At 38.8% G+C, this 231,301-nt stretch overlaps 2 protein-coding genes and 1 non-coding gene across 8 annotated transcripts; all 3 read left to right on the forward strand.

The window, feature by feature from the left end:
• Window positions 1–52,349: 52,349 nt before the first annotated feature.
• RPS6KA3 (ribosomal protein S6 kinase A3) lies at window positions 52,350–211,549 on the forward strand. 6 transcript variants are annotated; one of them, XM_005228374.5, is made up of 24 exons: window positions 100,167–100,253; window positions 122,739–122,832; window positions 123,813–123,849; window positions 129,571–129,627; window positions 152,811–152,927; window positions 159,573–159,654; window positions 176,267–176,347; window positions 177,069–177,148; window positions 177,748–177,854; window positions 180,485–180,522; window positions 180,754–180,896; window positions 181,073–181,143; window positions 188,270–188,358; window positions 188,544–188,608; window positions 188,689–188,791; window positions 191,244–191,368; window positions 193,318–193,443; window positions 195,438–195,527; window positions 197,695–197,853; window positions 199,629–199,790; window positions 202,371–202,447; window positions 202,969–203,086; window positions 205,432–205,572; window positions 205,935–211,549. In XM_005228374.5, exons 4-24 carry the CDS (start codon window positions 129,586–129,588, stop codon window positions 206,055–206,057), a joined length of 2,139 nt encoding a protein of 712 aa, XP_005228431.2. In that variant the 5' UTR covers window positions 100,167–100,253; window positions 122,739–122,832; window positions 123,813–123,849; window positions 129,571–129,585; the 3' UTR covers window positions 206,058–211,549. The 6 variants fall into 6 exon arrangements, with proteins under 6 accessions (XP_024843638.1, XP_005228431.2, NP_001092407.1 ...); XM_059883343.1 differs by lacking the exon at window positions 100,167–100,253 and adding an exon at window positions 100,271–109,269 and having other exon boundaries at window positions 123,750–123,849; XM_059883342.1 differs by lacking the exon at window positions 100,167–100,253 and adding an exon at window positions 100,271–109,269.
• MIR2285N-7 (microRNA mir-2285n-7) lies at window positions 53,527–53,606 on the forward strand. The gene has a single exon (NR_107792.1). It is a non-coding gene; the product is annotated as a microRNA mir-2285n-7 (primary transcript).
• A 1,855-nt stretch (window positions 211,550–213,404) lies between the features above and the next one.
• Window positions 213,405–223,237, forward strand: EIF1AX (eukaryotic translation initiation factor 1A X-linked). Its single transcript, NM_001025329.2, is given in 7 exon segments — window positions 213,405–213,584; window positions 214,414–214,497; window positions 216,515–216,618; window positions 217,644–217,694; window positions 220,256–220,337; window positions 221,117–221,208; window positions 223,135–223,237. Coding segments are annotated over 7 exon segments (435 nt in total). The 5' UTR covers window positions 213,405–213,568; the 3' UTR covers window positions 223,141–223,237.
• Window positions 223,238–231,301: the final 8,064 nt, after the last annotated feature.

A 231,301-nucleotide genomic window follows, 5' to 3' on the forward strand; every position in this document is an offset into this window, starting at 1 on the left:
CATTTATTTATTTAGCTGTTTTAGAATAATCATTTTCATACTTAAAATTAACAGATCTTACAGTCTTATAATAATAAACATACATCCATACTTCACCTGATTAGTAAAATTTCAGTACATAACACACTTAAGATATTCACTTCATTTATACCTAGTATCTTAACTACATTTGAAGGAAAATAACCAAGTAAACAATAAAAAAATCATACTAATACAGCTAACTTGCCTTCTTCATGATATAGTTTGGCCTTGCTTTTTTATCTAAGCTGATTATTTCTCTCTTTCAATTGGGGTATTTAGATCGTTTACATCTAATCTTATTGTTGATACAGTCGGATTTAAATCTACCATCTTGCTATTTATTTTCTGTTTGTCCCATCTGTTCTGTGTTCCTTTATTCCCCTTTTTCTGCCGTTTTTTTGGATTGAGTTTTCTTATGATTCCATTCTCTTTTTTGTGTGATCATTAGCTAAAACTTTTTGCTTTGTTATTCTAATGTTTGTTTTAGGATTTATAGTACAAGTCTTTAACTTATGACAGTCCACCTTCAAGTAATATACTACTTCATGTTAGTATAAGAACCTTACAACAATGACTTCCACTTCCCCACTCTCATGCACCCAGAGAGAAGGCTTATAACTTTTCAATTCAAGAGTCCACTAGAGAGTCGCTCTCTGGATTCTTCTGTTTCAGATGATGACCTGATCACACCAGCCCAGCTTCTGATTGGTTGTCCCAAATCAGGTGTCCACTCCCAGCCTAATCAACTGAGGCCAAAGGTGATACAATACAAATATGGCTGCCTAAGTCCTCCCCTTCCTCAAGGACAATTTCAAAGAGGGGTGAGTTCCACGGACATCCTAAAATGGGCCTGACACATATGTGTAAATAAATACAGTATGAAAGGCCGAAACTGTGAACCCTGTTTCTCTTTGGATAATTTTTCAACAGGTGACTGAGTCCCAGAGGCTTGGGAAAAGATTAACATTTGTACAGCATCTCTTAGAAGTCAAGGAAATTGGGGCAATAATGAGCAACTCTTAACCATAATTACTCATCTTAACTGACCTATAAAGCAGCTTGAAGTGAGAGTATTAAAGAGTGTGGGGCAAAAAGAGAAAGTGGAATATAAACAGAAAAGAATATAAAAGGGAAAGGAATGACTGTTTATTGAACACCTATTGTGTGCTATACAATGTTATGGGCACTTCCCACAGGTTTTCTGGTGTGTTTGTTTGACAAGGGGAAGAGAAGGAAGAACTTAGGAAAGAATTAAAAAGTTTGAAAATGTACTCTCTCCACCACTGGTAAATGCCACTGCCTGTTTTCCCACAGGGTGGATTTATTTTAAGAAAACTTTATTTTTTATGTTATCTGTAGAGCAAATCTCAGTTATCAGAAAACTTCAGGTGATGGGCAAGTTCTTCTAGTTTTAGGTGTAAAATATTTTTAAAAATTTTAATCAGCTCGTATAAGTGAATCTCAAGCATTATGCCAAGTGAAAGAAGCCAGATTTGAAGGGCTACATAGTGTAGTTACACAACTGTGTACACTTCTGAGCACACATGGCACTATCCATACCTAAACAGGATGAATTTAATAGTATGTAGATTACACCTCAGTAAACTTGTCTAAATTTTTTTCTTAAATTCAGACTGAAATATTTTGAAATCTTATTACCTACTGTCTTATGTGTTCTGCCTCTAAACATAAGCTGATCTTTCTTTATTGATTTAGGATTTGAAAACAATGGGAAATTCTAATGAGTGTTCTCTTCTGTATAAAATTGATACCTTCAGAATCTATTTTACCCAAGACTGAATGGTCCCAGATCGCTGTGCCTTTTCAATCCTTATGACTGTTTTATAATTTTTCTTCACCCCACCCTTGCTATGTTATCAGCAGTGACATACACCCACCCCCACTCTCCTCCCACCGCTACCCTGGGAGTATACTTTCCCAAAACAGCAATTCTAGGGTGCTGCTTCTAATTTGTTGTGAACTATGAGGAGTAGGAGTGAGGGCAGATAATTGTGTGGATAAGAATTGTGTGTTCAGTACAAATAAATAAGTGCTGAATAAGGGTCTAGGAAGGTTTCCTACAATAAAACGCACCAGCTTGTGTGCACAGATTGAGTAATTAGTTTAGCCACTCAGAGGCCCATTTTACTTATTTATTAGTTCTTGCCCAAGTTCCTGAAAGGTCAGGTTGCTACATCCTTGCATTCATTTGAGGTGAGGTGTTATCACAGTATTTTATTCGTACAAACACTCATACATACATATTTACACACAACAAACCACTTACTTAAACAACAGGAGAGAGGAGGGAGCCAAAAAAAACATTCCATTCTGGATAATTCAGAAGGTACAGCATAGAACAGAGTTAAGGGTGGGGGGGATTACACACACGTACATACATATATATTTTATATATATAGACACACATATTATGTTATATAAAAATTATATGTAATATATATTATGATATAATATACACATATATGGCTTCCCAGGTGGCTCAGTGGGTAAAGAGTCCACCTGCAATGCAGGAAATTCAGGAGATGTGGGTTCGATCCCTGGTTTGGGAAGATCCCCTGGAGGAGGGCACGGCAACCCACTCCAGTATTCTTGCCTGGAGAATCCCCATGGACAGAGGAGCCTGGCGGGCTACAGTCCATGGGTCACAAAGAGTCAGACACGACTGAAGCTACCAAGCATGCACGCACATGTACATATATACTACATACATATATATGTGCATATATGCATGTTTCTTGAGTTAGAAAAGATTTTATTCACTGACCACATGAGGATAAGGTCACATTTTGAGTCAACCAACTGGTAACAGCAGGAAAGCATTTTAAAGAAGCATGAACATTAGCAGCTGTTTTCTCTTTCTCAAACAGGGCATTTGATTAAACTTTTTGCAAGATAAGAGAATCAGTGATGTGCATAGCCTGTTGCATGTGTATCTATACACGATGACACCATTTAAAATCTATAAAAATCAGGTGATTTCTACACTCACAAGTCTAGACAGAATTTTGTTAATTCATTCTCAGAGGACATAGTAATTAGTGCAATATTTAAAACGACAGGAAATACTAATGAAGCTTTGGAGTTCTGCTGTGAAAAGGCATAATGACTAGAATATAGAAATTCAATTCTTGGCTTCTCTTCCCTGCGCTAAAACCTCAACAATTGAATTTGTAGGTGAATTTAGTCACTTTAGTCAGACATCCTCGGTTTGCTTCCCTATCTGTTCTGTAATTGCTACCAACTTCAGAACAGCTTCATAAAAATTAAGGCATTCATTTCAGATTTATCTTCTCCTAATATTTTTACACTTCTCTTTTGTCTCAGGCACTGTGCAGGTACTTTTAATCCTCAAAGGATAGGTACTAATATTTTCTCCATTTTATAGCTGAACTAACTAATGCTCAAAAAAAGAAATTTCAATAGACTTCCCAGTGACACATAGCTAGTAGCGGGGAGCTGGAGTCTGAAGCAAGGACTCTGTGCTAATGTCCTCGAAGTCATTGACGTCACTTTGACTCAATAAAAGGTAGAGGCCTTGTTTCCTTTTGTTGTTGCAGCAGAGGGTCTCCACTAAATCTCTATCTTTGTGTATTTTAAAAATTAATTCTACCTCCAGTGCCTCCACTCATGTGAATTATTCTCTCATCATTTTGTTTGGGCCAACAGCACATTTTTTGTAAATATGAGCCACAGTTTGCTATCTCCAGGAATTTTTCATTTTCTCTATTATGTACCAAGGTCTTCAGAATCCTCTTTTCATTGTGAAAATGTCCATTTTACCCTTTCCAAGTATAAAGATGGCTATCTCAAGGCTCAACTTTATAACCCTCCCCTGAATAAAATGGACTGAATCTTCATTTTCCACAAGGTTGAGCAGTCCTCCCTTCCCACTTCAGTTCATATGATCATCAAATCTTAGTAAGAAAAGAATTGGACCGTCTCAACAGTTTCATAGGATTTTTAAAAAAGGAATAGGAACGTCTAATTCAATCCCTTTGCTTCATCTTTTATGCTTTTACACAATTTATTTAAAAACGTATGTCTTCACCAATGCTATGCCTCTCTTTCCAAGGGACTCTCTAGAGAAATACAGAGGTTAGGAGAACCTTTACAGGGAAAAAGATGAGGCCCAGAGAGCCCAGAGAGATGTTAGAGTCCCTCCCTCTGACCCCCTCTCTCCTTCTCGGCCTGGGGTTTGCCTCCTTCCCACTGGTTTTCTCCTGATACCTGGCTCTCTTCAGTCTCCCTGTCAGTCTGCTCACAGAGAAGGCTATGTCTGTGCTTTCTAGCAAAAACAACTTCTGAATAGGTACCCATTTGTTTTCCTTGATGACTAAAGCATAACCCTGCTGGTGTTAACTTTCCAAATCATCAGATAACAAATTAAGTCCCCTCTGTGTTCCAAGCGGCTAGGCCATCCACTTGTGCTGACTGATGAGAAATGCCATGAAGGGCAGGGAAGCGATTCTGGGGCAACAAGTCAGAGGAGCAGGGATAGATTCTTTGGTACAATCGTGCTTGTTAGGTCAAGATAACCCACCCCTTTGCAAAAACCTGAATGGGAAAAGAGAAATGAGAAGTCCTTCTAGCTCTCACCAGTTTTGTTTTAATTTACACATCTTGTAAAAATGAGAAACTGAAATGAAAGAGGGAATGAGAGCGAGGAGAGAGAACGATTACTCTAGGGTACAAGAGAAAGTTCAAAGCAGAACAGCAAGCCCAGATTTTTGTCCCTCCCCTCAAGAGCTGGCCCTCTTCCTTTCTGGAAGCAGGCAGGCTGCTCCACGCAGTTGGCCACCTGTGAAATATTGCCCCATGCTGGGTTTTCATCAGGAAAAACAAACACCAGCCAAGTTTCCTCATGTGTAAAATGCAAAACACAACCTGTACCTCAGAGTGCTGTGAGAATGGCATGATATGACTAATGTGAATGTGCCCCAGCACAGGCCTGACACAGAGAACGTGCTTCTCGAATGGTAAAGCACGTGGTAGACCCAGAACCCCTTCTGGGAAAGGCTGGTGGGCCCCCTGCCAGAGGTGCTGTTGGCCTCTCCAGAGACCGCCTCAGCTGGGGCGCCCCCTTGGCGGAGGCATACCCTGTCCGGGGTGGCCCACACCCTGGAAAGGCAGGAATATAAAGGCCTAACCTTTTGGGTCCAACTTAAGACAACTTCAATGGGCTGTTTAGTCAAACTGCTCCCTGTAGGGTTGGCCTAAGGGGTCACAGCTTCTCCCCCTGTCCGCTCTTGCTTCCTCCCTTTCTCCTCCACAGTTTTGACTCCCAGGGCACCATAATAAACATCCTGCCCACTCAACCCTGTCTCAGAGCCCGCTTCCCAGGCAGCCCCGCCTACAATAGGAGAGTATGGAATTCGGGATTTAAAACGGTGTGTAGCTCTGGCTTGCCCAAACCTATTAGTATAAGATTTGTAAAGCACCAGAAAAATACCCCTAAAATGCATAATGACTTTCAAAAACTAACTCAAGTTAATATTACTTGGCAAATGGGACTAGGAAATTAGCCAGTGGGAAAATTGACTCCTAGGGAAAACATTTTTAGATATAGGCTTCACTTCCTATACCTACCAATTCATTTTCAGATATATTTCAGAGTTAAATGCATTTTCTTAAAAAATAGGAAAATGTATGGGTGACTGACTATTTAACTGATTTCTGCCTTTTATGAAATTTTTAAAGTAATTTACACATCATTGTTACATTTTAATTTTTTTCTATTTTTGAGAAACTGAAAAGTTATAAAAACAGAAAGAAAAATATAACAAACTCCTATAGCCCCATCACCCAAAACTGATAACTGTTGATATTTTCTAATGTTTGCTTCCAGTCATTTGTTTAAAATTCACATGCATGGTATTTTTTTTGTTAGTTTGAGTATTTGAAATCAGGGGCTTCCCTGGTGGCTCAGTGGTAAAGAATCCACCTGCAGTGCAAGAGAAGCAGGTTTGATCCCTGGGTCGGGATGATCCCCTGAAGGAGGAAATGGCAACCCACTCCAGTGTTCTTGCCTGGGAAATCCCATGGACAGAGGAGCCTGGGGAGCTACAGTCCACGGGGTCACAAAGAGTCAGACATGACTTAGCAACTAAACAACAAAATTTTGAATTCAGGTAAGCAGAAGAAAGATACACTGGTTATTGGGTCCTTAAAGCATAGAAACAAAGTCTGGAGATGGCCCCTTAAGACAGGCAAGTGCAAGGGCTACTGGACAGTAGGCAGCACAACCAAGCTATGGCAGAGGAATAGTCTTATTTGGAGCCATTGCTGATCCTACCACTGCCTGCATTAGACACCTCTACCTCTGGACTCTCAATGTGGCTGTTTCAACCCTGAGTAATTTTTCAACTCTTCCTTAATCTTAGCATCACTCTCTCAAGATTCAAAGTACATTCAAATGCTCTAGCTGTCGAGGTTGGGGAGAGGGTATATCTGACCCACTTGGCAGAGACAAAACTTCCTCTCACTGACTCACAAAATTTGGAGTATCAGTTATTAAGCTACTTTTTCTCAGCTTCAAACCCTATTTCCTGTATACCACTTGGTGATGCTGAGACTGAGTTTCTGTAAACCACATTTCTCCTTTGCCAGCTGCTCCCTATATTGACTGCCAATGGAGGATTCTAGAAGAGAACTTGAAGTCTGGGGAAGAAAGAAAAGTTAATGCTCCTTCCTATTTACTTCCTGTGCCTGTCAGCATTAATCCAGTAATGCTTCTTCACCCCAGCAGTGGTAGAAGATTCCAGACTGCAATTTTTCCAATGCTCCCAAAGTGAGGTCCTCATGCTCCCTTGAGCTCAAGGACACCAGGGCCAGCTAGTCAGCTCCCACCTCCTCACAGGTCTAAGTCCAAGCCCCATGTGGTCCCTGCTCTAAACCTGTAAGGTTTAAACATTCTAACGTTTTGCCTCTCCTCTTTCATTCCTGGGGGTGGAAGTCCTTAGTGTCTCCTCTTCTGTGAATTTGCCTGGCCATATTTTGCATTCATTACTATAGTGTTATTTGTCCTTCACATATTGATTTAGAAGACTGCTTTGTATATTCCGGATACCCATCATTTTTGAGTGTCTTCTGTTGTTCATAATATGGCTTTTAACATTTTTGTGATATCATGTGCCAAGCAGATATTTTATAGTTTGATACACAAATTCATTGATTTTCTCCTTTATGGTTTGTACGTTTTATGTCTTGTTGAAAGAAAGGAAGATGAAGGGAGGGAGGGAGGGAGGGTGGATGGAGGGAGGGAGGGAGGAAGGGTGGATGGAGGGAGGAAGAGAAAGAAGAGAGGGATTGAGCAAGATCATCCAAGCCCAGATCATCCACTCATTCATTCACTGAACAAATTTTTATTGAGTTTCTGCATTGGTCTTTCTTCTGCTGTTACTTACAGCAATAAATAAGACAAGTAAGGCCTGCCCTTGTGGTGTGCTTGTGCTTAGTCACTCAGTCATGTCTGATTCTTTGTGGCCCCATGGACTGTAGCCCACCAGTCCCCTCTGTCCATGGGATTTTTCAGGCAGGAATACTGAAAATTTGGGTTGAGTGGGTTGCCATTTCCTGGCAACCAATGGACAGAGGAGCCTGGCTATAGTCAATGGAGTCTCAAAGAGTCAGACAGAACTGAGCAACTAACATGCCCTGCAGAATTGATGTAAATATAGAATGGACTGTGGAAAATGAAGGTACTGGGAAGGAAAGTGGGCATGGGTAAGTGGATAGACAGGGACAAGAGAGCTACCTCGCCGAGGGTTGTCTGGGGATGCCACTCTGAATAGAGACCTGGATGGAGTGAGGGAGTATGCAGTGCACGTATCAGGGACTGGAGCCTTCCAGACAGAGGGGAAAACCACAGGAGTGGCCCTGAGATGGTGCAAATGTTTGAGGTGTTGGAGGAGCCATCAGCAAGGAAGCCAGTGGAGTTGGAATCCAGTGAGCAGGGGCAAGTGGTAAGATATGAAGAGAGAGAGGTCAGCAGGGCAGGGGCCACCTGAGGTCACTGTGCAGAGCCAAGAAAGAGAGCTTATCTTACAATTTCAAAGAGTCACTGTGTTCTCCCATGCCAAGAACAGGTGAGGGGAGGCATGTGAGAAACCAGAGAGACTAGCTGGAAAGGACCACAGTGTCCAGGCAAGAGATAATAACTGCATGAACTAGGTCATCACCATCTTCTTACATTTCTCACATTTTCTTCTCTTTTAGAACATTGTTTTGTTGTTGTTGTTGCTGCTGCTGTTTTAACCTTTAGGACTTTTATGTAGCAGAATTTATTTGGAGACATGATGTAGGGATATAATTTTAACTTTTTTCCATATGGAGAGCCAATTGTCCCAACTCCGTTTATTGAATATAATTGATCTTTCCTCAATTGATTTGTGAAATGAGCCAATGGACGAGGTCTCTTTTCTGTTCATGGATTAGTTTGTCTATTTCTATGCCAATACCATTCTATTCAAATTGTTAAAAATTTTTATTGTGTCTTGATATCTAAATATCAATCAAATAACCATTATATCTACTACTGTGGGCAAGAATCCCTTAGAAGAAATGGAGTAGCCATCGTAGTCAACAAAAGGGTCTGAAGTGCAGTACTTGGATGCAATCTCAAAAACAACAGAATGATCTCTGTTAGTTTCCAAGGCAAACCACTCAATATCACAGTAATCCAAGTCTATGCCCTGACCAATAATGCTGAAGAAGCTGAAGTTGAACGGTTCTGTGAAGACCTACAAGACCTTCTAGTACTAACACCCAAAAAAGATGTCTTTTTTGTTATAGAGAACTGGAATGCAAAAGTAACAGGCAAATTTGGCCTTGGAGTACAGAACGAAGCAAGGCAAATGCTAATAGAGTTTTGCCAAGAGAACGCACTGGTCATAGCAAACACCCTCTTCCAACAACACAAGATAAGACTCTACACATGGACATCACCAGATGGTCAATACCGAAATCAGACTGATTATATTGTTTGGAGCCAAGGATGGAGAAGCACTATATAGTCAGAAAAAACAAGACCAGGAGCTGACTGTGGCTCAGATCATGAACTCCTTATTGCCAAATTCAGACTTAAATTGAAGAAAGCAGGGAAAACCACTAAACCATTCAGGTATGACCTAAATCAAATCTCTTACAATTATATAGTGGAAATGAGAAATAGATTCAAGGAATTAGATCTGATAGATAGAGTGCCTGAAGAACTGTGGACGGAGGTTCATGACATTGTACAGGAGGTGGGGATCAAGACCATCCCCAAGAAAAAGAAATGCAAAAAGGTAAAATGGTTGTCTGAGGAGGCCTTAAAAATAGCTGTGAATAGAAGAAAAGTGAAAGGCAAAGTAGAAAAGGAAAAAAATACCCATTTGAATGCAGAGTTCCAAAGAATAGCAAGGAGAGATAAGGAAGCCTTCGTCAGAGATCAATGCAAAGAAATAGAGGAAATCAATAGAATCGGAAAGTCTAGAGATCTCTTCAAGAAAATTAGAGATACCAAAGGAACATTTCATGCAAAGATGGGCTCGATAAAGGACAGAAATGGTATGGACCTAACAGAGGCAAAAAATATTAAGAAGAGGTGACAAGAATACACAGAAGAACTGTACAAAACAGATCTTCACGACCCAGATAATCACAATAGTGTGATCATCAACCTAGAGCCAGACATTCTGGAATATGAAGTCAAGTGGGCCTTAGGAAGCATCACTACGAACAAAGCTAGTGGAGGTGATGGAATTCCAGTTGTGCTATTTCAAATCCTAAAAGATGATGATGTGAAAGTGCTGCACTCAATATGCCAGCAAATTTGGAAAACTCAGCAGTGGCCACAGGACTGGAAAAGGTCAGTTTTCATTCCAATCCCAAAGAAAGGCAATGCCAAAGAATGCCCAACTACCACACAATTCCACTCATCTCACATGCTAGTAAAGTAATGCTCAATATCCTCCAAGCCAGGCTTCAACAGTACGTGAACCGTGAACTTCCAGATGTTGAAGCTGGATTTAGAAAAGGCAGAGGAGCCAGAGATCAAATTGCCAACATCTGTTGGATCATCAAAAAAGCAAGAGAGTTCCAGAAAAATATCTCCTTCTGCTTTATTGACTATGCCAAAGGCTTTGATTGTGTGGACTGCAACAAACTCTGGAAAATTCTTAAAAGGATGGGAATACCAGATCACCTGACCTACCTCCTGAGAAATCTGTATGCAGGTCAGGAAGCAACAGTTTGAACTGAGCATGGAACAACAGACTGGTTCCAAATCGGGAAAGGAGTACATCAAGGCTGTATATTGTCACCCTGCTTATTTAACTCATATGCAAAGTACATCATGAGAAACACTGGGCTGGATGAAGCACAAGCTATAATCAATTTCTGGGAGAAATATCAATAACCTCAGACATGCAGATGACACCACCCTTATGGAAGAAAGCAAAGAAGAACTAAAGAGCCTCTTGATAAAAGTGAAAGAGGAGAGTGAAAAAGTTGGCTTAAAGCTCAACATTCAGAAAACTAAGATCATGGCATCTGGTCCCATCACTTCATGGCAAATAGGTGGGGAAACAGTGAGAGACTTTATTTTCTTGGGCTCCAAAATCACTGCAGATGGTGACTGCAGCCATGAAATTAAGAGATGCTTACTCCTTGGAAGAAGAGTTATGACCAACTCAGACAGCATATTAAAAAGCAGAGACATTACTTTGCCAACAAAGGTCCATCTAGTCAAAGCTATGGTTTTTCCACTAGTCATGTATGGATGTGAGAGTTGGACTATAAAGAAAGTTGAGCACTGAAGAATTGATGCTTTTGAACTGTGGTGCTGGAGAAGACTCTTGAGAGTCCCTTAGACTGCAAGGAGATCCAACTAGTCCATCCTAAAGGAAATCATTCCTGAATATTCATTGCAAGGACTGATGCTGAAGCTGAAACTCCAATACTTTGGCCACCTGATGTGAAGAACTGACTCATTGGAAGAAACCCTGATGCTGAGAAAGTTGATGGTAGGAGAGAAGGGGACGACAGAGGATGAGATGGTTGGATGGCATCACCGACTCATTGGATATGAGTTTGAGCATACTCTGGGAGTTGGCAATGGACAGGGAGGGCTGGCGTGCTGCAGTCCATGGGGTCACAAAGAGTTGGATGCGACTGAGTGACTGAACTGAACTGAACTGAACTGATATCTAAGAGGATGAGTTTCTCCCTTCTCCCCACTGTATTTTGTTCTTTTTCAAAAGTATTTAAGATTGTGGTGTACTTTCATTGTTTCATGCTAAATTTAGAATCAGTTGTTGTTGGGTTCCCCACCACAACCAGAAAAATACTCTAAGGTTTGTGGTTTTAATTACACTAAATACATAGCTTAACCTAGGGAGAATTCACATCTATAAAGTCTTCCTAAGTATAAATGTAGCAAGCTCGCTGGTGGCTCAGATGGTAAAGAATCTGCCTGCAATGTGAGAGACCTGGGTTCAATTCCTGAGCCAGGAAAATCCCCTGGAAAAGGGAATGGCAACCCACTCCAGTATTCTTGCCTGGAGAATTCCATGGACAGAGGAGCCTTGTGGGTTGCAGTCCATGGGGTCGCAAAGAGCCGGACACGACTGAGCGAATAACATTTCAACCCTTTTTCCATATATTCAGATCCTTCAATAAAGTTTACAATTTTTCTCCATAGAATCCTTCCAAGAACTCTAAAATTTTTATTGCTATTATGAGTCTCTGTTTTCTGTTGGTTACTCCTGGTAATGAAGGACTCCACTCTTAGTGTCAATAAAAACGCTTATCAAATATTAAAAAAGGCAAATAAACAACCAAAAACAGTAGGCAAAGGACAATGAACAGACAGCATTTTCAGGAGAAAGACAAATAACCTATTAACATATTGAAGTTATTCAGCCCACAGAGCAAAGAAATACAAATTCAAACAACCCTGAGATAATCATTTTACACCTGCCAAAGTGGAAAGGTTGATTTTCAAATTCTGTGCTTACTCTATTTTGAATATACTAACAGGCACTCTTATACTTTGCTAGTGAGAATGTGTTTGAGGTAAAAGAATGTAGCACAAGGTTTCAAAAAATTTTTAAAGTGTATATTTGCAATCCTAGGGATTCTAACCAGAAGGAAAATTCAAAGATTATTGGGGGGAAAATGCTCATCAAACAGCCATTTCCAATAACAAAAACTGAAAGAATCTAAATCTCTGATACCAGAGGGATAGATAAATAAAGTATATTATGGCCACATGATAAAATGATGCATCTCTTATCATAACCATGTTTGAAAAAATTTTAATGGCTGAGAAAAAGGCTCATGATGAAATGTTAAATGAAAAAGGAAGATACAAAACTGTAATCTCTGTTCCTTTTTGTGTGTATGTGTGTGTGTGTGTGTGTGTATATATATATATATATATACACACACACACATATATATGGGTTTCCCAGGTGGTGCTAGTGATAAAGAACCCGCCTGCCAATGCAGGAGACATAAGAGATGAGGGTTCAATTCTTGGGTCGCGAAGATCCCCAGAAGGATGGCATGACAACCCACTCCAGTATTCTTGCCTGGAGAATCCCATGGACAGAGGAGCCTGGCAGGCTATAGTCCATAGGGTCACAGAGTCAGACATGACTGAAGTGACTTAGTATATATATATCGCAAATCAGATTAGAGAAAATATATCAAAATATAACAGTATTTATCTCCTAATAGTGGAATACCAGTGATTTTTATTTTTGTTGCAGCTATTTATATTTCCTAAATTTTCTATGGTGGGCATGTGTTATTTTTTAGATGCAGGACATGAAAATGTTAAGTAAATAATAAATTCTCAGAAATGCTACAAGAAACTAGAAGTGTGAAAGGACCCACCTTGAATTCTCAGTTCACTTTTTAATGTTTGGTTTATTATATGTAATAACAGACACTGCCTGTGGACAGATTGGTCTCCGCTTACAAGTGCAAAATGTTGGTTGTAACATTTGAGCTCCTAATGAGAAGGGGTCCACTTCATAGTCTTAAGATCCTTAATGAAAGCAAATGCAGCAATGAGATCTGAGAGCTATATAGTGTTAGGAATAGGGACTTTGTCCATGTGTCTTATACTGGGAACTCATCATAGTTCTAAAGTATCTTTATTGCCCACCTATCCACTCGATAAATATTTTCATGCATATTTGGTTCTAGACTTTAGTATAATGTTGGCATTCTAAGAAAGATGAGTTTGTTGTGATTTTAGCAAAAACAAATGCATTTTTTCCTAAGGTTTATGTTGTGACTTGGTCTGGTGTCCAAGCCCAGCATATCCGCAAATATAATCCCACCCACAGCCTTTCTGGGGAATGTAATTCACTCCTCCTCGCCCTTGGAGCCAGGAAAGATTTCAGAGTATCCTTTTACACTTACGTGGAACTGCCTCCCAAGATATTTTTATCATATCCTCAAAACCACTCATCTCCTTTTCATTTGCCTTTTATACTTACAATAACTTTGACTCTTTCCTCTTTCTGAAAACAAGGAAGTTCCCTTGATATTTGTGTATTTATTTTGCTAGGAAACAAATTGGAGTTAAGCCCATATTTCTATTCAGTGTCAATAGAGCTCATAAAGAGACCAGTTTCCCCCTCTGTTTAGGCCTCTTGGTCAAATTTACTCAGCTTCCCAGTCAGCAGTCCATCCCACTCACAAATGCTGGGCACCTCCAGAGAATAAATAACCTAGGCCGGGAGCTCGGTGACTAATCGTGTTTGCCCAACCCTCACCATTCCCTCATTAAACAGCTTTTAAAATTCAACTTCCTCTGTCTACCAGCGAGTAACCAAAATACAGGGACCCTCCATCGCCAACTCCAGTCTAAAATAGCAGCTCCTCCTGGCTGGGTCCTCATGGGCGGGCAGGCACGTAGTTGATGTGTTGTGTGTCCTCGCTCAGAGTTTGCCCAACTGGACAGACGCCCTTCTGCCTGTCCCCATCAGTAGTGTCTCCATTCAAATACGAGCCCTCAGCCAGCAAGTCCAGAGCCAAGGGAAGGATTTTTATGCTCCCCAAAATGATGAGGCCACTTAGCTGAGTCACCTGGAGCCGGAAAGGAGAATGGTGGTTGCCAGGGGCCAGAGGCGAGGGCAGTTGGGAGTTAGGGTTTAAGCGGGGGACATAGTTCCAGTTTGAGAAAATGAAAAAGTTCCAGAGATGGATGGTGGTGATGGATGTACTTCATGCCACAGAGTTGTGCACTTAAAAATAATTAAAATGGTCAATGTATGTGATGTGTATCTTATAATATTTTTTTGGTAAATCAAGTTGATAGAAGGTAAAAGAGAAAAGATACACAGAAGGGGAAGGAAAAAGCCCCCTTGTTTCTCTCCTGTAATTCAAACCCTCTTATCTAGATGCTGCCTCTTAACATTCCAGATGGGTGAGCTCTTAGATTTTCAGAGTTCCACACCAGGTCAACTGGTAAAAGGGACTGTGAAGAAGGGGAGAGAAGGGAGAGTTAAGAGGCACGCGCCCACCCAGGAGAGCCCACAAGGAAACTGCGCAGAAAGTGCACTTGGCTCCACAGCTCCTGCAGACTCCCTTTCCTGCCACAGGCTTCCTAAGCCCTTATTAGGCAGAGGGCCTTGTTTCTATACTTCGTCTTTTTTGGAGGTGAATGCCTCTCTCACCAGCTCCAACGGAATTGATCCTATTTGCCCACCAGCTTTGCAGACTGCAGCCTTGGGTGAAGCACTGAGTTTCCCGCTTCCCACCCCACCTAGCCCCTTAGGATCACACCCTAGCTGTGCCCTCCCCAAATAGCAGGGGAGATGGATGGGACAGGTCAGTAGCGTGGGCATTTGACTCTGCATTTTGCTGAGCATTTGCCCCAATTCCTAAGTAAAATTCCTAAAGTAAAAATGGAATTTTTGCTGGAAGAGTTTTTAAGTCAAGCAAATCTGCCACATTCCTTAAACGACAGCTGCGGTAAGTACAGCTACTGTGTTGTTATGCAACATTCAGCCAATATTGGCACAACCGAGCACATGGATAAAACATGAAACGCTTTCCCTGTTTTCCATGTTTTGCCACAAAATTCTGTTGAGAAAAGTCTGTGACTCTTCACTGTCTGTCATTTCTGTGGGCTCATCCGGAAATTTAGAAAGTGCCCTTTCAGTTAAAACTCCTCCGCAGTGTAATGAAAGTCTTTGTTCTCACCTTGGGTAACACATTCTTACCTGAACTCATGTTTACCTGTGTATGCTTAAGCGGCAACAACTCCTGTTTTTATTTTGCACTTTCAAGGCTTAATATATAGGATCCCACTTTCCCAGGTAACTGAGCTAGCAAAGACCCACTCATCTAGTAGAAAGCTGAAATTCCCCCATTCAGTTAACATTCTACAGCTTCCCTGCTCTTTGGAAACAGTATTGCTAACACTTCTCTGTATTTGCAATCTGTTTAGGTGTAACATTGTTGGAATTAACTGTAAGGTGTTACTTTAAGTGAACTAAAACAACTTTTGAACCTGAAATTTTAATGTATGCCAGGTAAAACTAATATGTCCAAAAAGGGAGAAAATGCTCAGGAAACTACTTGGAATATCACAAGAGTGTTTAGTCCCTCAGTCCTGTCCGACTTTTTGAGATCCCCCATAGCCTGTAGCCCACCAGGCTCCTCTGCACATGAATACTTCTAACTTAATTAGGCTTCCCTCACAAATTGGAAAAATGTGTTTATTTGTTCCTAAGAAATCAATTTTTTAAATATTTTGAATGCCTCTTTCCTTCTGGGAGAAAACTTTAATCATTCTTTTAGTTATAGGATTATAAAAATGAAAGAAAAAACTGGTAAAGAAAGTTGAAAAGATTTTTCAGATTAAAAACAAAATATCTACAATGCCAAGCCAAAATATTTTCCAAAGCCAGGTTCTAAAAAATGAACTACATCTTTCAGGATCCCCAAGGATCATTCCAGATTGGATTTCATAAAAATAAGTACCATTTTGGCAAAAAAAAAAAAAAGTTTATTCAACAATAGGATTGCCAAAACCCTAACCAGTACCCATTCACTATAACAAAATTTCAACACACTAGTATTAATGTTTAAATGGACCTTACAAATTCCAATGGAGTGTGTGATAAATACAAAACAATATAGGAGTAGCTTGCCTTATATAATACACTAGATGTGTTCCTGCAATGATAACAGTAACTTTTGTTAGATTAACTCATATTTTTAAGACTTAACAATTCTCCATCAAAAGAACTCTGACAAAGCTCTTATTAAAAGAAGCATTTTTCAAAGAAAATCATCACCTCTTAATTTATGTGCTTTTTTAACATGTCATTTCAGATATTAGGTTTTTGTAAAGGGGAGCTTTCCCCACAATACAACCCTAAACCTTTAGGATAGACCCCTACCCCCAAACAAAGAGTTACCATTCCTCTTGAACTGTTGACTATTAAATATGTAGGGCAGCCATATCTTGGAGAATCATACTTACATAGGCAACTTTATGTGGTCCAGTAGTTTTCAAAGATCGGACTGAAGCAAAAGATTGAAAAAAAACCTAAATGGCTGTGTGTAGGGGTGCCCTAATAGCTCAGCTGGTAAAGAATCCATCTGCAATGCAGGAGACCCCAGTTTGATTCCTGGGTCGGGAAGATCTGCCAGAGAAGGGATAGGCTACCCACTCTAGTATTCTTGGGCTTCCCTGGTGGCTCAGCTGGTAAAGAATCCACCTGCAATGCGGGAGACCTGGGTTTGATCCCTGGGTTGGGAAGATCTATAAAAACTGAATAAAGAAGCTCTCTGTGTACATGTATTGAAAGTCCTCCAAAATATAGTGTAAAGGGGAAAAAGCAAGATATAGATACTGGGTATAGAAGGTTATACTTTGTGTAAAAGGGATGAGGAAGAAAATAGAAATCTGTATTTGTTTGTATATGTACTTTTTGAATCCGTGGAATAATTCAGAAGCAATTAAAAGCTGCAGTGACCTGTGAAAGAAAGTGAATGGGCAGACAGGGAACAGGTTGTGAGAAGAGACCTTTCGCCACATATCATTTTATACATTTCAATTTTTGAAGCATATAAAGGTATTACTCTTTGAAATAATATTTTTTTTAACTCAAGGTCAGATTGAGTGATCCTAAGCCACGTGCATGCATGTGTGCTGAGTCCCTTCAGTTAAGTCTGCGTCTTTACGACCTAGCCCACCAGACTCCTCTGTCCATGGGATCCTCCAGGGAAGAATACTGGAGTGGCTTGCCATGCCCTGCTCCAGGGGATCTTTCTGACCCAGGGATCGAACCCACGTCTCCTACATCTCATGCATTGCAGGCGGATTCTTTACTGCTGAGCCACCAGGGAAGCCCCCTAAGTCATATATTCTCTACATATTCATTCCCATCTTGGAAGCCTTCTTCAAGCCTCCCATCTGCTCTGCCTGCAAGCAGAGCCTGAGACAGGCATCCAGATGCTCATGATGGAGTGGAGGACTGCTCTCTGAAAGCCTGTTATGGAGGAGGGGAGGCACAGTAGGGTGGGGAAAGAGCCAGGCAAGGATGTGGTCTCAGGTAAGATCCAGAGCATAAATTGCATCACACATTGTCCCTACTTGAGACTAAAGAGCCTGCTTTTGTACCTTGATGTCAGACTCTGGGCCTTGGGGGCATGGGCAGGGGACTGTAAACTCTCAGGCCATGTGGCTCCTGTTCAGCCAAAGGCAAGTCTCCAGAGATTGCGATGGGCCAGCTGGGAGCAGCCAGCAACCAATATTCCTGGCAGCTGGTGGGTGAGCACACGGCCTGGGAAGGGGTGAAGATGGGGCACCAGCCACTTCCCCTGCTCCAGGGATTCTCCACCTTCAATGCCCATCAGAGGCCCATGGAGGGCTTCTCAAAACAAATGACTGACCCCCAGCCCCAGAGTTTCTGATTCAGTAAGTGGGGGAAAATGGAGGGAGAAGAGAAGGCCTTGCTAATTCTAGGAAGTTTCCAGGTGATGCTTTGCTGCTGGTCCAGAAACCACGTTTGGAGAACCACTGCCCTACAGCATTGTTGCCTGTCCTTTTCCTCCATAGCCAATCTCAGGACCCTCTTATCTCCCTTTGAATCTTCTGCAAGGTATTTCCTCTCCATTCTCATGGCTGATATTCCAGGGCAGATCCTTATTTTATCAAGACCTAGACTAAGGGTATTTATTCCATAGACAAAAAAGGGCAGGGCCTATTGTGAATTACCTTTACTGGCTACCCTGATTAAAACCACAGAGTAATTATCTCACTCTGCTGCTGCTGCTGCTAAGTCGCTTCAGTCGTGTCCAACTCTGTGCGACCCCGTAGACGGCAGCTCACCAAGCTCCCCGGTCCCTGGGATTCTCCAGGCAAGAACACTGGAGTGGGTTGCCATTTCCTTCTCCAATGCATGAAAGTGAAAAGTGAAAGTGAAGTTGCTCAGTCGCTCTTTGCGACCCCATGGACTGCAGCCCATCAGGCTCCTCCATCCATGGGATTTTCCAGGCAAGAGTATCTCACTCTAGTTGTCCGTTAAGCACCACAGGGAGGGCCTGCTGCTGCTGCTGCTAAGTCGCTTCAGTCGTGTCCGACTCTGTGCAACCCCATGGACTGCAGCCCACCAGGCTCTTCCATCCATGGGATTTTCCAGGCAAGAGTACTGGAGTGGGGTGCCATCGCCTCCTCCGAGGGAGGGCTTGACATGGGTTCAAACAGTGAAAGAACTGCTGCAGTTCCTTACCAGTGATCCATGTGCTAACTGTTTTTTCTAGGGAAATGTATACAGATCATCAAGTTCAGTAGTTTTTGTGGGGTGGTGGCACTGTGGTGCAAAGGAACAGCTCTCAGAACTGGGGTTGGGGGGTAGGTCACTGATCTCCAAGCCTTGCATTTTAGAGATGAGGAACCCAAGGCCCTGCTCACAGTCACGTGCCTTAGAGTAGCACACGGCTCTTTGTCCTGGGAGAATCCCAGCTCTGGCATCTAAGATGAGGACCCCAAGTTTGGGCCGTTTACAGCCCAAGAACTTCAGCAGCTGTCAGCTCACCAACTCCAAATCCACCTTCCTGCTTTTCAGGCTCCTCATCCCTAAGAAACAATGTAACTAACACAGGGACCCTAGTGTGTTTGAGACAACATACCAGAGTCATCATGTATATCACCTCTTTATCTCCCTTACACATCTCTCCAAGACCAATGCCAGGACTAGCGTGAGACAAGAGGAGTATGCAGTCCAAAGCCTGACCAGGACCACCACCTTCAGGGTGGGTACAGCCACCCTCTGGGGATGCCCTGCTTCTGGCATCCCTGACAAAGTCAAATCCTCTCAAGTGACATTGTGCCCGTGATCATGGCAGAAGAGTGCTCCTTAAGAAGTGATGGTGTTGTGCAAAATACTGGTCAATGAGAAGTTACCCTTAGGTTCTCAGAATCACAAACTCCTTTGTAAAAACGGCAGTGGTGTCAGCCACCCAGAAAAGCCATCTGTAGCCTCATTTTTATGTCCTCAACTCTGTCCTTAAAGGTCACTTGGGAATGAAGGCTTCTTTTGATATGAGATATCTCTTTCAAAAGGTAATGGCATCTCTTTCCAATGGGAAGATTTCTTGTTCTTTTGATGGAGTGAATGGCTACCTCCAGGCAATTCTTTTGTCTATAACTGTGCCATCCAATATGATAGTCATCAGCCACATGTGGCTATTTCAGACTAAATTTAAATCAATTAAACAATGCAATTAACAATTCCATTTTCAGTCTCACTAGCTGCAGTGCAAGTGCTCATTAGCCACTTGCACCCAGTGGCTACAGTATTTGACAGCACAGATAGGAACATTTCCATCATTGCTGAGAGTTCTGTTGGACAGTGCAGGTATAGTGGCTTTCCCTATCCTTGATTTTTTCAAAAATTTTATTTCTCAGAGTCACCTAGAAAGAAAAAAAGTTTTCCTCCTTAATTATACAGAAACTGTTTTTGCCTTTAGTGTCATCCTTTAGTTTCTCTATGACTTTTAACTGCCTGAATTCACTTTAAAAATAAGTTCGTCTATGTCAGTCACTCTCAAAGTAGAGCCCAGAGATCCCCGAGGGCTCCCACAAGCCTTTCAGGGGGTCTGCAAGATCAAGCTATGTTCATAGTAATAAAATAAGTAAGACATATCTTTTTCATTTTCATTCCTTCCAAATGTACAATGGAGTTCTCCTGAAGCTACATGACTTGTGATATCACAGAAGCAGATAAGATAATCCATGAATCTTCTATTAAGCCAGGCAAATCCATGAATCTTCTATTAAACCAGGCATTAAAAGAGATTTGCTAAAAAGTAAAAGCAGCACTACTGGCAAGGACAATAAACTAGGAGTTTGGGATTAATAGATACACACTACTATCCATAAAAATGATAAACAGCAAGGGCCTACTATATAGCACAGGAAACCATGCTCAATGTCTTGTAATAACCTAGAATGGAAAAGAATCTGAAAAAGAATAGATATATATATTTGTGCGTATGACTGAATCACTTTGCTATACACTTGAAACTAACACAGCATTGTATATCAACTATACTTCAATGTTAAAAAAGATTACATTATATCAGAATAAACAGTGCCACTTTCTCACTAATTTTTTTTTGTTTTGGAAAAGAGCTATTTTTATTTCTTGTAATGTCATGTTAACATGTAATGGCTTATTAATGTTATCTTAAATGAATTGATGAATCATTTTAAGTATATTTTCATATCTTATCTGGTAAATATTGATAGTTAAAGCCTATGTGAACAATAGCTCTTTGGGGGCCTCAATTATGTTTGGGAGTGTAAAAGGGACTACATTTTTACACTGCCAAGCTATGTTATTGCACATTTTTGTTTTCATCCTGGCTTTTGACACATACCCATCACTAGATAGGACTGGTCCCATCCCAGATTCTCCCACTGTTCCCAGCTTGTTTGCTGTAACATTAAGGAAGCAATCATCTCTAATCCCTTGTAGAATGAAACTGATGTGAACAGGAGAACAAGGGCTCTGTTGTCTCCCACATAGATGAGCAAAATGAACATCTTCTCAGGAAGTGGAGCAGCAGGCAATGAGAATGTGCTACACAAATGTCTTTCCCACCCACTAGCCCTTTTCTCTCCCAACCCGCCCCTGCCCTCTTAACCTAAGAGAGCTGCTGGAGAAAAATCCAAAGCTTGAGGAAGAAAAAAAGTCAAACTCAAAGGTTGTGATGCCCAGGGAACACTGGGGTGAACAAGGTTGCCATTCGAATCAGTGGCTGCTAATAAGATTGGTATTAAACTATTAAGAAATAAAGAGTAGGGAAATATACACCTGTGTATTTTAGGAGTCAATTTTTTAAAAAAGAAATTCTAAAGATGCAGCAGTTTCACATTGTTTAAGCTTTGTGGGATTTTTTTGTTTTGCTAAAGCATTGAACGCATACAGGAGGAAGCCATGTGTAAACGTAGCTAAACCACTCTGTCCCTGTGAGTGAAGGGAGGCAGGGACAGAAGAGAGGTGAGGGCTCCCTGGAAAAAAATAACATCTAAACAAATGCTAAAACTGAAGAGCATAACAAAGTTATGAATCTTAATGACATAAAAAAGAGAAACCCAGAGCCTGGACCCTAGGATGCTGATCTGAGTGAAATTGTCCAAAGATTCAATAAAGTTATATTCTTTTCTCCTGGTTTTTCTCTTTCGAGTGGGAGTAAGAAAAAGAATAAAGGAAGTTGGAAGGTGGGAGGGATATCGTCCCCAGTAAACAAGGTTCTCTGAACCCTGCCATGCCTCTTCCTCCTCCTCCTTCCTCCCTTCACCCACTTTCACCACCTCAGACGATAACAACAGTAACAAAAGTAGCTTCTGTGTATTGAGTCCTTGACTGTGCCGGGTACTGTTCTAAACACTTTCCACGTTTTTCCATGTGCAACTCACTTAGTCCCACAAGCCTACGAGGTGGGTACTCATGCCAACCCTCGCTTTATAGATGAGGATCCCAAGGCACACAGAGGTACCAGTAATTGTCCAAGGGCTTTGCACTTCTGAGTCAAGAATTCTAAGAGGAAAAATAAAAAGCATTGGTTTTGATTGAATGGATAATGCTTAAAGTTTACAATAAGAAAAATGTGCTGTTCGCACCTAAGATGTTATTCTTCTTTGAAGATTACTCTTTCAGTTCAGTTCAGTCGCTCATTCGTGTCCGACTCTTTGCGACCCCATGAATCGCAGCACGTCAGGCGTCCCTGTCCATCACCAACTCCCAGAGTCTACCCAAACCCATGTCCATCGAGTCGGTGATGCCATCCAGCCATCTCATCCTCTGTCGTCCCCTTCTCCTCCTGCCCCCAATCCCTCCCAGCATCAGGGTCTTTTCCAATGAGTCAACTCTGCATAAGGTGGCCAAAGTATTGGAGTTTCAGCTTCAGCATCAGTCCTTCCAATGAACATCCAGGACTGATCTCCTTTAGGATGCACTGGTTGGACCTCCTTGCAGACCAAGGAACTCTCAAGAGTCTTCTCCAACACCACAGTTCAAAAGCATCAATTCTTCGGCACTCAGCTTTCTTCACAGTCCAACTCTCACATCCATACATGACCACTGGAAAAACCATAGCCTTGACTCGACGGACCTTTTTTGGCAAAGTAATGTCTCTGCTTTTGAATATGCTATCTAGGTTGGTCATAACTTTCCTTCCAAGGAGTAAGCGTCTTTTAATTTCATGGCTGCAGTCACCATCTGCAGTGATTTTGGAGCCCCCAAAAATAAAGTCTGACACTGTTTCCACTGTTTCCCCATCTATTTCCCATGAAGTGATGGGACCAGACGCCATGATCTTCGTTTTCTGAATGTTGAGCTTTAAGCCAACTTTTTCACTCTCCTCTTTCACTTTCATCAAGAGGCTTTTTAATTCCTCTTCACTTTCTTCCGTAAGGGTGGTGTCGTCTGCATATCTGAGGTTATTGATATTTCTCCCAGCAATCTTGATTCCAGCTTGTGCTTCTTCCAGCCCGGTGTTTCTCATGATGTACTTTGAATATAAGTTAAATAAGCAGGGTGACAATATACAGCCTTGACATACTCCTTTTCCTATTTGGAACCAGTCTGTTGTTCCATGTCCAGTTCTAACTGTTGCTTCCTGACCTGCATATAGGTTTCTCAAGAGGCAGGTCAGGTGGTCTGGTATTCCCATCTCTTTCAGAAAATTACTCTTTAGCATATTTCTAAAAATAATTATTGGAAAATCATTTGCATGCTTATACCATTTAATGTTTTAATAGAAAAGACCTACATAAAAAGGAAAGAGAATGATATTTGTATTTATCTTTACTGTCCACATTTGAGAATCTAATTGCTGATACTCAGTTGCTTGTTCTGTAAAACGGGGATAAGACACCAGCTTCTTAAAGTTGCTAGAAGGATTCAATGCCAAAAGTGCAAACAGATTCTAATGTCTCCTAATACACATTAGGTGATAAGTGGCAGCTGTAACAATGGTTCTGCCATCCTCTGCCCCAGTTTCTGTACTTTACTTTCTCCTCTGTGTTGATTTCATCCCAAGGCAGACAAGGTCACGTCTTGTGGTGACAAGATGGCTGCCAGCAGGTTCTCCTCAGCAACTTCAGCAGGAAACAAGGATTGTGACCAGTGTCAAGATCTATGCAGGCTCTTAGATTTTACCCTCTTTGCAAGCTAACAACTTATCCTGCCACAGTTTCATGGATGCTGGGAGAAGACACAAGACTCCTAGGTCAGAGATAAGGGAAAGTTTATTACTCATAGCTGTAGTAGTAGCTAGAGTACCAACAATTTTTGTGCTGGTTCCCCAGACCCAGTTCTCACAGGGCAATACTAACAGGGCCCAGTGACACCTGTACACAAGGTAATTGTGTTATGGGAGAGGAGCCTTGAGCTTGATGAACCTGAATCTTTTATAACTGGAGAGAACTATTATCTTTATTATGTGGGACTGTAAGCCTGCACATCCTTGCTTTGGAGGGAGACAGTATTTCAATCTTCCAAGTAATGAGAATCACTGTGCTGCTCACCCCAATACCAAGGTCTATTTATTTAATACTCTCTTTGAATTTGCCAAGGTAGCCATCAAGCAAAGCCTGGATGGCCATATGTCTGGCAAGGATGTTATGAATGGGGTAGGAGGCTATGATAGATGTGTTTCCCAAAGTATATGGAACCTTTGATTATCTCATTAGATAAACATATTTTTGTAAAAAAAATCAAACAAAAAAACAAATTCCATGACCAAATTTAAGAAATATGCTACAAAGCTGAACAGGTTTCTTTAATGCAGGATTTTTCAGTGCCTTTAAAATAGTAACATGCACTATGAATCTCCACAAGAGAAATAGAGAACTGCAGAATCACCCATACTTCTTTGACCTCAGAAGAAGCGATTTTTTTTCCACAGAAAACCTAATCATAATTCAGTGAAGCACTGTGAAAGATGAACACTAACAATTCTTACCAAATCAGAGGTTTCATAACTCTGTTACTTTATCCTCCACTGAAGACCTAATAGAAATGTGACCAGTGATTTTTACATTTTTATATAATTGACAGTGTCTATAGGACTAAAATTTCCTCCATAGATTATGTAATTCTTCAACAAATTATGGAAATTTTAGTTCGGCTCCAAATTCTTTTACTGTGACAGAGCACTTAGGGTTTCAAGATATCTAACTAAATGTGTCAAAATTAAACATGATTATTACAGACCAAGAGAGACAAAATAAAGTCAAAACTATCTGAACACTGGCATTTTCTTCAGGCTAAAATACACTTTTTACAGAGTGCGCAGCCATAAAACTAGCATTTATGTCAAGCCAGGATTAGTATTATCATATTGTAGATACACTGAGGTACTTTTAGCAATTTTGAAAGACAGTTTCATATTCCCAACTGTAATAGAGTGCCTGAGAAATCATACCCATCTTGCTAAAACTAGTGTAATTATAAGAGTGAAAACAACTAAATAGCTTTGACACAGCCCTTTGGCTGTCTTGTAATACTGAGACATTAAGTTAATGCAGTCTGCCTCTCTGAAGAAATGTAGAATCTGCCCTTCCATTTGAGTTTGAAACAAAAATTGGTAGCATAAAATTGAGAAGTAAATGAACCAAGAAAGATGTCCATATTTTTTGTGATAGCCTTGCCCTAGAGAATAAATCCCCCACTGAAGAAGTAGTTAGCAGTAGAGAATGAGCAGATCAGAGAGTCTCAGAGGCAAAAAGGACCTTAGACATCATCTGGTATTATGTAGACCAAGTTGTGCAATTTATTTCTTGGAAGTAATAAGTATGGCCATAGGAAAAAGATGCCTCAAGGTGGATAATGTCTTATTCCACTTGCTATTTCATGTTATCTGCCCATGTGAGACTGTGCCAACAATTGCACACACTCTTCCCAGACTTGCAGTTGGGAGCTAGCAAAACCAGGAAGCAGGGACAATGGAGAATCCATGTTGGTGGTGGTGGCAACAGCATTGGCCACGGTGGCAGGCGTATCTGGATTCCAGGGGTGGCAGCATCCAGTGCCACTGGTGCAGCGACACAGCTACAACATTTGCAGGAAGAACGTCACATTGAGGTGTGACTTTTGGCAGTTTGGGGGGCATTACCCAATGTCTGAGCTAGGGTTCAGCTGTCCTGAAGATACTTTGTGAGCTACCCAAAATCTTTTCATTAAACCTTTTGCCATTGAAGTCATCCAGTGTTTGGTTTCTTCTTCCAGAGAAAGGGAGTCTGGGAGATAGTTTTTTAGGTGGCCTCATCAAGGTGGGCTAGCCTGAGATATTTATCCATGGTAGGCATCCCATCTTGATACCAGTCTTCTGATCAGATCTCAGCACAGCCTTGTATTTCTAGTTTTACAAACATCACCCAATCCTAGGAGTGCCATGATGCATCTTCATATACTGACTGTAGGAGAGAAACCTAGGAAGGTTTTTGAGACCAAGTCCCAAAAAGAGGGCTATGAATGTCAGGCATGAATTTCAAAAGTTTCTGAGCAGAGGGCTAGTATTGGGTTGGCCAAAAATTCTTCTGGGCTTCTCCATAAGATGTTACAGAAAAACTCAAATGAACTTCTTGGCCAACCCAACGTGACTACAGCTGCACTATTATTAGTTAATGATGTATAGAATTGAGAGGAAGAATCCCAAAAGGCCAGCTGGGACGCCATCACAACAATACATGTAAAGTACTACCTCTGGAATAGCCTTCCCACCCTCAGCTGAACAACTAGACTTTATCCTCCAGTCTCAGCTCAGATGCCAAATCACCAGGGAAGCCATCTCTGAATACCCAGCCAGGCCGTGTACCTATTCTCTCTGCTGTCAGACATTCACGTGCATTCCTCTACATCAGTTCTTAACACATTATCTTGAAAGTAGCAATTTACTTGATAGTTTCTTCCAAAAACCTTACTGTTTCTGTTTGCATTCTAAACACCTAGAAGCTCATGGCATGGCCAGCAAGGACGCCCAAATCTTCTTTCCCAAATCTACTCTAATTCCAAATATTTGCACTTTGGCAAATGACTCCTGGCTCGGGCAAACACCTGGGAATCACCCAGGACTGACACCTCTGTCACCTTACCACCAACTGCCTCCAATCTCCTTTCCAATCCACTTTATCACCAAGTCATACCTGGTCTACATTCAAGACGTACCTGGAAAGAATTCACAGTCCCTAGCAGGCAGAAATATTCAACCACCAAGAAGCCAAGAGAAGGTAGAGTCCTTTTTATGCTCCTTGCCACGGCCCTCCGCCCGCCTCAGATTCTCACTTCAGCCATGTGGACAGTACCACGTGACCTTCCACATCTCTATGCCTTTTTGCTTCCGGACTATTTCTTTTCTTTTCTTTTTTTTTTTTTATTTTTAAACTTTACAATATTGTATTAGTTTTGCCAAATATCAAAATGAATCCACCACAGGTATACCCGCGTTCCCCATCCTGAACCCTCCACCCTCCTCCCTCCCCTACCCTCCCTCTGGGTCGTCCCAGTGCACCAGCCCCAAGCATCCACTACTGTGCATCAAACCTGGACTTGCAACTCGTTTCATACATGATATTATACATGTTTCAATGCCATTCTCCCAAATCTCCCCACCCTCTCCCTCTCCCTCTCCCACAGAGTCCGTAAGACTGATCTATACATCGGTGTCTCTTTTGCTGTCTCGTACACAGGGTTTTTGTTTCCATCTTTCTAAATTCCATATACATGCGTTAGTATACTGTATTGGTGTTTTTCTTTCTGGCTTACTTCATTCTGTATAATAGGTTCCAGTTTCATCCATCTCATTAGAACTGATTCAAATGTATTCTTTTTAATGGCTGAGTAATACTCCATTGTGTATATGTACCACTGCTTTCTTATCCATTCATCTGCTGATGGGCATCTAGGTTGCTTCCATGTCCTGGCTATTATAAACAGTGCTGCGATGAACATTGGGGTACATGTGTCTCTTTCAATTCTGATTTCCTCAGTCTGTATGCCCAGCAGTGGGATTGCTGGATCATAAGGCAGTTCTATTTCCAGTTTTTTAAGGAATCTCCACACTGTTCTCCATAGTGGCTGTACTAGTTTGCATTCCCACCAACAGTGTAAGAGAGTTCCCTTTTCTCCACACCCTCTCCAGCATTTATTGCTTGTAGACTTTTGGATGGCAGCCATTCTGACTGGCGTGAAATGGTACCTCATAGTGGTTTTGATTTGCATTTCTCTGATAATGAGTGATGTTGAGCATCTTTTCATGTGTTTGTTAGCCATCTGTATGTCTTATTTGGAGAAATGTCTATTTAGTTCTTTGGCCCATTTTTTGATTGGGTCATTTATTTTTCTGGAGTTGAGCTGTAGGAGTTGCTTGTATATTTTTGAGATTAGTTGTTTGTCCATTGCTTCATTTGCTATTATTTTCTCCCATTCTGAAGGCTGCCTTTTCACCTTGCTAATAGTTTCCTTTGTTGTGCAGAAGCTTTTAAGTTTAATTGGGTCCCATTTGTTTATCTAAAGCTTTTCCTAAGGCTGTTTCTTCCAGGGCAGTCCAGAAGCACAGTTCGAATAGGAAGACGCTGTTACTGTTCCAGAGAAAGCCCTCAACCAGGAGGGAACAAGGGTGGATAAATGCTCCAGCGTTCAACACTGGGAAGACATTTCTGAGGTGTATTCTGCACAGTTCCTCAAAAAGTCCCCAAAGGCGTTGAGCACAGTGGCTGACAGAGATAACCAGCTCAATAACGCCCATGTCATTGGTTCTTGGTGCTTCCTGCAACTATCTCCCAAATAAGCTACCTGTACCCAAGGCTGTTTTCAGGATCTGCTTTCAAGGGAACCCAAACTAAGACAGTAGTGGACAAATGTTCTTCCTAGCATCTTTTAAACAACTAGCATTACCTTAAATATACAGATGGGTTCAATTGGCTGCAATAGAACTGAAACAGAGACTATGGCAAATTCAGGACACTGAAGATAGTTCAGTAAGCTGGAGAAGACAGAGTCAAAAAAAAAAATGTGTGGCAGCGGATCAGGCTGGAGAGGAAGGCAGAGGTCAGGTCAAGTGACAAGACCTCACAGAGTTTGCTTTAGTAACTGTAAACTCCACCAAGGTCAACCTCCAGAGAGTGCAGCAGGACAGAACAGGACATGCACGAAATATACACGTGTCCATAGTGATCGTTTTCTCCCAAGCTACTCAGTATACTTCTTGGCCAAATAGATTAATAAGAGAATCTCAGAGCAGTTGATGTAACTTCAGAGAGAAGCCCCAGAAACAAACAATGGGTAAGGGATGAACACCTTTAGAGTAAAGATACATTATTTAATGTGAGGAAAATGAAAACGAGAAGGACTTGTCTGTGGGCTTATGAGGCAATGACTAAACTAACAGATACAAAGGGATGCCATGGGTTCCTTCCACAGATTTATGGAGGGGCCAGGAGGAGAGGCTCTAAGTGGGTCTGCTAAACCCTGACGCTCCTATAGGTACCCAGCTGAGTAGAGGAGAGAAGGACTCAAAATAACCTAGAATTGGTGGATGGTAACCAAGATGAGTGTGTTACTCACTCAGTCATGTCCAACTCTTTGGATTAGGGCCCACCAGACTCCTCTGTCCATGGGATTTCCCAGGAAAGAATACTGGAGTGGGTTTCCATTCCCTTCTCCAGGGGATCTTCCTGACCCAGGGATTGAACCCAGGTCTCCTGCATTGCAGGCATACTCTTTACCATCTGAGCCACCAGGGAAGACTGGGAACTAAGGAGATCAGTGTAAATCAACACAGATGATTTCTCTGTGCTCTGGGGAATGGAAAGGCTGTGCTAAAGAACTGAGCAGACTGATATTCAGTGAAATAAAGGCATGTTGTCTGGGTCCTCTTACCTCTTACAACCCAGGAATAGATGCCTGGACTTCTGACTTTTGATTGCAGTGAGTTGCAGTGCATCATCATTTGGCAAAATCCAGTACCTTCTTTTGCCTGTTTGAAAATAAGCCAAATGTCCATGGTAATTTACCGGTCAGAAATGAAAGGGGGAACTAGTAAATGATGGGGAAATAATGGGCAAATAGATAGTGAGGGATAAAAGTCTCTTCCATAAGATGGGAGAGGAAAGTGGGATGAGAAAGTGGGGGAAATTCTATTTAAAGACATTATTGGTAAAATACTAGTTACATTCTTCTTATTCTCGGATTTAGGGGCTTCCCAGATAAACCCACGATGGTATTTTGATCTTACTTGACTCTAATCAAACTGTGGTCATGCCTCCTCTCTGTTATCACAGGCACCACTCTCCCTCCTTAGTTCATTCACTGGTTTTCTTTGCAGCACTATTGCGCCACACTTGGAAAATCCCAGTGTACCAGCTGCACCAGCAAGTCAAGCCTTTCTATTTTGCAAAACCTTCACAAAATGCTTTCTATTAAATAGTGTTCACTGGAAATAATACCATTATCATGATCCCTTGAGGAAAGAGACATTAGACATCCTGGTGAAAGTGGCAGCCATCCCCAAGATGCTGTGACAACCCTGTTATCTTCTCTTTGTGACACTTCACACTTGCACCAGAAACAGTTATTCTCAGCAAGAGCCAGTGCAAGGATTGCTTCAGCAGGTCTGCCTTTTATGTAGAGCTGTGACTGGTTAGTTCTATCCTCGTATCTCCTCTGACAATAAAAGGTTGACCTTTACTTCAGGAGAAAGTTCATATCTAGTTGATGCTTTGTTTAAGAAGTCTAATTAGGATGATTGGTTTGAAGAGTTGAAGTGAAAAGTATGTATTTGAATTACATTCACTCCTTTTAAGTTTCAGGTCCTCACTTTTAAAAATCTGAAGTCCTCAGCTCCCACTTCACCCGAACACATCCAGGTGTCACCTGTCAGTGTCGTATGCATTGGCCCTTCCTGGTCTCAGAGGTAGTACTTACAGTCAGTTCCTTGCTGCCAGAAGCAACTTCTACCTCCTGACCACATACTCCCTGCCCAAGCGAGACGTTTGTAATTCAGTGTTCAAGTCTGATTTGCCTTCAGAGAAGATCTCTTTGAAGCGCCTTAGTTGCAAGCAAAAAAAAAAAATCATTTTAGAATTAAATTTCTTCCTAATTTGTTTCTCACCCTCTCCTTCCTCCTGACAATTTTATGGCACTGCACAGGTTTCTGAGAGGTTCCTATAAGTTATTTCACTTGTTCTTCACTATCGTCTGTAAGCAGGTATGGCAGATTTACTTGTGAGGAAACTGAGATATTCAGGGGTCCAGTAAATTGGCCAGGGGCTCCCAGATGGCAGATGATAGAGAAATGACTCAGTGCCAGAGTTCCCGTTGCCTAACCCAGGGCTCTGACAGTTATTCCCTTCATTCCTTGGCTGTGATCTTCCACAAAGAACCACCCTTGTGGCTCCTGATCATTTGCATGAACTTTCTTGGGACTGCTGTCTTTGAGATTGATGTCCCCTTCTTTCCACCTGTCTCATCTCTGACCACCCTTGACAAATAGTGTGCAGCAGATGGAATCAGAGCCTTACCTCTGTGTAGGTAGCTAATGCCCTTCTCCCCACCACATACCCATAAACAGCCCTCCACCCATGGCTGATGGAAGTGCGTACATAAATTCTCAGCTCCTTTACCTCACTGGTAGAACAGGAAGAATATTCTACATTTTGTTGCATTGTTTCTCAGTTCAGTTCAGTTGCTCAGTCGTGTCCAACTCTTTGTGACCCTATGAATCGCAGCACGCCAGGCCTCCCTGTCCATCACCAACTCCCGGAGTCCACCCAAACCCACGTCCATTGAGTCAGTGATGCCATCCAACCATCTCATCCTCTGTCGTCCCCTTTTCCTCCTGCCCTCAATCTTTCCCAGCATCATGGTCTTTTCAAATGAGTCAGCTCTTCGCATGAGGTGGCCAAAGTATTGGAGTTTCAGCTTCAGCATCAGTCCTTCCAATGAACACCCAGAACTGGTCTCCTTTAGGATGGTCTGGTTGGATCTCCTTGCAGTCCAAGGGACTCTCAAGAGTCTTCTCCAACACCACAGTTCAAAAGCATCAATTCTTCGGTGCTCAGCTTGTTTCTCAGGTGCTTTGATTAGTATGCCGCTCAGTAATACTCCTTCTACTGGCTTCTTTTCCTTCACTGTCTCACTTAGTATTTCCACACCAGTGTTTCCAGGGATCACCTACCACACAAACTAGTTGTATTCAAATTCTGTCTCACAGTCTGCTTCTGAGAGAACCCAAACTAAGAAATGCATGCCCCCTCATCGCAACCTGCCTTCCTGGCTGGGATTTCCAGCCTTCGGTATGAAGAAGGAGTTCTGCTCAAAAAAATTCCCTTGGCCTTAAGGAACTACTTCTGCTTTAACTACCAACTTCCAGATTGGTCCTAAGTCTGACCATTCCCATGCCATCCTCATAGCTTGTGTATAGGTGTTCTAAACACATCTCCTCTCCCTGCACCGTCATACCTCCACCTCCAATACCATAGCCCCATCAATTCTTGGTGTTCAGCTGGATGGATGGATGGTATGGCACAAATCGATGAGGGTATATTCTAGAGGGAACAGCAGGAACAGAAGACAGAATGCATGTGTACATGTGGAACTAACAGGAGTTTCTATATGTCTGGAGAGTTCTGTATGTCTAAGGAGGAAGGAGAAGAGAAAGCTGGTGACAACCACTGGGGGAGCAGAGATTATGTCCAGAAGAACTGAGCATGCTCTGCAAAGTTTGCATTTTATCCTGAGGTCAGCCAGTCAGCTCCCAAAGATTTCAAGCAAGAGAGTACTAAGTTTAGATTCGTATTAAGAAAAGTTATGGGGATTCCCCTGTGGTCCAGTGGTGGCCCAGTTTCACTGCCCAGGACATGGGTCAAGGAACTAAGATCTCACAAGCCAAGAGGTGCAGCCAATTAAAAAAAAAATTTAACCCAAAGGTTCTGTGGAGGGTAGTTTGGAGTATACTATTATCTAAAATCAGATGATGGATGTGAAAGCACAATGTAAACTGGGAAGATGATTCCAGGTGCAATATGTGGAGTCCTGAGGTAAATTACCCTAGGAGTCCTCATTTACATGGCATAGTGCCTGCCTCTATTCACTCCTCCAGCCCAAATCTGGGACTCCCAGTGGCAGGAGGCAGCAGTGGAGGTATTCCATCAAGATTGATTCAGCATCTTCAGGAGCCTGACGGGTGACAACCCATGGGGTAGCAAACAGTCGGACACGACTGAGCACATACAATCTTCCAGGCATTGGGATTGTGTTGGGGTCACTTAATGCCCGACCCTATCCTTAGTTGATTTCACTGTGCAACTTGCAGAACCGGCAGCCTCTGGAGCCACCCACACGTCCCTCCACAGGCCTAATTGCAAGATTCTGTAGTAGCTTCAAGTAGTAGTTTCAAGGCTCTGATTATACTGCACCCAGTGATGGAAACTGATGGGAGACTAAGAGGGGGCAGAAGCTGAGGACAGTACCGGGTGGGGAGAATATACATGTTTCCTAATAAATTGTTGGAAAGTGGACATATACAAATAATTTCGGCATGCTTTTTACATTAACAGCACTTGAGGATTTTGCATTTAAAAATGAAATGTTTTCTGTGCTTGTGACCCTCCTTTTCTGCTAAAAGAAAACATAATGCAGCTGAACCTAAATGAGATGTATTTAAAAATTCAGTGACATTTTAGCAACAGTGTGAATAAAAACTAAATGGTGCTTTGCCTTGAATGAAACAAGAGCATTTGCTAACTTTGATAATATAAAAAAACAAGTTATTTTTTCCTTGTATAATATTAATTCCCTAAATAAACACTATGGTTTTGCAGTATAATATTCTGGATAATAGCTACTTTATAGCTAATATTAATCCTCTAAATATGACAGCACACAATAGATTCGCATTTCAATATTTTTGGTAATGGTTGGTTTATGTCAGAGGGAATAAAGGTTCTTATTTGATATAATCTCTGCATTATCTTTTCACATACTATTTTTGATTAAATGTTCCCTTCCAATATCAGAACTGACCTTTTACAGAAATCTCTACACCAGAGCAGAAATTGATCTCATAAGGCAAAGGGATATTAAATAACAGAGCTTGGCAAGGATGTATAATATTATCGTATCCTGGTCTAGCATTTTGCTGCTTGTGCATGCTGCTGCCTTCTTAAAGTTACAATTAACATTCATAAGTAAGCTCATTAAGGCCACTAAGAGGAAACACAAATCAGCGAGGGTGATGAAAACCAAGACATATATCAATAATCATCTTGGCACACTACTCAAAAATCATGTCCAAGAAAAAAAAGTTTTAAAATAAACAAGACAGAGCTTCTTTTAAAAAAAAATTCATTTATTTATTTGGCTGCACCGGGTCTTATCTGCAGCATGTGAACTCTTCGTTGCAGCATATGGGATCTAGTTCCCAACCAAGGACTGAACCCTGGCCCCCTGCATTGGGACCATGGCATCTTAGCTACTGGACCAACACGGAAGTCCCCAGAGAGCCTCGAACTTAATCTTTGCTTTTGCATTCTAAATTCCCCCTCTGATGGTCTCCCAAAAATGGGTTCGCTTTCAAAATAATGTAGAAATGGAGAATGGACTTGCACTGGGTGTGTCTGCATTTTTCTCCTCTGTCAGTCTTCGCAAGCCTTCATTTCCGGTGTGCTTCTCCAGGCTTTAGAATGTTTACATGGCCCATTCCATTTTTTTGCTCTAGGGCAGTAGAAAGGGAGCATGGCTAATTTTAGAAGGAATAAGAAGACAGTTGTGCAAGATGTAGAAAATGAGAATATTTATAACTTTTCTGGAGAAAAAAATCCGAAAAACCAAATTTAGATCTTGTAAAAATTTTTAGCTAAAAAGCCTTAATATTTTCCATAACCTCCAGCGCTACAAAGAGGAAAGGACTGCCTTGACAAAAATGTTCTCTCTTTTTAAAGATAGTAATGGGGGGAAAGGAGCTATAGATTGTATAATAAGTATACAATTAACCTTTGAACAACATGGGTTTATTCAGCATGAGCCCACTCATACATGGATTTTTAAAATAAATATACTAGATTGAGATGAGTTGATGATGTCAGCCAAGTTTTCCTCATCACTGACTCGTTACGTGAGCAGTGAATCTCTACCATACTTGGAATTAAGCCTTATGTTGGCCATCTATGTAACAGTGATGCTTGATTTTCCAAATGAGCCCAGTCATCTTTGAATCCTCCAATGACTGAAGTCAGAAGGTCTGTCAAGTCTTACTCTGAATTCCTTTCCCAAAAACCATCTTATATTTTACAGTGCTTTCTACAACCTGGTAACCAACACTTAATGTTCTTAAATAAGAGACAATTTACAGGTTACTAAGCATTTTTGACCTACTGATAAGTTCCAGGCTCTGAAGGGTGATGTGGAAACTCTCCTCCATACACAGACCACAGGTACCAGCATCCTCTGGGAGGTCATTAGAAATGCAGAGTTTGGGGCCCTTCCTCAGGCCTAATGAATCCAAATTTGCAATTTGACAAGATCTGCAGGAGTCCCACACACACAACTGTCTGAGAAGTTCTGATATAAATGACTGAGGAAAACTAGTTCCCACACAGGCACCAATGTGATGGGACCTTTCTGGAGGAAATTCAGGGAAGAGGGGGATACTCAGAAAGAGGCCCCCAAATCTACCCATTTGCAGACATATATCTTAAATAGAGGTCATAGCATTTCACGCCACAATCAGAGATAAGTTTTAAGAAAGGATAGCTTCTGGGAGGATACTGACTACATCCTCATACATACCTGCTTGTCCTGACTCCACAGCTCTGGTTTTTCCTACCACCTTGGCATATCTGCCCAAGGAAAGCCTGTGCTGAGCAGATAGGGACCAATTACAGTGCCTGAGCATTAGGTTCCAGGGGTTGGGCCTGAGGTGGCACTCACACCCCACTCATATCCCAATACCTTTTAAATCATATGCCCCCAAACAGCGACCTAGTGCACAAAAAATAAAATACTACTTCCTGAAGCCAGAAGTTTTATTCCTGAAATCTATCCTCCAACATCTACACACATTGTCAACAGGATGGAGGTTGCTTGCTGAGAAGCCGGCCTCTGAGTTTGGGTGCCAGCCCGTCACTTACTGTGTGGCCTTAGACAAATGATTTAATGGCTCTGATCCTCACTTTCCACATCTGTACACCCAACCATAATAATAGCTCCCATCTCCTGGAGTAATTGTGAGGGCTCAATAGGTTAATACAAATAAAGCATTTTTAGCACCACCTAACACAGAGTAAAAACTCAGTAAGCAACAGCTACTGTTACTATCATCATTACTATAATTGTTATTATTATTACTGATTACTGGAGATCCGCTTCTGACTGAACATGAATGAGCTCTCTCTGGGTAGAGTTGTTCAATCAGTTCCATAGGCACACCATCCCCAGCTGTTTTTCATCCAGTTCATAATTCTCAAGGAAATGAATTTTTGTAAATTACTGTGACAAACAGGACTAAAATCTGATCGTGGAGTCTCATCACTGGAACACAGCCCTAATCTGCCAGAGCACTAATGATCAGAGCTTGAGTTAGTGACTCAGGCTTGAGTTACTGACTCAGGGTTGTTTGCTGGCCAACCCCTCTTCCCTGCGTAAGTACCCGTAAGCCACTCAATTTAATCATTCATTCTAGAGTTCTGAGCAAACTCAGTTTCCAGTCTGAGGTGGGAACTCTGGAGAAATTCAGCCATCTTCCCCTTTTCCAGTCTTTGAGCTCTCTTCTTGCCTACAGTTCCTCAGAATGACCAGCCACGGCTCAGCAATTTCATCTGCATTTGTCTGATTTCTCTCGGATTGTCATTTTTCTGTGTCAGAAGACATCAATCCATTTATAGCAGCTTGTGGCTCTCTGCTGATCTTCTCACTTATCTCTGCCTTCAATTCCCCTTAACCAGACATGTTCTGACCTTTCTGAATTCTCTCTGCTGCCCACTGACATGACCCCATCAGACCCAAGCAGTCAGGCTAATCCCATTTTATTCTTTGTGAGCCAGGATAAATTGAAAAATCTACCCCCAAAAGAGTTAGCTTTGATTCATTTGGGGTTGAAATAGTCATGATAATAGTTTTACAGGCTTGTGTTTGTTCTTTTATAAATCAGGGAATGTCGGATGGGACTTTGAACCTAAAGTTGAGGACAGAGAAGTAATAAGTAGCTCCACATTCTAAAGATGAGAGGATGTTGGGAGTTTGGAGATTTATGTGAGCATGGAAACTGGAGCCTGCTTCTAGCCTGGAGGTGTAGAACAGGTGGATCAAGGTGGATGCTGAACAGCCCACCCTAGAAGGCTGGTGAAGAAGGTTGGCAGTGTGCTTGCATGGCATAGGCTGGCAAGACAAGAATGAGTACATTTCCTGCAGGCCAAGGAGACACTGAAGAAGAAGGTACCTGGACTTAAGCAATGGTACCTCATCCCACTCAAGAGGGCTGCCCGCTAGACCAAGGGACCCTCAGTAGTGAAAGGCTTGGGGAAGGCACCCAATGATGGTAGCTGATGGAGAGGGAGGAAAAAGAGGCTGAGACAGACCTCCTCAATCAGAGACCTATATCTTAGGGAGGCCCTCCAGGGTCTTCTAAAAGAGTACATGTACCCCCATGGATCATCTGGGCATGTTAAAATGCCAGTTCTCATGCAGTGAGTCTGGGATGGAACTCTGCATTTCCAACAAGATCCCAGGTGATCCAGATTCTGTTGGTCCATGAACTAACTTGGAATATCCAAGCCCTAAATCACCAGTTCTCAAACTCTGGTCTTGGGATCCTTTTGCAACCTTAAAGATTATTGAGGTCACAAGAAAATTTTATGTGCCTTATAATGATTGATATTGACTGAATTCAAGCTTAAAACTGAGAAATTTTAATATTTATTGAACAATTCATTAAATAATACATTAAAACCCATTACGAGTTATCATAAAGAACCTATCTTTATGAAAAGATAACTATATTTTCCAAGGGAAAAGAAAATATTGAATGGCATTGCTTTACATTTTTGCAAATTTCTGACTTAGAAGACAGCTGGATTCTCACACATCTGCATCTGCATTCAGTCTGTTACCTCATGCAGATAGGTAGTTGGAAAAGAAAGGAATGTTTTAATGGCCTTTTCAGGTAATTATAAGTACTCTTCTTTGATATCACACTAAAAGTCTATAAGATATTTTCTTAAAGATTAGTTAGAAGGTGAAATCTGAAACCACAACAATGAACTTTTCATGCTCTGTTACATTAAAATCCATCTGTGTAGCACTTTGAATGGACCCACACATGATTTTGTAACATCATGTATCCATAATTTCAATATATTGGCTCACTGAACTGTGCAGATGTTCCCAATGTTTACATATTTCATTATATAATTTCAAAAAGTCACATTTGTTAATCTTACCAGTGATCTCACCATCAGCTCACCAGAAATTTAAGAACTAGGAAGCTTTCATGCTCAAAATGGTGGATACAAGTTTTACAAAATTTTACTTTTGCTTGAAACCTAAAATTTTATCATTGACAACAAACAGTATCTGTTGTTTTTCTTGAAGTGGCAGGTTTCCTTCAATTGTTTACAGGAAAATGACTGCCAAATACCTGAGTCTAACAACCAGAGCTTGTCTGTTAGGAGTTTTTCCCAGTCAAAATTATTTTCCAGGAAGATAAGTGGCTAGTTCAGTTCACAAATCAACCCACCATACACATAATTTTTCTCAAGATAACCATCATGCCTCAGTATACAGCCAGAGTGCTTTCTGCACGCTTCCCATTTTATCACACAGAGTATTAAGAAGACATATACTCAAAGGTCAGTATTTAACACAATTAATAATTTTTACTGCTTTGTCAAGGACATTCTTAATTGAAACTGGATTCTGTTTTGTTTTGTTACCAAGAGTGACAGCAATGAAGAACACCATAACTACTAGTAGAGCTTATTGTCACTGCTTTGATTTGGGCGAAGGGACAGTCAACCTTATCCCCAACTGCTTTTGCACTATCATTGCAAATGCCAACACAGCGAAAAAGACAAATAACATCTCAGCGTCAGTAAGCAAATAGTTTTGATCTCACAGACCAAAGAAAGGGTCTCTGAGAACCACCGCCCTAAGGAACTCACCATGTGCCCCCTAAGAAAGTCAGCATTTGGAAAGCTGCCAACAGAGGGTGCAGAGGCCTGGCGGTGTGTGCCCTCAAAGCCACAACCACTGAGAGAGCAACAATAGCATCCCAATAAGTAAAGATGTATTTTGCATTACGTGAAGGATACATTTAGAGCTGGATCAGACCATTTCAACACAGCTCAAACTTAGGCTTGGGCAAGGAGAGGAAATGAGAGATTGAGGTCAAAGTTGAGATTGAAACTTTAAGCTGGACTGGACTTCTCATAATTAAAAGTGACCAGAAAGTTATGGAATCTGCCCAAGATGTTATTAAGAAAACGGGAAGGGTAATAAGACAGAGCACAGTGGGAAACAGAGATTAAAGGGAATAAAACACTTTCATGTCTCTATCCCCACTGAGTTGAAACTCTTCATTAGAAAGTTATGTCTAGTCCCCCTTCCATTTATAACACATACATATTTGGGCTAATTGAAAAGCTCCCTATGTGACATGCCATATTCCTTTTTCCCTTGTTAACATCATATCATTCATCTATTCAACAAAATTCAACTGAATGCCTACTGTGTCAGGCACTGTTCAAAAGGCTTGGGAAACACTAATAAAAAAACACATGGATATTGTTGGTAGAGCTTACATTTGTAACTGTTACTTTTTAAAGCTTTTGTCCGGTTAGCCATGGAGGCTCAGGTGCAAAGCATGCTGGAATTTTGGAGCCACATAGCAGGGTTCAGTAGAGCTTGGCAAAACATTCTGAGTAGTCCATAAAGCCAGGCCCAAGGAACACGGTCAGTAATCTATATCACAGTGTTCCAGGGCCTGCTGGCTCCAACAGTCAAGGTTATCTGATAATCTGGTGGGCAGATGCCCAAGAGCAAAAGGCTCTGGGCAAGATTCATAAGAGTGACAGCATCTTGATTTCAGTGGGATGGAAGAGGAACCTAATCCCAGCCAGTATCTGGAGGCACAAAGGACAGGGGCAACTCTTTTGAGGAGGGGGACCTGGCGAGGGGTTGGCCAGGGAAGGGTCTTTGACAAATGAACTGGTCTTCGTCAAATGAACTGGTCTTCTTCTGGGAACGTGAGTAGTAGGAACAGAAACCAGCTTACAGGCTGGAAAGGACACTCTGGACCGGATTCAGAACAAAGAGCAGTTCAGGGGGTATGTGGTTGCCTCCTGCTGAGCTCTTTAATGGGTGTGTTCCACGTCCAGTGAAAGACCAGTAAAGGTGCCACACTCTGAAAAGACATATAATATCAAACAAAAACAACTTTAAACCAGAAAATAAGTACAAGGAAGTCCAACAAAGTTCTACTTTTGCTCATGATGTCGTCTTCAAAGTAGTCTCAGTATCCACTTCCTTCAAATGGGCATTTGTGTGGGGAAGTGCGGGGTTCCTGCACTGTAGCATGTGTGTGTGCCGTGCTGTCTCAGGGGTCATCTGTGCTGCTCTGTCCCTAGCCCAACAGGGAACGTAAAGGACATATGATAGGAAACTTCAGAGTGAACCACTAGCACTCATGTGATCAAGCCTGAGCAGGCCTTTTTTTTTTAAACAATTTTATTGGAGTATAGATGATTTATAATGTTGTATTAGCCTCAGGTATGTGGCAAAGTAAATCAATTATACACATACATGTATCTACCCTCTTAGAGTCTTTGCCCATATAGATCATTACAGACTATTGAGTAGAGCTCTGTGTGCTATACAGCAGGTTTTTATTAGTTATCTATTCTATATATGGTACTGGGCATATGTCAATCTCAGTCTCCCAATTTATCTCCCCACCCCCTGCAACTTATCCCCTGGTAACCATAAGCCTGTCTTCCACATCCATGACTCTAGTTCTATTTTTTAGAGGAGTCAAGGTGTTTGAGCACCAACTTCCCTCAGTCATTGATTGAAGCTGCATCTGGCTGGTATGAATTCCCTGATACTTCTGGCCTCCAAAATCATAGCCTTCTGGTAAAAAGATGAAGGTGCTAGGAAATGGCAATCGGGTTGAGTGCTCTGAAATTGTAAGGGTTAAGGAAATATAGTCAGGGACTCACCGTCATTTGCTACACCAGCTAAATCAACCTGCCTGTGTGTGGGACTAGAATCTACATTTTGAACAAGTTCCTCAACTTATACAAGTAGTACAAGTGAGATTGAATTTCTAATTTCCTAATGACCCCTGTAAAGAAAAAGATACTTCTATTCTGTCATCCCTCCCCACTAGGAAAAAAATCAAGTTTTAGTAAGCCCTCCTTTTCTTCTAACAAAAGCATAGAACTTGAGTCTACCACTCACCATTATTATCCCTAGGCTGACTTTCCATTTTGTACCAGGGGAGCTATTTTAGACAAACCCTGTGAACTTAAATAGGGAAAGTGATTCATTGGCATGTAAGGTCCGTTTCATGTTGATGTCAGGATAGAGAAATCAGATGGTGCTAAATGTTCTCTCAGGTCAATATTTGATGACTTCATAGCTTTCACCAGCGTTTTTAATGGTTCAACATTTAGCACTCAAGTCTAGGAGCTTTTTGTCAGCTCTTTGTGTGGGGGGAGGCAGTGGGGGGAGATGCTATTGAAAGGTTTTTTCAAAAGGTTAGTTAATGCACTAAGGCATGGATTTCATTACATGATCGCATAACACTGAGTGGCAGAACATATAGTGGGCAATCTAAAAATAATTACTGCTCAGATGTCGATTAACCAAGGGTTGGCCATGAGCCGGACTTTTGGAAATGTGAAGCTGGAGTCTGAGAGAGCAGGTTCCTGGGACCCCCATAAGGCTACAGGTTGGAAGCAACTTAAATCAAATTCCTGCTATTGCAGGTCTCACTCACTTTCCATAATCATAAGCTAGTCCATGCCCACAGGAACTGCAAAGGGCTAATGCAGCAATATCTTAGTCTTTCTTTGCTACAGTCAGGAGCCACCTTATGAATACATATTAAGCATCAGTCTAGATTGTCTGTCGTGAGTGTCCTGCTCTTTCTGTAGTTTTGCCCTACCTATGAAAGTGTGGTAATTGACTGGATACTAAGGGAAGCCAGAGAAACTAGCCCAGAGTGGAGCTGAAGGTTCTCCTATGAAAACACTCAGGAGAGATAGGGAAGTGAATTCAGGTAACTGAGACTGACATTCTGAACTTCCACCCTCTGCCAAAGCACTCATCGTGTTGTCATGTCTTTGTCTCTTTCCTTGTCTCTCTCCTCCCTTCTGCCACCCTCACTGATGGCTCCTTGAAGGCAGAGCTAAGTCCTGTTCATTCGTGGTAGGTTCCAGCGTTTTTTGTCAATGGTTGTTCAGCAGTTAGTTGTGATTTTGATGTTTTTTTAAGAAGGGGGTGAGCTCATGTCCTCTACTCTGCCATCTTGAGCTAATCCAAGCCCTGTTCATTCTCAAATCTTCTCTGCCTAGTATCCAGTAAGCTCACACTGTATTTTGGTTGAGTAAACAAATGAGTAATGATTATTTTTCAAAAGAGACTTGTAATGCCAGAAAATAAGGAAGTGCTGAAAGAAAGAAAGAGGAGGAAAGGAGGGAGGGAAGAAGAAAGGAAGAAAGAAAATACAAGAGCCAACTGAAAGACTTCTCAGTAGTCAAAGTTGGAACAGTTGGACTAACAAAATAAAGTAGTATTGGATTATAACTCAAAGTATAAAATAAATATAGAGTCCATACTGATATAAACAAATTATTGAATAAATTAATACATGAGAAGAAACAAATTTTCCATGCAGAACAACTGAAAATAAATTTTGTAGATACTCCACCCTACAGAAAGGAGACCCTAACTTCCCACTCCTTAAAAGTGGGCTGTGCAGAGTGACTCCCCTGCAAAGAGGACTGCATGGAAAGGGGGAAAAGAGGAGTAACCTTGCTGTAAAGAGACCTGTATTAGCCGAATGACCAGTATTAATGTCAAAAGTCATCGATCATGTATAATAGATGGTATGTACCCCTGATATGCTGTGAAAGTGCTGCACTCAATATGCCAGCAGTATGCCAGCAAATTTGGAAAACTCAGCAGTGGCCACAGGACTGGAAAAGGTCAGTTTTCATTCCAATCCCAAAGAAAAGCAATGCCAAAGAATGCTCAAACTACTGCACAACTGCACTCATCTCACATGCTAGTAAAGTAATGCTCAAAATTCTCCAAGCCAGGCTTCAGCAAAATGTGAACCATGAACTTCCAGATGTTCAAGCTGGTTTTAGAAAAGGCAGAGGAACCAGAGATCAAACTGCCAACATCCGCTGGATCATGGAAAAAGCAAGAGAGTTCCAGAAAAATATCTACTTCTGCTTTATTGACTATGCCAAAGCCTTTGACTGTGTGGATCACAATAAACTGTGGAAAATTCTGAAAGAGATAGGAATACCAGACCACCTGACCTGCCTCTTGAGAAACCTATATGCAGGTCAGGAAGCAACAGTTAGAGCTGGACATGGAACAACAGACTGGTTCCAGATAGGAAAAGGAGTATGTCAAGGCTGTATACTGTCACTCTGCTTATTTAACTTATATGCAGAGTACATCATGAGAAACACTGGGCTGGAAGAAGCACAAGCTGGAATCAAGATTGCTGGGAGAAATATCAATAACCTCAGATATGCAGATGACACCACCCTTATGGCAGAAAGTGAAGAGGACCTAAAAAGCCTCTTGATGAAGGTGGTAGAGGAGAGTGAAAAAGTTAGCTTAAAGCTCAACATTCAGAAAACTAAGATCATGGCGTCTGGTCCCATCACTTCATGGGAATTAGATGGGGAAACAGTGGAGACAGTGGCAGACTTTATTTTTGGGGGCTCCAAAATCACTGCAGATGGTGATTGCAGCCATTATATTAAAAGACGCTTACTCCTTGGAAGAAAAGCTATGACCAACCTAGACAGCCTATTAAAAAGCAGAGACATTAATTACTTTGCCAACAAAGGTCCATCTAGTCAAAGCTGTGGTTTTTCCAGTGGTCATGTATGGATGTGAGAGTTGGACTATAAAGAAAGCTGAGTGCCGAAGAATTGATGCTTTTGAACTGTGGTGTTGGAGAAGACTCTTGAGAGTCCCTTGGAGTGCAAGGAGATCCAGCCAGTCCATCCTAAAGGAGATCAGTCCTGGGTGTTCATTGGAAGGACTGATGCTGAAGCTGAAACTCCAATACTTTGGCCACCTTATGCAGAGTTGACTCATTGGAAAAGACCCTGATGCTGGGAGGGATTGGGGGCAGTAGGAGAAGGGGATGACAGAGGATGAGATGGCTGGATAGCATCACCGACTCGATGGACATGAGTTTGAGTGAACTCCGGGAGTTGGTGATGGACAGGGAGGCCTGGCGTGCTGCAATTCATGGGGTCGCAAAGAGTCGGATGCGACTGAGCGACTGAACTGAACTGAACTGAACCCATGATATGATGTGATGACAACAACACTTTACCTTCATGATCTTACTCCCCCAAACCCATCACCCCAGTTCAACCAGAAGAAAAAAATCAGAAAAATCTCAATAGTGGAGCATGCTGAATAGTACCTGACCAGCCTCCCTCAAAACTGTCAGGGCCATCAAAAACTAGGAAACTCTGAGAAATTGTCACAGCCAAGAGGAACCTTAAAAGACATGACAACTAGACATAATATGGTATCCTGGATGAGAGCCTGAGAAAAGGACATGAGAGAAAAACTAAGGACATCTGAATAGACTATGGGCTTTCGGTTAATAATATATCAATTAGAGTTCATGAATTGTAACACATGTATCTTGCTAACAAGTTAGTTTGGGAGGAAACTGTACGCGAGGTAGTAGGAGAGGTAAGGAATGTGGGAACTCCCTGTAGGATCTGATCTATTTTTCTGTAAATATAAAACTGTTCTAAAAATCAAAGTATTTTTTAAAAAGAGAGAAAGAAGGTGAGAAGGAAGGGAGGAAGGGAAAGAGTAGAAGAGAAAGAAGAAGACAGAGGGTTTAGATCTGTGCTCTAGGCCATGGCCAGGTCTGCTTACAGAAAACTTGTAAGTAACCATAAATGGGAAACTCCTAGGACCCACAGTGTAGGCATGGATCTGAGGCCTCTGTGATGTTCCAGCAAGAATTCAGGCCTGAGCGAGGGGCTTGCCAGACTACTGCCTGACCTGATTATACAAGTTGTTTCTAGATGGTGACATGGATGGGGTTTAAAAGGCAGTGGGCCCACAGCTTTGGGTTCCTCTGACTTAGGAAACGTCTCAGTGTCTTCAGACAGCAAGATCACTAAGAAAAGCAAGAGAAGAGATGGGGAGCTGCATCAGCCTCGTTGCATCCTCATCTCTCTCATTTGCATGGTTTTTTGTTTTCACTTCTTTTGGGAGAAAGTGGAAGTGAAAGCCTCCTTGAGGTGAGCTTAGGTCAATCCCACCCATCCTTGCCCGCTGACCAGAACCTGGCCTAATCCCTCTGTAATTGTGGACTAGGTGGGACGTGAGAGTATCTCACCCAGTGAATACTGCTGACTTCTTCCACTGTGAATACTGTGTCTGGCCTGCCCAGTGAGCTACGTCTATTGAGAGCTTTCTGGGTGCTGGGTGCTTTATTTCTTTGGAATAAATTTTGGCATCTTTCTGTGTTGTTGCAGTACTGTTCCCATTTATGTGGAGGGGGTACTCCTTCCCCACCTGGAAATGGAAACTTGACATTTTCAGAGGGCCTATGGTGGAATCACAAAGTCTGCAGTCCAAATTCTATTTCTTTCTGGTCCATCAGTGAAGCTGCTCAGTCGTGTCCGACTCTTTGTGACCCTATGGACTGAAGCCTACCAGGCTCCTCCGTTCATGGGATTTTCCAGGCAAGAGTACTGGAGTGGGTTGCCATTTACTTCTCCAGGGGACCTTCCCGACCCAGGGAAGATAATCCCGGGTAAATCCCGGGTCAGTTAGATAGCCTTATATGGGGATTAGCATAACCATGGCCAAGAGTCAGAGACCCTGGGTTTTATTTCAGTTCTGACACTGACTAGTTGGAACATGCCTCAGTACTGATATTGACAGACACTCTGTGGTGGTAACAGCACAAAATATGCTGAGGATTTGGTCACATCTCTTTATTCCTTTCATTTTTATAATAAACATTTATGTTTGAGTTTCCAGTGTTCACACAGACCCTATCTCACTTGCTTTTCAAAAGAATTCTCTGAGATAACTAGAAGAGTGGTTTTTGTCTCTGTTTTGAAGAAGAGTAAGCCAGAGCTCAAAGAAATTAAGCAACTGGTAACAAACTAATGTGGCAACAAAGACAGCCAGGGTGTGGGCAACTCAGCAAATGGCTCCTCCTGAAACCTACAGTCAGGAGCCATCTTATGTCTGTTAAATATCAGTTTAATGGTATTTCCTGGGCTGCCCTTCCTACTCTTCTTTTAAGTTCCATTGATTGGATTTTTTTTTAATCTCAAACTCTCATAAGTCTCCAAGTTGGGCTTGTTGTTAAAAATGAAGAAACAGGTTCAAAGTTACTTGCCCAGTACCATACATCTCAGCAGTGTGAATCCAGACCTAATAAGACAACAGAACTCCTGTCCTTCCCTCTCAGGCATGGTTCTTTCCTCAAGCTACACCCTTCCTGAGTGACATCCCTCACTCCTGTGACATGTTAACCATCAGATCTGTCTCTAGCCCAGACTTCTCCTGAGCTCCAGGCCCATTTATGCAACAGCCTGCTGGCCATCTCCCCTTGTGTGGCCCATACACATGTCCAGGCCAACACATCCTAAACTGAGCTCATACACTTCCCAAACCTGCTCCTCCTTGGGGGCTTCCACCTACAGCTAGTAGTGCCGCCGTCCAGTCCACTGCACAAATCTGAAACGTGGAAGTCCTGTGACAGCCCTTCCTCTTTCCCCACCCCACCCTCAACTGGTGTGCCTTCTCAGTCCTTTCTCCTAAACCTGTCTCTGACCACTCTGCTGCTTCATCTCTCCTGTGCCTCTCAATCCTTTATCTTCTGCAGTAGATCTCTTGGCCTCAAGTCTCACCCCACCCCTCAAACTCTTCTTGACCTGGCAAAGCAGCCCCCATAGATCTGGCTGTACCTGACTACTGTTGCAGCCTCACCACCCTCACTTAACCTCAAGCACATTGCGTTCAAATCCAAGGTGCATGCAATCCACAAAGAGCCATGCACCTTCTGCCTGGAACACCCTGTCTGCATCTACAAGGCTCAGTTCAGCAGCCACTGTCACATACTTCCTCTAAGAGGCATGTGACTCCCCCAGGAAAGTTGCTTACTGTCTCCTTTGTGATGCTCCTATACCTTGAGCTTGCCCCTGCTGTGGCCCTTCTAACAATTCTTTGCCGACATGCCCATCTGCCACCACGCTGGGGGATCCTTGAGAACAGAGACGAACCCACTATTCATTCTAGCCCAGTGCCCAAAACATAGTAGGCACGCCATAGACATGCACTGAATGTGTGCTGGAATTCATCATCGCTGACTTTTAGAATCACTGAAGGAAACTTAGAGCAAGTCGTCATTCCAAGCCCTCATTTTACAGATAATGATATCAGGACTGAGAGAGGATATGACTTGCTGAGCTATATAACTACTTGGCAGTGATGGTAATAAATAGATTCAAATCTCCTGAACAGATTCACTCCTTTATCAGCTCTCTTTCCATGATTCCTCATTGCCTCTCAGACTCAAAGTAGAAAAGCCATTACGCCTGTCAGTGTCTCTGTTTCCACTCATAGACAACGGAAATTACTAATGCCTTCCCTTTCCACAGCATAGGGATTTTATTTAATGATGGCTGAATGCTGTCTGTAAAAATACTTTGACTTCAGAGATGAGATACACCACAGCCAAGACTTAGCGGCCTACCACTTTGATTTCAACTTCTCAGTTTACTCTCTCACTTCCTATATTGACTTTTCCTCCCATGCAGCCTGCAGCCCAGCAGAAGCTGCAGGAGAAGGAGATTTGTGATTTCCTCTTCCACTCTAAATAAGGAGAAAGGCATTGTAAATAAAATAAGGCCAAGGTTCCTGCATAGCAGCATTAAAAATGTTGCCATTGATGTTAAGTTCAGAATGAGAATAAAAGGAGATTCAAATTTGGAGTCTTACACTGGGAGTGATTACATTACTCAGAAAATTCACATCCATCCATATGTATATAAAATAGTCTGCCAACCTAGGAGGTTTTTTTTTTAATTCTGACATTCTTTAAAGGGGAGAGGTGTGTTAACTTGAAAACTAACCGTGTCATAAAAGATGTGGAAGTGTTCCACCTTAAAGGAGGTGAAAGAAGCACAACTAGGTGCTCTATCTTGACCCTACACTGGATCCAGTATTGGAGGAAAACATGCCATAAAAACATTATTAGGTTGCTTGAGCAAATTGGAATGAGAGCACATTATTGATACAAATGTTATATCAGTATTTAATTGATGGAAATTGATCACTCTCTTATGATTAGGGAAGAGATTAGCCTATTTTTTAAAATATATTGTTTTTTTAATTAGAAGATAATTACTTTCAATACTGTGATGGTTTTTGCCAAACATTGATATGAATTGGCATTAGGTATGCATATGTCCCCTCCCTCTTGAACTCCCCTCCCACCACCCACCCCACCCCACCCCTTTAGATTGTCACAGAGCACTGGCTTTGGGTTCCCTGCATCATACATTGAACCCCCACTGGCTAAGATTAGCCTACTCTTAGGAAATATACACTGAAGTATTTAAGGGTAAGGCCTCATGATGTATATAATTTATCCTCAAATGATTCAGGAAAAACACTCTGAGTGTGTGTGTGTAGATAATATGATAGAAAGATAGATAGATAAATGATAGAGATATTGAAATACAAAGGAAATGAAGTAAGATATTTACAGTAAGTGAATAAGTGAATCTGGGTAAGGCATTTACAGGTTTTATTTATATTATTTTTATTCCTGTAGCTTTTCTGTTAATTTAGAATTATTTCCAAATAATTTTTTAAAAATCATGTGTGAAAAAGACTTTGCATTTGTGATCTTTAAGAAGTTCAATTTGCTATACCTCTATCTTCAGTATTCATGTCCCTGACTATGTATTAAAAACCATAGGGGTTCAGAAGAAAAATAGGCACAATATTTTCTTTAAATAATTCATTTCTAGATCAGAAGAGAGGACATAAACACATAAAAAAAGGAAATAATAATAATAAGCAGCAAATACTGAAATCCAATTGAGTCATGGCAACAAAACGGAAGGCAAAATGGGATTTCAGAGCCTTAGAGAGGAGACAGAATTAGAGTCAGGCCGGTGAGTGGGAGTGAATCCAGAAAGGAGCAGAAGGGAGGAAAGGACACTGTAAGTGGAGAGTAGAGTGGAGCTGAGGTGTGGAGCTGGGAGATCATGGTCTGGCAAAAGTACGATTCGAGAGGTTTCATGGGGGACCAGGGCAAAGATCAGGGTAGAAGGGTAGGTTGGAAACAATCAGAGATGCCTGAAAATGCCAGGTTCAGGAGTTTGGGCTTTATTCCAGAGGCCAGAGGTCAGCAATCTCTTAGAAGTGGCTGGCCCGTCTTTCTTGCGGGCAATACAGATAAAGCTGGGAGCGGGCTGTGCTTATTATCATGTGAAGACAATGAGGAGGCTCAGATACTTCAAGAACATCTTTTTCATAGATCTTACCGGATGTTCTATAAAACTCCTAGAGGAAAACATTGGCAAAACACTCCCTGACATAAATCACAGCAGGATCCTCTATGACCTACCTCCCAGAGTAATGGAAATAAAAGCAAAAATAAACAAATGGGACCTAATTAAACGTCAAAGCTTTTGCACAACGAAGGAAACTATAAACAAGGTGAAGACAGCCTTCAGAATGGGAGAAAATAATAGCAAACGAAGCAACTGACAAAGAATTACTCTCAAAAATATACAAGCAACTCCTGCAGCTCAATTCCAAAAAAATAAACGACTCAATCAAAAAATGGGCCAAAAAACTAAACAGACATTTCTCCAAAGAAGACATACAAATGGCTAACAAACACATGAAATGATGCTCAGCCTCACTCATTATCAGAGAAATGCAAATCAAAACCACAATGAGGTACCATCTCACGCCAGTCAGAATGGCTGCTATCCAAAAGTCTACAAACAATAAATGCTGGAGAGGGTGTGGAGAAAAGGGAAGCCTCTTACACTATTGGTGGGAATGCAAACTAGTACAGTTACTATGGAGAACAGTGTGGAGATTCCTTAAAAAACTGGAAATAGAACTGCCATATGACCCAGCAATCCCATTGCTGGGCATACACACTGAGGAAACCAGAATTGAAACAGACACGTGTACCCCAATGTTCATTGCAGCACTGATTATAATAGCCAGGACATGGAAGGAACCCAGATGTCTATCAGCAGATGAATGGATAAGAAAGCAGTGGTACACATACACAATGGAGTATTACTCAGCCATTAAAAAGAATACATTTGAATCAGTTCTGATGAGGTGGATGAAACTGGAGCCTAGTGTACAGAGTGAAGTAAGTCAAAGAAAAACACCAATACAGTATACTGCGTTTAGAAAGATGGTAACGATAACGCTATATGCAAGACAGCAAAAGAGACACAGATGTATAGAACAGTCTTTTGGACTCTGTGGGAGAAGGCGAGGGTGGGATGATTTGAGAGAATAGCATTGAAACATGTATATTATCATATGTGAAACAGATCGCCAGTCCAGGTTCAATGCATGAGGCAGGGTGCTCAGGGCTGGTGCACTGGGATGACCCAGAGGGATGGGATGGGGAGGGAGCTTGGAGGGGGGTTCAGGATAGGGAACACATGTACACCCATGACTGATTCATGTCAATGTATGGCAAAACCCACTACAATATTGTAAAGTAATTAGCCTCCAATTAAAATAAATAAATTTTTTAAAAAAGAAATCCATTTGCAAACAGAACTATCTTTGTGTAGCTAATTCAGTACTTCTTGTTCACAGTTGAGTGTACTTCAGTAGGTAATCATGTCATGCTTTTAACACATGGCCATTTTCAGCTATGTTATTAGCCATTTTGAGGGAATGGGGGAAAATACTTTTGGGGGCTGTGTCACATGGCATGTGGGACCTTCGTTCCCTGACCAGGGATTGAGCCCACGCCCCCTGCATTGGAAGCCTGAATGAAGTCTTAACCACTGGACCACAGGAAAGTCACCAACATTTTTAAAGGATGGAGAGAAGTCATTTTTGAGAATTGAGTGAGAGCAGGAGCATTAATCAGGATAGTTGATGCTGCTGCTAAGTCACTTCAGTTGTGTCCCACTCTGTGCAACCCCATAGACGGCAGCCCACCAGGCCCCGCCGTCCCTGGGATTCTCCAGGCAAGAACACTGGAGTGGGTTGCCATTTCTTTCTCCTCCAATGTGTGAAAGTGAAGTTGCTCAGTCATATCCGACTCCTAGCGACCCCATGGACTGCAGCCCACCAGGCTCCTCCATCCATAGGATTTTCCAGGCAAGAGTACTGGAGTGGGGTGCCATTGCCTTCTCCGATAGTTGATGCTACCTGCTGTAATAAAATTAAAAAAAAATCAGTGATTAATGTAGTAGTTATTCTTATTCATTTGTGTCGCAAGCTGGTGCAAGTGGGACAGCTCTCGTCAGTAGGTGCCCCCCAGTCGGTGACTCAGGAATCCAGGCAACTTCTATCTTGTGATACTGCTGTCTTAAAACGTGGCCTCTGGAGTCATCATGGAGAGGAAAGATTGAGAGGGATGAACACACCAGAAATTTTGTGGCCAGGCCTTGAAGTGATGTATATCACTTTGGCCCATGTGTCAGAGCCTAGTCACCTGGCTCAAGCAGACTGCAAGAGCCACTGGAATATGTCGCTGTCCTATGTGCCCAGGAAAATGAAATGAGATGGTGAGTTTGGGGTCCCCCTAAGACCAACTCTGAGACCAGGATATAGGTACTGATCATTTAGGCAAGAAGTGATCTTAGGACCCAAAAAGGAGAGTAGAAGTGAGGCAGAAGCCAATACAGATTATGGTGATGAACGTATTCTGGTCACCTCCAGCTCAGACCTACTGGGGACTACTAGGAGACCACATAAAATTAGCCCCAAGTTATTCCAGCTGAGTGGTGAGCCCGTTGAGCTGTTTATCCATCAGCTTCTGTCCTTCTTGGTTGAAGGCTGCTCCCTAGGAAATTAACTCTCTGGCATTTCTGGCAAGCAGGCCAGCATGCTCCAGTTACCAGAGAAAGTCCTCAGGCAGAGAGTACATGTGCTCGCACATGACGCCAGCAGTGTGTACTGAACGGTGAGTGCTGAAGGCATGTGAGAGGGACATCAACAGCATCTGCTACGGGGAGCACCCACCCGTAGCTTCTGAGCTCTCTTTGCCACTCAGATCATTCTGATAGAAGAGCTCCTGGGAGGCCAGAATACACCCTGAGGCTATGGCTCTGGGGTGAGTCCTAGAAATGCATCTTTAATGAGCTCTCCAGGGGGGATCAAGGCTGCCCATTTATAGGTGAGCATCTGGGGCTATCTCCCAGTCTCTTCTCCATCTTCCTGCATCACTTCTCTAGCGAACCACTAGTGAGACTACCCTCCGTGGTCACCACTGGCCTGTCCCTTCAAATCTCATTGTCTCCTCCAGTCCTCAACTTAGTCATTTGATAAATCTTTTTATTTCCTTCTTTAAACACTCTTCTTCCTTCTGGGACCACCCCTCCCCACTCTTCTAGTACCTCCCCTGCTTTCGTGGGTGCTTTCTCTGGCCCTGATACCCAGAGCAGCTGACTCCCACAATTGTTCCTGATCACCACACCCAGATTTTGAAAAGAAACCAGAAATGGTAAGTGAATTTGTTGGCAGTGGCTCTCTGAAGCCACATGTTGCAAAGTATTTTGAGGTTCTATGTTCAATTAACTATGACTGCCATGGGTATTGACATAGGGAGCAGCAGCCGGAGTTCAGCTCTGCTGTGGATCTTTCTCAAGCTTCTATTTTACATGATCTGCCTTAACAATCTCCTCTACTCCCAAGGCATATAACCATCATCTCTCTATGTTGGGTGGGCCAAAAAGTTTGTTTGGGTTTCTCTGTAGGATCATATGGAAAAACCTGAAGGAACTTTTTGGGCAATCCAATACATACCACCTAAATATGTATTTCTATTCATGACCTCTCTCAGGAGTTCCAAAGCCATATTTCAAACCCTTTGGAGGACATACATACTTGATATTTATTTTCTAGTTACAACATCTTTCATCTGCATTCTCCATGTCACATGATGGCTTTACTGTCTTTCAAGACACCTCGGCTTAAAACGTTAGCAGCGTCTTTACTCTTTTAATATTTCTTCATCACTTTTCCCTATCATTTACCAGGGTGTGCAACAGATTGTATTAGAATTAGTTGTTTACTCTCTGTCTACCCCAACACACTGTGGGTTAATGGAACAAAATAATCAGTTCCCTGCTGGTCTAGAGGTTAGGACTCAATGCTTCCACTGCTGGGACCTGGGACCATTGATCTTGCTAAGATTCTGAAATCTACACGGAGTGGCCAAAAAAAAAAAAAGAACCAGATTTGCACCTTCAGCTTCCAAAGCTGTTTCTTATACAAAGTAGAGTTTAAGTTCCTGAGAATGTATTACGCATTTACATATATATAATACATGTATATATATTTAATGTATTAACTATGAATATGTGCGTGTGTTGCTCCTTCTCTTTACCCCTTCCACCCTTCCCACCCAATGTCTCTAGTCAGTCACCAAGCTCTAGCCAGTGGATCACTCCACAGAGACATCTACGTATGCCAGCTCCGTTTCTAGACTAAATGTTGGGCTGACCAAAAAGTTTGTTCGAGTTTTTCCGTAACATCCCACTGAAAAAACCCGAATGAACTTTTGGCCAACCCAGCGTCTGCCATGCTCGTGGTCCCCTGGAAAATGGACACTGAGGAAGAGCTACCAATGCAGGAAGTTTATTAGGAACAACACCTGGGGAGGAGCGAGGTTAGCAGAATTGGGGAGAGGGAGGACTTGGGCTGAAATACAGTCATAATAAAAGCCTCAGCTTTTAGGAAGCTCGAGAGCCAGGATGGCCCGTATAAATCACCCCTCCACACACACACACACACACACCATAGATTAATCATTGGATGTAGGCTGTCATAAAGAACAAGTGTGATTTGGGGCAGGGAGCTCTCCTCGTGTGAGTGCAAGGCCCCAAAGGAGAATTGACTGAGATCCATCAGCACCAGCACTTCCTGCTGCTGGGCTGACATGTGCCCAAGTCCTGAAGTGGGAGTCTCAGAAGTGCACCCCAACATTCATGCAACTGCTGTGCCTCATTTGTACCCACATATCTTCTTGTGCCCCTCACTACAGGCATTGCTAAGCCATGTCACTGCCCCCAACCTCTTTTTCCAATCCATCATTGCCCTGCCACCCAGGCTAATTTTTCACAAGCCAATCTGATATGGTCAAGAATCAAGAGATATATATGTTCAAGAGTCAACACAGCTTACTTCGCAGTATGTACAAATCCCTCTGTGTAGCTGGGGGGGGGGAGTATATATGTAGGTAGTATGTGTTTTACACATGTATACACACAAAAAAATCTCTCTGGGAAAATCCATAGAGACAGAAGGTAGATTAGTGGTTGCTAGGGGTTGGGGAGGAGAAATGGGGAGTGATTGCTCATGAGTATGGAAGTTTCTTTGGGGGTTGGGGGGAGTGATGAAAATGTTCTGGAATTAGTGGTGATATTTGTACAACCTTGTGAATATCCTAAAATGCACTGAATTGTACACTGTAAAATGGTAAATTTTATAGTATGTGAATTCTATCTCATTTTGTAAAAAAGTATTTCAGAGTTGACATATTAAAGTGATAGCAGTGATTATATTTGGTTTGTGTCTTTCATGTTGGACTGGCTTTTCAGATTTTTCTGTAAGTGAACATATTTTTAAATATTAATTTAGGGAGGATAACAATTCTCACTTCAAAGTTATTCCAGTGCTTTAAGACCTTTGAAACTTCATCCTTCTGGGTGGAGTGAAGGCCAAACTCCTTGCAAAGTAGTCCAGGCCCTTACAGAGCTGTCCCGAACCTGCTTTGACAAATGCTCATCTTCCCTTCCCCCAAGACTTTCCACCCCTGTCTTCAGCCACTCTCTTCATTTCCCGAATGTGCCCTGGGCTTCCTGTCCCAGAGTCTTTGTTCCCTGCCACTCACCACCCACCCCCTTCTTCGTCTCCTTTCCCACCCAGCCCTACCTGCAGAAATACTTTCAGGGCCAGATCAAATCTCACTTCCCCCAAAGCTGCAATTGAAATGACTCTCTCTTTCTCGCTCTGCTACCACTTTGTTTGGCATCTGTTTCTCTAGCATTTATCACAGGCAGCCATTTTATGTAGTCGTGTATTTTTCGTTAAGCTGACTTACCTTTGATTCCTCTCCTATATATATATATATATATATATATATATATATATATATATATATATATATCTCACATGGAATAGACAGTAAAACTCTACTTAATTTGGGGGTTAGCATTTTTAAATGCAAATCCACATCTATTCACTTGCTCAGTAAGTAAGGAGTGCTTACTGATAGCATCCTGTGTGTCAGACGGTAGTACCCAAGTCACAAAATGTCCTTGCTCTCATGGAACTTACTTTTTTATTTTTTTAATGTATGACATATATAGAATGTGCATGAATCTTAAGTATACACCTTAATGACCTTTTACATATGTACATATCCATGTACTCACCACCCACATCAAGATATAGAATATTTCCAGTACCTCAGGCTCCCTCCCAGGCAGTATCCTCCTGCCCAAAGGTAATCATTATTCCCACTCCTACTATGATAGATTGGTTGTGCCTGTTCATGAAAGTCATAGAAATGGAATCATATGATATGTTCTTTTCTGTGCCTTGCTTTGTTTTTTTATCCCAGTTTCTAGGAAATCCATCCACGCGCTATGTATAGCAGCAGTTCGTTCTTCACATTGCTGTGTAGTATTCCACTGTAGAATATTCTGTTAAATATTTCACAATTTACTTATCTATTCTCCTATTGATGGACATTGGGTTTGATCCCAGTTTGGGGCTACTATGAATAAAACTGTGATAAACATTCTTGTATGTGGCTTTTCATGGACATTAGCATTCATTCCTCTTGGAATTACCCCTAGGAATGCAATTGTTGGGGCTTAGGTGGCTTTGGTACATACTACCCAACAGCCTTCCCAAAAGGGTTGTGCCAACTTGCACTCTCACAAAAAACATAGGAAAACCAACATAGAAGGAAAACATCTGAGAGTGAAAGAAGTGACTGACATTGAGAGTTAAGATCAGATGATGAAGCTGCATTAGATTTGGTAGCAGGCAAGGCATCTCTGACAAGGTGAAATTTAGCCTGAGACCTAAGTGACAAGAAGTCTGTCATCTGCATGTCAGGGAAAGAGCAGTACAGGCCTAGAGAGAGCAAAAGGCCCTTAGGCAGGAAGAGGAGTGGAGAGGAAACCAATGGCCTTGGAGTGAGTCGGGAAGTGAGACACGGAAGGGAAGGAAAGGAAAGGCTGCAGATGAAGGGTATGTTGTTAAGCCAGCTGCCACAATAGATGACTAGAGCTTAATTCTATGGGCAAGCTATGGGAAAGGTATAAAATACACGCTTCCAGATTACCCCACCCTAGAGCTGAGAGAACTCAGGTATTTATGTTCCAGCTGCCGTAGTCATTGGTTGCAGATTGCTGCTGGGATGTTGAGCATGGAGGTAGATGTTCACTTCCCAGTGCTCTGACCTGGAAATTGACCTTCTGCGATTCTGGAAGAAAGCCCTTGGGTACAGGTTGCAGATACCAGCAGACAGAACCCACTAAACTGGACAGTGTCAGGGCAGGAGTGTACTGACAGTTTTGCTATGTTTTCTTTTTTTTTTTAAGATTTTTTTAAATTTTATTTTATTTAACTTTACAACATTGTATTGGTTTTGTCATATATCAAAATGAATCTGCCACAGGTATATGTATAATATCATATATGAAATGAGTTGCCAGTCCAGGTTCGATGCACAATACTGGATGCTATGTTTTCTTATGTTAATTTTACCTGTCTTCTATTTTAACACTTAGTCACACAGACACATATCTAATAGAGGTTATTTCCTTCCATAACTGAGAGTCAACGTCTTCCTCTTTGTCTAGGCTTTTAACTTCATCCTTTTGTCACTGTTCTCCTTGACCCTCGACTCCACAGCCGGCTCCTTGATTTCACCCTTCTCCATCACTCTAAACATCCTCAGTCATTTGACCAACTTTTTTCCTGTGGCTAGCCTTTCTAACGGAGAAGGCAATGGCACCCCACTCCAGTACTCTTGCCTGGAAAATCCCATGGACGGAGGAGCCTGGTAGGCAGCAGTCCATGGGGTCATGAAGAGTCAGACACGACTGAGTGACTTCACTTTCACTTTTCACTTTCATGCATTGGAGAAGGAGATGGCAACCCACTCCAGTGTTCTTGCCTGGAGAATCCCAGGGACGGCAGAACCTGGTGGGCTGCCGTCTATGGGATTGCACAGAGTCGGACATGACTGAAGTGACTTAGCGGCGGTAGCCTCTCTAAATCATGTCTATCATTTACTTTTGCTTTTGTGGGTTCCCATTCCTTAGGTATTCCTCATAGCATAGTGTCTTACCAATAATAGACTCAGTGTATGCATGCAGAATGACTGTTGGAGTGGTATACATAACTGTGCTGATTTGCAAAGACTTCAGATTTGTGTTAGATCTCAGTTTGATTCTTGCTACTCCCTGCAATCCTCCCAAGCCTTAAGTACTTCCTGGATGTTCCTCTAACAACTAAAGTCTCACTTTCCTTATCAGTTATCTGTTGCTGCATAATGCTGTGCAACGAAATACCCTGAATCAAAGTCTTTAAACAGTAAGTATTTATGGAGTTCATAGATATGTCAGTTTACAATTTAGACTTGACAGTGCTTCTGGTCACAACTGGACTCACTCAGCGGTCTTGCAGTCAGCTGCCGCTCAGGTGATCTAGGATAACCTAGTCAGTTGCAATGACTAGGGCAACTCAGCTCTGTTCTTCATGTCACATTTTCCAGCAGCATAATTGGGGCATATTCTCATGGCAAACAGAAGAAGAGGAAGCAAATGAAAACACTGAAGGTCTCTTGAGACCTAAATTTGGAACTGGTATAGCATCACATCCACCACATTTTATTGGCTAAAAGCTACAAGATCAACCTAGATTCCAGGGAGAGAAAACAGACTCTCACTCTTTAGTGACAGAAACTCCATGGTCACATGGTAAAGGAGGTGGCTATAGAAAGAAGTGAAGAATCAAGGTCATTAATGAAATCTGCCGTATTTTACTATGTGCTTTTTTTTTTTTTTTTTACTATGTGCCTTTTGACTTAGAAGGTTGAGTGTATATTCCCTTCCCTTTTCAGTTCAAAGTTTCTGTGTATTAAAACCTCCCAATAAATAGAGCCAGCAGTACTTTTTTGGTTCGAATGATTCAATATTGCTTCAGTTCTCCATTTTTATATGTGTAGACATCAAACAAAGAACTATGGAAAGTGTGATTTGGGTCATGACTATCCTGACAGATTTTAACAGGATTTCTAGTCACCAACTAAAAGCCGAGCTGGAAAAGAAGTTAGATAAAAATCACCCACAATCTTAGAGTTCATTTTCTAATGGAGAGAGAGATGCTTTTCCTACATCTGATGTCCTCATTGAAAGAGAGGCAGTGCAGGAAAGTGCTTAAATTATGTGTCATTTATGAAAGGGAACAAAGGAGCTGCCACTATCACAGCTGTTGCCATGGCCTTATCATATTAAATCAGGGTAGAGGAGGATACTGCATCGGCTTTTCAAATGGGGTGTCTCCTCATAAGACATCTCTGCCAGTGACATCAGCAGGAGCACCAAGTACAGAGTGTCCAGTGGAGAATGTGTACAAAATATCCAAGACAGCGGTGATGCTGTGAATCAAACAGTCCTGCTGTGCCCCGCTCAACACTATTTCTGTCCTGTGTGAGGTGTGTGTCTTGAATTTGATTTACTATCTTTACCGCCATTCACTCACTGTGTAGCATGTGGCTGCAGTAAAGGACTCCAGCTAAGACCAAGACCTGGAAATCCACTGCAGTGCAATGAAAGCATGACAATTAGAAACAGATAAAAACTGTAGAGAGGGAGAAGGAGGTGAAGACAACCCATTCCTGATTTCCTGCTTAGAGAGAAGGGACAATGCAGAATGGTGATTAAGAAGCTAGGTTTCCGAGACAGTCTCAGATTTGAGTCCAGGCTCTGCCCTTGTTCACTGCGTTACTTCAGGCAAGTCTCTTATCCTCTTGATGCCTCCATTTCTTTCCCTGCACAATGGGGCTGCTGTGGTTTCAAAGTCTCGAAGGTTTAATGGAGGGGAAAGATCCAGAGATAAAGCACTTCACAAGGTGCCTGGCACAAAGTAAGCACTCCATAAATGGGATCTAGCCATGTTTTAACTGCTAGGTACTTGGAATATTATCCAATCCAATCCCCTTATTCAGAAGATGAAAAACAGAGTCACGGAGATGCTAAAGAATCTTCTTGAAATGGGGTAGGAGGTGGGAGGGAGGTTCAAAAGGGAGGGGACATATTTATACTTATGGCTGATTCGTGTTGTTGTATGGCAGAAACCAACACAATATTGTAATTATCATCCAATTAAAAAACAAAGAATCTTCCTTGGTTACAGAACACAGTCAAGGCTGAAACCCCAGAATGTGCTGATTCCCATGCCCCCCTTACCTTCCACTAGCACACCCAGCTGGGGCCTTCCTACCCTTTTCCACAAAGTGGGGCTTCAATAAATAGCTGCGAGTTTTCCCCTTTCCCCTGATAGCCGCATCTCAGGCACAGGAAACTCTGAATGGTATGGAATTTTCTAACGTGGCACTCACCGCCTGCTCACTTTAATCTGCTGCAAGTGTCTCTGGGAAATAAAATATTGGCAGGTTTGTCCAACAGCTGCTCAGCCTAGAGACCACAGCTTATTTTGATCCATTTATGTTAACTCATCTGTCTTAAGCTCTTTGTTAGTGACTCACCGCATACTGCTACCAAAAATATACACCAAAATCCAAGAATCATTCATATGAAGGGCAAACCTCTTCCTTAAAATACCACATTTCTACCGTCTTGTCTTTATGAAGTTTTTCCTTCCTCCCACCTCCACATCACATTTTCTTTTTTCTTGCTTCTCCATCTTTGATTGCTTTCAGTGACATGGAAGCTGCAGGCTGTGGTCAGAATTCTAGAATGGACATCCGAGGGCTTGGTTCTGGTACTGGCATTCTTTAGCTGCAAAAACCTAGCAAGTCACAATCAGTATGAGACTCCGTTTCCTTATCTGTAGTACAGGAGAGTTACATCAGCTTTACAGCTCCCATCGGCACAATTGCCAAAAACTTCCTTATTATTTTTTCCTTCAAAGATTCTAGGCTTTGAACGATTTTCATCTGCTTTGTAAATTGCCTTTTAAAATAACATTAATATTCCCCATTTTCCATTAATTGCAGGTATAAACAACCAAAGAAATATATATTAGAATCAACAAACAACAATAAATAGGAAGTAAAACATCTTGGATTAAATTGAGCCTATTAAGATGACTGCTGCTTCAGGTACCATTGCCAGACTTATCACAGGAAAATAAGCCATCTTTGTTAGACTTAGTGAAATATTGAAAATAGTTCATATATTATGTCATATACTTAAAAATAGACAGATGTGGGAAGATACACCCCAACTTCAAGATGATGCTAATTCCAAGGAGGAGGAAGGGGAAGGAGATGGGAAGAGAGTCTTCAAGTGCATCTATAACATTTCATTTATCAGGATCAGAAGCAAATACAGAAAATTTTTGATGTGTTAAATCTGAATAGTATATAAAGACTGTCAGCTAATATTCATTTTTTTATCTTTGAAATGCTTCAAAATTAAATATATTAAATAAGTTTATCAATGGAAACTCTTATGCATGACTGGTGGAAATATTAACTGATGTAACCACCTTGGAAAAGCTTGGCAGTTTCTTAGAAAGTGAAGTCTACACTTACCATATGACCCAGTAATTCCCCTCCTGTGTCTAGACCCAAGATGAATGAATACATACATTGACCAAAAGACAGGCACAAGAATGTTTTTAACAACTTTATTCATTATAGCCAAAAATAGGAAGCAGCCCAAATAACCATCAATAAATAAGTGGATAAATGATAGCATGGTCATACAATGGAATGCTTAACAATAATAACAAGAGAACTTCTTTCATCCCATAATGTGGATAAGTCTTTAAAAAAAATACATATTGAACAAAAGAAGTCAGACAAAAAGAATTCAGACTGCTCGATTCAATTTACATGAAGTTCTAAACCAGGCAAAATGAATCCATAGTGATAGAAATAAGAAGGTTGGTTGCTGATTGTGGGAGGAGAGTGCCTAGAAAGAGGCATAGGGAAATTTCTGGGATGAGGGGCATATCTTATGGAAATATCTGGGTTTGAGGAAATATCTTGATTGAAATGGTGCTTATATGGGTCTTTGCATCTGCAAAACAAAATTCTTCAAATTGTACATGTAAGATCTGTACATTTTGCTGTATATGAATTTTACCTCAAAAAAAATGAATTTTACCTCAGCGTGAAAAAGAAATACCTAAAGATTATAGTCATTATCTTCATGGGTTCCCAGGAGCTCTAGGGACCTCAGAAGAGGAACCAGTCTCAGCTGAGGCACTCCTGCAGCCATTTCCCTCTCTGAACAGTATAGGATTTTGCCTTCTTTACTGCTGTCTCCTTTCCTTCCAAACGAAGTCTGTCTCTGAGGTTGGCTTTCAAAGGCGATGTGGTGTTGTGGAAAGAATACGGACTTTAGAAATAGCTGGAACCCTGGGTTTGAGCCTCTGCCCCATGATTCACTGGCTGTGTGACTCTGGGCAAGGAAGTGACCTCCCTGTTTTTGTTTTTGTTTTGTTTTTTTCCTTAACTGTATGCAGAAGAGTATGAAGCCTACTCCCCAGGGTTATTTGGAAGATTACATTAGATCACACCAGCCAAAGTGTATTTCACACAGCCAGGCTCAGCACAGATGCTCCATACACTCTGATTTTCTTTTCTTCCTTCCTTTACTTTTTATAGACCCTCCACAGAACGGAAGTTTCATATCTCCTCCATCATCACACTTCAAATCCTAAGGATACAGGGAGTCGCCTCCTTGTTGCTTGTCAGGCACGATGAACAAAAGTGCCACCCTAATGTCCTGCAAATTGGCCACTGCCCTGGCCTCTGTGATTTCAAGGGTCTTGCTCTGACCCTCCCCCAGCCACACCCGCTCCTAGAGGGCAGAGTCAGTGGGGTCCAGGGGCTGTCCCCATCAAGAGCCTGTGCCCCATCTAGATCATATTCTGGGTATCAAGGACCCCAGGTTATGCTGCCCAAGTGGCCAAGAGCTGGCTTCCAGTGCCAGAATGGGCCCCTGATCTGGTTCATCTTCCCACGAGCAGACTGTCATGAGTGTGCACATCTCTAGTTCCAAGGAGCCGTCAGAGGGCAGCTGGTTAGGGGGGTCTGTGGACAGAACTTGGCCATACAATCAGGGATGCCCACTCACAGGGTGCAACAGCCCACATGGCGATGGGAGGATCCCAGGATGGGAAGATAAAGGGGATTGACCTCTGGCTAGTATCAGATGCCAGAGGCTGGCTCACCCCGTACCACCAGATTCCTGTGTAGAACCCTGAGGAGTCCAGGAATGCTAAATCTAGACCTGTCCTTCCTGGCCAATATTGACATATATTGGTCAAGTTTGGATAATAGGATATGTTTTACAACTTTTAATGTTGAGACATACATTTCATGGGCCTCGACTTGCACTCTTGCCCTGGGCTTCACAAATTTTAGGGACAGTCCTGCCAAGCATGTTCACCTCTCCAAGCCTTCTGTTCTTATGCCTGGAACATCCTTCTCCCAGATATCTGCTTGGCTTCTTCCCTCATTTCCTTCACGTTCTCCCTCCCATTCTCGCCTGCCTTCCCTTTTCTGACCATCATGTTTAAAATAGCTTCCCCACTCTCATGACTCCATACCCTTGCTATGATTTTTTGTGTTACAATTTCATATTTGAGGGTCTAACTCCTCCATTAGAGAAAATATAAGCTCCAAGCCATCAGAGATTTTTCTGTCTTGTACACTACTATATTCACAGTCCCTAGAACAGCACCTGGCACCTAGGAAGGGGTTAGCAAGGTATTCGTTGAAATAATGCAGGAGTGAGTTGGTGAATGAATTTCAGTTTATGCCTTACTCTCTGTTCTAGCCCTAATATTTTACAACATAAAAACCAAAACAAAACCAAAAAAAAAAAACTTTTTAAAATAGGCCAACTTACTTGCTTTTCAGATTTATTTCAGTTTTAATAAAACATGCTGAGCACAAACCCCCGTTCTTCCAGTGCTCTTGCTCTATTTTTACCATTACGTCTGCTCTTAGTACAGAAACCTCTGTCGCCTTGACCTCTCCTACTTTGTTTTCATCTATCAGCCCTCAACTGTCTCCATTTCCTTCCTTCTTCTGTCTACAACTCGTGGCACATCACTTCAACCATTCTTTTGCCAGTACCCTCAAGAATCTTGCCCTTTTGTCTGGCAAAACCCTAACTCTGGATCAAATCAAGGACCTTCTTCATCTCTACACTTTAGCTACATCAGAGGACAATATATTAACAGGGATAGGGAAATGATCTAAAAATATAGGCATTTCTTTCCTGGCCCAAACTCTTGCCTACCATCTATTGCACATTCTTTACATGGCTAAAATTAAATATGCAAACCTTCCATGGCATTTAATTAGCAATCTGTCAGAAAGCAAATGCTGCTCTACTTTCATTCACAAATTTTAGTTTAATTACATTCCATACCCTTTTCCAACCCAAGATGGTTGGGTTCAAATCTATGGTTAAAAAAAAAAATCTAAGGTAAATGTTACATCACTTTTGAAAAGCTCCAAACTCACACAATCAACACATGTTCCTTCCTTTTTTTTCAGCTAGAGTGACGTAGCTTCCTTAGTCCTATTTTTTGTCTTCATAGAAATTCCAGATTTCTTTTCAAAAGAGAGTTGGCAATAAAAAAGCAGAATATAATATTGTATATATACTGTGATTGCTACTATGTTTAAAAATATAAATGTGTATGGGCAAAGAGTAGAAGGCAACAAATAGAAATGATAATAGTAGTATATGGAATTATGTTTCTGAATGCTCTTAGGTACTATAATACTGTTTTTGCAATTGGAAGTGCAGATAGGGTAGGGAGGAGGGATAGAAAGTCAATTTTACTGAAGAGAAGGTATGATGTCATTACAATATTCAAATTTATTTTGAATTTCTAATCAGCATGGATTCCACTGACACCTAGAAGTGGCCATCTCTCTGACCTTTGATAAATGTCCTAAACAAATCAAAGTGTTTGCAGTAGGACACTTATAATCCTGTGGTTTGATTGTCACATGCATCGTACTTATTACAAATGTCTTACCAGCCTTTTTTTTAAGTCCCAGAATACAGAAAGTTTTTTTACATGATCCTAGAGTCTGGATCAAGTTGCAAGAGAAAATCACTATAAACCCTCATGAAAAGACAACGATATTTTAAAGATTATGAATAATAAATGTATTACTAAAATTACCTCACAACATATACATATAGCTTTTCCAAGGCCAAAAGTAAAAGCTCAGAGCCCAGAGACTCAATTCTTGCAGAAGGAGGAGTGGGGGGAATACATTTAAAACTGGATTATTCTCTAAACCCAAAGAAAAATGAGGAAAGGGCCCTATCATTCCCTTCAAGTCCAGATTCACCCCTCAAAACTCAGTGTTTTAGTAAATAAATGAGGTGAATAATCCACTTATGATAGCACTAATTTCACAAGGTTACTTTCTAATCAGGACAAAAGTAAACCCTAGACATCAATGGATCTTGCTACTGGCTTCTCCATAAATAACATTATTATGTTCATTTCCTTAGGAGTATGTGAATTATTATTCAACATTCTTGCATAGAAAATGTGAGTAAAAACATAGAAAATTAAACAGAAACCATTCCAGTATCCCAGTACGTTCACTTTGGTTATGTCTTTCTTAGTAATTCTATTTCTGTTATTCAAAAATTTTTCCCCAAAATACCTGCTTGTTTATCTTAAGGAATCCTTCTAGAGTTGGGAAGACTAAATTGGTACAGTTTAATATCACTGTATTTTTTAATCAGGAATGATGGTAAACTATAAACATTTTAAATTATCAGTAGAAACATGCCTGGTGGGCTGCAGTCCATGGGGTCGCTAAGAGTCGGACATGACTGAAGCAACTTAGCAGCAGCAGCAGCAGCAATATCGTTGTATTTTTTAATCAAGGATGATGGTAAACTATAAACATTTTAAATTATCAGTAGAAACATGCCTCTACTAGCATTCAATTTACTCCAAGAGCGAGTTGTTTATGATTTCACTTACTTATTGTGTTTCTGCATTTGCTATAAAAATTTGTTTATAGAAATAATGAAGGAAGATTGAAATAAGCAGTTAAGTGCATAGATCATTGAGCAATATTTGTAGAAATAGCAGCAGCAGCAACTGAATGTGCCACCTTTTTAACATGATACTGTAATCTCACTCAGAGCCATGTAAAGCAGTGTTATTAAGTAATAAAGTGTAAGCGGGGTGAAGGATAATGGAATAATTCCCACTTACCACTTTGTGCAGTGTGAACTCAAGTCAAGGGACATTTCTGCTTCTAAGTGAGTTTTATTAAGCAACAATAAAGAGTCCTGGGAGATTCTTTTGTAATTCTCATTTTTAAATAAGAGCCAAAGACAAAGAACCATTTCTAGCACCACAGCACTAGCACTTTTTAAAAAAAATTTACATATATTTCAAGTAAAAGGTAAAGTGCACTCAGGGGAACAAAGCTAGATCTAAGGAAATCCTGATGGTGAGTCCTTGATGATCTGTGGTTCGTTCCTAGGGCACTGGGGTTTGGTGTGGGCCAGAGTCTTGCTTTGGAGTTCTTGCTACTTTTAGGGGGCGTTCCTGTATTTGGAAGGTAAAGAAAGAATAACATAGAGTGCTTTTGTCAGAGTTCATCTGAGTTGTTAAAGAAAATATGTAGAACCTCACTGATGAGTTAGGGGAAGAAAAAGGTTTGAGGATCACTAGTTTAAGTTTTAAACGCAGTGTGAGCAAGTCTCTTAAGCCTGTGTTTCTTAATTTACCAGCAAAGTTCCTTTAAAGGCAAAGGAGTATAAACTCTTAACTAATGAGAGCCTACTGTATAGCACAGGAAACTCTACTCAGTGCTCTGTGGTGACCTAAATGGGAAACAAATCCGGAAAAGAGGGGATATATGTAAATATATAGCTGATTCACTTTGCTGTACAGTAGACATTAACACAACATTGTAAAGCAACTATACTCCAATAAAAATTAATTAAAAAAAAACCTAACCATCACCCTACCCACCCTAGAGGCTGGAGACAGTTCAAACTAGACTCAGCATCTTGCCCAAGTTGCCCAAGAAGCAGACCTAAAGACTAGGATTTGAGTGGTTTATTTGGGAGATAATCCCAAGAAGCCATTTCAGGGTACACTAACGAGCAGGTTACCTCTGTGGGCAGAGAGCTCAATCCCACAGAGGACCTTTGGGAAACAGTATAGAACATAAGTCACAACTTCCTCTCCCACCCCCTCCCCCACCCAAAGTCAAGGAAGCAAGGGTATTGAAAGTTCAATTCCCATTCATCATTGGCTTAAGACGGATCTCGGGTTTGTTAACTGCTTCTCTGGCCAAGAGAAAGCCTTCAGTCAAAATTGCACCTGTTAGTAGTAAGACATCAACTGGCTTATACAGGAACCATGAGTGTCAAAGGGACATGGGTATGACCCAACTAGCTGGTTGCACTCTACAAGTCTCATAATGTATTATAAAAATTCACACTAACTATGCATCTCATTCCATTATAAGCTCAATGTTAAAGTGATGCTCTATAAATACGAATCCTATTTATACTGTGGCTTCAAGTACCTGTCTGTAACATGCCTTTGAGAACCTAGTATTAGCACACCCCAGTTTTGAGGGAACCAGGGAGAGATAATCAGCTTCTGACTACACCCATTTGGGCAAAGAAGGAGACTAGGTCATCTTGGCAAAAGTTCTCTGCACAGGCTTCTCCAGGAAGTATATTAAGTCAATGCCTTCCACTTTGATTTTCCATAACCCATAGAATTTCCCAGTTTTTCATGGATTCCCATGGAACCTCAGTTTTTGCTGGCCTCCCTCTCCCAGTTGACCCCTCCTCTTGATTATGCACACAGGCTTGGACAACTGATTCTATCTCATTCTTCAGGAGTTCTGGTACTTCAATTCAAGTACCTGAGAATCCATCAGTCTTGGACCCAGACTCCAGTTGTGGCAGTCGTCTCATTTCTAAGACTCTGCTCATCATGTGGCCCCACTCTGACATCCAAGTTTTGTCTTGGTCTCTGTCTGAATTGCTGTTTTGGTCATCCCCAATCCCTTCTCACACTAGGGCTCATCTTGTGCTCGTCAGTCTTTGTTACAGGTTAAATTGTGTCCCTCCTCCCCCATCAAAATCATGTTGAAGTCCTGACTGGTGTACCTCAGAATGTGACCTTATTTGGGACCTAGCATCTTTACAATCAAGTTAAAATAAGGTCACTGGGGCAGGCTCTAATCAAGTATGACCAGTGTCCTTATGAAATGGAGAGATTTGAACAAAGAGACATGCATAGAGGGAAAATAATGGAAAGAAACACAGGGAGATGACATCCATCCACAAGCTTCAGAGAGGCATGGAACAGACCCTTTCCCCCACAGCCCTCAGGAAGCACTCTGCCAACACCTTGATCTTGGACTTCTAGACTCCAGAGCTATGAGACAATAAGTTTATGTTGTTTGAGTCACCCAGTCTGTAGTGCTTTGTTTTGATAGCCCTGACACACCAGTATAGTCCTATTTCTAAGCTCCAGCAGGCAGCCCTTACTACCTGTTTACTTTAACTGCCTGTCTACCTGGATTCATCCATTTCTCCTCTCCCAGATTCCTTCTAAAGGCATTCAGCGTTCACTGGAACTCCCAAGTATCTCCTCAAACTCCTAATGCTGGTTGCTTGCTTGAAATTATGACATGATTTTACCACTCCCTTTGGATGTTGTATCTTTTCTGCTAAACTCAAACATCTCTCTCCCCAACACCTACTGCCCTGCCCCTAGCAGGTGGACCAAATCACAGGTCCTAACCTTTCTTAATCTTTCACTACATAGTGTCAACTGACAGGCTCTGCCATAGTCTATCATAGAGCATCTTCCTCCATGCAACACTGAATAACTAGCATAGAATATTGGCTCTCTAGGCTTATAGATATTATTCCCTACTCTCAGGACTTTATATCTCTAAAATAAAGTTATTCATGTTCATATCTTGATAAATTATAGGTTTCTTTTACCTTCCCTTCATTTTGGTGATCCTCTCCTTTTTCATTGTTCATATGAATTAATCTTGGAGGCCTAAATCAATGTTGTTCTAAAATTAAGACATACTCTGGGTAGCAAGTTCCATCACCAAAAAAAAAAAAAAAAAAAAAAAAACTACCTTGTAGATATTATTTTTCCTCTCCAATCATGAGAGAGAGAATGAATTTGTAAAAATGCTCCAAGAACACTTAATACACACAAAAATAAGAAAAAAAAAGTCAAACTTGAACTTTTGTCACCACTTTCTTAGCATACCCCAGGAATACTACTATGTTTTTTTTTATAACCATTCATATAAACTTAGGAGTGACCTTGAGATAGTGACTCTCTCTGCTGAGTAGGAAGGGGTGCAAAAGGCTATCATGTACAATGGTTCCATCTTTGTATTTTTTTCCATTCTTACTAGTGTTTTTCTTCTGATTTCTGTGTGATACTACAAGAAGTAGGATGGAGATTATTCAATGGTTTTCAGCTATCAGTTCAGTTCAGTTGCTCAGTCGTGTCAAACTCTTTGCAACCCCATGAACTGCAGCACGCCAGGCCTTCCTGTCCATCACCAACTCCCGGAGTTCACTCAAACTCACGTCCACTGAGTCAGTGATGCCATCCAGCCATCTCATCCTCTGTCGTCCCCTTCTCCTCCTGCCCCCAATCCCTCCCAGCATCAGAGTCTTTTCCAATGAGTCAACTCTTCGCATGAGGTGGCCAAAGTACTGGAGTTTCAGCTTTAGCATCATTCCTTCCAAAGAAATCCCAGGGCTGATCTCCTTCAGAATGGGCTGGTTGGATCTCCTTGTAGTCCAAGGGACTCTCAACAGTCTTCTCCAACACCACAGTTCAAAAGCATCAATTCTTCGGCGCTCAGCCTTCTTCACAGTCCAACTCTCGCATCCGTACATGACCACTGGAAAAACCACAGCTTTGACTAGACATACAAAAAAACTGAAACCTGCTTTTGAGCACCTCTACCTAAAGTATGGAGAAAGCAATGGCACCCCACTCCAGTACTCTTGCCTGGAAAATCCCATGGATGGAGGAGCCTGGTGTGCTTCAGTCCATGGGGTCGCTAAGAGTCCGACACGACTGAGCAACTTCACTTTCACTTTTCGCTTTTATGCGTTGGAGAAGGAAATGGCAACCCACTCCAGTGTTCTTGCCCGGAGAATCCCAGGGACGGGGGAGCCTGGTGGGCTGCTGTCTATGGGGTTGCACAGAGTCGGACACGACTGAAGCGACTTAGCAGCAGCAGCAGCAGCACCTGAAGTATTCTATCGTTATTACCTAATGAAAACGTTTTTTTAATAACATTAAAAATTATCCCCTGCTTTTGACCACTTCTTCCTAAAATACTCTATTGTCATTACCTAATTAAAACATTCCCTAAGGATATAATGCTTTGAACTTCATGTTCATTGAATATGGAGGTTTATTGTGTTTCAGTGGCCTGCTGAATTCTATGGTGAGGTGTCTAAGGGGAAAATTAGAAGTTATTTGCATTCATAATTAGATTCTTGTTCTGAATGTTCTGAACAATTTTTCTAACTCAGCTTTACAGTTTTTATCAAGTCATTTTAAGATTTCTGTTTGGGTGAAATAATAGCATCTCACGTTGTAGAACTGAGTGGAAGCTTTGGCCTTTAGTCCTACCCTCTACTTCTATGGAGAATGAAACAAGCTCAGACAGAATAAATTATTTACCCAAAATGCCAGAAATAAAGAGTAGCAGAGATCTAGAACCCAGGTATTCTAACACCTAGACTTATTATTTTTGGTCTACATGTGGAGTACCAATTTAAGGCAAAATTAAAAGATGCTTACTCCTTGGAAGGAAAGTTATGACCAACCTAGATAGCATATTCAAAAGCAGAGATATTACTTTGCCAACAAAGGTCCATCTACTCAAGGCTATGGTTTTTCCAGTGGTCATGTACGGATGTGAGAATTGGACTGTGAAGAAAACTGAGCACTGAAGAATTGATGCTTTTGAGCTGTGGTGTTGGAGAAGACTGTTGAGAGTCCCTTGGACTGCAAGGAGATCCAACCAGTCCATTCTAAAGGAGATCAGTCCTGGGTGTTCTTTGGAAGGAATAATGCTAAAGCTGAAACTCCAATACTTTGGCCACCTCATGCAAAGAGTTGACTCATTGGAAAAGACTCTGATGCTGGGAGGGATTGGGGGCAGGAGGAGAAGGGGACGACAGAGGATGAGATGGCTGGATGGCATCACCGACTCACTGGACGTGAGTTGAGTGAACTCCGGAAGTTGGTGATGGACAGGGAGGCCTGGCGTGCTGCGATTCATGGGGTCACAAAGAGTCAGACACGACTGAGCAACTGAACTGAACTGAGTTACATTCCTGAGATACAGCTTCTGAATCTTATACTGTATTTCCCAAGTTTTTCCTTCCTCCTTGAGGAAACTTAAATTTTTCACTCCCTTTTCTCCTTCCCAACTGCTCTCAGAGTTTGTCTTGAGTCTTAAACTCAGGAGTTTCTCTTCTGCATGTTGAGTGGCAGGTAACTAATTTAAGTCACATGATGATATCCTATGGCTTCATGCTAAGGGGTTCAAATATACTAATGGATACACGTAAGTATAAGGCCAAGTACATGGGATCATTGAAGCCTTGGATTAAATATTTTGACTCATCTTCACCTATCATCAAATTATCTGAAGAAATTGGTTGTGGAAAAGAGTGCTGAAATATTTGCCCCTTCAGATACGTGTTCTATCCCTCACTACCCAATTCTGTGCTCCTAGAAGCTGACCTGTAGAGACTACATCAATGGGCTCTCTTGTCTTTTGGTTTCTGATTGGGCCTGAAGAATAGGGAGCATCAACAGAAGATTAGAGGATATTGATTCCCTCAGCTCTGTCTCCACAGGATCTCTAGAGGTTGGCTCCATCTCTCTGCTGAAGGCTGGCTACTGTCAGACAGCCCACTTAGTACAGCTGAGTCCCCACAGCTGCTCCTCCAGTCCAAGCAGTAGTAACAGCTTCTCAGTATTACTACTTCCAGGGTGATGCACCATCCCTTCCTGTTTTCCACACCAATGCTTTTGTAAGTAGTCCCTCTCTCACACCCTCTTCAGCTACCCGGTTTTAATGTGCCATCTGTTTCCAGGCAGGAGCCTAACTGATAGTCAAACAGGACATTAAATAATTTGACTAAGTAATTTAAATATTTTTATATTATCACAAACTTACATATATTAAAGAGGAAAATACAAAGTATGAATTTGTTGTCCTCTGCTAAAGGACATCTCTATGGAAAATTTCGGGACACACTGGCAAATATAATTCTCTTTCCTTAGGGAAAATTTATGAGAATCAGAACTCAATTAGAACTTTTGCATTACTTTTTTTTTCTGGCCTTTGGCTTGTAGTGAAAGAGGAAAAGGAAAAGACAAAAATAAAAAGAATTTCATGGCAAGAATTCACCTTTATAAAAATGTTTTCAAATAATGCCCTGAGCTCAGAACATTTTTTTTGAAATTCAGTATTCACATTTTAAAAACTTGCTCTTTTATGTTTCTACTCACAAATATAATTTTATAAAAATCCATAAATCAGATCATATCATATACATTTGAATTTTTGGTGCAGTCTTTTTTTCTTCTTTGCCCATTCAACTTGGCTTCCCTCTCTCTCTTTCTTGCCTGCCTCTCTGGCAAATATCCCCCTTCCAAATAATCCATAATAGCAAAGTAGTCTCTATCTGTATGTATTTTCTCCAAGTGCATATTTTACTTACTTACCTACACAGACACATAAACACCTGCACATACATTTGAGGGGTTTTTTTTTTTTTTTTGGTCATTATTTTATAAAGAAAGATTTATATTATAGTGTGTTTCTGCATCTTGGTTTTCTCATTCAAAAACACCATTTGGAAATGTCCAAGTAAAATGGTATACCTTTCATTCATTTTTAAAATAACCAGTTGTACAGTATACCAATGGATGGTATACTATAATTTATTCACCATTTCCTATTTTGCTTTTACTTTGATAATCTTCTGCTGGTATAAGCAGTGCGTGTGTGTGTGTGTTTGTGTGTGTGTGTGTGTTTACAATTGTTGCTTTTAATTCCTAAGAGCTGGATACGCTGAAAAGGGATGACTAGGTCAAATGCCTTGGATATTTTTAGTCTTAATAGATGCTGCCAGATTATCTTGCAAAAAGCTGTAGCAGGTCAGATTTCCTCCAACAATGAATGACAGTGTCTTTTCCCCTGAATCCAACCAACAATAAGAGTTATAGATACTTTTAAATTTTGTACCTGTTCCTTGAGCAGTGTGTCTTTGTTACCTTCATTTGCATTTTCCTTTGCTAAGAGCATCTTTTCATGTGCTGTTGACCATCTGGATTTGCACTTTGGCCTGTTTTTTCTATAGGCAGAGAAATTGTATGTATAAAATAGAAATGCAGAAAGCTTAGGTCCCAAAACCGCACTTTTTTTGGATACTCATCTTCAAATTGCCTATTCTACAAAAAAAACAAAAAAAAACTAGTTGAAGTATATAAAGTTAAGTTGATCTAGACTTTTTAAATGCTCTTCAGTTCTATAAAAATGTGTATTCCTTCAAGAACTTAGCTCAAATAATTATTTTCAAGAAAGTTTTGAAATAATTGCCTTTTTAAATCTTTTGCCCATTTTTACATTGAGTTTATAAGTTTTTTTATTAAATATATATTATTATGTCTGTCTGATGTCAAACTACTGTGTCAAACTACTTTGCTATTTTTTCCCAAATATATTGTTAGTCCATTAAAGTTGACATTTTTACAATTTTACAAAGTCAAATATATCTGAGCTCAGTTTTACTTAAGAAAAGGTTTTACTTAACCCACCCCAACTGTGTAGTTGCCTAGACTTTCTCACAAGATGTTTATTATTTTATTTTTATCATTTGTGCTTAATCCATCTTAAATTTGTTAGTGTATACAACGTATACAAATTTTACAAAGTCAAATATATCTGAGCTCAGTTTTACTTAAGAAAAAGTTTTACTTAACCCACCCCAACTGTGTAGCTGCCTAGACTTTCTCACAAGATGTTTATTATTTTATTTTTATCACTTGTGCTTAATCCATCTTAAATTTGTTAGTGTGTACAATGTATAAGGTCTCGTTTTATTTTCTTCTAGATGCACAGGCTAGTTATGCCTACCCCATGTCTTGAAAATAGTCCGTCCTTCTCCCATATGTCACCCTTCTCTTCCTAAAATTCTCCATTCTCTCCCACATTTCCTGTCTCTCCCCAAATCCTTTAGTTTCTCCGCAATTCTCTGATTTCTCCCACAGTTTCTTGTCTCTCCCACAGTTCCTTATATCTCCCAATATTCTTCATTCTCTCCCAATTTCCTGTCTCTTTCATATTTCTCCATTTTCCACCAAGATTCTCTGGTTTCACGAACACTTCCTTTTGTCTCCCACAGTTCTTTCTCTCTCCACAATTCTCCTGCAATTCCTTATCTCCCCCACCATTGTTCATTCCCTCCCACAATTCCCTGTATCTCACACGTTCTTGATTTTCTCCCAGGATTCTCTGATTTCACCCACAATTCTTTGTCTCTCCCACAATTCCTTTTGTCTCCCACAATTTTCCATTCTCTCCCACAATTCCTTATTCCTCCCACATTTTTTCATTTACTTCCACAGTTCTGCCTCTTCCACAATTCCTCATTCTGTCCTATAGTTCCCTATCCTCTCCCACAAACCCCTGACTCTCTCAAATTTCCCCATTATCTCACATAATTCTCTGGTTTCTCCCACACTTCTTTGTCTCTTTCAAAATTCCTTACATCTATCACAGCTTTTGTCACTCCCACAATTCTCCCACAATTTCTTGTCTCTCCACAATTCTCAGTTCTCAAAATTCCCTCTTACACAATTCCATGTTTCTCATACAATTGTCTGTTCTCTCCCACAACTCTCCATTCTTTCCCAGAATTACTTGTCATTGCTAAATTCCTAAATGTGTTGGAATTTTTTCTGGACTATTTTTTTTCCTTTGAAGCATTTGTTTATTCTTATTCAATTACCGTATTGATTGGGCCTTATAATATGTTCTTTCATCTGGCAAAATGTTTCCCCTTTATTGTAATATATCCCAAAAAATGCCTTGACTCTTCTCAGACATTTATTCTTCCACCCAAGAAAAAAAGGATATTTTATTCAGTTAAAAAATGTATGAAAGTTCAACTATTGACTTTCTAACTATAACTAATCAAATTAATATTATTAATTAGATAAAATTGAGTTTTTTATATTGTCTCCTCCAAGATTTAAGGTGTCTTTCCATTTGATCAGATCTTTTTTTATGAACCTTCAGTTTGAATTTATTAGCCTTTTTGTGCCAGTTCTGAAGCTTTCTTGTTAGCTTTCTGTTCTGAATCTCATGTGGGTTTTTTTAGTACTATGAATAGAATAGATTTTTTTTTTCAATTTCCTGTTTTAGGTACTTATTGCTAGAAAAGAGAAAAACTATTGATTTTTGAAATGTGTGTCTTCTTACTTGCACATAGTGAATTGAGGCAGTGAATTATGTAGAAAGTTGGGGACGTAGAATCCAAGCAGAAGAAACAGTAAGAATACAGATTCTGAGCAGAGGACATGCTTAATGAGTCAATAAATACTGAAAAGATCACCATTGCTAGAGCCAGTGGGCAATGGGAACAGAGATATAAGGTGCAGTCAGAGAAGTAGCTTTGGGCGACATTACCTGTCCAATTTCTATTGCTGCATAACAAATTACCTCAACTTTAGCAATTTGAAGCAACAATAAGCATTTATTATCTCACAATCTCTGTTGGCCAGGGATTTGTCAGTCATTTAGCTGGGAGATTCTGGCTCCTGGTTTCTCTTGAGATTGCCATCAAGATATCACCCTGGGCTGCAGTCATCTGAAGGTTTGACTGAGGCCGAAAGATTGACTTCTAAGATGGTTTACTCACAAAAACCCTGTTTCAGACATTTAAAAAATTTTTTCAATCAATTCCTACTTAATGCCTAAAGTGAAACCCTGAAGTATATGTAGTGTCACTTTTCTCTATTTTTCCTTGACTCCTATGTTAATTTTGAAAGACATGTTTTGAGAATGAACCCATCTAAATGTCAGACCCCAGCTACAAATGTCACAACCCATGTACATTTCTAAAGCCTATAAATGCTTTCTTTTGAAAACACAAGAGCATTTATGCAAGCAAGAGGATAGTAAGAAAAGAAGTATGAATATTTTAAAGCAGGAAATATGGGGATCCTCAAGATTTTGACAGACTCTATTTGATGAAATACTGTGTGTAGCTCCTACTCTACTGCAAACAAAAGGCAATATCTCTTAGCATGGAGATTCTCTCACATCTACCTATTTATAGGAGGGGAGGCCTTATGTAAATGAAATGGGAGCAGACTTGACTATAGAGAATTATTCCATCCTCCAAGAGCTTAGTCTCTCCTTTCAGAATTAGGTTACAAGTTTATTCTCAGGCTGTGACCTTAGAATTTGCATAAGTGGTTCCATGTTTTTTCTTTTAGTTTCACTAAGTTCTAATTACAGGAATTGGAGTTGCTTTCAATATTCAGCTTTCTGTGGACCTTCTCCTGGTCCAATCTGCTGGACCTGGCAAGTAATAAAGAGTTCCAGACCCAGGAGGTAAAGACAAAAGCCAGGAATGACATGAACAGTGCATCAGTCAAAAATCCAAGAGATGGCAACGTCTCTGATGAAAATTAATACAACTCAAGAAGGTAGCTGGGTGGGATCCATCCAGCGGAATAGATGCCACCAAAAAAAATTGTCAGTGCAAAGAGAAGGATATCTAGAACTTTTCCAGAGACTACTATTCTGTTTTTGAGAAGATTAGTTCATTAGGATATAACAAAGCCTGGATTTCTTATCATCTTGATTATTGATTGATGTCTTACTGATTTCTTCCCTCTGTAATTCCATCCGCATCAGCATGAACTTCCAATAAATAAGATAGTTCCTCACTATACTAGGAAGGGAGTATCTTGGAGAGAAGACTGTGATGCGGTTCAAATCACTAGAAAATTGTGTGTGTGTGTGTGTGTGTGTGTGTGTGCACGCTCAGTCACTGAGTTGTGTCCAACTCTTTGCAACCCCATGGACAGCAGTCTGCCAGGCTCATCTGTCCATGGACTTTCCCAGGCAAGAATACTTGAGTAGGTTGCCATTTCCTTCTCCAGGGGATCTTCCCCATTAGGGATCAAACCCACGTCCCTTGCATTCCCTGCATTGGCAAGTGGATTCTTTAACACTGCACCACCTATTAGTGTTAGTTGGTCAGTTGTGTCCAACTTTTTGCAACCCCATGGACTGTAGCCCACTAGGCCCCTCTGTCCATGGAATCCTCCAGGCAAGAATACTGAAGTGGGTTGCCATTCCCTTCTCCAGAGGATCTTCCTGACCCATGGATCGAATCCAAGTCACCTACTTTGGCAGTCAGATTGTTTACCATCTGAGCCACCAGAGAAGCACCGCCTGTACCTCTCTATAAATTAATAAAATTTTCATTTTGGTTCATAAACCAGACTCTTATAAATTTTATTTTATGGTTTGCTGCGACCTGATTGCTTCCTAGAGCAGGAGGAAATAAAGTGACATCTATTGTTTCTTTTCTCTCTCATTTTATATTCAAAAGGGAAATCAATACACTAATGTTAAAAGCACTTAAAACTTTAAAAAAATCTTGATAAATACAGATGGAGAAGTATGAAATAGGAGAAAGCTGAATTGTAGGATACTGCTAATGAAATACATATATGATCACATAATCTGCCAGCAGACTTCTGTAAGTATGAGACATGTTGAATTTATTGATAATTCATTTAATAGATGATTCATATCTAATTAGCAAAATCCATTTGGTCACAAGTAGTTACACTAATATGTGGAGTCCTTAAGCACTGGTTAATCCCCTGATACTGAGGGGACAGTTTCACATGCACCCTGTGTCTTAAGTAGCACTGTCTCTGTTGCAGATTGTTGTTGTTATTCAGTTACTGCAGCACACCAGGCTCCCCTGTCCTTCACCATCTCCCGGAGCTTGCTTAAACTCATGTCCATTGAGTCAGTGATGCCATTTAACATCTCACTCTCTGCCGCCCTCTTCTCCTTTTGCCTTCAGTCTTTCCCAGCATCAGGGTCTTTTCCAATGAGTTAGCTCTTCGCATCAGATGGCCAAAGTTTTGGAGCTTCAGCTTCAGCATCAGTCCTTCCAATGAATATTCAGGGTTGATTTCCTTTAGGATTGACTGGTTTGATCTTGCAGTCCAAGGGACTCTCAAGAGTCTTCTCCAGCCCCAAAATTCAAAAACATCAATTCTTTGGTGCTCAGCCTTCTTTATGGTCCAACTCTCACATCCATATATAACTACTGGAAAAACCATAGCTTTGACTATACAGACCTTTGTCGGCGAAGTAATGTCTCTGCTTTTTAACACACTGTCTAGGTTTGTCATAGGTTTCCTTCCAAGAAGCAGTTGTCTTTTAATTTCATGGCTGCAGTCACCATCCACAGAGATTTTAAAGCCCAAGAAAATAAAATCTGTCACTGCTTCTACTTTTTTCCCTTCTATTTGCCATAAAGTGATGGAACTGGATGCCATGATCTTAGTTTTTTGAATGTTGTTTTAAGCCAGCTTTTTCACTCTCTTCTTTCACCCTCATTAGCAGGTCCTTTAGTTCTTCACTTTCTGCCATTAGAGTGGTATCACCTGCATATCTGAGGTTGTTGATATTTCTTCTGGCAATCTTGAATCCAGCTTGTGATTCATCCAGCCTGGAATTTCACATGATGTACTCTGCATAGAAGTTAAATAAGCAGGGTGATAATATGCAACCTTGTCATGCTCCTTTCCCAATTTTGAACCAGTCCATTGTTCCATGTCTGGTTCCAACTGTTGTTTCTTGACCTGCATACAGGTCCCTCAGGAGACAGGTAAGGTGGTCTGGTATTCCCATTTCTTTAAGAATTTCCCACAATTTGTTGTGATCCACACAGTCAAAGGCTTTATCATAGTCAATGAAGCAGAAATAGATGTTTTTCTGGAATTCCCTTGCTTTCTCTATGATGCAACAAATGTTAGCAATTTGATTTCTGGTTCCTCTGCTTTTTCCTAAACCCAGCTTGTACCTCTGGAAGTTCAAAAATACTCAAACTAAAGTTGTTCAAGCAGAAAGAGGAAATTGGGATAAAGATTTCTCACAGAATTCAAAGTCAAAAATGTGATTGATGCTGCCTTTAAAAATGACTAAAATAAAAGATACATTTGGTGAATTCTATCATACTTCTCTCTGCTCGTTGGCTTTATTCTTCTCCCTTGCTGCAAAGTGACATTCTCCATGTGAAGAAAAGCATTGCTAATAACTCCTTCAGAACTTTACAGCTTACTTTTTCCAGTATCTAAATAGAAATTGATCTTCTTTCTCCTTTCCTGTTCTAAAAAGTCCTGAGCTCACACTGTAATTGACTTGATTTGGGTCAAGTGAAAATCCACACCAATCAGATGCAGCCAGGGATGAGCTCATATTGTACCAGCATTGGGACTCCTATGATAACCTAGTGGATGGAAAAGGAGTTTCCAGAAGAAAGGTGCAAAGGAGATAATTCCAGTATATGTCTGCTACCTTGAATATATATTCTTGGGATAGATCCATAAATTTCATCAAATTCTCAAGGGATCCTAACCTCAAAATGTTGATGAACTACTGTGTAGTTCAGTACAGCTCATGTCTTTTAACATTCTCCCACACCAGAGAAGATAAAGATATATGTGCTCCTATCTATATTTCTATACTACATTATTACTTAAAGTTAAGGTTGTACAAGGTAAATACAATGAAATTCCCACAAATTCTAAATTATTAGAATCAAACAAGGTTATCATGCCAAACAGACAGATTCCATAGTCAGTCTCTTGGAAATATTTTTATTGTTTTTTTCTAGTTATATATTGTTATTAACTGTGATGGGAGGCACCAATCACATCTTTGGTTAGAGAAAAATTATCATTATGTATGATCTTTGATTGATATCTGACAATGATAGTTTGAGAGATTTATACTAATAAGAAGTGGGGCATGAACTATTTGACTAATAACCAGAGCTCAGCTAGAGAAGTCTATGTCTCTGTTCTTGATTACTCTTTATATATTGTTATAGCTAATGATTTCTCATAGTACTTGAGCTTGTTTGCAAGGTAATAATTTCTGGAAACTGCGTCATGACCTCCTTGTTCAGCTTTTATTATACAGTCCACAAAAAAAGTATCTTATTGGTAAACATGACATACAGACTTGATAAATTTTTCTATATCATCCTAGAATAATATCTAAAGATTTTCAAGTTAGGGTAGATGATATTGTATGTGACTATACCAGTTGTAAAGCATTATCTTATAATCCAGCTGTATTAGCCCAGTTTAATATCCTCATAAACAGATTTTCAAGCATGTAGCTAAGGGATCAGTAGGTACCAAAGAAACATTTCCTTTTTCACCAAATATTCACGTTGGTTCACTAAAAGATGATTTATTTGTGACTGTTAATACCTGCAATTTTGTAACTAAAATCAATGGAAAAATAAGAATCAGGTTACAAATGATTTTGCTAGCTGTGAATCATTAAATAGGCAACATGAAGTAGGAAAACAAGATCTAAAGTCAACAGGATTTCACACCTGACTTCACCTTCATTCTGCTTTTGTGATCTGGGTATATGACTTAACCACTTTGAACATCAGCTGTCAAATAAGAGTAGTGAATTCCCACTGAGTCATCTTCCAGCTATAATATCTTAAAATCTTATTTCTATCTATCAATTAAATTAGATTTGGTAGCAAGTAACAAAGACTCAAAGTAACTGTGGTTTAAACAAGGTTAAAATTTATTTCTCTCTCACATAAAAATTAAGAAGTCCTCCATCCAGGACTGCTACAGCAGTGCTGCTTCACCAAGTCCTCAAGAACACAAGTCCTTATAACTGTAGGATGTGACCCTCATCCCTGTGGTCTAAAATAGTGACTAGAGGAACTTCCCTGGTGGTCCAATGGTTAAGAATCTGCCTACCAATGCAGGGAGTGCGAGTTCAATCCCTGGTAAGGGAACTAAAATCCCACATGCCGCAGGCCTGCCAAGCCCGCATGCCACAGTGAAAAATCCCGTGTGCTGCAACTAAAACCCAATGTAGTCAAATAAATAAATTTTGAGCAAAAAATAATAAAATAGTAACTAGAGTGCCAGTCATCATACCTGTGCTTTGGGCAGCAAGATGAAGAAAGGGAAAATAAGATAAGAAGCAAAGATCATACACTGGCCATCTTTTAAGGAAGATTCTTGGAAACTGCCACACCTCATTTCTGCTAGTGTCCCATTGGTCACACTGAATTACAAAGGAAACCAGGAAATGTAGTCGTCATTTGGAGTGGCCATGTTCCCAACTAAAGATGAAGAGAATGGTTACTCAGAAATACCTTGCAGTGTGAGCTTCATTCATCATCTAAAAAGTCATCATTTCTGATAGGGTACCAGGAAATATCATTCGATATTTAGTGGTGGAGTTATCCACACCCATAGGAGTTAAGACCCTTGCTATTTCAATTCACTGTCTCCCTTTGCTTGCCACTGTGCCAGGCTCTGGGGACACAAAAGTAAATAAGGCAAGCTTAGTCCTTCGTCTCATGGGCCTTACATTGGAATGTGGAAGATCTTAAATACATAATTATAAACATGGTGATTATTACATAAGAGAACAGGCTGCTTTTATATTTGTGATAATTTATCCACCAACTCCTCTAGACTCTCTAGGGAAGAACATGACATTATCCTTATTTGTCACAAAGACCAAAAAGGAGTTTTCTATGACGTTAACTTGTTTCTTACTCACCTACCTTCTTTCCTGCTCCTTCCGTCAATGCCAGGAAGTGGTCTGAGTTCACCAATTTTCCATGGAACCTTAATGAATTACTCGTCAGTTTTTACCCTGAGAGCCCATCATGTTAAAATCTGTGTTCATTCTAATATCTAAGGGTAGAGCAATAATAGTGCCAGAGATATTTAAGAATTGGTTTCCTTCAGATCGCCAGTCTGGTTTCAATGCATGAGACAGGGTGCTCAGGGCTGGTGCACTGGGATGACCCTGAGGGATGGGATGGGGAGGGAGGTTCAGGATGTACACCCATGGCTGATTCATGTCAATGTATGGCAAAAACCACTACAATATTGTGAAATAATTAGCCTCCAATTAAAATAAATAAATTAATTTTTAAAAAAGAATTGGTTTCCTTGAGTTTATGTTTATGGAGGGAAAAAGCCTTGCAGAAGATTGCATCAAGAACTTTACAACCGATTGAACACACTTGGGGAAATTATATTGCATTGTTAAATATTATCATATCAGGATTTGCTTTTTCTATTTTTCTTTCTTTTAAAATAATTTCCTTGAAACCTTTTCAAATGTATATTTGTCATTAAAATGGCACCCCACTCCAGTACTCTTGCCTGGAAAATCCCATGGATGGAGGAGCCTGGTGGGCTGCAGTCCATGGGGTCGCTAAGAGTCGGACACGACTGAGCGATTTCACTTTCACTTTTCACTTTCCTGCATTGGAGAAGGAAATGGCAACCCACTCCAGTGTTCTTGCCTGGAGAATCCCAGGGACGGGGGAGCCTGGTGGGCTGCCGTCTATGGGGTCACACAGAGTCAGACACGACTGAAGCGACTTAGCAGCAGCAGCATCACTGTAAAGCAAGCTGTCTGCTACCTACAGTATTCCTGTCATCTCACACATCCATGAACATTAAACAAAGAGCAGCACAGCACTTATAATGTATTCAAAGAATAGGAAAGGAGTCCTTCAAAAATAAAATAGTAGGTTTAACAGAGTTGTATGTAGAGGAATGTGTTAAATACTTATGTATGAGAGTGTAATTTTTTAATAATGAAGGAAGTTCATTAAAATGTTCTTCATATTACTTCCCTTAAGACAGCCTACTGACTTTCCCTGAGAAAAATTCTTTATTTCACATTACATTGTCAAAGTTCAAATGAGTCTAGAAAGCATTTAACCACTATACTGGATTGAATGGCACCCAGCCCCAAGTTTATGTCCATCCAGGCCCTCAGAATGTGACTTTACATGAAAACAGGGTCTTTGGAGATGTAATTAGTTAACAGGAGGTCATACTGGATTAGGAAGGCCATAAGTCCAATAACTGGTGTCCTTATAGGAGGGCCATATGAGGACACACAGACATACAAGCAAGAGCTCCATGTGAAGACAGGGCATGTATTGGAGAGATGCATCTACAAGCCTGGAACGCTAGAGTTGCTGGCAACCAGCAAAAACTAGGAGGAAAGCATGAAATATTCTCCCTCAAAAGCTCCAGAAGGAGCCAACCCTGCCAAAAACTGACTTTGGACTTCTCGCCAACAGAGCTATGAGAACATAAATTTCTGTTGCCTGCATATGACAGCTGGAACTGTTGTGACCATCTTACATCCATGATGGGACAAGCTTGAGGAGCAAACCAACTCTCTGAGAATGGTAGAGCAAAAATATAGAAAGAGCCTGGGCTTTTAGTAACATTGTCAGTCACTGAGTTAGTTAACCTTGCAATCCCTCTGCCTTTATTTCTCTTCTTATATAAAATAACAAATTTCCTTGTTCCTTAAGCTTCTTTTAGTTGGGTCTTCAGCTCTTTGCAGTCAAAAGCATCCTGACTGATAAGCCTCCTCTGGTACAAAGACAAAAGAGCAGTACTTTAAAAAAATTTTATTTTGTTTTGGGATATAGACGATTAACAAACAATGTTGTGATGGTTTCAGGTGAACATCGAAGGGACTCAGCCATACATATACATGTATCCATTCTTCCCCAAACTCCCCTCACATCTAGGCTGCCACACAACATTGAGCAGAGTAAAAGAGCGATGCTTTGGCTTCACTTCATGTTACCTAGACTTTTGTGCACTACTCTGAAAGCTTTACCATCCGAGTCATCAGGGTTAAACACTGGGATTAAAAAATGAGTAGAATAGAACCTTTGTATGAGAAGGGGAAAATTCTCATACAAAAAACTTGAAGAGAGAAAAGATTATTCATCATCTGCATGATGTTTTTGCGCAGATAACAATGACATCAATGGTCTTGAATTATTTAATACTTTGTTCCACAATGTCATTTATGAGCAATGTCTTCTGCAGTTCAAGATTAGCAGCATCTTAACTTTGCATTTCATCTACCTTGGTCACTTAGTTTTTAGTCACATATTTTTCTGTGTTGGCTTTGCTTCAGTGTCTCTTTTCAATTTACTAAAACTCTTCTTTGTTGAACCTGAGCAAAATACAACAGAATATGTACAGTATATAAAAGTAGAGAAAATGGAAACAGGTAAAAAGTCATCCCCAAATAAATAATCCACAGTAAAAACAGTGGTCTCGCTTCCATAAAAAGTTAATAAAGCAAGTAAAAAGTGCTAAAAATGACCAGCAAACTATGGCAATAAAACTTATGAACAGTTGTATGAGATGAAAAAAAAAACATAAAAATGTATTTCTCTCTGAGGTGAAGCTGTTATGACATTAATGAGCTTGGTGAAGGAGTTTAGATGCTGAGTAGAAGCTTGAAACAGTACCAGGGAAAATAATAGTTCAGCAGCAAGGGCTGGGAAACTAGAAAGAATAAGTAAAATTGAGCCAAGGAGAAAGATGAGATCATGAAAACCAGTCTATTTAAGGTTCAGATCTGAGATTTGTATAATTAAAGTGAAAACTTTTCCATTTCAGGACCTGGAATTATGTCAAAATGGATTTTGATAAAACTCACCATTCAAACTTTATGAGTATGACTGTATAATTGCTACCTATCCATTATATAGAATGTACCCACGAAATTCTGCTAGCTGAATTAGTCATGACTCATTGGTATGTTTTTAGAACATTTAGATATATTGGTTGCATGAACATTTTAGGCAGTTTGTTCAAATGCATCTCAATCACAATACTTCAGTAGTTTCCACCATTTCTAATGAAGCACTAAAACCCTACAAACCACTTAAAACGTTTCGTAAAATAGACATTAGTAAATTGCGTTTTGTTAATTCCAAAGGAATTTAGCAACAGCCTAACCGAGACAGTTGTTGGAACTGTTTTTAGTGTTAATGATACTCCCTTTCAATAGAAATAAATATTGATGTAGTTACTTATTCATTTTGCTCAACATTTATCAACATGGCTCTGTGCAAAGCCTTATAGTAGGCCATGTGGGGAATATTCAGATGAATCAGGCAGGGATTCTGCCCATTCTGATATCACAGTTAGTTTGGAAAGATAAAACACATACACAAATGACTATAACATGATTTGGGAAGTGGTAAATGTTAAAAGAGATGTGGACACAAAATTCAAGGAGAATGAGAGCATATTGCCTTCCGAGAAGTACAGGGAAGGCTTTGTGGAGACAGTGCATTGATGTTGAATTCATTCCTTTTTCCAAGAAAAACTTATTGGAAAAGTCCCAGCCCTCGCAGAAAGGACAGTCCAACAGGGAAGACAGACAACGAGTAAATTTTTTTTTTTTTTTGAGAGTGGTGAAATCAAGAAATAGAAGTAGGGCTAATGTGGGCAGAGTGTAATGAGAAAAGGAGAGAGTGATAGGGGATGAAGTCAAAGGGGTAGGCAGGGATCAAATCACATAAGACCATGTAGGCCATAGGAAGGAGTTTGGACTTTAAGTGCTTTGGCAAGGCATGAGTGGTTGAGCAAGAGGGTAACATTATCTGGTTTGCTTTTTTAAAAGTTCACCATGGCTGCAAGGTGGAAAAGGGATTAATAAGGAGGTGGCTCAGAGGGTAAAGCGTCTGCCTGCAATGCAGGAGACCTGGGTTTGATCCCTGGGTCAGGAAGATCCCTTGGAGAAGGAAATGGCAACAGTCCAGTACTCTTGCCTGGAAAATCCCATGGACAGAGAAGCCTGGTAGACTACAGTCCATGGGATCACAAAGAGTCAGACACAACTGAGCGACTTCACTTTCACTTTCAAGAGTGGGAGCAGGAACACCTCTCAGGGCACCTGGAAGAGTCCAGGTGAGAGATCATGTTGACTTAAATTCCAATGACAGCAGCAACGAAGACCCAGCACAACCAAAAAATAAATTAATTAAATACATAATTTTAAAAAAAATTCCAATGATAGCCAGAGGGCTAGAGAGAAATGAACAGATTCAAGATCTATTGTGAAGATAGAGCCAAAGTACTTCCTGATGGATTGTAGGTGGAGTTTAAGGGGACTGGAGGAATTGGAGATGATTCCTAGCCTTGTGGTTTATGAATGGTGTTGACATTTATTGAAATTGAGAAGGCCTGCGAAGGCAATGGCACCCCACTCCAGTACTCTTGCCTGGAAAATCCCATGGAAGGAGGAGCCTGGGAGGCTGCAGTCCATGGGGTCGCTAAGAGTCGGACACGACTGAGCGACTTCACTTTCACTTTTCACTTTCCTGCATTGGAGAAGGAAATGGCAACCCACTCCAGTGTTCTTGCCTGGAGAATCCCAGGGATGGGGGAGCATGGTGGGCTGCCGTCTCTGGGGTTGCACAGAGTCGGACACGACTGAAGCGACTTAGCAGCAGAGGGAATGGAGCTGAGGAGAAAGATAAACAAGAATTCTAATTTGACCATGTTAAGTCTCAGATACCTACTGGACATTCAAGTGGAGATATCAAGTAGACAGTTACACACACAAATCTGGAGCTCAGTGGAGGCATTAAAGGCTGAGGTTACAGATTTGTGAACCATTAGCATATAGATGGTATTTAAATCCATGAATCTAGATAAGATCAATCTGGAGAAAGTGTTGATCAAGTAGAATAGAATAGAATGCCTGATAGGCATTTTGATAGGCAGAGATGAGAAGGGCATTTAATAGAAAGGAACAGAGTGAACAAAGTTCAGAGAAAGGAAAGTGCTTAGCAGGAGTCGGGAAGCACAGGTGATCCTTTTAGAGAGAACCTATGCTGCTGCTGCTGCTGCTAAGTCGTTTCAGTCGTGTCTGACTCTGTGCGCTCCCCCGTCCCTGGGATTCTCCAGGCAAGAACACTGGAGTGGGTTGCCATTTCCTTCTCCAATGCATGAAAGTGAAAAGTGAAAGTGAAGTCGCTCAGTCGTGTCCGACTCTTAGCGACCCCATGGACTGCAGCCTCCCAGGCTCCTCCGTCCATGGGATTCTCCAGGCAAGGGTAGTGGAGTGGGGTGCCATTGCCTTCTCCGGAGAGAACCTATAATAGATATCCTATAATAGATACCAAATCCTAGATTTGGTCCACAGATTTCCATGGAGAATCATGGAAGTTTTTAAATCTGTGGGGTGCTTCTGTTCCTGATAATGTGAGAGTAGCTCCTTTGTGACCACCCTTCTCTAGATAACAACTCTAAATCCTGGACAAGATTTTTTTTTTAAATCTTACCTGAAGACACTGGAAAGCAAACAAGCAGGAAGGTACTAGAGGGAGGTCATCCCTTGAAGGACAGCATCAACTCCTTGTGAGTTTGCCATATTCATTTTACAGCTTTTTGCCTGAAGGCAAGTTCCAGTCTACACCAAGGAGGGCTGCTAAACCTGCAGTTTTATTGGACTAAAGAATCAGAGGACAGAATTTGGAGATGGGTTGGGGGGAGGAATCTGTGAATGGAGAGGGACAGAAAGGAAGTAATTTAAGTTCTGTATTGAAATGTTGCCTAAATCTCTGCACACATATACAGTGAAGACTCCAAGAAACCCAGGTAAGGTTAAAAAAAAAAAAAAAAAAACACTGAACTTTGATTTTAGCTGCTGCCCACCATGAGGGAGACAGTTTGGAATTTGAGCTCAACCAAGTTAACTGCCTGCAAAAAACAAACAAAATTTTCCTTTGGAAGAGCAGGACAGAATCCAGAGTCTCTAGAACATGTCACTTACAATATCTAGGATACAAAGCCAAATTATTAGATGTAGGAAGAAACAGGAAAACCTGATCCACACTCAAGAGAAAAAAAAAATGATCAGTGGAATGAATCAGTGGAGATGACCCAGATGTTCAAATCAGTAGAAATAGGAAAACAGGTGGCTCAGTGAAGAACCTGTTTGCCAATGCAGGAGACAAAGGAGATGCGTGTTTGATCCTTGGGTGGGAAGATCCCCTGGAGGAGGACATGGCAACCCACTCCAGTATTCTTGCCTGGAGAATCCCATGGGCAGAGGAGCCTGTCAGGCTGCAGTCCATGGGGTCGCAAAGAGTCGGACACGACTGAGCACACACATCCAAGGAAAACATGCTGGTAATGAATAAACCTGTGAAGTGAACTCATCACTCTGTATCTTAGAAGAATGAATCCAAAATTAGTGTATGAGAACCAGAACCTGCATTGTTAACAGATTCCCAAGATTCCACATACATGGTAAAGTTTAAGAAGTACTGTGTTCATGTGACTTTCACCTTCACTCCTTCCCCAAACAAATCACCCTTATCCAAAGTTCTTTCCCTTATTTAGCAGCAAAGTGCATGTAAAGGAAACAAGTTATTTCAAAAATAAATAAAATCAGTGTATCAGATCAATCTGAGGATGCAGAGGCCAGAGATGAGAGAATAATGAGGAAGTTTTGATGAGTGAGTAGTTCTATAAAGTGAGGAAATATGGTAAAAAATAACTTTGAAAACTGTCATCTGACTGACTAAGGGAAGAAATGAGAGGAATCAGAGATAGCACTGAGGTGTCACTGGTTAACTGAAAGAATGTTAGTACCACCAACAGAAATAAAAGCATCAATAGAGGATATAAGGCTTAAATATTGGATGACAAATCCAGCTTTCCAAATAGTAAGTTTAGAGTATTACACATGATATCCAGATGGAGTATTAAATATGGAATTCCAAATTCAAGATAGAGCTGAGCAAAGCTGGGAAGAGTGAGTTGGAGTCATTCAGTATGGTAGTGATCATTGAAGTCCCTATGCAATTGGATTCAATCTCCGAGGAAGAATGCATATAGTTGAAGGAGAAGTAATGTGTATTAGTTATTAATTGCTGCACAGCTAATCAAAAATGCTTAAGACAACAACCATTTGTCTAGCTCATAGTTCTGTGGGTTAGCAATTTGGGCTGGGTTCAGCTGGACATTTATATTAGTCTCTTGTGGGCTCACTCAGTATCTGCCAGTATGGCTGCCAAGTCAACTCTGCTGACAATGGTTGGAATCATGTCAAAACGGATTTTGATAAAACTTACCATTCGAACTGTATGACTCCTTAATTGCTACCTATCCATTATGTAGAATGTGCATCTTTCACGCCTCATATGTGATGGCTCATCTCTGCTCCATATGCTCTCTCATTCTCTAATAGTCTAACCTAGGCTTGTTCACATGGGTTCCAAAAGAGCAAACAGATGTCCAAAAAAGACCTCTTAAGGCTCAGACTTGGAAGCAGTACCATATTGCTTCTATCTTATGCTATTGCAAAGCTAGTCATCAGGCTGTTTCAAATTCAAGTTGTAAGGAAATAAACTTGACTCTTGGTAAGAGAAAATACAAACACATCAAAAAGGGTCATGGATACAGGAAAGGGAATAACATATGGCCATTTTGCAATCTACCATATCAACAAAGAACTTTGGATCTGCACACTCACGTTCATAATAGGATTATTCAGAAATAGCCCTCAGTGTCCATTGACAGAAGAATGGATAAACAAATTGTATATACATGCAGTGGAATATTATTTGACCTTATAAAGGAAGGAAATTTACAGATGCTACATATGGATGAGCCTTGAGGACATTATGCTAAATGAAATAAGCCAATCATAAAAAAGACAAATAATATTTGATTCCACTTACGAAAAGTGAAAGTGATAGTCACTCAGTCATGTCCGACTCTTTGCAACCCCATGGACTATACAGTCCATGGAATTCTCCAGGCCAGAATACTGGAGTGGGTAGCCCTTCCTTTCTCCAGGGGATCTTCCCAACCCAGGGATCGAACCCAGGTCTCCTGCATTGCAGGCTGATTCTTTACCAACTGAGCTATCAGGGAAGCCCAATTCTACTTATAAGAGGATCCAAAGTAGTAAAATTCCCAGAAGCAGAAAGTAGAAATGGTGGTGGACATAGAGGAGAGGGGGAAATGAGAGCAGTTGTTGAAAAGGTCCAGAGTTTAAGTTTTGCGTGATGAAAAAGTTCTGGAGATGGGTTGTGAAAGTTACTCAGTCATGTCCCACTCTTTGCAACCCCATGGACTCTATAGTCCATGGAATTCTCCAGACTAGAATACTGGAGTGGGTAGTAGTGTTAGTCGCTTCATTCATGTCCAACCCTTTGTGATCCCAAGAAGGACTGCAGCCCACCAGGCTCCTCCATCCATGGGATTCTCCAGGCAATTCCCTTCCCTTCCATTCATGGGATTCCCTTCTCCAGAGGATCTTCCCAACCCAGTGATTGAACCCGGGTCTCTCGCATTGCAGGTGTGGCCACCAGGGAAGCCACAAGGGAAATGGGTTAGTTGCACAATAATGTGTATATACATAACATTACTGAAATATACACTTTAAAAGGGGCTTCCCCGGTGGCCCAGTGGTAAAGAATCTGCCTACAATGCAGGAGACACGGGTTCAATCCCTGGGTTAGAAAGGCTCCCTAGAAAAGGAAATGGAAACCCACTCCAGTATTCTTGCCTGGAGAATCCCATGAACAGAGGAGCCTGGTGGGCTACACAGTTCTTGGGGTTGCAAAATGGTTAAGATGGTAAATTTTATGTGTTTGTTATCATAATTAAAAAATAAAATATTTTGTAGAAGATAGGACCTAAGACACGACCCATATTTTGGGGAGAGAAAGTAAAAGAGAACCAAAGAAAACAAATTTTGCCGAGTCCAGAACTAATAGAAACCAATCTAGCAAGTGGGATTTGAAAATGGTTCTCTTCTCTTCTGTCTATATGGACCACTGTCAGATAAAGGTTCTAGAATTTAGCCTTTCCACAGTGGAGAAAAGATGAAACCAATCTGCTCATCTGAACCTCTTCTCTCCAGCATTCTGGAGTTCACATGGTTTTCCAGTTATCCGAGTTTGGAAGATCATGGTGGAAATTCCAACCCCAGATTCACCTTCTTTTCTCATTCATGCCAGCCCTATCTCCTGATCCTGGACCCCAACTGTGGTCTCTTAGCTTCACATCAAATTGATTACTCCCTATTAATAACACAATCTGCATCCAATCCTTCTCAGAAACAGCCTGCCTTGCTCCTAAAGAGCAGGCATCCATACTTGGAGTAGTTCTGAAGGTTGGTTGCACTCATAGATTTGTTTGCTCTGGGCGGTCCATTTGCCACCAGGGAAGAGACAACTGTTCTGCCATCCTGGATGTTCTCATGTGCCTGGTTCTGCCTCGTGCCCTGCTTCCTCTCTCATTACACTCAGGTTGTCTTGTGGGCCAACCTAGAGTCCTTCTCACTTGAAGCTGCTGCAGATGTTAAAGTCAGGCAGGGAAATGGGCATCCCAAAGAGCTGAATGGGCTATCAAAGTTCAGTAAAATTTGAAAACCACCAAATTCCATCCATAGTCACATTTTCATGATTATCTCCAAAATGTATTCACAATTGGTTTGTTCAAATCAGGTTCCAAACAAGGCCCACACATTACATTTGGTTGTCTCTCTTAATATAAAACATTGCTCTCTCCCCATTTTTATTCATTCCATTAGAATTATTGTAGAACCCAAACTACCTAAACCTGAAGAATATATCATATTCTTCATACTAGTCTACTTACTTGCTTCTAGTGTCATTTAATTTCTTTCTTTAACCCCCTTTTTTCCAAAAACAGAATTTAGCTCTGAATCAGTTCTGTCCAATAGAACTCTCTGCCCCAGTGGAAACATTCTATAATGTGCACTGATACCATAGCCACTAACCACAGGTGAAAACTAACAAATGAAATGTGGTTAGTGGGACTTAAAAACTGAATTTAAGAATTTTATTTTCCTTCATTTAAACGTAAATAGCCAAATGTGACAAGTGGCTACCATATTGGACAGCACACCTCTACAGGCTTAATTTAATCCCATTTCAGGTTTTTGGAAAGAATACCTCATAGGTGGTCTTATATACTTCCTATTGTGTGACAGAAGAGGCTGACAGTGCTTGGTTGTCCCACCTTTTTTGATGCTAAGATGGATCATTGTGTTTAGGTGGTGATAGCTGATCCTTCCAATTTCAAGTTCTCCATCCACCTTTCATCTAATGGCTTGATTCATTTACAGTTGTTGCCTGAATCAGTTCCTTCATTATGGTTTTCAAAATCTATCATTTTCTAAGTCTATCATTCCTTCTACAGAATAATCCTGTAAAGAACTTTCATCATTTAATATTACATGGTTGGGTTGGCCTGAAATACAGTTTATATAAGAAAAGCCATGATAAATCCTTAATTATTCCTTCTTAATTGCCATTAAGTCTTCCCTGGTGGCTCAGACGGTAAATAATCAGCCTGCAATGTGAGAGACCTGGGTTCGATCCCTGGGTTGGGAAGATCCCCTGGAGAAGGGAATGGCTACCCACTCTGGCCTGGAGAATTCCATGGACAGAGGAGCCTGGCAGGCTACAGTCCATGGGGTCGCAGAGAGTCGAACATGGCTGAGCAACTTTCACTTTCAATTGCCATTAATGACTAGAGAAAAAGGCAGGAGTCTTGCATCTATGCAAAGGTGCTGGAACTTTATCCTGAGGTAAGGAAGGCCACCATGGGTTTTAAGCAGGGGATAAACAAGATGAGATTTTCATTTTAGGAAGCAACTTTTGGCCATGGTGTGAAGAACAAGTGAAAGTCAGGTAGGTTCTACAGTGTGTATGCATCTAAGTCACTTCAGTCTTGTCTGACTCTTTGCGACCCCATGGACTGCAGCCTGCCAGGATCCTCTGCCCATGGAATTCTCCAGGCAAGAATGCTGGAGTGGGTTGCCATTACCTCCTCCAGGGGATCTTCCCCACCCAGGGACTGAACCCACATTTCTGGAGGCTCCTGCATTGCAGACATGTTCTTTACCACTGAGCCACCAGAAAAGCCCAAGTTCTAAAGGGAGCTGTCATAATATAGGCTGGATCTGGCAAACTCTGGTAGGGGTGCTAGAGTAGAAGAGTTTGACAGAAGTCAGATAGATGAGAAAGCAGAGTCAACAAAATCTAGCTGTCAGATAATGCAGGGGATGGAGGCAAGAGGGAGTGTGGTAGGATGACAGGATAAAACCTTGATTTCTAATTTGGAGAACTAAGTAGATGATAATGCCATAAACCACCTTGAGAAATATAGGGAGAGAAGTAGAGGCAAGTTACTTTCTAAATGAAAAACTAAATCGGCCCAAATACTGACCCCTCAGAGAGAAGGAAAGATTTAGGATGCTATAGCATATTTTTTTTCACTTCAGTCTAATAAATAAATAAACTGCATGGTGGGGGTGAGATTACTCATATAGAATAATCTGGATTCCAGAGATCTATAAGTAAAAATCAGGGATTATTTTTGTTAGCAGTAAGTGTTTAACCTGAAGGAATTAAATTCTAACTGCTAGTCCTAGTCCATTTTTAAACATAGTTCAAGTTCTTATCTATCACTATTTTTTGCACCATTCATTACAGAGGTGCACCAACTATTTTCAGAATTCCTTAATAGTAGATGCAGTGTTTTCAGAAGTGAAAATGCTATGCAAGTGTATAAGTGAAAATCTTTTCTATGTTGGATTAGTTTGCCGGGACTGCCGTATGAAACACAGCAAACTGTTATCTTAAAATAACAGAGAGTTATTGCTCACAATTTTAGGGGCTCGAAGTTCAAAATCAAAGTGGCAGCAGGGCCATGCTCCCTCTGAAACCTGTGGGAGAATCCTTGCCCCTTCCTAGCTTCCGCTGGTTTGCCAGCAACCTTTGGCTTGTTGATGCAATATTCCAATCCTCTGTCTTTACATGGCCTTCTTATAAGGTAAACAGTCACATTGGATTAGGGGTCCACTCTACTAAAGTATGACCTTATCTTAACTGATTATATCTACAATGGCCTCGTTTCCAAATAAGGTCACTTTCTGAGGCACTGTGTGTTAGGATTTCAACATATGATGTGGGACTGGGGGGTGGGGTGGACAGAATTCAACCTGAAACAGCGGTCTACAGACCCATGATGAATTATGGAAGGAAAAGTTTTCATTTGAAAATTATCTCCTTTAGCATCCTTTCAAAAGCCTTACATTGATCTTTGGAGAAACTAAAATTTATTTTCATTTTTTTTTCAAAATGATAGTCATAGAAGCTTGCTGTCTCCAGAAAGCAACATGACATGCAGATATATTTAACAAGGATACTTTTAAGTACTTATTTGACTATATCTTATGGTACATTTCCCCCAAGCAATGTCCTGAAATTTTTTGAAAGAATTAATTATAGTGGAAAACATTCATTCTTTATGAGAATACAACACTAACTTTTGCTAACAATATTTCTTGTTAGAATGAAACACAGTAACATATGTAAACCATTTAACAATTTGCAAGTACTCAGGAGCTGTTAGCTGCTATTAATATATATTTAGTATTTTTTAGGATTGCAATGAAGATTAAAGGAGTTAATACACATGAAACACTTACCCTAGCACCTGACATATAGTACCTATGAAATAAATGTCTGTCTGTTGCTGTAAAGTGTCCAAAACTGCCAATGCAACTTCTAATTGGTTTATTAATTGGCTTACACACACACTCAACATTTGCATATTGTTTCATTCAATGGGGTTTCTTTAAATTTCATTTAATCTACAGAATTCATCCCTCAGTTAGTAGACAGTTGTAAGTTATTTAAATTCAATTTTTTAAGAAATTTCTTAATATTTATACTTCCCCAAAGCATTTATTTTATTTACTACTTACCTGAAACATAACTTGAAAACAAACTACTGAAATCATAAGCAATGTGTTGTTTGATTAAAACATACTTTGTTTACAAATACGCCTTATTATCTGCAACAGAACTGATTTGACACTGCCCCCATTCACATAATTTTTGACACATCTTTGGGATTAAAGCTGCAGATTTCCCAAACATGGAGATCCCAGGTTCAGTTGGTGGTCGAGGAATAGAGCTCTATTTGCTGCAATAGCTTTACCCAAATTTCATTCCCCCAGTTGAAGTCTGATCATAGACTGATCTTAAATGTACGTCACTAAAAAAGTTAGGATTTTTTTAAAGTATCTTTTCAGGTTGCAGATGCAAATCTATATTCAAAAGCACAAATATAAACTTTAAAAATAAAACCCCCCACAACAATAGCCACGTTCTAAAACAACAGTTCCATAAAGTTTTTTTTTTGTTGTTTTTCCATAGTGGTGAGTAGGAACTAGTGGTTCTTGGGTTTTTGTTTCAGAATGGTTTGTGGACTGAAAAAAGATTTGAGAAGCACTGCTCTAACCAACAAACTAAATTGATAGTTATAAAATGGGAATGTTTATTCTCTGAAGGAGTACTTTATACTGCAATTTTTGGTTAATGTTAAAGCAGTTGTTTTTAATATCAGTTTGAAAATGAAATTTTAATGTATTATCTCCCTCTTATGAATTAGTGTTTATAAACAAGAACATTTAGTGGGTCTTTTCTGTGCTAGTAAAATGAAAACTGAAGGAAAACAGTAGCTTATGAAAGCTCCAGGAATGGCTCTTCTCAATTCCTTGTCAAGTTTCAAAGCCCCATAATTCTTCCCCTTCAAACAACCCTAAAACAAAGTGACACCTATAAGGATTAAACATTTTGGAAACCAATAAAGGAAAACATTAAAGCATGTGTGACACAGACCTCTCCTCCATACTTCCCTGTTCCTTGTGTTCTCACTGTGTAAGATTGAGTCAGGTAATGTTAACTTTGAATCATACATTTGTAGTTTCTTTTGAGCATTACATAAACAAAGTTTTGATCATAGCCTATGAGGCAACTGACCTGTAATCATTTGCATTTCAACATATGTGGCTTGAAAACCAGAACAGTAAGTTACCCTACATGCTCTTTTATTTGAATTCCACAGAAAGTTACAGTATCATTTTGTGTGTGTGTGTCTCATATCACTATGAGAGTGCCCTCAAGAAATAGATTATACCCTAATGAAATGATCACACAACAAATGGAAAGAAGTAACTTAGGAGTAAAGTCTTTGAATTATATTATGTATGCAGGAATACTCCCTTTCTGAAGTTGGTAACAATAGCTCCATTTATTGAATGTTTCCTATGTGGCAGGCACTGTGCTTAATGCATCCCAGACATTATTTCTATTTAATCTTCCTCAAAATTTACAAGGGGGGCATTGTTATCCTCTTTTCAGATGAGGAAAACATCTTATTTTGCCATTGTTTATTGAGCAACTATTACATGCCAGACCCTGTTCTAGGCCTTTAAGTTGAAGCTTAGAGATGTAAAGGAACCTGGAGTTTAGACACAGGCCTAGCTCTGCTCTTGTCCTGATCCTGTACTGCCTTACCATGAAGAATGTTAAATGTTTCAAGTATTTGTATCATAGATCATCTTCCCCTTAGTTCCTTATAGATTTTATGAGCATCTTGCACCACATGCAATTCCAGAATCATTGAACTTTAATATCTATAGGAGAATCTAGAGAAGATCTTACATTTTCTGAAACTTGAATTCTTTCAAATAAAATGTCCAGATAGGTTTAGAAATATCTGTTGTCTCTTAAGATGTGTGTCAATCAGGAAACGATTAATTTTTACTTGGGAAATTTCAAAGAAAAGATGAAATTCATACACATGAAAAAAATATGTCACCATGTATTTTTGTTTAATTATTGTCTTATGCAAGATAAAATTCGAGCCCAAGTTTTATCTTTCTTTCTTACTGCAAAGAAATAGTTAAATAGTCTCGAGTGATTACTTTTTTGTATGGAAAGTAAACATGTTTCAGATAATGTAGAGGGATAACACCTGTTTCAGAGAGGTACTGATGAGTACATTTTATGGGTTTTCTATAGGGACAAACCTATAACTGGGAGTACTGGATGTATGAGGTGGAGATTGTGCCATGAGCCATAGTTTAGTCATCTTGTAACTTTTCCAGACTGATGTAACTCCATTTTTTTTTGAACAAATGTTATTTTGTTAAGTAAATGCCCATTTAAACTTGTATACAAAGGTTATAATTATAGCAGGAAATTGTTGGGGACAGAGGAGGTTAAATCTGGTTGTCCTGTCATACATCAGGAATGATTTCTTGGAAATCTAGTCCAGATTTTTGACTGAGGTTTGCTGTTTCCCTTTGCTGTAGTTTCAAGTAATAACTTTCCAATATCTTGGTTCTGACTAAGAGGTGTGTGTGTGTGTTGGGGGAAGGGGTGTAGAATCAGTAGGTAACTAAATCAACCCTTTCTGCAGATTTTGTACCGAGGAGCCCCAAAAGACAATGGAATATGAGGGCATCACTTAACATTACAGGACTTTAGGAATACATAAAAGGCTCAGTGTTAAAGGAAAAAGCTAACGCAGAACTGTCCTGTACAGCTATAATGCCAGTCTTGACAAGTAAGCCACATATGTAAGTATACATTTTATAGGAGCCACATTAAAGAAGTAAAAAGAAACAGGAAATTAATTTTAACAAAATATTTTAACTCAGTATATTGAAAATATCAACTCGTCATTATTACTGAGGTCTTTACATTCTTTTTTGGTACTAAGTCTTTGAAATCTGGTGCGATCTCAATAGCAACCAGCCAACCTTGTTTTAAGTTTTCAAGAGCCACGGTGTGGCTAGTGGCTACCATATTACCCTGCACAGATGCTCTCTAGAGGCAGCTATTCTTTGAATACCTAAGAGTTTTCCTTTCTTAAAGGGGAGGGGGGAGTAATCCTGCTCAGGGCAATATCACCTTCTATGTTCAAATAACTCCTTTTGTTGCCACCTGCAAGACAAATCCCCCAGCCTTATTTGATTTTCCCCAATTCTCCCAGCAAGAGTGAGTGGTTGCACCACTCTTGGATTTAATAAATGAAAGAAGACAAAAGTTTATTGTTAACCAAAAGAAAAAAATCGCTTTCTTTTCTTTTGGGGCAAAAGGAAGGAGAATAGTGTTTTCCCAAATCATTTCACATACTTATCAACTTGAGCCTATTTGCAGGACAGCTGTGCTACTGGTACTTTAGCCCATTATTAAGTTCATTTAATGCTTAACTCCTGCAATGTGACCACTGTTCACACTACTTTTTCAGATGAATTCGCTATTTTAAAAGTTATTCCTCTGAATCAACTCCCTACTGAAATCAACTTTTCAGTATGCAAACAACTAGATTTATTTTTAAAAGGTTGGCTCACCCTTTGGGTGGAGTATTTAGCGTTGGACAGTGTTAGACACATAACTCTTTTCAACTGTATGTTTTTACTAAAGAAAGAATGTTAATTGGAATAATTGATCACCGTTGGGGGCGGGGGACTAATTTACCTTAAACTAACCAAACTGACCGACTTCTTTTCGCTGTAAGGAATGGTAACGTGCTTTGCAATATAAATGAAAGATAAATCTGGCACTTTGTGCATAAATGCAAAACGATATACAATTTCTTATCTTCAAACTACTGCAGGCTGGTTTTACTGTCAGGAGTTACAGAGACGGTGGCTGCCAAATTAGCTGAGGTTTGGGTCCAGATTGGATTTGCAGCACTTGAATCAGCATGCTGGGGGAGGTGACAAAATCACGAGCTCCGTCCTCCCCACCCCCACCCCACAGACCACGCTGAGCCTGCCCAGATGTTGCTCAACCCTGAGCTGTCCCCCTGAGTCCAAGCCTGCAGGAGAGGGCGCGCAGCGAGGATTTCCGGCCGCCTCCTCAGGCTCCCTGAACAGATGGAGCCTCTTCAGGTGGCCACAGGGCTCCCGGGCCTCGAGCCTGTGCCCAGGGGCGTGCCAGCGAAAGCTGCAGAAAAAACTATCACCTGCCTCTCTCGGCCCAGAGAGAAACCTTGCACCGCCCGCACAGACCTGGCTAGGAGGCTAGGTGTGGGGCTCTAATCTCATCCTCACACCTGCGTTAGGGAGGAAGGCCAGGGCTCTCCAGGTGTGTGGGTCCCTGGAGGATGAAAGGAGCTGTTAAGAGGCGTGCACAGGAGCGCAGCGGGGGACGCGCTGTGGTCGCCGAGCGTGGGAGGACCCAGACGCCTGGGCAGAGGCCTGAGGGGATGGAAGCACTGACTGGCTTGGAGATTGGAGATTTCCCTTTACTTTTTTCCTTTTCCTTGTAGGGCGGTTAGCCAATGGCTGCGGTAGCTTTCCACTCAGCCAGGCGACTTTTACACAATTCTGCCCGGGCGCACTGAGCTCGCCGGGCACCTGGCGCCGGGAACATGGGGTCGAAACCGCCGCCCCCACCCACTCCAGACGTCCAGGCCTCTCCCTTCACGCTCTCCCGGTCTTCTGGCGCTGCCTCGCCGTCTGGGGCTTGGGATTCCTTAACCTAGGGCTTCCCTGTCTTGGGCAGGAGTTAGAAGCCCTCCCTCTCTCCCCTCCTCCACTCACCGCCAGCCTGATTTTTAATCTAATCTTTTATTTAAAGTCAACAGAAAAGCAGGAATCCCGGGCTCCTGCCACCAAGATATTTTAAAATAATTCCCCAACCTCTGCTGAGACTGGCAGCCTTAAAGAACCTCCTTGTTTTCTCCTTCGTGAAGATTTAGGCTGCGGAGAACCGGGGAGGGATGGGAGGGGGCGAGCTTGGAGGGTCGTGCCTGAAGCCCGAGGGCTCTGCGGACTTGGAGGGGGGGGGGGTCGACTCATGCAAGACGAAGTAATTCCAGATATTAAAAATAATATAACACAGAAGCGTCAGTTTGGAGAGCCTTGACTCAAACCGAGAGCCGAAGCCCCAAGCGGTTCCAGGACACGAAGCCTTCTGTGTCCCCATCGTGGGGGGTGGAGGGGCAGGTGAATGCCCATCATATGACCCTGGGAGAGGGTGGGTCCTGGGCCATTACGAGACGTGCCCATAGACTCGGCGCGCCCACATGCACCCATGGAAGAATCGGGCCGAAAAGACCCCACGACCCCTCCCCGGATCCTTGGTACCGTACCGCACCCCCTATGCCTCGCCGGTCTCTCCCTAGATGGGTGGGGACCACTATTCTCTACATCCCTGAGGAGCCTTCAACCTGCTCGGACCCGTGGCTCTTAGAAACTCTCAGCCTTTCGCACCTCCTCCTTTCCCGCTCTTTCCCCCACCTCGCGCCGACGCCCCCAGATTTCTCCGCTTGCCCTTCCTGAAAGAAGGCGAGGCCCAGAAGCTGAAGCTGGGGCGAGGAAGGAGGGACGAGCGGAGCGCCGCGGCCAGGGGCGTGTCTTCCCAGGCCCCGCCCCCGGGTGCGCGCGGCGGTGGCGGCGGCGGCCGAGCCTCGCTCTGAGAGACAGGTATCGCTTAGGCGCCATGTTGTGAGCGGAAGTGGGGGAGCGCGCGGGGGCCGCTGTTCTGCTGGGAGCGGGCGCGGGAACCGGCGGGGGGGGGGGGGGGGCGGAGCTGTAGTCCCGGCGGCGGAAGGAGGAGAGGAAGAAAGGGGCGAGACCCGGTGCCGGGCAGCAGCGCGAGGCTCTTGCTCAGCGCGCGGGCGTCTCCAGCCGGGCGCGCGGCGTTCGAGGGTCGGTGTCGGCGCCGAGCCCTCTCTCGGGCAGCCGCCGTTGCTGCTGCAGCTGCTGCCGCCGCTTCTGCCGTGGGGCTCGGGCGGCGACGGAACGGGGCCGGCCGCGGGGCGGGCGGGGAGGGAGGAGGCGGTGAAGGCGGCGGGCCGGGGGGGAAGATGCCGCTGGCGCAGCTGGCGGACCCGTGGCAGAAGATGGCTGTGGAGAGCCCATCCGACAGCGCTGAGGTGAGTGCAGCCGGGCGGCTGGGGCCGGCGCGCCCCCTCCCCGCGCCCCCGCCGGTTTGCTCTCTTCCCAGGAGCCGGCCACTCGGCCCCTTCCTCTGCTGCTCGCTTCTCCCCTCGGTTCGGGATTCCGGTTTGGGTAGTTGGGGTTGATCTGTTTGTCCTTCTCTTCCTCCCACCCGCACCCCCTCTCCCTTCCCTCGCTAGAGGGGCTGTGGTGTGGTGGCGCGTGGGGTTTGGAGTGGGCGCCAGGGCTTTGCAAGAAGCCGATTTTCATCAACTTTGCGTGGGGGGAGCAGGACGCGGAGCGGGGGCCGGCGAGGAGTTGGGAAGTTTGGCCCTGCCTGGTCGGGGGCTTCCCTGGACCCTGGTGACTTTGGGGGATGCAAGAGGGGTGTGGATTGGGTTCACTGGAGAGCGGGGACTCTCGAGTCCGGCCAGGGGACAGGGTTACCCTGGGGCACCGGGCGCGCGTGGGCAGGAACGGCCCGGGGCAGGGGTAGCGACCTGTGGGGGGGTTTCGGATAAGGGGTGCAGGACAGTCGAGGGTTTTTGGCCCCCCTCCCATCTGCCGCAGTAGTTTTTGCTGCTGCAAAGGAAAAAGTGGAAGCCTGAGGTTCTCCATCCTATTTCCCCCACCCCCCCGCCCCGTTTCTGAGGTCGCTGAGCTTGAGGACCCCGTCTCTTGGAGTTTAACTTGAGTTTCCTGTCCGCAGAGATGATACAGGAATATTCAAGGAGATCAGCGGCCGCAGTAAAGGGCTTTCTGGTTTACCTCGCCCGGGATCCGGTGACCGTCCCTGAGATACCCACCCTGGTGACCCAAACCCAAACGATATGACCAAACAGGGCCAGACAGAATTCCCCCGGCTCTTCGCAGCCGCTTCTGTCCCAGAACCAACTCGGGGTCTGTGAAAATAATCCAGACAAGACCCATTCCAAGGCATCAGCGCTCCTCTCCGGAGCGGAAAATCAATTCCTGATGGTGGCGCGTCTGTGATTCTTCCTTCTTGACTTTTTGCTGTCTTCTATCCCCACAGCGGACTTTGGGGGATTACAGGATGATAGGCTGCGTGTGTGTGATAGTTACTGAGTGAGTGACCCCATTTCTGGAAAGCATGACTGAAGCGCGGGGGCGGAATGGGGCAGGCTCTGATGAGTGGTGTACTTGGCGGCAGCCGCTGCCCTGCCGGCCTCCGCAGTGTGAGAGGTGGATAGGGTTACTGGTTACGTCAGTAAGACCGAGGCTCAGTTTTGATCTGAGATGCGGGACACTTGCATTCTTGGGTAGAATAGAGGGGGAGGGGGTCGGGGATCAGTTCAAATCACTTTGCACTTTTTGCCTGGTCACCTCCGCTGCTGAATAAAGTAAAATGTTTACTTGCTCTCCTTATCACAAGCAGAATTGTAATAGTGCTTACGGTTGGTGCTTTGCATTTTGCGACTTGGATCATATTTTTAAAACCTAAACGAAACGCTGTTCTTCCATGGAAAACACATTGATAGATGTTTCCTAAAAATATATTTTTTAAAGGAAATAAGGTTTTTAAGTCTGGCGAAATTAAGAGAATTTCATTTAAAATTGCTAGCCAGTCGAATATTGTAAATTTTTTTGTAAGGAAATCAAATTTAGAATGTTTAATCATCTTTTGAATGGATGGTGTGAAAAAACAATGCGTCCGGGATTCTTTTCATTCATTTTTTTTTTCTTCAGAAAAAATTTTTGCTTTAAGTACCATAGGTAAAAGGTTAATAAAGTATATTCTCAAACTGCCTACCTTGTGGAAAGAAACTGAATTTGCTTTGAGCCTCATTTGTAGATGCAAACGTTAACATTTGCTACTCTTAATCAGTCCACATTTCTGCTTGCATTTATCAATGTGTTAAAAAAAAAAGTCATTTAAGATTCCACCTGATCCTTTTTCTATGCAGCATGCATTTAGCTAAAGAAAACACAAAACTGATGTTTATTTAGCACTTACTATATGCCAGATACTGTGCTCATGCTATTTCATTTTATCCTTCCAATCCCCCCAACAGAGTAGGATCTTGGTCTCCGTTGTTACAGATTAACAAACTGATTTCAGAAGTTAAGGGCACAAAGATTATAAATAGTAAATGGCAGAGCCATAATTCAAAGCCGGGTGAATATAATTCATGTGCTTTACTTTATACTAGGGTAGATGTTTCATATCTTTTGTGGAAAAAAATCAGTACAAACAAATAAGCCAGTAGTTAGAGGCCATGTATTTTTCAGAAACAATTATGGTATTATAAGATGTCTCATTTGTTAAAGCCTACTTATTTCAGTTACTGTCATGGTTTCCAGACCCTGGCAGATAGGTTTCCACAACTTGCCATTTTCAAGTAATTTTCTTGAAATTCTGGCATAAGGTATTTCAATCAGAGCCAGTGTTGCCTAGATTTATTAAAATTAGATTCTAACAAATTGCCTTTAGATATTTTATTGCTTTTGCTTATTCAGCTGTTTCAAGTAAATTACTTCTGACACAAATTTGAAAATATTGAAACCAGTAAGAAGAAGGTTGAAAATTTTCATTTGGATGTCTAATATTGGACTTAATATTATGCCATCTTCTCCCCAGTAAGTTCTTATCAGTGAATAATTGTATTTTACTAGAGTAAAATCATTTTTAAAAAGTCATTGAGTAAAAACACCAAAATGTTTCTCATCAGGCTAAAAGATTTCAGGGTCCTTCTCTATAGAGATTTACATTTATAGTCTCTTCCTTAGGAGACTGAATTCTTCAAAGCTGAGACTTTTTTTTTCTTCTCTATATCCTTAGCACTTGACACAGTGCCTGGCGTATACATAATATAGGCCCCCTAGATGACCAGTGAGTTAATTATGAAGGTCAGGAATAGGGTAATTGTCAGTCTTATTTGTATTATTACCATTTTAATCTTAAATTGAAATATGAGCAATCTTAAAAGAACTGAGTACCTCACCAAAAGTACAGGCAGTTTGTTGATTCCTTTATATATCTTCTTGACCTCATATGGGTCTCATAGTGCTCAAAACAAAAAAACCCTTGTGGTTGAACTCAAACATGGGTCAGAACATGATAGGCTAGAACTATGCCAAATGTTTAAAGAAGCAAATTTAGACTAATAAAGGAAGTACTATGTAAGCAAAGTCAAGGTTGGTACAAGATTAAAAACAAAATACCTTCCTAAATGCTCCAGGTTAATTCAAAACTCTAATGAATTATTTAAGATGGTAGTGTGTTTTTGAATATTTGACGGTTTAGGAGATGGATATCAAGGGATTGTGGCTAATCAGTTCTACAAACTCCAGCCTCTGCTCTTAGGGACATTTACTGAATCTTAAGCCTAACTTAAAGTGACACTTTCTCAGTTTTAGTAAAGATAAATTATAGTAAACCTAAATATGAATAATTTTCAAAAAGAATAAAATTAAGGAGATTCTCTTTGCTTTATAGAAATGTGCTATGTAAAAATATAATAGCTACTTTGAATTCCTTTAAATAAAATGTACCCATAATGCATTGAAAAATATTAACTATATAAATATTTACAAAAAAACAAGACCCTTGTTTTGGAAACCATCTTCACTGGATGTGCAACCATTTGTGATCTCATAGATGATATTGGATTCTATAGTATTTCCACTATATCAATATTAAATTTCTTATATTTCATCTGTAGGGAAAAACATTCTATTAAAGTGTGATCTTTGATTTTGAAAAAAATGTTTTATTAAGTTTCTTTTCCTTTTCCTGTTTCATTTTTACCACTTTTCAGGTTTTTTTCTTTCCCCCAAGTGAAGATCTGAGGAGAGGACAGGTATTGTTACATGTCAACTGTCGAGTAACTGTGACACATTATTGAACACTTTGCTGTTTTCGGTGGTTATAATATTAAATATCAGTTTTTAAAAACTAAATTTAGGAAACTTTGCTTTATTTTGGCAGCTTGATCCTATACTAATGGGGTTAATCCAAAATGAGAAACTTCTTTGATACACTTAAATTTTAAGATAAAGAGAGAAGCCTATCCAATTAAACAGGTATAGGCAGACTGCCTTTTCATCATTGTTTCTGGAAATCACAATGAGTATATCTTATTTTTATATGAAAAGAGTGGCATAATTGGGATGTGCACCCTTGACCAAGGACATGACATTTGGTAAATTATAGAATGATCAAAAATATAGCAGATCATTTATCAGAAGTCTGAATTGCAAAAGAGTTGTTGTAAAGATTTTTTTTTAATTTATCATCCATTAAAAAATGTATGCCATTGTGATCATTGAAAAGAATTCACTCTAGAGTTCCATACTCGGGGACATGTGGTCTGTTGGGCTGTGGACGATGGGTGGCCTCGCGTGGCCCAGCTTGTCCAGTGCAGACTGAGTGTCTTAGACCCAGTGCTTTCAGGTTACAGTGTACAACAGTGACATCTTGGTGGTCTCTTGGTAATGCTTGAGTGTAATAGTGCTCAGTTGTTTATGTTTTTTGGTGGATAACAAGTTTTAAAGCATTGGAATGCAAGTGAGTAAATGTAATATTTTATACATCCCACTCCCTATTTCACGTAATAGGAAGAGAAAAAACAAGTAATTGCATTTTAATACTTGACATTAGAGTTACACCGGCACCACATCCCCTGCCACCTTAGGAGTTGGTAACAGTTTCCTGTGTCATTAATCTGGAACAATTATCGAATCTCAGTTACTCTAGTTTTTCAATTTTATACCAAATAGCAAGATAACTAAATCTTAATTGTTAAGTAAAGTGTGTCAGTTAACAAAACAAACACAAATATATATGTTATATAAAACAGTATAAATGTATCCATATAAAACATAACTATCATTCAGTGCATTTGGCTATTTCAAGCAAATAAGTTAGTTACTAGCAATTAAATATTTCAATTTTACTTATTCCACTTTGTGGGATAATTTGAATGTATGGCAAAGTGTTAAAGAACAGACTTTGGAGCCATGAAGATCTGGGTTTGAGCCCTGCCTCTACCACTTAATATCTTTGTAATCTTATGCAAGTTATTTAAAATCTCTATGCTTTAACATTCTAATCTGTAAAATAGGCATAAAAATAATACCTACTTTATTGGGTTGTGATGGGAATTAAATGATAATTTAATTAATTATTGTGATAATATATGTATTATCACAATATTAATGTGATAATATATGTAAAGCATTTGGTTCAGTACATGGTTTAAGTGTTTAATAGTTATAATGAATCATCTCTCAAACAGAACTATTTTAGTAAATTCTGTATTTTTTTCCTGGGGTAATTTTTCCAGAATCAAACAGAACAATTGAAAATGGTTTATTTGGTTGACCTGTTTTAAAAGAACCTTTGTAATATCGGAATATAATTATAAGGGTAAGGTGAACAGAAATCTCTTGAATCTTACCCTTTTTTGTATTGTTCCCCTCTTCGATAGTGTCTTTAAAGGGGGAAACAGATAAAGAACATTTTGAGGAGTATGTGTGGAAGGAAGAAAAGAAAGTATGTTCATATTTCAGTAATGCTTAAATTGGAAGCCCTCTCACAATCCATGGCATGTCGTTTAGTTAGTAGTTTTTTTCCCTTAGTGATATATAAAATAATAGTGTATCTTAACACATGATGGTATCTAGTAATTGATGAAATATGATATACTGTATATGTCAGCCTCTTGAAGGAGGTGTGTCTGTGAAGAAATAAACTTAATACGTAGTATCAATAGGTAGAACTTTAACTCTAAAAAGTAACAAAGCAAAATGTGTGCGTCTTTTTATATTTTAGGGTCACTTCTGTTTCCTTTTTTAGGGACAGAAATTAATACTGCACACCTCCCTCCCCATTACTATAACCATGTTTGTTTTGGTTATTTGATTATGCCATGAGTAGCTGGGTTTTCCTGTCTAGAAATACAATCCTTTGGACTTTATTCTGTTATGTGATACTGGTACATAAGCAACTTTCAATAGTGCATATGGTATTTTCAACTGAGAAGTCTCTGAAAATTTGCAAAATGTGTCTGTGTCCCAACAACCATCTTCTCCCTCCAACACACACACACACACACACACACACACACACAGCATCATGACATAATCAAGTAAATTTGAGGGTTGTGGAGTTAAATGAGATGTGACCAATGTCTTTACTGTCCAACATCTTAGAAATTTAAGATGATGATGTACATGATGAATCTGCAAAAAGGAAATATCTCAAAGCATTTGAGACTTGATGTCAGCACCCTTTTTTCGTGAACCATCTATTGAAGTCTCAAAGGACATAAGTGCTTTGCAGAACACAATTTTGGAAAGTCTGATAACTGTAGTAATAGGATCCAGTATTGCCTGGAAACAGGCTGTTATGTTTAATTGACTGTATCAAAGCTTTTTTTTCTGTAACTGTCAAAAGTTTTTGTTTCATTTTGAAGTCTTTCTAAATTAATTTGTGTAACAATTTTCCATCTTAATAGTGGACTAAAATTTAAATACAATAATTTAAATTAAAGTTTTAAATAATTTAAACTTTTAAAAGCCAATGTTCTACAATTAGTGGTCATATTCTATCTTAATATCAAGCTAATTACCCCTACTAAATGGCCCTCTTATTGACTTGCTGTGTAACTTATTTTTAATATTCAGAGTTTTTAAAAAATTTATCACTTGCTACTTAATGCTGCTGTCAGTCTGTCTACCTGTCCCATTCTTTTTTAATTAATTGCTTCAAACTTACAGTTATTAGAAAATAGCTAGGATTAATAATATTTTGATGCAGCTGTTTTTAACTTGGGAATATTGTTACTTCATCTTTTAAAAAATTTACACTTACAGCTTACTAAATAATGTAAGGGCTTCCCTGGTGACTCAGATGGTAAAGAATCAGCCTGCAATGCAGGAGACCCAGATTTGATCCCTGGGTTGGGAAGATGCCCTGGAGAAGGGAATGGCAACCCACTCCAGTATTCTTGCCTGGAGAATTCCATGGACAGAGGAGCCTGGAGGGCTACAGTCCATGAGATTGCAAAGAGTTGGACACAACTGAGTGACTAAAACTTTCACAAATAATGTAAAATAACTTTCTTAGCCTTTTTCTGATCTCTGACCATCATGTACACATACCTCTGGAATCAGGGATGTTTGATGGACATATTACCTACTAACAAGTTGATTTTGTTTCAACCTACCATAGCGGAATAACTCAATTACTGGCATTACCTACTCTGAATCTTTACCTTCTTCTCCTGAAGGTGTCAGCTAGAAAGAAATGTGAATGAACTAAAGATCAGCCGGCTGCAAGACTGAAAGCTAGCCTGCTGTCCCACCTGGAGTCAGCTCTCCACATTGTCTTTTGGAGGGTATTTGTGTGTGTGTGTGTGTGTGTGTGTGTGTGTTCCCCATGAAACAGTGCTAGTTCCCTGAATATTACATAACCATACATTTATGTGTAAATCCAAAAGCATTTTTATGCTTCCTATTATTCTTTTCCTCTATTAGTATAAATAGAATTATAGCAGTAGCATAACTTAAGTCAGATTTGCCTGTCTTAACTAATATTCTATCCATGGTCTCTTACATACCTTAAAAACTAATTATGTTTTATCCACCGTGTGAATTGATTTTTATAATCTTACATGTGATGATGATCTCATCTTCATTTCTGACCTGGTCATCTAGATTTCTGTGAGCTTACCTCTAATCCTTTGGGCCACAAAACTTGTTATAGGAAACTTGGTTTAGTCATTTGATATGAGTTAGAAGCAGATGTCAAATGATAACCTGAAACAAAAGTTCATTTTGACATTAAGAGATTGAAGTACATCTCAAGTGCAGTGTTTGTGGAGATATCGTCACTCCAGAAATCTTGTAGAATCTGTACTAAAAACCTCAGTTATGCAGGATCTTATTTTGCTTCTTCACATTTAGGAGCAGAGGAGTGTATCTGAAAACAATATAAAATGATAGAGATTCACTTAAACAACTTCTAGACAGGCACTGTTTGGTCGCCACTAGCCACATGTGGCTATTGAGCACTTGAAATGTGGCTAGTATGAGGAACTGAATTTTTTAAATTAACTTTAATTAAAATTTTAATAGTAACCTGTGGCTATTGGCTACCACATACAACAGTACAATTCTAGATATAGAATACAAGTTGAATCCTTTTTTCTACACCAGTGTTTTTCAACCCTACCTTCTATTGCTTGTATTTTAAACTTAATAGGCTTAATGCTTTTTCTAAATGAAAAGTATATTGAATATGCTTTTTCTAAATGAAAAGTATATTGAATATGCTTTTTCAAATTATGTTTAATCAGCTTTGTTTTGTCTGTCTTCTACCCTGAAGATTTCGATAAGTGGTACATGTACCTCAAATAACCATTCTGCAATTTATACAACTCTACTAATTTTACAGTGACATTCTCATTCAAGTGGTAACATCGAAGCATTGGGGAAATTTGGCAATCCGAAATGGTGCCTTTTGTTCACTATACTGTACTAATAAATACTGGGAAAGTAGATTGATACGTCTTAGAAATTAACATTTACTGAATGCCTTTTCTTTGACTGGGGTTTCCCTGGTGGCTCACATGGTAAAGAGTCTGCCTACAATGCAAGAGACCTGGGTTTGGTCCTTGGGTCAGGAAGATCCCCTGGAGGAGGAAATGGCAACCTACTCCAGTGTTCTTGCCTGGAAAATCCCATGGATGGAGGAGCCTGGTGGGCTATCATCCACAGGGTCGCAAAGAGTCGGACGTGACTGAGCGACTAACAACTCTCTCTGTTTTCTTTGACTAGACGCTTTGTGTGTATCAACTTGAATGAGATAGATGTAATTAACCTCAACTTACAGATGAGGAAACTGAAGCCTAGAGAGGTTAAGTAACTTGCTCATGATTGCACAGCTATTAAGTGGAGGAGGCAGAGTTCAAACACCAAGTCTCACAGATTGAAAATTCCATTGATTTTCCGCTAGACTGCCCGGCTTTGGTTGAGAACAGCATATAGGTGAGTGACTGAGTCAAAATGACATCTCCTCCTAAGGGAGAAAGGGTCCATATGGTTTGTACTGAGCACATGTTTTTATGGGAATGTATAGGTAGACTTAGAAAAGCAAAATGGATATTACTCTTCAAATAGAGCTTGGATAAAATAACCTGTGAGCTGGCTTGAGAAACAGCATTTTTGACATTGTATGGGAAATTTTTACAATTTTTAAGCTGTCTTACAAGTGAGAATTTGAAACAAAAACTACTGTACTTGAAAAAGGAGGTTTGCCCAGATGTAACTTAACCCCTCTCCATACAGAAGCCCCTAGGTGTGTGCTTGAATAACTGCTGTTTTTTAATTGCAGCTTATTAAATCATTACCTCTTTATATTTGCATCTTCTTTTCAGAAAAAAATCTATTTAACTTTCCCTCAGAGTGCCAGAAAACAGGGTCTGACTGAGCCTGAAAAAGTTGCCAATTATCTTGCTACAGTGAAAGAAAAGGAAATTTAAAGAAACGTTACACAATCATTGGTGGCTTTTTTTTCACCCTTTGGGTTTTTTTAACTGTTAGGTTAAAGAGCCCCAGTTAATCTTTTTAAAAAATTGAGATATGATTTATATGCCACAACATTTCACTCTTATGAAGTATGTAATTCAGTAGTCTTTAGTATATTCAAAAAGTTGTGCAACCATCATCACTATCTGATTTCATAACTTTTTCATCACCCCCAAAATCCCATACTTGTTAGCCAGTTACTCCCTATTCACTCCTTCCCCCAGCCCCTGGTGACTAATAATCTAATTTCTGTCTCTGTAGATTAGTCTCTTATGGACATTTCATATTAATGGAATTATATGATATGTGGCCTTTGTGTCTGGCATCATTCATTTAACAATGTTTTCAGGGTTCATCAGTGCTGTAGCATATGTATCAGTGCTTCACTTTTATGGCTGAGTAATATTCTGTTGCATGGTTATAGCAATTTTGTTTAACCATTTATCTGTTGATGGGCATTTGAATTGTTTCCACTTTGGGCTATTATAAATGCTGTGAACATTTGTCTACAAGTTTTTATGTGAATATGTTTTCAGTTCTCTTGGGTATATGCCTAGGAGTGGAATTGCTGTGTCATATGGTAAGTCTGTATTTAATTTTTTGAAAAACTGGCAAATTGTTTTCCAACTGGTTTGTACCATTGAAAGGACTGATGCTGAAGCTGAAACTCCAATATTTTGGCCATCTGATTAGAAGAACTGACTCATTTGAAAAGACCCTGATTCTGGGAAATATTGAAGGTGGGAGGAGAAGGGGACGACAGAGGATGAGTTGAATGGCATCACCGACTCAATGGACATGAGTTTGAGTAAACTCTGGGAGTTGGTGATAGACAGGGAGGCCTGGCATGCTGCAGTCCATGGGGTCACAAAGAATCAGACACAACTGAGGGAGTAGACTGAACTGAACTTGTACCGTTTTACATTCCCATCAGCAGTGTATGAGAGTTTCAGTTTCTCCACATCCTCACCAACACTTGTTATTGTTTTTTCATTATAACTACCCTGTTTGTGTGAAAGTGGTATCTCATTGTGGTTTTGATTTACATTTCTCTAATGAATTGAGGATGTGAAGGATTTTTCATGTGTTCATTGTCTGCTTGTATCCATAATTCTTGCGCATGTTTTGTTGCTGATTAGGGAACTTAAATGGAGTTTTACTCTAATGTTAATATAGAAGATGCTTACCTATGTCATGCTATATACATTGTTCTCAGAAAACTTAGTTTCAGTTTGTACTTTTAAAAGATTTGCTTCATTTTTAGATGTGATAAAAAGCTTTTTCTAAATAGCTTTCCAACTGAGTGAATAGAGACCTACATTCTGTGGAAATATCTTAGGCTACCTCATCACCTGGGCCCACCTCCCAGCTAGAGCAGAGTTTCTAAAGAAACACATCTAGGAGTAAAAGATTAATTTTAAAAAATTATAGAAAGAAAGCAAAAATTGAGGTGATATTTTTCCTTACAGTCCCTTCAGCCTTCAGTCTTGTTATACTATAGTTTCTTACTTAAAGCAAGACTATAGCAATAAATCGAAGACCAATCAAAACAAAAAGTCTACAATCTCTGAAATTAAATATAAATAAACGAATTTTCAAGAGTCCATCTCTTAATGTGAGATATACAGATGTTTCATTTAAAGAAGTAAAAATGCAAAGCAAAACCCCTGTTTGCCTTCTTTCCTTCAAGTTCCTGTTGGCTCTTCGTATAATTCAAGAAGAATAGCTATCAAAATGGATGTTGGTAGCAGTAAGGGGAGTTACTTAGAGGTGTCACTGGCAAGTTAAAAATAAAATTTGCTTTAGATTATTAAAAAGAAGAGCTCAAAATGAGTTTTAAAGTGATCTTTCCCCCCTGGCTGTTCTGAGTTTGTGTAGCATATTTCTAGGTGATAATGAATAGAGTTCTTTCCTTTGGAATATTACAATGTGAAATTATTGAGGTGGACAGACAGTTGAATAACATGAAGCGAGCTAAGTTTGCTAGGAACAATATAAACATAATTGGATCTTTAGGGGGAAATTATGATTTATGATGTTGTAGCAGTTTTCCATAGTGCATTTTTAACCATAATGTGGAAACTTAGAAAATAAATGTTATTACCCCAGACACCCAATAAAGTTTCTTTTAACATGTATACACACACACACACATGTTATTTCAACATAAAAAGTAGTCATTTGGAAGAGACTTCTGTTTATGCCAAGATGGAGGAGTCTTTTTTTTTTTTTCCCCTTAGGTCTTCCTTTACAACTAAAACACCTAACAAACAAGCACAGAAACACTCTGAAATGTGGAAATAAGAAGGCAGACTGCCTGCAGACTTTGAGACTAAAGGAATGACACAGATAGTAAGTTTTCTGGGTGTTCTTATCACCTCCCATATATCCTGGAGGGTGTTGTAAAAGCCTCAAACCTGGAACCAACAACAGGCACAGACAAAATGGACTCCAAGAAAAGCCAATTCTCTTTAACCAGACTGTGGGGGGGAAGGGTAGGCTAACAACAGTAAACCTTTTTGGCAACACCCACCCTACTATAGCCAAACACCAACAGAAAAACCCCACCCTACTTCCTAAGCAGCAAGTGGCAGTACTTGGATTCCTCCACCCCATGGTGTTGGCTGGGCAGCTGAGGGACCTCATCTTCCCTTCCTGCCTAGCAAAAGCAGACAGCACTTTGATTCCCCCTGCTGGGTGGTTTTGGCAGGTTGTGCAGGGACCTAATATTCTCTCACCGCCACCCCTGTCCCACTCCATACAGAAGGAGGTGGTGTTCTCACTAGAGTAGTGTCTGTGGGTCCAGCAACCACTGAGCCTCCACCCCAACCTGAAAGAAGTGAGACATAACAAGGTGGTGTGAGGCGAGGCTAGTCCTGGCTAAACCTCCCCACTGCCCTGTGTTAGTGAAGTGTTGAGCCTTCACCCTCACCCAGCATCAACAAGGTAGAGCAAGATGGTTGGAGGTGGCCTAGTCAACACTGCTTCCCCCTCCCCTGATGCAGTAAGGCCCAGGTGCCACCCCCATCTGGCAGCTACAAGGCAAAACAGTGTTGGATGACAGGGCTGATTGGCACTCCAGTCCCCCCTCTCCCCTCTCCTGTTGTCAGCTGGGTCTTTAAGGGAGCTGAACTTTCCTCTCTGTCTTGCAGGAATGAAGCAGTGTGAGTCAACCCTCCACTTCCCCTCTCCCTACTGTCAGTGGGATCTGTCAGGGAGCTGAGCTTACACCCCTACTCTGTGGCAATGGGGTGGTGCGGGTTGGTGCCCCACTTTCACTAGGAACAAGAGTGAAGCTGAACTTCCATCCCACCCATCTGCAAAAAGGCAGTGTGAGTCATTGCTCTACTTTTGCCAGGGTGGTGTTGGCGGAGCCCAGCAGGAAGCTGAACATACACACTCACCCTGCCCTCACACTACACCTCAGCTGGTAGACTGCCTGCTAAAAAAGAGTAAATAGGATCTAGAGTCTTAAATTCTCCAAAATGTCCATTATTGCAGTTGAAGTTTGCTTAAGAACTAGGAAAATCATACCATGAATGAGAAAAAAAGGCACCAGATACCAATAGTCAGATGCTTTAGATGTTGGTTGTCTAACAAGGATTTTAAAACAGCCAGTATAAAAATTTGAAACAAATGAATTAGTCTCAGAAAAGAAATAAAGCAGAAAATTGACATTTTGGAACCAAAAAGTACAATAACCAAAATAAACTTACTGCATGGGCTCAACAGAGGAACAGAGGGACTTCCCTGGCAGTCCAGTGGTTAAGAATCTGGGCTTCCACTGCAAGGGGCATAGGTTTGATCCCTGGTCAGGGAACTAAGATCTCACATGTGGCACACCCAAACAAAAAAGAATGGAGATGACTGGAAAAGAATCAATAAAACTGAAGATAGAGTGGTAGAAATTGCTCAATCTGAATATCAGAGTAAAAATAAACCATAAATTAAATGAGTATCTCAGGGGTCTGGGGAACATTAACAGGAGATTTAATATTCATATCACCACAATCTTAGAGCTAGAGAAAAAAGGTGGACTTGAAGAAATAATGCCTGAAATTTCCCCAATTTGGCAAAAGATGCAAACCTACAGATTCAAGAAGCTGATTGAACCCCACATAAGGTAAACCTAAGTAATCCACACCTAGACACATCAAAATCAAACCTTTGGAAATGTGAAATTATTTAATGGCTATAGAGTTTAAATTTTGCAAGATGAAAAAATTCTCAAGATTGGTTGCACAACAATGTGGATATGCTTAACATACTGAACTGTACACTAAAAAATAGTTAAGATGTTAAATTTTATGTTACATGTATTTTACAATTAAATTTTTAAAAAAAATCAAACTAAATGACAAAGAATCTTAAAGCAGTTGGAAATGAACTGTTACTTACAGGGGAACAATGATGGAAGCCAGATAGAAAAGGCACACTGTATTTTAAGTACTGAAAGAAAAGAACTGGCAACTCCAAATTCTATACTTAGTGAAAATATCCTTCTATCATGAAAGTGCGACCAAAGCAGTCTCAGATGAAGGGAAGCTGTGAGAATGTGTCTGTAGTAAGACTGTGAAAGAATGACTGCAGGTAGTTCTTCAAGCAGAAAGGAAGTGATAAAAGAACGATCTGGAACATCAAGAATAACATGAATTCTACATATTTTCTTCCAGAAAATAGATGGGGAAACATCACAAGTCATCTTTTGAGGCCAGTGTTACCCTGATACCAAAACATAAAGACAGTACAGAAAAGAAAACTACACATCAGTACCCTTAGAAATATAGACACAGAATCCTCAACAAAATATTAGTAATATAAAAAGAACTATACACCATGACCCAAGTGGGTTGTATTCCAAGGATGTAAGACTGATTCAGTATTCAAAAATCAGTTGATGTAGTCCACTGTGTTAAACAGTTGAAGAAACATATTTAAAATGTGCAAAACACATGATTAAAGACAAACAGATTGGAAAGGAAGAAATTAAAAAATAGTCTCTATTAGCAAGTGACATGCAAGATGAAAAAATTAATCAACCTAAACCTTAATCTTTATACAAAAATTAATCAAAAGTATATCATGGATTTAACTATAAAACTATAAAACATTTAGAATTTAGATATGAGAAAATCTTCAGGACCGTGGGCTGAGGGAAGGGTTCATAGACCAGATTCCAAAAGCACAACCTATAAAAGAAAATAAATTGGACTTCATCAAAATTTATAATGTTTACTCTATGAAGAAGATCCTGTTACAGAGATGAAAAGACAGGTTACAGATGGTGTGAAAAAGTATTTGTACACGTATTTCTGAGACAGGACTTGTATCTAGAATATATACAAGAACTTTCAAAATCTAACAATAACAAAGGAAAATAGTCCAATTAGAAATGTCCAGACATTTCATCAAAGAGGATATATGGAAAACAAATAAGCATATGAAAACATGTCAACATGGTTAGCTATCAGAGAAATGAAAATTAAAACCACAGTGAGGGATATCTACATGCCTTTTAGAATACTGTTTTGCTGAAAGTTTTCACTTTGGTCTCAGGTTCAAAGGATTTGTTAACAAAACAAGCCACTCATTATATACAAATAAATAATACAAATAGTAGAGAATTATCTAGCTTAACTTTCAATAAACTAATATTAAAAGAGAAATAGCAAGAGCAGAGAATACATCACCAAATTGGGTTTTGACCAATATCCAGACTTAAACAATGCTGGGAAGTCCCATGTCAGCACATCTGGAGTCCCAATTGGGAAAGGGTCCCAGGCAGGGCGTCTGGTCCATGGGTGAGACCAAAGATTGCAGTTCAGGATTCAGGATTCCCATTTATAATCCCAGGATGCAAACTGATTTCATCATCAATGTGTGACGAAATTGCAGCTCTGGTTTTATGTTAAAGCTGTTGGTTTTGTCATGTAAAAATTGAATGTTGCTAAGCCTGGGGCTTGGTTGCCCAGGCCCCCTCCAGGGGCACAATAATCTCAAGATTCCTCCCCCATCTTATATATGGTGCTGCAAGTCTTGCACTCACAGCAGGCAATTATTCACAGTCAGCTCACCATATGGGCAGTGTCCAGGCAGGTTAGAAGTAAGGTCAGAGGCCTACTCTGCTTTGTCTCTGAAGCCTAATCAAGACTATTTATTTAATTTCCCTAACAAATAGCCAAAATGAAAAATACTAACACTACTTAGTGTTGGTGAGGATGTGGACAGACTGGCTATCTCATGTTGTTGATGGGGCAGTAAAATGATACAGCCTTTCTGGAAAACTTTGGCCATCTCTTCAAAAACTAAACATACACTTACTATACAACCCAGCAGTCGCATTCCTGGACATATGTCCCAGAGAACTGAAAATGCTTGTCCACACAGAAGTCTGTACATACATGTTCACAGCAGCTTGATTTGTGATATCCGAAAGTTGGCAAATGTCCTTCAATGGGTGGATGGTTAAACAAGCTGTGGTATGTTCCCACTGTGGTATACTGGAATACTACTAAACTAAAAGGAATGAATTATTGATACACACTCAAGGGAATTCATGCTGAGTGGGGAAAAGGTACATACCATATGATTCTATTTATATAAAATTCTTGAAATGACAAAATTGTAGAAATGGAGACTAGATTAGTGGTTGCCAGGGTTAGGAAGAAGGGTGAGGGAGAGGTGAATGGTTATAAAAGGGCAACACACAGGATCCTGGTGGTAAAGAACTGGTATCTTTACTCTGGTGGTAGATACAAGAATCTATACATGTGATAAAATGTGTAACATGAGTGCACAGACACACACGTGAGAACCTGTAAAACCAGTGATATCTGAGTAAGGTCTGGGCATTGTACCAGTATAAATTTCCTGGTCTTTGACAGGAAGTTGTGTAAGATGTAACCATTGGGTTAAGGGTATATGGGACCTCTGTATTGTTTTTGCAACTTCCTGTGAATATATAATCATTTCTAATTAAAAAGTTAGGGGAAAAGTTGAGAAAGCATTAGACAAAATTCACTATTATCCATTTAAAACAGTGAAATAGAAATAAAAGAGTGTGTCATTAATGTTATTAAAAAATAGTCTAAAACCAGTAACCAGCATCATGCTTGATAGAGACATGTTAGGGGCAATCTCATTAAAAGTATGCCTACTGTTTTCACCTCTATTTTACATTCTAGAAGAGTTTGCTAATGAAGTTAGACAAAATCAAAGAATATTCAAAGAAGGATAAAACAAAACTATTCATAGGTGATATAATCATCTACTTAGGTAATCTAAGGAAACCACTAAAAAGGTTTGTTAAAACCAATGATAGTCTAATAAGGTGGTATTAAACAGAGTATATATTTTTAAGTTGATGAATAGTTTTGTTAGAAATGATAATGGGAAAAGATTTAATTCAAAATAGCAGTAAAAATATTAAGTATATGGAAATAAGCAAAGGACCAGAACTAAATGAAAGAAAATAGTTGCACTAAAGAATAAGTTGAGAGAAAAGCTATGATTCTTTAAATTACTTTCAACAGGATTTGGTGTTTGTTATTTTCTTGTTTATTTTTTTAAAAATTGAGGGTAACTTTTTCTCTGTCTTGAATGAATATTCCCAGAGTTTTATTATTTTTTTTCTGATTTGTTTAGGTTTCTTTCAGTTTGTAGCTTATCTGGACAGTTAATATAACAATTTTAGTCGAATACTCTTATTAATAGTGTTTATGCTTAATACATGGACAGAGGAGCCTGGTGGGCTACAGTCCATGGGGTCACAAAGAGTTGACACGACTGACTAACACATGCTTAATATATATACAGCTAGGATTCATTATCTAGCTGTAATTATAAACTATATTTCTCATTTTTCATATGTAAACCTTGCTGCCATGCCAGGTTGTGTGTAGACGTATGATAATTTTAAATATATGTATCTGTGTACATATATGCATGCATAGTTAATGAGTGAGTAGTTTAGATTGTTTTTTCCTAAGTAATTTCAGTTCTAAACTTGTCTAATACACTTCGTGTTAAGGTACAGTTGATATTGCTTGGGTGTTAAGTTCTTTTTTATTGTGTATTTGAGAAAGTCCTACATCTTGTTTCTTTTGCAAGCTATTATTGCTGTCTTTTTGTTCGTAAGGGTGTTTGTAAGACTGTGTGTAAGTTTAATTATTTTAATTAACAATTATGTTATCAGTAACATTTTGGGTTCAGTTCAGCAAACATTTAAGCACCACTTGTTTTACCGATGAGGAAACAGTAATTGGTAATTTTGCTAATTTATAGTAAATTTTGCTGTTTATTATAGCAAATAAAGCTTGGGCTTTGAAGCTCAGCATAATGGTGTATCTTTTTTAGATAGGAGGGCTTCATTAATAAGCCTCCAGAAACCAGAAGAAATTATTAGACTTTTCCCGAAGACCTAAATTAGCCAAACCAAGTAATGCATTAGCAAATTATCTACTACTCAGATTTTTAGCCCTAGAAATGGAAGTGGACCCATTAGGGTAAGGAGCTCATCAGAATATTCTTAAGTATTTGCATTTGTCACCCCCTTTGGCAAGATAAGCAGGAGGAGAGAGAGGTTAACATTCACTGAGCAGCCAGAATGGCTAAGCACACTAAACTTGATTACAACCTCCAGCATAGCTAGTATTCAAATCTTGTAGTTTAGAAAACTGAGACTCATGTTAAGTAGCTTGCCCAAAGTTACACCTATAATAAAGGGCAGAGCCAGGTTCTGAAACTGGATATGTCAGGCTCCAAAGCCCATGATCTTTTCTCTACACTGTGATTTCCCAGACTTACCTAATCACAGGAGTCATCTCAGGTGCCTGTTTAAAAAATGAAATACCGAGCCATGGGGCTTCTAGAACTTCTGATTCAGTTTTGGTTTGGGGTAAGGCCAGGTAATGAGTATATTATTAACAGGAGTCTTAGGTGATTCTGATAATCATACATGTTTATGAAATACTGTCAACTCCATGAAGTACCAAGAGGTGGGATTCAAGGTGTTAGGAAGGCAAAAGTCGCATTGGGAGTACACAGAGGAGATTTAAAAAATAAGTTGACACTTTACTAGTAAAATGAGAATAGTAAGATTGGATTGTGGAAATTATAAAACTGTTTTAGGTTGCTTAATCTGCACAGAAAAACAATGTTTCATTTATTTTATTTTTATTAGTACTTCTCTTTCAAGTGGGGCTTCCCTGGTAGCTCAGTGCTTCCCTGGTAGCTCAGCTTGTAAAGAATCCGCTTGCAATGCAGGAGACCCTGTTTTGATTCCTGGGTCGGGAAGATCCCCTGGAGGAGGGATAGGCTACACACTCCAGTATTCTTGCCTGGAGAATCCCCATGAACAGAGGAGCCTGGTGGGCTACAGTCCATGGGGTCACAAAGAGTCGGACACAACTGAGTGACAAAGCACAGCACTCTTTCAAATGACAGCATTTGTACATTCCATTCTTTGACGTTATCCTTGTTTACACTGGAATACAAAGCACCCCTAAAGGATACAGATAAAACTGTATTTTGGATGCAGAAAAGAAAGAAGAAACCAGAGTTAGAAATAATGTGCAGAACAGCTTTAAAAACAGAATTAGTAATGTCCTGAGGTGTAAAAAAGCCCACAAAATTTTAAATACTTTTAATCCTTAAAGTCATAGGATTATAATATTTTCAAGCTGGAAGAGCTCTTAGATATCCATATATTTTATGCATGAAGAAACCACAAATCAGAGAGGCTTAAGGGCTTGACTACAGTTCTGTGCTTAGTGGCTTAGTCGTGTCCGACTCTTTGTGACCCCATGCCACCAGGCACCTCTGTCTGTGCGGATTCTTTAGGCAAGAATACTGGAGTAGATTGCCGTTTCCTTCTCCAGGGGATCTTCCTGACCCAGGGATCAAACCAGGGTCTCCTGCACTGCAGGCAGCTTCTTTACCATCTGATCTATGAGGGAAGCCTACACCTAGTGGCAGACAAACTGCACACTGGCCAAGATTCCATGAAACTCTTATGGATTGCAGATAAATACCAGAAAATAGTGACTTTTTAGGAATAAATTTAGTAGCAAATCATGTTTACCTTATATTCCCTACTTTATCTGATTTTATGGTTTCTTCCTTTTTAATTGCCCTCGAGAATATGAATGTTTTCAAAGGAATCTTTTTTAGGAGATTATGCAGTTTGAAATATAAACAGACATTTTCAGAACATGTGTTGAGGAAGAATTCTAGTCTTCTCCACTTTTTATTACAAAATTTTATAGAGAAAAATGAGCACAGGTAGTTGCCTATACTTGAACAGTAATAGGGCATTTCTGTGTAGTGTGAGCTTTGGATTCAGATGTGGGTTCAGTTGTCTTATCTGCAAACTGAATACCTCTATGACCTTGGACAGGTTATTCTCAACTTTTTTCTTCTCTATATAATAACATGACTTGTGGTTTATTAATGATTAATTGGGATTAAGTGAGAGAATATATGTAACACAGCTAACACTGTACTTTGAACAAAATAATTGCAGAGATAATAGCTATTATTATTTCCTTGAGCCAATAGTTACTTAGAATAATATAAATTTCTGAATGAGTAATTTATTTCCTTATTCAGTATTTTTTTTATCATAATCAGAAAATACTGATATAATTCCTGCTTTTAAGAATTTTGCATTTACTTCATGGCCTGGAACATAGTTCATCTTTATAACTTTATAGACAGTTGAACCCATATTCTTTTCACAGTATAAAATTCAGTATCTACCTATTCTAATGTAAGTTACATCAAATGCTTCATCCTTTTCTATTCATTATGCTAGTTTATGTTAGTGTGCTAAAATTTCCCCTTCTACTTGTTTCCGTTTATTTCATGTCAGTATTTGTGTTTTGTGATTAGGTTAGTGATTAACTTTTCAGTACTGTTTTGCATTATATTATTTTTAATGACTTGTTTGAAAAAAACACAGGCTAATTGTAGAAAATCTGAAAAAGAGAAATATGCACAAAAGGAAATAAAAGAAAAAAATAGAATATCTTTACTCTTACTATGAAATATCATTAGGAAAAGATTTAAACGTGATTGAGTAGGGGTTTTAGAATCAGATTTAGGTTTGAATTTAGGCTTTGCTTATTTGCCGTAGGCAGGATATTAGACTTTTTTACTTATTCAACGAATATTTATTGAGCACCTACTGTATGCCAGCCAGGCATTTTGTTAGGGGCTGAGGATACATGTGTGTCAGTGCTTTCAAAGATTGACATACCCGTCTTAACTTCCCATTTGTAAATTAGTGATAATGCCTCACAGAGTTGTTAGAAGCATCAAAGATGGACTTGCCTAGTATGTGATAATTGCTCAGTAAATGATAGCAATTATTATTACTATATGCATTAAGTACTAATTATATTTTCAGTCCAGATCAAATCACCTTTTTAATCAGTTTAAGGTTTTTGCTTCACACTTTATTTTTGGCCTTATTATTGCAAACACTTGCTTTCTTGTTTTTCTTTGTGCTTTTTTATGCTTATCTGTTTTTGTTTGGGTTTCCCTTTAAAGCAGTAAATAATTATGTGAATTTTTTAAGCTTTATAAAAATGCACTAAAGACCATTAAATTTTTATTATCAAGCATTTTGAACACATACCAGAGTAGAGAGAATAGAATAGTGAACCATCATATTTCGATAGCCCAGCCTCAAAGATTATCAACTCATGGCCACTCTTGTTTCATCTGTACTCCGCATCACACACACACTACTCTCCCTCTTCCCCTCCCTGGCTCTAGTGGATTATTTTGAAGCTGCATTTCAGACATAAATATTTACATGTGTATTTCTTAAAAGATAAAGAATTTTTTAAACATCTAATTAACATACCATCATCACTCATAAAAACATCAATAATTCTGTAATAGCGTCAAATATCCTTTAAGATACTCAGTTTTAAGTAGATACTTTACAGTTCTTAGTGTAAATAGGTGTAAAATAGGAATTATTTCCGTCATCTTATTTTAACTTTTTTATTATTGTGGCTTTGTTTCTTTATGCTGCTTTATGGATTCTTTTGTTTGAGGAGGTTATGAAAACTTGAAGAATTACAGAGCTGGAAAGACTTGGGTTTGAGTCTTGCTTCTGCCATTCACTAATTAACTTTGCTGAACCTTGGTTTCCTCATCTGTAAAATAGGGGTAATTATACCTACCTCATGTGCTTAGGGTTGAATGGGATGCCTATGTAAGGTACTAGTCACAGTCTTTGCCAGTTATTATATTCTCCACTGATTTGGACTGCAATAAATAATTATAATTCTCAGTTGTTTCATGGTTTTTCAAAGCATTCCAAAGTTTATTAGCTAGTTACTAAAAGCAGTGGTTTTTAAATGTCTTTTTAGGAAAGACAGAATTTAGAATCTTAGTTTTTCCTTTCTTCCACTACCTCTTATTTTCAGTCCACTTTATTTTATCAAAACTTGCTAAAGTTTTATATTGTTTATATACTTGTATCAGTTATTTATTCTTCATTAGTGACCCTTTCTCCTTTATTGGGGTTATTATTTTATTCAGTTATTTCTAGATACTAAGTTGGTGTCAATATACTTTACCAATTCTTTCCTACCTCAGTATTTTTGAATTCTTATTTTGATGCTCTTTCAATGGTCTAAGACATACCTTTGAACAGTTCATGAAAAAAGGTACTACTAAGGTGGTGAAATTTTATAAGACTTTGCAGAACTAAGAATAATTTCCTGTAACTTTTGGATGTGAAGAACTGGGACAAGGTATAAAATTCTTAGATCCTAACTTTTCCCTTTTAACTCTGTGTAAGTCATTACTTCATTGTCTTCTGGCATTTTATTGTTGCAGAGGAGAAATCTGAGGTCAATATGATTTTAGTTCCTTTGAAAATAACCTATTTTTTTCTGCTTGTATGCTTGTAGGATTATATCTTTATCCTTGACATTTAAAAACATTTGCCAGGACATGTCTTGGTGTTGATGATCTCTGTTGAACCTTCTCAGTCTCCAGTCTCAGGTATTTTTTTTTCAGAACTGGAAAGTTTTCTTATACTTTTGATTGATTAAACTGCTGGATTTTCTTTAGGAGCATCTGTTATTCATAGATTATTTCTACGTCTGTCCTCCATAGTTTTTTAATCTTTTCTCTCCTTTTTTTTTTCATTTACTCAAGTTTGTCCTCCGTGGCATGGATTCTGTTTTCTGCAGTGTCAGTTCTGATACTTGCTATTCATAATGCAGATTTAATTTTGGCTACCATGTTTTCATTTCTTTATTCTTATCTCAACATACTCTTGTTTCATAAGCAGAATTCCCCTTAGGGGTACACTCCAAAAAAAATGAGATGGATTCAGGCCTAAAGACTTATTTTCTGAGGCCACAACCACAGGAAACCATCAGAGAGGGAAAAAAAAGCTTCTGAAAGATTCTTCTAAAACTTAATAATGTAAATATAACCAGTGGTCATTCCTACCCTAGTCTAGAAAATAGAATAGTCTTGAGTACTAGCAGACCTTTAGTTGCTAGAGGAATAGCAAAGCCCATGTAATGGCACCTTAGCTAGAAATAAATGGATTTTTCTAATTACATTGATTGTTTTTTCTCTTTATAAAATAATATATAATAAATGCATATAATTTTGAAAATACAGTACAAAGAAGAAAATCCTATGACCCAGGTAACTACTGATAAGATTTTATATGTTTTCCAGTTACATGCACACATGTTGGGAGGGGGGTGTGCAAAATTGGGATCATACGATTTAGTTTTGTATCCTTTTTAACTTAATATATTGCAGTCATATTTTTGCATCATTAATTTTTATTTGAGGCCCTTATTTTAACCATTGCATAGTATTACTACATATGAATAGATGTGTTATGCTGTATTTAACCAGTCCCCTGTTGGTCATTTAGATTGTTTTCTATTTTTCAGTATAATGAGTATGATGAATATCACTGTACATAGTCTTTATGCACATCTCTGATATTTCCTTAGGATAAATGAGGAGCTGATTCTTAATCCTGTCACATTGGTAAGGATTATATACATTCCTTATTAAGAATATAAAATGCTTGTTTCTTATTGTTTCAATGTGATTGCATAGAAGATTCTTTGGATTCTGAACAATTTGATGCTATCTTAACTGAAGTTTTAGAGAGGTTTCTCATGCTTCATCATCAGCACCTTCATGGAAATCCTCTGCCATATGTTTTGGGCAGGAAAACCGCTGCTGATATCAGGGAGTTTGGAAGGCAGATATACTTGTGGAAACTTGAGGATGGTTTAAAAAAAAAAGGCATGGTTCTTGTTTATATCTACAACCTGGATCTCCAGATCAGTACACTAAGGCTCTGGCCCCGTTCTTTTCCTCCTCCCTTCCTGTTGTTTTAGGCTGTTCTCTATGAGGAATTCTTTTCTCCCAATGTTCATATGTATATTTCATTTCTAGGTGGTAGGATGTCACGAGATGATATGTCCTGCTAAGTTCAAGGTAGCATTTATGAGTCACAAATCATTTTTGTAGTCCTAGTGTATTTGTGCAAGATGGTCTTCTGCTAGACTCAGTGTATTTTTTAAAACTTATTTTATATTTAGTGATAGCAAACTACCAAGCAGCCTAGAAATGTGCATGGTAGTAACACACCATTACAGCAAAACAATCTGTTTAATAGGGTTGCTTAAAATTAAAAAAATTTTAATTAGAGAAATATTCTTGATTTTAACATTTTTAAAATTTTCCTTAAAATACTTTGCAATATTCTAGAAGTCCTGAAACCTTGGTTCAGAATTACTGATTTGAACTGAGGCTAACAGTCTCCTTTGTCTGATTTGTTCTGGTGAGACCCATATTGTATATTATTCTAATTTTTGACTTTTACACATTCAGACTACCAGAGTAAAGCATGATTAGCATTTCCTAACCTTTTCCAGTATTTCACATAATATTTGCATATGTACAGTCTGCCAAGCTCTGAGATTTTTTGGCTGGAAGGCATTATGGTGGGATGAGAGAGGATAAATACGTTTGCCTCGCATTTAAACTATTCTTTTTCACTCGTACTCATTCTTTAGCCACATTGTATAAAAATATATCACACATATGAATGATCTCTTCCACCCTGCTTGGCAGGAAATTGGCTGTGTAAGTGGTGAAACAGGTATCTCAATACTCTCCTGTACTTCTTCATTGCATTATGACTTTTGGAAGCTAACTGTAGAAATAGAAATATTACACAGTCAATTGAAGGCAAAGAGGGGACAGGAAGTAGCATTTACTGAGCATCTACTGTCCCTTGGTGAGTCCTTTTAATTACAACAGCCCTGTGAAGTAGATATTATATGCATCTTACAAATGAAAAAACTGAGGCTCAAAATGTTAAGTAACTTAGCTAGTTAACTACAGCAGTAAGTGACAGGACTGGGGTTTAAACCTGCTACTAGCCAGACTCAGAGCACATGTTTTTTTCTATTTGTTTCTTAAAATTAGAGAAATTTTCTTGTTTAATTGGTATTATTTCTTGAACTTTTGAAACTATAAGTATTACAATAGTGAGTCACATTAGTGGTCCATGTAACCTAATCTCTAGCGAAGTCAAGAGTCCTTTTTCAGAAGGGAAAATTCTTAGCCACAGAGGTAATTATCCTCATTTCTAAATAGTTAGCATTTGAATCCTTGTTTGGCTGAAGTGATACAAAAGGTTTATTGAAGTAAAGTTGCCTTTTGGGGTTGATTTTGGTAACGCTACACTGGTATGTAGGATAAAATTAGCTTTTATATTTCCCTGCTTTAAAAATTAAATTGTTCAAAGTTCTAAATCTTTCATAAACTCAGAAAGGAAGTAGATGTTTTTATTCTCCAATTAAAAATAATTATATTAAAAAAAGCTGAAACATTAGTAGTTTGAAAAAATGTAGAACATAAAATACCTTTAGATTATATTTTACTTAACTTTTTTCTTAGACCGCTTTGTTAGTATATTGTATGTATCAACCAGGTGGAAAATTCAGAAAAGAGAATGCATTGTACAATTTATGGATTACATAAAGCTGAAAATAGTGAAGAAGCTGATTGACAGAGTTGGAATCTAATCTACAGAGGTTGTAGCAATGAATCAGAACTGGAAAAAGATGAATAAAAAAATTTAAGACTCTAAGACTAAGTAACAAGTACAAGATAGAGGATAGAGGGCTTAGTTGCAGTGTAAGTGAAGAAAACAAGAATTTAACCAACAGAAAACAAGAAAGAAATAGTATGACTCAGCAATGTGTTGTGGACATTCCAAAAATAATGCATTTGTGAACTGCATTAATATAAGTGTATTATGTAGAACAAGGGAGGTGATATGCCCTTTACTCTGCATTGGTTATATCAAGGTTACGGTTAATTGCGCACAATTCTCTATACCACCATTTAAGATGAATTGGTTGCATGCTCAGAAAAGAAAGTGGTCTGATCTTCTAAATGGAGTGTTTGAAGGAACTTGAATTATCTAGAAAAGAACAGACTTGAGGTGTTCTTTGAGTTTATGGTCACAGCTGTAGATTTACTTCCATGACTTTGTAGATAGAGTACAGACAAGTTAGTCATCGTGTATTAGTAATCCTCTTAAAAAGAATTTGCATTTGAGGAAAGTTACTATATGAAGAAGAGCATTATCTAGCAGTCAGTGCTTTTCCTGAAATAGTATAGTAAGCTGCCCAGTGAGGTATAGTACTTTCTTGTCCTGATACTGTTCATAGGTGAGAAGGGGATAGAAAGAATTTAAGCATATAGTAATATGAGTATGTTTGTGTATTTGGAACAGAAAACTAAGATCAAAATGACTTTATGCAGTATTATTTTATCCTCTTGAACCTACCTTACCTTAATAATAGTAATTTGTGTTGGTACAGCTTCTTACAGTTTATAATGTATTTTCTTATGAGTTATCTCATTTTCGAGCTTAACGACAACCCTTTGAGTAGACAGGGCAGGTACCCCCATTTTGAACAGATATAAAGTAATGGGTCAGGAGACTCTCTGAATTGGCCCAAATCATAAAGCTTTTTAAGTGTCAGATCTAGGATTCTACCCCTGGTCTACCAATTCAGATTTTAGTGCTGTTTCTCCTATACATAAAAGTAAGTTACAAGCTGTGATTCTTTGCATTGAAAATTGCAAGGAACAGATGATTCTCAAATTATATTCCCATGGAAAGTATAAATGTAGCTCAAGTTAAACCAAGGGTTCTAAAAGCCAAATAATGGGGAGCCATTGAGTAGATCTGTGTTAATAGGAGGAGAGCACTATGTACAATTAGTGAGAAAATCTACTTTGGGCTCCTAGATTAATGATGATACCATTCACTGAGACAGTAAATGCTGGAGAAGTAGCAAATTGGTGGGCTGCAGAGGGAGTGATTGAATTTTGACAATAATTAAAATAGCTAACTTTGATTGTTTACTGACAGGTCTTACATCATTATCTTATTTAGTCTTCAAAGCTCTCTGAAGATAAGACTTTTTAATCTCCACTTTCCATATGAAGAAAGAGCTTAGATAGTTTAAATAACTTGTCCAAGGCTTCATAATCAGTGTAAGAGCAGGACTTTGAATCTAGGTGTCTGACTCCAAAACCAGTGTTCTTAAGAGCTCCTTAAAGGTTTTTCTGGGATATTTGGATAAAAATGATCAGTGTTCAGTTGAATAAATGGTTGTGGCTTATAAGAGAAAGATGTATCCTGGTGTTATTTGAGTCCTTACTGTAGGAGTGGACAATACATAGCCTCTGAAAGTGTCTTCAGAAAATAAAGATTTTATACCTGCTTCCTCCTTTTCTGTATTTTGGCACCATTTCTGTGCTTTGTAATCTTGTGTGGGCATTTCCTAACCCTGGCACATACTCTGTGAGTGTTTGAAAATGGAAGTTGCCCTTTTTATGGGTCAGTAAACCTATGAGATGCTGTAGGATGGATCTTTAGGATGAGGGTATGTTTCATTAAGTTTTCATCTCCAGTTTGGTGCCTAGAACATAGCATGAATGAAATGAAACGGATGGATGAATGGATGGATGAATAAATAGAGATAGGGAGAGTACAGAGAGGAGTTCAAATTCAGACCAGATGTCTCTTGTGGGATATGGGGTAGTGGATGCCTACCTTTTATTTCCTAGTTGATAATTCTCTAAAGATGGTTAGCTTAGATCCTTGTACTTTGTTGAATTAACAAGTGGCCAGGGGCATTACTCCTTTTTCCAGTGAGGGAGTTAGAGAAGACATTACGTATACCTGACTTTTGCTTTTGTTTTTAATTACGCAAATAATACATATTCATTGTAGACATTGTAGACACATTAGAAAATCCAAATAAGCAAGACAATTTAAATTGTCTAAAATTCTACCACTCAGAGATAGTCACTGTTAACATTTTGGTGTATATCCTTCCAGAGTTTTTCCCATACAAATATATACATTAAAACATGTATATATTTATTTACAATGGGATCATTACAATCCATACTGTTTTGTAAACTGCTTTTTCACTTATTACATGTGAGTGTCTTTCCATGTCAATAAATTTACATCTTTATCATCATTTTTAGTGACTGCATAGTATTCCATTATATGGATGTACCATAATATATTTAACTAGTTCTCTATTGTTAGGAATTTAGGTTTCCAATTTGGAGTTCTTTTTGGAAAAAGTTATGGTGAGCATTCTTATATGTATATCTTTGCACACGTGTCTATTTTTTTAAAAAGTTGAAATGATGAGACATTTCAAAGTTTTATGTGTCTTTTTTGTTTTTTAAATACAGGCTTAGATTGCCTTCTTGAAAGGTTGTGCTGGTTTACACTTGCTACAGCAGTATATCCAGAGTGTTCTTATCCCCATACCTGTATTAGCACTGGGTGTTATTTTTTTCTGTAAATCATTACCAATTTGAAAGTCAAAAGTATCTTTCAGTTAAATACATTTCTTTGATTAGTACTAAGGCTGAACTGTTTTTTCCCTTATTGCTCATTTCTGTTGAAGTTCAGTGTTTTTTCTTACAGGTTTGTAAAACGAAGTTCTTTATGTATTGAGGATACCAACCCTTTGTCATATGTTGCTTTTTTTTTTTTTTTTTTTGTAATCAATTTGTCTTTATCTTTTTTATGTCTGACAGAGACATTTTAAACTTTTATGGATTCAAATGTCATTTTTTTCCTTTATGATTTCTACCTTTCTTACCTTATAAGTAGTACTCACCTGTGTTTTCTTCTAATGCTTATATAATTTTACTTTTTGACACTTAAATGTTTAATCCATCTGGAATCTCTATTGATGTAGAGATTTAGCTTAATTTTCCCCCCAATAATTAATCATTTGTCCTGATTGTTTATCAATGGAGTTGGAATTCAGAATGTGTTTTGCCATAGAAACTATTGTAAATGATGTTTGGTGAGGTTTAAATAAGACCATTGTAATGCATTTAACTATTAAAATAAACTCAAGGACTTGCCAGGGATTACCTGGAAAGGTGACCATCAGTTATTACATCATTTCCATGGAAAAATATTTTTATAATTTTAAACATCAATTTATACATTAACTTTTGAAGCACAACCTGTTGCAAATTGGCAACTGCATACTTAAATGGTGGTTCTTTATTTCATTAGAACCCTTTAGGAGTGAAAATATTCCTATATGATTTTTTTTTGTCTGCCTTCGTTTGACTCGAACTGATGTGAAATCTGTTTTGGTAACTTTCTACTTGCTATGCTTTTCACAGAATGGACAGCAAATTATGGATGAACCTATGGGAGAGGAAGAGATTAATCCACAAACTGTAAGTAAAATATTGTATCATAGGGATATAGATAAATCAGATATCATAAAACTTAAACATTCTTATTTTTAAACTGGGCAAAGTAATGATTTTACAGCATTGGAAACTTATTGATGCTTTCACATTAACTTTACCAAAATACATTCTTGAATATGCCAGTGATATTTTTAAAAGCTGTTTGACAAGCCTGATTTTAAGACAGATTATAAAGACAGACTTTATATTGTTGAAAGTTTTTCGTTAGTAACTTAAATCTTGCTTTAAAAAAAAAGAACCTAACCATAGATTTATTGGTGAAATAAATAAATGGTCATGCTTTTTAGAGATGTTTAATGTTGAAAATCATTGTTCACCGTTTCCTCATCTTGCTTTTTTAATTCAGTCCTGAATCCCAGCACCTAGACCAATGCCTGGTACATAATAGGCACTCTGTAAATATTAAAGAAACAAATAAATAAATAGTCTCCTCTTACAAGATAACCATCGCTAGCAGCTTAGGTATTATCATCATTTTGTTCTGTATATAAGACAATTATTATTACTGTTTTACATTATTTATTATTATTCCTGGTTTTACATCCATATATCCGCCATCCAGTACCCAGTAGATGTTCCATCAGTGCTTGTTAATTAAAGGAACGCATGAATTAAGTCTTGGCTAACATGTAGAGCCTAGTGCCTGAGGCTGCCTTCAGATTTGGTCTAGATTTCTGCACCTCCCAGATTATTTGGATGATTTTACTTCATTGGTCTATAGTATATCTTTATTAGCATGTAAGCAAATATAAAAACAAGTATTAATATTGATTTTTCTGCCATCAGCCACCTTGTTTTTCTTGCACAACAATTCCTTTGGAAGGAAAACCTTCAAATTTTTTATTCTCTGTAGTATAAAATCAAATCATTTTCCATTGTGATATTCTACATACATGGCTCATACTTTCCCTCTGAGTACTCCCAGCATTAGTGACATTTACATCTGAAAGAAGATTGCATTCTAGAGATAGATAGGTTGAAAAAGTGCAGGACTAAGAAACTACCAGCAATGTGGGTTAAGTTGTTGAGATCATTCCCCATTACAGGAATCGGGTATAAGATGAAAGCCTAATATTTAATATTTATTTAATGATATTAAATCCAGAAGACTATCAAATATTTCTTAACCTTATCCTTTTAAATTGTATTTGCCTATAATGTACAATTACATGTTTTTGTCAGTTACTGTTAAATAGTGAAAGTTGAGATGTTGTAGTAGTTATTTTCGGAGAAGGCAATGGCACCCCACCCCAGTACTCTTGCCTGGAAAATCCCAAGGACAGAGGAGCCTGGTAGGCTGCAGTCCGTGGGGTTGCTAAGAGTTGGACACGACTGAGCAACTTCACTTTCACTTTTCACTTTCATGCATTGGAGAAGGAAATGGCATCCCACTCCAGTGTTCTTGCCTGGAGAATCCCAGGGACGGGGGAGCCTGGTGGGCTGCCGTCTATGGGGTTGCACAGAGTTGGACACGACTGAAGTGACTTAGCAGCAGCAACAGTAATTTTATATGTAACAAATTACCCTAAACTTAGTAGCTTAAGCCAACATACATTTTTTAACTCACAGTTCCTGTGGGCCAGGAATATGGGCATGGCTTAACTGCGTCCTTTTGTTCAGGGTCTCTCATGGACTACAGTCAGGGAGTTTGCTAGGGCTGAAGTCTCATTTGAACCTTGACTGGAGAAGGGTCTGCTTCCAAGCTCACATGTTGGGCGGCCTGGATTCCTGGCCCGTAGAAACTGTGAGATAGTAACTATGTATGGGACTGGTAGACTTTCTTGTAGGTTGGTTGACCCCTTTTTGAACCCCCCCTTCTATGGGCTGGAATGCAGAGTGTGATGATTAGCCAGTTTTGGCCACAACAAAACTATAGAATGGATATAGAATAACAAGAAAGAAGAAACTTGGATCCTTAATGACCTAAGGACCTAGCGACACTTCTTCACTCTAACCTAGCCTTGTACCTGTGAAATGCTCTGTGAGAGAAAAATAGGCACTTCTCTTGTTTGAGCCTTTGCATTTGGGGTCTTTTTGTTAGAGCAGCTGAGTCTGTACTCTGACTATATCTAGTCATTCATTAATGAAGTATTTAATGAAGGTCTGTTTGGTGCCAAGAACTCTGCTAACTTGTTAGAGACACAAAAATATATAAGGGAAACTTGTAGTTTTAAAATGGCAAAATAAAGCTGTTTTTGTCCTCTTCTCTGAGATATTATCACTCTAAACAACAAGGAGAATAAAAAACATAAAAGTGGTCTTTGAAATTAGAAGACTTCAGTTATTTGAACCACAATATTTAAATATGGAAAGCAGATAAAAGAATCATAAAAAGATGGAGTTATAGGACCTACATGCTGGTAAGGGGTATATCAGCATGAAGGAAACCTTGTTCAGGGCTCCAGAGCCCCAGAAGAGCTCAAAAATGAGGTCATCTAGTACTATGGAAAGTGGAGGTATGGCCCAGGCTGAAAATAGTGATTGGTTGAATGTCGACATAAAAAGCCTTCACTGTATCCCCTCTCCTACCCCTGGAAGAGACAGAAAGTATTTCGTAGAGAAAAATTAACCAGAGAGGCTCCAGACATGGGGAAGCCCAAGCATAGTAGTAAGTGGGATGAGACACTGGGCTGGAAACAGGGAGATCAAGTGAAAGGCTACTCCTCAATGGCACTGTGATCCCCTACCGCTACCCGTTTCACCAGCCAAGACCATATCCTCCATACAGGAGAGTGGAGTCACCTTTCCTGAAGAAACAATGATCCCTGATAAAAGACCTTCAGATAATTGCCGTTTGGGAGATCTTATTGTAAAGGCTGGCTGCTTGGCCAGATAACCTACAAGAAAGCCTACCAGTTGACAAGCTCCAGAATATTTGGTCCACTTCTTAGTGCCTCACTCTTAAATATGAGTTAAAAGCCAAATATCACCAGATACTTGAGAAAGGCTTCCAACGTGAAAGAATAAGATCTTAAGGGAAAGAGACAATGCAGGAAAAAGAAAAATTAATATCCTTTGAATGCTAAGAGGTGAAATTGATTTTCTAAATCAGAAGTAGAATGCTATTTTTTTAGTTAGAAAAAGAAACTCTTAGAAATTAAAAATGTGATAATATTTTATATTTCAGTAGAATATTTAGAAGCTAAAATTGAGGAAACTTCAAAAAATAGAATAAGACAAAGAGAAAATAGGAGAGAAAATGAAAGAGAAGCAGTCTAACATTTACCTAATAGGAATTCCAGAAAGAGACAGTGGGGAAATGGAGGGGAAGAAATTAGGAAAGAAGTAGCATGAGAGACATATTTTCCCCTGTATCTTAATAATCTTTGAAATCAGAATGTTTGTTATGATTGAAGGTGTGACACATTTTAATTGGCATCACTTTCTCTTTCTTGTTATAGTGATAATCACGCTCTTAGATTAGATAGAATACTAAAATAACAGAAAAAGTTTTTTTCCTTCAACATGAGGACCATGAGTCTCTGGATTAAAATGGCTTACTGAAAGCCTGTTAATAATAATAATAATAATTAAAATAAACCAGAAAGACCACCCTACTCTAAAGAAGGGTCCTTATAAAATATCAAAACACCAGGGATAAAGAGAAGATCCAGGGATAAAGAGAAGTTTTGCTGTGGGCTAAATGTGTTTCCTCAAAATTCATATGTTGAAGCCAATGTGATGATATTTAGAGGTGGGGCCTTTGGGAGGTGGTTAGGTCACAAGGGCAGAGCCCTCATGAATGGTATTAGGACCCTTATAAAATACACCCTAGAAAACTCCCTCACCCCTTCTGCTGTGTAACGAGAAGACACAGCAAGAAGATGGCTATCTGTGAATCAGGAAACAGGTCCGTACCAGACACCATATCTGCTGGCAACTTGGGCTTGAACTTCCTGGTGTATAGTACTGTGAGAAATAAATTTCTGTTGTTTATTATAAGCCACCCACTGTATGGTATTCTGTTAGAGTGGCCCAAACAGACTAAGATAAGCTTTTAGAGATTTTTTTTTTTATACCATATATAAAGGAGTGGATATAAGAACAGTATCAGACATTTCAGCATTGAAAGTTGAAAATCAAGGAGCAATGCCTTTGAAATGCTTAGTGAAAGTGATTTTCAAGGAAGATATTTTCAGACATGTACCTATTCTTTGGAAGTTCCTAGAAAATGGGCTCTGCCAACAGTAGAAGACTGTTAACTAAAGCAAAGAAATTCAGGCAACAGAAGACCCAACATTTGCAAAAGCACAATGAAGAAAGTTCCTTCCCATTATGATGAATAAAGGATGCCTTAGAAGATTAATTCATTCAGTCCACTTAGACAGTCCTCAGTCCAGATTGAAGCAGAAAGATGATTCCAGGAGGGCTGTCTTCGGGGGAGAAGATGTTAGAAGTTATGAATTATCCAATAGGTTTTGAGTATTGAAAATTCACTTGAGATACAAAGAGAAGAATTTGAGATAGGTACAAAGAAAAGAAAGCAAGTTCTAAAGCAAAACAACTATTAACTAAAAAAAAAATGTGTACGAGAAATTTAACTATAGTATATTCCTTCAAGTAGTGAACAGTGTTTGCATAGTCATAATATTTATAAAGACTAAATATTGATTTAACCAAAGCTTGTGTTATGAGTTATCATCTATAATAGGATGTCTAAAGGTAATAACTGAAATTGGTGAGTCAGAAGAAAATAGTATAAAGTTATTAGCTGTCATATAAATACCAGAGGGAACAATGAATAGAGCTGAAAGGGTATTGGAAACACTAGGTACTGCTACTTTTTGGTTATATAAGCCTTGCATTATTTGACCTTTTAACCTTCACTCAGACCTTCTTGACATGGAGCTGCCCCTGTGATGTCTCTTAAACATGTCCCCTGATTTCTGTTTGTTGGGAGAGTTGTTTCATCCTGGCTGAATTTTTTTTTTTTACTTCTTCACACCTCATCTCTTCTGCTCTTCCTTCTGTTCTTTGCGCTGCAGTCTGCCTCCTTCCCATATCTTAATCCACCTTTCTTCCATCTTCTAGAATTTATTGCTGTTTTCCTTTCTTCTGCCTTTCTGAAGGTTCAACCCTTTCTTGTCTATATGTACTTGAAGTACAATTATTTCTTTCATGTGTCTAATAAAATATTAGAAAATTTATCTAATTAAATTGATCCGTACCAGAATAAACAGGTAGTTATCACCTTCCTCCATCTCCTTGCCCCAGGAATGTTTGCATGTTCAGTTCAGTCACTCAGTCATGTCCGACTCTTTGTGACCTCAATGGACAGCAGTACGCCGGGCTTCCCTATCCATCACCAACTCCCGGAGCTTGCTCAAACTCATGTCTGTCGAGTCAGTGATACCATCCAACCATCTCATCGTCTGTCATCCCCTTCCCCTCCTGCCTTCAGTCTTTCCCAGCATCAGGGTCTTTTCCAGTGAGTCAGTTCTTCACATCAGGTGACCAAAGTATTGAAGTTTCAACTTCAGCATCAGTCCTTCCAATGAATATTCAGGACTGATTTTCTTTAGGATTGACTGGTTTGATCTCCTTGCTGTCCAAGAGACTCTCAAGAGTCTTCTCCAACACCACAGTTCAAAAGCATCAATTCTTTTGGACTCAGCTTTCTTTATAGTCCAACTCTCATATCCATCCATGACTACTGGAAAAACCATAGCTTTGACAAGATGGACCTTTGTCAGCAAAGTAATGTGTCTACTTTTTAATAAGCCATCTAGGTTGGTCCTCCTTTTCTTCCAAGGAGCAAGCGCCTTTTAATTTCATGGCTGCAGTCACCATCTGCAGTGAATTTGGAGCCCCCCAAAATAAAGTCTCTCACTGTTTCCATTGTTTCCCCATCTATTTGCCATGAAGTGAGGGGACCGGATGCTATGAGCTTAGTTTTCTGAATGTTGAGCTTTAAGCCAACTTTTTCACTCTCCTCTTTTACTTTCATCAAGAGGCTCTTTAGTTCTTATTTGCTTTCTGCCATAAGGGTGGTGTCATCTGCATATCTGAGGTTATTGATATTTCTCCTGGCAGTCTTGATTCCAGCTTGTGCTTCATCCAGCCCACCATTTCTCATGATGTAATCTGCATATAAGTACAGGGTGACAATATACAGCCTTGATGTACTCCTTTCCCAATTCAGAACCAGTCTGTTGTTCCATCTCCAGTTCTAACTGTTGCTTCTTGACCTGCATCCAGATTTCTCAGGAGGCAGGTAAGATGGTCCGGTATTTCCATTTCTTTAAGAATTTTCCACAGTTTGTTGTGATCCACAGAGTCAAAGGCTTTGACATAGTCAGTAAAGCAGAAGTAGATGTTTTTCTGGAACTCTTGCTTTTTCAATGATCCAGCAGATGTTGGCAATTTGATCTCTGGTACCTCTGCCTTTTTTGCATGGTTCAGTTCAGTTCAGTTCAGTCGCTCAGTCATGTCCATCTCTTTGCGACCCCATGAATTGTAGCACGCCAGGCCTCCCTGTCCATCACTAACTCCCGGAGTTCACCCAAACTCATGTCCATTGAGTCGGTGATGCCATCCAGCCATCTCATCCTCTGTCGTCCCCTTCTCCTCCTGCCCCCAATCCCTCCCAGCATCAGAGTCTTTTCCAATGAGTCAACTCTTCGCATGAGGTGGCCAAAGTACTAGAGTTTCAGCTTTAGCATCAGTCCTTCCGAAGAACACCCAGGACTGATCTCCTTTAGAATGGACTGGTTAGATCTCCTTGCAGTCCAAAGGACTCTCAAGAGTCTTCTCCAACACCACAGTTCAAAAGCATCAATTATTCGGTGCTCAGCTTTCTTCACAGTCCAACTCTCACATCCATACATGACCACTGGAAAAACCATAGCCTTGACTAGATGGACCTTTGTTGGCAAAGTAATGTCTCTGCTTTTGAATATGCTATCTAGGTTGGTCATAACTTTCCCTCCAAGGAGTAAGCATCTTTTAATTTCATGGCTGCAGTCACCATCTACAGTGATTTTGGAGCCCAAAAAAATAAAGTCTGACACTGTTTCCACTGTTTCCCCATCTATTTCCCACGAAGTTTAATGAAGTTTTGCATGTTTAATAGCCATCTTTGCATGTTAATTCATATTTATGTATAATTAATTGAATTTATCACCAGTTAACTTGCTCTAGCCACTGTATTTTGTTCTTCTCCCTTACCTGTTAGACTTTATTTTTATCCTTTATTCTGCTAAGGCTGGGAGAGAGAGATTGCCTTCATAGTAGAAGATAAGTTACTATATAGCTCCTCAAGTGAGGATACCTTCTTGGACTCCAAAATTTTCTATCTTTTCTCATCTGGTCAGAGGACTCCATGCTCTGATGATCCATGCTGAGGAAATAGGGCGTCTGAGCTGTTCGAGTCTCCATAATCATCCAGGAATCTCTAAAGCAGTTTCTTGTTTAGTGGGGAAATAATTCTCTTAATGGTTCTTACAGTGGCAGGCAAAGGTTCTTCTGAGGCTTGAGAATTAAAGGAGATAAATAAATACCTTGCACAAAGGAAGAGCCCAATAAGTGTTAATTTTCCTGTCCTCTTCCTCCCAGAGACTGATCCTGCTCTCTCAGACTATTCACCAGGGAGAAAGTATGCCTTTTAGAAACAAGGGTGGTATCCAGTAATTTTGTGGCTGACAGTAGACCTGGCTTCAGACAAAATTGAGAAATGACTTTCTCTTAATTTGGTCCTTTGGCCCTTCCGTTCCTTTTATTGTATATTTCTAATGGCCATGTGTATGTGAATTGCTCATAACATTAACTTTGTATTATATTACTACAGTCCTAAGTACTATATATCAACTCAGTCTTTTGTAGCTCTTGTATCAGAGTCACATGCATGATTGTCAAGAATTAGAAAAAGCTTGTTAAAAGTAGCAGTGGTAAAAATGGTTTTAAAAGATACAATGGAGATGGGTCATAGATGACCTTAGATGCCAAGTTAAAGAGCAGCACCCTGTGAAGGACACAGGTAGAGGTACATAGGCAGTGTCCTGTTCTTCTCACGTCTCCTGATGGGACATAGTTTTTTCCAATGTCTACACATGCCTAAGGCAGCAGTGATGTGTTTGATGGCCTTCACAGCATCAAGGGAATTTCACCAGTTCCCTGTTGATTTCCTCCATGTCCTTCAAGGTTCCCTCAAACTCTTTTAAAACTTGGATTTGAACATCCAGAAATGACACTCATAGCCATAAGTCCAGCACACACTTGTGTAGCTTTTGAAGTTATGGGTTAAATACAAACTACAGAAAGAGAAGCCCTAGAAGAGTAGATAATAGTCAGTGAATAACCCACTCAACACAGGAAAGTACAATAGAGTGCTCATTGGCAGTGAGCATTTGTGGAGTGATACATTGATGACACTTACTGACTGTGTAGAGTATTGTCTGTGGTTCTAACTCTCATAGGCTGAGAGTATATTTTAGCACTTAGAGCATGGGGAAAATATGCTCTAGTAGATTTAAGTATATGCCACTTAGAAAAATATTTCTGAGATTAAGTAGTATTATAATTAGCACTGTATGGTGGCATTAAATGGAGTATATGTATAATAGACAAAATTTCCAAGCATGTAAGATTTCCTATACTACATTTTTCACCCTCTTTCAGGGCTATTTTTAATTTCTAGTGTCCCTTCTCTCCTCCCCTAAGAGCTTTTAAAAATCACACATGCACACTCCCTTTCAAAAAAAAAAATCATAACTTGCCTAACTCATATAATCCCCCTGATCCAAATTTGCTTCTCCTCTGCTCTAGTCTGCTTATCACAATACTCATTTTTCAGAGTTTGAGTGATCCAAACCATAATTGGAAAGAAAGAATATTCATTTGATTAAGTTCTTTTGAAATGGGAATGGTTTATTTAGTTAACCTGAAATACTGGTGTATTGAAAGTTGTAACCTCTGTACTTGAGTGGATCTCTTAATTTACCCATTTTAGATGAAAATGACTAAGTGAAAAGAACTCCAGGCTAAGCAGGAAAAAATGAATAAGGAGACCAGCAATACTGCCTAGGGTATATTGCTGCCTACTGCAAGATGCCAGTCTGGGACTCTGGTGCTGCCCCGTTGCTCTTACATCATGCTCAGGGGAGATGTTGTGAGTGAAATACAGTGTGCTTTCCATTGAGACAGGGCCTTAGAAGCAACCCCTCTCCATTTTCAAGGAAGCCACTACCATTTGGTTCAGGTTGATGGTCATGAAACTTATTTCCCATTTCTGATTTAAAACCTTACAACCTTAACATTTTATAACATTTTTTACTAATGGATGTGTGCTACAGAATTCTTCCCCTATACTTAAATATCTGAAAATTTAGTATCTGAAAATTTGATTCATACAAAAAAAAAACAAAAAAACAAAAAACACCCTGTATCTGAAGGAATTGGTTAAGAACATGTTAAGTTTTTATTATAGCAGTTGATTTTTCTCCAGCAGAGTTCAGCTCTCATAGAGTCATGAAGGTGGTTGATAATTGACCAGAGTTCAGGTTTTGCCAGACAAATATAATGTGTGGTGTAGAAAAAGTGTTCAGAAACTCTGCTGTGGACCCTCTACTGAGCCGTATTCCTTCAGGGTCATATCAAAAGGTTTAGCACCTCCTGGTGTCTGGCCTACGTCAGCCACTGGCCATACATATACACACTCTTTCCCCAGATATAATTGCCTGCCTGTGCTCCTACCAACAACATCGCAGCCATTCCCACTTCTGAACTTGGGCAGCAGGTTCCTTAACTTCTCTCTAACCTTTTGTTTCTTCATCTGTAGTGTGGATAACAGTACTTATCTCATTGCGGTGAGAAGTAACTGAAATAATTTCATGTGAAACATGGTTCTTAGCATATAGTAGTATCTTAAATGATATTGTTAGAATTATACTTGAAAAAAGTTTATTAATAAATGAGAATTCAAATAAAGGAATGGAGAATTCAGTGAATGAACTGGAAAAAGAACTACACAGTAAACCTATAAAAAGCCAGAGAAGAATTTAAATTCCAAAATTGATGAATTAGAAAACAGGAAAAATAAGAAACAAAAGGAAATGCACAACATTAGGAAAGCAAAATAGGATATAACCACAGATAGGAAGGAGATTAAAACATTATAACAACTGAAATATTTACAGATGAAATATTATAATGTCTGGGATTTACTTCAAAATAATTAGTTATGAGAGTGGGGGGAAGTGAGTATTTCAAGCAGAATTGGCCATGAGTTGATAATCGTTATAGTTGAGTGCTGGATTCATCAGGGTTTGTTATACTATTCTATTATGTAAGCTTGAAGTTTTCCTTAAATTTGATTAAAAAAAAAACATAATAGTGTACTAAGTATGGGCTTCCCTGGTGACTCAGTAAAGAATCTGCCTGCAGTGCAGGAGACCCGGGTTCAATCCCTGGGTCAGGAAGATGCCCTGGAGAAGAGAATGGCAATCCACTCCAGTATTCTTGCCAGGGAAATCCCATGGACAGAGGAGCCTGGTGAGCTACAGTGCAGGGGGTCACAAAGAGTTGGATACGAATGAGTGACTGACACTTTTTTCACTTTCATATGAAGTATATCTCTATGCCAATATGAAAGTCTTGCTGAAATATGTGTTTTTTAAGAAAACCTGAATGATTTCATCTAGGAAAATATGGAAAAACTATGACTTTACCCATAGGAAGGGAGAACTTTAAGTTATTAAAGAATATGTGTTGCTCCTGCTGCTAAGTCGCTTCAGTCGTGTCCGACTCTGTGCGACCCCAGAGACGGCAGCCCACCAGGCTCCCCCGTCCCTGGGATTCTCCAGGCAAGAACATGGGAGTGGGTTGCCATTTCCTTCTCCAATGCATGAAAGTCAAAAGTGAAAGTGAAGTCGCTCAGTCATGTCCGACTCTTAGCGACCCCATGGACTGCAGCCTACCAGGCTCCTCCATCCATGGGATTTTCCAGGCAAGAGTACTGGAGTGGGGTGCCATTGCCTTCTCCTAATATGTACTGCCATTGTCCTAAAACATATGAAAAATTTGTATCACCTTCTAGACTGTTTTATAAAGTTAGCAGAGCCCTGAAAATGAAAGAACACAGAAAAGGAAATTGTGCCAATTTAATTTATGAATACAGATGCAAAAGTCCTTCTAAAAATTTACAAATCAAAAACAGATTTATAGTAAAGCAATGGAATTTTCCCAGAAATGCAAGCATATTAGGACATCTGTTGATCTAAGTTATCAAATCAGTGAGTCAAAGGAGAAAAACTAAGTTTATTATATTAATAGATAATAAAAAGACACTTTACAAAATTCAGTATTCATTCTTCTTTTAGTAAAGAGGAAGTTGTCTCATATTATCATGATTAAAATATGTCTAAACCCAAATATTGATAACTGTATTTGAATGATTTTCTGAGTGTATTCCCAAGTTAGGATCAAGGTAGCATTTATTAATGTTTGCTTTATGCTCCATAGACTATGAGAAATTTGAGTTTTAGTCTGGAATTCGAAGCCATTGAAGCATGTTAGATAGGGGTATGACCCAGCCTGATTTCTGTTTTAAAATTATTCTGGCTGCTGTGAATAAAAAGGATTATATAGGAGAAATTTGGAAAAAGGAAAATCAGTTAGATGGCACTAGATGATAATGGCTTGTACTGACAGTGTCAGAGGAAATAGAAACAGACAGATTTGAGGTATATTTCAGAGATAAAATATGTAGAATTTATTGATGGATTAAATATGAAGAGGAAGGAAATTAGATTGGAAAGGAAAAAGCCAAAAAGGGCTTACAGATTTTGGGAATCAGTATTGATGCTGCTGCCTAAAATGAGGCAGTTTAGCTTCCCATTACACTGGAAATCAAATCCAAACTTCTTAATAGTCTGTAAAACCCTGCTTGATGTGGCCCAAACCTACCTCCCCATTTCCTTCTCTTTCCTTGGTGTTCACACATTCTAGCCACCAAGGTCTTTCCTTTGTGTTTTGAGTTCATTAAGCTGATTTCCTAATCTCAGGGCTTTTGCATTTGCTGCTCATTCTGTTGGAAGACTCAAGACCATGAGTCAGCAAACTGTGTCTATAAAGGGCTGGGTAGTGAGTATTTTAGGCTTTGTGGCACGTGGGCTTTGTGGCAACCACTCATGTCAGTGGTAGCCATTATGTAGGGCAAAACCAGCAGGAGCTGTTAGGTAAATAGTGATGGGCATGACCAGATTTAGCCCTTGACTGCCCCTGCTTGGCTGTAGTTTACCCTTGCCTGAGGTCTTGGTATGGTTCTCTCATTATTATTTACATTCTTCCTGGAGGACAACTTGCCAAATAAGTTAGGATCAAGAAACTTTAAAATGCTGTATACTCCTTTAGAAGGTTCCATCCCTGGTGGCTCAATCAATAAAGAATCTGTCCACAACATGGGATCCCCAGGTTCTATCCCTGGGTCGGGAAGATCCCCTGGAGGAGGAAATGGCAACCCACTCTAGTATTCTTGCCTGGAGAATCCCATGGACAGAGGAGCCTGGTGGGCTACATTCCATAGGGTTGCAAAGATTCAGACATGACTGAAGCAACTTCGAATGCACTACCTCTAGAAATACAGTGCCATTTATAGAAATTATTTCTGATAAACTGTGAATGTACACAAAACATGGAGACATTCCAGTGATATAGATCAAATACCCACCACCCCAGGGAATTTATATAGTAGAATCCTCTGCAGTCATTAGTGACACATTGAGGCTGATTTAATAATAGAAAACAAGAGTCAGCAAACTATACCTGAGACCTGCCCCCTATTTTTGTTAATGAAGTTTTATTGGAACACAACGTCACCCATTCTTCTTCCTGCTGCAGTGGCGGTGTTGACACCAGTATGACTTGCAAAGCTGTATTTTCTGACCCTCTACAGAAAAAAAAATGATAATATTCTGTAGTATGGTTCAAGTGTGTGCATGTATACCTGTGGCAGAGTCACTTTGATATTTGGCAAAATTAATACAATTTGTAAAGTTTAAAAATAAAATAAAATTTTTAAAAAAAAGAGAAAAAAACTAGAAAGCATTGACATAGTGAATTTTTTCCCCTCTTTTGTTTTTCTCCTTTTTGTTTATCTTTATTATTTAAGCTTTCTATCCTGGGCATGCATAATTTTTATAATGAAAGTTACTTTAATAAGGTGAATGATAAAACCAATAAGACACAAAAATGAAAAACTAGCTGAAAATTTTAAAAGATAAATTTAAAGATAGTTAAAAGTTAGAGGCAGGAGAATATTAACAATAGTATCTAGTTTCATGGGTACAACCACACAAGTAGTGTCCATTTCAGACTTCAGTATATGATACTTAATTGGGCAGCCATTATTTGAGTTTCTCCTATGTGGTGTTTGCTATAAGGATACAAGCAAGTATGGTGCCTGTTCCAAAGATTAATCTGGTAGGGACAATGGGATATGCTTAAACACTGATAAATGCCATAAACAATGTCCTGAAGGACTTTAAGAGCTTTTGTTCTGGTTAGGAGATAACTAACACCCAAGTAAAGCAATTGTTCAATGATATATATTGAGCTACTCTTCTAACTTTGTTTATGGTGCCTTTTGATGTAAAGGAGTTTTTAAATTTTATAACCAAATTTGTATCAATGTTTTCCTTTATGCTTGCATTTTCTAAACAGGTAGCCAAATACCACCACATCTCCCTCAGAGGTAAAGCGTCCCATTCTTTTCTGTCGCTATGCTTATCTTTTATACAGCAGTACCATGCTGTTTTAATTAAGGTATCATTTCAACTGAGGAAGACTTAGTTCAGATTTTGGTGTCTGAAATATTGCTTTATATTTTAGGGGTAATATTAAAAAGCATAACTCACAGTAAAATGTGAATTGTTAACCTGAGCATCACTAGTCATTAAAGCCAATTTAGACCAACCCTTTAAATTCAAAAAAGGTTATTTGGTTGCTCCTGTTCTTAAATGTTACAAGAGTAAAGTTGGTGACTGCTCTGTATGGGGACACTCCTGTTTTGTTTTGTGCACCTTAGTTGGTTGTAGAATAACCATGACGTTTGCCTCTTCTTGACAGTCTTAAGAAGCACCTCATGTTGAGACACTGGTTCAGTGTTGGGTGATTGTCCTGGCCTTGCTGCCCTTTTGCAGTATTGTAAGGAGCCTTAAGTAATTGATTTTGGGAGATGGAAGGGTTTATGTTCTGATGGAAAACTTTTTTTTTTTTTTTTGATGGAAAACTTTTTAAGTGCTTTCCTTGCTGAAAAACTAAGATATGCATTTTTAATCAAGAGACATGCAGTTTCCCAGGCACAGTTGAAAATTTTATCTTGGCTATTTGTTTGAGTCCCAGGTGATTCTAATATGTTTGGTTACATAGAATAATTTTTCTAATGGAGTAATTTTTTTTTAATTCTTCAACTGTATTAGGTCATTTATAGAACATGGCCATAAAAATTTGATCTAGCAGAAAGAGTCGTGGCCTTTCACATGGTATCTGTAACACCTAATACTGCTACTGCTAAGTCGCTTCAGTCATGTCTGACTCTGTGCAACCCCATAGATGGCAGCCCACCAGGCTCCCCTGTCCCTGGGATTCTCCAGGCAAGAACACTGGAGTGGGTTGCCATTTCCTTCTCCAATGCATGAAAGTCAAAAGTGAAAGTGAAGTCGCTCAGTCGTGTCCGACTCCTAGCGACCCCATGGACTGCAGCCTACCAGGCTCCTCCGTCCATGGGATTTTCCAGGCAAGAGTACTGGAGTGGGGTGCCATTGCCTTCTCCAAACACCTAATAGGCCCTCTAATGTTTGCTCAATACAGGACAGCAGCACTGAGCTCTCATGGTAGGTAGCTCTGTCATCAAATATGTGCCTCCCTTCACCGTAGTTCCTTCATGCTTGGAGCAAACCTGCTGATTTCTAAATGCTCTTCAGTTCTTGAAAATTCGGTGATTTTTATGAAATCGGTACAGGTTATGTAGATTAACATTTGAGGTTTTTATTGGTTCCACATAGATTGTGTACGTTAAATAGAGTATTTCCCCACAGATCTTGATGCTTCTGTCGTTTGGTTTTGTTTAAATGACACTGTCTCAGTGATCATGTCTGAATACTGGCATACTTTAAAAAATATTTCTCAAAGCAAAAATACCTTAGAAGAACTTCTGGAAGCTATTTGAGGATGAAATGGAGTAGGGGGTTGTACAGTAGTTTCAACCTTCTTTCTTTTCCAGATTTACTTCAGTAAATGTTCCTTTTGCTCACTAATAACCCAGGGAGTGGACTTTTTTTTTTTTAATTTAGATTTTATCAGCTAGGAATGTGAATTTTAACTGTGGGCCTTGAAGTCTTTAACCTGGTTGATAATTGATGTTAGGAAACCAATAAGAATTTAAATGTAATTTACTTTCATTTAAGATAGGAAGAATCTGTCCTTACATCACAATCAAAAAGTTTCTTGCATGTGGTCATTTTCTTCCCATAGTTCGGAAACTCTTCCTCATTGACAGGGAACACCCATTACATGTCTACATGTGACCTTAAAGTAGTCTTGAAACTGTCTTTTGGAGTGTGTGTATAAACATTACACAGGGTAAAATTTCACATGTGAATGGATGACTTATTATTTTAGCAGTGCTGACTAGTTTCCGTTGCTTTTAAAGTGTCATATAGTTAAGAAATACCTTAAGAAATACCAACCTATCTCAGGATTCTGAAATAAAAGAATGTTCATTTTACTGGTTGTGAAAGTCATCCAGATTTCTGGGAACCAGGCGTATGAACATTTCAACAGGATTTTGCTATCAGCAAATCTGTTTTGGTTTCCTGTTCTGGCCTCCCTACCTATCAGCTACATTAGTGCCCTCGCCATTACGGTTCTCCTTTCTTTTACCACAGGAAAATTGTCAGGCCTCTTTCTCTAGCATTTCGGGACCCGCCTGACAGGAAATTTTCTAATTGCCGGAACAGCTGGTAGGGAAAAACTTTGCAGGGGCTTGGCCTTCCCTTTCTAACTTAAGTTTTACCATCAGAAATTCTTTTATCACCATCATGGTTTCGTAGCCATGTTTAAATTTCTGTCTTTTCGTGTTCGCTCTATACAGGTAAGCTTTGTTCAACTTCTTTAAAGACTAAAATGTTTCGGTTGGAGCTAAGTATAATTACACTAATTAAACAATTATTTTACTTTATATGTTCTTTTAAGTAGCTTTTCAGAATTCAAAACCAGTTCTTAAGGAACATTTAAAGGATGCTATTTCTGTTTGCTTAAAGTAAACCAGCTATTTATATTATACATTTCAACTCTGTGTATTTTCTACAGTTATTTTATATTGGCTTTTTAGTGCTAAAGTAATTTTTATCTTGTTAGTGTGTATAATTTTGTATTATAAAACAGATGACTGTAACTCTCAGTATTAAACTAGGCCTGAACAAAATTGGAAACGTACTAATATTTACAAGATTACCATGTAATAATAATGAAAGCAACATTGTAGGAGAATGTCTTATTTTAAAGTCAAGAACTTAAAAGCAGAGTTTTGTTGAAATTAGTTCTTTCAAAAATTTGAAGTTTTTAATCAATTATATTTTAAGCAGGTAATTTTATCTTAGAGTAGGCACAGTTTTTAAAGCATAACTTTGTTAAAATGTGTTTGTGAATGATAATTTGCATTGTATTTAATCTAAAAGCATGCCAAAATCAACTTGATATTTTCCCATGAGAATTGTGCTGTCCTCCTGCTTTTTAAAGAGAATTAAATTTGTTGATCAGGATTCCCGACTGGGAGAAAACTTAGTGCTCTTTGCAGCAGTTATTGAGAATATTAGTCTGGGAAACTAGCAATGCTCTTTTTTCAAGCATAGATTCAAGAAACTGGTTGGAATACTCTCTTAAAGAATTTGATTAAATGAGAAATGTTGAGCATATTTATTATTCATTAGCAAATCAAGTAAATTGGATTTGGTCAAATTGTAATCTAGAATAAATTAAAATGTAGTTTCTCACCACAACTTGAATAAGCAGCCTAATTATGTGTCACAGCCAAAAAATTAGCATATCTTTTTAAAATTAAAAAAATGTGTATTATGGAACTATAAGTATCTATATAGAAAGCAGTGTTTAATTTTGGATTATATATAATCTTATAATTTCATTTGTCAGAGTTTTTTTTTTTATGATAGGCCACAAAATGATTACATATCCATGAGTAGAAAATACTTATGTATTGACTTTTACTAAGGAATATTTAAATGTTTTATTTCCAGCTTCAACAATGTTTTCTGATATTAAAAACAATTTTAAAAATACAAATGCCTTAAGAACACACTTCCTGATTCAAGGGAGGGGAGGAAAAAGGAAATCATGTATACAAGGCAGGGCATAATGCCAAATGTTGAATCACTCTTTAAAATCAGTTAATGTCACCCAGTTTGGTTTTTTGATGTTTGGATGATAAAATATTATGTTTTCTATAACTCAGGTAGGCAGCATCAATTTCAGTTCCTTTTCTTTAATCCTTTTAAAAAAACATTTTAAGAACAAAATTCTATTTTTTCCCTTTCAACTTGAAAGGAAACATTGAGTTAATTTTTCCCTATTAAGGGAAAGACCTCAAAGACCATTTAAGACAAAACCTATGGACCTTTTCTTGGTCCTGGGAAACAAATGAAGTGACCTTTCTCTGTGACGGAAGGAGCACCAAAAGATCCATCTGTCCATGAATTTTCTCCTGCCATTTTTCTGTAATGTCTAAAATGATACTCTTTACAAATTCCAAAAATTACAAATTTTTTTTAACTGAACGGACTTTGTTTTATCTATCAGGGTCATATCTCAACAAGTGTTTACCCAGTAGTACGTTTTTGAAACCCTGGGTAAATTCCTGAAGAGCAGTTACTTTTCAGTATCTTAGTATTGCTAATACCTAGCACCATGCTGCTGCTGCTAAATCACTTCAGTCATGTCCGACTCTGTGCGACCCCATAGATGGCAGCCCACCAGCCTCCCTCGTCCCTGGGATTCTTCAGACAAGAACACTGGAGTGGGTTGCCATTTCCTTCTCCAATGCATGAAAGTGGAAAGTGAAAGTGAAGTCACTTAGTCGTGTCTGACTCCTAGCGACCCCATGGACTGCAGCCTACCAGGCTCCTCCGTCTATGGGATTTTCTAGGCAAGAGTGCTGGAGTGGGTTGCCATTGCCGGGCCCATAATCTGAATTGCCTTCTAACAAAAAGGAAGGACCCTAAGAGAATATGTCATAGATCAGAAACACTTCCATCAGGACCAGGCAGTCACGAAGGAAAAGTACAAGAGCTGCCTGAGTTTTAGTCCCCTCTTGAACCTTTCCTTTTCTTCCTCTCCTTCTCACTCTCTGATCCGAACACTAGTTTCCCTGTGTGCGCCACACTGGCCTTCACACTGGTTTGTCCATTTGCCTGGAATGCTCTTCCCCCAGATGGTTGACTCCCTCAACTCCTTCAGGAAATAGCGTCTTTTCAGTAAAGCCTGCCCTGGTGTTTTTATTTCAGATTGCAAGGCCTTCTTTCCATCCATGCACTTCTGATCCCTCTTATCCAACTTAATATCTTTTTTCCACAGTATGTATCATGTTCTAAGATGAACTTACTATAACTACTATTACTAGTAGTACTACTACTACTACTTATTATTATTAGGTCTCTCCCAGAACAGCAAAGATTTTGTTCTGTTTCATTTATCATATGTCTCAGACAATTAGAAGAGTGCCTGGCATGTATTAGGTGTTCAATAAATAAATGTTTAAATGGATGAATGAATTAATTCCCATTCGTAAGTTGAGAGTATTGAACACCTAGGCTGGAGTGCCAAGTGTCTGAAAGTGCGGGGAATGTAGATGAAGGATACAGGATTGTGATGTAGACCAGCTGCCAGCCTCACAATTTTACCTACAAGTACACCTTTATCAAATAAATGTGGACTTTGTAAAAATAAAAATATGAAATTTGTTACAACTTTTTTTAAATATGTAAGCTAAGTTTTTGTGATAATGAATGGGCAGCTACTGCTGCTGCTAAGTCGCTTCAGTCATGTCCGACTCTGTGTGACCCCATAGGCGGCAGCCCACCAGGCTCCCCAGTCCCTGGGATTCTCCAGGCAAGAACACTGGAGTGGGTTGCCATTTGCTTCTCCAATGCATGAAAGTGAAATCGTTTAGTCGTGTCCAACTCTTGCTATCCCATGGACTGCAGCCTACCAGGCTCCTCTGCCCATGGGATTTTCCAGGCAAGAGTACTGGAGTGGGGTGCCATTGCCTTCTCCAATGAATGGGCAGATATCCATATATCAGTTAAAGTGCAGTTGTGCTAGAAAATGTAAAAATGTGAGCCTCACAGAAAAATTATAATGGTTATAATGTATAGTTCTCCTCTACCTCATTGACAAAATTCTTTTCCCATAAAATTATAGTTGCTTCACTGTATACTTAAAGGCAAAAACACAATTTTACAAACTATCAAGCTGTAATTCTATGTTTTCCTATGACAGATTGATTTCAGTAACAGTTGATTTAGTGACATAAAGATAGGTTTGTCACATGTGAATGTCAGTCTGTCCTTGGTTATCTATATCTTCAGAAATTTGATATTCTTCCCTGCATCTATCTCATTGGATTCCAAATATGAGCTGGAAGAGCACGCTGTTGCTTTCCTATCTGTTATCCAAGATTGCCCAAGCATTAGTATAACGTCCTAATTGAACCTCAAGTTCATTTCTGAAATATTCATGGTCCAATAACTTGGAAAGACTCTAACATAAAGCACAATTTGGGAATCAAGATACCAACCAAGGATATCATGCCTATTATGCTACTGTGACTTCACTTATACGTAAAAGTAGATAGAAAATGGTTTACTGATATGATTAGTAAAAATTTCAACTGGGAAGGAAAAGAAAAATGTGTTGGGAATAGAACAGTGGCAAGGTTTTGGAACTTGAGCCATAGACATTGATCTTTTCTCTCTACCCCCAAGGACGATTTTTATATTCTCTGCACTCTCAATTTAGAAAAAAATTTTTAAAAGTCTAATATCCTCAAAATGATTGCATCCATTTTGGAGAGGATGTGGTAGGGGAGTGGAGGAAAGTGCTGTTTAAAAAAAGAAGCTGAGAAAAGAAGGATTTGAAGATTTATTTTAAAACAAGATTTACCATAATAGAAACTTTGGTATGAAGGTGGGAAAATAAAGTCAAGGATGTCTCTCAGAAAAGAGACAGAAACCAGGAGAAAAAAAGATGAGAATTAAATTCCAGACATACAATGTCCAATTGATAGAGTTGTTGTAAAAAGAGAAACCCTGAAGAGTAGTTGGAAGGAATTTATCAAAGAAATGTTAGAATTCCACCAGAGTTAAAAAATTCAAGTCTTTAGATTATAAAGGTTTACCAAGCATCTAGCATTCTGAAGGAGAGGAGACCATTTTTATCTCACTTAGTGTGGAATTTCAGAAATACAAAAACAGAGAAAATTCTTAAAACTTCCAGAAAGAAAAAGCAGGTCACGTACTAAAAAGTGTGTATCAGACTAGCATCAGCAGCAGCGCTGACTGCTAGAAGGCAGTGGACAAATGGCGCCAACATTCTTGGGCAAGGTTGTTTTTATTCTAAAATTTGGTAGGAAGCCAAACTATACAAATGTGAAGACAAAATAAAGACATTTTCAGATGTGCGAGATCCAGAAAGTTTTCTTCCACATCACTTTTCTTAGGAAGTTAGAAGGGAGTGATCTAAGAAAGAGAGAAATGTGGGAAACTGAAAATAGTAAATTCAACCAGGAAAGCACTGACGATACATCCCGAGATAATACCTATGCAGCAAGGTCTAGAGAACGACCCTTCCTGAGGGAAGGTAAGAAAGGCTCTCAGAAGAATAGAAAGTATGATTAAAAGCTAAGATTTCAAGTCCCCTTGAATTGTCCCAGAAGTCACTGTTAGGGACCGTATGAAAGGAAATTTAATAAACCTCCTAGCCTTCGTTTGAATAATGTATTGTCATGAAAATGCTGCTGCTTGTATAGGCATTCAGCTTTTAGAATCAGGCTTTGGGGAGAGCAAGAAGAATTTGGTAGTGGTTACAAGAGAGGATGTTAATTTTCTTAATATTAAATTAAATATTAATACAGCCTTAAATATTAATACAAAGAAGCTATCAGCAGGTGGGGGGTAATTTGAGGAAAAGAATGTATGGGCACTATTACCCTCCTACAAAGTGAAGAGTTAGGATCCTGTCTAAAACTTATCAAAAAAACGAGAGGGTTTTGTGAAAATAATTATCAGATAGTAGGGAAGAAGATGATGGATGGCAGGGGCATATAAGTAAGTCCTTCATCTTATTTTTAAATCAGTAGGCATTGTCATAAAGTTAATAAACTAAAAAATTATCAAAGTTAGTGCAGAAAGAATTAGATTTTTTTTTTAAAGCTTAGGTATGGCAGTGAGAAGAGACTTGCTTTTCATCTTAAACTATTCTGCCACTATTTGATTTGTTACCCATGTGTAAGTATTACTTAGATTTTAAAGACAAAAAATTTAGGAAACAGGAAATAACCCAGCTTGACAAAAGACTTTATAAGGGAATGTTGGGAAATAATGCCAGAAAAAGCAGTTGAGACCATGTTGCAGAGGACCTCCAGTGCCAAGGTGAAGCAGCGCATTTAATTTGGGAAAACTTGGAGAAGTTTTTGAGCAGTTGGTCATGTAACTGGAGCATCTACTTTCAGAAAATGAATTTGTCAGGAGGATGAATTGGAGTGGCAGTGGCAAAAAGGGGCATGATGAGTGACCAAGCTAGTTTCAGTTTCCTACAGGAAAGGTAATGATGGATTATATCTAGACAGCGTTACTAGAAATAGAATGAAAGGTATTCCCAGTACTGTGCTTAATACATAGTAGGTGCTTAGTGCGGTTATTCAAAGGAAAGGAAGGGTAGTCATCAAAAATGAAATCTTTCTTGAATAGTAACTGCTGTTTATTGTGAGATCCATGGCCTGATTGTAGCTCACACTGTGGAATGAGGCTTAATTCTGAATGCCTGTGACAATGCAGAACGGTTATAATCAGTAATCCTTCCCTGCCTGTGTTGCATTTTTATTTGTGACAGATAATTGTAGTGGGTATTTGCTATGAAATATAAGATGAAAAAATGTTGCAGCCTAATAAATTACATCCCACTTAACCCAAGGAAAAAAGTGCTAAAATATACAGCGTATGATAATAGTCTGTGACAAGCTTATGTTTCTCGTTTTGTTGGGTTTTGTTTTATTGTAGTTTTGGGCTGATTTTTATGTGTCTTGATTAAATAAGGTGTATTTAATCTTCTGATCTCAGGGTAAATAAATAATTGAAATTATATGTATACTTATATGTACTTTCAGCCTTTCTCTTCTGACACCTTCTCTCAAATATAGTAAAACCACCACCATCTTTAACTATCCTTTTCTTAACTCTAAGATGAAGAGTTCCATCTACTGTTCCATCATGCTGGAAAGACACTTTTTTTTCTGTCTAATCCTCCATCCAAATGTTAAATATTTTTTGATGTTGTGTTTTAGAGATATCCCTTTCTCCCCTCTCAGATCTCAGGTTGTCCTAGAAACAGGAAGTAACTTAGATATTTCAAACACAATAAATTTCAGCATGCTAATTCAGATGGCCTTGCTGAGGGTAGAAATTTCCACATTTACTTTGGAATATGTTTCAACCCCTCTCCCCAATAATCAGGTTTTTTTGTGTATAGTATTGATTCTACCTGATACAGCCACATATCAGAGCATAGCAGATTAGTCTGATCTGTTTTCAGATTTCTTTACACCCTATGCCCTCAGCCAATGAAACTAATTATTCTGATTATTTCCATTAGGAAGCATGAAGACTTGAAAATATTCAGTGCTAATGTTATGTAGAGGTTTAACTGGCCTGTGTGGTTGGCTGGTATTATTCTGTCTCTGACATTTAACTTAAAGTATATTTGCTTGGCATGTGTTCTCTTTTTACTTGATGGGTCAGTAAAGGCAGTTTATGTATGTTAACTTGAGGATTTCTAATATGAATACACTAAATTTATATTGTTTGATTTATAGCCAGAGGAAGTAGCTCTAACTCTGTTTTATCCCCTTATATTTGCATCAACAGGAAGAAGGCAGTATCAAAGAAATTGCAATCACACATCATGTAAAGGAAGGACATGAAAAGGCAGATCCTTCCCAATTTGAACTTTTAAAAGTATTAGGGCAGGGATCATTTGGAAAGGTAAGTCATGAATATGTACTTTTTAAAAAGTTGTTTTTTGAAATTAATGTGTATTTCATACAAATGGGGAATGGAAATATTTTATTGAAATACTACTGATCTCCCTACAAAGTGGTATTTTCTGTTTTTATAATTCTCACTGTCAATAAGTGTGAGAAAGTGAATAAAACCATTCAAAAGTACATTAGAAAGTTTTGTAAACTGGCAGTATTCAGTTCATTTTATCTTCACGGCGTTCCGTTCATTTTATCTTCACAGCATTCAGTTCAGTTCAGTCGCTTAGTTGTGTCTGACTCTGCGACCCCATGGACTGCAGCACACCAGGCTTCCCTGTCCATCACCAACTTCCGGAGTTTACTCAAACTCATGTCCACTGAGTCGGTGTTGCCATCCAACCATCTCATCCTCTGTCGTCCCCTCTTGCTTCTGCCTTCAATCTTTCCCAGCATCAGGCTCTTTTCAGATGAGTCAGTTCTTCACATCAGGTGGCCGAAGTATTGAAGCTTCAGCTTCAGCATCAGTCATTCCAGTGAATATTCAGGACTGATTTCCTTTAGGATTGACTGGTTTGAGCTTGCAGTCCAAGGGACTCTCCAGAGTCTTCTCTAACACCACAGTTCAAAATCATCAATTCTTCAGCACTCAGCTTTCTTTATAGTCTAATTCTCACATCCATCCATGACTACTGGAAAAACCATAGCTTTGACTAAACCGACCTTTGTCAGCAACCTCTCTAATTGCACTTCTCAAATGATTAAAAAACCACAAAATGTTCCTGTGATACACTGGTCTCTTTTTGAGGCTTCCTGTAGAATTGGAAGGTGATCCTGCATTACATTCTAACACTGCGTATCAGTCTTTCCTCTGGAATATCCCTAATTCCAGCAGAAAGTGAATAGGTACATCCAAGGAAATAGGGTTGGGGGTTAGCACTACAGATATGAAATTGGGGGACTTCTAGCTTGTCTTTAAAATGAATGCAAAGGTTGCATTCTAATCAGTGATATCTGTGTCTGTTTTAATATCTAAAAATATTTCCCAAATCTACTAGCTGAAATTGCAACATCTTTATCATTTTTCCCCCTGTTGCATACCTCAGGAGCACTTCCTGTACTCCATTTTGGGAAATACAGCTTTATAATCACTACTACTTGACCTGTTTATCTAGTACATTTCTCAGCAAGAGGAACTTTCTGAGAGTGCATTCAACTTTAACCATGCAATACTTCTTTGCCACCTCGCTGAGGAAGCATTTGAAGATAACATGTTTTGCAAGTTTCAAAACAAGACCAGTTTTTCTCTCTTGTGTATTTTAATGGGACTATTTAGCAATTCTTGGCTAACATAGGTAATCTGTTACAGCTGTTAACTTCTTCCAAACCCAGAATGATATTTTTAATCCAAATACAGATTAAGTAGCCAAAAGAAGATAATCGTTGCAAGTTTGTGCTCTAGGTCAGCCAGAGGTAGATTCTCTTTCTTTTTTTCCTACATACTTGCTATTTGTGCTTGAGCAAGTTACTGAACCTCTTAGAGCACCATTTCCCTCTTCTAGGCAGTCATCAGGTATTAAAGTTCTCAATGTTCCATTCTAGGCTCCCTTCTCCTCACTCTCTACCTGCTCCTAATTACTTTCTCTATGTCCACTATCTTAATAAAACCCTTGTACAGCTGACCTAAGAGATTTGCACCTTCAGTCTAGATTGTGCCTCCAAGCGCTGAACTCTATGTATAGCTACTTGTTTTTTTTTTTCTTTTTGCATACCTTAAAGTCAATTTAAATTCAATGTGTATAGACCAAACTCATGATTTTCCCCTAACCCCCAAACCTTTCCTGTTTTATTTTTCTCCATCACTATGAATGGCATCCATTCTTAACATATCCTTCTAGTCCCCACCCTTCCCTCTCCCCTCACCTCTACCAATATGATTTGTCCACAAGTTTTGTTGATCTAGTAAAGATTTCTCAAATCATGCCTGTTTTCTCTTTTTCCCTGCCACTTCTTCAGTCTATGCCACCACCATTTCTCCCTGACCTAATGAAGAAGGCTCCTACCTTGGGCTTCCCAAATTTATTCTTGCCTCAAGCCATTATTTACAGGGCAACCAAGAGGAGCTAGTCTTGTACTCTATCCCCTTAACCCTTTGGTAGCCTCCCTTTGCTTTCAGGAGAAAGACGAATTCTTTAAGATGATAGAGGAGCCCCTGAGTCTGCCCCCTAACTACCTCATCAACATCGCTTTATATACTTTTCGCTACCTGTGTTCTGGCCACATGGGCCTCCTTTTCAGCCTGTAAGCAAAAGCCTTTTGCACGTGCTGTTCCCTCTGCCTGAAACACTGTGTCCCACCCCACCTCTTCCTCCTCTGGTTAGCTCCTGTCATGCTTATGAGCTCAAAGAAGTCTTCCCAGCCATCCTGGCTAGATCATATTTGTCTCTTTTACCCTTGCAGAACATTACATACCTCATCTTCACAGCACTCACCACAATTGCAGTCTTTTGTTTGAGTAGTTATTCATTAATTGGCTATCTCCCACACTAGACTATATGTTCTATGAGTTCAGGGGCCATGCACGCCTTGTACCATGTCTCAGTGTTGATCCTGTAGCACGGTACCTAGCATATAGTTCTGGAAAGAATTAATGAGTAAATAATGTCCTACCCTCATAAAGTAGTAGTGAGAATTAAATCATGTAAGCTCAAGCTCATAATATCTGCTATGAGATTGTATTATCATGTAATTTATTACAGATAAACCAAAATAGATGGACTTATTTCAGTATATTATATTTTCAGGGAACATAATATTGAAGTTTCCAGGAGTTAGCATGCTTCTCCCTTTATTTCTTTAAGAGTAACTTAAATACCTTACTAAAAATAGCAAACATTAAATATAGGGCGTCTCCTTTCTTACTCATCCTCAAAAGCCAATCTAAGCCAAGGAAACAGGGATGACCTGTCACAGCCTAGAATAGCTTCATGGGGGAGTTAGAAAGGTCAGAAATGCTGGTGGGAGAAGATCCAATGGCATCTTGGACTGCTGCTGCTACTGCTATGCTTGACTGGTGACCTGCCAGAGGCAGCGGAATAAGAGGGCCCTGAGCAGAAGCACAGAACTGAGTTCAGTTCAGTCGCTCAGTCGTATCTGACTCTTTGCGACCCCATGAATCGCAGCACGCCAGGCCTCCCTGTCCATCACCAACTCCCAGAGTTCACTCAAACTCATGTCCATCAAGTCGGTGGTGCCATCCAGTCATCTCATCCTCTGTCGTCCCCTTCTCCTCCTGCCCCCAATCCCTCCCAGTTTCAGAGTCTTTTCCAATGAGTCAGCTCTTCGCATGAGGTGGCCAAAGTATTGGAGTTTCAGCTTTAGCATCAGTCCTTCCGAAGAACAACCAGTCCTTTCGAATGGACTGGTTGGGTCTCCTTGCAGTCCAAGGGACTCTCAAGAGTCTTCTCCAACACCACAGCTCAAAAGCATCAATTCTTCGGTGCTCAGCTTTCTTCACAGTCCAACTCTCACATCCATACATGACCACTGGAAAAACCATAGCCTTGACTAAATGGACCTTTGTTGGCAAAGTAATGTCTCTGCTTTTGAATATGCTATCTAGGTTGGTCATAACTTTCCTTCCAAGGAGTAAGCGTCTTTTAATTTCATGGCTGCAGTCACCATCTGCAGTGATTTTGGAGCCCAGAAAAATAAAGTCTGACACTGTTTCCACTGTTTCCCCATCTATTTCCCATGAAGTGATGGGACCAGATGCCATGATCTTCGTTTTCTGAATGTTGAACTTTAAGCCAACTTTTTCGCTGAAACTGGGTAGCTGGCCCAATTCTTATCCTGATGTCACCACTGTGACTAAGTGAACTGTTTCATCTCTCAAAGCCCTAGCTTGGGCAGCTATAAAATAGACATTGCTTAGTAGGCCTGCTTCCCCAAATTATCATGAATGATGCATTACAAATCCTTGTGAAAGTCATTTGCAAAAACTAAGATGTGCTGAAAGGTATGAAGAGGGTGCTTTCAAAGAAGGGTGAAGAAAGCTTGCAACCCATGAAGACAATATTTCTTGTAGAATGGCCCAAAGAAACTTGATTAGGGACTCTTAAGAATAAATATAAATATCATATAAATCCTCACTATCCCTACCTAATTAGAATTTATTTCAGATCAGAAATACTCATAATCTCTGACTGCCTTTAATATTTGAACATCATTCCTTCTTAGGAACCACCCTGACTGAGAATACACTTTTTCTCCCCAAGTTGGCTCACTGCTAGCTGGCTGAAAGAAAGTTTCACCAGTGAAGGGGGACAAGGGGAAAGATTTAGGCAGAGAAGCATACCCTGCATCAGGGTTTCTGTGTACACTGTGGCACTTTTCAGTGAGGTCATTGCCCATTGTCTTTGGAAAAATTTCTCAAAGTGAGGAACTCTGCCTTGCACCAGAATCAGTTGAATGAATCAGTTTTTGATTTTGTGCTAATAGTCTACTGTGCTGATGCAGATAATTGAGAGCTGACCGTAGAATTATTCCTTGATTATAGTTGTGTCTCTTCTTAGCATCTGTGGCAGCTCAATAGCACTGCTAGGAAAGAATGGGTAGGAGAAAAAAGAAGTCTGTTAAAAGAATGGGTAGGAGAAAAAAGAAGTCTGTTAAAAGTCTGTTTAGGAGAAAAAAGTCTGTTAAAAGAATGGGTAGGAGAAAAAAGTCTGTTAAAAGTCTGTTTAAACAGACTTTAGCAAGTCTGTTGAAAAGTTTGATGGAAAAGATCATGAAACTCATGGTCAAAATGAGTAGAGGGGATATATTGATAGTTTTGTATTAGCTATGTTATAGTATGACCGTGTGGAGAAGGCAGTGGCACCCCACTCCATTACTCTTGCCTGGAGAATCCCATGGACGAAGGAGCCTGGTAGGCTGCAGTCCATGGGGTTGCTAAGAGTCGGACACGACTGAGCGACTTCACTTTCACTTTTGACTTTCATGCATTGGAGAAGGAAATAGCAACCCACTCCAGTGTTCTTGCCTGGAGAATCCCAGGGACAGAAGAGCTTAGTGGGCTGCCATCTATGGGGTCGCACAGAGTTGGACATGACTGAAGCGACTTAGCAGCAGCAGCAGCAGCAGCAGTATGACTGTGAGTTATTTAGAGCAGGCTTTATTCATTTTGCATAAATCTCACACTGAATTTTGGAAATATTTGGAAAATCAAGAAGCTCAGTTACATACCTGGGAATTGTATTCTTAATATTTAGGTTATATGTGTATATTTTATTTTTAAAAGATGGGGAAGCAGGGTTCTGACTTAGCTTACATTAAGTATTTATGAGTAGGCTTCTTCAGTATAAGTGTTTTAAATTGTTCTGCCCAAGTCAAAACTGCAGTGAGATATCACCTCACACCAGTCAGAATGGCCATCAATAAAAAGTCTACAAATTGTAAATGCTGGACAGGGTGTGGAAAAAAGGTAACCCTCCTACACTGTTGGTGGCAGTGTAAATTGGTACAGCCACTATGGATGTTCCCTAAAAAACTAAAAATAGAGTTTCCATATGATCCAGCAATCTCACTCCTGGACATACATCCAGAGAAAACTGATTTGAAAAGATACATGTACCCCAGTGTTCATAGCAGCATTATTTACATAGCCAAGACATGGAAGCAACCTAAATGTCCATCAGTAGATGAACGGATAAAGAAGATGTGGTGTGTATACACAATGTAATATTACTTGGCCATACAGAAGAATAAAACGAATGCCATTTGCAGCAACATGGATGGACTTAAAGATTATCATACTAAGTGAAGTAAGTCAGAAAGAGAAAGGCAAATATCCTATGATGTCACGTACATGTGGAATCTAAAATATGATACAAATGACCTTATTTACAAAACAGAAACAGACTCACAGGCATAGAAAACAAAGTTATGGTTACCAAAGAGGAAAGAGGATAAGGGAGGGATAGAATAGAAGTTTGGGATTAGCAGATAGAAACTACTATATATAAAATAGACAAACAACAAAGTCCTACTATATAGCATAGGGAACTATATCCAATATCCTGTTGTAAACCAAAATGAAAAAGAATGAATATATAAATGGAATCACTTTGCTGTACACCAGAAACTAACACATTGTAAATCAAGTATACTTCAATTTAAAAATAAAAATAAATTGCTCTGCCCAGTAAATGAGAAATTGCGGCAGTTTTTATATAGAAAAGACTATTCAACAGAATTGAATCAGCAGAAAATTATGGTTAACGGGAACTCCTGTATAACAATTTTTATGGAATCAGAATTTTTGTTCTGTTAAAAGCAGAGTAGTTACCACCTGTGTTATACTTTAAACATGTTAGACTGATTGCTACATGTTTTAAAGATTTTTCCTTGTCTTACATGTTATTTGATCTTCAGGGAATTGGCAAATAACAATAAGAAATGTGTTCACTTATATTGACACCTAAAGTTATAAGCACTGTTTACAATTCATTGTGTTTATAATTGATAGAGTTTGAGGAAAATAGTTAATGTACCAGAATCTTTCTAATAAGCTGTATTACAATAGGAGTCTTATTTTAGCAATAGCATAGTTTGTGATACTTTGTAAAACTTACTTTCTCTTATTTAAATACAGGTTTTCTTAGTCAAAAAAATCTCAGGCTCTGATGCTAGACAGCTTTACGCCATGAAAGTACTGAAGAAGGCCACACTGAAAGGTAAGTGCTACTGCAGTTTGTAGTGTTCGTGTAGTATGAACAGACGAAAAATCTCAATTGATCTCATATGATTTCTCAGCCAGTTACTTAAATTCTGAATCTGTTCCTATTACTGTCTTTAAATTTAGACTTTGTTTTAGTGGATTTTTTCCTACAAGACTAGGACTCATATGACTAGTGATAATGGGAGTTGCCATGTTTTGAAAGAAGTATGACAAATTTTTCTTGGGTTTTAGGCAAATAGAAGTTTAGAATATTAAAACTAGGTTTGATACGTTTACCAGTTCATATTAGTATTTTAATATTTTAAAAATGTACTAATTAATTTATGACACACAATAGCTTTTATTCTAAGGACTTTAACATTTTGACTTCTGGTCTGCAAATTGGTTCTTGTAGGTAAACAGTCTCTTAGAAAAAATTGTACCTAGATTTCAAAATACTTAAATCTTCCTTTTTAAAAGTAGTATTGGGTTTTTTTTTTACCACATAACCTCTAATTGTTTTATGTGTTGATTCCTAACATCTCTTTTTCCTCTTCAAGTTTATCTGTATTTTCTAAAGGTTTTAAAATATTCTGGAAGGAATATTTATGATGATCAATTACTATTTCTGATGTTATTCTTCCCAATTAGTAACTCACGCTGGATTTTGCCATCATTTCAAGAAATTTCATCTTCTTCTAAAAATACCATCCATTGCTTCTGTTCTTTTGCTCTTTCCTGAATGTATTTTTTCTTTCCTATCTAGTGTCCACTTCCTGACCTACTACTTAGTTGATTCTTGCTGGGACCAGGGCATTAAAATTATATCCTTAGTGTCCTACTCTGTGTCACTATTTTTTATAACTTCATACTCAGGAATCCCATGTTATACAGCTACATCTGTTGTTTGGTCATCCAGTTGTTTCTGACTCTTTGTGACCCCATGGACTGCAGCATGCCAGCCTCCTTGTTACTCACCATCTCCCGAAGTTTGCTTCGGGGTTGATTTCCTTTAAGATTGGCTTGTTTGACTTCCTTGCTGTCCAGGGGACTCTCAGAAGTCTTCTCCAGCTTATTTAAGAGAGTTCATATACAGAAGCAACAGAAGTAGTTTGTTTTCATGTATATAACAGCACTTGTGTTGTGCATAATATATATAAAGGAAACAATGAAACTCTGAGAAACCTAAAAGATATTAGGAAAGGAAAAACATGCCCAATTTCTTTTAGAGAAGGCTAATAAGATTCTCAGTATTCCACTAGTCATCTAGTTAGCTCCATATCCTCAAGATTCCTGTTGCGTTTTCCTTGAAATATTCAAAATTTCACTTGAAAACATATGCCTCAAAGAGTATTCTAAAAGAGAAGAAGAAAGGAACAAGCTTTATCAGGCTTAAAGCTTATTAAAGCAGTAATGCTGCTAAGTCACTTCAGTTGTGTCCAATTCTGCGCGACCCCATAGATGGAAGCCCACCAGGCTCCGCCATCCCTGGGATTCTCTAGGCAAGAACACTGGAGTGGGTTGCCATTTCCTTCTCCAGTGCATGAAAGTGAAAAGTGAAAGTGAAGTCGCTCAGTTGTATCCGACTCTTCGAGACCCCATGGACTGCAGCCCACCAGGCTCCTCCGTCCATGGGATTTTCCAGGCAAGGGTACTGGAGTGGGGTGCCATTGCCTTCTCCGAAAGCAGTAATAATTCAATGTATTTTGAGGGGGAAATAATATAGGTATATAAACCAGTGGGACAAAATAGTACAGAAGTATTATATATTAAAGTTTAATGTATTTGTTACAAAAATATTAATTGCTGTGCTGTATGACAAAGCATATGTCCAGAAAATGAGAAGTTTAATACTGATTTTATAAATTTTGCTTGAAATCCTTCTGAACAACCTGGAAAAAAGTTAGTCTTCTCTTAAACCATATACCATAGTAAACAACAATCTAACTGAATTTTACAATTTAACACATCCTAGAAAACTTGTGAAGAAATGTTGAGCAAATCACAAATTATAAGCAGATTGACAATACAAAAATTATTGGCCCTTCATATAATGAAAAGTAGTATAAATAGGAAATCAGGAGATAATTTGCCTTAGATATCACAAAATAGTAATATATAAGGAATTTACTAAAAGACTCCTACTGGCCAAATCTAGGACAGTTTAAACATTGCAGTAATTAATGATAGTGATCGATTACAACCCACTGAATAAAGAATCCATGGGTTAATCCATAAAATAATTCATGGAGAACAACAGAAAGCTCTTTCTTACAGTAGAATTCCAACTAATAAATGTAAAAGGAATGATTGGTTTAGGAGTTCCTAAGAAATAACACTACAACCTCCACCTACAGGGTTTTAGAATACATTTTATATAAGGGGACAAAATAAACCATATTTGGAAAGATGTCTCAGTTTTCTGATAAATGCATGTAAAATAATGAGTTTTTTCATATGATGGCAACATAAATTAGAAAGCTGTTTTGCATTAAGTATAGCAAGCCATTATTGCTGCTAAAGTAACCTGAGGAAATAATCTTAAAGGAAGATTTTGTGTACTTGTCATTTTTTCATTGCAACAGTATTTACAATATCAAGAATTTAAAATCTTATAAATATTGAAAAATAGAGGCCCGCCAGAGCCTGTTCAGGTCGACTGACCAGAGTCCGCGAATTCAACACTCCAAGCCCGTCCGGATGGCCCCGATCCCAGCTTTCTATCCTTTGAAAACACTAAGAATAATGTCCCTGCATCAGTTTTACTGGAAATAGAACTGCCTTATGATCCAGCAATCCCACTGCTGGGCATACACACTGAGGAAACCAGAAGGGAAAGAGACACGTGTACCCCAATGTTTATCGCAGCACTGTTTATAATAGCCAGGACATGGAAGCAACCTAGATGTCCATCAGCAGATGAATGGATAAGAAAGCTGTGGTACATATACACAATGGAGTATTACTCAGCCATTAAAAAGAATTCATTTGAATCAGTTCTAATGAGAAGGATGAAACAGGAGCCTATTATACAGAATGAAGTAAGCCAGAAAGAAAAACACCAATACAGTATACTAACACATATATATGGAATTTAGAAAGATGGTAACAATAACCCTGTATACAAGACAGCAGAAGAGACACTGATGTATAGAACAGTCTTATGGACTCTGTGGGAGAGGGAGAGGGTGGGAAGATTTGGGAGAATGGCATTGTAACATTTATACTATCATGTATGAAACAAGTCACCAGTCCAGGTTCAATGCACGATACTGGATGCTTGGGGCTGGTGCACTGGGATGACCCAGAGGGAGGGTATGGGGAGGGAGGAGGGTTCAGGATGGGGAAAACAGGTATACCTGTGGCGGATTCATTTCGATATTTGGCAAAACCAATACAATATTGTAAAGTTTAAAAATAAAATAAAATAAAAAATTAAAAAAAGAGCTAAAGGGGGAGGAGCCAAGATGGCGGAGGAGTAGGACGGGGAGAACACTTTCTCCCCCACAAATTCATCAAAAGAGCATTTAAACGTCGAGTAAATTCCACAAAACAACTTCTGAATGCCGGCAGAGGACATCAGGCACCCAGAAAAGCAACCCAACTCTTCGAAAGGAGGTAGGAAAAAATATTAAAGACAAAAAAAAAGAGACAAAAGAGGGAGGGGCGGAGTTCCGTCCCGGGAAGGGAATCTTAAAAAGAGAGAAGTTTCCAAACACCAGGAAACCTTGTCACTGCCGAATCTGTTCTGAGCTTCGGAAGCACAGAGGGCAACATAACAGGGAGAAAAAATAAACAAACAATTAAAACGCGCAGATTGCGAGCCCTAGGGTAACTCCCCCAGCGGAGAAGCAGCGCAGACGCCTGCATCTGCCATTAGCAAGCGGGGGCTGGGCAGGGAGGCGCGGTGCGGGCTGCATCGCTGAGAGTAAGAATCTGGCCTGAATACCCTGAGCGCTATCTGAGCGAAATAATTTGGGCTAGCAAACCAGACTGTGGGATATCTACCACGCGTAAAGCCAGCCCTAACCTAAGACCGCCAGGCCCGCGCACGGAACAAAGGACTGAACAGAGATAGCCGGCTGCAGACCTTCCCCCTCCGGTGACAGGCAGCCAGAGCCGGAAGGGGGCAATCGCAGCCCCAGAGAGACATTATCTATAAAACTGTAAGCAGGCTTCTTTGCTAACTAAAACTTCTTGGGGGTCTGGACGGTCAACATCTGCCTGAGAAGGTGTGCCGGTTTTACACCCAGATAACCGAGTGGCGGGGAGGCGATAAGTCACAGCATTGGCACTCGCCAAACACCTCATCACCTGAGCTGCTCGGACCTGGGAAGAGCACAAAACGCAGGCCCAACTGAGTCTGCGCCTCTGAGGACTACCCGAGTGCCTGAACCTGAGCGGCTTGGACCTGGGAGGTGCATGCAACCCAGGGCCGGCCTCGGATTGTTGCCGGCGGAACAACCTAGAGCCCGAGCAGTGTGGGCAGGGTGGCTACACGCGCCGTGAGCGGAGGCAGACCCAGGGTGGCTGAGGCACTGCGAGCCCACGCCAGTGTTATTTGTTTGCAGCATCCCTCCCTCCCCACAGCGCGACTGAACAAGTAAGCCTAAAAAAAAAAAAAAGTGTCCTCTACCGTCCCCTTTGTGTCAGGGCGGAAACCAGATACTGAAGAGACTAGCAAACAGAAGAAGATATAACAGAGGGAAACGCCTTGGAAGCTACTGGCAATAGATCAAAACCCTGTGGTTACTACGGACTACATAGGAAGGGGCCTGTAGATCTTGAGAAGTATAAGTCTGACCAAGGAACTAGCCAAAAATGAACTGAACCCACAACACCCACAACAAAACCAAGAAAGTCCTAGATGTATTTTTATTATTTTTACGATCATTCTTTCTTTTTTTTTTAATTAAAAAAAATTTTAAGTCCTCTATTGTTCCTTTAATTTTCACTTCTATAACCTATTACTTTGCAAAAAAAAAAAAAAAGACCCTATTTTTTTCTTCTTCAGCAAACTTCATATATATATATTTTATAATTTTTTGACCTTTTTTTTTCCTTCTTTTCTTTAACATTGTATTTTTGAAATTCCAAATGCTACTCTAGATTTTTAATTTTCACTTTTTGGTATATGTTATCAATTTTGTACCTATAGTTTTTTTTATATAATTTCTGTGACTTTTTTTTTTATTCTTCTCTGTTTCTTTCTCTTCTTCTTTTATATAACATTGTATATCTGAAATTCCAAACTCTACTCTAGATTTTTAATTTTTGCTTTTTGGTATTAGTTATCAATTTTGTACCTGTACTTTCTTTATAATTTTCGCAACCTTTGTTTGTTCATTTTTTTCTCTTTCTTTTCCTTCTTCTTTTCTTTAACATTGTATTTTTGAAATTCCAAACTCTACTCTAGATTTTTAATTTTTGCTTTTATGTATTTGTTACCAATTTTGTACCTTTAAGAACCCAATCTTCAGGACCCATTTTTCACTAGGGAGCGAGATTACTGGCTTGACTGCTCTCTCTCCCTTTGGACTCTCCTTTTTCTCCACCAGGTCGCCTGTGTCTCCTCCCTAACCCCTCTCTACTCTACCCAACTCTGTGAATTTCTGTGTGTTCCAGACGGTGGAGAACACTTAGGGAACTGATTACTGGCTGGGTCTGTCTCCCTCCTTTTCATTTCCCCCTTTTATCCTTCTGGCCACCTCTGTCACCTTCCTCCTTCTTCTCTTCTCTGTATAACTCCGTGAACATCTCTGAGTGGTCCAGTTGTGGAGTGCACATAAGGAAGTGACTACTGGCTTGCCCACTCTCTCCACTATTGATTCACCTCATCTCATTTGGGTCACCTCTAACTCCCTCCTCCCTCTTCTCTTCTCCATGTAACCCTGTGAACCTCTCTGAGTGACCCTCACAATAGAGAAACTTTTCATCTTTAATGTAGATGTTTTATCAATGGTGCTCTATAGAAGGAGAAGTTTTGAAACTACTGTAAAAATAAGACCGATAACCGGAAGCAGGAGACTTAAGTCCAAACCCTGACTCCAGGGAACTCCTGACTCCAAGGAACATTAATTGACAGGAGCTCATCAAATGCCTCCATACCGACACTGAAACCAAGCACCACACAAGGGCCAATAAGTTCCAGGGCAAGACATACCAAGCAAATTCTCCAGCAACAAAGGAACACAGCCCTGAGCTTCAAGATACAGGCTGCCCAAAGTCACCCCAAAACTATAGACATTTCATAACTCATTACTGGACATTTCATTGCACTCCAGAGAGAAGAAATACAGCTCCACCCACCAGAACACCGACACAAGCTTCCCTAACCAGGAAACCTTGACAAGCCACCTGTACAAACCCACACACAGTGAGGAAACGCCACAATAAGGAGAACTCCACAAACTGCCAGAATACAGAAAGGACACCCCAAACTCAGCAATTTAAACAAGATGAAGAGACAGAGGAATACTCAGCAGATAAAGGAACAGGATAAATGCCCACCAAACCAAACAAAAGAGGAAGAGATAGGGAATCTACCTGATAAAGAATTCCAAATAATGATAGTGAAATTGATCCAAAATCTTGAAACTAAAATGGAATCACAGATAAATAGCCTGGAGACAAGGATTGAGAAGATGCAAGAAAGGTTTAACAAGGACCTAGAAGAAATAAAAAAGAGTCAATATATAATGAATAATGCAATAAATGAAATTAAAAACACTCTGGAGGCAACAAATAGTAGAATAACAGAGACAGAAGATAAGATTAGTGAATTAGAAGATAGAATGGTAGAAATAAATGAATCAGAGAGGATAAAAGAAAAACGAATTAAAAGAAATGAGGACAATCTCAGAGACCTCCAGGACAATATTAAACACTACAACATTCGAATCATAGGGGTTCCAGAAGAAGAAGACAAAAAGATAGACCATGAGAAAATACTTGAGGAGATAATAGTGGAAAACTTCCCTAAAATGGGGAAGGAAATAATCACCCAAGTCCAAGAAACCCAGAGAGTCCCAAACAGGATAAACCCAAGGAGAAACACCCCAAGACACATATTAATCAAATTAACAAAGATCAAACACAAAGAACAAATATTAAAAGCAGCAAGGGAAAAACAACAAATAACACACAAGGGAATTCCCATTAGGATAACAGCTGATCTTTCAATAGAAACTCTTCAAGCCAGGAGGGAATGGCAAGACATACTTAAAATGATGAAAGAAAATAACCTACAGCCCAGATTATTGTACCCAGCAAGGATCTCATTCAAGTATGAAGGAGAAATCAAAAGCTTTTCAGACAAGCAAAAGCTGAGAGATTTCTGCACCACCAAACCAGCTCTCCAACAAATACTAAAGGATATTCTCTAGACAGGAAACACAAAAACAGTGTATAAACTCGAACCCAAAACAATAAAGTAAATGGCAACGGGATCATACTTATCAGTAATTACCTTAAACGTAAATGGATTGAATGCCCCAACCGAAAGACAAAGACTGGCTGAATGGATACAAAAACAAGACCCCTACATATGTTGTCTACAAGAGACCCACCTCAAAACAGGGGACACATACAGACTGAAAGTGAAGGGCTGGAAAAAGATTTTCCATGCAAATAGGGACCAAAAGAAAGCAGGAGTAGCAATACTCATATCAGATAAAATAGACTTTAAAACAAAGGCTGTGAAAAGAGACAAAGAAGGTCACTACATAATGATCAAAGGATCAATCCAAGAAGAAGATATAACAATTACATATGCACCCAACACGGGAGCACCACAGTACGTAAGACAAATGCTAACAACTATGAAAGGAGAAATTAACAATAACACATTAATAGTGGGAGATTTTAATACCCCACTTACACCTATGGATAGATCAACTAAACAGAAAATTAACAAGGAAACACAAACTTTAAATGATACAATAGACCAGTTAGACCTAATTGATATCTATAGGACATTTCATCCCAAAACAATGAATTTCACCTTTTTCTCAAGTGCACATGGAACCTTCTCCAGGATAGATCACATCCTGGGTCATAAAGCTAGCCTTGGTAAATTCAAAAAAATAGAAATCATTCCAAGCATTTTTTCTGACCACAATGCAGTAAGATTAGATCTCAATTACAGGAAAAAAACTACTAAAAATTCCAACATATGGAGGCTGAACAACACGCTGCTGAATAACCAACAAATCACAGAAGAAATCAAAAAAGAAATCAAAATTTGCATAGAAACGAATGAAAATGAAAACACAACAACCCAAAACCTGTGGGACACAGTAAAAGCAGTCCTAAGGGGAAAGTTCATAGCAATACAGGCACACCTCAAGAAACAAGAAAAAAGTCAAATAAATAACCTAACTCTGCACCTAAAGCAACTAGAAAAGGAAGAAATGAAGAACCCCAGGGTTAGTAGAAGGAAAGAAATCTTAAAAATTAGGGCAGAAATAAATGCAAAAGAAACAAAAGAGACCATAGCAAAAATCAACAAAGCCAAAAGCTGGTTCTTTGAAAGGATAAATAAAATTGACAAACCATTAGCCAGACTCATCAAGAAACAAAGGGAGAAAAATCAACAAAATTAGAAACGAAAATGGAGAGATCACAACAGACAGCACAGAAATACAAAGGATCATAAGAGACTACTATCAACAATTATATGCCAATAAAATGGACAACGTGGAAGAAATGGACAAATTCTTAGAAAAGTACAACTTTCCAAAACTTGACCAGGAAGAAATAGAAAATCTTAACAGACCCATCACAAGCACGGAAATTGAAACTGTAATCAAAAATCTTCCAGCAAACAAAAGCCCCTGTCCAGACGGCTTCACAGCTGAATTCTACCAAAAATTTAGAGAAGAGCTAACACCTATCCTGCTCAAACTCTTCCAGAAAATTGCAGAGGAAGGTAAACTTCCAAACTCATTCTATGAGGCCACCATCACCCTAATACCAAAACCTGACAAAGATCCCACAAAAAAAGAAAACTACAGGCCAATATCACTGATGAACATAGATGCAAAAATCCTTAACAAAATTCTAGCAATCAGAATCCAACAACACATTAAAAAGATCATACACCATGACCAAGTGGGCTTTATCCCAGGGATGCAAGGATTCTTCAATATCCGCAAATCAATCAATGTAATACACCACATTAACAAATTGAAAAATAAAAACCATATGATTATCTCAATAGATGCAGAGAAAGCCTTTGACAAAATTCAACATCCATTTATGATAAAAACTCTCCAGAAAGCAGGAATAGAAGGAACATACCTCAACATAATAAAAGCTATATATGACAAACCCACAGCAAACATTATCCTCAATGGTGAAAAATTGAAAGCATTTCCTCTAAAGTCAGGAACAAGACAAGGGTGCCCACTTTCACCATTACTATTCAACATAGTTTTGGAAGTTTTGGCCACAGCAATCAGAGCAGAAAAAGAAATAAAAGGGATCCAAATTGGAAAAGAAGAAGTAAAACTCTCACTATTTGCAGATGACATGATCCTCTACATAGAAAACCCTAAAGATTCCACCAGAAAATTACTAGAAATAATCAATGACTATAGTAAAGTTGCAGGATATAAAATCAACACACAGAAATCCCTTGCATTCCTATACACTAATAATGAGAAAACAGAAAGAGAAATTAAGGAAATAATTCCATTCACCATTGCAACGGAAAAAATAAAATACTTAGGAATATATCTACCTAAAGAAACTAAAGACCTATATATAGAAAACTATAAAACACTGGTGAAAGAAATCAAAGAGGACACTAATAGATGGAGAAATATACCATGTTCATGGATTGGAAGAATCAATATAGTGAAAATGAGTATACTACCCAAAGCAATTTATAGATTCAACGCAATCCCTATCAAGCTACCAACAGTATTCTTCACAGAGCTAGAACAAATAATTTCACAATTTGTATGGAAATACAAAAAACCTTGAATAGCCAAAGCGATCTTGAGAAAGAAGAATGGAACTGGAGGAATCAAGCTACCTGACTTCAGGCTCTACTACAAAGCCACAGTTATCAAGACAGTATGGTACTGGCACAAAGACAGAAATATAGATCAATGGAACAAAATAGAAAGCCCAGAGATAAATCCACACACATATGGACACCTTATCTTTGACAAAGGAGGCAAGAATATACAATGGATTAAAGACAATCTCTTTAACAAGTGGTGCTGGGAAATCTGGTCAACCACTTGTAAAAGAATGAAACTAGACCACTTTCTAACACCATACACAAAAATAAACTCAAAATGGCTTAAAGATCTAAACGTAAGACCAGAAACTATAAAACTCCTAGAGGAGAACATAGGCAAGACACTCTCTGACATACATCACAGCAGGATCCTCTATGACCCACCTCCCAGAATATTGGAAATAAAATCAAAAATAAACAAATGGGACCTAATTAACCTTAAAAGCTTCTGCACATCAAAGGAAACTATTAGCAAGGTGAAAAGACAGCCTTCAGAATGGGAGAAAATAATTGCAAATGAAGCAACTGACAAACAACTAATCTCAAAAATATACAAGCAACTCCTACAGCTCAACTCCAGAAAAATAAACGACCCAATCAAAAAATGGGCCAAAGAACTAAATAGACATTTCTCCAAAGAAGACATACAGATGGCTAACAAACACATGAAAAGATGCTCAACATCACTCATTATCAGAGAAATACAAATCAAAACCACCATGAGGTACCATTTCACACCAGTCAGAATGGCTGCCATCCAAAAGTCTACAAATAATAAATGCTGGAGAGGGTGTGGAGAAAAGGGAACCCTCTTACACTGTTGGTGGGAATGCAAACTAGTACAGCCACTATGGAGAACAGTGTGGAGATTCCTTAAAAAACTGGAAATAGAACTGCCTTATGATCCAGCAATCCCACTGCTGGGCATACACACTGAGGAAACCAGAAGGGAAAGAGACACGTGTACCCCAATGTTCATCGCAGCACTGTTTATAATAGCCAGGACATGGAAGCAACCTAGATGTCCATCAGCAGATGAATGGATAAGAAAGCTGTGGTACATATACACAATGGAGTAATTCTCAGCCATTAAAAAGAATACATTTGAATCAGTTCTAATGAGGTGGATGAAACTGGAGCCTATTATACAGAGTGAAGTAAGCCAGAAGGAAAAACATAAATACAGTATACTAACGCATATATATGGAATTTAGAAAGATGGTAACAATAACCCAGTGTACAAGACAGCAAAAGAGACACTGATGTATAGAACAGTCTTATGGACTCTGTGGGAGAGGGAGAGGGTGGGAAGATTTGGGAGAATGACATTGAAACATGTAAAATATCATGTAAGAAACGAGTTGCCAGTCCAGGTTCGATGCACGATACTGGATGCTTGGGGCTAGTGCACTGGGACGACCCAGAGGGATGGTATGGGGAGGGAGGAGGGAGGAGGGTTCAGGATGGGGAACACATGTATACCTGTGGTGGATTCATTTCGATATTTGGCAAAACTAATACAATTATGTAAAGTTTAAAAATAAAATTAAATTTAAAAAAATAAAAAATAAAAAAAAGCAAAAAAAAATGTAGTTTGGCAAGGAAAAAAAAGAAAAATAGAGAACTATTTATAAAATTATGGTATACCACTTAATAGAATATTATTTAAATGAACTATTTCAAATGTGAGCATAAAGATGAATGTAATAAAAATTTGCAAGTGAACATTATAACAAATTTGTCTACCTAAAGCATAAAGATATAAGCTATAGAAGAGACCATAGAAAAGTGAAGATACTTGACATATTGGAATTGTAGGTTGCTGGTGTGTTCTTAAATTTAATTTTTATTTTTCTCAAAGTAATCTGCATATAGAGTCTTATAAAATATCAGTGCTTTTCCTATCCTCCTCCCTATCCCAATTCTTGACCCTCAGAGACAATGACTTCAATCTCTTTAGCCACTACTTATGCCTTTTACCTCTACATTCAGTATTCTTTTTTTTTTTCTTTGCCCAATTTTATTTTATTTTTTTGTGTGATGATGTGTATTTTATTTTTTTAATTTAAATTTATTTATTTTGGAGGCTAATTACTTTACAGTGGGGAACATGTGTACGCCTGTGGTGGATTTATGTTGATGTGTGGCAGAACCAATACGATATTGTAAAGTACATTCAGTATTCTTGTAATTCTTTGCCCATTTTCATTAGAGGACATAGTCTTTTGACTTCCTACCATGGAAGTTTTGGATTTAGTTCTTTTATACTACCATCTACACACAAGTTGCCTTTTCATGTCCTCCTAGTAATATTTCCATGATGCTTTATAAAAGCTGTTCCTTACTGAGCCAGATAGTATACTGAAGTCACATATCCTTCACATCTTTGCTGATTAGATCTCCTTTCCTAAATTCTGTATCTACCTTTTTCTGAGTTTGCTTTATAGTTTTGGTGGAATACATCTTCTAGGAGGTACTTCAGAAAGGTTGGACAGTAAATTTTTTTACAACTTTACATGTCTGACAATGCCTTTATTTTACCCCCTCACAATTTATAATTTGACTAGATATAAAAATTCTAGATCAAAAATAATTTTCCCTCAGAAATTTGGAGACATTGTTTCTATTGTCTTCCAGTTTCCTATGTTGCAGTTATGAAATTTATTGCCATTCTGGTTCCCAGTCTGTGTGTAAGCTGCTTTTCCTCTTTAGAAGTCTTTATAATCAATCTACTCTTTATCCCTGGTGTTCTTGTATTTCTTTAGTGTGGGTTTTTAAAATTCATTGTACCAGAAATGGGGTGGTCTCTTTCAATCCAGAAACTCATTTCTTCAGTTCTGGGAAAGTATTTTGTCAAATTTCTTCTCCATTTTACAACTTCTACTCTTTGGATATGTTGAACCTCTGGGTTTGTTGATTAATTTTTATTTTTTTCCTGTTTTCTAGGAAATGTTATCAACTATCTTCCAACCCTCTATTGACTTTTTGTTTCTACCATTATTTTTAACTTCCTAGATTTTTCCTTGTTCTCTAATTATTTCATTTTTAAAAACTTTTTATTATGGAGAGTGTCAAACATCTACAGAAAGAAACAGAAAAATATAGAGAACCCCCATATACTCTTCTTTTTCCTTCAGTATTTCTCAACTCATGATCAATCTTTTTTATCTGTGTTCTTCCCCTTCCCTTGTTTTGATATTTGAAGCAGTTTTCAGACATTGTATAATTTCTTGCATAAATGTTTTGGTGTGTATCTCCAGAAGATCAAGACTCTTTAAAGAAGTAATATAATTCTGTGATTATATCTGAAAAAACCTTACTGTACAGATGTCTGATAACTGTTCAGATTTCCAGTTGTCCCTATTGTTAGAATTCATTTTTCTTTCTACAGTTTGTTTGAATCAGGATCTATACTTTTCTGTTAATTTTGGTAGCTATTTTTCATGTTTAGAGTCTTTTCTTAAATTCTTGGGAATTCTTTGCTTTCTTTTGTCAAATTTGTCAAAGTGAAGTACCAAAAAGCTAGTTGGAAGGGATTTTGTGGCAAGAATTTTCTGAATTCTCATTGGCTTCTTTTCCTTAAGCTTAGATTTTAGCTTTCTCTGATCTGCTGTGTGAGTTACCACTTAGTCAGTTTCTGCTACTGTGTCTTCTCTTTTTTGTCCTTGTGAGTTTATGTGTAATTTTCCCCTTATTGTAATTTCATTAGGATTTTTGAAAGAAAGTAGAAAGTAAAACATTAATGTTTAATTAGAAGTCTCTTTCCATTTTGAAGTTTCTATTAATACAATGAATGGGGTCAAAAAGAAGTCAATAGTATTAGGTTGAGTTTATAGGGACTCTTGTCCTAATAATCTGTGGGCCTAAAAGGTTTTGTAAACTATTTCTTAAAGCATTTGTTTAATATGTAATTCTAGACACACAAACAGCATTTCTTCTTATTCGTTCTCATGTTCAAGTCAAGTCGAGTTTAAAATCTAATAACTAGTATGTAATACAAATTATTCCTGAGGAATGTAGTTGCTTTGCCAACATGAGTCAGTATTAACAACTTCTATTTCAGGATTTAGAGTTTAACTAATATAAAATTAGTGGTTCTTCTGAACCACTAATATCCTAATCAAAATTCTTGATCGTAAGATGATTTATATTTGTCACTAGGTCTTTATATACATAAAAGAAACCAGATTGGAACTATTGTATAGACCTGTCTCCAACAAAAGGAAGGAATTCTTTAGTGAGTGAATCTTACTGTTCATTTTGAACTAAACAAGGTCTCATCAATGTTGCTTATAAGGAAACTATCTGACAAGATAATCATATTAAAAAGAAAACTATCTGGTTCCAGCCTCTTATTTTATACAGAAGGAGGTAGAAAGTCCCTGAACAAAGGATTTTACCAGGGTAACTCATCTAGTTATTAGCATGGCCACTAAACTATAGCTCTTAACTCCCAAGTAATTTTTTTATAGCAGTAGAATAACAGAAGAGTGATAAACAGTAAATATAATGATAGGTATTTTTGCTGCTTACTGAGCAGAGGAGTGATTTTTAAATAATAAGCTTTGTATAATTACTGAAAGAGATAGAAATTTGGAATCTAGCTTTAAAGTAACCAGAATATAATCCAAGATTCTATGAGTAGCAATGGAAAAAAGGGCAGTTTTGGGCTAGAGTAGAATAGAATTGTCAGCAGACCTAGGTGATTCACATAAATAGTAGAAAGGGCCTGTTGGACATGAGGCACCAGAGTAGCAGTGATAGGACAAAATAACAAAATCAGAGATTGATAACTGAATTTGATATATCAACAAAGCAAGTCAGGTAAAAAACTGTATTGATATCAAAGCAATTGATTCCTTTTCTAGTTTTGCATATTTTCAGTCACTGGCACCAAAATCTCCCATTTGGAGGTAGAAAACTGGTACAATGGCAAATGTAGGATTTTTTTTTAAGCTTTGTTTATTTTTTCCAGAGGGCTTATATCTGAGTTTTAAATATCAGTAGTCACCTTTAATTGACAAGGAAACTAACACTCTGTTCCCACCCCTGTGCCCCCAAAAGACTCTTCCATTCTTTCTATTTAATCTTTGGCATAACCATGCAGTCTCTTTGGCCTGAAAAATAGAAGTTATGTGTGATTTGTCCTTATTACACAAAAGAAAAAAAAACTTTAATGAATGATTATTTTCAGCTCTTAAATCCATTCAGCTACCAACAGAGTAGTTATCAGATGATTAATCATCAGTTTACTTGTCTCATTCCCACCAGATTATGAGCTTCTTGGAGATTATTTTATTTGTATCTCACAGTGCCTGGCACACAGAAGTTTGCTCAGGAAATGTTTTGTTGGTAAAAGAGATCTTTGCCCACATACAGGGTCAAATGTAAATTCATCCTGGCATTCCAAATTGTCAGGAATCTGAATCCTCCCTACTTCACATCCTCCCCCACATTCCCCTTCCTTCCCCCCACCTCACCCCCACCTACCCCACCTACCCCGAAACAGTTTCAACACTGATTAGATTCCTTCTTGTGCATCATGCATGCCTCCATGTCCTTGCTTGCACTGGTACTCTATACCTGGACTTTTCTTCTCTGTGTCCAATCCTTCTTGCCCATCTAAATTCTACTGTGAGAGTCCTAAACACCTCTTCACTCTAGCCTTCCTGTGCAAGTAAAACTCATCTTTCTCTTTTCTGAATTCTTGTACTTATTCCTGGTGGTAATGCATCATTTATTGCTTTATCATATTCATGGTACTATAACTTTATCATATATACATGGTGCTATAATTGAATATCTCTTATATCAGGCTCTGGGATGTACAAACCTTATCTCAAATGGTCACACAGCCCCCAAAGATACAGTGGTGTTAGCCCCATTTTATAGATGAAAGGTAATAGAGGCACAGAGAGTTTAAGTAACTTGCTCTAGATTACACAGATCAGTATCCAGATTTTTCTAATTCCAAAAATCTTTACTCTTTTAGCTGCACCACAGTATCTCGTCTCAGTATCTCTATTCTCCTGCCTCCCTCAAAATAGACTTTTTGGGGTATATCTGTCCTTCACTTTGTCTGCCACATATTTTAGATGCTTAATGAATGTTTGTTGAATTGAGTTGATATGGTTGGTAGGGAGGGGTGTTTAAACCTATTTCATATTTTTGTGTTTTAATATTTCATTAACATGCCATTTTTTTAAAGTTGCTTTTTTGGCCAATTTTCATAACTTTGATGAAATGAACATTTCAGGAAATGTTTTGTTGGTAAAAGAGATCTTTGCCCACATACAGGGTCAAATGTAAATAATGTTAAAGCCACATCTAATATGTTCTCTATTTTTTTAATGTAGAACACAGGTTTTATAAATATATCCAATTTTTTCTGGTAATATAATTTAGTTAAAAAAATTAGTTAATGTTGAAAATTTAAGAGTAATAAATAGTTTTATTTATAATAATTTTATTTCTATGTGAATTCATACTTTCATACATATAAGCAAAATTTTATTTAATGTAGTCACCAAAGAGATTTTATTTCAAAGATTGTCTCTGGAAGCTATTGCAGTATAGCCATATGTACAATATTTTATAGTTCGAGACCGTGTTCGGACAAAAATGGAGCGTGATATCTTGGTAGAAGTTAACCATCCTTTTATCGTCAAGTTGCATTATGGTAAGTTATGAACAACCTCCTACTTCATCCTTTAACCTCATTCTCCCACTGCCTGATTACATGCAGATATACAAATGTATCTAAATATTTACTTGTATATATTCATATATGTCTCGTAGATACATCTAGTAAGTCATGGAAATGGAACCATTACTTCTTAGATAAATTTTAAAAGCTTTTGTTGCATTTAGCTTCATGTTTCTTTTAAACATTATAGTTTCTGAGTAATAGCCATAGGAATGGGTAATAATAATCATTTTAAAGTTAAATGTGCCAATATTTTAGCCTAACTTAAAAGCAAGAAAAATCCCTAATATAGACATCCTGATGTTCTTATGTGTAATTAAAGCTAACCAGTCCACATTTTTTTTGTAGTTAAGTGACATGGTTTTTGTATTTTGTTTCATGGTTAAGTAAGTCTTTTCTGTTAGGAATTTTTCTTACTGACCACATGTTTTAGAACTATTGTATTCTTGAAAGACTATTGCCTGAATAAAATCTAACAAATGTTCTAGTGGTTCCATAATAAGAAACACTGCATTTAACATTTCTACATGAAAACGAAGAGGAATTGGTGATTAACTTGTAAATAAAAATTAGTTTAGATATATGATATAGTCATTAATTGCTAAAATAGTATTTATTTGTGAATGAGTTGACCTAATGTAAGCCCCCAAAATTAAACTGTGAATTAAATGGAAATTTTTATTTCTTCTTTCAGCTTTTCAAACTGAAGGGAAGTTGTATCTTATATTGGACTTTCTCAGGGGAGGAGATTTGTTTACACGCTTATCCAAAGAGGTATATAATTAATCTCTATTTTAAATCTATTTATATGCATCCTGTTTTAAGTAAAGCTTTGTTATGTTTCAGTATTATGCTTATCATATTTTCTCAAGTGGCACACGATTCTTACATTGAAGAATCAGAACCAAAAAGAGTTATTTTACTAACTTTTGAATTTATTCTGAAGGTAGATTTTTAAATTGATAAACTGTCTTTTGTCCTGCTTCTTTTAGTTTTAGGTTTTTCAGAAGCAATAATATATCAACAAATATCCTTGAACAATCAGTAGTGGAAATTCAGCATGCATTGTAAAAATCATTTTTCATTTCTGAAGATTTTATTATGGTGGGGCAACAGTGGCACAATCTGAATATAGTTGTTATTTAACAAAATGTAAAATTATTTCCCACACAGTACATATTTAGCATTTAGTAAGTCATTAATTGGCTGATGTAATCATCTTTGCAAATATCTTCCATAAGTGAATTGTACAGGAAACTACATCTAATAGCATATTTATACCTTTTAATATTTAAACTGTAGAGTGGAACTTTAAATAAAAATAGCAAACACCGAAAGAAAATAAAGACAGAAAAATTATTATTTTATTTTAGGTGATGTTCACAGAAGAAGATGTCAAATTCTACTTGGCTGAACTTGCACTTGCTTTAGACCATCTACACAGCCTGGGAATAATCTATAGAGACTTAAAACCAGAAAAGTAAGGAATCATGCTGCTAAGTTTAATACAATGTAATGTAATTATTTAAGCAGTAAAACAAAGAAATGTTTGAACTACCACAAACATTGAGTTAGAGTGCCTGTGCTTCACATTTCTGCTAACCCTCTGTATTCTCATACTTTTACATTTCTGTTAATCAAAATATCTGTTCACGTTATCTTGTTTTCATTTACATTCAAATCTATGCTCATAGATTTATTGGCAATTTGTCTTTTTCTGTGATTTTTCTGTTCATTGCCTTTGCTAGTTTTTCTTTTGGAGCATTATTTTTTTCTCATTGATTTGTAAGAGACCATTCTTTATAAGCTAAGATTTTACCATTTGACATTATTATAGATATGCTTTTCTAGTTTATTTAAAATTTTTATATTATTTTAACCTGCACAAGTATTTTTTTCTCAGGTCTACTAATCTTTTGAGATCTCTTCTATGGCTTCTATTCTTAGGAGCCATAATTCTCTAACCTGGCTAAATTCATGATCAGATTTTTTTTTTCTTCTAATTTCATGGTTTCTTTTTTTTTTTTTTTTTTTACTTTAACTCCATCTAGAAAATTTTTGGTATGAGGGATGTCATGGAGCTAATTGTTTCCTCCAAATACCATTTATTGAAAATTTTCTTCTCGACATGATTTCAAATTTTTAGTGTGAGTTGAGCAAATTTTGCATTACTTTTATAGTAGTGGTTACCAAGAAACTAATATTTAAAAATTGCACACAGTTCTGTGCTTTAATTTGTCAGTGTTCACTGTCTACCACTTTGAGCAAGAGAGGGTTTTTTTCATCCTTTTTTTTAAAAGGATATAAACAAGAACCTTGTTCTATCAAGAATTTTTAAAAATAGTTTTATTGAGATATAGTCCACATACTCCAGTGTACATGGCAGCATTATTTACACTTGCCAAGATAATGGAAGAAACCTAACCGTCCACCAATAGATGAATGGATAAAAAAGATGTGTGTATTTCTCAGCCATAAAAAAACAAAATTTTGCCGTTTGCAGCAGTGTGGATGGACTTGGAGGCAAGTCCCTATGATGAAAAGGATGTCTTTTTAGAGTGTTACTTCTAGAAGGTCTTGCAAGTCTTCATAGAACCATTAGGTTGAGGCATAGACTTGTATTACTGTGTTGTTGAAAGGTTTGCCTTGAAAACGAACCAAGATCACTCTGTCATTTTTGAAATTGCACCCAAGTACTACATTTCAGACTTTTATTGACTGACTATGAGGGCTACTCCATTTCTGCTAAGGGATTCTTGCCCACAGTAGTAGATATTAATGGTCATCTGAATTAAAATCACCCACTGCCATCCATTTTAGCTCACTGATTCCTAATATGTCAGTGTTCACTCTTGCCATCTCCTGCTTGACCACATCCAATTTACCTTGATTCTTGGACCTAACATTCCAGTTTTCTATGCAGTATTGTTCTTTACAGCATCAGACTACTTTCACCACCTGACACATCACGACTGAGCATTGTTTCCACTTTGCTCCAACCTCTTCATTCTTTCTGGAGCTATTTTTCCGCTTCCTCCATAGCGTGTTGGACACCTACTGACCTGGGCACTGACCTTTCAGTGTCATATTATATTGCCTTTTCATACTGTCCATGATTCTTGAGGCAAGAATACTGGAGTGGTTTGCCATTCCCTTCTCCAGTGGACCACATTTTGTCAGAACTCTCTACCATGACCTGTCTGTCCTGAGTGGCCCTTCATGGCATGGCTCATAACTTCATTGAGATCCATGTGATTTTTTTGGTTAGCTTTCTGTTCTTTATCATAACCCATACCTAAGAGCACAATAAATATTCTTTATTTTTCCTTCTAAATTGTTTTCTAAAATCACAGATTTGATTATCTCTGCCTTCCTTGCTTGTAAATCTTTTATGATCTCCATTGCCCTTGAGAAGAACTCCAAAGTCTTTGGCATGCTGTATTGGCCCTTTACAGACTGGTCTCATTCATGCAATGTACATTTCTTATCTGTGCTCTGCCAGACACTGAACTACAAGATGAATAAGGTCAAAGTCTCAAGGAGCTCTCAGTTTACTGAAAAAGAAAACACTGGGTAATACCAATATACACAATAAAAGGATGAATCAAAGAAAAGCAAGGAGTGTGAGGAAGGTGTGTTGAAGAGAAGAGGATTGTGTAAGTTGTGTCAGAAAATAAACTAGGAAGGAATGACTAAGTCAGATGCCTTTTAAAAGACCAAGAAAGTGACAGCTCTAACACATTTGGCTTAAATTTCTAGACCCTTTGTCTGTTGTTCAAGCACTAGGGAGTTTAGTTAGGCTACCTGTGTAGAAAGGCACTAGAAAGAGCAACTTACAGGAATAGGTTTTAGTTCCTTTCCTCATAGTTCTCAAGTGTCCCTGTCTCTTTAATACAAGTTTATATCACTTTGCCTTTGGGATTTGTTATATGTGTGTGTCCAGAAGAATAGTTTTTCTCCTCTTTTACCTTTGCCTTCTTATTCACATTCTAAAGCAATGTTTTGGAATGACTGTAGTGGTCTGATGCTTAACAAAGTAATTTCAGTTTTAGCTTCTAAAAATCTCTCTTTAGTGGTTTGAAAAGATTTTCTGACTTTGTTGTCTTTCAGCATTCTTCTTGATGAAGAAGGTCATATCAAGTTAACAGGTAAAAATCCTCATTTTGTTAAAATAGTCTCTCCTGCTCTATATAATTTCCTTTAAGGTTGATCATGATATAAATATTAAGTAACATATTGTGTTAAAAACCTGAATTAGAATTTTTAAGTAATTAATGTAAATATTAGAACTATTAATGTAAACTTTGGAAGTCAACGTTTGAACTTTGTATGTACAAATTATTGTAGGGTATTTATGAAATTGGTATTTATTTTCTCAGACTTTGGCCTAAGTAAAGAGTCTATTGACCATGAAAAGAAAGCATATTCTTTTTGTGGAACTGTGGAATACATGGCTCCAGAAGTAGTTAATCGTCGAGGTCATACTCAGAGTGCAGACTGGTGGTCTTTTGGTGTGTTGATGGTAAGGTTTGAGGCTTTTTTGTATTTTTTTGAAAAGTTCAGTAGTGACTATAGTAAAAATATGTCACTTATTTTATTCTATAGCAATTTTAGAAGATTTGATTGTCATTAAAACGATGCTTTTTGTCTTTTTGATAAAATTTTATACTTACTAATACCTCTTATTTTTCTTTGTAGTTTGAGATGCTCACTGGTACACTACCTTTCCAAGGAAAAGATCGAAAAGAAACAATGACTATGATTCTTAAGTAAGTATGCCTTGAGTGCGTGTGTTTTGATGAGATTTAAAAATCAGTGCTTCACACTAAAAAATGAGATTTTAGAGTGTTAGATATAGTATAATAAATAAGAAATTCCTTGATATGATATTCATATTATGTGGTTGAAATATGAACAAACCCATATAATTATCTTCATGCTAATACTGAAAGCTTTACCTTTGAGATTTGGAATATGACAAATATGCCCATTATTCTACTTCTGTTCACATTGTTCTGAAGGTACTAGCAAGTACAGTAAGGCAACCAAAAGAAGTGCAGTTTAAGATTTAGAAAGAAGAAATAAAATTGTCATTGAGAATTCCCTGCCTGTCTAGTGGTTAGAACTTCAGACTTCCACTGCCAGGGGCCCAGGTTTGATCCCTGGTCAGGGAACTAAGATTCTACAAGCCATATAACATGGCATGGCCAAAAAAAAGAAAAAATGTCCTTTAGTTAAAATGATTGTGTCCATAGAAAATGCAAATCTTGATATAAATCCTTGGTATTAATAAGAGCTTGATAGAGTTGCTGGATAAAGGGTCAATAAATAAAATCTATTTCATGATTGAATACTAGCAACAGAAAATGTAATTTTTAAAAAAAGATTCTGTTTATGATAGTATAAAAAAATCAAACCTAGAAATAAATCTAGAAATTATGTAAGAACTCAGTGCAGAGAACTTGAAAAATGTATCAAGGTACTTCTTGCACATTGAGAAACCAGTACTCAGATAGTCATAGCAACATTACTTATAATAACCAAAAGTTAGAAATTAGATTGTTAACAGAAGAATGGACTAATAAATTATGGTAAATTCATACAATGGACTACAACAGGGATTGACTATAAATATTTTAGACTTTGTAGGCCACACACAGTCTCTATCAGATATTTGTATTGTTTATTCTTTCTTTCTAACACTTTTAAAATGTAAAAACCATTTGTAGTTCAAAAGCCATACAAAAATAGGCTGAAGTCTTTTGCCCATGGGTGTAGTGTGCCATACAGGAAAGAAAATTAACAAACCACGGTTATATACAACTTGGGTAACCTCACAAGAATGTTGAGCAAAAGCAATTCAGATACAAAAAATGAATACTACATAGGTGGTTCTATTTATAAAGTTTTAAAAGCAGACAAACTAAAACATAGTTCTTAGGGTCCATATTTAGATGGCAAAAGCCTGTGGCAGAATAAGGAAAGTAGTTACATTGGATGAGTGGTTCTGGAAATCTTATATTTCTTGGTCAGATGACTGTTCACTTTGTGGTCAGTCATTGAGCTGTGTACTTTGGTTTGGGGTTTTTGTTTTGTTTTGTTTTTTTGCACTTTTATGTTATCCTTCATAATAAAAAAAACGTTAAAAAGTATTTGCTATGTAAACAAATGTTCACTGAACCTTCATCACTCTTATCTACTCTGGCCCCTCCTTTCAATTAATACTCACACTCTAGTGTTGAAAAAATCAAACCATTTCTTTGACTTGGCCTTTTTTTCAAGGTTCTACTGCATCTTTCTGCATTCTTTTGATACTATGGCTCTTTAAAGAATAGTCTGTGCTTTTTGTTACCTTTTTGGCTGCTTTTATCATAACCATAGCCTGTTTGTTGCTCACTTCTACCACCCTGTTGAAACGTCTCTCACTATAGTCACCGGTAATTTCTTGGTTGCTCAAATTAGTGACAGATTGTTTGAAAGGTGACTCTGTATCATTTGTCCCCACAGCTCATTCAACAGATGATTGAGGTCTTGCTATATGTATGTACTTAGGATGCAGTGTGAATAAGACTGACAGAATCTTCTGTCGTCTCACAGAGTTTGCGTTCTAGTGGGGGAAACTAAGGAATTACTCTAAACAAACAAATACAATAATTCACTATAGTAATAGGAGCAGTGGGGATAGTAGGCCAGGGTATTCTTGAAGTTGAGGGCAGGAGTCGTTTTAGGTGGGACAGTTAAGGAAGGCCTTTTTGAGGAATATTTGACCCTGCTGGCCTCCTCCTCCCGACTTAATTTTTCCTACTTTTTATCTGTTGCTCCCACCTCTCTAACCATTCCTGTTTTAGTCTCTTTTACTTGACTATTCCTTCTCTGTCTGCCTTTCTCTTTATAAAATCTCTTATGAAAAATTTCCAGCGTAAGTTTGCAAAAATAGATTACAGTGAACATACATATACCAATCAAGAGTCATCAAGATTTTGCTGCATTTGCTTTGTCTAGTCTTTTCTTTTTTTTCTTCTTTCCTAAGATATTTCAAGCATTCCAGGCATGTCATTTCTTAGCTGCTTCAATTTGCATGGTAATAGTCATCTAATATCAATCCTTAACCAGATAGATCTTTCAGGTTTTCTCCAAAACTGTGTCCCAGATCAAGTTTGACATTTCCTTTGGTTATATTTCTTAAGCTTCTGTTTATTTAGAACAGTGTACTCCTGTTTTTCCCCTGCCATTTACTTGTAGAAATTAAGTCACTTTTATATCATTTCACTTTCTAAATTTATCTTGTGAAAAGATAAGACCACTTTTCAGTATCTGAAACAAAAAGTATAAAGGTGGTTCTGTTGCTTACGATAGTAAGGGAAAGCGATGGTGGTTCAGCCACATCTCTCCAAGCATAGTAGACCACTGTTCTTGTATAGGGTTTGGAGGAAAGGTGGAGTTCAAGAACTGGCAGGTTTTCAGGGCCTTAAGTGAGTTGACATCATCTGTAAGAGTGTAGTTACTTGGGTGGGACTGTTGGTACTCAGGTCCGGTTATTGGAGTTAGTTCATTCTTGTTTGGCTAATTTTCACAGATGAACAGCAGTTATTGAATGGTCGGTTTGCAAGAACAAAAAGGAAAGGCTGTTCACCTAGGCAGATCGTCTTTGATCAATTGACTGGTTCTGGTGACTTGTTACCATGGTTATATAACAATTAGTCTTTTCCCAGGAATGTAGATGTTTCTTAAATTCTCCTTGTGGTATTTTTTCACTTATTCCTTTATCCCATTTTTGGTTAAACTTTTTTGCAAGATTATTTCCATAGCTTGTGCTTTTGCACCCTGTTACATCACATCAGGAGACTTACAACACTGTGTTGCACCACTATATGTGATGAATTCTTGTGATTATAGCTGATCCCTCCATTGTTAAGTTCCCTGTCAGGCTTTCATCTAATAGTTCCATCCATTGATAATCATTACTTGAAACAGTTTTTTATTAGGGACTTTAAATGGTGTATTTTCTGTTATTTTTTCATTTATTAGCTGGTGTTTTCCAAAATGATAAACTTTTCTTCATCAGCTGGGTTTATTTAGTTATCTTGAAATTAGACTCAAACAAATGCAAAATAAATATTTGATTCTTTTCTTAATTATTTCCAGTTGTCAGAGCCCTAGTTACTTCCACTGGGAGTGATGTCCAATGTGAGTTGGGTTTTTATGTTACTTTTGACTTTTTAAATTTTTCTTTTTTTGAAAAAAACTATAACAAGCTCATGGGATTTAATAATCTGTTTGATTCAGCCAGTTGCAGTCATTACTTTTAATGCCCAAATTGTTCTTTTCCTGACCACCTTTTAAATGTTCTCATTCCCCAGGGTTCCATCTCTGATGTGCTTTTCTTCCCCCCTGTACTCACTTTCCTGAATATCAATCTTTCCAATAACTATTAAATATTTTAATTACTCCCAAGTCACTCTTTCTTAATTTACCAGACACCAAACCTATATTTCCATTTACTCACCTGCATGTCTCACCCAAAACAAACAACATGCATGACTTAACACTTTTAAGCTAAATTTATCTTTGTTTGCTGTTCTTTTCCTATTCTTGTATTCCCAATTAGCAGCATTTCCATGCACCCTATTTCCCAAGCCAGAAACCTAGAAATCATTCTTAATTTCTTCCTGTTGCATTCACAGGTATTCACTAAATTCACTCTCAGAAATATTTCACTTTCCCAGCCTTTCCTCTGTATTGTACTGCTTATAGCTCTCAGATCTCCTACCCATGGTGATCTCCTACCCACACTATAGGGTCAAGCTTCTAAGTAGAAAGCCCACTGCCCACCACCTTTTACCACTCAAGATCATTCTGTACTTCCCTTGGCATTGCCTTCTTGAAAATAAGTATGGTCTGTTAGTCCACTGTTTAAAGATCTCTACTATATTCATGTTATCCAGTACGGTGGTGTTTCCCCTTGTTTCTGTTGTTTAACATAACCCTAATTATAGAAGATGTTAATAGGTATTGTCTGAAAAAGAGATGCTAAAAACGTTTAGAAAAATACTGATTTCTTAACTCAAGTTTATCAACCTTTAATATACAACATATTTTTATTTTATGTCTCCATCATGGGGTATAATAGATGAGATTCCACAAGCTCATTGGATCATGAAATATTTTGTTGTTATTGCTTAGTGTCTAGGGAAATTAATGTTATTTGGTAAAGTATTGAAGGAATACTGACCAAATGAATAGATTCTCAACCTTTAATTGCACTTAAGGCCTCTTATAATCTCCCATATTAAAATAAATATCCCCTATGGTTCCCTTGAGCTTCCCTGGTGGCTTAGTGGTAAAGAATCCACCTACCAAACAGGAGACATGGGTTCGATACTTGAGTCGGGAAGATCCTCTGGAGAAAGAAATGGCAACCCACTCTTCCCAGGCAACCCATGCCTGGGAAGTCCTAGTGGAGCCTGGCGGGCTACAGTCCGTGGGTCACAGAAGGGTTGGACATAACTGAGAGACTGAGCATGCACACATGTTCCCTTAGCGCTCTTCACATATGCCCTTCTGGATTTGTCTCTTAATGTACAAGAGTTACCTATACCCATCTTCATCACTCACCATTGGGGGCTGTCTTTATGTGTATGCTCAGCTCTAAGCAGTGTCTAGCACATAGTAGCTTCAATAACAACTCACTGAATAATAAATGGATCTATTCCTGAAATAGAAATTTCTCTACTAGCCATTTTGTCCATCTCTGTTATTATTTTCATACTTACAGGATCATTGGTTTCCTTAATTTGTAGGTTGAGAAAAAGAATAAAATTATATATTAGAGCTGAAACAGACCTTCAAGCTTATCCAAGCCAGTGGTTTTCAGACTGTACCACAGACATCTTAGATGTTCCACAGACCCCTTTGCCACCAGCTCCTCTTCCTTTCAGGGCTGTTAAAGGGAATGGAAGGAAAAAATAGGTATATGGAAACACATGTTCTCTTAACAGTTTTAAATGTTGGATTTCTTAAATTCCTTTTGAGAAAGGGTTCCAAGTCTACCATTTGGCAGCCATTAATCTAACATCCATATCCCCTTGCTTATGAAGAAGTGGTAACAGGCTCAGGGGGATTGGCTTTCCCAAAGTCACAGAGATCTTAGTAATAGATCCAGATGCCCTTACTTTTACAGTAGTGCTTCTTTAAAAAATTCTGAAAAATGAAAAAATTCATTACAAGACTTTGGGCTAACATTCTATTATGTGTTCACACAAAAACCTTGACCAAAATGTTCATAGCAGCTTTATTCATGATACCCCAAACTGGACACAATCTAGGATGTCCTTTAACAGGTAAATAGACAAACTGTGGCATGTCCTTGTCATGGAATACTGCTTGGCAATAAAAAGGAATAAACTATTAATACAACAGCTTGGATGAATCTCAAGGAAATTATGCTGCATGAAAAAAGTTACATACTATATGGTTCCATTTTACATGGCATTCTTTTTTTTTTTAACTTTCTTAAAATGATGAATTTGTAGAAATGGAGGATACATTATGGTTTCCAGAGTTTAGGAATCAGGGAAGGAGGGAGGTGGGTAGGATTATAAAGGAGCCACTTGAAGGATCCTGGTTGTTCAGTACCTTTGCTCTGGTGGTGGCTATAGGAGCTTAGAAATGTGATAAAATGGTATAGAACTTCAACTCACACCTGTAAGAATGGCTGTCATCAAAAAGCCTGCAGATAACACATACTGGATGGGACTTCTCTGGTGGCCCAGTGGTTAAGACTTCACACTTTCATTGCCGGGGGCCCAAGTTCAATCCCTGGTCAGGGAACTAAGATTTCACAAGCCACGCAAAGCAACCAAATAAAAATGTGTTGGAGAGTATGTTGAGAAAGAGGAACCCTTATACACTCTTAGTGGGAACATAAATAAATTAGTGCAGCCACTATGGAAACAGTAGGAAGGTTCTCCAAAAAACTAAAATTAGAACTACCATATGATCCAGAAGTTCCACTCCTTGGCATATATCTGGAAAAAATGAAAACAATAATTCAAAAAGATATATGCACTCCAATGTTCATAGCAGCACTGTTTACAATAGCCAAGACATGGAAGCAACCCAGATCCCCAGATGATTGGATTAAGGAGATTTGGTGCGCGTGTGCATGCGCACACACAAACACAAACACACACACAAAATGGTTAGCCATAAAATAGAATGTTTCTGCCATTTACAGCAACATGGATATACCTTGAGGGCGTTGTGCTAAGTGAGACAGAGAGAGAGGCAAATACTGTATGATGTCATTTATATGTGGAATCAAAAAATAATGCAAATGAATGTATATGTAAAACAGAAACAGGTTCACAGACATAGAAAACACACAGTTACCAAAGAGATGAAGCAGGAGGGACAAATTAGGGGTATGGGATTAACAGATACAAACCAGTATGTATAAAATAGATAAGCAACAAGGATGTACTATATAGCACAGGAAATTATGGCCATTATCTCATAATAACTGAAAGTGGAATATAGTCTGCAGAAATACTGAATCACTATGCTGTACACCTAAAAATAATATAAGGTAAATCAATTCCAGTTTTTAAAATGACATAGAACTAAACACACAGACAAATAAGTGCAATAGAAATTGGAGACATCTGAATCAGATCAGTGGATTCTATCGATATCAATATTCTGGTTGAGATACCGCAGTATAGTTTTATAAGATGCTACTATTGGGGGAAATTGGGTAAATGACACATAGGATCTCTCCGTATTATATCTTACAACAGAGAATCCACAATTATCTTACAATTAAAAGTTCATTTTAAAAATAAAATACAGATACCTGCAAAAAATAAAATGTTATTGTATGGATTTATTATTTAGAGCCAAACTTGGGATGCCACAGTTTTTGAGCCCAGAAGCCCAGAGTCTTTTACGAATGCTTTTCAAACGAAATCCTGCAAACAGATTAGGTAAAGTTCTTAATTTGTTTCTTTTTTGTGTTTGGTGATATTTGTTTTCTGGGGGGTGGATGGATATTTGTGTTGTGGAATTATGAAGTACTAGGGCAGGTGTTAAAAGTGAAGACTAAATAAGCATTGTATATCTATCCTTGAAATAAAATTGCCATTAATCAAAGCTAATTAATTTTTGATAGGTGCAGGACCAGATGGAGTTGAAGAAATTAAAAGACATTCATTTTTCTCAACTATAGACTGGAATGTAAGTATCCAATGAAAACTTGCTTGAAATATTTTTTTTAATAATTAACACATGACTAAGGCTCTCTTTTTCCCTACCAGAAACTGTATAGAAGAGAAATTCATCCACCTTTTAAACCTGCAACTGGCAGGCCTGAAGATACTTTCTATTTTGATCCTGAGTTTACTGCAAAAACTCCCAAAGGTAAGGAGAAAATGTGAAAACCCAAATATAAGACAGTCTATATATTTTTTCTTGTTCAATCAGAAAAGCTTATCTAATATAAATCTTTATGCTGTCCTCATTTCTCCGCTTCATACAATATCCCTGCTGCAATAAGTAGATCATTAGTAAATCCTTTATAGCATGTTATAGAAATTAAGGTCCTTGTTAAATCTTTTAGCAAATTATGTTGTGCCTTAAACTGATTTGAAAACATTATTTGGTTGTGCATTTATTTACTTGTGGCTATGTTCACATGAAGTACTCCAGCATAAATAGTGTTTGTGGAAATACTTCTAAAGTTCAAATCCCAAACATAGCTTAAACTTTATGTGAGATGTGATAACTTCAAAATGATTCATATCCTGTATTAGGATATCCTAAAATTACTGTTGTAACTGTTACAGAGAAGTGATCTTTTAAATGGTAAGCTATATTTCATTAATTTATATGTGCATTATACATAATGGTGTATTTTGCACTTTAATATTCTCTTATTTAGGTGTATCAAATCCCAGGTTTATCACTGACAAGTAAATAAATAGAAAATGTACTTGTGTGTACCATTTAAATCTGGATATAAAGCTTTACAGCCAAAAAGCCTGACAGCCTATAATATTAGCATTGAAGGGTGTTTATTTTTATAAGGCAGTCTTAGAAATTTGGATTAATACACAAATAGAATTTTATCAAATGCATAGGCAATGATATGCATAGAATTGATGATACATGGAAGTATTTTACTTTGCTTTCTTAATACAAGTTATTTTGATAGGGGGAAAATCTTAGAATAGAGCAGTTCTATCTTATGTTCTGCCCAGATAGGTTTTCTTAGCAGATGTCTTCGGTATAATGGAGCTTCCCTGGTAGCTCAGTTGGTAAAGAATCTGCCTACAATGCAGGAGACCCCAGTTCGATTCCTCGGTTGGGAAGATCCCCTGGAGAAGGGATAGGCTACCCACTCCAGTATTCTTGGGCTTCCCTGGTGGTTTAGCTGGTAAAGAATCCTCCTACAATGCAGGAGACCTGGGTTTGATGCCTGGGTTGGGAAAATCCCCTGGAGAAGGGAAAGGCTATCCACTCCAGTATTCTGGCCTGGAGAATTCCATGGACTGTATAGTCCATGGCGTCACAAAGAGTTGGACACAACTGAGCGACTTTCACTTTCAGTATAATACTGCCACGTTAATGTAAAATTCACTAAATATATAGTGCTGAGGATATCAAGCTAATATTAAAAAGAATTATATGTGGAGTTGATGTTTAAGTAGATTTATTTGTTTTTTGCTTGCCTATAGCCTTTAGAGTATGTTTATAAATATTAGTATGCCTAGTTGGGTTTTTATATTTATGAATAACACATTTATTATGCTTTTATTATTTCTTTTTATAGTGAACATTAGCTGTATTGTGAAAGTATTTTTCTGTTTTGTTAATGCCAATAGATTCCACAGAGACAGTTTGAATAAGTATACATGTAAATGTTGTAAAATATATTTTAAGGACTGCATACCATGATTGTCCTAGGAGATATATATATATAATTTATATATATACATTTGATATTTTATATATTTAGTAACTTTAACTGGAGTTTAGATTTCTAGATTCTGCCTTTATGTCTTGAGACTACTGAACTAAATTTGTTTCTCCTAAATTATCTGTAGATGAACCTTGTATCTCCCTCTAACCAGTAGCCATAGCATTGTTAGGTTATTATTTAGAGTTGGACTGTCCAATATGGGCTTCCCTGATGGCTCAGAGTGTAAAGCATCTGCCTGCAATGCAGGAGACCTGGGTTCGATCCCTGGATGGGGAAGATCCCCTGGAGAAGGAAATGGCAATCCACTCCAGTTTTCTTGCCTGGACAATCCCACTGACAGAGGAGCCTGGTAGGCTACAGTCCACGGGGTTGCAAAGAGTTGGACATGACTGAGCGAGTGACTTGACTTCACTCACTGTCACTCACTCATCTAATATGGTAGCCAGTAGCAATATGTGGCTATTTAAATTGATTAAAATTAAAAACTTTGCTTCTTAGTCACACTAACCACATCTCGAATTCTCAGTAGCTCCATGTGGCTAGAGGCTACCATATTGGGCAGCACAGATAAAGAAAATTTTCATCACTGCAGGAAATTCTTTGGGACAGTGCTAATATAGAATAACCGTAACCCAGTAATTCATTCATTTAGTATATTCTTCAAATGAATTAGCTATTTTCTGGGCTCTAAGGGACTAGGATATCCGAGTTGTGATGGCAGTAAGCCATCAGGACAGTTCTGATACAGTGCCTCACTGAGTTATCCTGAAAGCACTGAATACCTGAGAAGTAGAATTCCAGAATAAGTGAGAAAGGTCATAATGTGGACAGTTCTTCCCTTAATTACCTTTCAAAGCAGTTGCCTTCATAGTAATTTATTATTATTTTCAGATTCACCTGGCATTCCACCTAGTGCTAATGCACATCAGCTTTTTCGAGGGTTTAGTTTTGTTGCTATTACCTCAGATGATGAAAGCCAAGCTATGCAGACAGTTGGTGTGCATTCAATTGTTCAGGTGAGTGAATGTCTAAGTAATTTTAAATTTGAAATGTTGTAAGATATAGTTCATTGTGTGAATAATTATGTTAGATTTGATCTGCTGACTTTAAGTGAGCAGCTTAAAATGCATTATATATCATTGACCTTAGAAATTTCTTTCTTATGCCTTTGAAAAGGTTGCATGTGCCAAAATCCTGGATACCTATATGACTTGAAAGTGGAATTCTAAGAGAGTTTAGATCAATATTACCCTCTTGTCTCTCTTGTCTCCTGTGCCTCAGAATGTTTATCAGGCCTAGTTTGTTTCATCTTCTGTCTCTATTAGATCAGATATGATGAGCTGAGGTCTCCTGTTTCACTGATGTTTTATAACAGGGGTCAGCAGACTTTTTCTATAAGGAATAGATGATAAATATTTGCGGATTTGTAGGCTATATGGATCTCTATTGCAACTACTTAACTCTGCCATTGTAGCACAAAAGCAGCCATAGGCATAAATGAATCAACATGGCTGTGTGCCAATAAAACTATATTTAGAAAAACTGGCATTAAACCAGATTTAGGCCAGAGGCCATAGTTTGCCAGCCTCTGGCATAGAAATAGATAAGAAATAAAAATGAACTTAAATTTTAAGTTTTCCAGGTTTATGTCTTTATGCTTTTGGAGCCTGCATTGTCATTAGGAAAAAATGCCTGTGGATACTGCCTTAGGGTGCCCCCTACTTCCCTTTTCCCCTCTGTTGATCAGTGCAGGAGAAAAAGAAGTTACAGAAGCAGGTTTCTGAGTGACTCTGTGTGTGTGTGTGTGTGTGTGTGTGTAACAGGAAACTGCACTACTAAATTAAATATTATTAGAGGAACACAAGTAGTACAAACCATTAGATTTTATTTCTTCCCATCCTAGTATCATTGAGAGATAAATTTAATTCATCTTCCTAATCATAGAGGGAACTAGATACATCTTTTGAAACATTGAGCTGTTTTTAGGGTATAAATAGTGCTTCAATTTGCCTGATGATTAAATTGCTTTTGCACTTAAGTTTTTTTTTTACAAGTCAGTCCTCTTGCTTTCCACTTTCTAGAAAATCAATTTAAACACTGGGTGTTTTTTTTTTTTTTTTTAACAAAGTTCATGTTTAAATAGTCTGTCCCTTTTACTATGACAGGCATGTGATGTATGGCAAGTTTCTAAGTCAAAACTTCTGTACCTAACAGAAATCATAAACATTTTTTCTGTAGAATTCAAGTTTTAACCTATAGGCATGCTGAGGGGTGTCTTCAATACTATAGGCAAGAGCAGAACAACTCCCCTCAGTCTGTTTGTAGAACTAGTAATTTGCCGTTCATCATCCTACACCTTGTTACTAGTCCTCAAGCCATTAGCAGCTTCTCTAAACAGAGTTGTAATGAAGCTATGACTTGAGGGTAGAGAAAGGAGGGCATGGCTAGTGATAGTCCAAAGTGACAATAAAATAGGTATCACCTTCAGATACATTATTTTTTATAATCCTTACCTTCTGAGAATACACAAGTTCAAGGGTACATGGCCTACAAGTGGTGCATCTAAGACAAGAATCCAGATGTTCTAATTCTGAATCTTTCTAATCTTTTCTTCTGTACCAGAGGTTTCAAACATCTCCCCATTTGCTTCAAAGACTTGTAGCCGTTTGGATAGTAGAATGGGGAATGATCACAGGCAAGGCTGTCAAAAACCACGTAGCTCCATGTTTTTTGTTCTGCATATTCAGTTTTCTCTTTTTAACATAAGCTTTTTAAAAAGGAGTATTTCTTGCTGTACATTTTATCATAGACACTTCTGAAATACAAAGTTGTAGAAGAATGAGTGCAGTTAAGATTCACTCTTAATTTTACTAAATTGATTTACAGTACATGCTGATGTTTCCGTATTACATAATGTACCAAAGTCATTACAGAGCTCTTTATCAACTTATAATTGTGTTTGTAGCAGTTGCACAGGAACAGTATCCAGTTTACTGATGGGTATGAAGTAAAAGAAGATATTGGAGTTGGCTCCTACTCTGTTTGCAAGAGATGTATACATAAAGCCACAAACATGGAGTTTGCAGTGAAGGTAAGTGTTTTTAGATTTAAAATGCAATTCTAATACTTAAAAGTAAGAAAAAGATCTGAAGGGATGTACATTAAGGTATGAATAGTGGTAGAAATGTGATGTTTTTATTTTATTTTGCTTTCTGTGCTTTTAAATTTTCCACAATGCACATGTATTGCTTCTGTAATAATAGTGTTATTTAAGAAATAAAAAATAAATAAAATGCAACTCTAACAGTTCTTATTCATACATGCTAGTACCAGTTAAAAATTACACTCTCCTTTGCTAAGTGTGTCCTCTTGTTATAAAAAAGTAAGGTAATTTAAATGTCTAACTAATGATCTTCAGGACCTTAATCTGGAACCATAAGATTCCCCTGTAAGCTCGAAAGATAAGGCAGCATACATACAGTTTGAGGAAGGCGGTACCAGTTTTCACCTGACCTGGTTTTTAGTATCATGCCTTTTATTCTCAGAAGTCCCCATTTATAGTCAAGCCTTCAGGGAGTTCCTCGAAATTTTATGCTGGATTTTGTATGTGTACATTTTTATGGCAAAAATATTAATACATCCTTCACATTTAAAAGGATCTGTGAACCAATAAAAGAATAAGAACAAGTGTCATAAAATATATCATCATTAGCTGTTTTAATTTAGTTAAGTGTCCTAAGACAATAAGGAATTTCTTAGCCAAAAAATAAGACACATGCCTCTATGAGAAAGTTTGAATCCAAACCGGACTTCCCCAGTGGTCCAGTGGTTAAGATTCTGCCCTTCCACTACCAAGGGCACAGGTTCAATCCCTGGTCAGGGAACTAAGATCCTGCAAGCTGCATGGTGTGATCAAATGAATAAATAAAGTAAATTTTAAAAATTAAAAAATAAAGCCTCCCAATGTGTTCTGGTTTTCACAAGACTAGTGCAAAATCATTTCCTTTGAGTTGGCATGTCTTTTCCCTGTATCTTTCCTCTTTATCATCCATTTGCCTGATTTCAGACTATCATTTGCAGTTGCTCACAGTGGACACTTGTATGTTTGTCTTCCCCATTCTCCAAATAAAGAACTGTTTTCACAACTGAGTCCATTTCAGATAGCGGGTTTAGCTATATTGAGAGTTACAAGCTCTTTCCTAGGATGATGGAGCATTTGGGTATTTATTACATATATTAATTACTAAGCTATTTTAAAACAAAAAGTATGAAGATCACAAAATTTGTTTTAGACTACCTTTTGGATGAAATAAAAGCAAAACTTGTTGCCTTTTAAAAAATAGAATATTCCTTTAACAGATTAAAACATTTAGAGGAATATTCTTAAGAAGCAGCTGACATAAAAGGGTTGGAAAGCTAAATTAGTATTTTAAAGGGCTTTATTATAATAATTAAAGTTAATTCTAGCCAAGTAGAATTTCTAGGTATGGTATTCTGCTTAGCTCTCTGCCTAGCTTCAAAAATAAGCTTGTTCTACTTAACTGTTAATTAATTTTTTATAAGTAGCTTACAGCTAATGGGATATTCCATTGAATCATTTTATATAAAAAAGTAAAGGTAATCCATTAACTGTATTGAATTACAATAAACAAACTCTGGTGGTGGTTTTAAAGATAACGTCTTGCTCTTCTTAATTATCTATATTGATAGAGGTTAGAAGTTAACTCAGTTTCCAAAGGTCTTAAGACATTTAAAAACGGAAGAAAGTTATGTTAACTGTGTTCTTGGTACCTTTTCTTGAGGCTTTTGAGCTTTTGTTAAATCCTAAACTTGTTACAAACTTAAACTAGACAGACGTGATGTGAATGTGACTCAGGGCATAGAGTTTATGGCCTTACCATCTATATCAAGACTGGCATTCAAATTTTGACTAGACAATCTGGCCAGGTACTTGAGTAAAAATCGTTGGTAAGTGGCTTATAAATACAATGTTTACACAAAATAACACCTAAGTCTGTAGCTGTAAATACTTAAAGTTTATACTGTATAGTTCATGAAATTTTATGATAAATATTTGCCTTTTAGATTATTGATAAAAGCAAGAGAGACCCTACAGAAGAAATTGAAATTCTTCTTCGTTATGGACAGCATCCAAACATTATTACTCTAAAGGATGTAAGTAGATTGTTTAACATAGATCATTTGAATCAGTTGTCTGACTCACATTTGGAATCATGTGTTAGACAAAGGACTCAATATAGTGAGCAAAAAAAATAGAGGACAACATACATAATTCAAGTTACAGAAAAAAATCATGTATATAGTTAATTTTTCTGCCTTTAAGAAGAAAAGTACTAATGATATTATTGCTCTTAATATCAGTATTTATTGGAACACTTAGGTATTAATTATATTCAGGTTGAACTAGGTCAGGTTCCGGTTGTGTGTGTGTGTGTGTGTGTGTGTGTGTGTGTGTGTGTTAGTCACTTGGTCTTGTCTGACTCTTTGCGACCCCATGGACTACAGCTTGCCGGGCTCCCCTGTCCATGGAATTCTCCAGGCAAGATTACTGGAGTGAGTTGCCATTTCCTTCTCCAGAAGATCTTCCCAACCCAGAGATCAAACCCAGGTCTTCCTCATTGTGGGCAGATTTTTTACCATCTGAGCCATAGGGGAGGCTCCATAGGCTCCCCAAACTGTCTTCCATAGTAGTGCCAGAGGGAGCTACCACTTCTATGGAAGTAACCACGTTACTTTCCTGCCTGTAGTTCAGGCTGCCCATCACCTCTGGTCCCTGCCTTCCTCCGTCTGTAGTTTTCACACTTCCTCACATACCCTGTGCTCCAGCCATGCTCAAGTATGTACATTTTTGTGTGTGTGTTTTCTTCTACTGCTCTTTCTTTTATGTGATTCCCTCTGTTGGGAATACCGTTTCCCTTCTTTGCCTGGCTAATTACCACAATCTAAGACTTAGCTAAGGCATTACGTCCTTCAGGCTTCATATTCTGCCCACCACCACCCCCAAAACAAGTGAAGTTTCCCTTCCTGCTACCATTGGCTTTTGTGATAACAGAGATGTTGACAAAGGGTGCAAACTCCCCAGGCAGCATTAAGTCCTGTCTTGTTGATCGTGCTCATATGGGCTTAGAGGCCATGTCTGGGTGTTAGAGACCAGAAATGTCATGTAGCCAACTCAGCCAGAGGACTCCTAAGGTACCTTTCACCTCTGAGGTTTTGTGAATTCCAGCGTTTATCCTTCCTAACTGAAACTCCAGTTTCCTCAGAATAATGTATCACTGTTCCTTGTTAGAGGAGGTTAATATAATCCATTAAAATGTGAAGCTGTTTCACTTAAGTGACTCTTTAATTAATATAACCTCCAAGAATCCAACCAATACATTAAAAAGGAAATGTAGAAAATATTGAATAGTTAATCTCAGTCTTGCCTGGGGAATTCCCTAAGCTATTGCTATTTTTTATATCTTTGCTCCTTCATGTCAAATTCCAAAGTCTCTAAAATGATCCCCACTTTTGTTACAGCATCGCCAACATTTTTTAAAACTCATTTCTATGTCTGTTTCTCCTTACTAGAATAAAAACTTTGAGGGCAGGTACCTTGTTTTCTCCATATTCGGGGCCCCAGTACATGGTATCTTTTAGGGAGCTAAACAGAGCTGTGCAGTAACTCTATGAGAAGAGGGGAATAAAAAGGCCTGAAGTTTAAGGAGAGGGTTATTTCAGTTTGGGCTTGCCTAGAGTATAAATCCAAAATTACATTGAGCTTGCTTTTTCTACATTAGAAGTGAATTGGTATGCTTCTGTATGGTTGAATGGAATTTCTCTTTGCTACTTAATCTTCCTACTTAATTCTTGCCACAGCTTGTCCTTCAATTTAATCAAAATCAGAATAATTCACTATACTGTGCAAATAAATATAGAAGTTCTGCAGTTGTAGAAGTTCCAGGAAAGTCTCAATCACATGTTTTTGTAGCAGTCCCTCTCATCATTAGTAGGTAGAAAGATCAAGAGGAACACACCCTAAGAGCAGAAGTTCAGTGCCCCTTCACATTCCACACCCATAGCTATTTTGATAGCCTTGAGTTAAGTTTTACGGAAGGAAATCAGAGGGTTTTATTTCTGACATTGTCTCATCAATTCCTATTTTAAAGTTTTTATGTGTATAAAATTGTTTACAAATTTTATATCCTTCATTGGTTATGATAAGTAAAATTTTCCTTGAATATAAATTGAGTTTTAATTTCTCTTTACTATGTTAAACTTCATGCTGGGCACATTTAAAGCTTCACATAACTTTTTGCATTTTTGGTGTTGAATTTTACAGGTATATGATGATGGAAAATATGTGTATGTAGTGACAGAACTTATGAAAGGGGGTGAATTGCTGGATAAAATTCTTAGGCAGAAATTTTTCTCTGAGCGAGAGGCCAGTGCTGTCCTGTTTACTATTACCAAAACTGTTGAATATCTTCATGCACAAGGGGTAAGTATTTTTAACATTTTATTAACTTAATGTATATAAAACACCTTATGAAATTTGGTATAAAATACAAATTCCTTTTTTCTTTTTCACTCTTAGTATTTAAGCTGAAATTACAAAGGTAGAAGTTAGTTTATGCATGTAAAGAAAAATAACTATATTACGTTAATTATGCTGCTGTTTTTCCACTATGCAGATTTCTCCCATTGAGCCTGAAGTTCTTCTTTGAAATTTTAGCTTGTTTATAAACATTAAATTCTTACACTTCCCAAGAAGTACGTGAGATTTTGTGACCTAGAAAACAGCACCACTTTTGCTAGGCCACTGCATACTCTTGAGAATTGGGCCCATTTAGAGTTTAGACAAGAACCAGAGTTGTATTCACTTATAAAAGGAAATCCTTCAAACAGACTAGGCCAAAGAGCCACCTGCATTCTGACTGGTGGGTGCTTTCCTCCTTTATTCCTGCCTACAGATTTTTAGTAAATGGACCAAAAAAGAAAACCATTTTTTTTTAAGAAGTGAGTCTGGGAGGGAAGAGGAACAAGAGAGAGGTGGGGAGCGGGGAGAGGAAGGAAAGAAGAATAGCAGAGGAGCAAAGAGGAATGGGAGGCAAGAAAAGAATAACAGACCTCTTCCTAAGGAGTTTATTTTCAGTACATTATTCTTGTTTTCTTTGTCTTTGCCCCTAGAAGCTAACAAGTGAAAAGTGTTCATTTAATTCTAGAGCTTCTTCACTTGTAGCTGCTCAAGATTTGCCTATTACTGTGACTGGAAACTAATAGAACTCAGTTTTCACTGAAGAATTTGTGACTTTGCAGTCATCTAACTTTTCTATGTTCTTTTCTTAGTGCCTCAGCAGTAATTAGTTATTAAAATAATAACTGGTCTGGAGAAGTAAAGTTCTGGATGTTAGGATGTGAAACTGAGGTTACTGATTAGAACATAAACTAAGAATTGAGTGATGGAAGAAACACATAGGTCTAATAAGTAATAAGGGGCATCAGAGAGACTTAAGATAAAAGAAGTATCCCAGTAGGTGATTAAAGGGAGAAAGTAATTCAGAACTCTAAAGGAATGGTATCTTTCTGTGTGTGTGCCATTGTTGCTTGGATATCACATAGGCAGGACTTAGGTAAATCTGGGTTTTTGTTTCCTTTTTACACTTAAACCCCATGCCTGTTCCGTTGAGCCTGTCCACACATTTATTATATTTATCCACTGTACACACCATTCCCTCTACTTAGAATGACTACCCCCACTTCTCTGGCTTCTACATTCAGTTCTTCAGATCTTAAGTCAGTTGTTACCTCCTCTAGAGACCCTTCCTGACCCTCCCGAGTTGTGCCCCATCACTCACCTATTTATTCTCTGCCTCCCTTATTACTGGGTAAGCTCCTGGCATGTAAAGGCAAGGATCTTACAGGTCTTGTTCATCAGAGTTATCTGCAACTCCTTGTATAATACCCTGGTACATGATAGATATTCAGTTAATATTTGTTGAACAGTGAATAACTTGGAGACAGATATTACTGCTATTTGCATTTTTCATTAATCCACTTAATTGGACAAAGTGAGGGGGGAGATAAATACTGTTCTTACCTCCTCCTTTCCTTGCCACAGTTCTGTGTGAGAGAGTTATACTTACACTACCAGTATTTTATACTGTTGGAATAATGTGAAGGTCACTACCAATCATCTTGTTAAGTTTGTGATAAATAATTTTCCATAATGGAGACATATTGTTAATGCAGCTCTTTAATTTGTATTTCAATTAGGTGGTTCACAGAGACTTGAAACCTAGCAACATTCTTTATGTGGATGAATCTGGCAATCCAGAATCTATTCGCATTTGTGATTTTGGCTTTGCTAAACAACTAAGAGCAGAAAATGGTCTTCTCATGACTCCTTGTTATACGGCAAATTTTGTTGCACCAGAGGTAATTGTGAAAGAGTTTGCTTGCAATATTTCAGTATATTTAAAGACTCATTTGCTTTGTTTTGCCCATCTTCCCTGGTAGCTCAGATGATAAAGAGTCTGCCTGCAATACAGGAGACCTGAGTTTGATCCCTGAGTCGGGAAGATCCCCTGGAGAAGGAGATGGCATCCCACTCCAGTATTCTTGCCTGGAAAATTGTTTCCTGATACTCTTCGAATTTCCTGATTTTTGTCACCATCTTCCTATATTTCTAAAGCTAAAACATCATGGTCTTTTCTTGTCTTTAGCTTTGTAGCCAGTTAGCATCTCTGTTATCCCCTACAACCAGTTTGGGCTTCTTCTGTTCACAGACCTGCCTTCCTAGCCCCTGCTTCCTTCACTAGCCCCAGGTGACTGCCACAGCCTAGGTGCATGGTGTTCCCTTTTGTCATTGTCTGATCAGTCCACAAAGATGTTGCAAAGCTGCTGAAGTCTTCCTCAAGCGCTGCTTTGATCAGGTTTCTTCTTTTCCTAAGAAATTGCAGTTCCCCATTATAGCATCTCTAAAATCCAATGCTTTGTCCTCAAAATTTCTTGCCTTTGGATTATCACTATGTAAAAAAATTATAACTAGAAGCAAGATAATAAAAAACAATAGTTAATCCTAATATAAGGCTTGCATGTCAGGCACGTATGTTAACAGATTTCATCCTCTCAGCTTTAATTTGGGTATAATAATTTGTTCTCATTATAAATATGTGAGGTGAGTATTTTTATTTGCATTTTACAGGAAACAAGGTGCACAGTGAGGGGTGATGCCATTTGCCTGAGGTCAGATCTAGATTTGAGCCCAAGCAACCCAGCTACAAAGTTTGTGCTTTACCATGTGCTAGATTTTTCACAAAAATGATAATAGTTGATAACGTTAGACTAGTTGTATTATAGATTTGGATTCCCCTCTCTGTTTTCCAAACTTTACTTTTTAGATAGAAAAAAAAATTTTTTAAGATTATTTGATTCAGTTCTCCCAGTGATACTAGAACTGATGAGGGACAGGTTTTTTCCTTTTTTGTTGACATTTCCACAGCCTCTGACTACACACTGGTGTCCAAGCATGTCCCCCTAATCCAGCCATCTCATTTTTCCTCATGATTATTTCCTACTTCATATAAGCAGTCTGCTTCTTGGAATCACCATGTAGCTTTTATGTCTTGGCACATTGGAATGTTGTTTTTTTTTTGCTTCAGATCCTGCCTCTAAATTCACCTTCAGGAAATCTTCTATGATCAAACTGTCCTTAGACTGACCTCTTAACTCTTCGCAAAATCCTCCTCCTGTATTATTTCTCCACATTCAGTGGATCACCAGATCCTTTCCTTTCTGATTCCTAAATATTTTAGACCTTTTTTCCCTTACCCTACCCTGTACATCCAATCTTTACTGTGTCGTTCCCATTTTATCTTTATGTCTTTTCCTCTTTATGTCCTATTTTAGTACAGATCCTCACAGCCTTTCACTTAGTTTGCTACAAATTGCCTCCAATGAGTGGCCTTGTGTCCATTCTCTCTTCTTGCCAGCATTTTCTCTATACCTTGAGTTATCTTTCTGGTGTACACATCCACTCATTTTATTTTCCTCTTTAATGCTTCAATGACATCTGATTGCCTGCATGGGAAAAAAAAAACACCTAGATTCCTTAACATGATATTTATAAAAAGCTCTTCAGGGAATTTCCTGGTAGTCCAGTAGTTAGGACTTGGTGTTCTCACTGTTGGGGCCCAGGTTCGATCCCTGGTTGGGGCACTAAGATCCCAGAAGCCACATGGTGTGGCCAAATAAATAATTTAAAAACCTTTAAAAGAAGTCTTCAGTCTCTCTATAGAATCCCCTGTATGGAAATCTGGCCACACTGAACTTACATGTCGCTAAGCAGGCTCAGCTCTCTTGCCCTGCTCTCTCCCACCTCTTGATTTTGCCTCCTGAATTCTTCCTTATCGGCCCAATACAACAGGCTGCCTCCGAGCCTTCCCTCCCTCCCCTGTCAAGAGTGAATTGCTTCTTCATCTTTATACCCATATCCTTGAAACATAGTTTTGTTAGAAAACTTATCATGTTGAATTAACTACATATATGTTTATTTCCTTTGCAAGATTCTGATTTTCTTACAGAAAACAGTTTGTTTTGTATTTGTCACAGTTTATGCCTGATAATAGTGATGATTAAATCTTGAGTATATATATAAAAGTACAATTTTGCCCTATACCATTTATACTGTTATATTTTCTGTTTTGTTAATTATTTCTGCATCCCCTTACAAAATATAAATACATTTAAATAAGAAATTTACCTTCAGTTTATTTTTATAGTCCTCTGTGTGCCACAGCAGCATTTGATAAATTAATCTGAATATAAAATTTTAAATTTATATATATTAAGTATTAGTAGAAGTTTCTAGAAATAGTATTACTATATTGCCTTGTTTGTTAATCATGCTCTGTTTTTCTTGTATGCATTGATTTAGGAGACATAATTTAGTTCACAGCCTATCCAAATCTGTATAATAAACAATAGTGTGTTTATACTAATTTTTACTTTTTCTAGGTTTTAAAACGACAAGGCTATGATGCTGCTTGTGACATATGGAGTCTTGGTGTCCTCCTCTACACAATGCTTACTGGGTGAGTGTGTACCGTATGTTGTAAGCATTTATTCATCAATATTTTGGTTACATTATCTAGATTTATCTTTTAATCTCTTATAATACTTTCTTTCCATAGTTTCTCTTGTTGTTTAATAATACAATTCTATGTGTATGTGTGTGTATCACTATTATACCTGTATTATTGTTTTCTGTAATGTACTATTATTAAGTTCTTCAGGTTATGAGTTGATTTTTTTTCATATCTTTTTTGTACTCTGTGTCATAAACATATACTGTTTTAAATATTTTATTCTATAGTATGTCATGTCTTAATTATATTATTGTATATTAAATATAAATTAATATTTCATAACCTATACCTTGACCTGGTACTTTATGAAGCTTCATATTGTTGTTAATTTTTACTTAAGTAGATTTTAATGAGGTGTAACATTAAATGAACTACTTAGAGTACTTTTGGATATTGCAAATAAATATGAAAATTGCCAATGAAAAAAGAAACTTTATTCATTAGCATTTTATTCTGTTATAAATTAGTTACACTCCATTTGCAAATGGCCCTGATGATACACCAGAGGAAATACTGGCTCGAATAGGCAGTGGAAAATTCTCACTCAGTGGTGGCTACTGGAATTCTGTTTCAGACACAGCAAAGGTAAGTATGGCTTCCTATTAAAGCTTTTGAGAAAATAATTTTTCATAATCTCTAGTGAGAAAAAATATCAGTTAGAAACTTGATAAAGCAGTATTGAAATGATGTCACCAGATACCTCAGACTCAAAAATTGACCACTTATGTTGTTTCTTTCCCAGAATAGATTGGTTTGGCCTTACTATCTGTATATTTCATACTACTGCTCAGTAATGAACATGATGAATAATACTTGTGGTCCTCATGATTTGTGTGTTTCCTCTGTGCCTCACACTGCACTTTACCTAAATTATCCCCTTTAATCCTCTTAACAACTCTGTAGAATAGCTAGTAGTGTCACCATTTCACAGTAGGAAACCAAAGCCCAGAATTTTAGTGTGAACTTCTCCACAGTTACACACCAGGCATGAGTAGGTGCTTCAAAAGAAACAGCCAATTCCAAAGTCCTTGTTCCCTAGAGTAACTGTACCATGTTCTATTTTTGGTCCATATTATGAAGAAAGGGGTCTATCTTTTTCACAATAAATAGTAGTTTAGCTTTATAGTGTCTAATTGAAATCCATTTGAAAAGCCTTTCTTGCTAGCAGACCTGCCATCCCCTGAATAGCATTGATTTGCCTTCTAACTCTGCTCTAGTTTCACTTTCAGTTCATTTGAAGAAAATTCTGTTTGAAAGGAAGAGCAAAGTTTTCCATTTCAAAATAAGAAAAACATAGAGGAGATGAGGAAGATACATATTGGTAAAAAGTGCTCACTCCTTTTTCTTAGAGGTGGATGCTTGACTTGAAATAATTGCATTAGTAAATAGGATATGTCAGAAATTTCTATAGATAATTTTGGCATCGATATGAAGCCTCAGTTGACTAGTTTAATATCTGTGTTAATAATATTTAGCATTGTAACTGTATTTTAAATGATATGTTAGCTTTTCCCTTTGTTTAACAATAAAATTTCTTAAACCAGGTAATTCATTTTTCTTGGTACTTTTTACTTTTTTAAAATTCATGTATTGAGCACCTGCAATGTGCTTAATAAGTGAAGGTGGCAGGGATAAAAGATGGGACTCAGATGGAATTCCTGATCTCAGAGAGCTCTCAGTCTAGTTGTAAGATGGCCAGAAATATACAGTTCAGTGTCACATGTGCTTTTACAATGCTCTGCTTACTGTGCTAAAGAAGTTCACAGATGATGTTTGATCAGAAAGATTTCATGGAAGGCTTTCCAGAAGCATTGAAGGGATTTGCCAGGCAGCTTTGGGAAGCAGAAGGATGTAGTCCATCCCAGGCTGAGGGAGCAGCCCACGCATGGTCATGATGGCATGGGAATGGCACAGTACCTCCAGGGTGGTGCACGGAGTTTGATGTGACTAGTACAAGGTACATGTAAGAGGGTCACTGATGAACCGCAATTATGAAAGGTTTTGTCAGTCATGCTCAGGATTTGGGATTTTCTCTAATTGCTGGGGAGCTGCTGAAAAATACTAAGCATTGTACTGATCAGATTTTCCTTTTTCAAGGTCACTGTGGAGTAGTAATTTTTAACCATTGGGATCCACTGCAAACTTTGTCACAATTGGTTGTCAGGCATATCAAGTAATGTTACCATAGAAAGTACCATAGTTTATACATTGCCTGGTTTTTTAATAAGTTAAAGCAAGTCTAGCTTATCTCTATGATTTTTATAATTTGGTTCTCATTCACTTGCATTTTATGATTTTTTTTGAGTGAAAGGCAGGTGAGGATGAGATACAAATAATGCAAAAAAATTGCATCCAATGCACAGCCTATTTTATGAATGCCACATGATTACTAATAAGTTTTGCTAATTTGTCCAGTTAATACTTGTGATTATAATGTAATATGCTGAATACCCACAAAATTGAGAAGTAGAAAAAAATAAAAATAACTCTGTAATCTTTGGAGGGAGCATTTAGAACACTCCAATTAATTCCTGTTATTAGACAGTTATATCCTACTTTTCAGTTTTACCAGTAGTACAAAAAAAATCTTCAGTAGCTGAAAGTTACTTAGAAATAAACCAACGAAAATGTAGAGAAAATCAGAATATCTGAGGGAAAAAAGAGCCAAAATCTTTAAAGATACATAAAATGTGGTAAATTCACCCTTTGCAATGCACCAGAATTATTGTTAACTCAGGAGAAAACAAAGACTTAAGTTTTTACTTTTTTTTTTAAACATTGTCATATTGACCAAATTGCTTTGTACCCAAAGGTCTGCTCCTCAGAAAGAATAGTGTCATGGAAGCCAAGGAAGAATACTACACAGTATCAGGTGCTATAGGAAAACAAATAACAGGTTTAAGCTTTCTTTATTCTTTTTCCCACTACAGGACCTGGTGTCAAAGATGCTTCATGTGGACCCTCACCAGAGACTGACCGCTGCCCTTGTGCTCAGACATCCTTGGATTGTCCACTGGGACCAACTGCCGCAATACCAACTCAACAGACAGGATGCACCACATCTGGTCAAGGTGAGCAGCCCACTGGGGCATGCATGCCACATGCCCTCCAGGGGAGACTGTGAGATGCCGTCTCTCTGCCACAGCACCTTGCCCTTTCACTGCCTCTCAACACGCATCCACTTCTCAGGTGAGATTCTCATACAGTGGGTGATTTAGAAAAGAAAAAGCCAAGGCATGCCAAAATACCATCCTGAAGCTAGTTTAGGAATGATTTCTGAGTTTATTAATCAGATAAGCTTTGTGGACTTCCTGACTTTTCTTTGTACTTTTCTTTCTTACACACAACCCAAAGCAGACTCTTTGAGGTTGTCATTCTGTGTATAAATGACTACCCACTGTCATTATTTGTGACCTTTCTTTCCTGTTTTCAGGGTGCCATGGCAGCTACATACTCTGCTTTAAACCGTAATCAGTCACCAGTTTTGGAACCAGTAGGCCGCTCTACTCTTGCTCAGCGGAGAGGTATTAAAAAAATCACCTCTACAGCCCTGTGAAGTGACCTCAGTGAGATATTTGGTACCATGGTGTAAGTTGATAGCACAAGTTCTGGTGACAGGTAGCACATATCTGAGAGGCACCTGCAAGCACACACTGTCCCAGCTGGTACCCATAATGCTGCTGCTCCTGCTGCTGCTCCCGCTTTTGTCTCTTCTCGCTTTAAATGATTGTTAGCAAGTTAGATTTTCCTGGAGCTTCGGATGAAATGAAAATGGAAACATGATGAAGATATATTCACTGAATCAACAAGAATAATAATGAACACATGAATACCACCTAAAAATACACTGAATAAAGTACTCTACACCACATAGCATTATTTTTATAGGAAATATTTCATGTCCCTTAAATATTCTTCGTTAGTTATAGGGATGGACAGTTTATGTTAAGCACTTAGCTTAAACAATCCGTTTCTATTAGCACTGTATCCCTTGTGCCATCCAACATTTTGTATGTTTTTGTAAACAGTTCATATACAGTACATTTCTGTACTGCTTTCTTTAACGTATACATGCCTTGTTTAACTTGGAATCTATTATTAATCAATTGACTATTAAATCTGGTTAAATAGTTCACCTGGATTAACAGTATTGTTGGACAGCCCTCAAAATGGCCAGATTGTAGAACAGCCTTTGAATGTAATACTTCCAAAATGTACATATCTTTCCCCATGTCTGTTTCACTGGTTCATTTGTTTGTTTGTTTCTTAAAGTCAGGTGCTCTGTCAGGCTAACCTAGAGAGCTTTTGTGATAGAGAAAGTTACTGTGTGTGTGTGTGTGTGTGTGTGGTATGACAGACATCAAGAGTACACCTATGAAGTTAGTCCATATACTTTGCAAATCCTTAGGGTCTTTTTTCCTTAATTAAGGAAGTAGTTCTTACATTTTTTATCTTAAATCGTCTCCATACTTAGAATTTGGCATACATTTGGGATTTTTCCCAATATACATCAAAGACCTTTAAAAGGCATGGTGAAGAGATGGCAAAGGAACATTTAGCAACAGGTCATTGAAATCCTATTGGATCTTTTGTGTCTAAATAGATCAAATTGCAGAATTTAGCATATGAATAACAGGATACTGTTCTTATATACCTGCAGGAAAAGTATGCTTTTTTGGGGGGGAAGAAAAAGATAAATCATAATGAATTATATCCCATTAAGATGCTCTACAGTAAACACTAATTTGAATGTAATAAAGGCCATGGGCCTCTCTATGAAATTTGGACTTAAACTTTCTTATTCTAGGGAATAAAACATTCTGGATCAAATATTATCTGTTCTAACCTTAAATCATAGCTGAAGTAGACTAAGTGAATGTTTAGCATTGAGTGTTTTCTGAATTCCTCCTAATGATTTATAGCCATATAATGCTTTCTTTTCTTTTTTAAAAAATTTTTATTGGAGTATAGTTGATTTACAATATTGTGTTAGTTTCACATAATGCTGTCTTTAATTTCAGAAATGATCAGTTTTCATAATGGGCACTGTATCTGCTTATTCATTATCTACATCAAATTTGGTAGTTTCCACAATTTCATTAAAGAAATGTCTGCATCCATTATTACCTGTATCTTTGCCAAGCTACCTAGCATACATCAGTATGTAATACAAAAAACATACGAGCAAGGAAAAGGTGTTTTAACTTATCTCGTCGAGAATGTGCCCGAACAGATCTTTCCTAGTCATGTACTAAGCCATTTACATCAGAAATCTCTTTTCCTGCCAGAAGCTTTAAATCTTCCCCCTGAGAGTACAAAGCCAAGAAAGTATGGTTTATCTAAATGTCTTGGAAGCCACTTGTTATTCCTTAACTTCTCCTCTGTGTAATTCAAGAGAAAGAGAAAAGTGATCATGCCATTTGCCCAGATGACACAAAATGATTATTGCCTAGAAATCAAATATAAATTTATCTTCTAAATAAAAAAATACATAAGAGGAAGGATTTCAGAAAATCTAGATGGACAAAGTTTTAAAATATTCTTGAGTATATGGATGCTAACAATTAACACCTGCTTTCCATTGCCTGGAAATAAAGGTTTTTTTTTTTTTTTTTTTTTTCCTCCTCTATTAAGTGTTTCAAACCAGAAAAGTGAAGTTGCTCAGTCATGTCCGACTCTTTGTGACCCCATGGACTGTAGCCCACCAGGCTCCTCAGTCCATGGAATTTTCCAGGCAAGAGTACTGGAGTGGGTTGCCATTTCCAGTCATCCCAAATTCTTGTCACTTATGTAATTCTAGGCAGAAAATGGATCTTTTCAGATTTTTGACACTGATGCTATTTCATAAGTGCTTAGGTGTATTGTTAATCATAGTCTTTTAAAACCAGAAGTAAATGTGTAAATCCTTATAAATTGTCTAGTCCAACTTTCTCATATTGCATGTAAAGAACCTGAGACCCAGAGCAAAGACTAGAATCCTTAACTTCCCATTCAGTTTCTTTCCCTCATAACACCGTGCTGCCTTCCCCTCATATTATCACATGACCATGTGCTGAGTTGTTCAAAAACTATAGTTCTTGGAGCAGTCCTCTGCTGGTACATGAATGCCTTCTTTGCCTTCTCTGCCTAGAAGAGCTGCCAGTTTTATTGGAGATAACTGGTTATATGTTCACAAAACTGAAGGCCTTCTGCCTAAAAAGCAGTTCATACTTTATTTCATCTGTGATTCTGGTGTTCCTATTGCCTTTGACTTAGAGCAGACAAACTTGGCCAACAATGTGCTCTAAATGTAGTGCCTCTGCTGGGATAACCTTTCCATTAATTTCTTCAAGTCCAGTTTCTCTTGGGCCCTACAATTGGAGTGAGGCCCTTTCCCATTAGTGCTGCTGGTTACTTCCCAGGAGGTTTTAGTTCAGTCTGAAGGATATTTCAGTATGAAAGAAGGAACTAAACTAACAGGCCACTTTCACAAACCTCCTCTTAGCTTATAATCCAAAATAATCCAGAATGGTAGGTTGAATTTAACATTACCAAGCACATACTGGAAAATCTGGATTACATTGTACCATGTGTTTTCTATCTTCCCTTTCAAGCGATGATGCTAAATTAAGGTAAGTTTTTTGTCCTCTGAACTTTTTGTATAAGTAATTTCAGTTCCTAATTCATAGACATGTCTTCTAAGTACAATAGACTCTTCACTTTAGCAGATTTGATATAGATTCATTTATTTGCAAGCAACCCCAAAAGTCCAAAAATATAATAATTTTGACAAGGCACAAAGTTGGGATGCTGTGAGGCTGGAGACTGACATGTGGGAAAAGTCACTTGGTGAGTGTCTGGAGAGGGTGTGGTGTGTATGCAGTAGAGATTCCGCATTTCACACACAGTGGGCTACAAGGAGCTGGTTTGGGTCAACCTTTTCCCAACTATTTTTAAGAAATGGTTACTGTTGGGACAAGAGAACATCATGGGAAGTGGGGCTAGTCTGTTAGCTGTACCTTGTACCCTCAGCTCAGGAAAGGCTTCATGATTGGGCACAATGGGTTGGGTAGGAAAAGCACTAGGGTACATCCAGCCTCAGGTGACAGCAGAAAAGCATTCACGATTTGGGGGCTTAGTACAAATGTGCATCACCACAAAAGCCAGCAGTACACACTTCAACATGGCTGTAATTTTTCTCAACTTCCTGGCCTTTATACATGAGCTGAAAATTTTCAGGTTGCTTGACTATATTTTATAGAGAAAATTCTCTCTTATGGTGGTATCGAGCATTTGAAATTTACAAAGGCATTAGGACAGATATCTCAGGAATGTAAATGGTCAGAAAAGGTCTGCTTTCTGTGATTAACAAATACGATGAGTTCCATAGCTGACCTTGGTGCTTAAACCAGGGGGTTCCAACTAGTGCTAGAGCTCTGTCTTCTGAAAGGTCCACTTCCATGTGACTAACAAACTGGATGTATACTTTGAGCCTTATTTAATTCACAGATAAGTTGACTTAACTCAGCATTTTTATTTCACTTAATGAAAACAGCCCTCTCTTCACCTCCAGATTGCTTACATTTTGCTGGTCTCCCCAAGTGACCATTAGTGGAGACCAATTAATGAAGGAATGAAATTTGCTGGTTTTTTTTTTTTTTTTTTTAATTTGTTTTCTTGGGACTGTGGTGTTCTGCAGAGCCATGCTTAACCACTTTTTCTAGTGAAGAGTCTACAGAATGATAATAACTAAATATGGATGGCCAAGAAGATTTTGTATCTACAGTGCGCTTTATATATTTTTGACACTGCTGTATTCTGTGTGATCGAATGACCTGTAACTGGTTCCAATGTGACTGAGTGTTCTCAATGAATTCTAGTAGCAAAGTCAACTTAATTTTCTTAAGCCTTGTATTACTATCTGTCTCACATTTACCACTTTGATTCCAGTCTTTTAACTGTTCATAACAGGGCATACCAAGGGTTGGGATGAGAGCCTACTTCCTACCTCTAAAGGCACTTTGCTCATTATTTTGCCATATAACCTTGAAGTGCATGATAAGCTGTTTAAATGTCCATGACTTCTCCCAGAGCAACTAGCAAAGTATATGACATTGAATAGAGATTAGTGGAAAGGAAAATTTTTAGAGACTAAACAGAGGTGTAAACCTCAAGAAAACCTCTTTAGAGCACATACCATTGGAGTACAATGTATGTAAATGTATGTGAGAAGAGAGTTGCTGTAATAGTCCTCTCTAAGTAGATTAGTTTAATATCTAATGGAAGTGAAAATCTTTACTCCTATTATCACTATAGTACTGAGTGAACTGTATACTGAGTTTTTCAAACAAGTACTTAAAGTAGAACTTTAAAATATAAAGCAAGGGCATAAGGACAAAGGTTTTGGTTTGCGTTTCTCTAAGTGTAGTTTACCATCTAAGGCTTTCTTTTTTAATTAAAAAAAAAAAGCTTCAAGGTATTGCCATTCCTTAGCATCCTTAATAATTATGGGTGATGAGTTTTTAACTCTTAAGATTATGTACCTGTATTACATTTATCTTAACTCTTACCCTAAGCAAAAGGGAAGGTATACACCTAAGGGATGTAATTATTTTGCATTTTTGGCCATGGGTGGGAAAGGGGTGGGTATCTACTTAAACAGTTTTTAAAAAAGAAAAAAGTCACAAATATTTTTATACTCTTATATATGATTTTACTTTATACTAGTTTCTCTCTAGTAAGGCATGCCAGAAGCCCATGACACCATATCATGAGTTTATATGTATTGTACCTTTTATTGGTGGTTAAATCTCATCAGATGCTTGGCACTGCTGCCATGATTATGAAATGCTTGTAAAGGATTAAATATCACTGAGTATTTTAAATTGTTTTACTTAAGAGTCTAATCTGGGAAGTTTTCAAATCATACTATTAATGTATAATCTAAGCTCTTTCAGATGTATCCACGAATAATCCTGGAACAATATTGCTTGTATTCCTGTCACAGAACAGGTTTTGTAATCTTTAAAAGAAATGAAAATTTATATAATAAAGTTTCAAATAAATGCATGTATGTCCTTTTATGAGATTATTTTGCTTAGATTTGTCTGTTAGATGCCAGCAGCACGGCCCTCCTTCCCCAGTTGTGACAACCAAAAGTATCTCCAGACACTGTCAACCATTCCTGGTAGAGAACCACTGTTTGACAATTGTACTTTATTTCTCTGTCACTTAGGAATGTCCACTTCCTTAGAAAATGTTGAAATGCTAACATTTTCAGAAAAGTGATTTAAAATAAGCTTACTTAAAAGTGAAGCTCTTCCTCCTACATAGTCAGCTGTATTAGTTTGCTGAAGCTACCAATAAAGTACCACAGACTGGGTGGCTTAAAAACAAATTTATTTTCTTACCATTCTGGAGGCTACCAATCTGAGACCAGGGTGTTAGCAGTATTGGTTTCCTTTGAGGTCTCTCCCCTGGGCTTGTAGATAGCTACCTTCCTGCTCATGCGGTGTTCCTTTCTGTGCTGTGTCCTAATCTCTGTTTATAAAGACACCTAGTCATATTGGATCAGGGCCTACCTTAATGATTTCATTTCAATTTAATTACGTCTTTAAAGACCCTGTCTCCAAAGTCACATCCTGAGGTATTGGGGGTTATGAGTTAAATATGCAAATTTTCAGTTCAGTTCAGTTGCTCAGTCGTGTACGACTCTTTGCGACCCCATGAATTGCAGCACGCCAGGCAGCCTCCCTATCCATCACCAACTCCCGGAGTTCACCTGAACTCATGTCCATCGAGTCGGTGATGCATCTCATCCTCTGTCGTCCCCTTCTCCTCCTGCCCCCAATCCCTCCCAGCATCAGAGTCTTTTCCAGATTTTGGGAGGATACAATTAAGCCCCTAATGCTGAGTTTGTCTTCTTCCCTCCCTTCCTGTGTGTACTGAGCAACTACTGTGTGCCAGACATTCTGCTAAATGCTGGTAATAGTAAGCAACTGATTTGGTCTCCGCCAAATTAGGTTTACAGTGAGGTAGGAAACACTTATAAAGTAATAACAAGTGTCACGTAAATATTACTCTTTGGGACAAGTAATAAAACTGAACTGTGAGATTAATGAACCCGCAGCTCAAACCTGAAGACGTCAGTTTGCCACAAAGCAGTTGAAGTCCGGGAGTTGGTGATGGACAGGGAGGCCTGGCGCGCTGCAGTCCATGGGGTCGCAGAGTCGGGCACGACTGAGCGACTGAACTGAACTGAGTAGAAGTCTGGCGCCAGGCAGCAGGGGGCGCTACCTGAGTACGCCTGTACCGCGGGGCCTGGGCCCCGCCCACTGCCTCCAGGACTCCGTCTGCTCCCAGGCTCACGGCCCTGCCCCCGGGCTCACGGCCCCGCCCCTACTCGCGGGCTCGCGGCCCCGCCCCCGGGCTCATGGCCCCGCCCCTGCTCTCGTGCACACGTGCCCCGCTCTCGGGCTCACGGCCCCGCCCCTACTCGCGGGCTCGCGGCCCCGCCCCCGGGCTCATGGCCCCGCCCCTGCTCTCGTGCACACGTGCCCCGTTCTCGGGCTCACGTGCCCCGCTCTCGGGCTCACGGCCCCGCCCCTACTCGCGGGCTCGCGGCCCCGCCCCCGGGCTCATGGCCCCGCCCCTGCTCTCGTGCACACGTGCCCCGCTCTCGGGCTCACGTGCCCCGCTCTCGGGCTCACGTGCCCCGCTCTCGGGCTCACGTGCCCCGCCCCCGGCCTCCCGCGGGGCTCCACCAACGGCCGTTAACGGTCTGAGAGCGCGTCTGCCTATCTAACAATAGGAGTCAGCCAGCCACGCATGCGCTGTAGGTAGAAGGGGGCGTGGCCTGCTGACGTTGGGAGGTGGAGATAACGGACGCAAGCAGGCGCGACGCCATTTGCTGCGGCCGAGCGTCGGGGAAGGCGGATCTCGGAAGACGTCCGTCGCCCGACTCCCGCAGACGCGACCTGGTCTCTCGCAGCCAGTTCGTGTCACCCTATCTCACGCGTCTCCCTTCAGAGGAGTCGCCGCCACCACTCGGAGAGAAGTCGGGGACGCCTCAAGTGCGTCGTCACCGCCATGCCTAAGAATAAAGGTAATGCCGCTTGTACCTCAGGACCACGACTCCCCTCTGCCCGGTCTCCCTTACTCTGTCCGCGGCCTCCGCATGGCCTAGGCCGCAATAACTTTCCTCTCCGGCCTGCCTTCACACAGCTAGACTATCCGGACGCGATTCTGGTCTCGGGGGAGGAGCTGGGAAGTTACTTCAGGCTTCCAGTTTGGTCACATTGGGGTGGAGCCGACGCCATTTTTGAAGGGCCTCCTGTGGGAGAACGTGTGCTTCTGCTCGTAATTCGCGCCAGACAGACCCCGGCGCTATAGGGACCTGTGGGTAGACCTCCGTGCGGCCTGGGCTTCCCGCATGGGCGCCTGTGGCCTTACCGGCAGTTGTTAACTTTCACAGGGTGATGGCTGCTTTAAGTGGCCATCAGTACTCCCGCGTGGGATTCTGTATGGGCAGTTGCTTGATAGCTTCTTTTTATTAATAAATTGTACACATTATATGGAAATACCAGTTTATCCGTTTACCTACTGAAGGACATCTTGGTGGTTTTCAAGTTCAGGCAGCTAGGACCTTGCTTTTTTACTGGCTTGATGTATTCTACAGATCCAGTGTAAACTCTCAGAGTTGCCACAACTTTGTCTCCCTCTACTACTGCAAAAATCAGTGTGTTCCATTACAGTAGTGAGAACTCTGCCGGGCCCACCTCCGGCCCATTTATCTTTTTGCACACAGATCTTTCATTTGGGAGAGCAGGTACAGAGAGACCTTATTTTATAAAATTAGTCATGAATGTTTTATAAGCCTTAGTTTCTTTTTCTACTGTTTTTCAGATAATGTCTTTTTCTTTAAAAACTATTAGGTAAAGGAGGTAAAAACAGACGCAGAGGCAAGAATGAGAATGAATCTGAAAAGAGAGAGCTGGTGTTCAAAGAAGATGGGCAAGGTAAGAATTTAATAAGTTAGGTTTCTTTCAGTAATAGTTCTCTTTTGTAAATAAAGATATTCAATTTCTAAACATAAAAGATACTGTTCATAATCTGGAGCAAAAAATGCAGTGTCCCTTCTTGCTCTTCTCGCTTTCTCATCCCCCACACTTCTCCAGAGCATTTCTTTGTAGTTATTTCGTGTATACTCAGCCTTTGTTGAGGGTTGATGGCATTTCTGTAAATACGTATGTTTCACTATTTTATGTGAACACCCTCAGAACTAAGAATGAATTGAACTGTTCAGAGGGAACTAAACTTCAAAAGCTATATTGTTGACAATTCCATGACTTAGTTGGCTTTTTTTTGATAGTGAATGGTGCTACATAGTGTGTTCAATAGACCATGGTTATTAGAGGAATGAATCCAAAGCCTTTCCCTTACTTCTCCAGTTGTACTGGCATTTATCAATAATTTCTAAAATACAGTGAAATGAAACTGAACCATTGACTTGACCTTTTCAAACCAATTAAGACTTTTAAGTAATAACACTAGTTTCCCATGTTTTTATTTTGAGTAATTTCAAACTTTGAGAAAAGTTGGGAGTTTAAGTACCATGAATTCCCTTAAACACTTCACATGTGCACGTGTGTGTTTGTATGTGTCTCCATCCATCTTGACCCATTTGGAAGTTGATTGCAGACATCATGGTACTATGGTACTTTTCCCTGACTATGAGTGCTTCATCATGCGTCTCCTAAGAACAAGTCTATTCTCAGATAACTAAGGTTATCAGTTCAGTCGCTCAGTTGTGTCCGACTTTTTGCAACCCCATGGACTGCAGCATGCCAGGCTTCCCTGTCCATCACCAACTCACTCTCAGGTATTTTAACGTGAATATATTATCTGTCCAGTATATAATCATATTTAAATTTTTATATTTATCTCAGTAATTTCCAGCAGTTTTTAACAAATAACTTTTTCTAATTGTCTCTTTTATAGAACTTGATGAATTTGTTCATACCATGAATATGTATAAGCCACTGAAAATGAAACACAGTATCTGGCTGAAAGACCTTTTTATTTCTTAGCCTTGGTCATTTTTACCTCCTTTAGCAATTGACTTTATTTTGACTACCATTAGTTCTTTTTCATGTTTCCCCCTCCCTCTTTGGAAGAGAGGCTACCTTTTAATTGACCAGCAATATTGAGGTGGTAAATGGGTGCTAGATTCACTGCAGTCTGAGTAACACTGCCACTTTGCAATCCCACAGGTGAACCTTTGAAAGTTAGGTTTCATTATATTTACACACTGGTGGATAGCCTCTTCTTAAACACAACTTGAGTAAGCGAAAAGTTCTGGAGTGACCCCATCCCCCACCTCCAATCTTCTGGGCCACAAGAGATGACCCTTGTGCAAGCCAGGGTATAATCTCAGTTTTTCAAATGGCAGCAAAACAGGGTGGCTTCCTCAGTACCATTTTGGAAAGATTTTGATTTAAAAGTTTGGCATTTGCCTGGGAACATCTTTCCAGCTTTACAAAAACCAAAATAATCACAAAGACATGAATAACGTTCAAGCTGCTTTTATTTGCTAGTGTACCAAAAATTGTGTTGTGACCAGTCTCTAAAGGCTAACCTTCCTCTGAGGGAAAGGAGATCCATAACTGGGTGAGGATCCAAAGTGAGCGATTGATGAGGAACATTTTAGTGTATATTTTGGGACAAGCCACTTTGATCTCCAGAAGTAGAGCATACAGTGATGAAGACCATGGTCAGTCTACTTAACTCACAGTGAGTAAGTAGGTAATTAAAATATTTCTGGTAGAGACAGCTTGTCATGGACATGGCATTCCACAGCTTTGATTCTGGCTCTGCTGTATACTAGGTGTTTATCACGCCCTTGTATTTAACTTTACTGCAAATACTTACTCCTAACCAACACACCTATGTGTTCTAATGAACTTATGTGGACTTTAAGTTGCCTTTATCAGAAATTGAGCAATGTCCTATACCCTTTTCTTTTCCCTCATCCAGAGTATGCCCAAGTAATCAAAATGTTGGGAAACGGAAGATTGGAAGCGATGTGTTTCGATGGTGTTAAGAGATTGTGCCACATCAGAGGGAAACTGAGAAAGAAGGTAGCTGTGGAGACTTGTTTTACTTTAATATAAAATTATGGTTAAAGGGGGAGAAATGGCAGTAAGGTTTTTATGGGCCAGGGACCTTTTTTTAGCATCGTTTATGTTGTATTCCTGCCCAAGGTGGTTAACCTGAATCTAATCGTGAGAAAATAATTAACAAGCCCAAATTGAGGGGCACATTGTAAAACAAATCATCTGACTGTGAATATTGGGTTGGCCGTAACAACTTAAGGAAAAACACGAGCCAGCTTTTTGGCCAATCCAATACATGCAATGTTACTGTCATGAAAGAAAAAAAAATGCTGGAAGGTCTATTTCAATGTAAAGAAGATTAAAGAGACTCATTGGTTATGTGCAATAAGTGGTCCTTATTTGGGTTCTGACTTGGGGTTGGGGAAAATAGTTGTAAGGAGTGTTAAGAAATTTGAATATGAACTAATGGTAAATAAGTGTTGTATTAATGTTAAATTTCCTGAATTGAAATCATGAATGGACAGCCTTGGAAAGAAATGTTTAATTTCCCATCAGTGTAGCTGATTAGACAGATTTATTTATTCATGAGGTTGGTTAGAAGTCCCTCTAATCTTGACTTTATGATTAAAAAAATAATTGGGTCATTAATGCTTCTGTTACCAAACTAAAGGGATTTTGTTTCCTGTGTGTATTTGAGTACATGGGGGGAAGGTAAAACCACATTTCTAATTTTACTATTCTCGTATGTAATGGGTAACCAACCACTTGGAGTGGTTCAGTATTAGAAATCCCTTAATTGCTAAACTAATCGTTGGTCCTCTGGAATTATTAAACTGTCAAGTAGTTAAATAAGATTGTTATTTTTCTAATATCCCAAATGATAGAAACTTTAAAATGGCTCAGCTGCTTATTGTAGTTTTTTTCCCCTAAATGTAGATACTCTACCCATAGTTGAGTGAATAGTATGTATGTGTTGTGGGAAGACTGACTCAACATTGCTCTTGGTTGAATATTTTTATTTTAAATGTAACCTGTTCTGGCTTTTATAGGTCTGGATAAATACCTCAGACATTATATTGGTTGGTCTACGGGACTACCAGGTAAAAATATTATTAAATTTTTCATTGTTTACTTGCTTGAATTTGGTGAGCAACTGATGTTTAGAACATAAGTCATAACCAAATTTGACTAGTTTCCAGACAAGTAGGCTGCTCAGTATTGTGTCAGTAAACATTTCTTAAGGGCCAGTTCTGTCATAGGCATTGTGCTGGGTACCCCAGGGATCATGGTTCCCCAGTGCCAGTCTATGGAGTCTGCATTTTCACTATAGAAGAATCACAGTGTGAATTTTTCATGAAGCTAAATGCTCCTTTTTCTCTTTTGGATATTTAGAAGTTCCCTTTTTGGAATGAAGGATACTATACTGTAGTTTTGTTAGTGTTCTTAGTTGGCAGGATAAAAATGTAATTTTATGTTGGATTGCCTGCCTGCCCCAATTTTTTAAATTTATACATATTGAAATAAAAATATGAAAACCATTACTCTAGGGGATACAACTGAGTGAGTCAGGCTGCCATCTACAAAATGCTTATGGCCTGACAGTGGAGAGAATAAGAGGCACACAAGTAATTACAAGACAAATCATGATAAAAGTGTGTGTGTTCAGTCACTCAGTCATATCCAACTCTTGTGCTCTAAATTTAGATGGGAACTTAGGGAAGAAAATGGTAGTTGCCCTTCAGTGATCTCTACCTGGAGACTCTACCCATTGTGAGTCTGTGAAATCTATTTGGTTTCCACCTATTGGAACTCATCACCATGTATATATTTACATTTTGAGTGATAGTGTTTCTATTTTTATAACTCTGATCATACTCTGATTTTTTAAATATATGTTCCAGAATAAAGAATTAAAATTACTACTTTAAATCAATGGTTCTCCACGGTGGGTGACTTTCCTCCAGGAGACATTTGGCAGTGTCTGGAGACATGACTGGTTTGTACACATGGGGGTAAAGGGCAGTGCTGTTGGCATCTAATTGATAGAAACCAGGGGTGATGCTGAACATCCTAAAACACACAGATTTGTCCCTACAGCAAAGAATTATATGGCTGAAAACATAAACAGTGCTGACATTGAGATAGAGTGCTCTAAACTCATTATTTTAATGTCCACTTTCTTCTTTTGATCTTAAAGAGAACCTCAGAAGTAGAATTAATTCCCTGTTTGACAGATACAGAAGTCAAGGTTCTGAAAGGTGTAACATTCATGCATGCGTGCTAGCGTGCTGAGTTGCTTCAGTTGTGCCTGACTGTGACCCCAGGGACTGTAACCCACCAGGATCCTTTGTCCATGAGCTTCTCCAGGCAGGAATACTGGAGTGGGTTGCCATGCCCTCCTCCAGGGATCAAACCCGAGTGTCTTAAATCTCCTGCATTGGCAGGTGGGTCCTTTATCGCTAGTGCCACCTGAGTAGCATTCATATTGATACTCTAAAATGACAGCTAAAATAAATGTTCTGATTCTTAATTTCTCATGATCCTTCTTTTATGCCCCTGCCACGGAGAGGGTGGTACAGGGGCCAGTAGTATCACTAGCTTTCAGTTACTTGTTAGAAATGCAGATTCTTGGACCCCACCCCAGGCCGCCTCAATCAGAATGTGTGTTTTAACCAGAATCCCCTTGGGCTTCTGTGCATAATGCTTTTTGAGAAGTGCTGGTCCTGAATCATACCATTCTTGGGTCACTGTGATCACTTTCCTGCCTTTCTTTGGACCTTCTTTCAGGTCCAAAAATTTTTTTGAACTTGTGACAATTGGCTTCAACCCGTTTTTCTTCCTTAATTAAGTCAGATTCTTTTCAAATGGGAAAGTGTGAATGTTATGAAGCATTCATTTTCAGTGGGACACTTGCATCAGAAATAGCCATGTATTTTACAAATACACTCTCATGGTCTTCATTCCACAACTCCTAATTTATCAGGAGATATAAAAGCTCCACCCAGGTAGCATTACTGGTTAAGAATCTGCTTGCCAAGACATGGGTTAGATCCCTGGATTGGGAAGATGACCTGGAGGAGGAAATGGCAACCGACTCCAGTATTCTTGTCTAGAGAATTCGATGGACAGGGGAGCCTGGTGGGCTACAGTCCATGGGATCACAAAGAGTCAGAAATGACTAAGCATAGACATAAAAAAGCTCCACAAGAGATTCTGATGGATTTGTACCCTAAGAACCACTGATTATGGAAAAGTATAATAATTCCCTTAGGTCATTATCCCCGTCTCAATTTTTGAATTAGTGTTTAATCACCTATAAATTATGGTCCCAGTGAATTTTTATTTTTCAAAAGACTTCTAATCCCAGGGTAACTAAAAGATTGGGTCTGCACAGTTCTGCTTCTTTTGAAGTGAAATCTATATAAATGTCTTCCCTAAGCTTGTTGATCATTATTTGCTTACATATGCAAGATTCTTCAGACTGACCTAAACCGAAGAATGTTTTTCAGAGCGTAGGAGAAAACTTTAAAATTTAAGAAAAGAAGAGTTTAATAGCACAACAGTGAAATTTAATTTTTTATCCAGTTTGAAACTAATTTATGAAATTAATGGATAGTATTTTGGCATAATTATTTTTAAACATTATGTGTCTCTTTTTAAGGATAATAAAGCTGATGTAATCTTAAAATACAATGCAGATGAGGCTAGAAGTCTGAAGGCATATGGCGAGCTTCCAGAACATGGTAATGTCTGAGTTATTAACCTATTAATATGCTGTTAATCCTTGATTTAGATGAAGGAATTTTGATAGAATTTTTTGGATTTTGCATATTTAGCTTTGTCTTTACGTGATTCAGTCCAAGTATGCCTACCTTCACTTCATATTACTAGACACCTTAAGAAGAAAGTAATTGAGATTCTGTTTCTAATAACTATATTTTTGGTGAGGATTTATCGTTTATGAGCCCTGGACTATATTTTGGTTATTGCATATTACCAAGAAAACTGTTATTTTACTTGGGTGTGAAAATCCTGCTGTAATTATTTACTTCACATTTCCAGTCTAGGAAATACTAATATATCTGGGAATAGGACTAGCAGTTCCTGGTTCATTTCTGTTAATTAAGGGATAAGCATGATATAACCAAATTTTTCTGATTGATGTGTTTGATAATTTCTGGGTCGTTAACATGTACTACCTTTTTTGAAGTGTAGCTGGAAGTTGTAATAGTTCAGAGTTTGTTTAATTGGAGCCAGCCTCACTAAAAATACCTTTGTGAACAAAAGAAAGCTATTTCTATCTTGACTTAGAGATGTTGTTGTGTAAAATAGTGTTCTATATACTAGGGTTGTTAGGTAGACATTACAAGGATATTTTTGATAATGAAACAGATTAAATTAAAAGTTTGACTTGTATAGTTCAGTGTTTGATACCCAACTACTGCTTTCAGTGGGCACTTTAATTCATTTTTGTTAACATCTTGGCTATATTATATGACTATATTTGTTATTGTTTCTTAAGCTAAAATCAATGAAACTGATACATTTGGTCCTGGAGATGATGATGAAATCCAGTTTGATGACATCGGAGATGATGATGAAGACATTGATGATGTAAGTTGATGCACCTTGTGTTTCTCAACTTTGGTTTGTGCTAGTCAAATTGTTTGTGCTTATGAGAATTTTATGATCTTTTTCAATATTTCTTCCTGAAAAGATCAGTATTTGCTAGAGTATCTAGAGAAAGAGCTGTTAAGAAATTGTGAGAAATAAGATTTTATCCAAGAAACAGGCCTTTTCTTTTATTAATTGAGATATAGTTGATGTAGAATATTATGTAAGTTAACAAATGTACAATATATGGGTTCACAATTTTGAAAGGTTATAGTGTGTTTATCGGAGAAGGCAATGGCACCCCACTCCAGTACTCTTGCCTGGAAAATCCCATGGATGGAGGAGCCTGGTAGGCTGCAGTCCATGGGGTCGCTAAGAGTCGGACACAACTGAGCAACTTCGCTTTCACTTTTCACTTTCATGCATTGGAGAAGGAAATGGCAACCCACTCCAGTGTTCTTGCCTGGAGAATCCCAGGGATGGGGGAGCCTGGTGGCTGCCGTCTATAGGGTCACACAGAGTCGGACACAACTGAAGTGACTTAGCATAGCATAGCATAGGGTGTTTATAGTTATTATTAATATAAATGGCTATATTCCCTGTGTTGTACAAACATGCCTTCTCTTAATTGAAACTAGTATATTAGAAGAATAATCTTGTTTGAACCAGTTTGGTATGAAGCATTGGAATTACAACATAACATTAAAAGCCCTGTTAAAGGGACTCCCTGGATTGCCAGTGGTTAGGACTCTGTGCTTTCACTGCTGACAGCTAGAGTTTGATCCCTGGTCAGGGAACTAAGATCCCACAAGCTTTGTGGCACAGCTCCCCCGCAAAAAAGCAAAAACTGGTCCTGAGGAACACTGAGTAAGTGATACCTACCACCAAGATTTTATAATTAACATATTTCTAAACTTGGTGTATCATATTTCTATCTATACTTTTATTCCTCTGTCAGTCCATCTTACATATTTTGATGTATCTCCAAACCATTTAGAATACACCATGACTTAAAATTTGAGCACAAAACCTACAGTACTGTAATTTAAAGCATACCCTAAAATAGAAAATTAATAAGGGTTAAGAAATAAATCCATCATTCTATTTTTAATGTTACCTCCGTTTGGAGACCCCTGAGCCAGAGGGTTCCTGTGACTAAACTGTTAATGATACTTGGACAGTAGATTTATCGATAATATTCTGTGACAGTAACCTGACATGGAGCTGTTGTATTATAGATCAAGGAGTGATCCCAAGATTCTGACAGATGGGGTAGAAGACCTTTTTTAGGAACTTAAGAACCTAGTCAGAGAACATGCCTGAGTCTGAAGTCACATACACAGAGGTGATAGATAGGGTGAGGATCTAGATAGGGTAAAGCTTTTCTAAGAAGAATACTTTTAAATTTGTGCCAGTGCTTCCTCAGAACTGGGATAATAAAGACAGTAGTTATTAAAGTAATTTGAGTTGGCTTGTACGTTTTGTAAGTGTTGTTTTATCACCTGAGAACACTACTTCTTCCCCAAGGTGTTTCTCCAAATGGTTTCTGTGTGTTCTTGCCTTCACCTCTATAACCAGGTTGACTGGTAGGAGAATTTGGTATCACACTTGGCCCTTTTTTGAGGAAGTAACACTCCTTGTGTCTGCTCCCACCCCTGAGATAAATTTCTAGTCACTAGCATGAAAGGACAGACACTAATCTTTATAGATAATATTCTGCATAACGTATAGCATTCTGAAGGAATTTGTAAAGATTCACTGGCAGCAGACCAGAATTGAGAAAATCCTACTGTACAGAATTTCCTCTTCAAACTGAATTTGTTTCCCAGATAGTCTAAAGATAAAGAGGGTGCATGTGCCCCTTACATGAGGTAGACTGTTGGAGTATAAAAATTCTTTTGATTGATCTGATTTTTTTTCTTCCAGATCTAAAGTGAACTCAGCCTCGCACATTCCAGTTTTCTCTGAAGATTGTTCAACAGTTTGGATGTTAACTGTGACTCGTTAAAATAAAAGTTTCATTAGCAGCAAAATTTGCTAAAGCAGAGTGATTTTGTTTCTAAGGTATTTCTTTAAAAACTGGTAATGCTGAATTCTCTTAAGTGAAATGTTAGGCCACTTTGTTCTTTTGGTATAATGGAGCTTGGATAAAAGACATCTGCTCTTTCAAAAAAGGAAAAAAATGGATTACTGCCTTTCCTACTTTGACCACTTCCAGTAATAAGTAAATGGATGTTTTGAATAAACCACTTGCCATACACTCATTATAAATTATAATTAAGCCCTAGTTTTGACTTACCTGTTGACTGTACAATGAATTTTTATATATTCCAGTTACCTAGTTCCCTTAAGATTTTGGTACAATTTAAGGGAAGCAGAAATCTTCATATGAAGTCAAAAATGATCTGTTTTTCATATTTAAGTGGCATTTGGTTATTTTTATACTAACTTTGATATCATATACTTTTTTTTTCATGATCTTATTTTGCCACTGTCACGAAAAAGGCATTTCCAAAGTGCAGTTTTTAGAACCTGGGTTTTAATAGCAATTTTGAATTTGTAGAGTTAGTAGTTGCAGAAGTCAAACACTAGGTGGCACCCAGTTATCTTAACATCGGAGACATTGATATACTTATCAACTTTTTTTTTCTAACTTACTGTTCACGGATGATTTCCCAAACAACAAAAGACTGATCACATGCTATGTAGAATATTTTTGCAAAACAAAAAGATTATGTTCAAAAAGTTTTATTTTCAGAAGTCGTATGTATGTAAACTGGGATTTTGAGTGCTTTATAAACACTTATGTGTAAATGAAAATTTAATTTCATAACTTCTTGTACAAATTAAGCCTTTTGGAAAGTATCTCTAAGCTGGGAAAAGAGGAAGGCATAACAATGAAATGAAAAGATGGTCTACAGTTTCTGAATGGAAGAGCTGCATACAAGGGAGAAACATAAAGTCAGTATTGTGCTGTAGAGAATATTAAACCCTTATTTTGTGTTTAGGATGTATTTTATTATGTGTACAGGTGTTTTTGCTTGTATTTTATTGGCAATTTAGATTTACCCTGTGTTACTTAGTTTTCTATTATCACTTCTAGTAAGATGAAATTAAGGGCAGGACCTAGACCTACATAGAAATCATGAAAGAAGTCCTTGTAGCTTTTAACACTTTTAAGGAAACAGCTTTGAAAAATTTGGCTTTGTGATCGTCGTCATCACAAAGTAATGACGTAAGGAGTAATCTAAACCTCCTAAGATATTTAGGCTTCTGTACATAAGAGTGCTTTGCTAAATGTGTGCCCTATGTAGATCTTTCCTCCACATTATTTTACCAAGAATGTTTTGACCCTGCATCTGTGCTATAGTTCATGGTAGGGGTGGTACAACTCCAACATTGGTTTTTCTACTTCCCTTAACAAATGGTTTGTCTAAAGATTCTTTTCAAATTACAAATATGACACTAATTCTTGTGTTTGCAAGTGACTTTTTTCTTGTTGAGGTAGTAACAGTCCCATCTGGTGCTGTTGCACTCTAGAAGATCTCAAATCACGATGATTAAAATAGTTGGGGTAAACTTGTAGTTCATATGCAACACTACTTGGAGGAATTATTTTACTTGCTTGTCTTTAATGTAAAAATTAATTTGATTATATTTCACATGAATTTGGAATGGAAGTGGTCGTTAAGAAAAAAAAAAATTTTTGTTACGCTATTTGATTATATTTCACATGAATTTGGAATGGAAGTGGTCGTTAAGAAAAAAAAAATTTTTGTTACGCTGTTTGATTCCTATAATACAGTGCTATAAGGTGTGCCCTGAAAGAAAATAAAGTGTTTGAAATCTAAGAATAATGATTCTTACTGCAAAGAGGGTGTAATAGTTACCACTATTGAGTTTGACAGGCTTGTGTTTTTATACAATGTTTATTCCAGTTAGAGTATAAATAAGTTGTATTACTAAGGTGGTTAAATAACCAAACCAAATGTTTGTGTAAAAAAAGAGATTTGCCAAGAATTAATTGTTTGACTGTTGAATCTTTCTTGAACATCCAGCTTCTCAAAGAGACCACCTCTTAAGGAGCCTGTAAACTATGCATGATGAAAATTCTTGTATTTTATTAAGGAAGTGGCCATTGGTTTACTCACCACATCCATGGAATTGTGGCTATAAACATGAAAGTGAAGTCACTCAGTCGTGTCCGACTCCTTGCGACCCAGTGGACTGTAGCCTACCAAGCTCCTCCATCCATGGGATTCTTCAGGCAAGAATACTGGAGTGGGTTGCCATTTCCTTCTCCAGGGGATCTTCCCAACCCAGGGATCGAACTCGGGTTTCCCGCATTGGAGGCAGACGCTTTAACCTCTGAGCCACCAGGGAAGCCCATAAACATAGTTGTTGCTTATAAAACTCATAATGACTTAGTTTAACTTAATCTCTTGTGTAAATATATAGGATGTTGCATAACAACTTTAATAAATGCAAACTGTTGTCAATACTGACTTCAGAGCAAGTGAGTAATCAAATAGATAAAAGCATGTTTCAAATAAAATACCTAGCTGGATTTATACTTTATTGCATACAGATTTAACAACATCCAGTGTTGTGTGGCTTGACAGTGAAATAAAAAGTAAGTTCTTTATGTTCCCTTACAATCATAAAGATTAAAAAGATTTGTTCCGGTATGAGATGTTTAGATCTCTATCCTGCTTATTACTAAGGGGAAGTTTCGTTTATACAGTTTGGACTCCCATGAACTTTTGCATACAACTTTGTATTTATTTGCCTTAAAGTAGCTTTTTTGCATTTTTCAGAAAATTTAGAAAAGAAAATCTGAATTACGTCTTACTAGTAAGTGTGATAAAACACTCTTAGGAATTTGGAGAGTGTGTTGGACTGTATCTTCTCTTCCTCCACAGCCGCCTTGTGCTTAGGAAGCCTTGTGATAAGTGAAGAGCGTGGACTCGGGTCAGGCAGCCTGTGCCCCAGCCCCCACTCTGCCCTTTACCTGCCCGTGACCACGCACACTTTCTCCACCTTGTCTGAGCTTCAGGGCCCTCCCCCTGTAAGATGAGAGAGAACAGTACCTGCAGAATCAGCATTATTGGGAGGATTAATAATACGTATTCATATGTGATGCACTTAGAGCAGTGTCCACTACTATTCACTTGATACCTAGGACTGTATAAGATACAATATGCATGCCTTTTATATTCTCAATTTATCATTTTTTTCACTTGCAGTCTTTGGTTCCTATAATAAAAAGTGTGTAGAATATGTTTGTATATTTATGTCAATACCGTATTTAATTGCTACCACCCTCATTTAATTCAGCATAAGACTAACATGGGATTTTCTAAATTGCCTAAAGATATTTTGCAAAATACTAACTTGCTCTATATTTCTTTTTTTTTTTAATTTTATTTTATTTTTAAACTTGACATAATTGTATTAGTTTTGCCAAATATCAAAATGAATCCGCCACAGGTATACATGTGTTCCCCATCTATATTTCTTTAGAGAAAGTTTAGTAATGTTGATAGCTCTGGTCATATTTCATTCTTAAGTCTTAAATCAGTCTTAGTGTAGATTCATGACAGGTAATTAGTACTGATTTGGAGGTTTCTTTTCCCATTGTTTGGAATTATGATTCCCATTGTCTGGAGTCAGATGCAAACTATTGCAATTAGAAATAAAATATGAAATAACTTTCAACATCGTATGAAATTGTTTTTAAACTATGATGTTTCAAACTAAACTACTCATGATCATTCTTAAAATTTTGATTTTAAAAAAATTGTGATGTATGAGGGAAATCTATACATTATCTTTTTTTTTTTTTTTCTGTGTTTGATTTGAATGAATCTATTTGGTCAGACTCCAGATACAGGATTTTCTGGGCAATTTGTTACAAACCTCTACTGAAGACATTTTCTAACATTAGGTCAGTTGTCCAGAAGGATTTCAAATTCCCAGAATCCCATTCACTGGACCTTATTTTATACTGTGCAGAGACATAGGAGAAATATTTATTCTTCGGTCAACTTTCTCACTTTTTTTAAATTTTATTTTATTTTTAAACTTTACAATATTGTATTAGTTTTGCCAAATATCGAAATGAATCCGCCACAGGTATACCCGCGTTCCCCATCCTGAACCCTCCTCCCTCCCCTCCCCTCCCTCTGGGTCGTCCCAGTGCACCAGCCCCAAGCATCCAGTACCGTGCATCGAACCTGGACTGGCGACTCGTTTCATACATGATATTATACATGTTTCAGTGCTATTCTCCCAAATCTCCCCACCCTCTCCCTCTCCCACAGAGTCCATAAGACTGATCTAGCTAGTCTTTTATATTGCAATCCAAGCTTTATTTGGTTCACAACCTGATAATGGAAGATCAAAAAATGACAAAATCTGAGTAAGGTCTCATTGCTGATTTGATCCACCAGACTGTCAGGTATAGAATTAGTTGGCTTTTTGCAAATTCAATAACAATTTCTTTTAAAAAGCAAGTTTTACAGTGTCTCTGACATGCAGTAAAATGATTAATCTTGTTAACAAATCTATACAGGGATTTGTTTCTTTAAAATGTATCTCAAGCATCTTTTAAAGTGCGAGCTACAAGTATGCTATATTCTTAAAGAAAAAAGCTTCCAAAGGAAGTATGAGACAGCTATACGACACTGTCAAGAGTGGTTATATAACCGAAGAATCTAACTCTTTTAGTGTGGCAGTCTTCTACACATCTCTTCTACACAGTTGTCTCAGGGAAAAACAGTGTGATTATTGAGTTGCAAACTGAACCAGCCATCATTTTTCATGGAATACCATTTTTACTTGAACAACTAACAAACTGATTATTGAAACTTGGGTTTGTGGTCAGCATTTTCTCGAAAATGAAAGAAATGACCCTGTCACTCCAAGGAAAACACAGCATTTTTTGCAGGTGATAAAATTTGAGTTTTAAGTGAAAGAGTTGGGGAAAATTGATAACTGCCACCATTAGCTTGACAGCTTCACAGTGAAGAGGTCGGTGGTGGTAGTAATGGATGTGACTTTAATACCATAGACTGACATGTGTTGACATTTGAAGATTGTAGCAGAGTCAAGCAGTATTTTCTAAATGATTGTTGCATTTTAGTGTGCTAGTATGAAAAGATCACTGATTCTGAAAGGTTGTTGAATCATGCGAAGACACCGGGATTCTTGGCCCCCGGAGGAGAAGAATTCAATCCGGGGCCAGAGATGAGGCTTGATTGCTCAGAGCTTTTGTGTAATAAAGTTTTATTAAAGTATAAAGGAGATAGAGAAAGCTTCTGACATAGGCATCAGAAGGGGGCAGAAAGAGTACCCGCTTGCTAGTGTTAGCAATGAAGTTATATAATCCAAAGAATGTCTCGAGGAGTAGGTCCTCAGACCTACTCCCATAATTTACATTTTACGATAACACTGTCCTCAGGCAGGATGTTGCTACTGTTAAGTCACTTCAGTCGTGTCCGACTCTGTTTGACCCCATAGACGGCAGCCCACCAGGCTCCCCCGTCCCTGAGATTCTCCAGGCAAGAACACTGGAATGGGTTGCCATTTCCTCCTCCAATGCGTAAAAGTGAAGTCGCTCAGTCATGTCCTACCCTCAGCGACCCCATGGATTGCAGCCTACCAGGCTCCTCGATCCATGGGATTTTTCCAGGCAGGAGTACTGGAGTGGGGTGCCGGATACATCCTTGTAAAGACCAGGTCTACTCCCATAATTTACATTTTAAGATAACAGAAGGTTTAATCCAAAGACTGTCCTTAGGCAGGATACATTATTGTTATATAATCCTAAGGAATGTGGAGAAAGAAAAAAAAATTTTGTCCTTTCTTCCTCCTTGAGAATTCCAGACCCCTCTCTCCTTGAGGACCCCTAGACTCCTTATCAACCTGCCTAAGAAATGACTCAATTCAGTGTCAGATTGTACATTGCAACTAACTTGAAGTTACCATTTGTCAAGATTGGATGTAGTATCAAGAACATACTTAACCTGGAAAGCATTAAACTATTTCTCTCTTTTCCAAGGGCGTAGAGGCTAGATTTTCTTCATGTGTTTTAACAACCTACTGTAATACATTGAATACAAAAGCAGATATGAGACTCAATTTTCAGTTAAGCTGGACAATAAAGATGTTATTTATGTTAAAATTTAGGTTTATTGTTAAAAGGAACAAATCTAAAAATTTTCTAACATAAATATCCCCCCAAGTGAACTTACTACTTCAAAGAAAACTGAGTGTTGCAATATTAACACGGGCGCGTTCAGGTAAAAAGTTTTGGAAAATATCTACCAGCATCAGCAGATAGTGAAGTTCTTTGGGATTCTTAATTTTAGGTGTAAAGTAGGAATTAGGTTTTACTGAAGGACCAAAATATTTTTAAGTTTTGTAGGCTCTATGATCTGTGTTACAACTAAGCAGCTCTGTGGGTGTTTCACAAAAGCAGCCTGAGATAAGATGTAAACAAATGACAGTGGCTATATTCCAGTAAAACTTTATTAAAAGTAAAAGTGGGCTACATTTGGCCCATGGGCTGTAGTTTGCCAACCCCTGATGTAAAGGGGCTCAGGCAAAAAAAAAAAAAACAAAACAAAAAACAGAACTGCTGCATTAGACTAACATGCTAGGTGGTTTAACAGATTTCAAGATGTTCAAGGAATTCCCTGGTGGTCCAATGGTTAAGACTCCTTCCTTCCACTGTAAGAAGAAAAAAAAACAGCTCCGGTGCCCTAATTGTTTTAATCTTATTGGGTTAGGAACACTTTTCATTACAGCCAAGGGACCAGCCCCAGCTTGCCCATTTTCCTCCCCATTTGTGTCTAAACTCCTGGCTATCTCACCATAGTTGCACCCTACACCCAGCACACCTACACCCAGCACACCTTTGGGAGTGTCAGGAAAATATTCATCACATTTTTGTGCCAACAAAGGGACTCTTTCTAAGCTTTTCACTAAGAACCCAGCTATAAGTTACTGAGGGCTTCAACTTGTCAGGGTTTTGTGTGTGTGTGTGTGTGTGTGTGTGTGTGTTTTGTATAATTTACACACCATAAAGTTCACCCATTTAAAATGTACAGTGTTTTTTTTGTACATTTAAGAGTCAACCATCACCATAATGTTATTGTAGAACGTTTCCATCATCATCACATACCCCCCCATTCCACCCACGCCCCAATCCGCATTCAGCTCTGTTCCTCTTTTTTAAATCATTCATTTTTCCCTGAGGGGTGTAAGTTAAAACCTGGGGGCTGGTCACCATCCAGCAGAGAACGCTGCAGCAGAGATGTTCTCCTTATAGAGATTCCTCTAGTAGTGGTAGTTTTTCTTAGTCGCTCAGTCGTGTCCAACTCTGCGACCCCACAGACTACTGTAGCCCGCCAGGCTCCTCTGTCCTTGGGATTCTCCAGGCAAGAATACTGGAGTGGGTTGCCATTCCCTACTCCAGAGGATCTTCCCAAGGATCGAACCTGGGTCCTCCTGCATTGCAGGCAGACACTGTAGGTACCTGTGTGCATTATTTGTGCTCCAGTAAGGAATGAACCATTGAGTAGTCCTCAAGTGGAGTCAGCCAGGGAGCAGGGGCACAGTTGGAAGGCAGACTACATAGCCCTGCTCTTGCTTGAAGGTTCACCCAGCTGGCGTCCCGGAGTCTGCTCTGGGTGGATGCATGTCTGACTGCAGTGAGGGAGGACCTAGCTCCTGCCGCCCCTGCGCGCCTGTGCTTGGACCAGGGAGACGTCTGCACACATGGCACGGGCCCAAGTGGCGCCTGCCCGAGGCCCTACTAGGACCTGTTGCCAGAGCTGCAGCTCTAAGTATGTGGTTGCCTAGTGTGTGTGAACTTAATGCGAGCCATGTGAGGATTTGAATGCACGGTGTGTGAGAACGTGTGCATGCTGGGTGGGCAGGTGTGTGTGCACTGTGTTTGCAAGCTGAGTAAGGATGTGAGTGCATGCTGCGAGAAACTGCATTCCCTGTGTATGACACTGAGTGTATGCACTGTGTGAGGATGTGTGTTTACACTGGGATGTGTTCACTGCCTGCTGTGTGTAAGCAC

This window comes from Bos taurus, chromosome X, assembly GCF_002263795.3.
Source record: "Bos taurus isolate L1 Dominette 01449 registration number 42190680 breed Hereford chromosome X, ARS-UCD2.0, whole genome shotgun sequence".
Taxonomy (NCBI): domain Eukaryota; kingdom Metazoa; phylum Chordata; class Mammalia; order Artiodactyla; family Bovidae; genus Bos; species Bos taurus.

Excerpts from the sequence above, each read along its gene's own strand:
- RPS6KA3 (NM_001098937.1), top strand. The coding sequence starts at position 100,185 with ATGCCGCTGGCGCAGCTGGCGGACCCGTGGCAGAAGATGGCTGTGGAG. Across the intron at positions 181,144-188,269 it reads ACAATGACTATGATTCTTAA|AGCCAAACTTGGGATGCCAC; the intron begins GTAAGTATGCCT and ends TTTATTATTTAG. Across the intron at positions 197,854-199,628 it reads AATATCTTCATGCACAAGGG|GTGGTTCACAGAGACTTGAA; the intron begins GTAAGTATTTTT and ends TATTTCAATTAG.